At 43.1% G+C, this 215,744-nt stretch overlaps 3 protein-coding genes across 5 annotated transcripts; 1 reads left to right on the top strand and 2 right to left on the bottom strand.

Moving 5' to 3' along the window:
- The first annotated feature begins 9,876 nt into the window (after nt 1–9,876).
- On the top strand, nt 9,877–21,950 carry MTX3 (metaxin 3). 2 transcript variants are annotated; one of them, XM_060235867.1, is made up of 9 exons: nt 9,877–9,991; nt 10,856–10,925; nt 11,482–11,558; nt 12,082–12,174; nt 13,468–13,650; nt 15,490–15,566; nt 18,185–18,342; nt 18,585–18,673; nt 19,724–21,950. In XM_060235867.1, the coding sequence occupies exons 1-9, from the start codon at nt 9,911–9,913 to the stop codon at nt 19,832–19,834; spliced, it is 939 nt and encodes a 312-aa protein (XP_060091850.1). In that variant the 5' UTR covers nt 9,877–9,910; the 3' UTR covers nt 19,835–21,950. The 2 variants fall into 2 exon arrangements, with proteins under 2 accessions (XP_060091850.1, XP_060091852.1); XM_060235869.1 differs by lacking the exons at nt 10,856–10,925; nt 11,482–11,558 and having other exon boundaries at nt 9,881–9,991; nt 19,724–20,033.
- Nucleotides 21,951–83,852: 61,902 nt separating this feature from the next.
- Nucleotides 83,853–157,183, bottom strand: CMYA5 (cardiomyopathy associated 5). The gene is made up of 13 exons (XM_060235866.1): nt 156,982–157,183; nt 139,798–146,731; nt 131,845–131,940; nt 129,990–130,223; nt 127,937–127,959; nt 119,135–119,253; nt 111,402–111,551; nt 107,987–108,133; nt 104,261–104,408; nt 90,417–90,550; nt 88,550–88,649; nt 87,843–88,016; nt 83,853–84,225 (listed from the first exon to the last, which is right to left on the bottom strand). Exons 1-13 carry the CDS (start codon nt 157,086–157,088, stop codon nt 83,973–83,975), a joined length of 8,619 nt encoding a protein of 2,872 aa, XP_060091849.1. The 5' UTR covers nt 157,089–157,183; the 3' UTR covers nt 83,853–83,972.
- Nucleotides 157,184–173,525: 16,342 nt separating this feature from the next.
- Nucleotides 173,526–214,950, bottom strand: TENT2 (terminal nucleotidyltransferase 2). 2 transcript variants are annotated; one of them, XM_060235864.1, is made up of 15 exons: nt 214,694–214,950; nt 209,282–209,467; nt 208,843–208,959; nt 206,533–206,782; nt 205,567–205,681; nt 205,381–205,472; nt 204,008–204,074; nt 202,712–202,781; nt 197,457–197,533; nt 196,331–196,459; nt 193,784–193,827; nt 186,360–186,496; nt 182,365–182,456; nt 176,550–176,629; nt 173,526–175,144 (listed from the first exon to the last, which is right to left on the bottom strand). In XM_060235864.1, exons 2-15 carry the CDS (start codon nt 209,428–209,430, stop codon nt 175,070–175,072), a joined length of 1,494 nt encoding a protein of 497 aa, XP_060091847.1. In that variant the 5' UTR covers nt 209,431–209,467; nt 214,694–214,950; the 3' UTR covers nt 173,526–175,069. The 2 variants fall into 2 exon arrangements, with proteins under 2 accessions (XP_060091847.1, XP_060091848.1); XM_060235865.1 differs by lacking the exon at nt 214,694–214,950 and adding an exon at nt 207,239–207,308 and having other exon boundaries at nt 209,282–209,397.
- Between the last annotated feature and the right edge of the window lie 794 nt (nt 214,951–215,744).

Genomic DNA, 215,744 nt, shown 5'->3' with positions numbered 1-215,744 from the left:
CCCATTGGCCAGGAGGTGTTTTGCCACCCGCCGGGAGGCCAGGCTGGGACAGGCAGGCGGAGGGGGATCCAGGCGCGCCGGCGGACAGGAGCTTGAGGCGGCAGAAGCGGCACCGGGAGCGAAAGGCGACTTTCGCCGAGCCTTCAGCAAGGCGCGCAACAACTACCGTTCAGATTTCGGTGATCGCATACCCGGAGTAGGTGTCGAGCACAGTTAATCTTATTCTAGAATGGCATTCCTCGGTTCCCGTCCTCATCTAAGAGGTCAGGTTTCACTGCGGTACAGAGACTTGGAGACAAAAAATAATTTCCCGCACCCTCGTCTTCGACTGTTACTCTTTTTTAATACTTTGTTTTCTAAGTGATAAAAGATGTGATTGAAAGAGCGCCCCGGCTGGAACAACCTGCGTTCTTCTGAGTACTGGTGCAGCTCCCGGTGATGGGAACTGGGATTTTGGTCACTTTTACCTCTTGCTAAAATTTAATGTGTGATTTATTTATCAGTGTTATCTTTTTAAAAAAGTCACTAGCCCTGTACTTTTGGAGTTGAGAGGAATAATTCTGAGTGATTGAATTAAAAAAAAAAACAGAGACTGGATAAATGCTTTGTTCGCCTCTCAGATGCAGGACCAGAGCTACACATTTTTTGAGAGGGGCAAAATTTTAAAAATGACGCCCCCTTTTGGGTCATTCTATCTTATGGTCCCGTTGAATACAATGGACTCCATACTCAATTTGGACACCATACTCAATTTGGGCCCCTCCTCTGTAGGGGCCCAGGGCAAGCACCCCCCTCTCCCCCCCCCCCCAGATCCGGCCCTGCTCAGATGCCTGTACTGGAAATGTGTGAATGTCTTCAATTCTTGGACATTAGTATTCAGCATGGACTGAGATTTACACAGAATTTTAGAAGTCTAATGAATTTTTTGGACAGCCCCGTGGCATAGAGTAGTAAAGCTGCTGTACTGCAGTCAGAGCCCTCTGTTCACGACCTGAGTTCGATCCCAGCGGAATCTAGTTTCAGGTAGCCGGCTCAGGTTGACTCAGCCTTCCATCCTTCCAAGGTCGGTAAAATGAGTGCCCAGCTTGCTGGGGGGAAGTGTAGATGACTGGGGAAGGCAATGGCAAATCACCCCATAAAAAGTCTGCCGTGAAAACATTGTGAAAGCACCAGAGTCGGAAACGACTGGTGCTTGCACAGGGGACTACCTTTACCTTTAATGAATTTTTAGAAGTCTGATGTAATATATTTCAACCCATGAACTATTTTCTTGACACTTCTAATTTTGCAAAACTACTTTATGATCTCTTCATGAGCCAAGTCTCTCTGGAATCACTCCTCAAATAACAAAGTAAATGTGATTCTATTGTTTAAAACACTAAGTCTACTGATTTCAACCAGCTTAGACTGGAGTAACTCTGTAGAGAACATAAGAGAAGCCATGTTGGATCAGGCCAATGGCCCATCCAGTCCAACACAGTGGCCAAAAAACCCAAGAGCCATCAGGAGGTCCATCAGTGGATTGCAATTACTACTGTTCTGCTTCTATGGCATTCTGATGGGGTTTCTACCATCTCCAGTTTAGTGCAACAATAAACAGATGCAACAGCAGCAGTGCAGATCAGTTGGAACTGTTAAGTCAAATATACTTCCTTCACTTCATCCCTCTAGGCTGGCTGGTATTGATCTTTCTCCACCAGCCTTACAGTGTGAAGAAGCTGAAAAGCAGATTAATTCACAGGCCCCTTTTCCTAAGTGCAAGAGGCTTGGGGGAGGGCGTGGAAGAGGCCTTGATTTCAGGGGAGAAGACAAGGGCACCAGTATAGTCCTCTTTCATGACTGTCTTTTCCACACACTACAAAGTGCCCTGGTGACAAATGAGATTGGAGCAGCTATGCCACCAAAGACTCTTAAGTCAGCTCCTTTTTGACTGACAGGCTTGGTTTAGTGTGTGTTTCTGATCCTGTGAAGTATATGGATATTGTTTTAACATTTTCTAATTCACTTTCGCTATAATGTTTTTCTGGCACCTGTGGTCATAACTGCCAATTGAGCTTCTGTCTGGCTTTCTGCTCAACTGTTAAAATATTTACCTTTTGTCATTTTTATCCAACCAGCCCAATCATGCATGTATGGCAAATAGAAAAAAAATGTCACTTGTTATTGATTTTACTTAAGAAAATGTTAGGGTCTTGTTAATTTTCCAAGCCATTAAAAAGGACTCATTGATTAAGACAAGTTTTACAGTTTACTTATAACACAGCTCAAAAACCATAGTGGCTTTCAGGAAAAGGTTATGAGTCACTATTTTTAGGAGGAAAAAAATAAAGCTGTAATTCTCAAGTAGCTTCCTGTGGAATCCAGTAGGGCTGCTGTGAATTTACAGAAGTGAGGAAGCCAGAGGAAGCAATTACTGAACATTTATACCTGCCGTATTCAAAGCAAGTTCTATTCTATTGGCTTAGGCCTTAGACTGCTGGCTCATATAGGCCATAGCAACTGCCTAAGATTTCAAACAGGGTATTTCCCAGCTATGCTGCTACCTGAGATCCTGTAAAGTAAGGATGCTAAGGTCTGAACCAGGGACTTTCCCCATGCAAGAGAACTGTACTATGTCAGTAAGGACCAACCTAAATATTGCAAAGGAGGCTTGCAATCACATCACTTGAAGTTTTTAATGTTTAGTGCAGCTGTGGAGATACTTAAATCAGACTAAGGAACTGGCAGGGTACCAGGTTTGTCGTCTTTCCTTCATTGTAGTTAACAGCAGTTAGGACAGGGGCAATTTTTATGGGGGAAATACTTTGAGGTGGGCTTAAGCCTTAAAAAACCATCATGGATTTCTTAGTCCTGAGAGCCAATTCACATTTATACTTCCCTGCCTGCAAAAGCATAGGGAGTGACAACTAGAGATAAGACTTTTTCAGTGGTGGCACCTCATCTTTCAAATGCCATCTCCCCTGAGGCTCAGTTATTGCCTGCTTTAATGTCAATTAGGCACCAAGCAGCAATACTTTTCTGTTTTTTAACTGAGTTCCATCTTTTTTAGTTGGTTATATATTTATTTAGAAAAATTATACCCCGCCTCTCCAGAAACCAAGTTGAAGCAAATAAATGAAATTCTCCTTCTAATTTTATGGATATTTTAAGCTGCTGAAGTTGTTTTATTGATACATTTATTGTTTTTTATGACTTGAATGTATTCTTTTTACTTTGTGAGCTGACTCAAATAGGTCTTTGAAGAAGCAGCACATACATTTTCTAAATAAATCAATAATTAATGCTACCTGATGATGTGGTAGCTGTGGGGAAAGCCTGCATTTTGTCTCTGAACCTGTGGCTGATATTATAAATCCATCATATGAAGTATTTCGCTATTGATAATGCAACCCAAACTATTTTAAAAATATTTCCTATAGTGTGCTAAAGTTCAAAGGTTATAACAAATAGGTACAGGATTTACCTGAGGGTTTTCTGCACTTACCATGTATCAAATGCCATCTCCCCAGAGAAGTATTGCTGCCTGTTGCCTTTACCATGTAAAGAGACCCAACTTCTTGATTCTATTCTATCTTAGTATTGTTGTCAGGGCACGGAAACTAGGCCTTTTGCTCCTTCTGTTTCCTAGCTGGTTCTTTGCTAGAAAGGGGATAGTATGTTCTGAGAAATCAACTTGATCTTACACAGTTCACTTGCTAGTTTGGTGGTTTGGCTTTGATCTTTTCTACATTAAGGATGTTGTCTTAGAAGAAATGGCATATGACCATTACTCACTTTATTAACGTGATCATGGTTTTTAATAAGTAAACAGATAGCTCAAATCCCAAGGCTTTGCTTATTAATTCATGTACAGGTCTTAGGCAATTGGCTATTTCTCAGCTTCTGAACAAATAATGATGGCTGTTATTGGTCAATTACTGAATCAGTAGACAACTGCACTGAATGTGAGGTCATTAATTACAAGGAATTGGAAGTGACATGTTAGGCTTCAGTCTAAAACAGAAGGTGTGGGGAGTCCAAAATTAATTGATTGTGATACCTGGGTGGTTGAAAATATTTCAGAAGTCCAATGCATCTTTACAAACAATGGGAAATCAGTGTTTATTGACAAGTCAATTTATAGTTTTTCTGTTACTACTGCCACCCCTATTGTAAAACAATGTATTTACCACCAGCTATATGTATTGGTTGAAACTGTAGGAAAGTGGCTTCCCCAACAGCCTCTCACTTTTCATTCCCTGACATGAATATTAGTACGTGTAGTGTGTATATGAGTGGTTGCTTGTGATATGCCATCAAGTCACTTCTGATTTATGGCAACCCTGTGAATTATTGACCTCCGAACACCCAGACATTAACAGCCTTGCTCAGGTCTTGCAAACTGAAGGCTGTTGCTTCTTTTATTGTCAGTCCATCTCACATAAGGTCTTCCTGTTTTCCTCTGCCTTCAACTTTTCCTGGCATTATTGTCTTTCCCAGTGAGTCTTGTCTTCTTACAATGTCACCAAAGAACAATAGCCACAGCTTAGTCATTTTAGCTTCTAAGAAGATTTCAGGTTTGGTTTGATCTAACACCTGCTTTTCTTTTTGGCTGTCCATAGTATCCTTAAAACTCTCCTCCAAGACAGCATTTAAAATGAATTAATTTTCTTCCTGTAAGCTTTCTTTATTGTCCAACTTTCACATTCATACATAGTAATGGGGAATCCTATAGTATGAGTTATTTTGGTCTCAAGTGACACCTAACCAAATAGCACAGAAGATGATATGCCAAGTAAAAATATTAAAGGTTTTGTAAAGAAGAGAAGTTTGAAGCAGAAAAGGACAATTGCTTTATGGATACTCAACAGAAAGCAATTATTCTCAGTATCTTTAATTGACCCTGATCTGGGTGGCCCAGGCTAACCTGATTTCATCAGATCTCAGAAGTTAAGCAAGGTCAGCCCTGTTTAGTACTTGGATGAGAGACCTTATGTGGAGACAAGCAATGGCAAACCCTTTCTGTTCATATATTACTTTGAAAACCTTACAGGATCCCCATAAGTCAGTGGTGACTGTGGTTCCAACACCATCTTTAGTAGGCACGAAGGCAGGGATGTAATACAAGATACAAAGACAGAAATGTAAGGAGACATTAGAGGAGAAACAGCCCTTCAGTGTGCATTCAGGAATTGTATACATAAAGTACCAAACAGATAATGCAGAGAGCCTTAAGCAGGTCACCATTGACAGGGCCCTGGTGGCTCCACTGTAGAGATAACTCACTCCATTCACTTTTTGTTCATTACAGTGCAAAGTTAAAACTGTTTTATTGGAAAGAGATTTGAAAAGATAGTTTGTATTTCTTATATATTTATGTGGATCTATTTACTTGAAGGTGTTTGCTTTTAAAAATCTGGATTGTATTTTACATATTTGTTATCAAGGCTGCACTGTGGAAAAACAGGAAATACATTTAAAGTGAATGTCACTCTTAACAATTACCTTCTTGCCAAAGTTCCTTCCTCATACCCAATATTTATGTACCTGTTCACCTTACTTCTATCCTCTTTAATCTTTGTATCACTTAACCAAGGGCCAAACAACAGATCTACAGTCAAAACTCCTGAAAGATTTTAAAAAACTTCAAAGGAGCCCTGGATTGAATCAGGGGAGTTGCGCAGGGGCGGCCAGAGTCTCAGCCCTATTATATGCCTTTCTTCATGGTTGCTTTCATTTTTAAAAAATGTTAAGTCAACTTATTTATTTTAGATGTTTATAACACACTTTTCTCCCCTATGGAGAACCAAAATGGCTTTCATCAGTCTCTTCTCTATTTTACCCTCACAGCCTTCTGAGGCAGATTAGATGGGGGGAAAGTGACTAGCCCAAAGTGACCCTTGCATACTAGTGGGGATTTGAACCTGAGTTGCTCATATCCTGGTCTGACACTCTGGCTGCTGCATCATGCTAATTCTCAGGATGTGCCTCTTATTATTTCCCCCCCCCCCAACATGTATCTTAAGATGTTTGGGAAATTATGCACAAAGAAGCAAGTGAAGTTTAACTTGTAGTTGGTCAGATCTGTGTTTATTTAATTCATCAAAATATGAAGAACAGATGGATATTTTGTGTGTTCTCATCTCATTTCTGAAACTGTAGTTTCTATATCCATGGTGGGCAAGAGCTTAGGTAAAAAAATAAATCTTACAAAATCTCTGACTCCAGGAAAAGGGGTTTTATGGAAACCACAAAATATTTCAAGTCTCTCCATAAGTCTATAAACTCTCCATAAAATCTGAACTGTTGGTAACTGACTAAATTCAATATCGTTCACTGAATATTTGTCATAAGAACATAAGAGAAGCCATGTTGGATCAGGTCAATAGCCCATCCAGTCCAACACTCTGTATCACACAGTGGCCAAATTTTTTAAATATATATATATATATTTAAATATATAGCAGTGGCAATATAGCAGTGGCTTCATCAGTGGCTATTAGCCACAGTGTGTATATATATGTATGTGTGTATATACATATATATACACACTGTGGCTAATAGCCACTGATGAAGCCACTGCTCCATATTTTTATCTAACCCCCTCTTGAAGCTTGCTATGCTTGTAGCCGCCGCCACCTCCTGTGGCAGTGAATTCCACAAGTTAATCACTCTTTGGGTGAAGAAATGCCTCCTTTTATCCGTTCTAACCCGACTGCTCAGCAATTTCAGTGAATGCCCACAAGTTCTTGTATTGTGAGAAAGGGAGAAAAGTACTTCTTTCTCTACCTTCTCCATCCCATGCATAATCTATCATGTCACCCCGCAGTCGACGTTTCTCCAAGCTAAAGAGCCTCAAGCGTTTTAACTTTTCTTCATAGGGAAAGTGTTCCAAACCTTTAATCATTCTAGTTGCCCTTTTCTGAACTTTTTCCAATGCTATAATATCCTTGTTGAGGTGCGGTGACCAGAATTGCACACAGTATTCCAAATGAGACCACACCATCGATTTATACAGGGGCATTATGATACTGGCTGATTTGTTTTCAATTCCCTTCCTAATAATTCCCAGCATGGCGTTGGCCTTTTTTATTGCAATCGCACACTGTCTTGACATTTTCAGTGAGTTATCTACCACGACCCCAAGATCTCTTTCTTGATCAGTCTCTGCCAGTTCACACCCCTTCTTGTATTTGTAGCTGGGATTCTTGGCCCCAATGTGCATTACTTTGCACTTGGCCACATTGAAAATCATCTGCCACGTTGACGCCCACTCACCCAGCCTCAACAGATCCCTTTGGAGTTCCTCACAATCCTCTCTGGTTCTTACCACTCTGAACAATTTAGTGTCATCTGCAAACTTGGCCACTTCACTGTCTACTCTCAACTCCAAATCATTTATGAACAAGTTAAAGAGCATGGGACCCAGTACTGAGCCCTGCGGCACTCCACTGCTTACCGTCCTTCTCTGCGAAGACTGCCCATTTATACTCACTCTCTGCTTCCTATTAATTAGCCAGTTTTTGATCCACAAGAGAACCTGTCCTTTTACTCCATGACTCTCGAGCTTATTAAGAAGCCTTTGATGAGGAACTTTATCAAAAGCTTTCTGGAAGTCAAAGTAAACAGTATCTATCGGGTTTCCTTTATCCACATGTTTGTTCACCCCCTCAAAGAAATGTAACAGGTTAGTGAGGCAAGATCTTCCCTTACAGAACCCATGCTGAGACTTCCTCAATAACTCGTGTTCATCAATGTGCCTACTCATTCTGTCCTTGATAATGGTTTCTACCAACTTTCCCGCTATTGAAGTCAGACTGACTGGCCTGTAGTTACCTGGATCTCCTCTGGAACCCTTTTTAAAGATGGGGGTGACATTTGCTACTTTCCAGTCCTCAGGAACAGAGGCAGATGTCAATGAAAGATTACATATTTTTGTCAAAAGATCCATAAGTTCAACTTTGAGTTCATTCAGAACTCTTGGATGTATGGCATCCAGACCTGGTGACTTATTAGTTTTTAATTTGTCGATTAGTTGTAGGACCTCCTCTCTTGTCACCTCAATCTGACTCAGGTCTTTCAACACCCCTTCCAATATAAGTGGTTCTGGAGCAGGCAAACACTTCTCATCTTCCACAGTGAAAACGGAGGCAAAAAATGCATTCGGCTTCTCAGCCATTTCCCTATCCTCCTTCAGTAATCTTTGACCCTTTGGTCATCCAAGGGCCCCACTGCCTCTCTGGCTGGTTTCCTGCTTCTAATATATTTGAAGAAATTTTTATTGTTGATCTTTATGTTTTTTGCAATATGCTCCTCATAGTCCCCTTTTGTCCCCTTGAGATATTTCTTTGTTTCTGCCTCCAGATGAAATAAACAGTACAGTTTGTCTAAATGCTCTTTTAAAATTGTAGATTCCATATTTTTCCCTGAGTGAACTAGTATTATCAAAACAAAGAGAACTTGAAAATTAGCAGTGTACCAATAAACTTTGCATCTGCTTATAACATATGCCTCCATATATTGTATCTAACTCTGAACTTTTAAAAATTTCACAATAATAGAATCCTTAAAGGTCAAAATAATGGGCTTTGGAATAAAATCACAAGACACTCAACTTTATTGAACTGTAAGTAAACTAATCATAGGGCTAAAAGCACAGGAGAATCATACAGTTTACCCAATATCTGACCAATATTAAAGATTGGTTGTTTGTTCAGAGAATTGCTAACCCACCTTTCTATAAAAAAATAGCACTCCAGGTGGCTTAACAAGATTTTAAAATACAACATAATGCAAACTTTAAAAAAAACAAAAAACCATGTGGACAAAACAGGGTACCACCACACAAATGGTGGTGATCAAAATGTATATCAAATATTAGGCAGGACCCTCTGAAAGGCAACGGGAATATTTAAGAGTCTGTGTCCAGATGGTTTTGCCCTGGAAGCTGGAATGTGACTCAAGTAATATCACAACATGTGAAATTTTGGGAAATTTGGGGGTAGTGCCTGAGAGGGTGGACTAGCGAGAGGAGAGAGCTCAGCAGCCATGCAATGCCTTACATTTCCCGCTCCAGAGCTGCCATTTCCGCCAGAGAAACTGATCTCTCTTGTCTGGAGACCAACTGTAATTCCAGAACTCCCAGAGCTTGGCAGCCCCGAAAGTAATAAGTATCATGCTTGTTAAATAAAACAGAAGCCCAGGTGCAACTTTTAGAGCAGAGTTACACTTTTCTAAATCCATTAACGCTAACGGTTTCGGAAGAGTGTCAATCTGTGTAGGGTTGCACTGTTAAAACTAACCCGACTCAGAACTCCCTTCATGAGATGTACGCTTAAATAAACTGTGTTAGTCTTTAAGGTGCCGTTGGACTCCTGTTTGATTTCGCTGCCGCAGCCAACCGGTCCAGAAGAACTCTTCTGGTTACCCCTTTGATGAAGATCGATTGAGGTGGGTGGCCGTGTTGGTCTGAAGCAACAGAACGAAGTGTGAGTCCAGTTGCACCTCTAAGACCAAGAAAAGTTTAATTCTTTCTGTGCATAAGCTAAACTTTGTTGGTCTTCACGGTGCTACTGGAGTCAAGCTTTGCTCTTCTTGTTACTCCAGTCAGCCTTCCTCTATGACCTTGCCTTGGGCACCTTCTTTCTCTCAGCCTGCCTATCACACAGGGCTGCGACAATAAAATGGAAAAGCGGAACCTCGCGTACGCGAGCTCCGTAGAGGAAGCGCATACAACAATAACAACGCACATATGGATTCGTCCCTCCAGCTCCAGCGCATCCACCACAGCCCCGTCCTTGCGCTCTGCTAAAGACAAGTCGGCGCGCGCCTCGGCTCTGGAGACTAGTCGCCCCGCCCTTCTTTTGCAAGGCCAACCTGTAAGGCGGGACTAGGGGCGCGGCTTCGCGGGGGCAGAGGTTGCCGCATCAATATGGCGTCTCCCATGGAACTGAGCTGCTGGGGTGGTGATTGGGGGTTGCCATCCGTGCACGCGGAGTGCCTCGTTGTCACGGTAACGGCGGTCCTGAAGGGCAAGATAGGCTGGGGGAGAGGCTAGGTTCTAGCAGTCTCAGGGTTGGGGAGCGCGATGCTAAAGGCGAGGCTTGGTTTTGGGAGGAGAAGCGTGGGGTGAACCTCGGATTGTGCCTGCGGTGGGGGATCTTGTTTTCCCGCCAAAGAAGGGTTTTGTTCAACTGTCAAGCACCTCTCATCTAGTCCTGCCCTCTGCTCAGAAGTGAGCGCCATGATTTCGATAAAGCAAAATAATAAATAACGCAGAGACTAATCAAATGTTAGCAAAATTCCCTTTACCGTATCATGATACTGCTGGTTGTCCTACATTCACGATAGCGGAGAATGCTTAAATGAGAGAAATGGGACCTTTCCCTTATTGGACTCTGTATTGCTTCACAAGAGTCCCAGTTCTTCTCTAGATGTCTGCACCTAGCAGTCCACAACAACTAGTTGCCCCAGACAGCAGTGGATGTTCCCATCCACATCAACATACCCATCTGTCTCCTGTGTTTTCTAGATGAGCAGTGCAACTGTGGATGCAGTTGTGTATCTTGATGACCATCAGCTGCACACGTGGCAATGATGTCCCTGGTGGACTAGGGGAAACGCAGTGCAAAGTTCGTAACTCAGTGGACATCCCATTTAATCAACTGTAAATCCTCCATTAATTTTCATGGATCTGTACAGCACCCCCTGATGCTTCTTGTAGTAGCAGCAGCGGCAGCATAATGTGATTGTGCATCCCAGGTCTGGGATGGGAGGGGACATATTATAAATACAAGCTTACCATCTGTTTTCACATTTAAATAGCCTAAATTCTGCAGAATAAATGACTGAGTTTATTTTGTAACCTTTATTGCAGGCATATGGGAGGTTTTCTGGTGCACCGTTGAAAGTGAATGTTATAGATAATTCGTGGAGGGCACCAAGAGGTATTCCATTAGCATTTTTAAGTACATCATCATATTAGGCTCCATTTTAAGAAACAGTTACATACATACTTGCATCTCCACTAACAGACTGCTAAAGTTAGCATAGGTTGGGTGCTTGTTATTCAAAGCAAAACACGTATAAGACCAAATACAATGCAATTTTTTTTTTTGCCAGCACCTTGTTACAAACCATCTGTTGCTCTAAATCATCTAGCATGCTGCACTGACTTAGCTTCTCAGGACAGTGCAGCTGTACTGTGAAGAGTCTTGTGTGAAAATCAGATATTGGTGCAGATGGGGAATAATGGCAGATTGGTGAAATTTTGCCGAATTCCTGGATATTAATAAAGTTCTTCACCTGTTGCACTGGTACGATGCATCTACATGATGATATTTAGCTTGCTCAAGCAAACATCTGATACAGCACCAATCTTCTTGGGATACCCAAAGTATTGAACTGATAGGATGTCTCACATGAGCAAATGAGCATTGGTTAAGTTAGCATTAGTAGGGTCTTTCTGGTTATATGATCTTGACATTAATTCTTAACTTTTAGGGAGTGTACCATTATTGGTATCGGATGACATTGTTATTTCTCAGCCAGCAAAAATACTAAACTTCTTAAGAAAACAGGTGGGTTTCCGAATTTGGCATCTCATGTTTGGGCGTGTTTAACATTTAAAGATTATTTTTCTTTGTTACACTTGCATTTATTTGTGAACTGCAGCCCTATACAAAACACAGAAAGTCTTGTGTATGAGGTAAAGACTGCAGTTTGATTGGTGCTGAGGATTCAGCTTGCCTTATACTTGGAGCCACTCTGCAGCATGATGTCTGAGCCCACACAAATGCTAGAACAGCGGGATTGAATCCCACCAGCCTCCATCGCTTTCTCGGCATGACATAAACAGGAACACAAGTATACTTTGAATAAACCATTTACATTCCCTTTTGCTTAAAGCTTTTCCTAATTCTAAATTATGGGAAGGCATATCTTTGTTCTGTTACATAAATAGTCAATTTTGTTAAAATTTCTTCATTGTGTTTTAATGTATGTATTTGACCTGGACCTTTTCTGAATTGTATAATTTATTTATTTTCTGAATTGTATGATTTGTTTGTTCTCCATCTGTTTGTTGCATTTTTTCACTGGCAGAAATATAATGCTGATTATGAACTCTCTGCAAAAGATGGAGCTGACACACTGGCCTACATTGCACTACTTGAAGAAAAACTACATCCCGCTTTGGTGAGTACAGAGTTACTGTTAGTGGGCACAGGTAATGATTTCAGGTGTCATTCAGCTAAAGTCAAATGCATGACTTACTCATTGTCACACAGTGGCCAAAAAAACTACTTGGTTTTTTTGGCCACTGTGTGACACATAGTGTTGGATTGGATGGGCCATTGGCCTGATCCAACATAGCTTCTATTATGTTCTTATATTCTTATTGTCACTGTGAGATGCTTTAGGGAACCAACTGGGACTTAGGGGTCAGCAATTACTGTTAAAATCAAGTTTCTTAAGAGAATTTTAAGATTGTTTGTTTGTAAGAGCTTTCTGGCACCTTATTTCCTGCAGTGCACCAACTCCCACCATGTCATACAGGAGTTAGGGTGTCAGGGCCCAAGGCCCTGCCCTTTTGCCAATTCATGCTGCACACTGCGGTTTCCCCAGGAAATGAGGGAGGATGGGCTGCTGCTAGACTTCACCTTGGCACTTCTGCCATCTCTGAACTCTCTCCTCTAGCTGTGGGAGGGAGATGACTAACAGAACATATGAACATCTCCCTCCCACAGATAGAGGAGAGAGTTGTTCATATGTTCTATTAGTCTTCTCTTCCCTGTTTTCAAAGGCAATCTTACAGGCTGCACATGCTCCATAGGAGCCTCACCCCTTGCAGGATGGACAGAACCCCCTTTCCAGGTGCCTTTCCCCTTCTTTCCTCCCTGGTAGGGGAAAGGAGCTGACCTTGAAAGCTGACCCTTGTCCTCCTTCTCCTCTCCTTCCCACCAAACAGCTGTAAGGTGAGTGGGAGTTAAAGGGGCTGTGATGCTAGCTTCCTGCTGTCCCCACACAAGCTGCCACAAGCCTGGGTGAGCCACCTGGTACACCCCCAAATTGTCCTCCATCCCACCTTCAAGTTTAAGATGGGTGAGAAGTTAAATGACCAAAGTGTAGGGATACTTCTCAGTGTCCTGACTTGTTCACACTGCTGTTTGAGTGACATGGCAAGCTCAAGCAGTGTTGGGGCTCCAGACCAATCCTGGTCCCTCTTGCCCCTCCTTCCATTGTCCTTTCTCTTCTATCTGGCTCCAGAGTGAGTTGGGACTGAGGCCCTTCTGGAGTAGCTGCCAGTCATAGGGATTGATACAATATGAATGGCTTGCATGCTGTCCCTCCTTCCTTACCTTGCATGCTGGATCCCATATTACAGAAGCCTACTTTTTAGACAGACAAAAAACTTTGATTCTTGCTAAATGAGAGCTTGATTGTTATTTTTGAATTGCATTGAATTTGTTCTTTATCATTGTGATATAGCTGCATACTTTCTGGGTGGAAACTGATAATTACTACACTGTGACAAAACCATGGTTTGGTTCAAGGATTCCGTTTCCTTTGAGTTGGTATCTGCCAGGGAAGATGTCTCGGGAAGCATTGAACAGGATCCTGGTGACAAAAGGAGGGCCTCCATTCTGTAGTGTTGCTGAAATAGAAGCACAGGTATGTCATGCCTTGTTAGTCATTTAAGTCAATAATAGATGCAGATTTATTAAAATCACATGCTAAATGTTTGCTTTCCTAGTCTTTGACTGAATAATGCAATGTTTATATTTGGTGTGACTTTGATCTTTGATTTGCATCACTGTTGTCTTGCTTTCCATGCAATTTTGTCTTGTTCCTGGATTTATTGTGGTTTTTTTCTATTTCACTAACACTGATTTATAGTGGGATTAGCAAAGTAGTCTTAGAGGGAGCAGTGAATTCTACTAGTCAGTCAGCCTTCTAAACAAATCCCCTGTTAGCACATTTTCTTAATGCATTATATGATTTTGTACCTTGCTTTTGAGCAAATATTTGAATTATTAATATTTTTAATTAAAAACAGAGTCACAAATAAACATAAACAGCAATTTAATGTCTTTTTTTGTGTTGGAAGAAACAGCCAGAGCTCAGTGATCCTGGTCAGTGTCTCATGTACTGTTTCATAGTAGAGATGATCTTCATTAAAGCACACAGGCCTGATTTACACAGGCTGTAAAATGATTTCCCTTATACTGAGTCTGCAAAGATCAATATTGTCAATACTGTCTATTCTGACTGGCAGCAGATCAGCAAGATCTCAAGCAGAGATCTCATCTGCTACCTGTTCCTTTAAACTAGAAGACCTTATGTATATGAAACAGAGATGGCCCCTCCTCAAGCTTCAGTCCACTTCTTTCCCTTGCTGTGCTGCTTCTTTAAAAAAAATGTAGAGACTTTTTACATAGGGGAAATGTCCAAAATGTGAAACTCCATGATCCTCCATCTGCAGTCTTGTACAGTCTGTTCTACCACTTCAGCGTTCTGTTCCCTTAATCTCTCCATTCTTCTCCACTCATAAACAAAATTTGAGATGGAACCTAAAAGGGTTCCATTGGCAAAGTATTTGGGTGCTTTTCCAGAACATGCTGAGTTCTGTATCATCACTGGTCTCACCTCTTTGTTGAGGAAAAGTATTCTTTTAGGTTGGGTGTAGTCTCTTTCTTTCCTTTTCTGTCTCTCTCCTTTCCTATAACCCTTCCAAAGTCTACTAACTGTTTGAAATTTATGTAGTAGGAGTGCATATTTTGGGTTCCTTAATAACAAGGCATAATTTAAATGTATTATGTGATGCTAAATAGGCACTCTTGCATATGCTTTGCTGGATATGAACAAGGTCTGCTTAATCCAGCATACTTTGCAAGAATCCAAGCAAGTAGCAGACACCGTAGAAGGTGGTCTGCAGTCTGTAAGCTCAAGTATAGTATGACTTGAACCCATTATATCTTGGAAACATGCCAGGAAGCAAGTTTGGCAACTGGTGTAGACTATCAAGAATTTGTGCTATATATTCTGTCCACCCAGCATTGGTCAAAAAAGGGTGTGTTGTTGCATCCTGACCCATTTGAAGCGTCTGATAAATCTTCAAAGACATCCCAGCATATAGCACATTACAGAGAAATGGTCAAGGCACAGATGATGAACATGAGACCTTTGATTTCCAGGAGGATATGATAATAGTGTGGTCATGCAATGAACATTCAAGAGGAAGAAGAGTCTAGCATTCAAAAGGATAACCACGGGCAGGAACCACATTAAGTTCAGTTCCATTGTCTTAGGGTTAATGCATGCTTCCTGTAATCGTTACCACTATAAATGGAAGGAATGTAATCTTTAGTGGATTTTAGTGATACATATTGTGCCACATGGTTGTTCTTCTTGCAATATTCCCATGCAAATGAAATCATGATAAGTATTTGGAAGTAGTGCAGATAAGCTTAGGAGTTGTTGTTTTTTTTTGGGGGGGGGGATATTTTTTAGATCTACAGAGATGCCAAGGAGTGTCTGAATCTTCTTTCAAGCAGACTGGGGACGTTGCCATTTTTTTTTGGAAATGCGTAAGTACTGTGTTTTCAACATACACAATGTGGTGTTTAATATCAAAATCTATATTCTCTTTTAAAAGAAAAGGGTTGTTTTGGTTTTTTGCTTATTTTGTTTTATTGTTCTTATATATTAGGATTTTTAAAAATTAAATAGTGGCTGGTATGCAAAATTGATATGTGGAGGCTGCGTCAAATGAAACGATGACTAATTTTGTACGCTGAAGAGGAGACAGGCTTAAAAATAGAGCTCCCAGAGCATCCTTCATCCCTGGGATAAGTTTGCCTTTTTCCTGGTTTTGCAACTGAAATGACAAAATTGTGTGCCAGCAAATCAAACACTGACTCAGCCTCAGTCTAGCTTCTTCTCCCCAATGCTTCGGGCAGGTAGCATGTCATCTTTGTCAACCAAATGAAAGCACTGTATATTCATTTTCCTATTTGTTCATTCATTTGACATTTTATTAATAAAACAATAGAAAATGCTATTTTAAAGTGCAGAGATGGAGGAAGACATTTTAGCAATGTCATAAATTCCAGGCACTAATGCTGGGTGGCTGGTCTCCTCCCCCCCCCCGCCCACCTCCCTGGCAATATCTCGGTCCTACTGAAGAATAAGTGACAGCGTGGCATGATTCAGATGTGAAAGAAACAAATAGTAGTTTGCAAGTGGCTAGCCTTTTGTACTGATTTCAAGCCACAACTTGACCATCCTGTTGTCTGGCCTGTTATTCAAATTAAAAAAGCTGCATTTTGGGGCTGTCGCTCCACCCTGGGTCAGGAGTAGCGAAAGAGAAGGTAGTCTGATAGCAGCAAATGAAGCCAGCCTGGTAGCTTCCACTGGCAGTTTTCCAAAGCACTTTATCCTCCAACCTTCTGCCTGGCCACAGCCTTGTCTGCATCATCCCCATCCTGCTACTTTTAAGAAAATTACTGTCCAGAGTTCAAATTGGTGGTCTGCTGCAGCATGTATGTGTTAGCCACCATATCTCAATAAATTTCTTCTAGAAAGATTTCTTATAAGATACATATATATGGAGTACACAGCTGCTTTAGAAGGGAGAGGGGACTGCTGCAAAATGTAACTTCAGATGAAGGCTGAGTATGTCTGGCTATTGGCCCAGCCAAGAGCAGCCCCAGATTGCTGAACCACTTTGGCTTCCACAGCCCTTTTTTGCTGCTGACCACGAGTAACAGGTCTGCATGTGGAGTGATGCTTTGCCAGCAGGCAGGCCAAGCTAAGCAATTTAGAGAACAAGTTTAAATAGGTCTACCCAGATCTGCTCAGTGGAGCTTACTCTCAGGAAAATGTTCTTAGGATGCCTAGGATAGCATTGTAATGGGAGGCAGGTGAGGCAGCAAGAAGAGTAAAAGATTGTTTGGAGCTCAGTTTGGCATGTCTGCATTAAGTCAGTGACAGCACACCCAGCCTAGCCCTCTATGTGTTCTAAATGGTTTCTCATCAGAGCTCCCCTGTGCTGCTGGAAAACTAGGATAATTAACACTAGATCAAAATCTTCCTAATCTTTGCATTTTTATTTTCTTGTCACATCTGCAAAGTCTTTTTTGAAGACTAATCTTTATTGGAAATGCTGTACAGGATATTCAGTTCCTATATACCAGTCTTGAGCTTGAATTGGCCTTGGAACCATCTCAACTACCACCAGCAGGGAGAGGGTTAATTCTGGGCTAGCAATCCATTCATTCTAAGGACTCATATTACACATTGGTGTCGCTCAGCAGCAGAGTGGGTGGGACTTGTCTGTGGCTGAACCAGCAGTGATGGCTTAAAAGAGTATTTTTATTTTGCGGGGTTTTCTTGCCATGTGATTCTTACATTTGCTTATCTAGTGCAACAAAGCAGCTCAAAATAACAGTTTTCAGAGCACATTAAAAGATAATGTTAAAAAAACAATCCCTGAATTAAAAGCCTGGACCACCTGACAAGCCTCAAGGGAAAGGCCATTCCATAAATAAGATGCCACTGTTGAAAAAGCCCCATATCTGGTTGCCACCTGCTTCAACTCTGAAGGTGGAGGCACAGAGAACAGGGCTTGTTCTAACTGGCAGACTGGACTAGATGTTACAATAGGATTGTGGAACATAGTTTATACTGAACACAGTCCCCTGCCACTGCAGAAATATGTGAATGAGACCTAAGTTTGATCCTTTGGAAAGTCTGACAGCATTTGATCACCATCTGTGTATTAACACTCTGTTCTTGTGTATCTATTCTTGTTTATTAAGCAATCAGATGAAATTAGGCCAGTGTTTGCTGTTTGTATCTATCAGTGTTGCCAAAGGAACTGGTGCTGTTTTATGATGATAGCTGCAGGCATTTGCAGTTACAACCTGCTTGGTACACGGTGGGATGCTGTGGATAAGTGGTACTCTTAGCCCAGTGCTGGAAGGGTTTTAGAGTTGTGAATGTGATAACTGAACCAGCCCTACCTCAGTTTTCAAGGACGTGAGAAATGTGCCGTATGAGAACTTCTGACAACAGTATTGTATTGGCACATGTGCTAACACGAAGCCTGTAAAAATCCTCAGACTGCTGCATTATATATTATATTTCTTTTCTGTTTCTAAACTTTCTTATGGAAGCTTAAGTATCATATGTTTATGATTTATAGGCCTACCACTCTGGATGCCTTTGTGTTTGGTTTCCTTGCTCCTCTTTATAAAGTGCAATTCCCAAAAGTCCAGTTACAAGATCATTTGAAGAAGCTTCCCAATTTATGTCGTTTCTGTGATGACATCCTGAGTTGCTACTTTAGACTAAACATGACAGGTAACCTGTACTTTTCTCTTTCCATGCTCACCATACTTTCAAAAGAATAATATGCTAAAATTAAATATTTTCACTGATAAACACTGAGAAGCTGCTATCTTTGAGTTTGTTGGGAGCAGGTTTAAGTGGAAACAGTGTAGGACTTTTAAAGTGTGTGTGAAGATGCAATTTATCAGTCTCTTTGTGAAAGGAATATTCAGTTCCTAATTTTCTTTTTTTTCCTGTGCATTTTGCACATCTAGGCATCTCTCCAGCTGGTCAAGATCCCATTGATGCAAACCTGCAGAAACTCATACAGCTTGTAAACAAGGAATCCAACTTAATTGAAAAGGTTTTCTTTCAGCCTTTCTGTGACTTTGGGTAGATGACTAAGGGCCAAACTGTGCATGATGACAGCAGTTCAGTGTTTAAACATAGGTCTATCCTCAGTCATATAAAAAGAAGGGATAGGATAGAGGGGAGGGGTGTCAAAAATCAAAAGGGCAAACTGGTGATGGGTTCACACCTGCAGCCTCTCTTCTTAAGCATGTTTATCCTCAGCAGAGGTCCAGCCCCAGAAGTTACTTCATCTAGCAGAAACTGGGATGGAGGAACTAAAGAGTGGATCCTGCATTCCTTCCTCATAGCTCTCTTTTACTTTTAAGACAGGATTCCAGCTGCCATATTTCATGCCATGTGACTAGGGCACTTCCATGTGGAAGTACACAGAACCATTCCATCTAGCTTGATTCAGCATTATTGCCTGTTAAAGTTGGTTGAAGTATGCATTAAGAATGGCTGTTTACTTGGCTTTAAAAATTCGGCATCATGGGTTGGATCCAGCCAGCTTTTCTGATTCAGTGGGCAGTTTGGAGTGTGACATTAAGTAACTATTAGGCAAAAATATTTATTATGGTTGTGCTGTAGGATGATTTCCTCAAGTTTTGTCACTTCCTAGAAAAAATAAAATTTATTTTGGTAGGGTCCTTTCTAAATTCCAAGTGCAACTTCCCTGCCCACCCTCATATTAGCCTGAAATGCCCCCCAAATGCTGCTCCTGAGGGAAAGCAGGGGGGCGGGGTTCCTGTAAAAGCTTTTCCTATCTGGCTAAGGTAAAGGACCCCTTACCATTCTCTTTATCTTCCTAATGTACACATGATAGCTGAATTAGTACCCAGCATAAACATGCTTGCCAGTTGTACTCTGATAATTGAGGTACTGAGGAAGGACAATAGTGATTCATAGAGCTCTCACTCTACCCTGGTTCCCTTGATCTCAATGAATCTTGACAATAGTTAATATTCCAATCTTGACAATAGTTAATATTCCATTACATGGAAACAAGGTTATAGATGCCTTCTTCACCAGGTATCTGAATTGGAGTATAATTTGTTTCCTGCAGATGGATGATAATCTTCGGAAGAGCCCTCAGCACCCTCCACGGAAACTGACAACTCTCAAACTTTCTACAACTGGGGAAGGAAATAGCTCAGTGAACCGCTTATCACCCTGAGAGTTCTCATGTTTGTGTATGTGTGTTCTGATGTCAGTGTCTCATTGATCTTCACACTAATTCTTTGTGTATATGAAGTTATGGAAAATGCTGAATTGGTCAACATTTGCAAGTGCATTGGTGTGATCAATGCACTCAATGTTTATATAGGAAATGGTGATAATCTATACTGATCACAGGCAGTATAGCAATGTACATTAGTGTATGAAGCCACCTTACATGCTGCATAATGTTTGCCTTCCAGAGTTAACATATTTCTTGGCCAAGAACTAAAATTCCACGTGTCACAATAATACAACAGCCTCACCTGCTGACCAGGCTTTGTTTTTTTACCACAATCATTGTTATGGCTTAACTAGGTTGTTTTCAATGTTTCCTCTAAGCTGCGGAGTCTTGTGAGCAAAGTTTCTACTTTCTGAGCTACTGGCATTAAAGTTGTGAGCTACTGCATAAATTAGTGTGCTCTGGGGTAATTTTTCCTGAGCTAAGACAAAATTATGTGAACTGGAAGCTAAAAATCTGTGAGCTAGCTCATGCTAAATCAGCTTAGAGGGAACACTGGTTGTCATATGTATGAAGTAGCTGGTTGATCACGACTTTCCCCATTTTTCATAAATGGTTCGAACACTAATTGTTGCTCTTTGTGGTAAGAAGTAGTAAGACATGGTTGCTATTTTTAATATGCTGTTGCAAGCAATAATTAGGAAAGAGTTGTTTTAAAGTGAATTTAGATTTTAAAAATAAACTGCATTGCATTAGCACTTGATATTAAAACCTTTATTTAGATCTGGTCTCAGTGAGGAATGGTACGACAACCCTCCTTAAGAGAATATCCCTTCAATCTCTAGCACACAGAATTATAGTATTTGTTCAATGCAGGTGGGAAGTTAGACTTGAAATCCTGTTGCCAGCTAAGATTGAACATAAATTCCTCATGCTTCTAGAGCTTCATTAGTTTCCTGTCTTTATAAGTCAGGGGTGGCCAAAGTTGCTTAACATAAGAACCACATAGAATAAACATCAGATGTTTGAGAGTCACAAGACATAAATGTCATGTCTGAAAGAAGGAAGGAAGGCAAATAGATGGGCAGAGAGAGGGAGAGGTGGAAATAAAGTGACTTTAACTTTAAATACATTCTCCAAGCTGCTGGCTGGCTTGGCTTGGAAAAGTGATTTAAAGAGAGAAATGCCTTCTCCAAGCTGGCCGATGGGGTGGTGGGGGCTTCGAGAGCCATACATTATGTATGGAATTGCAACATGTGGCTCCTGAGCTGCAGTTTGGCCACGCCTGTTACAAGTCTGTGCAGTAACCCAGCTTTTTTCTTCTTCGCTGGATCAGTGATCTCCAGAATTAATTTTAAGTTGTAATTTGGTTGATTAAAGGGCTGTTGACCTGATATAAAGCACTGTGGCCAATTATGCTGCATACCCAGAGCTCCTAACGAGCATGGGCTTTCCTTTTCCTTGAAACAGCAGTGGCAATCCACATATACACGCACAATCTCTAACTGCCATCAGAGTAAAGAAATGCATTCTTGTGCATGCAAGACACTCTGTTTCCTGCATGCACAGAGAATGCTAAGTCAGATGATTGTGTAACATTTCTTTATAATAATAATGTGGCAATGAATGAGGTGCATTTCATTTTAGCATTAGCTATGTCCAGGTGGTCCAGATAATTATTCTAAATAAAAGGTGGCCTGTTTGTTTGCTTTTTCAGATGGAGTGGATGCCTCAAACCTGATCCTGTTCATAATAATATTGTTCTAATTTACCAGTATTTTCTATTTTCAGAAAGGTGCTCAGCTCAAATGGCAACTGCTCTTAATTGATCATTTGGTAGCTAAGCCTAAAGAAATAGCTTTCATACCAGCGTCAAATGCAGCTCTCCTCAGGTGACTTTATTTTGCAAAGTCAAAAAAAGCTGACCCCCCCCCCCCCTTCCACACAATTGCTTGCAATGTTCTGTATTTGAAGAGAAGTAGCTGTACAAATGAGTCTGTAAATCATGTACATAAGCTTTACTTTATAAAATAAGGATTGTAAAGATCTTTCATGGATGTTGTTATTTATAACAATTTTGGATGTCTAACAATAAATTTTAAGTTTCATGTTACTTCAAAGTATGTTTGTTTTGATTATGTGAAATGTATGGATGCTATATATATGCAGTAATAGTAATCCTAGGGAATATACTTTAAAAATAAAAACGTTAATGTCTTCTTTTGACAAAGAGATATAAAATGAGCTTGTGTCACTTGGCTTCTCCCAAACATAACATAAAATACTTGTGAAGAATGCTGTAGTTGGTTTCAATTACATCTGCAACTAGCCCCAGAAACGGATTAGTGAACATAAGACATATTTGGGAATAAAAGAACAATCCTAAGCAGGTCTATTCAGAATCCTACTGAGGTCTATTCAGTGGGGCTTACTCCTAGAAAAGTGTAATTAGGATTGCACTGTAATTCCCATTGAACTCTTTGACTTCTTTCCAAATAAATACAAATAGATTTCAAATGTAGAACTTTTGTTTATTGCAAATAGATCAGGATACTTGCACCACCGTCAATATTCAGAATGGAAAGTGTTATCTGTGGAGCAATGTTTCCTATACAAGAATGTAAACACTATTGTAGGTCAACCCAGGCAGGCAGCTGTGTTGGTCTGAAGCAGCAGAACTAAAATAAGAGTCCAGTGGCACATGGTGACTGTATAAACTTAACTTATTAACTTTACATATGTCAAAACATCTTCATTAAGTTATATGCTAATTTGCTGTTCACCTATGTATAAACATCTATGAATGGTTAACTTCCATTTCAATGTATCTGTGGAAGTGTGCATGCACACAAAATCTCATACCTTAAAACTATTTTGGTCTTAAAGGTACCACTGGACTGTAATTGTCCTACTATTGTAGGTAATTAAAAGCAAATTGCTAACCGTTACCAAATAACTAAAGTCCAAATGGTCTGAGTAATGTGTTGTACATATCAGTTTAGTCATTTTAGCTTCTAGGGAGAGTTCATTTTAGCTTCTAGTGCTTTCTCTGATGTCATTATATTTATTTTAGAGTATTGTTCTTCTCTGACATCAAAGAAAATGTACCGTAAGTGTAGGATTTTCTCTCTGTTCTTAGGCATCATGGTTAATAAAACAGGCTCTATGGGTGAGTACTTCAGAACAGAATCCCACATTTTTTAACACTGTCAGTAAGGGCCAGAAGTAGTACAATGTTTGAGGATAGTCAATAATAACATATATTTCTATAAGAGATAAATTATGTGTGTGTTAACTGCTGTCAAGTCACTTCTGACTTCTGGCCCTTACTGGCCCTTAATTACCTCCAAAACGTCCTATCGTTAACAACCTTGTTCAGGTCATGCAAACGGAGATAAGCGGTTTCCTTTATTGAGTCAATCTATTTCAGGTCTTCCTCTTCCTGCTGCTTTCAACTTTCCCTAGCATCATTGTCTTTTACAGTGTCTTGTGTCTTCTTGTAATATGACCAAAATATGATAGGCTCAGTTTAGTCACTTTAGTATTCCATATTGTATACAACGAAAATGACAGAATAAATTGGACTCAGGCAGTTTTTAAAATTTAATATGACCAAATTTTCCTCCTTATTAGAGCCTCTGTTCCCACATGGTTTTTATCTGTGATCCCCAGCATAGTCTTTTTGGTGGTCAAAGAGGACATCCTCCTCTCTGGCTGGATCCAACCCTATACTTGTACATACTTGCATACTAAAATGTTTAGGTCAAGATGGATAGCTGTGCTAGCCTGTCTGTAGCAGTAGAAAAGAGCAGTAGAAAACTTCTCATTGAAGAAGTGAGCAGTGACTCATGGAAAGCTCATACTCTGCCACAAATTTTGTTAGCCTTTAAGGTGTTGCTGGACTCGTGTTCTTTTCACATGTTTAGGGTAAGAGCTTTCCTAGCAGATAGCTTCAGCATTGCTGCCAGGTAAAGAGTTTGGGCGTTTTACTGGAGCCTTCATTATCAATGGAGGCCCAGATAGCAGCCACTGCCAAGTCAGCATTCTTCCACCTGAAGCGGGCAAGGCAGTTGGCCCCCTTCCTGGAACGTCGCGACCTCGCAACAGTGATCCATGCAACGGTCACCTCAAGATTGGACTACTGTAATGCCCTCTACTTGGGGCTACCTCTGCGCCGGACCCGGAAGCTGCAGCTGGTGCAGAACGCGTCGGCCAGGCTACTATTGGGGCTCTTGAAATGGGAGCACATACGGCCGGGGCTGCGCGGACTGCACTGGCTGCCAATCACCTACCGAGTTTAGTACAAAGTGTTGGTTATTACCTTTAAAGCCCTATATGGCCGAGGACCAGCCTACCTAAGGGACCATCTCTCCCCATATGAACCCCAGAGGGCACTGAGGTCAGTGGGTAAAAATAAAATGACCATCCCTGGGCTGAGAGAGGTCAAACTCCAAAACACCAGAGCACGGGCCTTTTCAGCCGCGGCTCCTGCACTGTGGAACCAGCTTCCGGAGGAAGTGCGGGCCCTGCGGAACCTCGACCAGTTCCGCAGGGCCTGCAAGACCGTCCTTTTCAGACAAGCCTATGCTGATATCGACTGCTGAGTTGCTAGGAATAAAAGAACCGCCATCTATAATATTACCATGGAACTATCTAAACTGGCAGAACCAGCGCCAGAACAGTTTTATTGCTGCCAGATACATTTAATGTAACTTAAATTATGTATTTTAACTCAATTAACTGGTTTTTATATGTTTAAATTTTTTAATTGTTAAATTTAAAGTTTTACCTATTTATGTTAATGTATGGAATGTTGTTAGCCGCCCTGAGCTGCCTAGGCGGGGAGGGCGGGATATAAATAAAATCTATTATTATTATAATGATGACTGAGACTGCAATCCGGTGCATGTGTATTAGAAAGTAATTTCCACTGAAGGAAATGGTTTACTTATTGGTACACATGTGTGGGAATGGGTACAAGCTACCATCCATGTAGATGTCTATGGCTTCTCTGCATACCTTAGCCACTATGGAACTAGCCCTGGTGCTGTCCCACATTCTCTCTTGTACAAAGTATGTATTAAATGTTTACCGGCTGAAAACAGTTCAAACAGCAGAGCTAATGATAAACCAGCTTCAGCTCTAGTCCTGCATTTGCTGCACTGAAATGACAAGATAATGGCTGGAACAGTAGAGGACAGAAGGCTGCAAAGAGTGACACAACACAGCCCCTGTAAATGGAGTCAATCTGCCATAACTCTGGAATTCCACCCACCCCCCTCCCCATATTATTAAACTACCTTTAGGAAAATAATGTCAGGCTGTGAAGTACCTCTAGGCAATTCTGTGTTTGCTTAATTTATGCAAGATAGATATTCATTAGGAACAATGGCAAATGAGAGCTATAGCTACTCTGAACATTTTAAATTCTGCCCCCAAACCCCTGTTAATTGTGATGCTAGCAGCGTACAGTCCTCCTATAGTTCATTAATCTTTTGCTAATTTGGCTAATAAAATAACTGGCTACTGTGAGCAACAGCTCCTCAGGCCTACCTATGCTAACACTCTTAACAATTTAACCTGTGAACCCTAGAGACCACAACAGGAATCATGAATGTGGCTTGGACGCAGGAGGGAAAGTATTTTACCTTGGATATATGAAAAGTGAATTCCTGAGAATCTTTCGATGACATCCCTCAAGGGTCTGAATCTTTAAAGTTGCTTTCTAAAGAAAATTGAAAATGAATAGGTAAACTAAATTCTTACAAAGTTACAGCATACTCACTAAAATATAATTGCTTTAAAAATATTAGAATTGCCTGTGGTTAAAGTAGTTTTCCAGATACATTGAAGTATGTACCTCTAGTTACTCAATTTTATTGCCTTTGGCACTGCAATGAGAATGACTTACATGCTGTTTCTCTAACCTTTTGCTGAAAGCATAGTCCTTTTTCAATACAACTCTTAAGGCATTTTTTCCATAGTGTTTTCAGCTTTTCTTTTTTGTGGTCCTGTGCACCAGACAGTTTAACATACTGAACTCTTGCTGTCTCTATTGTATACTTTTACCGCTTAATATCCAGAGTTATAACTACTGATCCCAATTCAGCTGAGTCCATACATACAAAACTTCATTTGTTTGGCTGTTTCTTCTGGAGCCACACCACACCATTTATTTATTTATTTATTTATTTAAGATTTATATCCCGCCCTTCCCACAAGTGATCACCATCTAATAAGGTTCCATATAATCATCAATATATCTAATTCTCAACATGCCCATCTATGGATACTTAATCCAGAGGGTGGCCTTAAAGAGACAAGACAGATATTTCTACAAAAATGAAAGAAGTCTCGGGTTTGCAGAAAAATCTGCAATCATTAAAAGAGGGTGGTGGGCTAAAGCCCCCCCCCCCAAAATAATAGAGGCAGTGCCTGTAGCTTTAAGAAACTAATGCCCTCTCAGTGGCCATTATGGCGGTTACAAGACAACAACAACTGTTATCAAAGATTTCAGGTTTTCACGGCTGGTAACATCATTAGGGTTTGTAGAATCTTTCGGGCTCAAGTGCCGTGTTCTACTGGAGAAAGTTTTCCTTCCAGACTTTTCGTTCTCAGCTGCGGAGAACATCCTCAGTGGCGTTGCAGCCGGAGCAGGCGCTCTGACCTTCTTGGCATGTGCACAGCAGCCAAGAAGGTCAGAGCGCCTGCTCTGGCTGCAACACCACTGAGGATGTTCTCCGCAGCTGAGAACGAAAAGTCTGGAAGGAAAACTTTCTCCAGTAGAACACGGCACTTGAGCCCGAAAGATTCTACAAACCCTAACAACAACAGTGTTGCCAGCTTTCAAGTTTTGGTTTCTGTCAGTAGAAGGCAGCGGGAGGATGTTGCTTTTCTGGGCTGTTTTGACCTTTGAGGGAGATCTCATCAGAGACATGCCTGGAAGCAATCAACTTACTACCACACCTGGCTGTACAATAGTTAAATAGCAGACACCTCACAAAAGCCAGCGTGGTGTAGTAGTAAAAATTTCAGACCAGGATCTGGGAGACCAAGGTTTGAATCCCCATCCTGTTGTAGAAGGTGGGGGAGGGTCGGTGGCTCAGTGGCAGAGCATCTGCTTGGTAAGCAGAAGGTCCCAGGTTCAATCCCCGGCATCTCCAGCTAAAAAGGGTCCAGGCAATTAGGTGTGAAAAACCTCAGCTTGAGACCCTGGAGAGCCACTGCCAGTCTGAGTAGACAATACTGACTTGATGGACCAAGGGTCTGATTCAGTATAAGGCAGTTTCATATGTTCATATTTCATATGTTCAAGGTCAGTGGGTTACCTTGGGCTACTCTCAGCCTAACCTAACTCACTAGTTTGTTGTGAGAATAAAATGGAGGAGAGGAGAATAATGTAAGCGGCTTTGGGTTCCCATTGTGAAGAAGGGGGGGAAACATGTGATGTAAATAAATAATAAAATATATCTGAAGATAGGCGAAGATAAAAGGTTGATTGGTAAGTAAGAAGGAAGGAGAGAAGGACAAAGGGAAAGATGAGGACATGGAGGGGAATGACAGGAGCAATTGTGGTGCCCTCCTCAAGTCCTTGCATTCCCACCATGCACTTGTGCCCAGTCCAGCAATGAACACCTCACAACTGGACCAGAATTTTCCAGAGCAGAGCCTGCCAACGGGACAAAAGGAGGTAAAGCTAAAGTGAGAGGCAGATAAAGGTAGACCAGGTGGCAGGTGGGAAGGAGAAGGAAGCAGGTAAAGGGGAGATGCTATGGGTGCTACCAGGGAAGGAACAGAAGTCATAGTGAGGGAAGGAGAAATGAGATGCCCTCTACAAGTCCTTACACTTGTTTCATGTAATGGCTTTGTGTCACTGATATACTTTTCCAAATTACCACGATTGAGTTCCATTTAGACCATAGATACAATGGTGTGTACAGTAAATTCAAGTCTTATCTGTATGAAACATACCTAAATATGTTAATTTGTTTCATAGTATTATTTGTCTAATAATAATAATAATAATAAAAATAAATTTTATTTATATCCCGCCCTCCCCGCCGAAGCAGGCTCAGGGTGGCTAACAGGACATGGTATATACAATAATCATACAAATGAATGATAACATACAAAGAACAATAATCATACAAATGAATTCTAGCATTTATTAATGGAGCTGATCCTCATTTATAATTTGTGCTTTAGAAATTATTTAATGTTTCAGGTGCAGTGTAAATGCCAAGCTTGCATTTGGTTTCCATCTTCTAAAAGGCAAATTCATAGAAGAAATCTTTCTGATCTCTTCTTCGTGCTTCACTCCTTGATTTGTCACTTCTGACTGGGGTGGGGACTCAGGAATTTTGCACAATGTGATGTGTAGGGCTGAGATTCTCCCCACCACCACCCTCCATACAAATACTTGTATTAAGGGAGTAATACTTCACTAAATAGTGGTGACAATTTCCACCAGTTTCCCCCTTCAACATTTAACCCCTTATGCACCACAAGCTTACTGAGAGGGAGTCTTTGGGAGTTTTATGAAATATGGTGTGGGTGCAGCAGTAGAGAGGAGACATCTCCGCATGACACTCTTGCAAAAAGGTAAGCTCTGTTCCATTCATCCAAGACCAGAGGCAATTTTTCATCTGTTCAGCTACTTCTGGCTCCCAGCATACATCTGACTCAGTTGTCAAGAATTATCAAAACCTCAGGAATGACTTTATGGTGCTCATTGAGAAACTCCCTTTTTGTAATATTTTGGTTTCATGTTTGCTGGCCTGTACTACTTGCACAAACTGCTCTGTGACCTGAGCAAAAGGAAGAGGGTGTTTTATGTCACCACCATCCAACCACGTCATGCATGGAAGAAGAAGATATTGGATTTATATCCCACCAATTAATTAGAAATTGAGGGTGGGGGGAGGGGGTGAACTAAAATAACATTTTAAAAAATTATTTATATATATATTTTTCTTTTTCTCTTTAATTGGCTGAGATGATTAGTAGTGGTTAGAAAATTTTTAGGTAGAGTGGGCAAAAGAACAGAATACGTTTGTGTAGCTGTTGATTCAAGATAGTGACCCAGACTTCAGAAGATCTTTGGTAAATGATGTCGGGCCAGGTGATTCCAGTGCTCCTGGGGAGGGGAAAGTACAGCGGTGGGAGCAGGCAGAGTGTGAATGGAAGGAGTTCGAGACACAAGAGGGCTCGCTCCCCTTCCAGCCTGTGTCCTATCCAGCCTGTGTCCAAGGATGGCAAGTGGGAGGGCCAAGTGGAGACACTCGCCTCCGTCCCTGGTAATGTGCAACGCCAGGTCCATAAATAATAAAACCTCAGTCCTGCAAGAATTTTTCATCAGGCAGGACATGGACCTGGCTTGCGTGATGGAAACCTGGGTGCGGGAGGGGGAGACAGTTGCTCTCCCCCAAGTGGCCCCGCCTGGGTTCTCCGTCCTTCACCAGGCCTGGGTTCTCCGTCCTTCACCAGGCCCGGACTAGCGGGCGGGGGGGAGGGGTGGCCTTTTTCATACGGGAGGATTGCTCCTTCAGGATACTTCCGCTGCCAGAGATCAAGGGCGTGGAGTGTGTGGGCCTGGTGTGGGACGTTGGGGAAAGTTTAGCAATCTGGCTGGTGTACCGTCCGCCTAATGCACCGGCCAGTGCCCTACCGTCCCTGATGGAGGCTGTAGCAGTCTGGGCATTGGAGCACCCTCGACTTATAGTCCTGGGTGACTTCAATGTCCATGCTGAGGACGCAGCTTCCACTCGTGCGACGGACCTGGTGCTTTCCATGGCAGCACTAGGACTTTCCCAATATGTGACAGCGCCCACGCATCAGGCTGGGCACACACTAGACCTGATCTTTGCGGCGGGAGTAGTAGTGGGTCAGATATCTGCCGAGGCAGTGCCATGGTCTGACCACCAGGCCCTGAAGGCCCGTGTGGACATGCCACCCCTGTCCCGTTTAGGCGGTGAGCAGATTTTAGCTCGCCCGCGTAGTCAGATGGACCCGTTGCGGCTTCAAATGGCTATACGGGATCCCTGGCCCTCTGGCGACTCATTGGATGAGCTAGTGGAAACCTGGAATGACTGGCTCTCCGAGGCCATCAACGAAATCGCTCCCCGACGTCCTCTTCATCCTCGATCACGATCCGCTCCGTGGTATACCCCGGAGTTGTGATCAATGAAGCGACGATTAAGACGACTAGAGAGACAATGGCGCCACGCTCGTGACGAAGCTACGAGAACATCATATAGGTCATTTATGCGGACCTATGAGATGGCTGTTCGGACTGCAAAGAAGGATCACTTTGCATCCAGAATCGCATCTGCGACCTCGCGCCCAGCACAATTGTTTCGTATAATTCGGTCATTAACAGAACTGCCGCAGGGCAAACAAAACATTAGAGAATTGGAAACAGGCTGTGAGGCTTTTGCGAGCTTTTTCGCAGATAAGGTCTCGTCGCTCCGACACGACTTACCCGCCATAATTAATACAGTAGAGGAACTTGGGGCACCGAGCACGTCTTCTGGTCCAATTCTGGACTCTTTCAGTCCACTCAGTCTGGAGGAAGTCGACAGGATCCTTGCAGCTGTGCACCCTACGACCTGTAGGTTGGACCCGTGCCCGTCTTGGCTTATAAAGGCTAGCCAAACGTGGCTGCGTGAACCACTACAGGGCATTATCAACAGGTCCCTGATTGAAGGATCTTTCCCACACCTCTTAAAGAGGCAGTGGTCCGCCCCCTCTTAAAAAAACCATCAGCAAACCCAGCCATATTGGCGAACTATTGGCCGGTGTCAAACCTTCCCTTTTTGGGTAAGGTCATAGAGCGAGCGGTGGCAACTCAGCTGCAGGGATTCCTGGAGGACACTTCTGCACTGGATCCATTCCAGTCCGGCTTCTGGCCAGGTCATGGGATGGAGACCGTTCTGGTCGCTCTCATAGATGACCTCATGCGACATCTGGATCAGGGCGGCTCTGCGGTGCTGTTGTTATTAGATCTGTCAGCCGCTTTTGACACGGTTGACCATCAGCTACTGACTAGCCGCCTTGCCGATGTGGGGATTCAGGGATCTGCCTTACAGTGGCTGACCTCCTTTCTCCAAGATCGGGGACAAAGGGTGGTAATAGGGGAGGCAGCATCCCAGAGGCACTCTCTTAGTTGTGGGGTGCCGCAGGGAGCGGTCCTATCCCCGATGCTATTTAATATCTATATGCGCCTCCTTGCCCAGATTGTCAGGAGGTACGGACTGGGTTGCCATCAATATGCGGATGACACCCAGCTCTATCTATTGATGGGTGGCCAGTCTGACTGTACCCTGGAAAATCTAGACCTGGCGCTTCAAGCCATGGCTTCTTGGGTGAGACTGAGTCGGCTGAAATTGAATCCGACGAAGACGGAGGTTCTCTACCTGGGTCGAGGCGGTCCGGGGGGAGAGATCCAGCTGCTGGCCCTTGACGGGGTACCACTAATACCGGCCCCTAAGGTCAAGAGCTTAGGCGTGCTTCTTGAGTCCTCCCTTACAATGGAGGCCCAGGTAGCAGCCACTGTTAGATCTGCCTTTTTTCATCTTTGGCAGGGGAGGCAGCTGGCCCCTTACCTGGAGCGCAACGACTTAGCAATGGTAATCCATGCTACAGTCACCTCAAGAATAGATCACTGTAATGCTCTCTACATGGGGCTAACCTCGATGCTAACCCGGAGACTACAACTAGTGCAGAATGCTGCGGCACGGCTGTTAATGAGGCTGCCGCGATGGGAGCACATTTAGCCAGTGCTGAGGGAGCTGCACTGGTTGCCTGTTGTGTTCCGAGTTCACTTTACGGTGTTGGTATTAACCTTCAAAGCCCTTTATGGTCAGGGACCTGCCTATCTACGGGACCGCCTTTCCCCATATATCCCCCAGAGAGCACTGCGATCAGGGACAAAAAATCTGTTGTCTGCCCCTGGCCCAAAAGAAGCCAGGCTGTGTGTGACGAGATCCAGGGCTTTTTCGGTGGCAGCACCAGAACTTTGGAACACCCTTCCAGAAGCCATAAGGGCCCTGCGGGATTTGTCTGCGTTCCACAGGGCCTGTAAGACCGAACTGTTTAAATAGGCCTTTGCTGTTTGACTGAAAAAGGGCTGCCACCGGACATCTTATAGAATGCTGGCGATCACAGTCGAGAATTCAATACCGCCTATACTGTACTGAAACAGCGCTATAGAATGGTTTTAAAATTGATATAAGTAAATTATGGTTTTATATGTTTTATTGGATTGATTGTATTTTATGATGCTGTAAGCCACCCTGAGTCCTCTTGCGGAGAGGGCGGGATATAAATTGAAAGTAATAAATAAATAAATACCCTCCACTCCAAATTTCAGAGTCTCAGAGCAGCTCACAATCTTCTTTATCTTCCTCCCCCACAACGGACACCCTGTGAGGTGGGTGGGGCTGAGAGGGCTCTCACAGCAGCTGCCCTTTCAAGGACAACCTCTGCCAGAGCTATGGCTGACCCAAGGCCATTCCAGCAGCTGCAAGTGGAGGAATGGGGAATCAAACCCGGTTCTCCCAGGTAAGAGTCTGCGCACTTAACCACTATACAAACTGGCTGATCCTGAGGGTTCTCCAACTGTCAGGAGTGTCTTTCAGGGGACATAGTGGGTGGCAGTGGGAAGGCAGCAAAAGGACCTTTCATGAACTTGCTCCATATGATCCAGTCCCAAACCAACTTCATTTCATAATACGTTAGAAAACTCTTTTGATAAGGTTCCACATATTATCCTTGTTGACAAGTTGATAAAATGTGGTTTGGATCCTGTTACCATCAGGTGGATCCGTAACTGGTTGACAGATCGCACCCAAAGAGAGCTTGTGAATGGTTCCTCATCCTCTTGGAGTGGAGTGCCTCAAGGATCTCTCCTGGGACCTGTTTTGTTCAACATCTTTATAAATGATTTGGATGAAGGAATAGAGGGAATGCTTATTAAATTTGCCGATGATACTAAATTGGATTTATTTGGCAAGCTTTCTTTTCCCCCAGATTGGTCTATTCTACCACTCTGTTATTATTTATTGTGTGATACTGAGGGGGTGGTTAGTGAGGCTGTGGCAAAATTTCTGGCTGACATCCTTAAACTTAATTCTGACCATGTTTGAATGCATCTGTAAGCTTGGTTTCATTTTGATTTTATCTCCAATGTTTAAATTTTTATATTCTGTGTATTTTTATCTGAATCTATTATGCCATTAAAGGTTTGGTATGGTATGGGAGGGCTTGCAAATACAGTAGAGGTCAGAAACAGGATACAAGATGACCTTGACAGGCTGGAAAACTGGTCTAAAACCAATAAAATGAAATTTAACAGGGATAAATGTAAAGTTCTGCATTTAGGTAGGAAAAATCCAATGCATGGTTATAGGATGGGAGAAACTTGTCTTAGCAGTAGTATGTGCAAAAAGGATCTAGGGGTCTTAGTGGATCATACACTGAACATGAGTCAACAGTGTGATGTGGTGGCTAAAAAGGCAAATGCAATTTTGGGCTGTATCAACAGAATTATAGTCTCCAGATCCCGTGAAGTGATGGTGTCGCTTTACTCTGCTCTGGCAAGACCTCGCCTGGAGTATTGTGTTCAGTTTTGGGCACCACATTTTAAGAAGGATATAGACAAGCTGGAATGGATCCAGAGGAGGGTGATGAAGATAGTGAGGAGTCTGGAGACCAAGTCCTATGAATAAAGGTTGAAGGAGCTGGGCATGTTTAGCCTGGAGAAGAGGTGACTGAGAGGTGATATGATCACCATCTTCAAGTATTTGAAAGGCTGTCATATAGAGGATGGTGTGGAATTGTTTTCTGTGGCCCCAGAAGGTATGACCAGAACCAATGGGTTGGAATTAAATCAAAAGAGTTTCCAGCTCAACATTAGGGAGAACTTCCTGACCATTACAGTGGTTCCTCACTGGAACAGGCTTCCTTGGAGGTTTAAACAGAGGCTAGATGGCCATCTGACAGCAATGAAGATCCTGTGAATTTAGGGGGAGGTATTTATGAGTTTCTTGCATTATGCAGGGGGTTGGACTAGATGACCCTGGAGGTCCCTTCCAACTCTATGATTCTTTTCATTTATGCTTGCTTGATTAGTCTCATTGCCTCTGAAACCCTTAATATTTCACCATTTTTTTTTTAGCGGGGGGCTGGTTAAAAAAAACTGAAAGGAACCAAAAGAAAACTGATCCCTAAAAATAGTGTCTTAGGGTCAGAGAGCAGGTTTTGCCAAGGCCAATTATGTCACTGAAGTAATTTCCTTAGAATTCCAAAATGTAGTCAGGCTTCTGGCTCCAAAGTGCTGAATGTTTCCGGGGGCAAAAATGCTGCTTTTTGACTTCACTGTTTCCAAAGTTGAGGAAAAACAGATGTGGCATCTGAAAAGGGCTTATTTTTGTACAAATGGTCATCATTTTCTCATTCAAGCTCCCATGATTTCTACTAAAAAAAGAAACATTATGCTGTCATAGCCTTAGGCAGCCATTTTAGGAGTCAGGATTCTTATAAATATTCTAAATGACATATACAATGAGCAACAACAGAGCTATTATATTGTCACAATATCACTTAATTTTTCGAGACTTCCTATATTTGCATACTATATGCCAGGCATATTTTAGTCATCATGCTGTGGCCATATTCTTATTAATGTTATGCTCTTTTGCTTCCGCTCTTTTGGATTATCTTTTTGCTATATTGTAGTATCTGAGGAAAAGAAGTTGCATAAGTGTTGCTGCTTAATTGAATTGGAAAGTGCATCTGAGTGTCGGGGGTACACAAGTTAGTCAATTCAGCCTGAAAGCTGAATTTGTGCCTGATGGCAGGTGTGCCTGATCCCTTTGTCACAGTCTGTGTGCCACAACTCCAGCATTTTAGTACTAAGAAATTGCATATCAATCATACCAAATTCTGAATGATGGCTTCAGAGTATGGATCAAAAAAATTGCACAGTGAGGCCATACTTTTCTACAAGATTGAAGGAAAAGTCATGTTTGCAGAAAAATATGAAAGTGTTTTAAAAGGTGGCTAAGAAACAAAATAAAATAAGAAGCAGTATCTGTTTCTTTAAGAATGCCACCGCCATCTCATGAGTCTAGATAGTGAGATCTTGGCAACCATTTTTGTGGTTGCTAGGCAACTCCTAACTAGGGTTGCCAGGTCCAATTCAAGAAATATCTGGGGACTTTGAAGGTGGAGCTAGGAGACTTTGGGGGTGGAGCCAGGAGACATTGGGGGTGGAGCCAGGAGCAAGGTTGTGACAAGTATAAGGGAATTCCAAAGGGAGTTCTGTCCGTCACATTTAAAGGGACCGCACATCTTTTAAACGCCTTCCCTCCACTGGAAATAATGAAGGATAGGGGCACCTTCTTTGGGGGCTCATAGAATTGAACCCCCTGGTCCAATCTTTTTGAAACTTGGGGGGTGTCTTGAGAGGCATCAGATGCTATGCTTAAAAACTGGTGCCTCTACCTAATAAAACAGCCCCCCAGAGCCGCAGATATCCACGGATTAATTCTCCATTATACCCTATGGGAATCAGCCTCCATAGGAAATAATAGAGTGCCCAGCAGACATTTTCCTTCCCCCCCCCTCCATTTTCTGATTACCCTGAAGTGCGGGGAAGGCCTCCAAACTGGGGGATCCTCTGCCCCCACCTGGGACTGGAAAAAATAGCAAACTGTGTAACACTGTAATAGCTATTATATTGTAACAACAACAAAGCCCTTGAAGGGAAACATCCATATCCAATTGGAAATACATATAATCTTGCGGCATAAAGAATCCCATAACAAAGATCGTCTTCTTCTGTCACGATGTAAATAAGCCTAATAGAAGAATCAAGTCAATTCAAGGGACCGGTTTCGGTTTCAAAAACCTTCATCAGCGAAGGCTTTAGCTTTGCAGTTTAGTACATCATGGCTTCAAGCCACATAAAGAAAAGATAACTTGCTATTTGAAGCACCAGTCCTTCCTGTTTAGCACAAAAGTTCTGCTATTATCAGCCAGAAAATAATGGAACTTTTCTCCTAAACAGGAAGGACTGGTGCTTCAAGAGAAGCTAAGGACAAATAGAAGTGTGGAGCCGTGCTTGATCCTTGGAGATAAGAAGAGCAGTGCCAGAATTGAAATTGTATCCCTTGGTGAGCTGCCTGAAAAAGGATTCTCTGAAAGTGGACAGAAGTAGCAGTACAGTTGCAACCACACCAGTTTGGGAACTGCAACCACACCTGCACTGGACTTCAGGAAGTCCTACAAAGGAAGAAAAATACTGTATATTGTAAAATGGACTGTAAAATAATTCCAAATTAATATGTGAAAAATACTGTGGTTTAAAATTTTGTTTTCAATATATGTATTAGTTATAGCTCTCACGGAGTGTTCTAAGTTATATACCTTACCCGTGAGTTATATACCCACGAGCTCTCTTTCCCATGGCAAGCAGAAACTGGTCTTCAGAGGATCTTGCTTGCCGTGGAAAAGAGGCAGAGTGAATTTCAGCTCCACGGCAGCTTGTGCAAAATTGGACGAAAGTCCTGCGGAGAAGAGGAGCATGAGACCAGGACAAGGCTAGTGGGGAATCGATCCAGATTTGCTGGTTTATGACTGAAGTATCTTCCTCCATGGAAACAGTATCCAGGCCCAAATGAAAAGGACCTTCAGTTTCAAGATAATGTATGGGAAGCATCTCAAACTTCACTTTCTTTTTTATAGCAGATTTGCAAAGCTTCCACTGAAGTGTGCAGGCAGCAGGGTTTTATTTTTTTGTAAAGGATCAAGAAATCCTTTGGGATTTGATTAAAACTTATGTAAAGAACAGTGCTTTCCAGATTGGTGGATCAAATTTACGTATTTAGTTCAAAAAATAATAATGGAATATTCAATGTCTGGCAAATGCATGATAGTCAGAGTTTAAATTAACATTCATTCCAGCTGTGGAGGCCACCCATAATACAAAATAACAGCCTTCACAATAGCTATGTTCATAATTTAAAAAACATGTGCATAAATCATGTGTGCTCTGACCACTACCACCATCCCCACCACTCATACACCTAAATGTGCTTTCTAAAAGCTTGGATTTTTTTTCCCCCTGAAGCTTCTATGTTTCTAAAAGAAACTGGGGAAATGGGAGTCATTGCAGTAAGAACCAGATAGAGATTCAGTAGGGTTGCCAAGTCCAATTAAAGAAAAATCTGGGGACTTTGGGGATGGAGCCAGGAGACTTTGGGGGTGGAGCCAAGAACAAGGATGTGACAAGCATAATTGAACTCCAAGGGAGTTCTTGCCATCACATTTAAAGAGACAGCACACCTTTTAAAATGCCTTTCTTCCATAGGAAATAATTAAGGATAGGGGCACCATATTTTGGGGCTCATAGAATTGGACCTTCTGGTCCAATCGTTTTGAAACTTGGGGGGTATTTTGGGGAGAGGCACTAGATGCTATACTAAAAATTTGGTGCCTCTACCTCAAAAAATAGCCCCCCCCAGAGCCCCCAATACCCACGGATCAATTTCCTATTATTCCCTATGGGAATCGTTCTCCATAGGGAATAATAGAGTGCCTAGTAGACATTTCCCTCCCCCCCCACGCTTTCTAAAGGGGGGAGGGCCTCCAAACTAGGGAATCCCCTGCCCCCTTCCTCTCACACACACACACTTACCAGATCTTCCTCTGGACAACTCTACTTCCTGTGAAAACCAAAGCAAAAGAAAGGGAGGGGCCGTTCTCAGAAGCCCTTTCTGCTTCCTGCTTCCTGCCCAGACTTAAAGGGGCAGACATTTTGCAAACGGCTCAGGAGCTCTACAACATGAAGCCTAAAGGTATGTTCTCCCCCCCCACCCCCGCTTCCAGAGTTTTGAAGAGCGGGAGATGAGGCTGCGAACCCAGAAGTCTCCCGCCAGAGCGGGAGGTTTGGGAAGCCTAAGATACAGCCTTGTCATGACAGTGGTGGCAGAAGGTGGCATGCTAAAGACCACAGCTGAAACACAGACCCAGAGACATATTGGGAGACACTGTTGTTTAGATATGTGGGCGCCAGGCTGCGAAGGACTTTAAAGGTCATAACCAGTGACTTGAATTGAACTCACTAAAATCACTGAGGCCAACTGATGACATGTCTATCATTTTACAACTAATAATGGAGGAAGAATGTAATATGTGTTTGTTTTGAGGATTCTTTTAATTACGTTAATGACATCCTTTTGATGAAAACTTTTTTGGAGGAATATGTCACCTGGTTAAGATGTCTATTATCTGCTTCACTTCATAGTAAGAGTACTGGAATTTTTTTTCTCCCGCTTCAACATTTCCCCTTCATTCGGCCAGACTCTAAAATGAAAACCTACCCCTTCCTGCTAATATCTGCTGCTATTTCAAACTGCCCAGTAGCCAAGGCGGGGGAATGGTGTGTTTTCTTTAGCATTAGTACAGCTGTGAGCTGGATTAATTGATGTAGAGACTTCTGATCATCACCAGATGTCTGTGAAGTACCCAAATGGCAAATGGCTGGTTGCACTGAAATCTGGTTTGCATTTCTGAAAGGGGAGGGGGGGCTCAGTACACTGCAAAACTCTGAGGATACACCCACTGTAGTAAATTGTTATCTGATGAATGAAATTGCCATATTTCTAATTTTTGTATTCTTAGCCTTTGGTTCTGTGACACTTGAGGGGAGGAAAAACAATTTGGGAGGTGGCCACATTTATTTAAAACCCCTATGCTATCTCACAAAACCGTATAGAGCTACTCCTTCATGGCATGGTTTTTGTAGAAAAATCCCAGCAGGAACTCATTTGCATATTAGGCCACACCCCCTGACATCACCATTTTCCACACAGGGCTTTTTTGTAGAAAAATCCCAGCAGGAATCTATTTGCATATCAGGTCACACCCCCTGACACAAAGCCAGCCACAACTGTGTCCCTGTGCATTCCAGCTCAAAAAAACAACAACAACACCCCCCCCCCCCCCAATTTTAGGAACCACCTATATTATTTACAGCCAGGTGTCACATTAACCAATCTCCTTCCTGGTTGCCAAATGCCTTCAGAAGGGATCACTTTTGTGACAGAGAAGCTGCTCAGGAAACAGCACTTAACCTTTTGCTTGCTGTGCATTCTCCTCTGAAGTTCCATGCTCCCAACTAGTTACCCTTGGCAGTGTTCTGAATCCATGTTGAACTCCCGGATTTGGGGTTGGAAGTGGGCAAGGCACTTGGGGGAGAGAGGAACAGATTGTGAATATCAGGAACGAATTAAGCAAGTATACATGCATGTACCCCTTCTCTCCCATAAACTAAGGCAGAGAATGCAAATATGTGTGGATTTCTAAAGTGTGGTCTCACTCTCATTAAAGGATAAGACTTGCTTCTGGATCTTGTTTTGTTTCTGGATCCTCAAGCAGTAAGTGTGGCCTGGACAGAGTTTGGCAACTTGGGTTGATATGACAGCTGCATTGTTTCCTAGATAATAATGACTTTGCATGCCCTGGTAACTTCACAGACTACTGCAGTGTAGGGCTTGCCATGTCAATCAATCCAAAATGTAGTGCTACAGCCACTGACTGGATTGAGCCAAGAGCATGTTGCACTGATGTGAACTCTCCCGCAGCATCCAGGTTTTTCGTGGTCAAAGTTAAGAGGTTTGTCTTGATCTCTAGAATCCCACAAGGCTTTAACCAAGGCCTCTCCACATTTATTTAGGGTTGCCAAGTCCAATTCAAGAAATATCTGGGGACTTTGGGAGTGGAGCCAGAAGACATAGGGGGTGGAGCCAGGAGACACTGGGGCAGAGCCAGGAGCAAGGGTGTGACAAGCATAATTGAACTCCAAGGGAGTTCTGGCCATCATATGTAAAGGGACAGCACACCTTTTAAATGCCTTCCTTCCATAGGAAATAATGAAGGATAGGGGCACCTTCTTTTGGGGCTCATAGAATTGGACCCCCTGGTCCAATCATTTTGAAAATTGGGGGGTATTTTGGGCCAAGCCACTAGATGCTATACTGAAAATATGGTGCCTCTACCTCAAAAAACAGCCCCCCCAGAGCCTCCGATACCTCCAGATCAATTCCCCATTATACCCTATGAGAATTGATCTCCACATAGGGAATAATGAAGTGCCCAGCAGATATTTCCCTCTCCCCCACCCCTGTTTCTGGCGACTCTGAAGTGAGGGATTGGCATCTCTACTTACGAGTTGCTGCCAATTTCTTCAAAGTAACACAGACACACCATCCCAAGAGAAAGCCTTTCCAATTGGAGACTGAAGCCTCTGGAGGTGGAAAGTCACATAGTGGCTGTGGGGGCGGGGCTTCCCCCCCACCGGCCAGCTGACTGGGAGCGTGAAGGAGCCTGGGAAAGCGGAAGAACCCTTGCTGGGACATGGGGATTGGCAAGTCTACATTTATCTGAGGAAACACCATTTCTTATGAACTCTTTCCAAGGTCATGCAATGATTCCCTTCTGCTACCTAGAGATGTTCAGTTATTATGTAGACTCTTCTTGATCGTGGCTCCTACTTAGCAGAAATTGTCAAGTCGGCAGATTCAATAACGAGTCGTTGTTGATACAAAGAAACTCCTTTATTGATACTGATACTTGAGGCTAAGCCAGCATTGAAAGACTAAAGAATAACCTGTAGATACATTGCATATATGGGACACTTCAAAGGGATTCCTAAGGGGGGAGGATTATGCAGGGCACATTCACACATTGATGTTACCAATTCGTTCTCAGGCTTGATGGCCTTTATCGTAGCGGGCTCCTGACTCCCTTCTGAAAGCCAGGCCTGAGAAGGCACAGATAAGACTTTCACATCTTTCCATTGCAAAGCAAGGACACTCACTACAAGAAGGGAGGGGTAGGGAAGGTACGAGCTAGCAGCAATTGAATATACTTTGGTTCTACCCAGAATGCTCTCTGGCTGAGCCAGAGTTACAGACAGACTTGAAAGAAATCCTTCCTGATGGGAAGTGTCACTTGGTCCATGTTTTTGATTCTGTTAGAATTTCCTTCATTTGTGAAGATATTTTTTATCTTCCAGCTTTATATTGTTTCCTGTTGTTCTGCTGCATTTTATTTATCCTTGTTGCATTGTATTTGAAGAGTATTGCAGTTATTGTTTATATTGGTAGCTACTTTGGGGACTTAAAAGGTCAAAAAGCTGCATAGTAGTGAAAATAATAAAATTAATTAGAATCTTATCTAGGGAAATCCTAGACCAGAAATTCTTTGAAACAAATGTTTGGATGTTAATAACAGAAGCCGTTTGCCCATTGTCTGTTATGCATTGCACAGAAATGAGAATCTGCTAGTTGACATATGGAAATAAATTAATAGTCTTTAAAAAAAACCAGGCAGAAGCAGCTTGTCTCCATCATTGACTGAAAACCACTGAGCTATTTGGAACAGATATGGACTTTGTAAAATATATTCATCATATAAATATGCAGATTTTTGAAATATATGCTTCTGTGCCATCTTCAAAGCAAAACAGTAGATACTTTCTCTTCCTCTTAAAAAACACTGCTAACACAGTTGAAAGCATTAAAAACAGGAAATTAAAGAAATTACTTCTTGAAGTTTACAGATGATTCTCATTTTGGCTTTTTACAGTTACTAAAGATAATTGTTTTCTTTAATTTCTTTTTCCAAACCAGGTCATTATTGTACCATCAAAGTGTTTTTTAGATCTATAACTTTTATTTATATTCTCCATCTTGTGAGCTTTTCCAACAAATATTACTTGAAATAAAGCAAAACAGATGACTACTACCTGACAGAAGCTGTTTCCATGTGGAAATTTGGCTCCACTCTGGCTTCCATACAGCAGTGTTGTTTTCAGGAGCACATTATGATGTTGCCCTCTATACTCTAACCATCGTCCAGTTACATATATACAAATGCCAGTGTAGAATAGGGGTTAAAGCATTGGAATAGGGAGATCAGGGTTCAAATCTCTACTCAAACTATGATGCTCATTGGGTGATCTTGTGCTAAACACCATCTTTGAGTATAACATATCTCACAATGTTGCTCTGAAGATAAATAGAGAGTCATGTATTTGACTGTGGGCTGTTATGGCTAATGACAACAGATCTTACATGGATGCGAGCGTGTTCAATGGGGGAGCTGAGCTGAAACAGGTTCTAGAGGAAAATAAATATATCTGCCAATAACAAGACCACAGCATTTTCTCCTTCTAATATACCTCTGGCACATCTTATGTTTATCTTCATCACTACTAGATTATAGAGGGGTTTTCAGGTAAAAGTGGCCCTGTGACGCAGAGTGGTAAAGCAGCAGTACTGCAGTACTGTGATCTGAACTCTCTGCTCACGACCTGAGTTCGATTCCAGCGGAAGCTGGATTCAGGTAGCCAGCCCAAGGTTGACTCAGCCTTCCATCCTTCCGAGGTCAGTAAAATGAGTACCCAGCTTGCTGGGGGGAAAGTGTAAAAGACTGGGGAAGGCAATGGCAAACCACCTTGTAAAAAGTCTGCCGTGAAAATGTTGCGAAAGCAATGTCACCCAAGAGGCGGAAACGACTGGTGCTTGTACAGGGGACCTTTCCTTTCAGGTAAATATGTGGCACTGAAAGAGATTGTGTGTGATTTTGCTGACCAAAGGCTAGTGCAAATGTTTATTTCCCATCATTTTCTTCTTCAACACTTCATAATGAAATGTGCAACTTGGACCCCTCGCAAAGTATTTTATTTTAAATTACACAAAAGTTATAACAATTCCGTTGAATCTGGAATGGCTTATTCACAAATTAAAGATAGCCTGTGTGATGCAGTCCCCAGTCATGGAAAGAGGCATTCCCAGAATATTTTGATTATAAATCTTGGTGGGGGAGTGTTTCCTTTTTCAGATTATTAGTTGGGTATAGTGAATGCAGTTGTGTTGGTTATTAGTGTGCACCCCAGTAGCCAGGATTTGAAGAATTGGGGGGCCCTGATTTTTTTCAGGGGGCACATAGTGGCCCCAACCTCCATGGTCTTCTCTCCTACCACCGCTGAAGAGGAAAGCTGCCAGCTCACTGCCATACAGCCTCCCCATTCCCCACAGCTGCCCCACGGTGATCCCTTTCCACCCCTCTTCCAGCAGCTCTGGTGGGGAGCCACTCAGAGGTTTAGATATGTGCCGCATGATCTCCTGCTTTTACCTGTAGCATGATCCAGCTAGGCAAGCCCGGCCGGACAAGGGAGGGGGGTAGAAGGCACCACCAAGTCACAACTGACTTCTGGGGCTACAAGACCTCCAATTCGGATTTCTTCCTGTTGGAGGGCGAGCCGAGGCTGCCCAAGCTGAGGCTGCCCAAGCGCTTTCACCCTCGCTCGAGTGGCCAGCAAGACCAGGCCAGAAAACCCCTGCAGGCGAACATCACCTCTCCACTGATCCCCAGCCCCGGACTGCAGCCAGGACCTTCACTTGTGTGTACCAGTCTACCCTACCCTGCCCTGTCTGCAATGGAGCCATCTGCCCCCTACCCCCGCTCCCCCACTTGAGGGCCAGAACAGCCTCTTCTTGCAGGCGCCCTCTAGTCCAACGTCAGCCCAACGTGGAGCTTAACTTTCAGTCCTGGGCGTTGGAAGTGCCCTGTTGTTTCTGCTTGCTGAGGGGTCAGAGATTTCTTCCAGCCCCTAAGCAAGCAGAAGCAACACGGAACTTAACTTTCAGTCCTGGGCTCCTAAAGTGCCCCGTTGTTTCTGTTTGCTGAGGGGTCAGAGAAGTCTTCCAGCACCTAAACAAGCAGATGCAACTGTGTATGATCACGTCCCCTAAGCAAGCTGAAGCAACGGTGTATGATGACAGCAGAATGCAGAAGGATGCAGCCGAGGCACTGGAGGCTGGTTAGGGGCCCCAAGTCAGGGGGCCCTGCCTAGCAGTCAGGGGGCTATGCCCCCACAGGCCCCCTTGTAGCTACGAGCCTGTTAGTGTGTAACTCTTCTGGACCAGTGCTTACTCAGGTCTAAGTATTTGAAGAAATTAAACAGGTTTCAAAAAGAAAGTTGATGTGAATGTAGGGTTGCCTGTTAGTTGCTTGGCAATAGGTTGAGGGTTTGCAGACTAGGGGGTGACAAAAAAAATAATAATTCGGAATTAATCGGATTCGGAAACATATGGGGCCAAAATATTCGGAATACCGTATATTTCCGAATACTGGTATTCAGAATAGCCATATATACAGGAGATATACAGCTATTTCCGAATATACGGCCCAATTATACCCTATGGGCCACTGAAATCAATGACAAAATAGGGTATATTGGAAGCTACCTGCAGGGGAGGGGGGTTTGAGGGAGAGCCCCCAAATTTGCAGGGGACCTGCAGGGGACTCTCCCCTATGAACCCCCAAGTTCCAAAAAGATTGGGCCAGGGGTTCCCATTCCAGGGGAACTCAAATAGGGTGCCCCTATCTCACCATTATACCCTATGGGCCATTGAACTCAATGGCAACATAGGGCATAATCAGGCTACTGGGGGACAGGGGGTTTGAGGGAGAGCCCACAAAACTGCATGGAACCCTCAGACTCCAAAAATAGCTCTATAAAAACATGAAAGTGACCCACCCCACACAGCCCACACACCAACCCCCTCATACCAACCAGAGGTAATTAAAAAAAACCAAAACGTGACAGAAAGAAAGTTAACTTTTAACACACACACACACCCAAAAAAACCCCAGAACCAGGAAAACGGACAACAGGACAGGATGCAAAACCAACAGCAACAGATCCAAACAAATCTGAGAAAAGGTCAACAAACTCAACGGTTAAAAAATTGAACTTTTTAACAATAAAAAACCTCAGATCAAATCAGTCAACACCCCCCCTCTCAAAAAAACAAACAAACCCAGAACCAGGAAAAAGGACAACAGGATAGGATGCAAAACCAACAACAACAGATCCAAACAAATCCAACTGTGAAAAGGCCAACAAACTCAAGTGTTAAAAACTGAACTTTTTAACAATAAAAATTAGGCCAAACAGCACCCCCCCACAAGAACCAGAACCAGAAGAGAAAAGGAACAACAGCAGCACAACACAGCAGCAACAAATCAAAGACAGAATCCTTTTAAAACAGTAACTTTTAACAATACAGGGACTTTACCAACCCCTCCCCCCAAAAAAACCTTCATCCTAATCCCAAGAAATCCAAGCCACCCAAATCAGGAAAAGTAAAAGGACAATGCACTTTTAAAAGTCCTCTCACTAAAGTTAGATATAGGCAAATTGGCAACCCCCCCACCCCAGTCCCCCACCCCCAGCAGAACCCCCTAACCCTGACCCCAAATAAGCTACCCTACCCACCCAGCCAAATCTGGACAAGTAAAGGGACTCTGAGTCTTAAAAAGTCCATTTACTGTTATCCTAATTAAAATAAAAACAAGAACCCCAAGACTGTCTTACCTAAGATGTCTTCTCCAGGCAGGTCAGGCAAGGCTGAGAGAGAGCAGCAGCAGCTGAGGCCAAGGACCAGTGCAGCACAATCTCTCTCTCACACCAACACCAACACAGCAGCAATGGAATGGAGTCCAGCCAGGCAGACTCCTTAAAAAGGTTCTCTGGCCCTACACAGAGCAGTTAAAAAAAATACCATTACTCTGTGATTGGCCAGAGAACACTGTTTACTTGGATACCCAAGTAAACAAAATAACAACAATGTTGCTGATGGCTGGTGGAGAAGCCCAGCCATCAGCTACACAACAGCCCTGCAAAGCATGCATTTGCATTGCATTTTGTAAATGCATGCTTTGGACTGGCTGCTGGGGCTCCTCTCCCCCTCCCCCCCCCGATCCCAGGGAGACTATGGGAGAGGCAGGAAAAGGCTTCCAAAGGTGGGAAAGGAGGCAAGCAGCTTCCCTGAGGCTGCAGAAGCTCCTTTCCCGCCTTTTACACTGAGTTCCGTATACTTCCGAATATTGATTCGGAAATTTATGGGGAGCCGTATATTGCTCCCGTGTAATGCCTTCTAATTGGATTCGGAAGTATATGACGCTGTATACTTCCGAATCAGGGGTATTCAGCAGGCTATTCGGTTCGGCCAAACTGAATGCACACCCCTAGTGCAGACATGGAGAGTGCCATCAGAGCAACAACACAATGCCATTTCCAGGGAACCCCCAGAAGAGATATCACACTACTCTATGATTTAGTGGGAACTCTATGGTTTTATCATAGAGTTTTCCACATCCCTAGAGCTGAACAACAGCACTGGTAGGCTCACCTTGGAAATGACATCCTGCCTTCAACACTATGGCATTTTTTTCTTCAAACCACACCCCCCCACCAATCAAGCAGTGGCAGGTCTCTTGCTATAAGGCTCAGCAACCCTACATGATGAATAAGACATTTGCTTGTACCCAATTCCTTCCTACATTAAAAAATATGTTCGATAATTTTTAATATAAAACAATTCAGAATAACCATGTTTGGGGTTGGGCTGTATCTTTTCATTATGGCTCCAACAACTCCTGAAACGATTATTTCTGTGCCCCTCAGATTTCCAGGGCTTGTTCAGTGTTGCCTGCCTCCCTGATCATTTCTCCAAGCCACAGATCCTTTTGGCCCAATTCCAAGCTCCAGATGCTCTTCTCCAGTTTCTCTAGCTATGCACAAATTTGTTTCCTTTATTTCTATTCTAGGCATCTGCTCAAAATGGCATAGTTTTGCTTTTATTTTTAAACAGCGAGTTTATTATGCTTTGTTGCTTAATATCCTAGTGCAGCTTTAAATGATGTAACAAAAATGTCTAATGCACTAAATATTAAAGTATGTGTGTATTGAGACAGCAGGGTAGTCCATAGGGCCCATTTGTTTAACTCAGCACTGGAGACAAGCAACTCTGTCCCTATCAAAACAAAGGTAGAAGAGATTTTGTTATCTTTTTTAAAAGGCCAAACCATACCATTCCACAGAGTGAAGTGTGGAGTCCACACCAGCAGATCAAGAACAGGAATCTGCTTTCTTTGAACTGCAGCACACTAAGCCTCAGCTAGGAATCCATGGCTGCTTTGGAGGGTGGACTCTAGAACAGGGTTGTCAAACATGAAGCCCAGGGGCTGAATCAGGACCTGAGAGGGCTCCTGAGCAACTGGCTGTCATCTGCTTCTTTCTCCCTAGCTCTTGCTTCCTTCTGCATCACAGCTTGCTTTGCCAGGCTTGCTCAATCGCACAGGAGCTGTAGAGCAAAGCCTCTATTTTCTCCATTGGCTAAGGCTCCTCCCTTGGGGAGGAAGGGGGGGAGTCAGATCTTGCTTTCCCAGGCTCTCTCAATTGCACAGCAGAGCATCTGAGCCAAGCCTCTCTTCCTTCTGTAGGCTGAGGCTCCTCCCCCTCCTGGTCCCCTGCAGAAGGAAGAAAATAGCCAGAGTGTCCTTTGCCCAGTTCCCTGGATCGCACACGAGAGATACAAAGAAAGCACCTTAAAGATCAACAAGTGCTAATGTTATAAGCATGTTTTATTTTAAGCTTTAAAAAAATCTTTGTGCTTGTCTGTGTCCTTTATAAAGTTTATATCTCTGCTACCTGGCATTACATTTTATGACACACATGACCGGGCCCAACAAGCTCTCATTTATATCAGATCAGGTCCTCATAACAAACAAGTCTGACACCGCTGCTCTAGAACATTATACACTCCTCAGCCCTGCCCTACTCAGCCTCCGTGTCCCTCCCCCAATCTCCAGGAATTTCCACACCTAGAGTTGACAAGTCTACTTACTATTGAAAATAGTATGTTGAGTAGCAAATTTTAGGAAAGGCAAGATTTTTCTTCTCCATTGGGTATTCCTGCTATTCTTGAAAACCAGTAGCAAAAGGAGACACTGCATCAGGTTGGCCCTTGCCTAATGGTTAGTGTTCCTCTGTACAATTGCAGAATTTTTTTCTAGAATGTATTTTACAGGTAGGTGTCTTCTGCAGGTTTGCAAAGGAGGAGGTTGGGGAAAAAAGAGAATTAGTTGGCTCCACCTACCCTTGACTCTAGCTCTGTCTACCACCAACTGCCCTGCCTTCCATCTAGGGTTGCCAATCCCCAGGTGGGGGCAGGGGATCTCCCGGTTTGGTGGCCCTTCCCCCACTTCAGGGTCATCAGAAAGTGGGGGAGGGGGAAAACTGTCTGGTGGTCACTCCACTATTCCCTATGGAGACCGATTCCCATAGGGTATAATGGAGAATTGATCCACAGGTATCTGGGGCTCTGGGGAGGGGGCTGTTTTTTGAGACAGAGGCACCAAATTTGAAGCATAGCATCCAATGCCTCTCCTCAAAACACCCTCTAAGTTTCAAAAGTATTGGACTAGGGGGACCAATTCTATGAGCCCCAAAAGAAGATGCTCCTATCCTTCATTATTTCCAATGGAGGGAAGGCATTTAAAAGGTGTGTGGTCCCTTTAAATGTTATGGCCAGAACTCCCTTTAGAGTTCAATTATGCTTGTCACAACCTTGCTTCTGGCTCCACCCCAAAGTCTCCAGATGTTTCTTGAATTGGACTTGGCAACCTTACCTCCACCTTAGTGAGTAGCAGCTGCCACTGTAGGTTGGTGAATAATCACTGGTAGCCAGTGTGGTGTAGAGTTTAGAGTAAAGAACTAGGATAGAGGAGATGTGTTCAAATAATCAGTCTAGGGTTGCCAGGTCCAATTCAAGAAATATCTAGGGACTTTGGGGGTGGAGCCAGGAGACGTCTCCTCACTCTGGAGAAATGTCAAGGGCTCTAACTAACAGTTGAGAAACTAAAATAAAAAGCCCTAGAACAATACAATGTAAGACTTGTTCCAGTTTTCTCCTTGGAATAAGGTATTATTCAAAGATTTACAGCTTTCATAATGGGTTCATTAATACCAGCAAGTTTCTTTATATTCTAATTTTTAATAACAGAAACACCTTAAAGTATATTTCAATTTGAAAAACTATTGCTAAATAAACCTTAATTTAAATACAGCATTACTTCTAAAAATAATGTGGGGGAAATTCAGAAATTTGTATAACAGGGTGCTCTGAGCATTCTGAGTTTTGACCAGAACAGGATCTTTTTACAATTGTACTGAACTGAATCCATAAAAAATAAAATTTGTGATTCAACAGTAGCCTTTTTGCAATGATGTGTTCTAAGTAACAAGGCAATAAGTTACAACCCAACGCAATTAATTTTACCAGTGTTTGAAAGCTGTGGTCTCTGTGGTCAAAGCCATCTTTCCTGGTGGCTCTGAAAATACCAAGTACTCTGTCATCTACACTGCAATGTTTTATGGTTAAGTGAAACAAGCACCACAGAGTTAACTGCAGCCCCAGCTGACAATCAAAGCACATTTCAGGAATGAAACATCTGCTCTTTTTACCAAGAAATAGGATAAATTTAAGCTAAAACTCCTCATGGATCCAGACCCCAGTCTTGGTCACTTCTGAATTTTTTCCATTGAGTGTTATGTCGATAAAATCAAGGGAGCTAAAAGGAAATCCAGACTTTAAAACTGCTGCTTGCTTTGAACCTGAACACAGTATATATTTTTCTAACGTCATGGAGTATCTGGAATTCTCATTGGCACAACTTGGCCCTCAGCTTTCCTCAGGTCATGCTTTATATTCTGTCATTGTGCCACCATGGAATTGGAGTGAGGCTCACAATAAAATCTCACCTTTTTTCCATACATCTATTACCAATAGGAAAGGCAGAGTTTAAAACATTAGGGAATTACAACATGATCCTCCATAAAAAGGCTTTAAATCATACTGGCTCTTATTTCCAGGTCTAGTATATTTTTAAACTGGTTTCTAGAACATATGGAATGTAAAAACAATTCCATGATTTTCCACAGAACCACCGCCACCCACAGACAAAGTATACAAAACAGTGCCTTTCTGATTTATTTTTTTCTATCTATCTTGTCTGTTGCTAACTCTGAAAATGACAGCTGTCTCCCTTCACTTCAGGGTTACAAACCTCCCAATAGGGAGCACCCCCCACCCACAAGGGTTGCAAAATTCCCAGTGGGGAGTACTCCCCCGCTCCCTTTTCCCATTGCTGCTGCCATTTACAGCAGTGGTAAAAGAAAAATAGTTTAAAATGACTGCTGGGATACTGGTATGATGGCACATCCGGATTTTCCCTGGGAGTGATGTCATGTTTCTGCAGGAGTCCCTGGAAACTGTGGTTTTACCATAGAGTTTCTGGTGATACCTAGAGAGGTATGACATCATTTCTGGTTTTCCCCTGGAAATTATGCCATGCTTGTCACTGACAGTCTAAAGGTCACTTGGAAAGGAAGGTGAATATTAACAAGATGGACTCAAGTGGGCCTTCTCCTGGCAATTCACAGACTGCTATTATATGTTGAAATTTTTGCTTACTGATTATTGATTTTACAAGATTTATATCCCATTTTTCTGCCCTTATAAAGATCACCAATGTGACTAACAATTTAAAACATACATGGTTAGTAATCCTGGAACTTTTTCCTGGGAGAAGGTGCCACTAAGTAGACTTCAGTAAGATTATGAGTAGACCTCCTTTGGATGGTGGTAAAAATCATAATTTAAAACTATTAAAACGTACATCATTAAAACAATTAAAAACAGAGTTAAAATAAGAATAAAGACATTAAAACAACAGTTAAAACTTTGGTCAGGAAGGAAGGCTCATTGAGGGAATACCAAATGAAATAAAAAAAGTCTTCACCCACTGGCAGAAGATGGCAATGGAAGAGAATAGAGCAATCTCTGTGGGGAGAGAGTGTCAGAGCTTTGGTATTATGACTAAGAAGGCCCTCTCCTGGGTTGCCACCCCCCAGTCTCAGAAGGTGGGAGCACATGAAGCAGGGTATCTGAAGATGGCTGGGTGGGCCATAAGGGAGCAGGCAGTCCTTCAGGTATGTTGGTTCCAAACCATATAGGGCTTTGAAGGTCAAGACTGTGCCTGGAAAAAAACTGGGAACTGATGTAGATGGGCCAGTACAGGAATGATATAGTCCCTATGACCCACTCCAGTCAACATCCTGGCTGCAACATTCTGTACCTATTGAAGTTTTTGAACACTTTTCAAGCAAGGGTAGCCCCACACAGAGCACATTGCAGTAATAAAATCTAGATGTAACCAGGGCATGCACCACAGGAGCCAGCATGGTGTAGTGGTTTCTAATCTGGAGAACTAGATTTGATTCCCCACTCCTCCATGTGAAGCCTGCTAGGTGACCTTGAGCCAGTCACAGTTCTCTCAGAACTCTCTCAGCCCCATGGTGCCTATTGTGGGGATCAGAAGGGAAGATGACTGTGAGCCATTTGAGACTCCTTGGAATAGAGAAAAGCAGGTAGGGTTGCCAAGTCCCCTGCATTCTCCAGCGGGGGACTTTCACAGCATGCACGCGACACAATGACGTCACCCAGAAGTGACGTCATTGCACCGGCAATGTCATGTGCAGCCGCTCTAGGTGTATCTGGGAAAACTCCATTGTTTTCCTGGACGTTCTAGTCATTTGGGAGGGAAAAACTCTATGATACAATAGGTGCACCCTCTACATGGGGCTGCCCTTGTCTCAAATCCAGAGACTATAGTTGAAGAAGATATTGGATTTATATCCCGCCCTCCACTCCGAAGAGTCTCAGAGCAGCTCACAATCTCCTTTACCTTTCTCCCCCACAACAGACACCCTTCTCTATAGCAGCTCCCTATTGGTGGAACCAACTTCCGGAAGAAGTAAGAGACCTGCAGGACCTTGTCCAGTTCCGCAAGGCTTGCAAGACAGCTTTGTCTCAACTCACCTTTAATTGATAGTAATATATGAGGATACTCAAAGAAGGCTGAAGATATTGGAATTTAACATTAGCACCAAATTGTTTTAATATGTTTTAATTGTTTATATTGTTCAGTGTTTTAATGGTTAATGTTCAGTATTGTAAATGTTTTTATTGATGCAAGCCGCCCTGAACCTGCTTTGGCGGGAAAGGCGGGATATAAATCCAATAAAATAAATAAATAAATTACCATAGAATTTTCCCCTCCCAAATGGCTAGAGCATCTGGGAAAACCATTGAGTTTTTCTGGAAATGCCAAGAGCAGCCACTTCTGGGTGATGTCATTGCACTGGCAATGTCAGGGGAGGTTCTCCCCACCAGCACAATGTGGGCCGGCAGGCTGGGAACCTCCCAGGCAGGGGAATCCCCGCCTGGACCGGGGGCTTGGCAGCCCTAAAAGCAGGATAGAAAAACCAACTCATCTTCTTCATACTGGCCAGATCTTTTATTAATGCTTAATAGTAAGTTTAGCTACTACTTTTACAAGCTGTTTCCATTCTCAGTTCATAGGATCCAGCGTTCTCCAGCCGCTTACACTTGACAATGGTAAAAAGCCACTTATATGTCCTTGTAATTAATGTTTTAAGCATAAACTATAAAGAGGGCAAGAGCTTTTTACCTTTGTTCTGCTCTCCTGATAATGATTCTCCTCTTCTAGCAGATTTCATATCTTTTATACATTTTAGGGAAATTTTTTGTTTGTTTGACAGATTCTTTCAAGAACACTTCACGTTTTGCAGATTTGTAGCAACTAATTCATAATTTCAAGGCTTTGTGGTCCTTATGGTTTACATACGTATTCTATAATCTGATAATAGGAATTAAATGATGAGGAACAACCTTTTTTACATTTTTCTTAGAATCACCATAAATCAGGTCCAAGGTATGAAACAGTACCACTGTAAATCACACTATGGTATACTATATACATGACCAGATCTTGCCTTGGTGCACTTTTTGATTTGGGTAACTTATGGAACTGGGCAGCCATGTAACCCTAGCACAAAACCCAGCCAATCATGGTAATTTTTGTGGGCCAACCATGTGTTAGGGGAGACTGCACTATACACAATCCTCTCTGTAGTTGTAGTCACCATTTTGTGTGACTAGGGCAATTCATGCATCTTCAGCACACATGCAATAAACCATGGTACATGTTTGTGTGTACTGAAGCAGGAAAGTATTCAAACAAAATGGCAACCATGTGTATTGACAGGATCATGCATAATTCTCACTACATAGATCTACCAGTTAGAAAGTGAGTTAGGAGTAAATAAGAGATTGTATTTATACCTTGCCCTTCACTATCAAAGGAGTCTCAAAGCAGCTTCCAATCTCCTTTTTCTTCCCCTCCCCACACCCTGTCAAGTAGGTGGACTGAGAGCTTTGATAGAAACTGCTCTTTCCAGAACAACTCTTGACAGAGTTATAACTGACCCAAGGTCACTCCTGCAGTTGCATATGCAGAAGTGGGGAATCAAATTTGGTTCTCCCTGATAAGAGTCTATGCACTTAATCACTACACCAAACTTACACTTGTTAGAGTGCCTATCTTGTCTTTCCTATCAATGTTGGATTTCTTTCACAAACATCATGGAGACTTTATTCCAGAGGCAGCTTCCTCTCAATGCATACAAAGCTAACTGTAGTGTGATCTCTTCTAATGTGTCGTTGGCTCAAAAAATTATAATGGCTGAAAAGAACTATAGCCTGCCCTATATAAACATATAAAGCTACCTTATACCATCTGACTATTGATCCTTTCAGTCTAGTGTACCTTTCCAAGTCTCAGCTGGAGAAAAGTCTTTCACAACCACTTCTTCCAGAAAGTCATGATGAAGAGATATCAGGGATTGACCTTGGCTAGAAGTAGGGTTGCCAGATCCAACTCAGGAAAATTTCTGGGGACTTTAGGAGTGGAGCCAGGAGCAAGGCTGTGACAAGGATGATTGAGCTCTGAAGGGAGTTCTGGCCATCACATTTAAAGAGAACATGCTCCTTTCAAATGCCTTCCCTCCACTGGAAATAATAGAGAATGGGAGCATCTTTTAGGGGGCTTACAGACTCCTTGTCCATTCTTTTTGAAACTTGGGGAGTTTTTTGAGGAGAGGCACCAGATGCAGAGCCCCAGATACCCACATATTGATTCCTCATTATATTTTATAGGAACCAGTCACCTTAGCTGGAAGCATCTGAATAGCATCTGATGAATATCCTCAAAATGCTATCCAAGTTTCAAAAAGATTGGACCAGGGGGTCCAATTTTATGAGCCCCAAAAGAAAGTGCCCCTATCCTTCATCATTTCTAATGTAGAGAAGGCATTAAAAAGGTATGTGGTTCCCTTAAATGTGATGGCCAGAATTTCCTTTGGAGTTCAATTGTGCTTGTCACAACTTTGCTCATGGCTCCACCCCAAAGTCTCCTGGCTCCACCCCCAAAACCTCCAGATATTTCTTGAATTGGACTTGGCAACCCTACCACCTATGGAAAGCGTTATCTGGAGGGAGAACCTCCACCTACATCACCGGTGCGATTATGTCACCCAGAAGTGATATCATTGTGATGGTGTGCAGCAGCCGCTCTAGACGTTTCTGGGGAAACTCTATGGCTTTCCCAGACTCTCTAGCCATTTGGGAGGGAAAACTCTATGGTACAAAGTCCCCCCCACTCCGGGACGAAGAGGACTTGGCAACCCTAATTTAAAGTGACCACATGCCTTTTAAATGTTTTCCCTCCATTTGGAAATAATGAAGGATAAACACACCTTCTTTTGGGGATAATAGAATTGGACCCCATTCCAGTCTTTTTGAAACTTGGGGGATGTTTGAGAATAGGCACTGGATACTAAACTGAAAATTTGGTATCTCCACCTCAAAAAGAACAGCTTCTCCAGAGCTCCAGATATCCACAGATCAATTCTCCATAGGGTATAATAGAGTGCCCAGCAGACATCCCCCCCACCACTTTCTGATAACCTTGAAGCAGGGGGAGGGCCTCCAAACTGGGGGGGAGGGGTCCTCTGCCCACACCCAGGGATTAGCAGCCCTAGCTGTGGACATTCACTAGGTAATTTTGGTTCATTCAAACACTTTCATCTCAATCTACATCAAATGGTTGTTGTGAGGATTAAATGAAGGAAAGGAAAATGATGAAAGCTACTTTGAGTTCCTTTTGTGAAGAGAGGCATGGTACAAATGAAGTAAATAAGTAATTAAAATAGCTGAATAGAGGAACAAAAAGTTAGGTGGGTGGGAAGGGAGAAGAAAACAGGGAAAGGCCATTGCCAGATCCAACATGGCTTCTTTAATGTTCTTAGTATGGGGAGGGAATACAGAGGGAAGTGGGGTGCTCCCTGCAAGTCCATGCAGATTCCCCATCATACAACTGAGCCTGACCTAGCTGGCACTGGGCAACTGGGCCAAGCCTTGCTGTTGAGCTGCCAGGGGTAGGAAAGGAGGGCAAACTGAAGGCAGGGGGGCAGATACAGGTAGGGTAGGTGGTGGGAGTTGCCAGGAAGAAAAAGAGGAAATAGTGGGAGAAGGGAAAATGAGATACCTCATACAAGTCCTTGGGGAGGGGCATAGCTTATTATATCGATTATTGTATTATACATATGTGAAAACATCTAGTTGTACATTTTCATTCAGCTTCAAGTTATTCCAATGTTCCAAAAATGAATGCCAATTTTGACTAAATACGTTCTCTGAAAAATCCCTTTTTAATCACATTTGTTTATAACAACTCAATTTATTTATCAACATAACAAACCAACATTTCCACAGCCAATTATCAGCTGTGGGCACAGTGTTCCAATTAGTTGCTACACATAAAGTCACCAATTTTATTAAATTACGTATTTTTCGCACCATAAGGCGCTCCGGACGATAGGACACACCTTCCTCCTGGGGGGCGATCCGCTGCCTCCGCCTCCAATCCCGGTGTTTCCCGCGCGCCTGCCTGCCTGGCTCCAGCTTCTTCCAGCAAGCGCTGGGATCGTTCCACGTGGCCCCACCGCAAACCCAGCGCTTCGCGAGCACCGGCTGTGGAGAGGGCAGCATGCTTCCTCCTTGCCTGCCTGCTGGCTCCAGCTCTGACGTTTACAGCAAGCGCCAGGATCACTCCCTCCGATCCCAGCGCTTGCTTTAAGCATCAGAGCTGGAGCCAGGCAGGCAGGCAGGCAAGGAGGAAGCACCCGCCCCCTCCGCAAACCCAGCGCTTCGCGAGCGCCGGCTGTGGAGAGGGCAGCGTGCTTCCTCCTTGCCTGCCTGCTGGCTCCAGTTCTGATGCTTACAGCAAGCGCCAGGATCACCCCCTCCGCCCTCCGATACCAGCGCTTGCTTTAAGCATCAGAGCTGGAGCCAGGCAGGCAGGCAAGGAGGAAGCACCCGCCCCCTCCGCAAACCCAGCGCTTCGCGAGCACCGGCTGTGGAGAGGGCAGCATGCTTCCTCCTTGCCTGTCTGCCTGGCTCCAGCTCTGATGCTTAAAGCAAGCGCTGGGATCGGAGGGTGGAGGGAGCGATCCTGGCGCTTGCTGTAAGCGTCAGAACTGGAGCCAGCAGGCAGGCAAGGAGGAAGCACGCTGCCCTCTCCACAGCCAGCGCTCACAAAGCGCTGGGTTTGCAGTGGGGCCATGTGGAGCAATCCCAGCGCTTGCTGGAAGAAGCTGGAGCCAGGCAGGCAGGCTTGGGGGAAGCGCCGGGATCAGAGGCAGCGGATCGCCGCCCCCTGGAGGAAGGTACATACCTTTGCTCTATAAGACGCACGCACTTCCCCCCACACACTTTTTTTTGGGGGGGGGAGTGCGTCTTATGGTCCAAAAAATACGGGTAAGTACCAACTCTTCTTTTCCCCTCCTCTACTCGTCTCACTCAGTAAGGCCATGTCTGGAGCACATACATTTTGTACCCCAGATTTTATCCAATAATTTCAAATACCTGCTCCCAAAAGTCATTGGGCAATCTTGCCATAAAAGTCCCTGCTTATTTCAAGCAGTTCCATCAGGGATGTTATCCTGACTGATGTAATGCCATCTGTACAGTATCTTGAAACAATTTCTTTGATGCAGTGTTTACAGAAAACATTAAAATGCTTTTATACAGACTGAATCTACCTTTGTCTAAGGTATTTCTTGAAAGATCCTTTTCCCACATTGCCTTGTTTTAGGTTAAATTTGATTTCTCTAAATAATTTGGTATAGCACATGTTTTAGACCAGGGGTCCCCACTCCCTGTGCTGCAGACCGGTACCAGTCCGTGGCCTGTTAGCAACCGGGCCATGGAGCAAGACAGAGGTGATGCACCACCCCTTTCGCCCACCCAGGATCTGGGCAGACGAAAGGGGCAGTGTGGACTCACTCCAAAGCACCACCTCTTTCATCTTCCCGGTTCCCAGGCAGGCAGAAGGGGCAGCGCAGCAGTGACCTTCACCTACCCCTCATTTAAAGACCCCTATGGAATGGGGGACAGGGCGTGGGTGGGCAGCCTGGAGCAGCAAAAAACCCAGCAACCCCACCCACAGGTCCGTGGAAAAATTGTCTTTATGAAACTAGTCCCTGATGCCAAAAAGGTTGGGAGCCACTGTTTTAGACAATAAACCTTTCAGGGGTCCAAGTTGACAAACTGTTCAAATTTCTCCAAGATCTATACATGACTATCAGTTTTTCCTTGGCTTGTATAAATTCTTAATCTGTGAGTATTGCTACAAAGATGTTCCTTGGGCCAACCTACTTTCTGTCATCTCTTCCCGTGAATAAATCAATTGATCCTATATGAAATCTGTAAGTCTGACCAGTCAAAAAGGGTTGCCAGGCAAAAAATGGTGGTCACATGATGCTGAGTCATATAATGCTCTGGGGATGTTTCCAATCTCTATGGTTTTTATCATTGAGATTGGAGAAGATCCTAGAGCATTGCATGGCTCCGTGACATCTTCTTAGCTGAAAGTGATGTTGCAGCACTGCTCAGTGCCATTTGGCCAGTCTCAGCCCCCCTAAACTCCACCCCTCCTGTCGCTGTTGGGGCCTGGGCTGGCAACCCTAAAGTCCAGTCTTCAGCCAAGTTCTGAAATCCACCATTCTCCTAAGTTCTACAAAATGTTTAATAAATATGAAAGGTCCAACAGGGGAAAGGTCCAGTAATAATCATGGTCTTACTGTTTTCTACATTTCTGTTAAAGCCTGTCTCATGATACTCTATCTCCCTATAATACGGCCAAGCAGATGGTGGGATGATTATATACCCATTTTTCTGCTTTCCATCAAAAATGATTTGTGTCATTTTTAAACAAGTCAATAATTGCAACTAATCTTGAGACATGATGATATCTTTCCATCTAGGATGCAGCCAGTCTTTGCTTATTCCAAGGAAGCTCTGTTACTCCACTCAGCTATTCTATCCTGTTACCTTGTTTTTTTGTAATCCCGTATTAAACAGTGTTTAGATCTTAAGCAGAACAGAACAGGGAACATTAGCTGGGATTTCAGAAAACAACAAAAACTGGGGGAGAATCTTCATTTTTAACACAGCTTTTCAGCCACACCAGGAGATACTGAACTTGAATAACATCTCAACATCCGTCTTTGCTTTCTTTATGATAAGCTTACAAATATCTGATATTCCTCAAGCTTTGCAGATAGCAGATCAGCCTGGCAATAATTGTCCTATTTTCCTCTTCCGTATTTTCCCTTATTAAAGTTGATTCTGACAGACTTACTTTATAGCCAGAAATTTCCCCAAAGTTGTTTAATAATTCTGCCAGAATGGCAAAGGATTCTCTAATTTTTGTATGGTTAAAAACTACATAAGCTGCATATAACATAAGTTCTGTATCCACTTACTGACATCTTTCTCCTCTTATCTGGTTTTGCTGTCTGTAGGATCTCTATACATAAGTTAAAGAACAGGGTGCCAATGGACACTCCAATATGCAACACATCTAAACAGACACAAAATGAAAGCTATTAGTTATTATCGATGCTCTTACGACTTGATAAAAGAACTGTTATCAAATTATAAAATCTCTTCTCAAATCCATACACTTCCAGAAATTTTAATGAAGTTTTATAATTTGATTGTGTTTCACTTTGTAAGTCACCCTGAGCAAGTTCTTTGGATAGACATCATATAGATTGTCTACTTATATAAATGTTTCTATATAGAAAATACTATATCTTAGAAATCAATCTTTTCTTCTCCCTTCCCAATTTCTAATGTTATGTTTATATAAAGACATATTAAAAATGGCAAAAAATAAAACAGGAAAAAAACCTTACAATTTTTACATCGTACTATGGTTAAAATATATACCTCATATCATAGTTCTGTGCATGCAAAAATATCATTTTTATCCCACATGGTTTTTATTCTTGTCTTGTTTACAAACAATCTTTAGCACCCCCTGGTTTTTCCACTCCTTTTTTTCCTGCAGCTTTGTTTTTCTATTTTTAAATCCCTTCCACTTTTAATATTTCCTGTGTTTGTCTGCTTTCTTTTGGCCTTGCTTTTCTGAATCATTCCACTATTGTGGCCTATGCAGAATCATTATCCTCTTTGAATATTCTTTCCTTATGATGATGGTGTCTTTGGTAGTTGACTCAACTAGAGATGTGTGGGATGAGATTAAGTGAATCAGTAGCATGGTACTCAGGAAAGAAGAAAACTCAACATTTTTTTGTTTCCTCAAGCAATGTTTTTTGTATATTTACATCCCTTTCCAGCGATGACCAGTCTCAGATGCTTTTGTGTAGATGTGTGGCTTTCTCTGTGCATCCATCTGTACAAAAACTACCTGTAGCTGGAGAATGGTCTATCATGAGTTTTTATTTAGAGAATGTCTGCTGCTTCTTTGGAGAAACTGGTTGAGGTGGCTTACAGAGTAGAGGATCGAGGAAAAAATAAAACAGCATAAAATTGTTAAAAATTTTAAAACCCACTATTAAAAGCTCAGACCATCATCATTATATATACTTCTCCTATGATGGTGGCCAAATGGAGCTTTCCCATTGGCTAACAGGTGCACTGCATGCACTCAATAAATTATTGGCCCATCCTGTCTTACTCAGCATCTCTGGCCTCCCATTGACTGATTCCCCTGACCCTGCCTACTGCAGGCTCGGAAATGTTGAACAAACCACCAAAATAGTCTTACTTCAGAGACAGACACATCTCATCTCCAACTCTTCTCTGTGTCCTCTTTGTTAGCCGGTCTCATGAAAAGTGTCATGGGTGCTGGGGACCCTGCAGAGGAAGACGAGTCTGCCGAGGAAACTGTACCCCTGCCACCTGCACCAGTACCCCTGCCTCCTGCTGAAGAAGATCCCAGCCCCCCTGCCTCACCCTTTCGGGTGGCTCGTGTGCGTGACCACCTCCGTCAGGACCTCAGGGATCGGAGGAGGGCGGCACGCTCACAAGCAAGACGCTCCCTTAGTCCTGAGTTTTGAGAGGATTCTGGCCCTCCTAAGAGCAAGGATGCTTGAGTTGTAACAGGATCCTGGCTGCCTCCCAGAGCCAGCAATTAGCCCAAATGGGCAACAGCCAGCAGAGGGCTATATAGCTGTGGGCTTTGGGAGGAGGCTTTGTGGAAGCAACTAGTCATCTCCCTGACGTTCTAGCATCCACGCCGGCTTGACTTTGGTTCCTGACTCCCTGACTTTGGCTTTTGACTTCTGGACTCCCTGACCTCGGCTTCTGGACCTCGGACCTGCGATACTTGCACAGCGATTTGGATTTGGCACCTTGGGCACTCCTGCTTGCTGGCTACAGACCTCGGACTGCCTCTGGACTTTGCCTGACCCGGCCCCAGCTGTGACAAAAAGTATCACCAGCAACAGACCTCTGTTGTCCCATCAATGGCCCACCCAGCACACACAGGTCCCAAAGGCCTCAGAAATAGCCAGGGAACCACAGCTGCTGTAATGTCACTAGGCAGCGAGGTCTGACCCCCTGGGAGCATTTCCACACAGGCCATGGCTCTTTCCTGGTACTCCTTCTCTCCCTCCTCCCCTCAGCCTTGTCCCTAGCCAAAGGCTGTTGCTAGGCAACCAACTTCTGTCAGTAAAGGGAGAGGCCTCAGGTGAATAGAATGGCACCCTCCAAAGCAGTTATTTTCTCCAGGATGGGGAGGGAGATCTTTTGTCTGGAGTTCAATTGTGATCCCAGTAGATATTCAGGCTTCTCCTGGAGGTTGGCTACCTTAGGCCTGACAGCACCTTCTAGGTGATGTGATGCCACCTGACTGGCATGACTTAACTAGGTCTGGCTATTTGCTCCTGTTCAGCAGCAGCCCCCTATGACAGCCAATGTGACTCAGCAATTGCCAACTCCAGGTTGGCAAATTCCTGGAGATTTGAGGGTGGAATCTGGAGATGGTAGGGTTTGAGGAGGAATGGGATCTCAGACAGGTACAATGCCATAGACTCCACTCTACAAACCAACCATCTCCTCTTGGGGAGCCACTGTTGCCAATCTCCAGGTGAGGGCTGGAGATCACTAAGAATTAAAACTACTTTCCAGATGGCAGAGATCAGCTCTCCTTGGGATGGGGGGCAGTGAATGCCTTCACTTGGGTGGGTGGGAAGACAGCAAGGGTACGGCGGTACTCACCCAGAGCCTCTTTCTAGACCTATCGTATTTTTCTTCACAATGGGCCATATTCCTAGTAAAAACATAAAACCTTTTAGCAGCTTCAGTAAATCTCATAAAACAGTTCTCAGTGTCAAAGCAGACTGGGAAAGCAATTTTAAAAGATCCACCCCTTAATTAAAAGCCTGGGTAAAAAGAAATGTTTTGGCCTAACACAGACTTGGATGGATGCCTGGTGAATCTCAAGGGGAAAGGCATTCCACAGGCAAAATGCCAGTAGTGGAAATCCCTCCTGCTGCTAGCCAGCCGCCACACCACTGCAAGCAGTGGCACCAAGAGCAGGGCTTGGGAGGAGGATCTTAACAGATGGGTTACCATCTAGGAAGGATAAGAGGGAGGGACGGTGGCTCAGTGGTGGAGCATCTGCTTGGTAAGTAGAAGGTCCCAGGTTCAATCCCCGGCATCTCCAACTAAAAAGGGTCCAGGCAAGTAGGCGTGAAAAACCTCAGCTTGAGACCCTGGAGATCCACTGCCAGTCTGAATAGACAATACTGTGATGGACCAAGGGTCTGATTCAGTATAAGGCAGCTTCATATGTTTATATATATGTGTCTGTGTGTGTATGAATGTATGTATTGTAATTACCAGTCACAAAGCAGGAGCATTTACCAACAGTACCCCACAGAGAGCCAGCCATATTTAATGCACACGTGGGACTTAAAAATCCTCTCATTTTCTAGTAAATATGCATCTTCATATGCTAGAAATGTTCAGTAAATAAAATGGGTAAAATAAAAGTTCAGGTACTTAGGGAGAGGTACTTGTGAATTTCCTGCATTGTGCAGGGGGTTGGACTAGATGACCCTGGAGATCCCTTCCAGCTCTATGATCCTATGGTTCTGTGATTCTAGGTAGCAAACCCTTTTGTGGGGGAGGGAACCCCAAGTTGTTAATCTGAAATAATTGCTCCTGTACACCTACCTACTTGATAACAATACAGAAAAGTGAGGTATTTTATTTTCCGGAAGTTGCTCTTGGTTGCTAAGCAGGCTGCCTGAGTAACTATGTGGGCATGAGACCAGCAAAATTCTTGAGTTTGGCTTAACCAAAATATTACAAATAAAGTTATAATTCAGTGAAGGGTATATGTTTGTGTGTGCTGCAATGGCTGGGAGGGCTTTAAAAGGAAACAAAAGGCTGCATCAATGGAGCTACCTCCATAGGGGTTGCATATTGAAACTTTTACGTTGTTCCCCAGCAAGGAGGGATCAGTGCCAATCACCCTCCATCCACCCCAGCAAAAGAACTGAAAGAACATCATGGACCTTCTCCATCCCACTAACCCAGAGTTCCTGTGACTGTACAGAGATGAGTGGGATTTTCTGTGTGACTCATAAAGCATCATATCCATTTCTCTGACGTCCTAACCTAGAAATGCCATACAGTGAGTGCCTTGTGGGTGGAAATTAGTACAGCCACCATACTGATTGAAGGAGATGCTAAACAAACAAAATGACCGGAACATACCCGAGAAATAAAGAAAGGGGGGGAATGGTATCAACTGATATAATGTGACCTTGTGTTTTGTCTTCCAAGTATGCATCAAGCATGCTTTACTGTGTGCCATAGTACATCAGCCAGTTTGGTATGTCATTGTTTATTTGTTCAGAAACTCTTATGTTGCCTCTTCAGAGACCTGCTCGAGTCTCATAACAAAAATACTACATTAAAGACACGCAGTCATTAAAACACCATGAAGAACAAGCCCAAACATTTAAAACACCAGAAAAATATGGTAAAGCATAAAACACACCATTAAAACCAGAAGACAGTCCTTGGGCTACTGCAGACCATAAAAACAATCCCTTAGTCAAATGCCTGGATAAAAAGAATTGCTTTGGTAGGGTAAATGCCTGGTGAGGCCAAGTGCCACTTTTGAAGAAGCTCTGCCTCTGGTCACTATTTGCCTCACCTCTTCAGGCAGGGCCATAGGGAGCAGAGTTTGTGAGGAAGATGTGAACTGGTAAGAAGCACAGGAAGAGGTGTTCCTTCAAGTACTTTGGCTCCAAGCCTTACAGGTAAGAACTTTGTATTTTACCCAGAAACAGATGGGCAGCCACTGTAGAAATTCCCACTGAGGCTGAGTTGGTGAGTCTGTTGAAGTTCTGAAGAGGAACCTGGAAAAGGTTATGGGGTAGGTGAAGCCAATAAGCTGAAGAAGAAGACCATAGATTTATACCCCGCCCTTCTCTCTGAATCAGTCTCAGAGCAGCTTACAATCTCCTTTATCTTCTTCCCCCACAACACCCTATGAGGTAGGTGAGGCTGAAGGAGCTCTCACAGAAGCTGCCTTTTCAAGGACAACTCCTGCAAGAGCTATGGCTGACTAGGGTTGCCAATCCCCAGGTGGAGGCAGGGGATCCCCCGGTTTGGAGGCCCTCCCCCCGTTTCAGGGTCATCAGAAAGCGGGGGGAGGGGTGGGAAATGTCTGCTGGGAATTCTGTTATTCCCTGTGGAGATTTATTCCCATAGAAAATAATGGAGAATTGATCCACGGGTATCTGGGGCTCTGGGGGGGGGGCTATTTTTTGAGGTAGAGGCACCAAATTTTCAGTACAGCATCTAGTGCCTCTTCCCAAAATATTACCCAACTTTCAAAACGATTGGACCAGGGGGTACAATTCTATGAGCCCCAAAAGAAGGTGCCCCTATCCTTCATTACTTCCTATGGAAGGAAGGCATTGAAAAGGTGTGCTGTCCCTTTAAATGTGATGGCCAGAACTCCCTTTGGAGTTCAATTATGTTTGTCACAGCCTTGATCTTGGCTCCACCCCAATGTCTCCTGGCTCCACCCCAATGTCTCCTGGCTCCACCCCCAAAGTCCCCAGATATTTCTTAAATTGGACTTGGCACCCTATGGCTGACCCAAGGCCATTCCAGTAGCTGCAAGTGGAGGAGTGGGGAATCAAACCCTGTTCTCCCAGATACGAGTACACACACTTAACCACTGCACCAAACTGGCTCAGTCCAGACAAGTTTGTGTGCCAAAGCTTTGGGAAGAACAGCCAAGGAGAGGCCTTATGGTACCAATAGCCCAGTGGAGGTCAGGCAGTGTCCCCCAACTCCTCTAAAAGCTTCCTGTCAAACTTCCAGACCTGAACAACTAGACATATTTGGCGATTTCCCACTAGGGCTTTAACTCGGGTTCATCCCTGTTCCTGGAATGAAATTTGACATTGAACTTGTGTTCACCCCTGAAATTATTTCAGGTTATTTTTTGCTTCTACACATAATCATAGTAGACCAGTGTTCGATCCACAGTTGTCCTGGGTCATCACTCATCACAACACTGTACCTGAGTTTTCTCACCCCTGTATTCCAGGTTATATTAGTGTAGAAGCATGGCTCATGTTTTAATATTTAGCCTCATTATCCCTCAGCCTGCACTTCAACTGCTTTTACCTGGTTTGCCACTTACTCTATGTGTTTTTTTTATTTATTGTTAATCTTATATGAAAGTGTGTCATATCAAGTGGTTTCTTATTTATTGTGACCAGGGCTTTTTCTAGGCTTCCCAATCCTCAGGTCCCAGCGGGAGATCCCCTGTTTTTACTTTGAGGGTGGAGCCAGGAGACATTGGGGTGGAGCCAAGAACAAGGGTGTGACAAACATAATTGAACTCCAAGGGAGTTCTGGCCATCACATTTAAAGGGACAGCACACCTTTTTAAATGCCTTTCTTCCATAGGAAATAATGAAGGATAAGGGCACCATCTTTTGGGGCTCATAGAATTGGACCCCCTGGTCCAATCGTTTTGAAACTTGGGGGGTATTTTGGGCAGAGGCACTAGATGCTATACTAAAAATTTGGTGCCTCTACCTAAAAAAATAGCCCCCCCCCCAGAGCCCCCAATACCCGCGGATCAATTCCCCATTATTCCCTATGGGAATCGTTCTCCATAGGGAATAATAGAGTGCTTTCTAAAGCGGGGGGAGGGCCTCCACCAGGGAATCCCCTGCCCCCTCCCTCTCCCTCTCACACAAATACTTACTGGGTCTTGTTCCTGCAGAACTTTACTTGCTCTGAAAACTGAAAGCAAAAGAAAGGGAGGGGCCGTTCTCCTACGAAACTGTTAATGACCCTTTCCCATGAAGCCCTTCCTGTTTCCTGCTCAGCCTTAAAGGCACACAGACCTGTTTGCAGGTTTCTAAAACTTCATGGTGACTGTGGGGGCGGGGCTTCCCCCCACCAGCTGGCTGGGGGCAGGGGGGGAAGCCTGTAAAAAAAATGTCAATAGACATTTCCCTCCCCCCCCACACTTTCTAAAGTTGCTTGATTAGAGGGATAGTCCAAAAGTCAGTCTCGTGGTTGGCTGTTTTCAAATAATATGCCCATGTTTACCCAGGCAGATCTCCGCCCCCAAAGTCCCCAGATATTTCTTGAATTGGACTTGGCAGCCCTAGCTTTTTCTGAGCAGGAACGCACAGGAATGCAGTTCCTGCTGGCTTGATGTCAGAGGGTGTGGCCTAATATGCAAAAGAGTTCCTGCTGGACTTTTTCTACCCAAAAAGCCCTGATTGTGACCAATGATATGCCTCAAATATACATACAATGTATATAGACAATTATATAGAAGACTAACAATAAATAAAAGTAAAGCAGATCAGATGTCAGAATTTCTCCATGTTCCCAGCAATATACTATATTCCTCACTAATTGTCAGCAGGTGGGGCTATGGCTTTACCTAAGTCTCTTTGAGGCAGTGGTGGTGGGACTTGAGTTATATATATTTTATTTTTACTTTACTAGAATCTACATGATCCACTGCAGTATTGTTAATTTACAAATCAAGGATATATACCAAGGATCCCAACTAAAAAAAAAAAAGGTTAGAAATGCCTTAATGAGTCAGATGAGACACATAGTCTGACATTCTTTGCAAGAAACCCAGAAGCCAAGTACAGATGACCCCATCCCACACATAAAATCAGGCACTCATGTGAAGGCAGGAGGCTGGGCCAATGTGCTTGTGCCAACACTCCTTTTCTATGTGAGGCATCAGTTATGTGCAGTGGGATCATCTGTACTCAACTACTATCCACAGGTGCTGGGTGGTCTATCAGAAACTAATTCATGTCCTATGAAATACTGCAGTCTACTACCTTTATAAGTTACACCAGAGTTGAAAGAATTGGCCTTCATTCTGGAAGACCCCTTTGGTGAGTTCTCACTTGTCCTATAAATATGGACTGAGACCACCGTGCATTTAAGGGTTCATGCTGGGCGCATAAGAACGAATGAATGTAGGCAGCTCTGTGTAATAATCTGTGCTGGCATCTTCCACAAGCCTCCACCTGAAAATGCAGAGACTATATATTGATTTGCAGATATTCCTGATACTGTTCTGACTTTCTTGGGGGCATTTTTAAAAGAAAACTGCTGCATATGAATATCCAGATTTGCCTAACACTGAGTCAGACCATTGGCACTGCTCAGCCTCACTCGTGCATCAGCATCTATTACATGAGATTCTTTCACAGTGGGGATACCAGAATTAAGTCTGGCACCTTCTGTATGAAAAAAAATGAGATCTCAAACACTGACCTTGGCTGCCCCAGTATACAGCTTGAAAATGCCTGGATCTTTGTTTCTTGGCATGAAGTGGTGGTGACAGTGTACTTAGAAGAATCTGCAAGTTTTACATTAAAATCATCCTTAAAACTTATGGTAGTTCTCTGTGGCAGCTCTATTATTATAAACCAGGGCTCTCCAGCTCTTAACTCTGAGGCTTCATTTCAGCACCAGTGCACAAATATATAACAACCTGTGAATAAGAACTTGGTTGGGACAATATGAAGCAAGATTAAGAAAATTAAACCTTCCCCTGATGGATCTCTCCTCTCCCCCTCACTCACACATCACTCCCTGGGAACCGTTTTGGGTTGGATTTGGTGGGCATGCCAAGCCTTGAAGATCTGCCTGGGTAAAAATGGGCATATTATTTGAAAACAGCCAGCCACGAGACTGACTTTTGGACTATCCCTCTTATCAAGCAACTTCGTCCACTGGGCACACTAGAGAGGACCTTTTGGTGGCAGCTCCTAAGGTTATGGAATGTCCTCTCCACGAAGTTGTGTCTTGCCTCCTCGCTTCCAACTTTTAAGAGGCAGCTGGAAAAGGTTTTCTTGAGGACTGCATTTGACTAATTTGGCTTCTTATTCATTGGCCACCCTAATTGCAAGCACACTTTTCCTCCTCCTCCTTCTGAGGGGTGGGTTTCTTTTTGCAAAACGGGGCGGAGGGGGGGGTTGTTGCTAAAGTGATCGAGTTTGATTCTGCTTTTTGAGGGAGTCTTCCATAATATTGTAATCAACCTTGAGCTCTGCAAGAGAGAAAGGTGACTAATAAATCTTTTAAATAAACTACCAGCAAACATCTTTATTTACCCCTTTCCTTTCATTAACTTATTTCTTCTTGTTAGCATCCTATTTTATAACCTCTCTTTGCCCAGGTTGTTATTCCTGGCCAGTCATTAACGTGCCTGTCTGCAGTAACTTCTGTTTCACCTATTGGGCTACAGCCATTAATCCTCTCCATTAGCCCTGCATTGCAGGCAGACACTGTATGTATACAGATTACAGACTAGGCAATGTTGTCCACATACAGAAGACACTACACTTCAGAAGTAGTCAGCCAGTTTATCATCCAAATGCTCTACTGCTTACCAGATATAAACAGGTTATGCCAACATCAACCAAAGAAAAAATGTGTTTTTTATTGTATTCCAAAATACGAGTAATAGAGTCAAGTTACACTCCCTTCTCTTCCCCCCCCCTCCCCTTTTAAGCAGTGCAATCAATTCTGGTCTCGGTTGCTAAGAGATGGGTTTACTTCTATGTTAAATTGCAGAAGATCATATCAAGCTGCTTAGCACAAAATCAATATATTATTCATTAACTGAAATGTATGCTAATATGTAGGATGTCCCCAATTAATTGTAGACAATCAGCTGTCTTGAAGCAACAACTGTCTACCTTTCTCTTATTTGGTTGCGGATATTTCTATTAAAGCAGAGGGAGTGCTGGAAAGGGGAACAAAGTGTAGAGTTGCCACTTTTTTTCTTTACTTTTAAAAGCAGCCTGGATGTGGGAGTCCAGGTTGTTGGCATTGAGCTGCAATAAAAGCTTAGCTGCCATGTTTAAATAACACAGCTCTTCCATCAGGAAAAGTAGTAGCAATTCTATGGAAGGGTAAAATTGACCTTCCTTCCCCCTCTGCATTTGAAATCAGTAGCCCTAATGCAGCTATAGTTAGTCACCACAGCTAACTCATTTGAGGAGGAGGAGGAAGAAAAAGAAGAGGAGGAGGAGTTTGGATTTATACCTTGCCCTACATTTGGAGTCTCGGAGCAGTTTACAATCTCCTTCCCTTCCTCTTCCCACAACAGACACCCTATGAGGTAGTTGGGGCTAAGAGAGCTCGTTGAGAACTTCTGTTGAGAGAACAGCTCTGAGAGAAATGTGGCTTGCCCAAGGTCACCCAGCATGTGGAGGAGTGGAAAATTAAACCCAGTTCTCCCAAATTAGAGTCTGTGTTCTTAACCACTAGACCAAACTGTCTCTGAGACCTAAATACCCATCAGTGTAACTAGATTGGGGCCTTTAAAATCCCTCACTGTTTGAAGAAGATGTCTGAGCCCAGAATGGAATGTGGTCAAACAAGGCAGTTATCATTAGGTTTCTTGCTGAAGAAGAGAGCAAGCTCATCTAGAGATGGTAGTAGGAAAGGCATAGTGTCCAGGCTGCTTGTTGACACACAGTCTGGAAAAGAAGACAGAAGACAACTAACATATCATCCTTATCTCTAACATACAGGGCTTTTTTTGTAGCAGGAACTCCTTTGCATATTGGGTCACACACACCTGATGTAGCCAATCCTCCAAGAGCTTACCGGGCTCTTCTTACAGGGCCTACCGTAAGCTCCAGGAGGATTGGCTACATCAGGAGTGTATGGCCTAATATGAAAAGGAGTTCCTGCTACAGATATACCATTTTCACTATGCCCTATTGAATCTCTACTGTGTTTCTAAGTAACAATACAAGTAGGGTGTTCTAAGAACCAAAACCAGATTTAACTAGTCAAGGCAGACACAAACATATTGAATTTTTTCACTACACCACAGAGAGGCTGTCGAGAGACATCTGGCTGCACTGGAAGAGGACAATACCAAAGGCCAGATTGCAAACACCTGAGAGTTCTCAAAGAACTTTCTGGAAAGCTTGCAGAACCTTTGCTCATTGTCTTCAGGACCTCTTGGAGGAATGGAAATGTGTCCAAAAAATAGAGGCAGGCAAATGTCATCCCTGTCTTCAAAAAAGGGAGGAAGGATAACCCAGGAAACTACAGGCCAATCAGTCTGACCTCTGTTTCAGGGAAGATGCTGGAGCAGATTTAAAAGGGGTCAATCTGTGAGCATCTGAAGGAAGGACAACTTAGTGATCTGGGGAAGTCAGCACAGGCTTGTTCACACAGGTCCTACCAGACCAACTTCATTTCCTTTTTTGATTAAGTGACAGGCTTACTGGATCATGGGAATTATATTGTTCCACAAATATGTGGTCCAAGTGCCTCATTCAATGGAAACACTCAGCAAAGTCTGGTTGAGGAGGAAGAAAATAAAGTAAATTGCAAATAAAGTTTATTTGCTAAGCCAAAGCCTCCATATTAAGCTGCTCCACACCCCTTTGAGGGTGGTCAGTACTTCATATAGCCTTGATGACATGTTGACAGGCACATGCTGGCATATACATATATTCATTGGCTGCAACATCCAGCATAATTTCATTGTGAGTGTCAGCTACACATTATTAATACATTTTGCCAGGTTGGCATAAGTTCATTTGCTACAAACTGTGGTGTAGAGAAAAACATTCAATATGTGTGCATCTGTCTTGACTAGTTAAATCTGGTTTTGGTTCTAAGAACCCCCTACTTCTATTGTTACTTAGAAACACAGTAGAGATTCAGTAGGGCATAGTGAAAGTTATATATCTGTTAGAGATAAGACTGATATGTTAGTTGTCTTGTGTCTAGAGTAAGTTTGGTGTAGTGGTTAAGTGCACGGACTCTTATCTGGTTGAACTAGGTTTGATTCCTTACTCCTTCACTTGCAGCAGCTGGAATGGCCTTTGGTCAGCCGTAGCTCTCGTAGAAGTTGTCCTTGAAAGGGTAGCTGCTGTAAGAGCTCTCTCAGCCCTACCTACCTCACAGAGTGTCTGCTGTGTGTGTGTGTGTGGGGGGGAGAACATAAAGGAGATTGTGACTGCTCTGAGACTCTGAGATTCAGAGTATAGGGCGGGATATAAATCCAATATAATATCATCCTCATCGTTGTTGTTATTGTTCTCGCTTAAAGATGTTACTTAAGCATGCTTGTGGTCTTCCCAATTAAAACTGTGTTCTATGATGTTGTTTACCTCTATTTCAGTAAAGCAGTGTTTTCCATTTGCAGGGTCATGACCCAGTACTGGGCCACACAAGCTTCACTACCAGGTCACAAGAAAAGCCAAAGATAGCCCCGCTCCCAGCAAAGCTAGCCCCGCCCCATATCTGTGTTGTGCAGAGAGGAGCTGGGCTGCCTCTCCTTCCTTCCTCCCCGCTCCCAGTGTTTGAGAGAAAAGCTAGCATCCACTGGCACTTTAGTCCCATGAAGTGTTCTTCAAGGTATGAGCTTTCATGTGCCTTGAAGTATGTTCTTTTGGGGAGATTTCCCGGGAGGCCTGGGCGGCAAAGAAGGGTGTGTGTGTGTTTTTCAGCCGGGAGGGGCGGGGAGTGGGCATTCCAGTCGCTATTTTTTTTGATGGTGAGGAAGGCTTTCTTTCTTTCTTTCTTTCTTTCTTTCTTTCTTTCTTTCTTTCTTTCTTTCTTTCTTTCTTTCTTTCTTTCTTTCTTTCTTTCCCTGCCAGTGATGCTCTGTCTGTATTCTTGGTGCTGGGAGGGGGGGAAGCAACAGTGGGATGGCTTCTAGTGCCCTGGCCCCACTGGCAGACATTCTGGTCTTTTGGGGCATTGTATGAGGGGATTAGGACTGGATAGTCCACTGGCCTGATCCAACATGGTTCCTCTTATGTTTATGTTCTTCCTTTCCATGTCTTTCTTTTCCTTTGTTCCGTTTCATTCTTTCCCTTTCTTTCTTTTCCTTTCTCTTTCTTTCTTTCCTTCCATTTTTACTGGATGAAACTTTTCTGTTCATCATACTGTTGTTGCAGGCATAGGAGCTCTGCCAATGAAAAGTTGGCACCCCCAGTTGTAGCCAGGTGGCCTGCTATGAGATTTCTGTGTGAGTGAGTGAGAGTAAGAGGCGTGGGGCAGAAAGAGATTACTGGAGATTACTGTGGTATATCTCAACAGCACTGGAAGAGATGGTACTATGAACTTGGCACCATTTTACTGGTCCTGCTTTTAACAGCTGTCTAACACCAAAATTGGGGGGGGATGGGGGTGGGTGGGCTCCCTCTGGGTGTCCTGCCCCCCCCCAGGGAAAGTGTATGCGCAATACATCGCCTCTCCTTTCCCGGTGTAGTGAACGCTGCGTGGTCACAGTCTGGCTACGCCTGGCAGATGGTCACTGCAATGGCCTCTCCTACATTACTGCATCCGTGGCAACACCTTCTCGCTGGTCCCCCCTTTTTTCACAGAGTTTGCCACGTCATGGTGCGACCGAATGTCCGGCGGTATAACCGGATGGGCAGGCTGGGCTCACCAACCTCACCAGCCAAGAGAAGGAAAACTCTAACATCAAGCCCGGGCAGACAGAGCTCGTTAATGTAACATCTACCACCTGGAGGACTCGCTGCTGGTTTCCCGGCTTACTGGGCCATGGCAGATGACGCCAAGGTGAAAGGGTGGAGCCAGTACTGCGCACACTGCGCTTCACCTAAAAATTCCTCTGTGCAGGCCTGAAGGGTATCCACATCCACAACCCACAACATATCAAGTCCTGCAGCGATGGGCAAGGGGCGAAACGGCAGGTGGAAGATGCCACTGGAAGCCACAGTCCCGATCCTGCATGTAGGCGGTTCAGGGTATTGGTCGCCTGATGCTGACCCGGAGACGAAAGCATTTTTCGGCAGCACCCTGAATGACCAAGCAGCCTTATTTAGGGATAGCACTGCTTGCTCCATATGGAGAGGGGCCTAGAAAAGGTGGCCTAAACAAAGCTCATCTCCTCCCCCCCCCCAGTTGGCTAGCCGCGGTCAACGGGCATCCTTACTTGCGGTCGAAAAATAACAACAACAAAAAAGGCATGCACCTGCCTCACAAAGTGTGCAAAGACTAAAGCTTGCATATTGGAACGTCAGAACCATGCTTGACACAGTAGATAGTGGTCACCCTGAACGACGCTCTGCTCTAGTTGCCCACGAACTTCTCAGGTTGAATATCGACATAGCAGCTCTGAGGTCCATTTCCCTGAGGAAGGTAGTCTTCGAGAACATGGTGCTGGCTATACCCTCTACTGGCCGGGTAAGTCAAAGGCTGAGAGCCGCCTTTCTGGCGTTGGCTTCATGGTCAGGAACTCCATTGCCTCTAAACTTGAAAACCTGCCAACAGGTCACTCAGATCGCATCATGTCCATGCGCCTCCCACTTCAAAACAAGCAGCATGCAACACTCTTCAGTGTGTATGCCCCAACCCTTCAAGCAGATCCTGCAGAAAAGAACAAGTTCTATGCTGATATACGCAACCTCGTATGGAAGACCCCTACAGAGGACAAGGTGATCATCCTTGGCAACTTCAATGCCAGAGTAGGTAAAGACTTGGAAGCCTGGAAAGGAGTACTTGGCAAACACGGCATTGGCAACTGCAATGATAATGGGCGCCTCCTGCTAGAATTCTGCACGGAGCACCAGCTCACCATCACCAATACTATCTTTCAGCACAAGAACAGTCTGAAGACAACCTGGATGCACCCACGGTCCAAGCATTGGCACCTTATTGACTACATTCTGGTGTGCCAGAGAGACCTTCGAGATGTCTTACACACCCGAGTAATGCCCAGTGCAGAATGTCATACGGATCATCGTCTTGTACGCTGTAATCTCCATCTTCACTTTAAATCTACACCCAGGAGAGGCGGTATCCCCCAGAGGAAGTTTCAGGTTGGCAGCCTTCAGTCAGCCGAAGTTAAAGCTGCCTTCCAGGCAAAACTCCAGACAAGAACTGAGGACCCCAGTTGCCCCACAGACCCTTCTCCAGAAGCACTCTGGGAACACCTAAAAACTACCATCCCGTTGACCTCTGAAGAAGTCCTCGGGTTCTCCACAAGGAAGAACAAGGACTGGTTTGACGAGAACAATCAAGAGATCCATGAACTACTGGCGAAAAAGAGATCTGCCTACCAAGCACATCTTGCTCAGCCCTCCTGTCCCGAGAAAAAAGCAATCTTTCGCGCTGCATGTAGCAACCTCCAGCGCATGCTTCGAGACATTCAGAACAAGTGGTGGACCAAGCTTGCAGAGAGAACCCAGCTGTGTGCAGACACTGGTGATTTAAGAGGGTTCTACGAAGCCCTGAAGGCAGTATATGTCCCTTGCATAGTGCAGACGGCCAAGTGCTCCTCACAGACAAGGTATCCATACTGAACCGGTGGTCGGAGTATTTTCAGGTTCTCTTCAGTGCCAATCGCGTAGTTCAAGATTCAGCAATCCACCTCACCCCACTTCAACCAGTGAAAACAGAATTGGATGAGATCCCCACCCTAGAAGAGACTGTTAAAGCCATCAAGCAACTGAAAAGTGGCAAGGCAGCGAGAGTTGATGGAATCCCACCAGAGATCTGGAAGCATGGGGGCATAGTACTACATAGCACACTTCACGAAGTACTTGTCACCTGCTGGGAACAAGGCAAACTACCACAGGACTTTCGTAATGCAATCATCATTACTCTATACAAGAACAAAGGGGGAAAGTCAGACTACTCCAACTACCGGGAGATAACCCTGCTCTCCATCGCAGGCAAAATCCTTGCTAGAATGCTCCTGAACAGACTGGTGCCCACCATTGCAGAAGAACTCCTCCCAGAGAGCCAGTGTGGCTTCAGAGCTAACAGGAGCACCACCAACATGGTATTTGTTCTCAGGCAGCTCCAAGAGAAATGCAGGGAACAGAACAAGGGTCTATATGTGACTTTTGTCAACCTTACCAAAGCTTTCGATACCGTTAGCAGGAAAGGCCTGTGGCAAATCTTGGAACGTTTAGGATGTCCCCCAAGGTTCCTCAGCATGATCATCCAGCTACATGAAGACCAGCGAGGCCAAGTCAGACACTGCAACGACCTCTCGGAGCCCTTCCCAATAGGCACAGGTGTAAAGCAAGGCTGTGTTCTCGCGCCAACTCTCTTTATGATCTTCTTTAGCATGATGCTTCAAAGAGCCGCAGTAGATTTAGATGATGACGATGGTGTCTACATCCGCTATCGCACCGATGGCAGCCTGTTCAACCTGAGGTGACTAAAGGCCCACTCCAAGACAATGGAAAAACTTATCCGAGAGCTACTGTTTGCTGATGATGCTGCACTCGTCTCCCACTCGGTATCAGCTCTGCAGCATATGACGTCCTGCTTTGCAGAGGCCGCCAAGCTATTCGGCCTAGAAGTAAGTCTGAAGAAGACAGAAGTTCTCCACCAGCCAGCACCCCAGGAAGACTATCACCCTCCTTTCATCACTGTGGGCGAATCAGTTTTGAAGACAGTCCTGCAGTTCAGCTACCTGGGGTGCATCATCTCCTCAGACGCCAAGATCGACAAGGAGATTGACAATAGGCTGGCAAAGGCAAACCAACTGAATAAAAGAGTGTGGAGCAATAAGCATCTGAAAAAAGGCACAAAGATCAATGTTTATAAAGCGGTTGTGATGACAACCCTCATCTATGGCTCCGAATCGTGGGTTTTATACCGTCATCACCTGTGACTCCTTGAGCGCTTTCATCAGCACTGCCTTCGCACCATCCTCAACATCCACTGGAGTGACTTTGTGACCAACACTAAAGTCCTCAAGCGGGCGGAGGTTACAAGCATTGAAGCACTGCTGTTGAAGACACAGCTGCACTGGGCAGGGCATATTTCCAGGATGGAAAATCATCGCCTTCCCAAGATTGCCCTGTATGGCGAACTTTCCACCGGCCATCGAAATAGAGGGGCACCAAAGAAGAGGTACAAGGACTGCTTGAAGAAATCCCTTGGTACCTGTTGCATCAACCATCACCAGCGGTCTGACCTAGCCTCAGATCGCAAAGCATGGAGGCACACCATCCACCAGGGTGTCTCTTCCTTTGAGAACGCATGCATAGCTGGTCTTGAGGACAAAAGGAGATTGAGGAAGAATCGCACTGCTACAGCACCAACCCCAAATCAGACTTTTTCCTGCAGCCACTGTGGCCGGACCTGTCTGTCCCGCATTGGTCTTGTCAGCCACCAGCGAGCCTGCAGCAGACGTGGACTACAGCACCTTTCTTAAATCTTCGTTTGCAAAGTCAAGCCAAGAAGAAGAACACCAAAATTAAACTCCTCCTGTAGTTATTAAAAAGGATGAAAGTAGTTCACTGGCTAAGTATCTGCACAACAGGTTGCTTTTAAAGGCATGGGAAACACAGCCAGTAAAAAGCTGCAAGTCCCTCATAAATATCCTTTTTGGGATAACTGCAGAAAAGCTTGTATGAACTTCATATAACTTGCAATTAATTCATTAATTGCAGTACAATTCTCTGCTACCTTTCACAGCAATTTCCCCATGTTTCAACCAAAGAAAAGTATGAAAAATAGTTGCCAAAAGATTTTTATGAAACCAAGCAAGCTTGGTTATAGCTTGAGGCAGGGTTCCAGTAGTAGCAGCTGAAGGAAGGGCCTACTAAATGTGTCAGCATATTTTGAGGTAGAGCAGCTGCCAGGGCCCAGTGTGGGTGGTACACAGTGCTGGCATTCCTGATGGCAATGGCAACAGCACTCCCAACTGCATACACTGGCCAGTGCTGTTGAGGAAGGAATGTGTATGTGGTGCAGGCAATTGAACATGGGCATTAGGGGTGCTTGCAAGCTGGAGAAGAATACACAAACAGATAGGTGCATGCAGATGTGGGGGTGAAAAGAGAGGAACATCCACTTTCCACCCCCATTTTGGCCAGCATGAGTTTCAGAGAGATTTTTCTGAAAATGAATTTACTTCCGAAGAAGAGGCAGGTTTGAGGGAGTGCCCTGGAAGTGACATCATAGGAAAAGGTCGAGTTTTGGTTTAGTGTGCCCCGGAAGTGACATCACTTTGTCCTTGACACCACAGGAAATGACATAATTCCTGTCTCCTGGCTCCACCCCCAAAGTCTCCTGGCTCCACCCCCAAATTTTAGTGGGCCACGAAGGAGAAGTGTAAAAAAAACCAGGCCATGGGAAAGAAAAGTTTGGGAAACCCTGCAGTAAAGCTTTTGACATAGTTCCCAATGATGTTTTGTTGGATAAATTAGAGGACTGTTGACTGGACTCTAGGATAGTTAGGTGGATAGGGAACTGGTTGGAGAACTGCACCCAGAGAATAGTTCTCAGTGGCATTTCATCTGATTGGAAGGAAGTGTCCGGGGGGGGGGGGGGGGTGCCACAGGTCTTAGTTCTCAGCCCAGTACTTTTCAATATTTTTTATAAATGATCTGGATGAGGGGGCGGAGGGACTATCCTTTAAATTTGCAGATTACACCAAATTGGGAGGAGGAGCACACGCACCAGAAGATAGAGATATAATTCAGTGAGATCTGAGAAAAGTGAATAAAATGCAATTAAACAAGGATAAGTGCAGAATTCTACATCTGAGTAACAAAAATGAAATGGGGGATGAAGATGGATACTAGATGGGGGACATACTTCTAGGAAGCAGTGTGTGTGAATGATCTTGGGGGTATGGGTGGACTGTAAGCTAAATATAAGCAGGAAGTGTGAGGAAGTGGCAAAAAAGGCTGACACATTATTGGGGTGTATCAACAGAGGCATAACACTCAAATCACAAAATGTCATAGTCCTGCTGTACACCACATTGGCCACATCTGGAGTATAGTGTGCAGTTCTAGAGGTCTCACTTCAGAAAGGATGTGGACAGAATAGAGTGGGTGCAGAAGAGAGAGATGAGGATGATCAAGGATCTGGAGACCATACCCTATTATGACAGGCTGAAGGGCTTGGAATTGTTCAGTCTGGAGAAGAGAAGGTTGAGGAGGGACATGATTGCTCTCTTTAAGTATTTAAGAGGCTGTCACTTAGAGAAGGGCAGGTAGCTGCCTTTGCATAGGTGTGTGCACACACACATGTTGCCAACAGTCACAGCTTGTAATGCCAGAGTTAGTGGGTTCTGCCTTTCATTCTGTACACTCAAAAAGTTTCCCCATATTATTAGATTGTGTGACTCTTTCCTATTTTTCACAGTAGCTGATAGCACAGCAGAGAATCCCCCAGTGCTTGGCAATATAAAAAACAGGGCTTTGCAGCTGCTTGGCAATTAAAAAAAAAATCTTGTTGATTTCAACATCAGGTTTCCCCCCTTTGCCTGTATTCCTTTCTGTTCCTTTTCATTCAATGAACTAATGCTAAAATATATGTGCAAAACCTGAACCACAAGGATTCAAATGGAAGGCACTTGCTGGACGCTACAGCACAGCTGCGATAGGGCAATTGTGTAATTAAAAAAAACCCTCTGGACATCACTCCCTACATGTCACAAGTGGTTCCACCCTGATTTAGAAAAGTGATTTTTTAAAATTGTAGCTGCAGAATAAATAGACTGGAGGAAAAAGAATGGTGCGTAACTTGGGCACAGAATCCAAAGTCAAGAGTGAAGGCTTTCTGCTCTGAAAATCTTCAGTAAGGTATGTGTGCATAATGGTGTCAGTGACACCTGCAGGTCCACAATACACAATGCAGTTAACACATGAAGTCCTTGGATGATGTAATGTATTCCTCCCTGGGTTCAAAAGTATTGGGCTTTACTCAGAAAGTGCAATATGCCAGGGCTCTATAGTATATAGACCAATGGGGTGTGGTGGATAGAATGATGGCTTTGGAGATCTGGGTCCCACAACCTTTGGCCAAATCTACTTCATATGATAGTTGTGAGAATTAATCTTATTATAATCTTTTAATGGGAAGTTTTATGTATCTCCTACATTTGTTGACTGATTAAAGTGCACCATCAGAAAAATCACACATGAATTACAATTATGTCATTTAGACTGAGAAACAAATGTGATAAACAAAATCAGATTTTAATAAACTTGGGCAAAATGGGGTGATGCATGAAGATTATGGTATTTTTAAAAGATCCCATGGAAAGGCACACTTTTCTCTTTTAGAGTCTGTTAAAAATGATTAAAATGTGTGTTTGGAGAAATGAGGCAGAAATAAAGCTTTTGTTTTAAATGTATCATCCCTCTATCTGTAGCGGAATTGGGGGGGGGGTGTTACCAATGCATCAGCATATACCATTCAGTACACTCGCAACACTCAGCTCTGTTTGATATACATTGCACGAAACTGACACTGAACTAAAGCATGAAGCTTTAAGTCTGGTTTGCAGATCGATAGCATCTGTACTGCTAAGATTCCGGTTCAGCACTCTCTTGACAGCAGAAACTAATGCTTCTCCCTTAGATTCAGCTGTATATTTCCAACTCAGAACCTAAGGATTACTGAGGCCAATCCAAGCCTATTGAAGTCTGGCTTTTCACTGACTTCAATAGAGCTTATGGTGCCTGCAGCTGCAACCAGAAGCAATTACCTTACAATAGAGAAACTGGCAGTACAAGAAAATAAGGGTTTTCTAGGAGTCCATAGCACTGTCTGCAGTTGAGTATGTGAATAGTTAGACAGAGTCTGAGAGTACTGTAACTGTTTGCAATTCAAATATATTTATCCTGTCCTGCAGTTGGATTTGGATGAACTAATTGTGCAGGTTTTCAGCATGATTCTTGTTGAACTGGAGAAAACCCCTCTGAAATTAAATGAAGCCTGCTAGGAAAGATCTGTATATGGCTGCTGTGGGAGCGTATTGGCTAGAGTCTGTCAGAAGTCCCCAGCCTTTTGGAGCCTGCAGGCACCTTTGGAATTCTGACACAGTGTGGAGACAGCAGCAACAAAATGGCTGCCACAATTTATTTTCACTCACACAGTGAAGATCCTTGAGCTGTAGTGGCAGCTGCTGCCAAACCAATATTTTTTTAAAAAATCTGTACAGGCAATTAAACCTTCAGTGACCAATCAAAAGACTCACTGGGCAAAAGCCCCATTTGACCACACTCACTTTCTTAAAACACTTGGCAGACACTAGGAAACCTGTCACTGGTACCATGGCACTCACCAACACCATGCTGGGAACTTTGGAGACCCTTGGCCTATACCATCAATGATGTCTAATGGCCATAGTATGGGGAAATCTTTGCAAACATTGCAGCAGTCTGGTCTGAAGCCTTTTGTGAATACATCTAATCTTCAGGCAGGTATAGTTTTATGCAAGTTATAGATCAGATAGTTTCTTGAAGTTTGTGTCTGTTCCCTGGCTTTGAACTCCCTGCATTGTCTTTTGCAAGTCAGTACCATAGAGAGAGTTGAGCAACTGAACTGAACAAATCAGTCTGGAACACAGGAAGGGGGGAAGAAATGGCTCTGGAGGATGCACACTGTATGGTGTAAATCCTTTGAACTAGATTCCTCTACCTAAGGATTGCTTTGGTGATGAGGGACTGCTTAATAGATCATGTGGTGGCTTTGGAGAACAGATACCCAAGTCCCCCCCCTAAACAATGCCTGGAATGTCAAGAGAAAGTGCTGTTGAACCATTTCACAGCTTACAGTCGGGAAGTGGGAGAGATTGTCCTTGAAAAACATCCTGACCACTGATCTTCCCCAACCTTTCCCGATGAAGTCTTCAGGGCCATTTTTTCATAATATTTCATATTTAATACCTGTTGGGAGTTGGGACCCTGATACATGTTATTCAAAATCATGACTATGTTATGCCCAATTAACACATATTGATCATAACATCACTGCCCCATTGGATTATGGCATCACATGCCTTTGCAGCATTATTGCCACTCTCAACTCCTCTTACGTGAATAATGTTTGAGGTCACAATAGGACCAAGGGGTACTTCCCAAGCTACTGATGCTAGCTTGATCTGAACAAGTTGTGCATTGTAGAATCACGTGTTTCTGGTGTTTTGGGGGAGCTGGTGCTGCATGGAATCTGCAGCTATCAGCACAGGTGGGTGTTTTGACTCTTAATTGAACCCTACTTCTCACTAAAGTGGCAAACCTGTATGTGGGTTGTACCGCCTCATACTGGGGTGGGGTTCTCAAATAACTGAACATTCCTCCATTGGTAAAATCCCCTCCACACAGAAAACTAGATGTCAGGGAGAAGAGCTGTAGCCTGGTCTTTCCCCATACATGCTAATTTTCTTTGAGGAATTATTTATTCCTGCAGAAGACTATGCCATCATGTGAGCCCTGTGATGCAGAATAAAGCAGTATATCTCAGACTCATTGAGAATAAGGCTTAAATGAGGCCTAAATTCTAAAATTCTAATTCTAGTCTATGGTTTATCAAAAATAAAATAAAAGAAAGGATGCTAGGAGAATCTTGTACTATTAAGGGTGTAGAGAACAACCCCCCCCCCCACCCCAGCTTTAAAAGCGTGGGGGGTTTCCTCCCTGGAAATGTCAGGGTGTTAGTTCAATTGTCTGCTAGATTACAGCTACATGCATACTTATGGCCCCATTAGGAAAACTAGTGAATTTGGTGCTAGGAAGTCGCCACAGGATTCCTTGAGATTTCCCAGAATACCTTCCAGGAGGGCTCCCAGGATGCACTTGTGACCTGGGAAGATCAGGTCAAGAGGGTGGAGGGAGTGATGTAAAGGGGGTGCAGACACAGGTTTGATAACAGCCCTTCCTCTGAGGAGGATGGTCTATTGGTGCTGTTTCTTTGAAGGGAACAGACTTCTGAGCAATGATCAGTTGTGGTGGCCATCTTTTGCTGACCATGCAGTCTCTCAAGTAATGAGGTGTAGATAGGAACCTTGTAATTTTTTAAGACTGCTAGTAGGAACCTTGTAACTTCGTAAGATCACTAGATTGCATTTATGACCAGCTTTCTTTTGAAATTTGTTTGCTGATCTAGTGCTATGCTTGAGGATGCTTGTAAATATTTCCTTCTCAATAATTTTTTTTTTTACTTTGGAGGTAGGTTCTCATTCTCTGTACCACCAAGATTCCCCCTCCATCTCACTAGTGCAAGAGGAGGGCCCAGGTTGGGAGGAAAGCAGTCAGTGTCTTCACCAGGGGAGTCCCAAGGTTGTATTTGTCTCTGGTAACCAATTGTTGGATAGTGGGTGACACTGAGACCAGGCCTCAGAATGAGGAAGGAGAACTGGAATCCCTGTCCTCCCAGTGGGAAATCCCTAAAACAAGCAGACGGTGGTGGTAAACCTGCCAAGGAGGGATGGGCAGACCAGGGTCTGAAAATCAAAGCAGGACTGTTCCACCACAAAGGGAAATAAATCTTATGCAACAGGTATGTTTGTGTTATATACCAGTAAGTCACTTCTAACTTACGGTGACCCTATTAATGAATAATCTCCAAAACATCCTAGTTAACAGTGATGCTTAGGTCTTGTCTTCCTAAGATTGAGTCAACCCATCTCATGTTGGGTCTTCCTTTTTTCCTGCTGTCTTCAACTTTTCCTACCATCATTGCCTTTTCCAGTGAGTGTTGTCTTCTCATAATGTGACCAAAATACAATAGCCTCAGTTCAGTCATTTTAGCATCTTGTTTGATTCAGGCTTGATTTGATCTAGAACCCACTTATTTGTCTTTTTTTTGGCAGTCCATGGTATCTGTAAAACCTTCCTCCAGTAGGCCCTATACTCTCTGTAAGCTCTTGGAGAATTGGCTATATCAGGGGTGTGGCCTAATATGCAAAGGAGTTCCTGCTACAAAATAGGCCCCGATTGTATGTATTTCTGTGACCATTGACTGACAACAATATCCTTGGCTCTGAGAAAAGGGGATGTTCTATTTATACTGATTGACATAGAACTTTCCCCTGCAGTTCCACCTTTTTGTTTGCTGTGTAATTCATTCTTAGCTATCTATCTCAGATAAGTCAGGTGAAAGGTCTGACAACAATATCACATAAACATCAGGGATTATTCTTGGCCACTTCCTGCCCTTTGATGATGGGATCTCATTTAATACTGAATCAAAGTATCCTGATCAAGGCAAGAAGTCTTCCAAACAATTTCAAAAGGAAGCCGCCAACTGCCTGATTACTACAGGGGAACAGCAATCAAGCTCTTTTGTGTAAACCTCCAAAGCATCTCATATCTTTGGGACAAAAACATCAACCCATGTCTGTTGGCCAATAACCAAAGCTTTCAAAAGCTCTTTCACAGGTGACCCTGAGCAACTGATTTATAAACCCAGGATGGGCCATTAACAGTCTCCTGAATTTTAGCGGCAGAAATTTCTCACCATTGTAATTCAATCACAATCAGAAACATTTCAGGTATCCCTTGCAGCCCATTTCTTGGGCACTTTCAGGTGTGTCCTATAATAGAAGGAATGAACTATCTTATCACAGCCTGCATTCTGGGTTCACATCAATGGGGTCCCAGATCCTAAAATTGCATCACAGTCCAAAGTCTACCAATAGGCACCTCAATCCTACACTCTTCTGCTCAAAATTCGGCCAACAGCAATCTTCTTCTATTGGCACCCAGGTGAACTCAGGTGCATAAGAAGGGCATCGCAAGCCTCCCATTTTTGCATTTGGTTTCCCTCCAGAACCAGTTTCCATCATGAATGTGAAACTACTGAATCTTCCTTGTCAAAAGTGGTACAGGATGATTTTCCTCCCTCTATTTCCTCCCTTCCTGGAATTCACCCTTCCTATTTTCCTATCCACTCCCCCTTGTCTTACATTTCTCCCATATCCATTTGTGGCCTGTTTTCTCTGGACTAGCCATGTGAGAGAAATATAATTTGGGTTAAAAACGACTTTAATTGGGTATTTAATTTCACGTAACACAACTACACACTAGGTTTGTGCAAAGTGACTGAGTTTTATTGGTGTCTGTGATGGAATTGCTTGCGCTTTAGTTTTTCTGTACTGATTCCTCATTTTCTAGTCTGTCTCTTGGTTTAGGGCAACACAATTACTTTCTGGTTAAATACTTGTCTCCCATTTTTCTCTCATTCAGACCTTTGTTGAGTCAAACTGGGAACAGTGTGTAAAAAAGTTCAGGGTCCCCCCCATTTACCTTGCACTCATATTTTAGTTCTTCATAGTCACTGATTTGGGTAACATACTTGGTAGGCCTTTGTGCAAAGCAGACTGTCATACTAGCTGAACCACTGGTTGGGACCAGCAGGGCTCTTCTTGTGTTCTCATTGTCAAGAAGAGCTTCCTTGATGTGCACTGCAAACTGCTTCTGAACTATCCCCCCACCCCCTTAAAACATTTGGGGGAAATGCCATAGCAAGGAAGCTGCTGTGGGGAGGGGAAAGGATGGCATTAAGCTTCCTGTGTAGTTCTTTGTATTTATAGCATATATTATAGAGGTGAAAATGACCATTCTAAGCCTTTAAAAAAATAACAATCTGATTGTTTGTCCTGCAGGTATATGGGAAGAAAACTTTCAGCTATGCTTCACAAATTCTGGTAGTTCCATGCCTGTATGGAGGTGAAGGATTCCTGGCTGCTCCAACCCAAAGGCCGGGTGAGCTGCAGCAGTAAATTTCTGCCTGATGGCAAAGAGGACTTGTCCTCGTTCTGCGTTGAAAAACAAGAGCCTTCCAGTGTCATAGTCCAGCAGAATGCCAATCCGGGCTGGCTGTTCCGTCACAAGAACATCACTCATCTCACCATTGTGGAGGACTTGGTAGATGAGACTGCAGAGAATGAAAAATTCAAAGTAAGTAAGAATCCGTTGTGTAGTCCATGGCAATATTTTCTACTGTATCTTACTTGCCAACATTTACCAATGGGAAGGGTACCTGAGAGCAGTGTTTCCCAACCAAAAGTGGGCTGCAGTGGCTGTGAAAGTGGGCCACAAAGTTTTACTCAATTTTTAAGTCAGTGTCCCCCACTTTACTAACTGTGGGTAAATTTCCCAGTGCCTGCCAAAGTGGGGCCACATAGACCACTGCTCCCTTTTGCCTCAGCAGCCTCCAGAGACTGAGGCCTTGTCACCTTTGCCCTCAAGGCAGCACACAGATCTCCACTCTTCCCTGCTGTGATGGGGCCCAAAATAGTTGTTCCCTTGTCTGGTGCAGGTACAGCTGGGTTGAACACCCCAGTGCCAGAAAGCCAGGTGTTCCTTTTGGTAGCCTGCCACCTACTCCATGTTGAAGAGAGCACAGGACAAATTTCTGGGGTGTAGGAAGTGGAGGCGGAAGCAGCAGCCTAAACTTTCATTGCTGTTGAGGTGGGGAGAGGGGCTGTGCCTAGCTCAGGTTCACCTCTGGGAAAAGCTCATAGGGCAGCTGCTTCCTGCCCTGGGCTTCACTTGACTACCTTTCTCTGCCCCCAAGATCTGGAACGCAGTGTGGTGTAGTGGTTAAGAGTAGTGGGACTCTTAATCTGGAGAACTGGATTTGATTCCCCACTCCTCCTCCTCAGGAATTCTGACCTTGGGCCAGTCACAGTTCTCTCAGAACTCTCTCAGTCCCACCTACCTAACAAGGTGCCTCTTGTGGGCAGAGGAAGGGAAAGGCAATTGTAAGCCACTGAAACTCCGGAGGGTAGAAAAAAGCAGGGTATAAAACCCAACTTTCCTTTTTCTTCTCAGGGAGGCTTGGGTGGGGAATGGAGGCAAAGCAAGGAAGTAGGTACCTTAGACTTCTATCCCACTTAAGGCACTGAGAACCCACCTGGGGCAGGCAGAGTTCTAGTCTGCAAAAAAGTGCATGGATTTTCTCCCCTCTGCACTACAGAGGCAAGCAAAACAGAACAAATTATGTTTTGGTTGTTTTGTGAACTCTTAAGGGAAAAGAGTTAATTGTGCAAAACCAAGGATTCCTGCTTTCCTGATAGAGTAAAGGTAAAGGTAGTTCCCTGTGCAAGCACCAGTCGTTTCCGACTCGGGGGTAACATCACATCACGATGTTTTCACGGCAGTCTTTTTACAGGGTGGTTTGCCATTGCCTCCCCCAGTCATCTACACTTTCCCCCCAGCAAGCTGGGTACTCATTTTACTGACCTCAGAAGAATGGAAGGCTGAGTCAACCTTGAGCCAGCTACCTGAATCCAGCTTCTGCCAGGATTGAACTCAGGTCGTGAGCAGAGAGTTTGGACTGCAGTACTGAAGCTTTACCACTCTGTGCCACAGGGCTGCTCTTTTCCTGATTTACCTCCCCCCTTTTTTAATGTCTGTTTTCCCCAAATACCTCTCTCTTCGCCTCCCCCACCCCCCCAGAACTGTTTTGTAGCCTGTACTGTTTTCTCTCTCTAAAAGTCTAGAGTTTTCCAGCAGAATCCTATTGCTCATTTATTTCTGTGCTCTTGATTAAAAGTCATATGATCCATCAACTAAGACATCATCCCTAAGAGAACACAGGGGCTTGGACCAACCAGAATTTGTTATTCCAGTTCCTAGTCCCACAGCAGACAGAAAGGACACCATTTTCTGAACTTCAGTTGACAAAACCTGGAGTTTATAGCCTTGTGCAGTCATTCATTTCCATGCAGAAATCAACACACAGAGACTGCAACTCTGACTGGCACTTGTTTGTCTCCATTCAGGGTCTCAAAAGGGGTCCAGAGCTTCTGAATCCCTAAATCCAAATCCTCCATTTCCACAGGATATCACTCATGCATATAAAGCCTAAGCATGTTCAGGTGCACACATGTAACCTATTAGAGTTGCCAACTCAAGTTTAGGAAATTCCTGGAGATTTAGGGGCAGTGCCTGCAAAGGGTGGAATCTGGGGCAGGGAGGGATCTCAGCAGGGATGTGATGTCCTAAAGTCCATCCCCTGTACTTGGAACCATTTCCTCCAGCTAATATTCCAAGAGAACTCCAGGCCCCACCTGGAGGTTGCCAATCTTAGCTTCCGTGCATGTGGCTAATGACTCCATCCTGGGTCCATGATTTTGCATGTTAATGTGGAAATGAACCACTCCACAAAGCCGCCCATGCCAGCCTACCCTGCAGAGTTGTTGGAAGGATTACTGATGAAATGTAAGCGATGTGCTTTGACCGCTTGAAATGCACAATGTAAATGCTAAATATTCCCGTGGCTGTATTTTAGAAAGAAGGCAGACACACTGAAGTGCAGCATGACCAGCATTAGCTGCCACCTGCTGTGTTGATGATTACAACTGTTCTGTGGCTGCTATGCTAAAAACTCCTGATCGGATTATGGACCGCGGAAGGCTCCCAAGCTCCACAGTGTAACCTTAGCTGCCAGCGTAAAGGACAGAGGGTCTATCATCTGAGCACTCTTCCCAGCCACCAATCATCCTGAGTCTCGGAGTTCTGGATTCACTCCAAGAAACCATCCCTCCTCCTCCTCCTCCTCCTCCTCCAGGCTGTCTGGCTAAATCATCAGCTTGGCCTCGAGTGAAGCTGCTATGGTAGAAATGTATCATATATACTGTAAAATCAGCCCTGGGGAAGGACAGGTGGATTCTGTGGTTGGAGTATTCATTACGGCAGCAAAAAACCCGAACAAAACAAAACAAAACCCAGAGACTCAGGTTTCTGTTCTCCTTTCACTTAATAAAAGCTGGGCCATCCATTAAAAATAGGAAAGAGAACTGACAAGTCATCTCTCATGATTGATAGAGAGATGGCTGCATTCAAATGCCACTTTTGCCGTGGATTCTTTTTAGGGCCTGAAGCAAGCCGAAATTGTTCTGCCTTGATACCCCATCAGTAAAACAGAAATAAGGACATTCTGAAGGCAAGCTCAAAAAAAGCATGTAAAACCACTGCATATCAAAAGTTGTATAGGTAAGAATCAAAGTCACAGTCAGTAGGGTCACGTAGCTGCATTGTGGATCATGTGTCTTCATGTTCCATTTTATTGGTGTAAAATTTGCAGCAAATATTGCATATGTTCACCAGAAGAGCAATTACTATATTTGGAACCTACTCAGCTCTCCCAAGAGTTGACACACAGGTTCCCCGTTCAGATGTCATTGCTGCATATGACCCCCTCAGCTTTCTGGTAAGTCCAAATCTGCATGTTAATCTTGGATACTACTGCCCAGTGCTGAGTCGGATGGTGTGTAACCATTAGAAAGCCAACAACAACCTGCCTATGGTTTGTATGACATCAAAAGAATAAGGAATGGGGCAGGGAGAATATTAGAATAAACAAGAAAGAGTTTTCCTTTAGAATGCTGTTTAATACAGGGTGGCTCTTGTTGGTTGCTAGATGTCAAGGCTGCATTAGTTGTCCTATTGCAGCTGCGCTCAGCTGCTCTTGGGGAATGTATGCAGTTCACCCAAGAGGCCTATCATTTCACAGTCATTCTTTATGGAATGAATTGTCTTGGATACCTCGTTTTGCTAGGACAATACAAGCACCAAGAAGACCTGTTCTGCCCCAGGATACTGTCGGGTGGTGCACTGGAGTAGCAGATCCCAATCTTGTAAGTCTCACAGCCGGTCACAGTGACTTCCCAGTAATGTCGTCCTCGAGAAGACAAAAGCTCTCCCCAAACTGGTGAGATTCTACATGCACAGAGAAAGGCAAATTTGGCATTTCCACATACTGGCTAAAGTCAATAATAATTTACGGTGCAAGCATCAGAAGGGCCAAGTGCCCTTGACTCCACAAGAAACAGTGAAGGTTCCCATTCCCAACAGAAAAATACAAGCCTGTGCTCAACAGCATATTTTACTGCATTTAAATGCATGCAAATAAAAGGTTGCCTAATATTCAGTGTGTTATTTTTAAAGCCATGTAGCCTGGCCACAAAGAATAAGGTCTTTTTGAAATTGGCAGTTTGCTGGTCTTGTTTTGTAAATATACAACTTTAAGTGCAATTAAGCAGGGAAGAAAAAAGCCCAGAAAGAAAAAAGGAAAACTGTCTTCAGCTAACATTAGAGGGGGAAAATACCACACAATGCATTTTCCTTCACCTCTGTTTTGTCTGAATTAAGAAACACTATTAATTTGTTTTCAGCTAACTGTACAGCTTCTAACACCTCAGTGGCATGAAAAGTCTAAATCCCAGGTGGGTGTACTTAAGGGTTATACTTACCCAGAAATTTGGGTTTCCTTGGGAAGGCATATCATGGTTCCATTGGGAGACACTTGCAATGCAGGGTAAGCTGTTTCTCTCATTATGTGGAATCTAGTTCCTATTGTGATTGAGAGGTGAGAAGTAAACATCACATCATTGCGGTATTTGTTTGTAGTGAATCACAAAATAACAAAACACAATAGCAACTGTTGCACCACAGAATTTACCAGAAAGTATTTGTGTTCACCTATAAGGATAGAGGATACGATGTTTTACCGTGCCAAACATGTAATGCTCATCTGGATTCAGAAGCTGTCCCAAGTTTGGCGGAGGAGTCATTGCTCAGTGGTATAACACATGTGTTTCATGCACAAGGTCCCAAGTTCACTCCATGGCATCTCCGGTCGAAAGGATCAGTTAGTAGGTGATGTGAAAACTTTCTACTGGAGATGCTACAGAGCGGCTGCCAGTCAGAATAGAAAATAGGGACTTTGACAAATGAATGGTCTGGTTCTATATAAGGCAGATTCATGTGTATATATGTGTGTTCAGCTTCATACATAGCAAAGGATCATTTATTTATTTATTGTATGGCAGAGTTGCACAAAGGGAAAGAGTTTTAGCCCATCACAGTGAAACTCAGTCCAAGAGTCTGTGTGTGAGTTTCAGTTTTCCTCCTGCACTATATTCTGTTTCAGCTGAGCCACTCTGATCTGCTCTGACGTGGATGGTCTGCTCTGACCTATCCTAATCTTGGAAGCTAAGCAGGGTCAGCCCCACTTACTACTTGAATGAGAGGCCACCAAGGAAGACATGGGTTGCTAGGCAATGGCAAACCGCCTATTAATGAGATCCAAATGTGCCCTTCCATATGTGAAGGTGCTTGCTGCTAGTGGAAGAGTTGCTTTATACTTCACACAACGGTAGTGACTTGGGAGTCATGTGTGGCTCTTTGACATGCCACCTGTGGCTCTTCTGTTCCCTACTGTGGCATCCAACCCAAGTACAACCACTGTCACCACCACAGCAGACACTCAGGGAAAAAGCAAGGGGGGCTCAGTGTGGGATGGGTGGATTAACTCCCCTTTCTTCCCAACCAACTTGCTCTCCTTTTAGGGTATAACCATTAATGACTTAGAGGAGTTGTGTGGGTCAACTTCCCTTCAAAACTGCTGCTTACCTACATTATCTATCCATTTACCAATTCATCTCTCAGGACTAAAAAAGCTCAGTGGAACTAAAGCCCATCCAGATGGAGAAGTTACTGTACACAGTTTTGAGGCTGCTTTGTGTATATTTTTCTCCTCCTTAAGTGTTCTTAGAAGCCCTTCCTGCACAATTGCTTTATTGTGCCAAGAATGCAATTTGTTTTGCATTGTTGCACGCAGTCTACACACAGCTTGCCTCAAGGCAGTGAGTTTCTATTAGGAGTATATTACATTATCAAGAATCTGTTCTTCAGTACAAAAAATGAAGTGTATCATGTGGGTTGTTATGTTGCTCCTCTATGTTTCCACACAATCCTGGGCAAGTCTCAAGTTTGCTGGCAAGGCATCTCACGTATTCCCAAGAGGCTATCAGCAATACCACCCAGTTATAAATCATTTGAAAGATTTACCTACCTAGCAAAACATAGATAAATAGATATGTTTTATTGTGCTTGATCCTATACCAGTTGTCTAATGGCACATTTCCAATGACATCTGTTAAATTACGTCTGACCTTTACGCATGTCAGTCAGCACAATTGGGCCTTCATTACAGACTGGCCTTTGGGGGAGATTGAAAGGAGTAATCCTCTCTATGGAATTCATATAACATGTGTGCCTGTTTTCCTTCTTTCCCAACCTCCCTCCTGGTTAGCATCAGAAAGCATTTATATCTACCTTTTGTCGAGATGAGAGCAGCTTCACTCTGTTCACTCATTCCAAAGACGTTAACAGCTCTCACATAGAAGAAATAATTTATATTTGGTTCTACGTTAACTTTCAGTTCTTGTCTTTTAATTCCAGCCAGAGACCTGAAAAGACAATAATTTATATAAAAGTAAAGAATGGCTAAATCCTGCATGAGAAATTTTTCACTTCCCCCCTGCAGCAATGCCCTCACTAGAAAAACAAACACAGAGCTGTCACCCAAGAAGCTGATAGGCTATAAAGGAGCCACAACCAGACCAAGGAAACTGAGGATAGGGTGGCAAGGAAGAGAAAGGAACCAGATTCCATTTATCTGTCCTGTTTCCTCCATAGACCTCAAGCTACCTTCCTCCATTTTATAAATCTGGAGGGGAAGTTGTGTTAGTCTGTGGCAGCAAAATTGAACAGAAGTCCAGTGGAACCTTAAAGACTAACAGAAATACTGATGAATAATAAATCTTATACAATTTGGCTGGTCTTTTAGGTGCCATTGGAGTTCTGTCTAATTTTCTTCCATCATTTTATCATCACAAAACCCCTCTGAGGTAAATTTGGTTGAAAGATTATGACTGACCAAAAGCACAGTGAGCTTTGCAGCTGAATAGGGGTCAGCACCTGACACTTCCCATTTCTAGATCAACACATCCAATGCATTACCACTCTGGGTCTTAGTGATAGCTGTAATCCATCACTGCAAAGCTGGCAGAGTTTTTGTACTGGTATTTTTCAAACCACGATTGCCTCCTCTTCCTCATGTGAACCACTTTTGAGACTTGTGGATTTCAGAAATCATTTGTGATACTACGCTGGGCCAGTCAACAGGGAAAGTACAAAGTCCCTCTGAATACATTTTCAGGCCCTTGAGTATGCATATAGTAGTTTCATGGCCATATTGTACACTTTTCTTCTTCAGAGATGAAAAGGCTTACCCTACTTCCAAATCACCACCCCTATAAAATAGAAACAAGCAATAGGAGGGAGGGAAAGAGAGGGAGAGAGAGTGCTGAGGCCAAAACAGGAGTGTCACTGGAAGAGTCATGAATGCATCTTCCTATCATTTTTTAACATTACAGCATCTGCAAGTTTTTTATCCCTGGAAAGGTACAAAACAGGCTAATAACAAAGAAGACTGGTGGTAGTTTGGACTGGCTCAACCAACCCATTGCAAAGTGGTTCTGAACTGAAGCACAATCCAATCACAGATTTCTTAGCATTTCATTAGTCTCAAACCTTAAAGGTATTCTGCTTGTGATGTTTTTTGCTTTCACTTTGAGAAAACAGATTTTGCATGTTTCTGCACTGCTTCAAAACTCTGAAAACCCTGACTTGATCTAAGATAACAGCAAGAAACAAGAAAGTAGTGTATACACCACAAGTAACAGTGCCTAACTTCAGCTTTTTAAAAGTATTGCCTGAGTCCATCCTTCAAAGCTGTTGTTTCACTAGTCTTCCACCAGAGAGCACTAGAAACTGAAGAATGATCAGTACTTCTAGTTGCTGGTGTTTTAAAAGATTTTTGGCATATGATTTTTTTCATAAATATAGTCAAAATTCTCTTATGTCTTTAACAAATTCCTTATGCTGAAGAATGTCAACACTGTTCTGCATCAGAGAGGTTTAAAGGAGTAACCTCTTGCTTATTCGCACGTCTTTTGAGATACCCACTTACCATTTAAAAAAAAATCAAAGAGAACTGATTCCCCCCCAACCATAGTAGATTTCAAATGTTTTAAATGCTCTGAACTGAGCTGAACTCATTTTATAGACCTGATCACTCTCACAATGGAATCAATGCAACAAATACATAATCATGTCATTCAACTGCATTTAAACTATAATAGAATGTCAGTGGCCATATTCCCTAATGCCACAAGGCGCATGCCTAATATAAATGGCGAACGTTCCTATTTCTGGTTGGCATCATTATAGGAGATCATCTGGCCATTCCCTGGAAGAACTGATGGAATACAAATAGAGAGGGTATCTTTCAAAGGCTGGAAAATGTTTAGGAAAAAAGCATGATTAATGATCATTTAACAGTTCATTAAATTAGTTAAAATGACAATGGCTTTGTGTCTAACTGCAATCTGCTCACAGCTGGCTTTTCTGCTCCCACTGGTACCCTCAGAATAGCTGTTCCTGCGGCACCAGGTTGCAGTGGGATTGGGGGGCAACATGAGTGAAAATCGGGAGCCCCCTTTACAAACAAAGTACCTTCTGCTGTTGTTCTGCATGGGTGTATCTGAATCCCAGCCAGTATTTAGAAGACAACTGCCCCACTCAGTTACAGTTCAAGCATCAAATGGACTTTGGAGATCCATCATAATGCTGGAATACTAAACTGATAATAGACTACTTCAACTACAAAACAGAATGAAAGATATCTTCTTTTAAATGTCTATACTTTTGATATGTTTATTTTAGGTGTGTTATTTGTTGTCGTCTTTGACAGTGCCTTGGTTCCTCTTTTTAATGGAAGTGCTAAGGAAGAAAATTTTAGAAGTGAATTAGCAGGATAAATGCACTGAAACATTGTCACAGGAAGACAGACTCTAATTTACAACCCCCATAATCCCAGACTTCTGCAAAGCTACAGGCACATTAATTAAATCCAGGAGTGATGTGCAACTGCTGATTTCAACTTCACTTGTGAGTGATGAAAAGCAGCTCCTGGTTTGGGTGATTTTTCAACATTCTTTGTAAATATATTAATGTTGTTTCAAAACTGTTCACCATTTTCATTTTTTGTCTCTGTCTTCTCTGGCCTTGGTCTTCTTTGCCTTTGTTGCTATTTAAACCTTCATCTCAGTCTTCTTTCCCCCATCCCTCTGAATCCCCAGGAGTATCTGTAGGATGTGAGGGAAAGACTCTATTTGTCTGGGACATTCAGTGAATACTAGAAGCCCACTTTCCAAAAAGGATGTGCCTTCCAGTTGTGCAAGAGCATATTTGGATCCAAGCCAGTACTTAGAAGACACTCCCCCTCTCATTAGGTTTCAAGCATCAAGCTACTTATGACAACTGACTGTCAGACATTTTCACTTTCCCCCCTTTAACCTCACTGCTGTTTAAACCAACTAGCTACAGCAACCCACATGTACCCTTCACATCATGCCTACTGTAATGATATTATAGAACTCCGTACACAAAGCTGCCACAGTCAATCAGGTTAAAGAGCAGTGAAAGCACTTGAGGCCAAGGACAGTAAAGGCAAAGAGGGGGGCAAAAAAACATGAAGATGAGAAAAACAGCAGTCCACAGAATAACAGACAGCAAACAACACTGAAACAATGTGAATGTCTGGAAATGCATTTGTTTGGCTGGGTCAAATGTGGTCATGTTGAGGAACAGATGGTCAATATTAGAAAATCTTTGCCCTACCCCTAAATGGCCCCAGCTAGCCTGATCTCATCAATCTCAGAAAATAGCAGGGTCAGATTAGGTTAGTATTTGGATGGGAGACCACCAAGGAAGTCCAGAGTTCCTATGCAGAGGCATGCAATGGCAAACCACCTCTGAGCATCTCTTGCCTTTAAAAGCCAATGGGGTCACCATGTCACCTGCAATTTGACAGCACTTTCTACGACCAGAGAATCTTCAGCAATGCTCCAAGATGAGAGTAGTTTTTTATGTAATGTTAAATTGCAAGCTCCTTAGGGCTGGCATCTATCTGTCTTGTCCTCTTGTAAACCACCATGTACATTTATAGCATCATAATAAATGATAAACCTTGGCAAGCTGGGTATCTGTGCCTTCCTACACAGCATCAGCACACACATACACACACACACACAATATTTTCACATAACAAATGCTGGCAAATGTGGGCTGTTCCAGGAAGTGTTAGCATATGCAGCAGCATGCAGAGGAAAACAAACTTAGCAGGCTCTACAAACTGACTGCAGCAGTCTTAAAGCAGCCCTCCCTCTTGCTGGGGAACCAGTCATAACACACCTACACAGACTCAGGTTTACATGGCGAGCCATTAGAGGCAGGGTGGTTCAACATTCAAACCACAGTATTGCCAACCCTCAGGAGGAAAAGCAGCTGAGAGAAACCAATCCCACACTTTGTCCAGAATTAAAAGTTAATTTTGAGTGTGTATAACTGAAGTTTTGAAGAGCCCCGTGGCACAGAGTGGTAAAGCTGCAGTACTGCAGTCCAAATTCTCTGCTCACAACCTGAGTTCGATCCTGGCAGAAGCTGGGTTCAGGTAGCTGGCTCAAGGTTGACTCAGCCTTCCATCTTTCTGAGGTTGGTAAAATGAGTACCCAGCTTGCTGGGGGGGAAGTGTAGATGACTGGGGAAGGCAATGGTAAACTACCCCGTAAAGAGTCTGCCGTTGTGAAAGCAACGTCACCCCAGAGTCAGAAATGACTGGTGCTTTACCTTTTTTATAACTGAAGTTTATGACAGCTTTGTTAAGAGTATTCTATATTTTAGATTTTTTGGTTTGTATCAGATTTATTTTTATTTTTTAACTTTAAAAACCCTAATTGCATAAGATCTGATTTCTAATATGATGGTGCTTAAAGCTGTCACATTTGTGGGAGTCCTACTCCATACTGTGCTTATATCTCTGCAATGAAAAGGGCTATAGACTATGGCCTAGATTCTATGACAGCCTTCCCCTTATGCCTCTATATGCTGCTGAGGAGGCTTTTATCCACAGTGGCACTTGCTTCCTCTGCCACTAGCACTTGTGCATGCTCAAGACCCATGTTTTTTGAGGAGCCCATACTAAAGCAGAAATGCCAGCAGCAAAGTGAAGAAGAGCCATTCTGGAGGGAATCTTCCTCAGGGGTCGTGGAGAAGTTTAAAGGAACAATTAGAGAAGTGTAAAGGACCATTCTTTTTTTACTTTTTAAAAATGAAAAGTGGAAATTTAGAGGAAATAGTAGACTGTGGCAGTACGTCTTTGTGTAATTGTGTTTAGTGCCATAGCTGTTACTGATTTTTAAAAGGCCCTCAAAAAGCATTCTAGTGGCATGGAAAGGGAAAAGAAGCAGGAGAAATGGATGCTGATGGACAAAAGTGTGCACATAACTTGTATGGATGGTCCATTGTCAAGATGAATGCCTGCGCCTGCAGCAGTAGTGATGGAGTAATGGCAGATCCTCACTGTGCAGATGAGGGAATAGTGCTCTACCCCTGACATACTGAAAATACGCTCCTTGGCTACAGTCAGGAGTGTCCTAGCAATTCCTGATCTACTGTTTTATTAAGAAACAAGAGCATCTTCTCTCCTATAGCACAGCTGAACAACACTGATGTGGCTACATGATCAGTTTTCTCTTCACCTAGCTCTGAACCTGAGAAGTCTCACTCCGGAGAGCAACTGCTCTACAGTACAGACTGCTGAGCAGGAAGCTGTTTTTTAAGATTCAAACCTGAATAGTAACAGCAAAGAAGGTGAGTTTCTCTATCACCACCCATGGGAATGCATTATGCGGGGCAGGATTCCTTCTCTCCTTTTCAGGCTATGTTTGGCTGCAGAAACACAGTGCAGATCCAGGTTTGGGAAAGCAGGCTTCTGTCAGGCCCAGGGGTGTCTGTGGCATCGAACTGAAGCCTGAATTGGGTGGGGTGTAGTGGGGGAGGAGTAAGGGCTCCCTGCTCACAAGACTCAGCAGGCCTTTTGCTAGCATAACTATAACAATACTATGAAAGAGAAGAGATAATTTACCAGATATTGATCATGGCAAAGAGAAAGGGGTTAATTCGTTTCTCAGACTCTGGGATCAGCACGAGTCTTTAATATATCTCCACCTATCATGAACTGTTGCACCATATAATTTCTATCATGAAGGAAAGGGGTGGGGATCGATCCTGGAAAATATTCTGAGTGTTACGGATGATCTGCAAAGCAGACTCTATAAAACACAGTGACATGGTGCTGGAACGATAATCGCTCCATTGTTCGAGGACAGCATGATGGATCCTGGTGCTTTTTCAAGATGTTTCCTTTTGTTCATGCAGTTGCTACAGGACTTAGATAGGAAGCTGAGGGCCTGTCTGTCAATGAAAGGGGCAAAAGATATTTGATTTAAAAAAAATCATTCTGCTCTAAAATAGCAACTGCTCAAGAATGTGCTACCCTTGCCTTTTTCTATGTGTGAAAAACCAATTCCTATTGCTTTTAATCATGGCCTATCAATAATAGGGCTTCTTAATGTATTTAAAATATTTCTATCTCAGCCCCAAGTTAATGACACTTAAGGCATCCAGTGAGGTTTAATTCACCTCTGTCCTCATCCAGCCTACTGTTTTTTCTTGCACTCCACCTGAACAGAGGAGAGGTTGTGGCTCAGTGGTAGAGCACCTGCTTTGCATGCAGCAGGTTGAAGAGATTAGGCAGTAGACAATATGAAAACCTTAGCCTAAAACCCTGGAGAGCTGCTGCCAGTTGGAGTAAGCCAGTGATACACACTCATGGTGCATTCACACTACACTAGATAATGTGTTTTACATCCAGATTTTTGCTATACAGTAAAAATCCGGATGTAAAACACATTATTTAGTGTAGTGTGAACGCACCATCAGTGTTTCAAGAGCCACATGTGGCTCTTTGACATGATGTTGTGGTTCTTCTGCGCACACTGTACCCCAATGTATGACCAACCCATGTTACAAGAAAGTATGGCTATTGCCTAGAGAGGCTTGTGGTTGGCAGATAGTCACCACCTTGAAACAGCTGCCACAACCAGGACTGGAGGATGGATAAGCAGCAAGCCTCCCAATGCTGGCCCAGGACACATTGATGAGCAGGCTTAGTAGCCCTGTAAACGTTACAGTGAAGGCATACATGTCCTGTAAGAAGGAGCCAATGCCTGTTCACTTTGCAGCTGAAACCAGGGACTAGTACTTGGATAAATGTGCAGTTTCAATCTTACATTCATGCACTGAATATAAAGTGACAATTACTCCCTGCGCATTTAAAGAAAAATATACATATTGTACATGCATTCCCTGAAACTTGTGAATAGAGCTACTATAAAGTAACTTCATGTGTTCAATAAGACCTTCAGTGCTTAATAAATTTATTTTTACTGTTCGCAGTATAACTACTTGAATTAGTAGGGATGAGAAGGAAATGAGTTCAGTTGTAATTTCTTCTATGCATTTGGAGGATGAGGCTGGATTTCAGACCTGACTTCTCAGGCTAGAAGTTAGTTCTGTGGAGACTGATAATCAAGACAACTCTTCTGTCTTGGCTCAGACTGACTTTGTCCAGCTTCTTCCAAGCTGCTCACAGCTCTGGGTTCAATTAACTTCGTCCATCTATGATAATTCAACAGTCTATGATGCTTTTTATCCTGCAATTAGCAGGTGAATCAGCCTCATTTACTAAAAAAAAAATAAATGAAGAGAGACAGTCTCCAATAAGGTCACACAGTGAAAGTTGTTTCAAAATGCTCGGTGTAATGTCCTTCCTCTGTGTAAATAGCTGCTTTCCTTCCAATAGATCAAATCAATGAGAAAAATATGGGCAAAAAACTGAACTTTCTCAAAAGCTGTCAGAAAACAGTTTCTCAAAATCTTCTTTAGAATCTCAATGTATCCAGGCTAATTAGAGCATCCAAGCAAGAATTATACAAGTAAAATGGGAAAATGTAATTTTTAGGTTAAGAATACAAAAGATATTTCCTATTCAAAGGCTGTATCAATCCCATTATGTACAAAAACAATTTGCAATTTACTTTGATTATCTTGTGGACTGTATGGATCTTGCTGATTCAGCTTAATTTGTTCTTTTTTATTTAAGAGGAAGATATAATAAGCTAATAGAACTCCTCTGCCCTTGCCTGGATGGCCCAAGCTAGCCTGATCTCATCAGATCTTGGAAACTAAGCAGGGTCCAGCCCTGGTTAGTACATGGATGGGAGGCCACCAAGGAAGTCCAAGGCTGCTACAACACAGAGGCAGGCGGCAAACTATATCTGAACATCTCGTTTTGAAAAACCCTATGGGGTAGCCATAAGCTGGCTGCAGCTTGACTGCATTTTCCTTTACCACTGCCCTTTTTTTCCTACAAAAACATCTGAAGAAATGTGCATATACATGAAAGCTTACTCTTTGTTTTTCTTAAAGATACCACTTGACTCAGATCTTGTTCTGCCAGGGCTTTTTTTGTAGCAGGAACTCCTTTGCATATTAGACCACACAGCCCTGATGTAGCCAATCCTCCAAGAGCTTATAGGGCTCTTATTACAGGGCCTACTGTAAGCTCCAGGAGGACTGGCTACATCAGGGGTGTGTGGCCTAACATGCAAAGGAGTTCCTGCTACAAAAAAAGCCCTGGTTGCTACAAACCAACATGGCTGCATCCATCTCTATGGACCTCTAGCTGTGGTTGAACTAAATGACTGATAGTCTTCCATTTCTTTCCTGTTGTATGCAACAAGGTATATTAGCCAAGGTATATTATTTGTTATTATGTGCAAAAAGGTATCTAAGTTCAGGAAGTGGAAGGTATCTTAACTGCAGCTTGGGAAGATACACAAATGGGAATGCTGCCATGTGGGAATGCAAAGCACAGTAAAATCTACCGACAGAACACCTTCTGTCCATGAATGAATATTTTGGCTTTCAAATATCACAGAATTCTTCATCATAAAACATCACTGCATTTCTGTCCAGAATGCAACCCAGGTTTCACTCTCTTCACAGTCTCACATATAAAATAACCCTTTGATAATCATTTTGTAATCTAAGGTTGTAAACTGCTTTCATCCAGATAGGTCTCCATCAGAATTATAATAAACTCTAAGGGAAGCTCCAGAGGAAACAAGGAAAAGTAGCCCTTTCTCAAACACTTGTGAAAAACCTCACCAAGTATTTTTTACGATGGGTAAAAAGTATATGCTTCACCATCTTCCTCTACATATTCCAGTAATTCAGGAATATACAATAATATTCTTCTACGACTAACTCCCACCTACCCATCATAACCAATGTAACCATTTTTGCTCAGTAAGACATACATCAGGACTGTTGTTAAAGAAAAACTCTTGACCTACACATCACTGGGTATGATGCTATCGTTGCACAACCATCATTTGCAACTGGGTTGGTCGGTCTGCACTAGATAATCCAGTTGCAAATGATGGTTGTGCAACAACCGCAACTGGATTATCTAGTGTGAACCAACCAACTCAGTTGCAGAAGGTTGCTAAAGCGCAACAATAGTGCTATATTCAACAATGGATGGAGGGATGTAGACAGAAAGCTTCACTTGCTTGCAGCACAACAATTGTCCTATTTTAAACAGGAATATTTAAATCTATTCCTACACATTCTTCAGCATCAGAAATGTCAGAAACAAGACCAAGGGAAGCCATTCTAACACATTTTCACGTGTGAGGCTGAAGTCTGCTAGGTTGTATCTATTTCCATTTTTAAAGGCATTCCTGTACTTTCTGGCCTAGTTTGACTGAATTCACGTTGCATAACAATAAAAGGATCTTGAGTGCAGTCCTTAACTGCGTTATACCCTTCCAGGCCCATTGAACTCAGTGGGTTTAGAAAGGTGTAACTCTTTTTAGGATTGCACAGTAAAAATGCTTTTTGTGCAAATGAAGGAATTATGCACATCAGACATATAGTCTACACTATCAAAATAAGCAGATGATGTTAAGGCAATATGCATAATGCAGATTATTAATATGACCTGAAATCTCATTATGTGGAACAGTTTTGCAGCTAATATAATGGAAGCTAATATACAGACAAAAGTCTAGACAGTTTGCCAGCTTCTCTTGGGGAAAACAAGAAATAAATGTGCATAAAGATCCTCCCCCCAATTCTTCTTTAGTATGGTTATTTAGTTTAATTGTAAATGCATATAGATACAATGAAGGATTTGCATTTTTAGAAATTTAGACAATTAATGTGATAAAAAATGTTTCGTGTATCACCTGTGAAACTCCCACCATCTCTAAACTGCACAAAGAGAGGCCATGTGGCTCAAAGTGCAGGCTTGGGAAGCAGAAGATCCCAGGTTCATTCCCTGTCATCGCCAGTTAAAAGGAATTTAGGAAGCTAAACCCAGACAGATCTCTGCTGAAGATCTTGGAGAGCAGCAGCCAAAGAAGGCAATACTCAAGAAGAAGAACCAATAATCTGATCATACAAGACAATTTAATGGAGCAGTTGGTGGGAAGTGGCAATGAAATTTCTACCAGTGCAGTGCATATACCTCCCTTCACCTGATTATCCAGTCTCTTTCACACAAATGCCATTAACCAACATACATTCAATAGATTGCAAAAAGATTCCATATGCATACAAAATGTAGGTAGGTAGGTAGACTCTGCACACGTAATAGGAGCCCTAGATGCTTTCAAGCAGAACAGGGAATACTGTGAAAAGCGGTTTGTGCATACATAAGAGCTGCTTACACAGATTGGGCATATGGCAAAGCCTGCCAATCTGCCTCCACTCTCTCAGCATGTGTTGCCTGAATTTTCAGTTTATTTCTATTTACTCCCCATAAATTTTAAAATGAATTCAAGCAAAACACCATGAGCACAAATGGGCAGCACACTTGCAGAGAAGTAATGCTGGCATCTGAAATAGTAGCAACTACTTCATGTAACCAGTAAATGAGTAGACACCGGGGCGGGGGGTTTTTTAGTAGGAATGCACAGGAACACAGTTCTGGCTGGCTTGGAGTCAGCGGTGTGGCCTAATATGCAAATGTGTTCCTGCTGGACTTTTTCTACTCAAAAAGCCCTGGTAGACACTATCAGAGAAACATTAGCTTTGTACAGACACTTCTTCAAATGGATAGGAAGGAGAACCAGAACATGTTTGGTCAGGGCCACCATAGGCAGCCACCTAGGGCATGCTGGAACCACAAAGGTGAGCAGTGGGTGCGCCGTTCCTCCTCCCCATGCGCAACCCACCACCCCCGGTGCCCATTTCCTGCCCCACCACACTCGCCCTTGCTGGTGGGAGGCTGCTTTGGTTGATGGGGGAGAAGGAGGAAACTGGCAGGCAGATAGCTGAGGGGCCAAGAGGAGGAGGCTGCTGGGCCAACAGCTTGGGAAGAGCCATGTGCTCTGGCTTCCAGGGTTGGCCAGTCAGCCAACTAACTGATGTAGCAGCTGCTCACCTTGGTCACCATCACGTGGGGAGCCTCATCAAGGCCAGCCAGGGTGAGTGTGGGTAGCCAGCAGAGGCCCTGTGTTTGATATCCCACATTCCAGCCTGCATTCAGTTGAATGATTGCCAATACATTACTTCCAGAGTTCCTGATTATCCAAAAAGAACTTCTTTGTGTATATGCCTATACACACATAGATCCTATATGACATTAAATGAGATATGTAAAACGTGGGAGATGGCACAGCAACATGAGACCCCCTCCCCTCCACACACACACTTAAAGGGCCAATTGCAGAATAGAATTTTTAACAAGTCAGGTCCCGGTTGCTCAGACTGGATTTGCTTTTCCCACAACTACACAGCAGGAAACATCATTTTAAAAGTCTGCAGTCCCAATTTGGCTCTGGAGTTTGGCACAGCTGAAAGAGGGGAATGGTCTTCCCCTGCACCATTTTCTCAAGTCAAAATGGCTGGGGGGGTGAGATTATTGCCCCACTTCAGAGCTGCACATGCACAAGGAACATGAACCCTACTTGTTAAGAACTGTATCGTGTAGTTTGGTCCAGCTCATGCAAGGATTATCTTTTCCCTAATATGGTGGAATTTTCTCCTTCATTTTGGAGAGAAGATACCAAGTTGCTTTTTAAAATTAATGATGAAAAAGGCAGTCATAAAAGGAGCTGCAAAGCTTTTTGAACCATAGCATTGCTTTGTCTCTGTCTATAAACTGTTCCATACTTTGCTGTCTTTATCATGTCTCCCTAATCAAAGAATGCCACATGGTGGGAGAGAGGGAAGGGCAGCAAAACTTACTGTGCTATGCCCAATAAACAGCCTATAATTGCCCACACACACAAAAAAAGGGGGGGCAGAAAGAGGCTGTTGTTCTTATGGCTGGATAAATTGTTTTGCTCAATGAACTCGAGTAAGTTTCTCATTTGGGGAGAACATATGAACATATGAAGCTGCCTTATACTGAATCAGACCCTTGGTCCATCAAAGTCAGTATTGTCTACTCAGACTGGCAGCGGCTCTCCAGGGTCTCAAGCGGAGGTTTTACACACCTATTTGCCTGGACCCTTTTTAGTTGGAGATGCCGGGGATTGAACCTGGGACCTTCTGCTTACCAAGCAGATGCTCTACCACTGAGCCACCGTTCCTCTCATCAAGGACTCAGCTTTTCCATCTGCTGCACCTGGTTTCCTAACTGCTTATCCATACAAGGAGATATTTGATTTGGAGCCTTTATGTCTGTTAGCCGCCCTGGATGTTTTTGGGTTTTTTAAACAGAAAGGAAGGATGTAAATGCAGAAGTCCAAACAAACTAGTAGCTCCCAGACAAAACATGTTTTTCTTGTTTTGTTTCTGGTAGTGTCATTATTTTATTTATTTATTTTATTATTAAGGGCACCAAGATATCTAACAAATTAAAATATCATCTTGAAAGCCATTCAAATCAACATACAAATACATTATTAAAACAAGTTAAAACCACACCTTAAAATAAATTCAAAAGATTTAAACAACAGTTAAAATATTGGTTAGGAAGGAGGGATCTCTTAGGGAATTCCAACTGAAATATAAATGTCTTCACCCACTGGCAGAAAAGAATAACAGAAGGAGATAGGCGACTTTCCCTGAGCAGAGAGTTTCAGATTTCTGGTGTCACTACTGAGAAGGCCTTCTTGCTGGTTGCCACCCACCTAATCTCAGAGGTCGAGGGCACCTGAAACAGACCCTCTGAAGATGACCACAGCAGCCAGGTAGTTTCATAAAGGAGTAGGGTGTCCTCCAGGCACATTGGCCCCAAACCATACAGGACTTTAAATGTCAACACCAGTATGTTGAATTGGGCCCAGAAACAAACTGGGACTCTGGGAGCAAGTGTAGAAAAAGAAGATATTCGATTTATATCCCGCCCTCCACTCTGAAGAGTCTCAGAGCAGCTCACAATCTCCTTTACCTTCCTCCCCAACAACAGACACTCTGTGAGGTGGGTGGGGCTGGAGAGGGCTCTCACAGCAGCTGCACCTAGACAGAACAAGGGTGGAGTGATATGGTCCCTATGACCCTTCTGAACATTTACTACCAAGAAGAGCATCACAAAAAATCAGCATAGAGATATAGTACATTAATAAATATTAAATATCCACCCCTGTCTCCAGTTAATCTATTATAATGCTTTCTGGGAAACAGGAACAGTGACTATCCAGCTATTATACAACTACATTCCTCAAACCCACCTGGTGAGCACCATGCCTGCACAGGGACCTCAGCCCAGGCTTCCCTTGTCCCAGTGCTACACTCTGCACCAGAGAGTGGACAGCCATGAGGACCATGGCTACATGTGAATGCAAGTAAGAGAGAAAACACAGTGGAGAGGCCACTGATGCAGACAGCTCAGACTAAGAGCTCTGGGTCTGTAAATACAGCTCAAGATAGCTTGGATGAGACCCAAATAAGGCTTCAGTGTTTAGTCTCAGCTTTTACTAGCACAAATTAAAGATATTTCTGAGCATAATCTCAGAGATTAGCATCTGGCACAAATGTTAATCAGAAGTCAAAAGCTGATTTCTCCCTTTGGAAGATCCAAGCCAACACAATAATCTTTCTCCTAGATAATCTTAGTTTGGGAAAACTCCATTTCTCACCACATCCACCCCCCTCATTCAACTTCATCTGCATTTCGAAGCATAATGACTGACCTGAGGCCTTCTCCTTCTGGAGAATACTGCCTGCAGTACTCAAGCGTGAAAGAGTCTGTTGCTTCCGAGTTGCCAGTGCTCCAGCGAATGGTGGCAGTATCCCAACATACTGTGCAGTCTTCAGCCTTTATTACAGGGGTTGGGGGAGCTGCGGATACAACGTGATGTTAGCAACGCTACAAATAATGTCATGAAAGCTACAGTGGGTGCACTATAGAATAACTAAAAAAATCAGTTCCAGACTCCAGCAGGGTAGCCACAGCAGTCTTTTGCAACATCAATAGACCTTTGGAAGCATAAGCAGAGCCCACTGTGGCTGTTTTCACATACATTGGATAATGCACTCTCAGTGCACTATAGCAATAGTTTGGCAACTGGATTTTTCAGTTCCAAACAACTGCTATAGTGCATTGAGAGAGTGTGTTATCCAACAATGTGTGAGGAACACTAAGTGAATCCTTAGTCAGCAGAAATACATATGAGTCATGGGGTCATGAAATGCAAAACTTATAAGATGTGACATTTCTGTGCCACACTACAGAACATACAAAATAAGCAGTGATCATCCAGAACAGCTGTAATTGGAGACAATACAGGCTCCCAAGTTATATTAGATAATTCAAGCCTAATGGATGTGAAGAGAGTCACTTCTGTTTTAAGTCCTAGTTTTAATGCAATAATTGCATTTAAATTACATTTAAACTTACTGATCAGTTCTAATTCAGCAGTTCCACACTGGATACATGCTGTTGCTTTACAGACCACAGGTCTACCAAGGGCAGTATTGTCATTCTAACTGGCAGCAGCTCTTCAGGGCCTTAGGCTGAGGTCTCGCACATCACCCACCACCTTATTCCTTTGAGATGATCAGTATTGAACCTGGGACCTTCTGCATGCAAAGCAGATACTCTACCACTGAGCCATGGCCACACCTAAAATAGGGTTAAGCTGCCCATCTTATATTCCTCTGGAACTTTGCATAGACATTTAACAAATTATGCACATCCTGAATTTCAGGCAACAATAGTTCACAATTTCCCCCCTGTGTGTGGATGTAAAGCTGTCAGCTGAGAATTCATTTCATGCATCTGCTGAAGGGCCCTCAGACTACGAAAGCTTACTCTACAGTAAACATACTGGTTGTTTAAATGCCGCAAAACTTCTTGTTTCTGAAAATGGCAATTTTACTTCTATCATGACCACAACAGACTAAGGTAAAATAATATATTTTTTAAAATGGTGGGTGGGAGTCTTCATGGAGAAGGTATTCCTTCAAAATAATGTGCTTGTACAACTTCTCTTCACTATTTTATGACTGTCTTTAGATGTCATAGTCAACCATGGCTTGTGCAAACTGGGGTTTGTGCAATGAACTCCAGTTAGCTTCTCAGATACAAAAAACAAACCTTAGTTTGTGTGTATTCTTCTATTTATCTGCTTCCTGCATTTCCTCCATATTCTCTACCCATTCTCTGTGGCCAGGCAACCACAAGGGCAGTGCTACTCAGCAAAATGTGCCTTGTGAATCTCTCACAAAAACGCTAGCTGATTAACAAACCAGCTAGACATTTCAGTTTGAAATCCTGGGCTGCTGCTCTCCAGCTAACCCTACTTTGTAGGAATATGAGCAGTCAAGATTCAAACCTAATCAGGGTTTTGATCAAAGCACAAATTTTAAGACGAAGTTTATTGTGGCACCTGAAGGCAATCTGAGTGTGCAGAAAATGCTAGTCTCACAATCTACTACAGCAAACAGGTTTCTAGGTGGTTTGCAGCATAAAGCACAATGCTTGTAAAATCCTGTTTGAATGCTGTCTTGGAGCAGTTCAAAATGCTTCTGCAGAAATAAAAGGTCAATTGCAGTCTGCTCTTGTAGTTGAGCAGAAAGTGCTGTTCTTTCATGGCAAATGGCTGCACTTTCAAACTCTCCCTCCTGACAAGAGAATATTGTCATATATATCCATTCCATTACATCTAGAATTACTTAGTAATCCAAATGTGATTATTTGTTTTATCTCCTCCCCATGCTTCATTCCTTTCTCCCCACTACATTTGTACTAATTTCTGTTCTGCTTTAAGGAACAGAGCAATGGAATGGCACTGGGATATATTATGTAGCAAATTTATCGGATTTCTGTCCTCTGCAACCCCTACATGAACAACAGGGGAAAGAAGCACATCTTAAACAGTACATAAGGCTGGGCTCCTGAACTATTCCCAGTTTATCCTCACAGTGGAGTTGCTTCAAATTTGATTCTGCTTCTTTGTGGCTTATTACACCTAAGCTCAAGGGACCATATGAAATGGGCAGAGAAAAAAATACACATGCAGAAGGACACCAGATACGAACAACGTGAAATGAGGATGTTGAATAGCCCAGAATCCCAGGCGGAAGGTAATTTGGTTTCCATCCTCTGCTTCCTTCTATGACCTTATCCATCTTGGAATAGAATAATGGCAACTTGTGCGCTGGTTCAGATCTATTAAACATTTCCAGAAAGGCTTGCAATAGCAGCCTCATAACATGAATATCAATGTAGTAATTTAAAGTGTTGATAGAAGAAAGTGTCTGGCACAAGCCAGGCAATATTAAGTCCTTTCAAGTCTCATTTCTTTCAGTAACAGAGTTAAGCACATGTGTATATTTCTCCCAGTGTAACCAGTGCCCTTTAATAGCTTAATTCTGGCTGGACTAGGAATTACACAATTCCAAGTTTAGGGCTCAGGTCATGGAGAAAGGGAAGTCTCCATTCTGGCCCATTGTTTCTTGCCCTAGAATAAGAACATAAGAACATAAGAGAAGCCATGTTAGATCAGGCCAATGGCCCATCCAGTCCAATACTCTGTGTCACACAGTGGCAAATTTTTATATATATATATATATATATATATATATATATATATATATACACACACACACACACACACACACACACACACACACACACTGTGGCTAATAGCCACTGATGGACCTCTGCTCCATATTTTTATCTAAACCCCTCTTGAAAGTGGCTATGCTTGTGGCCGCCACCACCAGAACTTCCGTTTCCACTACACATAAAGCCTGTTTCAGTCTTCTCTGCCACTACCTCTTAACTAGAACTTCTACCCACACAACCTTTGCTTTGCTCCCTCTGACAGTTACTGACACCAGGGCTTTTTTTGAGCAGGAGCACACGAAAATGCAGTTCCAGCTGGCTTGGCATCAGGGGGTGTGGTGTAATATGCAAATGAGTTCCTGCTGAGCTTTTTCTAGCAAAAAAGCCTTGATTAACACAATTAAAAATCAACTGTAATTGGCAAAGCCATAGCTACTCAGGCCACTGTCTGCATTCCGCCACTGTGTGTCCAGAAAGATTTCAGCCTGCAACAGAGATTAGCAACGTATTCCTGCGTATATAACATAGTGTAGGAAAATCAATCCAATTGTGCAATGGATGAATCAGACAAGAGCTTCAACTATAACTACTTGTAAGGTAATCCTGAAAGCTAAACTAGTTAATTCGGCATCCATTCACACATTGTCAGCCTAAGCGATTGATATATACACACGTGTGAACCAGCCCACTGTGCACAGCATAGATTTTCAGTTATATGAACCATCCTTAAAAGTATACCTCACCTAGCTGAGGCCACTGCTTCTATCATTCTGTGTTATCTCTTCTGTTTAAACAGAAATACTGCCAATGTTGAGAAAAATTGCCTCCCTAAATGCAAACTACTTACCAGTTCTAAATATGGATTTCTCACTAGGAAAGCTACATCCTGTGTAGTTCACAGCCATAATCCACACACTATAGCAGTGGCCAGGTTCCAGGTCTTCCAAAATGCAGTTGCTCTCTTTCACCGTAACACGATATTCTTCTACCAACCCTGCAGCAAGGAAAAAAAGGCATGCATAGGTTCACATGCACAGAACATCATGATAAATGTGCTTCTCTAATGGAAACCATTTGTATATTTTACATCTGTATATTATTAGTCACATGTGGCCTCAACCTATGGATTTCTAAATCTGCGGATCAGGGCCATATGGATGTTAAAGAGAGTTTTCTGCAAACTTGGGAGATCCCCTATGTTTGCAGAAAATCTTAAATCTTAAAAAAAAAAACTATATGAGGGGTTATTCCCCCCCACAATTAAAGTTACACTTACTTCCAGTGTTCGCCAGCATAACAGGGAAGTCATGTTGTTCCTTTTCTCTTCTGGTTCTGGTTCTTGGGGGGGGGGGGTGCTGTTTGGCCTAATTTTTATTGTTTAAAAGGCCACTTTTTTAACAGTTGAGTTTCTTGGCCTTCTCCTGTTGTCCCTTTTCCTGGTTCTGGTTTTGGGGGGAGGAAGCTGGCACCTGGGTGAGAGACCCAGAACCAGCAGGCTTGTTGTGCTTGGCCAGCTCTCCCCATGTTGTTTGGGGCAGGGCTGGAGAGATGGCATCTGTAGATTGTGCGTTCTGTGGCAGGGAAGCTGGCACCTGGGTGAGAGCAGGCTTGTTGTGCTTGGCCAGCTCTCCTCGTGTTGTTTGGGGCAGGGCTGGAGAGCTGGCATCTAGGTTTGCTGCAGCCAGGTCTGCAGAGCAGACCTTGAGCAGATTGTGTTTTGTGTGGCAGTGACATTGGCAACTGGGTTTATATTGGTTCCAGGTCTGCAGGGTTAATAGAGTAGATAGAGGGATGTAGTGCATTTGGGTCCTATAGCGATTATCTGGTGTGAAGTTAGGTTTGGCTTTAGGTGCCCCAGGAATTGGACCCCCTGGTCCAATTTTTGTGGGGCCTTGTGGGTTTTGTGTGGGACAGTGCCCTGAAGCTGCACAGCAGTTTGGGGGGCTCTCCTCAAAACCTCCTGCTCCCCAGAGCCACTTTTCCCACGACAATTACAGTGAGGAAGTGGCTCTAATTGTTTTTTTCTCACCATTGGGAGCAGTGTTCCTTTTGGGGTGCCCACAGATGGGTGCAGTCTTTTTGAGCCAGGGGGGTTTCATGCTGGGGAGTCCCCTGAAGCTGCCCTGCAGTTTTGGGGCTTCTCCCTCAAACCCCCCTCTGGCCAGAGCCACTTTTCCCACAGCAATTATAGTGGAGGAAGTGGCTAATTGGGCTTTCCCCATCATTGTTGGCAATGGGCCTTTTGGGGAGCCCAAAGTCAGGGACCTCCTGGCCCAATCTTTTTGGGACTTGGGGGTTTTGTAGGGGAGAGTCCCCTACGGGTTCCCTGCAGTTTTAGGGGCTCTCCCTCAAACCTCCTGCCCCCAGTAGCCTCTAATTATGCCCTATGTTGCCATTGATTTCAATGGCCCATAGGGTATAATGGTGGAATAGGGGCACACTCTTTGGGTGCCCCTGGAATGGGACCCCCTGGCCCAATCATTTTGGGACTTGGGGGGTTTGTAGGTGAGAGTCCCCTGCAGATCCCCTGCAAATTTGGGGGCTCTCCCTCAAACCCCCTCCCCTCCAGGCGGCTTCAAATATACCCTATTTGCCATTGATTTCAATGGCCCATAGGGTATAATGGGGCCATATATTCGGAAATAGTCGCGCATCTACCGTATATGCGGCTACTCCGACTACGGAATTCAGAAATATACGGGATTCCGTATTTCTTTCCCCCATATACTTCCAAATCCGTGTACTTCTGAATTTTTTTTTTTTTGGCACATCCCTAGGCAGGACATTGGAGCTGCGGGAGAAGAAGATATTGGATTTATATTCCACCCTATACTCTGAATTTCAGAGTCTCAGAGTGGTCACAATCTCCTTTACCTTCCCCCCCACAACAAGACACCCTGTGAGGTAGATGGGGCTGAGAGAATTCTTACAGCAGCTGCCCTTTCAAGGACAACTCCTACAAAAGCTATGGCTGAGCCAAGTCCATTCCAGCAGCTGCAAGTGAAGGAGTTGGAGAATCAAATACAGTTCTCTCAGATAAAAGTCTGCACACTTAACTACTACACCAAACTGGCAAATCCCAGCCCTGGGCAAGTAAACAGAGTTCTATTCAGCACACATTTACTGTGCTACTGCCACCTTGCTGAAACTAACTTGCACACTAGCACATGAAAAGGAGGACCAAATTATGACTCTGCATATGACATCTTTCCCGCATGCAACTGTTATTTCCCTACATTTGCATTCAGACCACCATTTTTGCCAAATTTCATTTAATCTTACTTTGCTACTCACTGTTTCAGTAGTAATCTTTATTTTCCCCTGTTATTCTCTTTCTGGTACTTTGGACCTGGTTTTGTACCCATAATAAATGCTGAATCTAACAGGACACCCATTAGACACAATGAATGGGCACAAAGCTTGTCAAAATGCAGGAGGCCGCTGTCATAGAACTTACTCTGTTAGCTGAAATTCAAAATTTAGTCAGCTAATTAGATCAGATTTACCAAAGCCTTTTAGACCAAATTCACATGCCCTTTAAAACAATTTTTTCAGTCCCTATCTTGCTGTTGGTGTGCATGCATAAGACAAGCAGTTTTAAACACATGCATACTAGGTTTCTGAAACCACTGATGGTTCACAAAGGAAAGCTGATTAACAATTACCTTTCATCCTTTTGGCCTTATACAATGCACCAGTTATTTTAGTCAGATTGCCTGCTTGGTGATATGTGAACATGAAATTTCCTTTGTCCATCACTCAGAGCAGAATTTCCTTCCTGATAAAACACCCCACAGGAAGTGTGAAATGGCCTCCAGCAAGTGACATTTACTCTTGAATTTCAAAACCTCCCGCTGGAATTGACAGTAACCCTTTCTCTCATTGACTATGGACAAGTTTCTCCGACAGTTCTGACAGGCCAGTGTTCAAGCCTCTGGAAAGGCTTAAATAAGACTGATTCTTTTGTTGCAGATTTGGAGGGAGAGATGTTGTTATGTCTTTAAAGTAGTCTGATTTTTGTGCAAATTATTTCAGAAAATGGAAATTACACAGGTCAAAAGAATATGGTGCAGTTTTATGGCACAAATCACATTTTTCTAAAACAAACAAACAAACAAACTACCCTGCTGGGCTTCTGTTAACAAATTTACGCTTTTGTAATCGAAGAATTCAAGATTTTTTTATTTCATATTTTCAACTTGGTTTTCTTTTTAGAAACTCATCCCCACTCATCCCTGCTCCAGTCTTCCCCATTCACATACCACTTTGTTCTTGCCTTCCTGGGCGTTCCTCCATACAATAGACTTGGAAGAAATCAATAACATCATCTTCACTCACAGTCCAGTAAACTGCAATTGATGTGCTCGTAGCTGAATTTGGCTCCTGAGGCTGTAATCTAGGGGTCTGTGGAACTGGAAGAAAACATGCAAGCAGTTATTGTCAAATAAAGCTTGTGGCCTGCAGCTCTCGTGGCCTAAATCTGAAATGAGGCTATCACAAAGAAGAGGCACCATGTCTCATGGTGGTTTATTATTCAACCAAAAAGAGAGGGGGGGAGAATCTAAACCAACCAACCAAAAACCTCCAAAGAAAGTATAGAGTACTAATAAGGGGTCAAAAGTTAAACACAGCAATAGTTAAAGACATGTTTATTACAAAAACATATAAAAACCTTGTAGAGGCCCAAATGAAGCCTCAGAATATGATCAAAGTGACAAATACACAAAAAGGAACTATATGGGTGATAACAGATGGGCATTTAGGGGCGGATGGGAGGTGTTCCAAGTCGGCTCAAAATGAACCATCCCAAACCCTCCACACGCTTCCCCGCAAGCCATCCTCATCCCATCCACGAGGCGACACGGGCACGATCAGATGGCTGATGTATACCATTCCATTCCCTTCACTTGGTTTGTTTTTTTTCTCATACATTTTATTGGTTTCACTCCGCCAAAGTGCCTTACTTGCGCCCTTCTGCTTCCAGATGCTGAGGAGGTGACTGGCATGCAGCTCAAAAATTTGCTACCACTTCAAAAGTGGTAGCTTTTTGAGCCGCTCTCAGGATGCCAGAGGACAGGGTGAGTAGGGGATGGGTGGCAGATATTTGTTATTTGGAAGGATTTTTCTAGTCGATTTCTGAGGCGTCTTTGAGTCGGCCCAAAATGCCAGCCTGTAATCACCCTATATGACCTGACACATTTCAGCCTGCAGAGGTCTTCAGAGGTCAAATAATACAAATTACAACATACAACGAAGTCCCTGTTACTCTTGTAAAGCAATATACACTTAATATAGGACCCAAATCGGAATGTTTCGATCTGGAAATGAATGATCCAAAATAGGGTTGCCAGTCTCCAGGTGGGGTCTGTAGATCTCCCGCTTTTACAACTGATCTCCAGCTGGCAGAGATCATCTCCCCTGGAGAAAATGGCAGCTTTGAAGGGTGGACTCTATGGCATTACACCCTGCTGTGAGGCCCCTCCTGGTAGAGAGACTGTAAAGGCATTCAAAAGCAATATGTACAGGCAGCAGACCTCTCACTGAACTAGAAGGAATGTTTGATATTTTTCTTGTCCAGCAAAAGGACATAATTCCTAATGCACCCTCTCTCCCCGCTATTTGAGAGTCTGAGCTCTTGAGAAAGCTCATATGTGGAGATCATTTGTGGGGCTGTAACATCACTGAAATCTATACCCATTCCAGCAATGCATGCATACACTGGAGCTATTGCTTCAAACTAATCTAACAAACAATGCCAGCCTAAACAAAGTTATACCCTCCTAAACCCACTGAAGTAAATGACCTTAGAAGCATACAAGTTTGTTTAGGATTGTACTGTAAAAGTGAGATGTCTTCAAAAGGAGGCTCAAAAACAAATCCCATATGCTAATAATTTGATTGAACAAACAAAAAAACCCTTCTCTTCTGTCTGCAACTTTCCTTGCAGATTCTCCATTCTATGTGAGTATTAACATCCACTCAGAAAATGGTTCTCCCCTGCCTTTGTTTTCCCCCCAGTTATTTTCAGAGGCAATCATGAATTGCTGTGACACACACACAAACACGGGGAAAAATGAAAATGCTGATGCTAGCAGTTTTCATGTGATTAAGAAAAAGAACTGCCTGTCATTGGAAACATTCATCCTTCCCATCACTGAACACAAACTAGATTATTTAGTTATTTACTCAGGCTGGAGACAGACTTTAATTATTTCAGAGCACTGAAGAGAGAATGAAAGAGGCATCATAGATTGTACACTGCTTGCTGGTCCCACCGTCCTTTCTGTTAAACAGATTTTTGTGAAGCTGCAAAACCTGTTCAAAGAGAGGCAACAAGCAGACCAAAAGAAACAAAGGTGTACATGCCACAGGTAACAATGCCTCGGCCCTATGACCATCTACCTCTAGCTTTATTTGTTTAAATACTTGTATCCAGCAAAGGAAATCAATGAGGATTGCCAGCTCTGGCTTGGGAAATACCTGGAGATTTTGGACGTGGAGCGTGAGGAGAGTTGGGTTTGGAGAGGGGAGGGGCTTCAATGCGGTACAATGCCATAAAGACCACATTCAAAAGTGGCCATTTTCTCCAGATCTATGCTGCCTGGAGATCAGTTGTAATTGCAGGATGTCTCCAACCACCACATGGATGTTGGCAAGCAACCCTAGGCACAATACCTAAAGCACCCTCACTGCTTGAGAGGCTGAGCAGTGGCAAGTAATATGATGAGACTGCCTTTATAAAACACTGTTCACATACAAGCGGTTTGTGGTTTCTGTGGTTACATCATCGGACTAGGATCTGGGAGACCCAGCCCAAATTCCCACTCTGCCATGGAAGCTCAGTGGATAACTTTGTCCACTCTCTCTCAGGCTAGCCTGCCTCAGAAGGTTGTTCAGAGCTGCTTTGAGTCCCCATTGGAAAAAAAGTGGAGTATAAATAAGCAACTATAACTGGAAGAAACAGAGGATGATGCAATTTTTCAATATTCATCAACATACATCAGGGCTAAAACGATGAGCTGTTTTATGTTATGAACACGTTCCCCAGAGAGTACTGAGGTCTGGGACTCAAAATCTTCTCAACATCCCTGGGCCCAAGGAAGTGCATCTCAAGACAACTAGAGACAGGGCCTTTTCTTCAATGGCCCCTATGTGGTGGAACCAGCTACCGGAAGATGTGAGGGCCCTGCGGGATCTTACTCAGTTCCGCAGGGCCTGTAAGACGACCCTCTTCCGGTTAGCCTATGCCTGACTGGATAAATGTAGCTTTCTAGATCTCTGTGATTACTGTATAGTTTTAATGCTAAAAATTTTAAGGTTTTTAGGTTTTTAAATGCTTGATTTTAAATGTAATTACTTTGTTCCGATTTTATTGTTTTATTGTTTGTTGTAAGCTGCCCTGAGCCACTCGTGGGAAGGGCGGGATATAAATCCCGGAATAAATAAATAAATAAGCTGCCTTATACTGAATCAGACCTTTGGTCCATCAAAGTCAGTATTGTCTTCTCAGACTGGCAGCGGCTCTCCAGGGTCTCGTATGTTGAATACAATTCCATGAAAGAGTTTCCATTATTCATGGGTCAAGCACTGGACTTGTTGGATTTTTGTAGTAGTTAATTGTACTAAAAACTGAAGGGTTTTCAGAGAAGTGTCTGTCCAGCAGAGAACTTTTCCAATAAGCTTCCCCACGCACCCAGTTGTGTAATGCAATGCTAAACTGGAAGTACAAGTAGTACCAACTGGCTACAAAAGATGTAGTGCACAATTTTGAATAAGAATCCTGCATTTTGACTGAATGTGCCATTGGACTTCCATAGCTGTAACTCCTGATATAGCTTTTGGCTCTAAAATGCAGCCATGGGATTAGAGTGGCAGCAATCAGAAAGAGGGTTTAACTTTTCCCCAAAAATATACACACCACTTTCCAAACTGAAAATAGCCCCCTTTGATTACTTTTCACCTCAGTAAGGAAAAGACAAGTACCCTTCTGGAGTTAAAAGCAGAGTGAGTGAAAGTAGGACATTTTCTAATGGGAAAATGATGCAGACAGAAAGAGCTAACTCTCCCTCTCCCCCACCACTATAGTCTCAATTCATGTTTACAGTCAAGCACGAAACTCCAACATCTTGCAAAGCTTGAATATTAAGCAATCAGTACTGATCACTATCAGTCTGCAGTACAATTGGAAGTAGAGTTGGTAAGGCCATTGACTTCAATGGATTTAGAAGGGTGTTAGGACTGCACAGCTATTGAGAATCAACAAATTCCCTATGGAAATTGCTACTTTTGTGTACACTAAAATCACTACACTTGATTAGGGTTGTCAGGTCCAACTGAGGAAATATCTAGGGATTTTGGGAGTAGAACTAGGAGATTTTCCCATTCCAAATAAATAAATAAATACAGCAGTGCAGTTACCCTGAAAAAAGTCTTAATTTCCTCGTTCTATTTTTTGCCTTTTTCTTCTCCAGCAGCTGCTAAATGAAAGTGAACATACACCACACACATTAAATGAAAGTGAACACACAAACACATACACACAATGCAGCCAAAATAAATAGTTTGCATGCTCACACTTTTGTGATCTCCCTGGGGTAATGGCGTAGATAGCTTTACTTACCAGAGTTGCTGAAAGTAACAATCAACTGCATTTCAACCAACAGAGAGGTCTAGGGGTGGAGTTTTCCTCTATCCCTCTATCCCTAGTTAACTCTTTACTATCTCTTCCCCCCCAACTCTTTACTACCCCAAACAGCTTCTGAAAGGAATGCAAAATGAACAGAGGGACTGGGCTCTCTCGGTTCCTCCCTCACACACATGGCTCTGCCTCCTCACCTCGTTCCCCTGCAGCTTCAGTCTCACTGGGAATTAAAGGCACAGCAGAAACGCACAGGAATGGAGTTCCGGCTTGCTTGGTGTCAGCAGTGTGTGGCCTAATATGCAAATGAGTTCCTGCTTGGCTTTTTCTACAAAAAGCCGTTCAAAACAATGGTGACAGCATGGGGTGTGGCCTAATATGCAAATAAGTCTCTTGGGCTTTTTCTCAAAAAAAAAAAAAAGACCTGCACACAAACCATGCAAAACAGAAGCAGTTTGCAAGCTTCTAACCTTGCCTGAGATCTAAAGGCACATTGTGGCTTTTGGGGTGGGACTTCCCACCCATTCCCCCCCCCCCCACTGGCTGGCTGGCGGCAGGAAGGAGCATGCAAAACCAGGGAATCCTCACCTGCACTAGCAAGCCTATATTTGATACACCCTTCCAAAGAGATCAAAACTATTGTTTTTGTGGGCATATGAATTTCCTACATCCCTTCTTCCATAGCAACCTAAAATATCCCCTGAAATTCTGTTCTTGGGATTGCTCTCTCTTTAGGCAACAGGATTGGGGGGCGGCATTTTAGCTGCTGGAAGAGGCAGGAAATTTTTAAACAGTAATCTGGCTGCAATCCAAGGCAATTCCAGGATTAAGAAGCACTGGATGGAAAATAGCTCCTTTTAAACAAATCCACCTATATCAGAGGAAGCCCAGATCAGAGTGGGAGCATGTTTGGGAGAAAAACATTCCATTTTTAAAAAATGGAAAGGACTTTAATATTCTTTAATGAAGTTGTGATCTGAATTAATGGTTGGACCTACAGAACAAGATATGCTACAGATATAGACATAATCTGCCTGATGCACCTGTGGGCAACATGCAATACTGTAATTTTTATTTTTATTTTCCAGTTAACATCACAAATGCAATGCAAAATAGTAACATTTAGAAACTGCTACTTATACAGTTCTGCCTTTGGCACCAAAATCCACTTTTCTCAAGAGTCTTTTTCCCCTATAAAGGTAACATCCATAGTTGGCAGGCTGCTCAAAGAAAGGTGAAGGAGTGGGAGGCTAAAAAGGAGCAGTTAGCTCTCAGAATTTATCCTTCTTGTTAAAACGCTTTAAAAAGAAATCTGGTAAAGGAAAAAAGGGGAAACATCTACTGTTGCCTTTTGTGACAAAGATGGGGATATACTTCCAAAGGTTGAGGAGAATATATGTTAGCAAGGAAGGCTGTAGCTTCTCCCTACAAAGAAGATAAGTGTAGAGCCATCTCCATAAAAAGAGGCCATTTCCCTCCCTTTACTCTCCTTAATGTACTGGCCCACATCAGGTGGACCAATTTCGCACTAGAGCTTTAATCCTGGTTTAACTCTATCCCCAAACTGTCTTTCTACACTAGAATCAGAGAATCAGAGAAACCAACTTTATGACTCTATGATTCTATGGTTTTAGTGTAGAAAGTCAGTTTGGGGACAGAGTTAAACCAGGATTAAAGCTCTAGTGCGAAATTGGTCGTGGAGTTTCAATCCATAGCATTGCCTCTTCAAAGCTCACAGGTGGTTACCAAGTGCAGGAGGTGCTGGAAAAATCAACTTCCACCACTCTCTTATATTTACACCACAAATGAATCAGACCCTGCTTGGAATCTACAAAATCATGCCACTTTTATGGGTCTAGGGTTGTCAGCCTCCAGGTGGGGCCTGGAGATCTCCCGCTTTTACAACTGATCTCCAGTTGGCAGAGATCAGCTCCTCTGGAGGAAATGACTGCTTTGAAAGGTGGACTCAGGGCCAGCACTAGGATGCATGGTGCCCCAGGCAGAGTTGCCGCACCCCCTCCCCTCCCTTCTTGTGTGCCATGCTCCAGCCCCCACCCTGCCGGCGCACTCAGAGGAGCAACACCAGCCTCCCTCTTACCTGGTCACCTCAAAGCTGGCATCTCAGTAAAGTGTTCTCTTAAGAGAGCGCACAACACAACGAGTCTTCGCTCCCCCCTCTGGTTTTACTGCAATGCCGCTTTGAAGCGGCCGGGTAAGGGGGAGGCTGGCATCGCTCTTCTGAGCACACCAGCAGGGTGGGGGTAGCAGGTAGGCCACCTTCCACCAGTCCCCCCACCCGGTGCACTCAGAGGAGTGACACCAGCCTCCCCTTATCCGCTTTGAAGCCAGCATTTCAGTAAAGCGTTCTCTTAAGAGAGCATACGATGCGAATAAGCTTCGCTCCCCCTCCCTTCCAAAGGAGGGGGGAGCAAAACCTCGTTGTATTGTGTGCTCTCTTAAGAGAATGCTTTACTGAAATGTCCACGTCGAAGCAGGTAAGGGGAAGCTAGCATCACTGCTCTGAGCTTGCGGGGGTGGCGGCAAATTAGGCATTTGTCTGGGGTACTGGGACCGGGGGGGGGAGCCCAATTTGGCACCCCCCTTCCAGCACCCTAGGCAAATGCCTAATTTGCCTAATGGGTGAGCCAGCCCTGGGTGGACTCTATAGCATTGTACCATGCTAAGGCCTCTCCCCTCCCCAAACCCTGTCCTTTCCCGATTCCACCCCCAAAGTCTCCAGGCATTTTCCAGCACAGACCTGGCAACCCTACGTGAAGCCCATCTCATTTTGGCAAGCTTATGGGCCTGTCTAAATCTGATAGTGACATTTTAGGTTGGCTGTGTACTTTTACTGACAAGACTGATCTCATTTTTGTATGTTTGGACTTCTGTTTGAATGATCTGTTTTATTGTTCCATAGACATCTTGAGGATCCAAGTGATCAAAAAGACAGAACATAAACCCCTGATATGAGAATACCTGGTGTACCACACCATGGGAGAAATACATAATTTCTTTCCTTTGTGCATTATTCTGGAAGCACAAGACTGTGCTTCCTTTTTTGGCACTTCCTCATTACTCCTAAAGACTCTCTCTGTAGTTTACTTAACATAGTGATTAATCCAGACCTGCAGGTGACTTGCCTTTTCAGTACGAACAAGACATGTTAGTTGCTTCTTCTTATTTTCTCCACCATAATCCAAACACTTAGGCACAATCAGACTTCACTTCAAACTCAGTTGATTACTAATTATATGCACCATCTCCCAACACCAAAATTCCTTTCTCAAGCATATTCCTTTTTTAGGTTTTGATACATTTTTAAGCCTCGTGTCCAATGTTTGTACAGACTCTTACCAGGCATGTGTTCTAATGTCCAGTTACCACTTGCTGAATTGCTTGCAAAAAGTTCAAAATGCGAAAATGCAGCAGGCATTTTTTCTAAAGCCTGAATATGTTCCACAGCAGAAAGTAACCTGTACAATGAAAAATATATTCTCATGTAAAGACACTGTAATAATATTCAGTTGCCAAGACCAGTGTTGAAAAACCAGAGACCAGCAGTTCCAAGTCCTGCACAATTTGTGTTCTACCAAACCAACAGCAGTCCACTAGCCATGCAGGGCAACCTTCCCCCCTCCAGTGTTCCAAGCTGCAACAGAGCTTTTCATTTTACAGCCTGCCTCAAATTGAAGAAAGAGGAAGGTACTTAATTTTAATATTATTTTATTTTAACCATGTTTATGATGCATTTCCACCCAACTTCAGCCCCCCATGGTAGAAAACAATCAAAAACATTAAAGTCAGGTTTTAAATACCTGTACATAAAACAATTAAACAAAACCCCATTAACAAGACGAAAGGTCAAAGAGGCAACGCCAAACAAAACAGAAAGGTGGCCACCTGCCGGATGATGACAGTGATAGAGGGAGACAGAGGAATTTCTGTGAGGAGGGTATTACATAGTCCCCTTCTCCAGTTTGGTGCAGTGGTTAAGTGTGCATACTCTTATCAGGGAGAACCGGGTTTGATTCCCCGCTCCTCCACTTGCAGCTGCTGGAATGGCCTTGGGTCAGCCATAACTATTGCAGGAGTTGTCCTTGAAAGGGCAGCTGCTGTGAGAGCCCTCTCAGCCCCACCCACCACACAGGGTGTCTGTTGTGGGGGAAGAAGACATAGGAGATTGTAAGCCGCTCTGAGTCTCTGATCCCCCTTACTTTCCACCGCTGCTCCCAGCAGCAGTAAGGGGTGGGGGTGGGGACATGAAATGGCCATAGGGCCAACTGTGTGGTGTCTCTTCTAGTAAAAGCAAATAAATGGAAAAAATACCTCTCAAGGAATTCTCGGAAACTTTATGGTAAAGTCCAGATGTGACATCAGTCCTATTGTTTTACCATAGAATTCCCAGTGATTCCTAGGGAGGGATTATGTCAGTTTCATTTTTTTTTTTTTTTTTGCTGGAAGAGATGTCATGCTGTCTCTGATGGTTGCCACTCTCATGTCCTTAATCCCTGATCTTCCACAGCTAGACTCAGATGGCAGCGGCATCTGAAAAGGACCATAGTGGTTGGGTAAGTTTATGTGGGAGTAGGTGTAGGTCCTCAAGCATGTGATAGGCCATAATATATAACTGCTGGTCTTAATTTAGTGAGCTACAAGTTATGTCAGGCCACTTCTCTGGATTTCATATAACCACAAGGTAGCTTTGCCAGCTCTAAACTGCGAAACTTCTGAAGATTTGGGCATGGGGAGGGCAGAGTTTGGGGATGAAAGGAAACACAGCATGGATGTGATTCCATAGAGTCCACCATCTGAAACTGTCATTTTTGCCAGGAGAACAGCTGTAATTCCAAGATCCGTCTGGAGGCTGGCATCCTTACCCTAAGGAGGTGGCAATACCCAACTATGCATGTTTTAAAAAGACTACAGGTCAAAGCAGATGTGTCCTGGGTGATATATGAGTAAGATTTTTGGGTGAATTCTTGCAGACCACTTAAATGCTTTGCAGCCCTTCTTTATAGTTGGTGAGCACATGCAAAAAAAACAGAAAGGTGATTTTAATTAAATGCACTTGTACTAGGTTTCTGAATTGATTGATGGCCATGCAGGAAGGTTTATTCACAAGTGCATGTCAAACTTCACCATATGGCACTTGGTGATTTACAGCTTCAAAGAAGAGGGTAGCCACTGTTACTAGACACTGCAATTTTCCCCCAATCTTCAAAGTAGCCGCACTGGGCTGTTAGTTAATTTTTCTTTTCAAAGCAGAAGAAGATCCTAATCAGGATCTCTCCTGTCATGTCTAGCCCGTCCCATATTAAAAAGGAGACCATTAAAATGAAGTAAGACACACTTTGAAAAACTGGCTGCCTGCCAGATCTTAGCCTGGTACTCCTGCTTCTACTTTTATACGTTCTGCTGCAAAAGGGGAGGGGGGCAACAGTGTGAGGACTTCTAGTGTCCTGGCCCCACTGATGGACCTCTTGATGGCACCTGGTATTTTTTCTCTACTGTGTGACACAGAGTGTTGGACTGTGTGACAGAACAGGCACCTGCCCTCAGTCCTTGCAACTGTGCAGCCATCTGAGGCTTGCAAGTCTCGCTGCCGCCCTACCCCACCCCCTGGTGGATATAACCTTTTCTTAGTTCGCTGCCACCACTCACTGAATTTGTCACTGCCGTCTTAGAGAGACAGTGAGACCCCTCTGGCTGAATCTTCTGGTTTGGAGGTAAAATCTCCCATCTTTGGGGTTGCCCTGGAAAGTTGGCAACCCAAAAACAGGCATCTCCTTTTCTTTCTTGGTAACGTGCAGAGTGGCAAGTAGTAAGAATGGCAAGTAGTCAGAGTCAGAGCATGACTCCAGTAGTTAACTTCAAAAATATATAAGAATTTATTCAAACTCTTTACATTATAAACAGGGAACACTAGGGTTGCCAAGTCCAATTCAAGAAATATCTGGGGACTTTGGGGGTGGAGCCAGGAGACTTTGGGGGTGGAGCCAGGAGACATTAGGGGTGGAGCCAAGATCAAGGCTGTGACAAGCATAATTGAACTCCAAAGGGAGTTCTGGCCATCACATTTAAAGGGCCTACACACCTATTCAATTCCTTCCTTCCATAGGAAATAATGAAGGATAGGGACACCTTCTTTTGGGGCTCATAGAATTGGACCCCCTGGTCCAAACTTTATGAAACTTAGGGGGTATTTTGGGGAGAGGCACTAGATGCTATACTGGAAATGTGGTGCCTCTACCTCAAAAAACAGCCTCCCACCCCCCCCACCCCCCACATCCCCAGGAATTCCCCTCGCCCAGCTGGCAACCCCCTCCCCCCAAGAGGGAATATTCTCCTCCGAGCCCTTCCCCCCCCCAACTGTAGAAATCTTTGTCGTGTCCCACAGGCCAGCCAGGGAGCAACAAGCAAAGAAAGGAGCGCCATCCAACCCCATGAAGAGTTCTGGAGAACTAGAACACATGTGTGTAACAAAACGTACTATCTAATACAAAGTACTACCTGGCAATAGTAATATCTGCTTGGAGTGTCTTAAGAAAAGAAATATTCAAGGGGGCTGAGATCCACCTCCAAGAGTATGAAGGAGAATACAGCACTCCATTTTCCCCCTTCCCCAAAAGCCTGCATGACCCCGCTCTTCAGTCAGGGCTCGTCTGAAGTCCCCACCTCGCAGCATAAGCCCCTAGGGCCTAGACAGAAACCGGCGCGCCCTCCTCCCCGATGTCGGGCAAGGTGAAGAAGAGCAGCTGCTTCCCCGCCGGCGTGGCCCAAGCCCCCGGCTCTCAAGCGTGGGGAGCTGGTGGCTGGGGCGCCGGAGGGCTTGGCCCTGGGGCCCATCCAAGTGGCACCGGGGATAGACAAGCCCCCTGTGGGCGCCAAGGCAGCGCTGCGGCCGGGCAAAGGAGGCCACGGAGAGGGAGGCAGGAGCAGCAGCGACTTGGGCGGCAGGGCGCTGGCGGCGGGCGAGAAAGGGGGCAAGGAGGACGAAGCAGGGGGCTTGAAGAGTTTGGCGAACATGATGCCAAGGTCCAGCACGGTCGCTTTCATGGTGTCGCCGGCCCCCGGGAGACTGCTGCTGCCACCGCCACAGGGTCTTTTTCTGGCCGCCTTCTGGCAAAGCGCCTTCTTTCCGCTGTGGCGCAAGAGGCGACCGACGGACAGCCACAGAGAGAGTGTGGCAGCCTGGGTGGGAAGGGCCGCCTTTCCCCCCGCTTTCCGGATTTTTGGCGAGCGGGGGGAGAAGGCTCCAAATCAGGGGTCCCCCGCCCAGGCGGGGTATTTGGGAAGCCTAGGGAACACATGTATTGATTGGGTAAGGCACACTATAAGGAAAAGCTTATACTGGGGACCAACAAGACACAAATAAAACAGAAGAAAAATGCAGTCCTCTACCCCTACACACTTCCCTAACTACCTCTCTTCCTGGGAGGTTGCACTGCAGGACAGATCTCTTCTCCACCAGGCCTCCAGCTCTCCTTCACCTCTCTCTCTCTCGCTCTCTCTCTCTCTCTCTCTCTCTAGAAAGGGCAGGGAAACCTCCACTCTACCCCAGACTGGTTGCAGCTGAATGCCTTGGGGTTCCAGCTCTGACTTGCAGGGTTCTCCACCTCTGTGGCCTGGCCACTCTGCACAGCCCTTCCACAGGAGTCTCTCCTACTCTTCACTAGCTCAAAGGCTGCCTGCTTCCTAGTTGAATAGGAGTCTATATAGAGGTCGCCCCACCCCTTGGGGAAGTTCTTTTTCCCAAGGGCTGCTGGGCCTTGTAGGTCAGAGGAGGAGGACATTTTACATCTAAGACTGCAAACAGCAGCCATTTTAAAACCAGCCAACTGCCAGCACTTTAACCATTTCATTACAGACTGGATGGGCCATTGGCCTGATCCAACATGGCTTCTCTTATGGTCTTAGAAGAAGGCTAGATGGGAAGCAACTAGGACACTATGGGGGCAGAGATATGGGGATGAACATCAGCAATGGTATGATATCCCAGAAGTGACAACGACTCTCTAGGGACTGGTGGGAACTCTATGGTAAAACCACAGACTTTACATTGATTCTTAGAGAAGACTGATGTAACTTCTGGGTTTTCCCCAGAAGTGATGTAATGCCAGCCCTGTAGTCAGGATTTGAAGAACTGGGGGGGGGGGCTGATTTTTTTTCAGGGGGCACATAGTGGCCCCAACCTCCATGGCCTTCTCTCCTACCACCGCTGAAGAGGAAAGCTGCCAGCTCACTGCCATACAGCCTCCCCACTCCCCACAGCTGCCCCAAGGCGATCCCTTTCCACCCCGCTTCCAGCAGCTCTGGTGGGGAGCCACTCAGAGGTTTATATATGTGCCGCACGGTCTCCTGCCCTTAGCATGATCCAGCTAGGCAAGCCCGGAGGGACAAGGGAGGGGGTGGAAGGTGCCACCAAGTCGCAACTGACTTCTGGAGCTACAAGACCTCCAATTCGGATTTCTTCCTGTCAAAGGGCAAGCCGAGGCTGCCCAAGCACAGCTCCCACCCTCGCTCGGGTGGCCAGCGAGACCAGGCCAGAAAACCCCTGCAGGCGAACATCACCTCTCCACTGATCCCCAGCCCTGGACTGCATCCGGGACCTCCACTTGTGTGCGCCAGCCTACCCTACCCTACCCTGTCTGCAATGGAGCCATCCGCCCCAATCCCCGCCGCCCCACTTGAGGGCCAGAACGGCCTCTTCTTGCAGGCACCCTCTAGTCCAACATCAGCCCAACTTTCAATCCTGCGCGCTGAAAGTGCCCCGTTGTTTCTGCTTGCTGAGGGATCAGAGATTTCTTCCAGCCCTTAAGCAAACAGAAGCAACTCGGAGCTTAACTTTCAGTCCTGGCAGTGCCCCATTGTTTCTGCTTGCTGAGGGTTCAGAGATTTCTTCCAGCCCCTAAGCAAGCAGAAGCAACACGGAGCTTAACTTTCAGCCCTGGGCACTGAAAGTGCTCCGTTCTTTTTGCTTGCTGAGGGGTCAGAGATTTCTTCCAGCCCCTAAGCAAGCAGAAGCAACAGGGAGCTTAAGTTTCAGTCCTGGGCTCCGAAAGTGCCCTGTTGTTTCTGCTTGCTGAGGGATCAGAGAATTCTTCCAGTCCCTAAGCAAGCAGAAGCAACAGTGTATGATGATGGCAGAATGGAGAAGGATGCAGCCTCGGCACTGGAGGCTGGTTAGGGGCCCCAAGTCAGGGGACCCTGCCTAGCAGTCAGGGGGGCTGTGCCCCCACAGGCCCCCTCATAGCTACAGGCCTGTATAATGCTGACACACACACACACCACATCTCCCTCCCCAGATTCCTGCTGTCTGCCAGTCTGTACCAGAAAACACTATAGAACACTAAGGGTTGCCAACCTCCAGGTGGTGACTGGAGACCTCTTGGGATTACAACTGATTTCCAGGCAAAAGAGATCAGTTCACCTGGAGAAAATGGCTGCTTTGGAAGGTAGATTCTATGCCATTATATCCCAATGGTCCCTCTCCTCTCCAAACCCTGTCCTCCTCTGGCTCCATCCCCAAAATCTCCAGGTGTTTCCCAGTTCAGTTGCCCCTAGTGCACAGTAAATATACAAAAGTTGAAATTCTCAAAAATATTCTTTGAAGTATTTTTAAACATAACAGACAATCCAGTTTAAATAAAATCGATGGGTTTCAAAGACATAGAGCAGCTGGTGTTAAAAAGTTAACAACAGTATGCATGCATACACACATATAAAAAAAGGAGAAAATGAAAGCAAAATAGATTAGAAGTAATTAGCTCTTATTGCAGAGCTCATCACAGAGGGAGAATGAAATATATTTTTAACCTAGAGATAGAAAATATATCAAAGGGTATGAAAAGATTTTCATGCAAAAGAATGCTGTATCGTCTTTTATAATCTACATATCAGCACACTGGTTATTATTTAGAGAGCAGGCAAACAATTAGTTCACAAAATGCTTGTTATGTAAAATCCTTTCCAGATCTCCCTTCAAACTTTGGGGTCATGTATTTGGTGGGGGGGAGCTGTCTCAAATGGTTTTCCACATATAGATTTGAGGGGCAAGCATTATGCATTTACCCATACCATTCATTCTCTATTTATCCATGTGCTATATGTGCAGCTGCTTCAATATTCAGTGTACAGAATTACTGCTTTTGTGAGATTATGAGCAACTCTCTGTTCACATGAATTCTTTAGTGTGGCGTGGCTCTAAGGTTGCCAGCTCTGGGTTATGAAATTCCTGGAAATCTGGTAGTAGAGCCTTGGGAGGTGAGGGACCTCAATGGGATGTAATCATGGCTTTTTTTGAGCAGGAAAGCACAAGAACGCAGTTCCAGCTGACTTGACATCAGGAGGTGTGGCCTAATATGCCAGTGAGTTCCTGCTGGGCTTTTTCCAACTCCCCATTTATGCAAATCCTGGTACTCCCCTGTGCCTTAGAAGTCTGCATTTTTTTGGGGGGGGGAGCTACAGTGGGAGATGTGCTTAGCTGATCAAAATACCTTCTGTCAGTAAAATTTTCTGGTTGATCCAAGTTATACTACATGTTTTGTGTGTTTGGATTTGATTATTACTATTTTTGGATTTTTAAATTTATATTAAATAATAATAATAATAATAATAATAATAATAATAATAATAATAATAATAATAATAATAATAATAATAATAATAATAAGTTTTTATTTATATCCCGCCCTCCCCGCCAAGGCAGGCTTAGGGCGGCTTACAGAACATGATATGGTATCATGATATAACAATTATATCATGAGGGAGTGGAATGGTATGGAATAGTCAGAACTCATCAAATCTCAGAAGCAGAATTATACTTAAATGGGAGGAGACCACCAAGGAAGACTCTGCAGAGCAAGGCAATAGCAAACCATCTCTGCTTCTCACTTGCCTTGAAAACCCATAAGTCAGTTACAATCTGATGCACATATATCATGATTTTAGATATCTTTTAGTAATTTTTGTTGTAGGTCACCTTGCAGTCCCTTTGGGAGAGTCTTAAAATGTTTGAATGACTAAATTTAATAGGATCCCCCTATCCACCAGGAAGGGTGGTTCTATATCAACAATAACAATGATCCTACAGGACAGAGAAAAAGATTGGAGATGGATAACAGGTACTTCAGAGATCAGAACCCATGCTGTGTGTACAATCCTTTTTAACATGATAAGATAAATGAGTGTGCAAATCATGTAAAGAATGCTTCTCTCATACCACATTCAACTATAGACTATCTCCAAGCCAAAGGTCCTTTTCAAAGTAGCGTTGCCAGTTCCACCCCCCCAGCTGCCAGCAGGGGATGTGTGTGTGGGGGGGGTAGCGTTGCCAGAGTCAGGTTGGAAAACCCTTGGATATTTGGGCATGGACTCTGGGGAGGACAGGGAACTCAGTGGAGTACAATACATAGAGCCCACCCTACAAAGCACCCATTTTCTCCACAGGAACTGACATCTGTAGTTTGGAAATGAGCTGTAATTCAGGGAGGAGGGTCCCTAGGTCCCACCTGGAGGCTTTAATTCCTATTTGAAAGCAACACCCCCCCCCCATACACACACACACATAACAATCCTGGATCAATGTTCATTCTTATTTTGGGAGGAGTCCTTCCAAAAGCAACTGTAAATATTTTGTGCAAGAAAGAAACAAGACAAATTCAAACCCCACGGGGGTGTGTGTGTGTGTGTTCATTAGCATTCACTTACTATGGCCTAAATTTAGCCCAGCCCAACAAGCTGCCACTGAAAACCACTTTCATTAACATTTCATCGAATAGGGAAATTAATTCAGCAAACCATGAACACTCTCAAATATTGGCATTTAACAGAATGTGCTTGGAATCTTAAAATGGTTTTGTACAACCATGACAAACACCTGCATAAAAAGAGCTATACAGATGCCATGGCAAGAGAGCTGGATTTCAATAATGCCGTAGGTATTAATGTTTTAGTTATGAATGCATGCAAAACATTTCAGACATTTGCAGCTGCAGTTCCAAGCACAAAATTGATCACTTAGTACCTACCTAGGCATTTCTAAAAAGAGACATTTATTTTGGCAGCATGCTTCATACAGAGTTTCAGAGTATTAAAACATTCAGACATGCTGATCTTACTATTCACAACAATGCAACAAAACTACATTTCATATACCTTTCGTTTATTTCTTCTGATGACTGAGGGAGGGAAAGGGAGGGAAGGAATGGATTAACACCTGTTATGAAAGATATTTGACATGAAAGTTACAAGATGCCATTAATGGACACTGCATGGCCCAATATTATATCAACACAAATAGGCTAAGTTGCCAGAACATTGCAGGAAGACCATGTCCATGTATCTGCAAATGGTGCAAGTTCATAAAAGCAGATCTTTCCTGCCTTTCTCCAAGAGCCACCTGCAGCTTTCCAAAGGTTCCTGCTGATGGTTGGGGTCCCTCCAGAGCAGGGGGGACGGGATGCAGAAAGAATTGGCCAAAATTGGTCTCTTTCCCTCTGGTACACGCTCTAGTTTTGTGAGGTGAAGGCAATTTTGGCTGCTTTCTATGAATTTCTGAACCCCACCTCCTTAACACCACATGGCACATTGTTCGCATAACTATGCAAAGATCCTAGGGGTGTGTGATTTAACCTGTTGGGGAAACCCATGTATATATTTGTGGGTTTTCCCAACTGGTCAAATAGGATACCACACCCCACTGCCTGATCATTTTAGGTTAGGAAAAGGGGGGGGGCAAGGCTGAAACACATGCACAGCAGTTGCAATCCAAATGGGACATCAAACACACAGGAACTGAGGAAAACCTGCAAGCCACCAGTGACTGTTATAAGGATATCAGGTAGGGGTCCCAGACCCAACCTAATTATTCCACAAGCACTCTCTTGGAGCTGTGAGTCAAGAGGAAGCGTTGCCTTTCTATGAATGGCACCTTTTGCAACTGCATGTAGGATCTGATTTCTTTCTTCACGTATTTAATTTAAAAAAAAAAACTAGATAGTAATAGTAGATATTTTTAATGTATGGATTAGGGCTGCAAGGTTTAATCGGTAGATTAATCAGCTAAAGCTTTTGGCCCCAATCCCAGAAAATGTTAATTAAGTTTAAATCCCACTGAAATCAAGAAGGTTTAAAATTGTCATGACTATCTTGGACCAATTTCAATAGGAATAAAGCATTAAAAAAATTGTGGACAGAGGCGTTAGTGGTTAACTGGCAAGGCCCAGTTTTGATCAGTGGGGCTGCAAATTAAAGTTACACAATTCATTTGTGTGACTCTTTTACAGTATTAGAGAATGAAGACCATTCATATAATGATTTCACTGCTCAAAGTACTGCAGATGCATTATCATGCTGTAGTGTTGCCAACTGGCCTGGGGAAAGATGTCCTGCCTCTTTAATAGAGGCTAATGAGATGTTATTTATGAGGTGGTGCTACTTACCTCAATGTTATGAAAAGCTTCAGCTGCCCATTTCCACACATTAAGCCTCTATTAAAAGTACAGGATATTTTTCTGCAGGCTAGTTGGCAACTTTATCAAGCTGTATCCTTAAAATAGCTGTATAAGGAAAGCCAATATTATTATTAAAGATGGGAAATGACTTGACTAAGGCCACCTAGTGAGTTGGTGGCTGAGGCAAGATTTAATCATACTTCATTCTCTCGGCGACTATGCATGGCTATGTATGCACCAAATATACTGCTGCATACTAAACATACTGGATAGGTATATATATATACTTGACAATATGTACACATTTAAATATAATTAATTGATGAATTGATTGGTTAAATACAGAAAATAATCAATTAAAATTAACCACAATTTTATATACTGCATGATGTCTCAATTCAGAAAAATGTCTATAGACTTTAAGACTATTCTGCTGCACTTGGTGTATCCATATTATTGATCTAATTGTCCCAATCTCCTGAGTTCATAATAGTTTTTGTAGTCAGATTAAAGTAGCACACTCTCTCTCTATGTATGTTTAAACTATGAGTCATGGACCACTGACAATCCCTAGTCTATTTTCTAGTCATTTGAAAGTTCAAATAACTGGCAGAAATGTTGGGCCATATGAGTTTTTCTGTCATTTTATCACAGATTATTGGATACAGAGGCAATCACTAATGTGTACACTTTTCCCTTTCAACTATGAAATATTATGAATCATTTTACTAGCTTTAATGTTGTTTTGTACTTGCCTTTAGGTAAACAAAATCATCCATTTCTTCAGTTTCCTTCATGACAGACTCCAAGGTTTCTTTTGCTGTGTCAATATATTTTTGAAAATCAACCATGTGTTCATAGAGCTCCTCCATCTTTGTGCTCTTCATTTCTTCAAATTTCTGTGCCTTCTGGTCATGGTGCCCTAGCACTGTCTTGACAATGTTTTCATTTTGCTCTTCCAAAAGCTGCTCCTTTCCCTTACAGTTTTCCTAGATGTAAAAACATTATTTTCCCACATTTTAGAAACATAGAATTCATTAGTAAAACTTCTGCCTGATGTTACTATCAGTCCTGCTTTCCCTGTTTCCCAAGACAATCTGATGACTTCCTGAGATCCAGCTGAAGGTTTACAATGACCTTATCTATTGGGGTTGCCAGGTCTGTCCTGGACACTAGTGGGTTTTGGGGTGGGTGGGTAGGGTTGCCAGATCCAGGTTGTGAAACTCCTGCAGATTTGGGTGTGGAGCCTGATGGGGACCTCAGTGGGCTACAGTGCCTTTAGCCACCCTCCAAAGCATTCATTTTTTCCAGGGGAACTGATCTCTGTTGTCTAGAGGTGAGCTGTAATTCCAGGGGATCCCACCTGAAGACTGACATCTCTATTAAATATCTATTCATCAAGGAAATCCTATGCAATGAATCTCATAAGACATTTGGAAGGTTCTGTGTCCTCTTCTAGGACTGTACAACTTGTCACCTATTCAGGTAAATGCAGACTACAAGCCATATTTCTGGTCTGCCATGTAATTGACAACTCCTTATAAGTCCTTAGCAGGTTAAAAAACAAAAGGAGATATACTGAACTGTACAGTGGTAAGCAGCTAAAACAACTAGCATGCTGTGTTTGGTTTGGTAGATCACAAGGTGTGCAGGCCAGCAAGCTCAATTATTCAGTTAATAAACTGAAATCGTTTTCATGAATTGTTAAATCTCCCCTTTGAAGATGGACTACAGATAAGAAGGGCCCAAGCCATGACAATAGAGTGTCTCAAATATTCTTGTTTTGTTCTAGATCAATTGTCCCAGAATATCCCTTTCCCATAGTTTAATATTCACATTTCTATAGTTCAACATCCACAGCATAAAGCAATGTATGAACATTTCACATCTATTTATATACAATTTAGAAATGTTCTCGAAAGAGAGAACATATTAGACTCTTAAAAAGCTTGGACAACTGCCCTAACACTGTTTCCACATGGCTGTCTCTTTGAAATCACTGGGACTCGTGCACTGTTTTTTCCAGTCGAGTACTGCAAACACCTGTCATTCTACAACTTTTTCATATACCGTCATTCTACTTCTATCATGATTTAAGTAGGTTATAAACTGCAGCTACATCATGGCTTAAGCTCCACAAATGAGAACTAAAAGACATTGTGTTGCATTCAAAGATTCTGTTCCACTGAGAGTCTTCTCCTTTCCCTTAGCAGAACGAATCTAACCCTTTTGCAGTAATTAATAAAACTTCCTTAATAATCATAATATTCATTCAGACTGAAACTACCACTTCTAAAAGAGAGTGCAGTGCTGACATCAGTATTGTGAAATATAAGCCTCTGATTTAAATTGTGCATATAAGTTGATTTTTCCCTTCATAATTCACTAATGCTATCCAGTTTCTCAGACTCCTCAAAAAGTCATTCACACTGAATTATTTTAATACTGCGTAAATGGAGACTACTTTGCTAAAAACTCTCATCTTGTGTAGAAAGAAAACTTAAGCTCCTTTCTGTTGAAGAACAATCATTTTTAAAAGTCATGAACATTCAAGCATAAACTGTGGGGGGAAAGTATTACATGAGAAGAGAATACAGATATTATACCCACCTCAAGAGTATTGAAAAGGGCCTCTATCTCACTGACAAATCCTTCAATCTTCAAAGACCTTTCTTGTAAAACATCTAGGAATCCATCCAATTGGCCCTACAATTTAGAATTGTTAAATATTTTCAAAAGGTCAGAGAAAAATTGTTTCTAATTATTGTATATACCAGCCATGAAGAAACTGTACAATCAATAATAATTTCTTTAAAAACGTCTCACAAAGCAATCCTGTGTCTCTCAGCACTTCCACAGCACAAGGTTAGGCCTGCTTGGATCCTTAGGCTAGATAAGGATCCTGAAGCCCCTGCATTGGGGATCAATGCATTACATAGGGTTGCCAAGTCGAACCCCAAAAATATCTGGGGATTTTGGGGGTGGAGCCAGGAGACACTGGGGTGGAGCTAGGGGGGGGAAACGGCGCCGGGGAGCGTGGCGAGCCGCCCCGCAGCTGCCGCCTCTTCTCCGCTCGCCGTGCTGCTCCTCTGAGATGGGCTCAGGCTGAGCCCATCTCGGAGGAGCAGCCACGGCAAGCGGAGAAGAGGTGGCAGCGGCGCGGCGGCCTCGCCTGCTCCGCCTCTGGGGTGGAAGCGGAGGGGGGGTGGAGGCGGGCTGGGGGCGTGGCAAGCCGCAAGTCCAGGTCCTAGAAGGGCCCGGATTCGCGGCTCGCCATGCTCCTGGGCTGCCTCGCCCTCCCCTGCGCTGCTGCCGTCTCTTGGCTGCTCCTCCGAGATGGGCTCAGCCTGGGCCAATCTCGGAGGAACAACTGCGGTGGGCGGGGAGGGGGTGGCAGCGGCTTCCGGGCAACTCGCCATGCTCCCCGGCGCCGTTCCCCCCCTCTCCCCCCGCTTCCATTTTTTGGGGGAGCGGGGGAAGAGGGTGGAAATCCTGGGGTCCCCCGCCAGGGCGGGAGGGTTGGGAAGCCTAGCATTACATTATAACAATGTTGACATTCAGCTGAGAAAACTTTACTGGAACATAAACCGCATGGCAGGATCAGGGGGAAACTACAGATATTAGGGACCTAAAAGAGGTAGAAAGTAAAGTGGAAAGCAATGTGGGATTTTTCTACAATATTCTACAATTTATATTTTATTTAGCAACAAAAACTTTAATTGACTTAATCTGATTAATTCACTAATCATATATTTGGGTAATAGGTGGAAGTAAATTATAAATTGGAGGGGTGAGAAAGAAAGATGCCCTTTTTAAAAAGCCCTCTCCAGAGGGTCCACTGACCTTCACCAGTGAATATTCAGAGGGATGTGTAAGGTGCAAAGGGCTTGTAGATATGCCAGCTTCTTGCTCATTTGGGTCAGCTACTTAGGGTTGCCAGCCTCCAGGTGAGGCCTGGGGATCTCCCCCTTTTACAACTGATCTCCACCTTGCAGAGATCATCTCCCCTGGAGAAAATGGCTGCTTTGAAGGGTAGACTCTATGGCATTGTACCATGCTGAGGCCCCTTCCCTCCCCAAACCCCACCCTCTCCTGGATCCACCCCCAAAGTCTCCAGGTATTTTCCTGCACAGACCTGGCAATCCTGGTGCCATCCCTTGACTGCCACAGTGATATAGTGGTTAGCGTGTCAGATTAGAATCTGGGAGACCCAGGTTCAAATCCCCACTCTGCCATGAAAGCCTCTAGGAATAAGAACCTTCTGGTGGTCTCCAGCCCAAGAGAGATCTGGCTGTTCTCAACCAGGGCTAGGGCTTTCTCAGCCCTGGCCCCTGCCTGGTGGAACTCTCTGCCTGAGAACATTTGTGCCCAACAGGGTTTGCTTTATTTCCATAGGGTTTGCAAGGCAGAGATGTTTCGCCAGACATTTTCTTGAGGACAGCAACAGTCTGGCAGTCTCATATCCACCCCCACCATCCTCCTCATTCTTCCATATCCCTACCGCCCAGGGGGCTGGTGGGTACAAAATTGTTCTGTCATCTGGATATGGAACTGATCTACTGTTCATGTTGATATTTTAATGCTGTTTTAATTTTATCACCCATTGTATATGTACCTGACATCAGCTGCCCTGAGTCCTATTCTTAGGGCAGGGCAGCCAACAAATCAAATCTAATAAATTCAATTATCTAACCTGTTTCACAGGGCTGTTGTGAAGAGAAAATGGAGAAGGGGATAATGTTGTAAGCCACTTTGTGGTCCACTGGGGAGAAGAGCATGGCAATAAAATGAATTAATTAATTAATAACCTTTTCTGAAGGTAAAGGGACTGAAATGTCACTCTGAAACGTCTGAAATGTGTTTTAATCATCTCTGAAATGTCACTCAATGCGTTTTAATCATTTCATTAATCTTTCACACCAAATGTTTTAAACGTTTTAACATTTTTATATTTAATATTGTTTATATTTCCTGTTAATGGTTGGGCATGCTATTGCTGACCCTCATATTATTAGCCGCCCAGAGCCTGCCTTGGCAGGGAGGGCGGGATATAAATTAAATAAATTAATTAAAAATAAATAAATAAATAAATAAATAAATAAATAATCAATCTGTGGATAGGCTTGTCTTTTCCTGATTTTCCTGACCCCTTTGAAGTGCTCTTCAAAGGTTAGAGAAGGCTGGACTCTTCAAATAATGGAGACAACAGTCATGAGTTTTGCAGTAGCCCTCCTTGACCTTCTTCTGGAGCACTTGGCCATCTGTTTATAAGCTGTTTGTGTTTCATAAACACCCCTGCTGTTAATCAGATTTCTATACACCTAAAATGAAGGTTAAAAAACAAGGCTGGAAATTAACATTGATGTCATCTATGGATTATAAAGGCATGCTAAACTACAACATTAAATTGAGAGTGCACATATACAGGAAGGAGGAAGAATCATTCTGCATTTCCAACATGAACTTGTGTTATACACAGAAATTTTAACCACACACACACACACACACGGCAGTTGTTAAGCATACTGTACAATGCTGAAGTGACTAGGATTCTGTTATCTGAGTGTCTACTAAAAGAATACAACATAAGAACAGTAGAAAACAGTACAGAGGCAGGAAAGTCTGCTGAAAGACACATGGAGTACTTCATAGCTAAATTTCATTTTTGGCTCTCTTTGCAAGTCACAGAGCCAAAGATGATGTCATGGGACATGCTCATCCTTGGAGCAAGTCCTTGGACTTTGGAGAATCCACTCTCGGGATGAAACTGAAGCACATGATTTATATTCTTAGTAACTGATTATCATTCACAGTGGTAGCATTAAAGCTCTAGTCACTGAGAAAGTATCAAACTCTATTAAAAATCAATGGGAAGTTTATATTCAACATCAATGGGAATCCAATTCATATTTTAAAAGTCGCTTATGGAAATACACAGTTGTGTAAAGTTGCTTATAGAAATACACAGTTGTGTAAAGTTGCTTATAGAAATACACAGCTATGAGGTCCCTAGGTCAAAGTCTGCAACTTGTTTAGATACTATGCAATATTTCCTCAGCCACCACTTCCTTTATCAATGCTATGCCATGTCATGCCATGCCATGCCATGCTCTGCTATATTATACTATAATTTGCCCTGCCCTTCCTTGCTGGATTGTAAGGATTTGTCAGTTAATGGAAAGAAGAAGAAGAAGAAGAAGAAGAAGAAGAAGAAGAAGAAGAAGAAGAAGAAGAAGAAGAAGAAGAAGAAGAAGAAGAAGAAGAAGAAGATGATGATGATGATGATGATGATGATATTGGATTTATATCCCGCCCGCCACTCCGAAGAGTCTCAGAGCGGCTCACAATTTCCTTTACCTTCCTCCCCCACAACAGACACCCTGTGAGGTGGGTGGGGCTGGAGAGGGCTCTCACAGCAGCTGCCCTTTCAAGGACAACCTCTGCCAGAGCTATGGCTGACCCAAGGCTTGACGTCTATACTTGTTAAAGTTTTAGAACAAATCATCAAACCATCAAACCATCAGTCCTAGAACATTTAGAAAGAATGGATGTGATTACTAAGAGCCAGCATGGGTTTCTCAAGAACAAGTCATGTCAGACTAACCTGATCTCTTTTTTTGAGAAAGTGATTACCTTGCTGGATCAGGTGAATGCTGGAGACATTGTTTATCTTGATTTCAGTAAGGCTTTTGATAAGATTCCACATACTATCCTTGTTGACAAGTTGGTAAAATGTGGTTTGGATCCTGTTATCGTTAGGTGGATCTGTAACTGGTTGACAGATCGCACCCAAAGAGTGCTTGTGAATGGTTCCTCATCCTCTTGGAGAGAAGTGACAAGTGGAGTGCCTCAAGGATCTATCCTGGGACCTGTTTTGTGCAACATCTTTATCAATGATTTGGATGAAGGAATAGAGGGAATGCTTATTAAATTTGCAGATGATACTAAATTGGGAGGGGTTGCAAACACAGAAGAAGACAGAAACAGGATACAGAATGACCTTGACAGGCTGGAAAACTGGGCTAAAATCAATAAAATGAATTTTAATGGGGATAAATATAAAGTTCTTCATTTAGGTAGGAAAAATCTAATGCATGGTTATAGGGTGGGGAAGACTTGTCTTAGCAGTGGTATGTGTGAAAAGGATCTAGGGGTCTTAGTGGATCATATGCTGAAACATGAGTCAACAGTGTGATGCAGTGGCTAAAAAGGCAAATGCAATTTTGGGCTGTATCAACAGAAGTATAGTGTCCAGATCACATGATGTTATGGTATCGCTTTACTCTGCTCTGATAAGACCTCACCTGGAGTATTGTGTTCAGTTTTGGGCACCACATTTTAAGAAGGATATAGACCAGCTGGAATGGGTCCAGAGGAGGGCGATGAAGATGGTGAGGGGTCTGGAGACCAAGTCCTATGAGGAAAGGTTGAAGGAGCTGGGCATGTTTAGCCTGGAGAGGAGGCAGCTGAGAGGTGATATGATCACCATCTTCAAGTACTTGAAGGGCTGTCATATAGAGGATGGTGTAGAATTGTTTTCTGTGGCCCCAGAAGGTATGACCAGAACCAATGGGTTGAAATTAAATCGAAAGAGTTTCCGGCTCAACATTAGGAAGAACTTCCTGATCGTTAGAGCAATTCCTCAGTGGAACAGGCTTCCTCGGGAGGTTGTGGGCTCTCCTTCCTTGGAGGTTTTTAAACAGAGGCTAGATGGCCATCTGACAGCAATGAGGATCCTGTGAATTTAGGGGGAGGTGTTTGTGAGTTTCCTGCATTGTGCAGGGGGTTGGACTAGATGACCCTGGAGGTCCCTTCCAACTTTATGATTCTATGACTCTAAGTTTCTTTGGTACATAAAACTTGTAGTATGGTTTGTTTGCAGTCTAGTTAACAGCATTAAAAAGAGACCCAGGACCTACTTTTCATAAGGAGCTATTACTTTGGAGCATAATTAAGTTATTAAACTCATTACTACTACGACTTAATGAGAGTCACTATCTTAGAAGTCTTTAAAAGCTCTGGTCCCTTCAACAATTCCTTTTGGTACAGTTCCCATTATTATTGGTGTATTTCACTGCTACTCATGGGAGAACTTTCTCCATCATCAGTACAACCTTTTGGAATTTTTTGTTAGCTTGCTGTACAAATTTGGTTTTATTTTTATTGTAACCATTCCTAGATTGGAAAAATGAAATAGAATTTTTAAAAAATAAATTGACAAAAGGGGTCTAGAGAACAGTTCTATCATGGCTATTATCCATGATGGCTAAATGAAGGCAGAGTCATGATACAGGATGATCTTGACAGGCTTGAAAACGGGGCTAAAACTAATAAAATTAATTTTAACAAGGATAAATGTAAAGCTGCACTTAGGTAGGAAAACCAAATGCATAATTATAGGATGGAGGAGACTTGTCTTGGCAGTAGTATGTGCAAAAAGGATGTAGGGGTCTTAGTGAACCTTACACTGAGCAAGAGTCAGCAATGTGTTGCAGTAGCTAAAAAGTCAAATGCAATTTGGAGCTGAATCAACAGACGTATAGTGTCCAGATCACATGAAGTGATGGTATCTCTTTACTCTGCTCTGGTTAGACCTCACCTAGAGTATTGTGTTGAGTTTTGGGCACCACAATTTAAGAAGGATTTAGACAAGCTGGAAGGTGTCCTGAGGAGGGCAACCAAGATGATGGATGAGGGGTCTGAAGACCAAGTCCTTTGAGGAAGGAGCCGATTATGAGGTAATATGATCACCATTTTCAAGTACTTGAAGGGCAGTTATATAGAGGATGGTGTGGAATTGTTTTCTGATGCCCTAGAAGGTTGGGTTGAAATTAAATCAAAAGAGTTTTCAGCTAAATATTAGGAGGAACTTTTTGATAGAGAGGTTCCTCAGGAGGTGGTAGGCTCTTCTTCTTTGGATGTTTTTTAAAAAAGGCTAGATGGCCATCTAACAGCAATATTGATTCTGTGAACTTAGGCAAATCATGAGGGGGGAGCAGGAAGGGTTGCATCAGTAGGGTCAGGCAGCAGTTTTTCTCCAGGCCACTTTGGCCAGGGATCCTGTGGATTTTTTGCTATTTTCCGGTCATGGAACAGGGGTCACTGGGTGTGTGGGTGTGTAGGAGGTATTTATGAATTTCCTGCACTGTGCAGGGGGTTTTACTAGATTATCTTTGAGATCCCTTCAACACTGTGATTACATGAAGCTTCCATGGTTCAGAGACACTGCACCTCTGAGCATCATTTGCAGAAGGAAGAGACCATGACATTTATCTCTTGCTTTGTAAGGTTCCTGGAAGTATCTGGTTGGGTCACTGTGAGAAGTAGGTTGTTGGACTAGCCAGACCTTTGGTGTGATCCAGCAAACTTTTTCTTATGAAGAATGCATATTCAGTATGGATAACCAAAAATGCACAGTTCTGCTTCAAAGTTCATATCTAGGGATAATAATGTACAGTATAGTCCTAAGCAGTGTTAGATACTTCTAATACAAAAATCACTAAACTGAAGTTTTAGTATGCTTTATTTTATAAGCTGCCTTGGGCAGGTTCCCTGGAGAGGCAGCCTAATTGCTTAAAAATAATTATATAAAGCACATGCAAGCTTTTAAAGCAGAATTAATAGTGTGCTAACAAGAGAAATTTAAGCATGCTTTATTAAATGAAATGGGACTTACAGCCACAATGATTTTCTGTAGGGCTACATCCTAGTAAATATGATCAGGATTTCTCTCTCATCACAGGTGTTAACTATGGGGCTCCACACCCATTACAGGTATTAACTCACTTAGCTTTTGTACTTTTTTGGATCAGATTTTAATTTTACATTTCAGCCTGTACTTCCTGCATTTTTTGGCCCCTTGACCCCACTATTTATTTATTTTTTCATACCAAAAAGTGCATAATGAGGAGAATCCACAGAGAGCACCTGAACAAGTGAGCTCTGTTTTGCAAAATTTTATCATGGAGTCACTGTTTCAAAGTCACAAGACTTCTGTTTATTTTTGCTGCAATTGACCAGGTATGCTTATTAAAATGGTGCTCACAGTCCTACCAAAAGAGCTACTGTGAACATTTTAGCATCATATTCAACAGGTCACTGTCTTTAAGCCTAACGGTAGGATTGTAGTTGCCAGGATAAAATGGCAACCAATGCTGCAAGCAGGGCTTTTTTGTAGAAAAAGACCAGCATGAACTCATTTGCATATTAGGCCACACACCCCTGATGTCACCCTTCACAAAGGGCTTTTTTGTAGAAAAAGCCCAGCAGGAACTCATTTGCATATTTGGCCACACACCCATGATGCCAAGCCAGCCACAACTGTGTTCCTGTGCATTCCTGCTCAAAATAAACCCTAGTTGTAAACTACTTTATTCCTCAACTGGACCTAAATTTCATGGCAAGTGAAACTTGTATTAAGTCCCTAATCCTTATTTGCTCTTTCCCTAACCTTGCATATATTCCACGGAAACATCCTCAACTGAGTATCAATGCCAAATGAGAACAGGGATAGTAATTCCAGTGAGAATACTGGAGAGAAATTCAACAGTGTTAGCCACTTACCTTCAACTCAGTCACACCCGTGTCCAGGTTTGTCACGCTGTGGTCTTTATGCTCTCCCCAAAGCTTGTCATCTGCAGATATGGGACACTTGCACTTGCAGCAATAGGCATCTAACTGTGCCAGTTCTGTTTCTCCCTGTAGAACCTCACTTTCTGGAGCATTCTTTGGTAGCTTTTCAAGACCCATCAACTCCTCTTCTTCAGCATATGCACTAGCTTCTTTTTCATTTATAAATTCATAGCTATCACTAATGCGGTCTAAAGATTTTCTGTCATCAAACAGCAGTTCTTCACGAGCTAACTCTGAGGCTGTTTCTTCTTGAAAAGCATCATCTCGTGTCACCGTTTCATATCCCAGGAGCTCAGCCAGATCTTCATCATCACTGTATTCTTCCTCTTTTATTGAGTATAATGGATAAGATTCAAAATCATGTGACAAAAGAGAGAAGTCAAGTTCTCCAAACGCTCTGTCAGATTTTGCTTCAGATGCTGAAAGTTGTTTTGTATCTTCTCTATTGTGCATAGCTAGATCACTGGGAATATTTTCTCCAACTCTTTTATCATATGTTTGCCCCTCAAAGTCCCAAGATGGAAGATGTTCACGATCTGAAGCATATGTACCTTGTGCCACAGGTTCAGGGACTGAAACTATGTGTTCTACTTGCTTCTCACTTTGCCAGTCAGCACTAACATGGTGCAATGTTTCAGGAAACTGAGCACCTTCTGCCACAGGTTTTCTTATCACATCACTATCTACTTCATCAACTTCTGTTATTTCAGATTGTTGCATTTGGTCAGTTGCAAGACCAGTAACAGCCTTTGATTCATTTTGCACAGATGATTCCTCTTGATAAACCGTTGCTGCATAATCCAGTATAGGACTACACTCCTCATCACTTGTTTCCTCTGGCAACATCTGGCTTGCTTCTGAAGAAGAGTCTTCTTCTACTCTGTTCTGACTGTTCTCATCACTTGCGGCACCTAAACGATAAAGCCCACTTCCAAAGGGTATGGCATGTGTTGGCTGACAACGCATAACTTTTACATCACTTGCAACTTCTGCTGGCCCCTCTATCAAGGCATCATTAACAATTTCTCTTGGTGGCAAGGCCCCTGCTTGGGCCATCACTTCAGATGGGATAGAAACAGACTCACATTCTTTTTTATTTGATTCATATGCACCTTGCAAGACACTTAGTCCTTCATTAACATTTCCTGTGTTAAATAAAGGTGCATCTACTAAGTTTAGCTCCTCCTCTGTCTTTTTGTCACTTTTCCTAACAGAATCAACTAGTTCGTCTTCATTTGAAATATCTTTGTGAGCAGCTGTTGCATTTTCATTCCCATTCAAAGTTTCATCCATTTTGCTTTCTAGTAAGGAAAACTCTGAAACATTTTCCAGGCTTGCAGCTGGAGATGTGGTTTTCTCGGCATTTTCTTGTATAACGTTCACTCCCTGAGCAAATTCCTCTTTTCCTGTATGTGTGAAGGAGCTGTCATCAGTCAAGGTGTGCTTTCCTGAATAATCCAAACGAGTGACATTTAAAATACTATCATTTTTGTTTTCTGGAACAGTTACAATTTCCTTTTCATTATCTATACTACCCTGAACATCTGTTTCTCTACCAAGTTCTGTTAATTCATTTTCTTTATTTTCAAAGTTGGCTTTTTTAAAGTTGTCTGAAGTTTTTGTATCTGGTTTACACATTAAAGTTTTCAGGTCAATAGCTAAATCTTCAACAAGATTAAATGGCTGGGTTTTTTGGGAGGAAACCAGTCCCATATATTTTAATTTCTCTGGCATGTGCGCATCTTCTTCATCCGTTAAAGAAACATGTGTGGGGACATGAACATTCACCATCTCGTGATCTTCAAAATTACTGGATGAGTCTTTTCCTTGATCAAGTTCAGGAGCAGCTATAGTTTTTTCTCTTGGCTTTTCATTATCTTTTAATTTCTTCTCTTTTTGTAAGTAGTTTTCAGGTTGTTTCCAAGTTACGTCTGCTGGAAGAAAATTCTTTATGTCTTGTATTTCTGAAACTTTTTCATTGCTAATTACAATAGCCTTATTGGTAGTTTTATCAGAGTCTGCTAACCATAATTGACTATCATTCATAGGTTCTGATAGTATAGTGTCAGAAGATTCATTCAAAAGTAAATTAGGTACTGTGGGAATATTACAGATATCTTCTCTATCAGCAGCCTCTGCTTGAAGTTCATGAGAAAGCTGTTCTGTTTCAAAATGTGTCAGAGAAGATTGGTTTTCCCTCTTAGTTGCCACATCAGCCTCAGGAGGCAAGGCTGAACCACTTCTGGATCCTTCTAGCAACAAACTGGGTTCTTTGAAAGAATGTTGAGTGTCTATATTCTCTTTTTCTACAATCTTACGGAATGAAGTTTGCATTTCTTTTGCCTCAGAAAGGAGGAATGCAGCAATGGAAAATGGTTCTTCTGATACTGCTGTCTCAGGAAGACAAGGCTGGACTTTTGGTTTTTCAGTAAAATCCACCAAAGCAGAGTTTGATTGTCCCAACACTGCTGATACTGAGGCTTCTGGTGAATCGGAACAACCCACCTGCTTCTCCACTACCTGAGTGAGAAGAGCTGAAACAGACTGTTTATATTCTAACTTTTCATCTTCAGAACGTGGTGACTGCATTTCTTTTTGCTCTGCTTCATCCATAGAACCTGATGATGTGGACACTCCAAAATCAACTTCTGCAGTTTCAGGCAAGTAGCCCCTAAGCTCCACCGTTTCCTTCTCTCCAGCAGGCTGGTATAAATCTTGAACAGCTATAACTGAATAAAGCTGAATTGCTTCCATCTCCAGTTCTTTTATTGGCTGCAGTAAATCTATATGTTCTGGCTCCTGTTGCAAGACTGGTGACTGTAGAGACTTTGAATGTTCAGTCTCCAAAGGTGTTCTCTCTTGGTTATCTCTTTCCTCGGTGGAATACAATAATCCTTGATGTGTGGGTGCTGATTGAGCAGAGGAAAGTAAATACTGAGGCATCTCCTGCTTGCTGATCCCTTCCACAGTATTCATTAATGTCCTATCTTCTGGTTCAGGCTGTGCCTTTTCAGGACAATATAGCTCAATATCCTTCTTCCTTCTCTCAGACAGTGCAGTTGCAAGCAAGTAAGACTGAACATCTTGGACATCTCTTTTTTCAGCAGTTAGTTGTTTTGACTCTTCAGTCAAAAGTGAATGAGACCATGGCTGTTCCTCTCCTGCATCAACAACAAATGGCAAAAAAGTTTCTTTAGAAAGGTTCTCTTCAGAAACAGGTAAGAAAGAAGGAACTGTTTCTTTTACTGTTTCAGAAGCTACATCTTCTGTAATAGACTTAGATGCTTCAGGCACAATTTTTACAGCACTGGATGAATGAAGGGTCTCTTCCCTAATTTCACCCATGAGGAAGGCTGTAATGGACAGTGGCTCCTCCGGCACAGGTTCTTGTCTCTTGGGGGAAAGGCATTGATTTTCTTCTTTCTGTGGTTTGTCATTATAACCTGAGAAAAGAAAATTTGATTGCTCTGGACCTGGCACAGAACTTTCTAGAGACTCTGTGTCACCTGTATAAATCAATGAAATCACTGGAGACTGTTTGGATGCCTCATTAGATGAAAAACTTTTAATTCCTTGTGGTTCTGGAGCAGACCAAGATGTTGGAGTTGTGGGCAAATAATGTTCAGTTTCTTTTCCCTTTGTTTCAGATAAAATAAGATGGGCATGGTCTGACCATGGAGTCATAAATTTGTCTCTTTCCTCAGCACTCAGCAGTGGGAAAGATGCATCAAAATGCTTTATTGATTCAGATGTAGATGGCAATACCTGTACATTTGCTGGCTCCAATTCTTCAACTGCAGACTGAATATGTTGATTTGCCACATATTCTGATTCAGGTGCTGAAATGTCATGTGTCATTACTTCAGCTACAGAATGTTGTACATTTAACAATCCAGTATTTGGCGCCGCTAATCTTGTTGAATTGTCAGCATTATCTTGTGGTTCTTTTGTAGATGTAGGCAAATGAAGCTGGATTTCATTTATAACCATTTCTTCCACTGAATGTGATACACTTGACTCTTCCTTTTGTTGACTTGTAGATGATAGTACTTGAGGAGTTTTTTCTGTCTCCATCTGTACTCTTTCTTGCTTTTCTGGCACACACACAGGACCCAGTGAATCTGGATGTGAAAGTTCAATGATGGATTGGTTCATAATTTTGTTATTTGTTTCATCTGCAGAACTCAATGCAACTGTTGCTTCCATCTCCAACTGGGATCGTACAGAGTCATTTTTATTCAGCTCTTTTGTTTCAGGTGCAACCGAATGTTTCATCTCTAGCTGTGTTGCTGCAAATAAATGGTGGTCTCCTTCCTGGCTGTCACCTCCAGTGTGATATGATGCATCCTTAACTTCAGAATACAAATTTGCTTTTATAGATGGAGGGGCATGATTTTCTAACTCTTGTAGCCGAACAGATGCTTCAGGAGGAGGTTCAGCAGACAGAGACAAATCAGGCCAGATTGTCTTCTCTTCAGCAACAGCAGACACTCTTGAAATAGACACTAATTCTTCAGAGGGAGCTTTTGTGGTTGAGTCTGGCTGAATTTCTAATTTTGTCACCCCAGCATTTTGGACAGCCACTGTGGGAAACAGCATTTCTGAGATCAAAATTGCTTTCTCAGGAGAACACAGAAGATTGTCCTGTTTCTCCATCTGTTCAGCAATGTATGGTAAAATAGAGTTTGGCATTTCTGACTGAGGTATTGCTAATGGGGATGGCTGAGTTCTGTGCTTTTCTACATTGTCAGTTGGAAGAGATGAAATAGAGGGTAGTTGTTCTGAAGTCTCGTTGAGTATTTCAGTAGGCGAGTCTGAACTTACTTCTGTGTCTCTGAGATGTGATGGTTTTGTATGCCCTAATTCCTGCAGAGACTTTATCGGTTCAGAAATAACTGGCTCTTCACTTTCCGACTGTACTATTGCTACAGAGTATTGGTGAACTTCTTTTTGTGCTGAGGGGATGGGAAGTGATGAATCTAGATGTTGAAATTCTAGCAGTTTTGTCTGATTCTCTGCTTTATCTCTCGAATAAGAGACTTCTTGAAATTCTGGCTCTTGTAAGATGGTAACAGGTGCTTGTATCTGAACACCTTGCTTTTCTAAATTCAGTCCCAAGTAATCTTTTTCTTCTTTCTCAGCTTTACCCATACGCTGAGAGAAATGTGGAAGTCCAAAATGCTCTTCTACACTGGGGCATTCCTGTATTTCTGTTCTGTTGTTAGTGGAAGATAAATCAGGTACAGTTTCAGCCTCTCTAGTCTCTGATTCTTCTACTGAAGGCAGCACTAGCAGGTGATCTGGCTCTGTTTGTGACATTATAGTTGCTTGTTTCAGTACATCTTTCTTTAAATATTCCACCTCCAACTGCTTCATGTCTTGCTTTTCTGTTTCCATAACAGAATGTGGTGATTCTGCCTCTTCAGGCAAAGACTCTGCAGGTGAGTGAGAAGGAATTTTTTGCTTCCCAGTTTTTTCAGCAGAATGAAACATAGCCAAATCTTTGCTCTCCAGTTTTGAAGGACACCGTTCAGTATCTTGGCTTGCAGTTTCAGCTATAAGAGACTGTTCATGTTCATTCTGGATGGCTTCAGACTTTATAATATTTGGGTACTGTACATCCTGAGCTGCAGATTCTGATAGCACAACTGCAGTTGATTTGGTCTGGTTCTCCTCTTCATTAGCAGAGTAAGAAAGTGATCCAGCAGAAACAGGTGAGCACAGCTGAGCTGGCTTTCTCTCTGGTGAGGATCTTGGTGCTACTGAGATACGAGGAACTTCTGTGGCCTCTGGTAAATGTTGCTCCATTATCCGCTTCCCTGTTTCATCAGTGAGGTTAGATAACATTTTTGATGTGACATTGGTTGCCTCGGAGAGAAAATACTGCTTTGCTTTTTTCTCCATTTTGTCCTGATCATCTGGTGGAACAAACTTTGTGTGTTCTGACACTGATGTTTGGGTGACAGGTGAATAGAATTCATTGTCCGGCTTATTTGCTTTGCCAGCAAGGGACGACAGAACAGGAGATGGTTTCTCTGAAGCCTTATTTAGAGTTTCTGGCAGAACAGATTTTCTCATTTTCTTCTCATCTTTTTTATAGGGAGTAGCAGACACACCAGACTTTGAAATGTTTGTCTGCACAGGCTTGAGATTATAGCGTATAATTTCCTTCTTGTTATTCTTATCCTTGGTATCTCTTTCAATATGCCTTAATGATACAGAAATGCCTTGCCTGGAGAATATTTTTGGTTGTTCGCTTGGCTTCCTCGTTGCACCTGAAGGCAAATCTTTTCCATTCACCCTCCTGAAAATCTTTTTATTTCTCTCTTCCAACACTGCAGTGATCTGCTCAATCCGTGCTCTTACTGTCCCTTTGAGTGGGAGCTCACCCTTTTTTTTCAAAGCATTATCTTTTTCTGCTGGCACTGGACTCTCCACTTCCTGCGTGATTTGTATCAAATAGTCTTTAATCTTTGATGGTTGAACTTGAAAGGGCCATGAATGTGGATCAGCAGGATCCATTTCTCTTGTTTCAACTGTTACTTTCGTGTGCATTACAGAAAATGCTTCTCTTTCACTCTCCATGACTGTATTCTGGTTTGAAAATGATGGCATTTGATCTAATGAGCTACTTGTTTTCTGTGCTGTCTTTCCTTCATCCATAGCTCTCCCTGGAGGAGAATCTATGTATGAGTTGTCCATACTATAAACACCAGATGTAGCACTAGTTTCAGAGGCTTGGGATGTGGAACATCGGCTTGAACTGGTCTCCCATGTTAACCCACTGTCTTCACTTTGAACAATATCCACTGTATCCAGTGACATAGTTTTTCTCCTTCCATGGTTCTGGTTAAGGTTTTTCAAACTGCTAAGGAAACAAATGGTAAAACAAAATGTGACCTTCAACAAAAAAAAAGCAAAAGCATGAAGATTTAAGATATATCAAAGCATTCACTTCATGTATTAAGTATGATTTTATTTGTTAAAAAGGGTTTTAAAAGGTTCAGTCAAAGCGTTATAAGGTTGTACTACAAATTCTACAGAAAAAAAGTCTTCTTATACTTGTGTTACATGAATATCAGATTTAAAATCTGGGAAAATACACCATTGTCACCTCAGTGCCAGTTCAAGAATGAGGTGAGACAGAGAGAGGAAGGAACCCAGTTACTGGATATACATGAACTGCTCTTTTCACTGATGGTTTTAAAGGTATAGCCAGGCATGCATCCCTTAAGTCTGGAGCCACAGTAATATATTTTTAGGCACATACAAACGTCCAAAGTGAATGGAGCTCAGGAGGAGCAACTGGTTCTTCCCATTTCTGAGAGAGGCTGACTCTAATTGGCTAGCCCCTGTGAAAATTAAAAAGGTGCTCTTCCCTTCCTGGTTCAATATCTTGCTATTAATTGGCTTAGTCTGGAAGCTGTCATAAAGCCACTCCCACTTCACCCAAAGTCTCTATGAGAAAGCACAGGATGGGCAGTAAAAACCCACCCTGATCTTGGAGCTAGGTATGCATAGTGGAAGAAGCAGAGTGAGAAAGGAGAAAAATAGAGGTTGTCATGGGTGCTGGGGACTCTGCAGAGGGAGCGGAGCCTGCAGAGGAAACTGTGCCCCTGCCACCTGCACCAGTGCCCCTGTCTCCTGCTGGAGAAGATCCCAGCCCCCCTGCCTCGCCCTCTCGGGTGGCTCGTGTGCGTGACCGCCTTCGTCAGGACCTCAGGGATCGGAGGAGGGCGGCACGCTCACAAGCAAGACGCTCCCTGAGCCCTGAGTTTTGAAAGGATTCTGGCCCTTCTAAGGGCAAGGATGCTTGAGTTGTAGCAGGATCCTGGCTGCCTCTCTGAGCCAGCAATTAGCCCAAATGGGCAACAGCCAGCAGAGGGCTATATAGCTGTGGGCTTTGGGAGGAGGCTTTGTGGAAGCAACTAGTCATCTACCTGACGTTCTAGCATCCACTCCGGCTTTGACTTCTGGACTCCCTGACTTCGGCTTCTGAACCTCTGACCTGTGTTACCTGGATGGTGATTCAGATTTGGCGCCTCGGACCCTCTTGCCTACCGGCTACAGACCTCGGCCTGCCCCTGGACTTTGCCTGACCCAGCCCCAGCCGTGACAGAGGTCAGCCCACATCAGGAAAATACTTTTTTTGGGGGGGGGGTGTTAAAACAATTTTATTTGGTAACATATGGTAACAAATTATATTTCTTGCATCATTAATAACTTCTTTTATCTATCCCATATATTACTTTCTACCCACCCCTCCCCCTGTTACTTGATCTCCGCCGGTGTTATTTACTTAAAGTACTAATGTTTAAAGGTACCCTTAACTAATAAAAACAAAAATTAATATTCTTCTTTTTTCTAAGACTTAATCATTGTCAAAAATTGTCCAATGTCCTTTTATTTTCCACTCTTTTTCTACATAACTTCTGAACTTTTTCCACTCCACCTTAAAAACTTCTAAATCATAGTCTCTTAAAATTCTTGTTAATTTGTCCATTTCACTCTATGTCATAACTTTTACAATCCAATCCCATTTCTCTGGTGTTTTTTCTTGCTTCCACAACTGCGCATATAATGTCCTAGCAGCTGAAAGCAAGTACCAAATTATAGTTCTGTTGGGATTACAAATGGAAAAATTTCCAAAAGAAGATAGACCTATAATCAGGAAAATACTCTTGACACTTGGAAGAAAGGATGTCTGCCTGTATAAATCTTTAATTGATATGGTTGTCAGTCTCCAGGTGGTGCCTGGAGAGGTCTCCCAGAATTACCAATCTCTAGGTTGTAGAGATTTCCCTGGAGAAAATGCCCATTTTGGAAGGTGGACTCTATGGCATTATACCCCACACTGAGGTCCCTCCCCTCTCTAAACCCCACCTTCCCCAGGCTCCATCCCCCCAAAAATATCCAGGAGTTCCCCAACCTCACAGCTAGCAGCCCTATAAAACTGAGTAGTTGCTGTGCCTCTCTGCCCCACAATGGTGTGTTTTATGCCACTGTCACATTTGGGTGTGAAGATGCAAAAACTGTAAGATTCAGAGAGAGAAATGTTTAAAATGAACTCTCATTCTTGCATATCAGATGTAAAGCTATTTGTATAAGAGCCCTGTGGCACAGAGTGGTAAGCTGCAGTACTGCAGTCCAAGCTCTGCTCATGACCTGAGTTCAATCCCAGCACAAAGTGGGTTCAGGTAGCCAGCTCAAGGTTGACTCAGCCTTCCTTCTGAGATCAGTAAAATGAGTGCTCAGCTTGCTGGGGGTAAAGTGTAGATGACTGGGGAAGTTAATGGCAAACCATCCTGTAAAAAGTCTGCCATGAAAATGCTGTGAAAGCAATGTCACCCCAGAGTTGGAAACAATGAGTGCTTGCACAGGGGATTACCTTTTTAAAGCTATTTGTAGTTTACATTTACATTCAAGTGGAAACACATTTCTAGGAGTAACCATTCACCCAATCTGACAGAAACTCTCAGGGATTTTACCCCACACCCAAGGGATGCTCCCTCCAAAATTTCAGGCCTGGGTTATTAAAAAAAATAGGGTTTCATTTTGTTTTGTTTTCTCTCAGAAACTAAGTGCAAGTGATAAGGCAACCATCGCTTCACTGCAGTGGCTGGTTGGCCATTCTAGCTCCCAGGGCTTCTCCTGGTGAGTCAATGGCCTGGGGAGCTCCCTTTCCTCAGACCTCACTATTGGCCTCGACCATATGCAGCCCTGTAGCCAGGATTTGAAGAATTGGGGGGCCCTGATTTTTTTCAGGGGGCACATAGTGGCCCCAACCTCCATGGCCTTTTCTCCTACCACCACTGAAGAGGAAAGCTGCCAGCTCACTCCCATACAGCCTCCCCCCTCCCCACAGGTGCCCCAAGGTGATCCCTTTCCACCGCTCTTCCAGCAGCTCTGGTGAGGAGCCACTCAGAGGTTTAGATATGTGCCGGATGGTCTCCTGCCCTTACCTGTAGCATGATCCAGCTAGGCAAGCCAGGCGGGTAGGGTGGCCAGACCGTCCCGGTCACGCAGGAAAGTCCCGGTTCTGGCCCCCAATTCCCGCCTCCCGGGCTGGCTATACCGGGACCATTAGAAGTCCTGGTTTAGCCAGCGGGGAGCCGGCGGGCCGCGCGCGCGGGGGGGGAAGGCGGCGAGTAAGGGAGCCAGCGTCCCTGCGCGTGCGCACGGCGGTGTGGCGGGCTCTGCACATGCGCGGGGCCCGCCACAACGCCGTGCGCACGCGCAGGGACGCTGGCTCCCTCACTCGCCGCCTTCCCCGCCCACGCGCGCGGCCCGCCGGCTACTCTCGCTGGTGTAGGGCCTCGACCGCGGCAGAGGGAGAGGCGGCGGCGACGGAGGAGGCGGCGGAGGCGGGCCAGCAGCGCCGGTGGCGGCGGCGTGGCGGGAGGCCCTGGGTCAGCCGCCACCAGCACCAGCCGCTGCTGCGCCTCCTGGCCAGCCCGCCTGCCTGGAGGGGAGTCCACCCACGTCCTGGAGAAGGTAAGCCCCCCCCAGGCAGGGAGGGAGGGGGCCGAAAGCGGGGGGCGGCTGCTGGGAGGGGGCGGCCGGCCTTCCCTCCTTCCCTCCTCCCCTCCTTCCCTCCTCCCCTCCCTCCTCCCCTCCCTCCTTCCTCCCCTCCTTCCTCCCCTCCCTCCCTCCCTCCCTCCCTCCCTCCCTCCTTCCCCCTCCCTTCCCCCTCCCTTCCCCCTCCCTTCCCCCTCCCTTCCCCCTCCCTTCCCCCTCCCTTCCCCCTCCCTTCCCCCTCCCTTCCCCCTCCCTTCCCCCTCCCCCCCTCCCTCCCCCCCTCTCTCCCTCCCTCCCAGTGGGGTGGGCTCCCGACTCCCTCCACCGGCTGTTTCTGATAGCCCTGCACCCCCTCTTTCATTTGATATTTGTCCCGTGCGGGTGCCACCCTCCTGCCGGGAGATGCCGCAAAATGAGCCCCCTTGAGGCTTATGGCGGCAGGGCTCAGGGGAAGCGAGCTAGACTGCTGTTCTTTTGAGGGGTTATAGAGTGTTTCGAGCCCGTCCCTGTGGCATCGGTCCCATCATTGTGGGACCCAGGGGGCCGGTGCAGCGGCTCGCTGAAGCAGCCTGTCGGTCACTTCTGGGTTCCTGTCCTGCATCTCGACCTGTGTTATTAGTGACAGGCTGCTGTTAACAGTTCCAGCCTCAGCTGAAGTAGGGTAGCTTGATATTCTCCTCAGTACTGGAAAAAAATTCTTCTTGATATTCTCTCATAAATACTACTACTGCTTTTGCACTTAGATAAACAGGAATCATAGTGCTCTATCAAAACCCCCCCACAAAGTACCAAGTCTACAGAAACAATTAACAAAAAACAAGTAGTTACTGATGATATGACACCCCTAATAGATCGGTTTGTGTTGCAGATTGAACTCATGCACCACAGAAATCACAACAGAAACAGCTACTTGGGTCTTTGTTGTCACTGTTCCTGACAGAATATGTTCTCGTGATTCCTGTGCTTCACTGACCATGCTACTCAAAAGATTGCGTGGAGCTATACTGTGTAAGGGCCTGACACACTACAGGGCTTTGCTCTCTTCTGGCCCTTGGCAACGAATGAGGTGTTGCCATTACCTCCTGGACCCATGTGGGGCCGGATTAATGATTAGGCCAAGTAAGCACTGGCCTATGGCACCCCCTGCCTTTAGGGGCCCTGGCCAGCTTCCCCCCACCCTGGTTTCCCCCCTGCTTGCAGCCTTCCCAGTCTGCATGTGCAGCCAGCAACTGGAGCCATTCTTTGCCCAACTTGTCTGATGTGGCTGAAGCTGGCATCATTGCCAAGTTTGCCTCTCTTTGCCTCTCCCCCACAGCTTTGTCAAAGGAGCTTTTGTGAAGGTGCCTGCAGGTTGCAGCAGGGGCCGCAGGTGGCAGATAATTTGAGAGGGCCCCCCCCCAAGATTTTTACTGCCTAGGGACCTCCACAGGGTTTAGTCCAGCCCTGGATCCATGCCAATATCAGCTGGATACAAACAGACAGTAGCATAGGAGGAGGCTATAGGTAAGCATACTTTGCTTGGAGCAAAAAGTACCTTGAACCAACCTTGATATGGGCAATAACCTTTTTTAATATATATATACAGAGATCCCATGTAGGGTTGCCAAGTCCAATTCAAGAAATATCTGGGAACTTTGGGGGTGGAGCCAGGAGACATTAGGGGTGGAGCCAAGATCAAGGCTGTGACAAGCATAATTGAACTCCAAAGGGAGTTCTGGCCCTCACATTTAAAGGGACGGCACACCTTTTCAATGCCTTCCTTCCATAGGAAATAATGAAGGATAAGGGCACCTTCTTTTGGGGCTCATAGAATTGGACCCCCTGGTCCAATCTTTTTGAAACTTGGTGGGTATTTTGGGGAGAGGCACTAGATGCTATACTGAAAAATTGGTGCCTCTACCCCAAAAAACAGCCCCCCCCGAGCCCCAGATAGATACCTGCGGATCAATTCTCTATGATTTTCTATGGGAATAAATCTCCATAGGGAATAACAGAGTTCCCAGCAGACATTCCCCCCCCTCCCCGCTTTCTGACGACCCTGAAGCGAGGGGAGGGCCTCCAAACCAGGGGATCCCCTGCCCCCACCTGGGGATTGGCAGCCCTAATCCCATGTCTGTTTTGGGACTACAGATTTTTGCTTATAAAAGTGAACTGTTGTTAGAAAGGAATCCCACAAGCTATGTTTTCTAATCATTACAGACCGATGGTAGCCAAATTCACAGCTACCAAAAATCTCTTTGCTGCAGAGCTGTTTCAGGATACGAGCAGCCAGAGAGGAAGCTGCCATTCCAAGAATCTGCAAATGCTTACATATATGGCCTGCCATAAATTCATGTGCAGCAGAGAATATTTATGGGGTGACTTGAAAGAAGCAAGGTTATTAAGGCTGCACCATTTGCTAAAAATCATAAACTGCAGAAATGCCTTAAGCCTTGTAGTATCCACCTGCGTTAATCCAAGGACACAATGCTTCAGTTAAACAGGGTGGCTGCAGCAAGGTATTAACTCGCACATAAACCAGGATGTGGATTGAATTAGAACAAGACATTGGGGGGGGGGGGTCTACTTCAGAGTCCTGAATAAAAAGGCTATATTTAGAAATAAACATTTTGGCAGGAATCGTTATGTGTGCAGCAATATAAGCAGAAGTGTTCTGCTTCAATGCTGCCTCCCCCTCTTCCCTCACAATACACAAGTACAAGAGCTCTGACTTAACTAGAAGAAATATTGACCAGGGTCAGTAATAGCAACAAATCTTCACACTTTTTAAATGCGGTGTTCACTGCCGAACAGATTGCTTGGCCCTGCTGTAATCTATCAGTGTCTCGTGCCTCAGTGGAGTGTCTTCTCCATTTTCTTTGAATGAGCCAAACCTCACAGAGCTGGATGATGTGAGTCTGGCCAGTTATGGCTATGGTGGACCTGGCGGACAATCAAGAGGGAAGCAAGGTCCTGAGATAGACATAATGGGATAGGCAGCATCTTGTTCACTGGAAGAGGCCATAATAAGCCATGGAAGCCAGAGAGCTGGATGTGTAGGGCAGGGGTGGGGGGGGGGGGAGAGAAAGAAAAACAGGAAGGAGATAATATAATACTGCAGGGATAATGCATTCCTCTCAGCAGTGACCTCCAGTCTCTCTATCAGCACAGCACAGCAGCAAGTAAACAGGGTCATAAATACACTTTTGTAAAATGAATCACAAAACAAGCTGACACTCCTGCTCTTACTTCCCTAACCCACACTGATATCGTCTTGAAGATGAATTTCCAACCAGATTTCAAAGCTATAACTACTCTCACTGTGAAAAGAAGCACAGGAATAACTTGGGTGGCTTCCCAAAGAAGTTCAAAATATTTATCAGGCCATGCTAGTTATTTCCATTAATCACACCCCATTGGCTTGCATAAACTACACAAACAGGAAATCCATTTTGCTAATTAAAGCGCATATAAGTAATTAATTAAAATCAAGATGCCCTTAATATATTCATACAAATATTGTTTTATCAGCAAGGACTAAATGTGAAAATGTTTGAACAACATTTCACCAGAGAGCTTGCACTGCAAATGCTGCCTAACTCAGCATGGTTTGGGAGGCTGCATTTGCCATCCAGTGTATACCTGGGAGGTTAATTCAACATCAGGATGAACCACCAACTATCCTAGAAAAAGAGACCAATCTAACCCTGTAGTGGTATCATGCAGGAAAGGACAAGTCCCCCTTTACAACTGTACAACAAATACTCTTGAATCTGTTATATTTGCAGAATTATTCCATTAATGGGATACCACTGTAGCCTTAGCTGAGAGGGATCCTTTCCCAAATCCTCCACAGGAGCAACATATCAACTATAGTATGTGCTTTCACTCGCCTGCGTAAAGAAGATTATCCTAGGCATGAGCGAAGAAGCTTTAAAGAGCTATTCAAGGAAGGTCAAATACACACTGAATAATTTACTTGCAATTTTAAAATTCTTGATTTGCCACTTGTGCAACCATGAGCATAAAGAACCTGAGGCAGGAGGGTGAGGAGAGAAGAGGTACCAAAGTTAGGCATTGCATTGTTGTGAACTTTTCAAGAAGCTGGCAGACAGCAATAAAGCATAGCATAAATATCAGAAGATCTATAGAACAACCCACCAAATGCTGGTGTTAGAGCTTTAGTTTATTTCCATAAGGCAAGCACAAGAGAGTTGCAATGGCCCCATATATGTTAATAGAGCTCACACAAACACAATGCTTGGTAGATTGGTCCCAAAGCTTCAAGAGTGGCCTCCTTCCCTGTTTAAAACACCTCTGTATTTGTGTAAGAGTTTTGTACTCATGTCTTGTGAATCTCCTAATACGTTGCTTGGTTGCAAGCGGCCTTGAAAAGGCCTCATGCCCAAATAAGCAAAAGGACTCCAGAGGCAGATTTTCTCGAGGGTTTGTACTTGGCTTTGAGGTATCAGAAGAATCTGTTATGAAAATATAGCCCTTAATGGCAGATTAAAACTTACTTAAAATGTTTGCATCCCACTCCTTCAGCTGTTTGGCTCTCAATGCAGCACAAAGGATGCCCAGACTTCCTGTGCAACTGCCCTGAGGAGTTTATGATGTCAACAAAGTGGCTTTGGGGAGAATCTCCCATTTCCCAATGGATCTTTTGGAAGGGACACCCAGTGGTAGCAGAATGGACAGGGCCCCACCGTCCTGACACTCAGCAGTTGCTGAGCATCCCTGTCATTAATGACAGGGATGCTCAGCAACTGCTGAGTGTCAGGACGGTGGGGCCCTGTCCATCCACCACCTCCCCTTGTGCCCATGGGCCTCAGCAGGTACCCAACTTTCCTGCTTCTTAATGCTGAGTTTAGCAAGGGGTAGAATAAAACAATTACTACTTCAATTTACTCCAGAGGCAGTTTATTTAAAATACCACCAAATAAGCATAAAAATGGATAGGGGTGGTGGTGGGGTGTAATTTTGAATATCCCCCTTAGTAAAAAAAAAAAAAGTCTTGGACCAGCAGAACTGGACAGTTCAAGTGAATATTTTGGAGAAGACACTGTTCCTTTTCAGCAGGACCACTCCTGCTCTAATAAGAAGCTGTAGATTTTCAAATAAGATCAAAAAGGTTGTATTATTTAGGGGGGGGGGGGTTGCAGGGGAATAAGGACCGAGTGGGGTCAACTGTCAATCCAGTGCATTGTTGACTTCCCTGTACCATACTCCACCTCCCACTCAGACCACTGGGATTTCAAGATTATTTTTTGTTTGCAGTTTAAAAAGAGTAATATTTTATGAGCATCAAGCAGGACCAGGGGATGACAGGAAAAAAAAATTCCCTCCCTTCCACAGTTAACATTGCATAACTGGAACCCATCAGAACATAAAAAGAACCCTGCTGGATCAGACATCCATCTAGTTCAGTTTAGTGCCTTTGAAAGTGGAGGTTCCTCTCAGTCATCATGGCTAGTAGCTACTGACAGACCTATCCTCCATGAATCTAACTAATCCTCATTTAAAGCTATTTATTTCTATGGTCACTACATCCTCTGGCAGCAAATTCTACTCTTTCATCACTCTCTGTGTAAAGTAAGATTTCCTTATTCTTCATTCTGAACCTACTGCCCATCAGCTTCACTGGGTGCCCTTGAGTTCTACTATTTTGGGAGAGGGAGAAAAATTTATCTTTGTCAACTCTCACTACTCCATGCATAATTTTATAAACCTCTATCTTGTCTCCCTTTAGTTGTCTCTTTTCTAAATTGAAAAGTCCCAGAATCTTCAGCCTTTCCTCATAGGGAAGGTGCTCCAACCCCCTAATCATCTTAGTTGCCCTCCTCTGTACTTTCACTAACTCTGCATTTAGGCCTGAGACCACTCTAGCCAGGATTCTCTTCCCTTTCCTGGCGTTATGCTCCACTAGATGCAGAAGTTGTCATATATTTAGATCCACCCCCCCCCCCCTCCGGCAATTCATCCAGCAGGTACAGAACCAAAATAGGTAATTGGCTGAGTTTTGTGTGTGTGTGTGTGTTAGGGAAAATGTGCTATTGGACTGAACAAATCATCCAGAAAATATTTCTACAATCAAACGGTCTGCAGTCTCCACACCCACACAAAACCACCTCATTTCCTTTACAAAAGGCAATTGATCCTTGGAGTTTCAAGTTCTCCCTCACCTTTCACCGCACAGAGAGTGATAGCATTTTAAGGCAACTAGCGGAAAAGCCTGCTTGTCAGACTCAGCCATTTCACTCTCAGACTCACACGCATGCCACACACATACACATCCCCTGAGAGTAACTGAAGATCGATATGTAATGACGAGCCAGCCAACCAGCCAGCCAGCAAGGGAGGAGCAGGAGGAGATGCCAGTCCAAGGGGCACAACGCAGGATCTTTAAATAGAACATGCCTTTGGTACACAGACCGAGCTATATCCAAATCACAACTAGCTGCATACAGATTCATCAGAAAATGCCCCCTATTCTTGAAAACTTTCATGTCTTCTGATGCCACACTAAAACTGAACGCCTTATCTCCCTACCCCAGTTCTTTTAGGCCAGTTAGACAGCTAATATGCTGTGCTTGCACATTTTTAAAAATACAACACCTGTTAGAAAGCAGCTGTCTTTCTTGGGGCTCATCCTCATCCTCCTCTTCATCTTCCACGGAGACTTCAGGTGATTCATCATACTCTGAGTTGCAGTAAGTCTCCATTTTTGTTTCCAGGCCAGTCCCTTGTTGTGTTTTCTCCCCTCTACTCACTCCTCCCCAGGGCTGCCCGAAGCAAACTGTCATCCACAGTAGCTCAACCTTCCTGACTCAGGAGAGTCTTTAAATAGAATGACAGAAAGTTGAAACATCAAACTGCGGCTGCCACCTTGGTCTTACCACTGGGTCCTAACACCACCTGATTCTTAGGGCCAATATGGTCAACATCAACATGTGCCAAACCTACAAAGGTACTGACTTTAATCCTGGCAGAGCTGCAAAGAAATCCCTGAATGCAATTAGGTGTCCTCATTAGCATCAAAAGATAGATCCAGCCAACTGAATTGTTGAGAATGGGCAGGGCTTTTTTTGTAGAAAAAGCCCAGCAGGAACGTATTAGCATATTAGGCCATACCCATGACATCACCATTATTTCACATAGGGCTTTTTTGTAGGAAGAAAAGCCCAGCCTGAACACATTTGCATGTCAGGCCACACCTCCTGACACGAAGCTAGCCGGAACTGCGTTCCTGTGTGTTCCTGCTCAAAAAAAAAATCCCTAGGAATGGGAATGTTGGCAGGGTGATCTCACAGATTCTGGGGCCATGGGCAAAAATCCAGGATGGATCTCCAGAAGTATTGCCATCACAGCTGGTCCCCCGTCATGCTTACCACCTGACACCAGGGTCCAAGCAAGGGGCAGCTCTCTCCCCATGTGGAGCTGGTGGGAGCTGCTACTGCCACCTGCTGTGCTGCTCCTCCCAGACTGGCAACTTCCCCCATTGATGGGGTAGGGTCATGAGCAATCAGGCCCCTGTCACCGATTGGTTAAGATTTTCCCTGCTTGTAGATACATGTCTTGATCACCACTGTGTGTGGAAAGCTGCTCTTATGCAGATTTTTCCTGCCGAGTCAAGGCAAATACTCCCCCCACCCTAAACTGACATGTTTTTGTTGCATGCACTCCTCTTCTCTGAGCAGTGAGAAGTTCCAGGAACTGGCATCTTTTCAATTAATTTCCCTTCGAAGGGGAGAGAGTACTGGGTATTTATCCAAAAACAAAGTCCATGTAATACCTTTTATCAAGAGGCACCAAAATATCAGCTCTGACTCCAGCCTGGTGGAACATGCTCCCAATTGTGAGCAGGGCCCTCTGGGAGGCATATAAAGTTACATCCCTTAGGTCTGATCTATTACCACATCACCATCATGTAGAGTAGTTGAGGGTTTTAGATTCTTACTGAAACTATATGGTGCACTATACCCTGCCCAGAGCCTGCTTGCGGGGGAGGGATAAAAATCCCATAATAACTAAAAAAACAGCACAGCATATTGTGCAAGCTTCCCAGTTCTCCACAACTACAGTGAGTACCAACTCTTTTATGGGAAGGGGAGATCTGGAGATTTACAGCATTTTTGTAGGATTTGCTTTGTTTACAAATATAGAGGCACTTCCATCAGGCAGGAGATCTCCCATCCTGCCCCCAGATGGTGTGTTGGGGGCGGGGGATGATCCAGCACCCCCAAGTTGCTTCAACCAACACAGTTTGTCTGCTCTTGTGTCTCTTTCAGTATCCATCTACAGTTCCTTTTCAGATCGATGAACACCTGCTCTGTCTTCCCAGTTGGTGCAAAGCTCAACTTTTGCAGTCCCAGTGGACACTTGCACACACCATTACAGGGATACTTGCTGTTGTTAAGACATATTACTATCCCCTTTGTCATGTAAGACAGACTGAGCCACAGTGACTAGGGCTGGCATCACATGCCCTGAGGGAGGCAACTGCCAGGGCCCATGACTTCTGGTGGGGCCCACTGTGGCTGCCCCACTTACTCACTTCTCCTGCCACCTGTCTGTAACCATGCTCCCAACTGCCCAGTCACTGAGGAAGGGTATGTGGTTGGTACACAGTCATGGCAACAGCACTCCTAGCTGCATACACTGGCCAGGGCTGTTGGGAAAGGGGGTTCAGGTGAGAGGGCTTGCAAGCAGGATATGGGGGGCATGTGGGGGCATGCAGGTGTGGGGATGGAAAGGAGGGCAAGATTGGGGCCCTGGGTCCTGTCTGCCCAGGACCCCCAAAACATTAAAGTGACCATTACAATATTTCTGTTATAACTAATATGCTTGCACATGTGTCTACATTGAGTATGAAATTTCCTGTTTAACTTTACCAGTCACTGCATTCAAACTGAATGAGGCCAAGTTGGGTAGCTGGGTTAGCCTGTCTGTAGCAGTAGAAAAGCAAGAGTCCAGTAAAACCTTAGACTAACAAAATTTGTGGCAGGGTATGAGCTTTCCTGAATCACTGAGCAGTGACTCATGAAAGCTTATACCTGGAGCGTGGTTTGGACTCCGATGGAGTTGGGTGTGTGAAGGAGAGCCGCTGAATAATTAATTAATGCCCCAATAATAGTAATTGCTGTATTGAATAAGAGTATGCTTTGCCTTAACGATGTCTGCTGTAATTTTCCATTAAAGAGCTGGCCACAGCATAGCAGGTGTGTGTCTGAAGCTGGCTAACTAAGATAAGAGAAACAGCCTCCTACAGGCGACTTGCCGTGATAGATAAGTAAGGAACTTAGTCATGGAAATTTACCAGGAGAAACTCAGTGAAGGCGGAACCCTTTGAAATCAGTTAAGCTTGTGTGCCTGCCTGCTTGTTTTCTTTGTGAATAAAACTGTATGTAGTATGATTTAAACTCAGTAATTTTGGGGCCCATGCCCGACTGGGTCGCACCTTCTGGTACCAGAAAGTAAACTTCACTTCATACCTGTAAGTCTGTGCGGACCTTGTTATTTCTCTGCTTCATTTTGGTGCATTGCTCGGGAAAATAACGGGGTAGGACATTTCTTTCCCCTTGGGGTGGTTGCATAACTCGTGGCGGGAAGATCGGACTAGGCGCCATGGTCACATTTTTGATCGAGTCCAACTCTCTCTGCCCTGGTGGGGAAAGGTGTCTGGTTCGCCAACCAAGATCCCGCGCCTGGTTGAACCAACCTATCCAGGGAATCGGAAGATCTTCAGGATTGTGAGTATGAACTGTCTGGGAATTCTGATTATCTCTCCTTAGGAGAGATGAAGGGACTGATCACCCCTTAAACTCTGTCTATTAGGCTCTGCTTTGGAGCTGAAGCACAGAAGCTAGGATCTGGGAGGATTTCTGTGGTGTGTGTGCGTGTGTGAATGAGAGGAGGCAAAGCCTGTAAGCGAGAGGGACTTTCTCTTGTGCAGTTCCCAGTAGAGCGACCTCACTGGGTCACAAGAGAGAGGAAGTGAAAACCCCCAGGGCTCCCTGGCTGCCAGACCCCTTACTGGCAGCTGCTGTTTTCTGTTTTCCCCAGAAGTGACTTGTTTAAATGTCTGGTGCCATGGGTGGATATCAGTCAAAAAACCCGCTAGTCCAGTAAAACCTTAAAGACTAACAAGGAACATTTCTGTGATGATTATGGAGTCAAATTGACTCCTGGAACTCTGAAAGCGTTATATCAAAAAGACTGGGTTGCCTTACATGTAGAATGGCCACCTGATGGTAGCTTTGACCAAGGCTTGGCTCACAAAGTTTATAAGAGTAGCACAGTCCCCAAGACATGCAAGTCAGTTCCCCTACATTGGCAGTTGGGCAGCAACGGTGCAGAAGTCTTACTGGTGGCCAGAAAAGTTGCAGAGGATGAAGGGAAAATGGTCTCTCAGAGGGCTGCTGCCAAAGCTGCAAGTCAAGTTATGGCTTTGTGCCAGGACATGTTAACAAAACCAATGACCCCTCCAAAGAAGGAAAATCCCCCAGTGTTAGATGGCGAACCAGAAGACCCCTTGGCTAGTCCCTCGCCATATGTTCCAGTGTATCCACCTCTCCCAACGCTGCCAACTGAAGGAGATGCCGGGGCAGCTGAAGGAAAGAGACAAGTGCAGCTAGTTAAAAGAGCTCCAGAAACCTTTGATGAGGAGAACCAAGAAGTAGGGACGAATGAGGAAGCTGGGGCTGTGAAAGGGCGAGCAAGATCTCAATGAACTTTAAATCCAATCCAGCAGTTGTTTTCTGAACGCTCGTTCCATGCAACAGCTCCCTTTTATTCCATGCCTGTGTCTAACAATCAAGGACTAGCAGCTGGTCTTAGTTCAGTCCTAGAATTCTCCTCCAACACTGAACTCTCTCCCAGTACTGAGCAAACTTCTAGCCCTTTCATGGTCTCCCCCTCGACTTTTCTGGGTTTTATATCTAGCACAGAGGGCTCTTTGTTAACTCCCCTCCGGGAAGTCCATGTCCCACTACAGCCCGGCCCTGGCACTGAAACCCGATATATGTATGTGCCTTTCACTTCAAGTGATCTAGTAAATTGGAAAGCTCATACTATAGCATTTTCTGACAATCCTACTCCAATGACTAATCTGCTAACCAGCATTATGGCCACACATCAGCCCACCTATGCAGACTGTCAACAGCTTTTATTGGCCCTCTTTACTACAGAGGAGAGAAGCCGTATTCTGCATCATGCCCAAAAGCATGTAAAGGGAAACATTCCCCCAGAGATAGAGAGGAGTGGATAAAAGCCTGTTTTCCTGCAACAGACCCAAAATGGGATCCCAATGGCCATGAGACCAAAGAGCATCTACCAGAATACAGACAGGCAATCTTAGAAGGAATGAAAGAGGCAGGCAAGAAGCCTATTAATATGTCCAAAGTCAGTGAAGTTCTTCAGAAAGCAGAAGAGAGCCCTGGAGCTTTTGCTGAGCGCTTGATGCAAGCATTTTGAATGTATACTCCATTCGATCCAGAGGCTGCCGAAAACTTGTGCATGGTAAATACAGTTTTTGTTGCCCAAGCCTGTGCTGACTTCCGCAAGAAGCTTCAGAAGCAAGATGGCTTTGCAGGCATGAATTTATCCCAATTGCTAGAGATTGCCCAGAAAGTTTATGCCAATTGAGATGTAGATCAAAAACGGGAGGCAGAAAGAAAAATGAAAAAGAAGGCTGATCTGTTGGCAGCAGCTCTGACTGGGCAAAAATCTGTGAGAGGCAGAGGGGCTGTAAGAGGGCAAGGAATGAATGGCGGAAATCAAAGATCTGCAATGACTAATTTAGACCCAAACCAGTGTGTGTACTGTAAAGAATTTGGTCACAGTGTTTGGTCAAGGTGTATATGTTCTAGAGTTCCCCCAAGAAGAAGAGTGGCGGCTTTACCAACCAGCTCCTGCAATGGCCATGAGCCGCCTAGGCGGGGAGGGCGGGATATAAATGTAAATATAAATAAATAAATAAATAAATGTCCGAAGCCTGGTTTCAACAATTTCCAGATGTATGAGCAGAGGAAAACCCGTCTGGGTTAACAGTAAACCATGCACCTATCAGAGTAGAGTTAATCCCAGGAGCCGTTCCAATCTGGGAATGCCAGTACACGATTCTCAAGAATCCAGAAGCACCTTGACAGGCTCCTCCATTATGGGATTCTTATTGAATGCCAGTCCTCATGGAACAGTCCCCTTTTGCCAGTCCAGAAGCCGGGCACCAATGATTACGGACCAGTACAAGATTTACAGAATTTGGCTTCCCAATTTTGCTATAATAGCAAAGTCCTTGTATGAAGCCACTAAGGAGGGGGAGAAAAAGCACCTTTTGAATGGACAGAGCAATGTCAAAATGCCTTTGAAACCTTAAAACGTCAGCTCATGCAGGCTCTGACTCTGGGACTACCTGATACTGACAAGCTCTATACTCTGTATGTGCATGAGCGATAAGGAATAGCTGCAGGTGTCCTAACTCAATTGCTGGGACCCTGGCCCTGACCAGTAGCATATCTGGACAATGTGGCCAAAAATTGGCGTTCATGTATGCGTGCCATATCTGCAGTGGCAGAACTTGTGAAGGAAGCCAACAAATTCACCTTCAGCGGCCAGCTTGAAGTGAGAGTGCCTCATTATGTGCAGGCACTTCTTGAGCACAAAGGGAACTATTGGTTCACTAATGCCCACATGGTCAGATACCAAGCTCTTATGTGTGAAAATCCCCAAGTGAAAATAGTGACTGTGTCAACTCTGAACCCAGCTTCCCTGTTGCCAACTCCTGGGGAAGAATTAGAACATGACTGCCTGGAAGTTATGGAAGAGGTCTACTCTAGACAGCCTGATCTAAAAGATATCCCATTTTCAGATCCAGATATTGAATATTTCACTGATGGGAGTAGCTTTGTCCAGGATGGGAGGCGCAGAACAGGATATGCGGTCATTACTCTTGAGGCAGTGATAGAGGCAGAAGCACTGCAGATATCAACTTCAGCACAGAAGGCAGTTAATTGCCCTTATCAGAGCACTCCGGTTAGCAGAAGGACTGAAAGCCAGTATTTAGACAGACTCTAAATATGCTAGGTATGACATTGCATGCCCATGGAGCCTTGTATAAAGAAAGAGGCTTAATTACTGCAAGTGGCAAAGGAATTAAAAATGGTAGAGATTTTGGAATTGTTAGAAGCTGTCTGGGCACCTCGGCACATAGCTGTCATCCATTGCCAAGGCCATCAGAAGCCCCTAAGTCTGGTAGCAAGAGGAAATCGGAAGGCAGATTTAACAGCTAAAGGGGCAGCACTAAAGCCTTATCAGGGTAGCACAGAAATTCTGCCTGTTTTTCAAGTTTCCTTAACTGAATCGAGTCCTGGGTATTCACTAGCTGAGGAGCAGTGGGTTCAAACTCAAGGGCAGTAACCAAACCAAGAGATGGCTGGTATGTTCTTCTTGATGGAAGAATTTATATTCCAGAAGCTGTCACATAGCTATTAATTCAGAATCTGCATGAGGGAACACATTGTGGAAAGACTGCCCTTGAAAGCTCTGTGAGTCAATGGGCATACATCAACCGTGTGAGTTCACTGACAGCCCAAGCCTCTGCACAGTGCGTTACATGTGCAAAGAACAATCCTAGGTCAGGCCCCACCTAACTCCCTGGAAGCCAGCCAGTGGGAGCAACACCTTCTCCTCCTTAGTGGTAGATTTCTCTGAAATGCCCAAAGCTGGACATTACCGTTACATGCTTGTATTTGTTTACACGATGTCTGGGTGGATTAAAGCTTACCCAACCCGCACTGAGAAAGCCAATGAGGTTATAAAAGCTCTAGTAAAGACATCATACCGAGGTTTGGTTTACCTGTAACTATTGAAAGCGACAATGGAATGCCGTTAATTGAGAAAACTGTGCAAGGGGTATCTAAGTTGCTTGGCTTTACTTGGAAATTGCATGCTGCTTACCACCCACAGAGTTCAGCAAAAGTCAAGAGGGCTAATAGGTCTTTGAAGAACGCCCTGTCTAAACTCTGTCAAGAAACCCATTTGCCATGGACTACAATGTTGCCAATTGCATTATTCCAGTTACACTGCCTGCCCCACAAACATCTTAAGCTGTGTCTGTTCAAGATTGTTTATGGAAGACCGCCCCCTATAGTTCAGGGAGTTTGGGGTGACCTCTCTCAGTTAGGGAGCTTTATAACTTATAAGGAATTGCAAGCCTTGGGCAAAGCTTTAAAATATATGAATAAATATGTGTTTGAGACTCTGCCATATCAAATTTATTTTCCTGTACATGCTTACCAGCCAGGAGACAGTGTGTGGGTTAAAAGCTGGAGGGCTAAGACTTTACAGCCTAAATGGAAGGGCCCGCTTACTGTTCTTTTAAGTTCTCCTACAGCCATCAAGGTCCAAGGAATGGCAGCGTGGATTCACTGGTCTCATTTAAAGCCAGCTACAGACCAATGGAAGGCACAGCCAGTCTTGGGGAAGCTCTGAAACTTACTAAAGACTCTCTCTGGCCCTAAGCCATCTAGTAAAAACTGTTAAAAGTCAGTAACTTGAAGCTGGTGGGACTTGCTTGAATGCAGGTCCAGCGCCCCCAAGCTTCATCAGCAAGCCTTGCCCCAGCTACCCTGGAAGCTGGCTGGTCTACGCACGGCAGAAGCTTTGAGGAAATCATCTGGGGCAACAAAGAGTTAGATATTTCTTTGTATTAGTTATTCTGAATCTCTTGAGCCTCCAAATCTACCTTGCACTCAGTTAATTTGTTTCCTCCAACCACCTCTTTTATTAAACAGCATTATTGCTTTTGCTGGGTACAGAATAAATGGCGGTATTTAGGAATTAATGTCCCAACATGTCTTACGAACCTAATAAAATCTAATCATATGGAAATATCTAAGATCCTTACCAATCACTTTTCGCATTGGACTTCTAAATTCTTGACTCTTCTAGAAAGAGTTCATCTTGCCAAAATCATTTTGTTGCCAAAAATTTTATTCTATTTTCGTGCCCTTCCTATTGATTTACCCTTGCACACGTGGCAAACCAAAATTAATGCTTTCATTTGGCAGAATAAGAAGCCACATATCAGTTTTTCTAAAATTAAACAGCCATGCACTAGAGGAGGTTTAGCAGTCCCAGATATCAGATTGTATTATGACTCAATCATCCTCACTAATATGGCAAGACAGTACAGGTACTCTTTTAGGACAGAATGGAAATTAATAGAGGAGCAATGGCTTTCTCCTTATACCTTTCGTGAATCTATCTGGCAGGCTAGGAAGCGACGGTTTAGGATGTCTACTAATCCTGTCTTGAAGGCTGAGTTTCGAGTCTGGATTCGAAATCAAGCCTATCTTTCTCCTCCTCCATCCCCTCTTATGGAGTTCACACTCATGCCCTCTTTCATGCTGAATAACTCTCCTTGTGCTTTTCTACGTTGGAGAACTTCTAATTTGACGTGATTTGTAGATGTATTATGTCAGGGTCGTTTAAAACCTAGAGCTGATCTGCACTTAGCACATTCTACTTGTTTACCATGGTTTGAATACCTTCAACTTCAAGATTTTTTGACACAAAATAATTCCCCCCCCTTTAAGAGCCCAACTTACTACATATGAACGTTTTCTTTACTCAGATGACGTTCCTTTTAAAGAATGATTGCTAAGCTGTACACCTTGCTTTTACAGTCTAATTCTTCATCTTTGCCATCTTATTGTACAGCTTGGCAGAATAACTTGAACCTCTCATTGCCAGAGGATCAATGGCAGGATATCTGAGTGTTCACCAGCCTTGAAATCTAAATCATTAAATATCAATTTGCAGGAATATAAGTTTTTGGCCAGGTGGTACATAACGCCAGCTCATCTGGCTCTCATGTCGTCTATTATTTCTTCCACATGCTGGAAGGGTTGTGGCCAGGTTGGAACCTATCTGCATAACTGGTGGACTTGTCCAGCTGTAAAAACTTTTTGGCAAACAGTTCTACAGCACATTAAGCATTATGGGTATTCAGGTGCCTTACTTGCCACAAGTTCTTCTACTGAATCTATGGGAAAATCTACAGCTAACAAAGCCTCAAAAGGAGTTGCTCTCGATTATGTCTACAGCAGCTAAACATTGTATTGCTATTAAATGGAAGACAACTGATTCACCTTTGATTAAAACATGGCTATTTAAGTTATGGGAATATTTCTTGCTAGACAAAATAACTGACAATAGACTTGTTTCTGACACCCCTCAAGCCCATTCTTTTTTTCTCCACAAGTGGGAACCTTTCCTTTCATGGAATATGGACTCTCCAGTTCAATGTGGCTTGATATAATCTACGGACTATCTTTCTGTACTAGCAGTGCACTGATCTCCTCTGTCCTTTCATTCCTATTCCCCTCTCTCCTTAATCCCCTTTGCCCCTTTCTTTTTCTTTTTAAGGTGTTTGTTTCTTTTTTTTTGTTTTGTTTTGTGTGTGTGAGGTTTTTTTAATGAGGGCACCTAGCACTATTTATATGGTCACCAGAATTGATAATATTCATTTTGTTTGAGATTTTGGATATGTACTCTGTGCTTTACATTTGTCTTACATTTGTCAATGTTTGGTATATGAAGAAAGATATGTATATTTTGATGTTGATTCTTTTAATAAAGCTGTATTGTATTTTTTTAAAAAATGAAAGCTTATATCTTGTCACAAATGTTGTTCACCTTTAAGGTATTGGTCTCTTGCTCTTTTCTACTGAATGAGGCCAGTCAGAGTATGCATGAACTCATCATCCCTGTTGATCAGCCTTTCTTAGACAATCTTCATTCTTACCAGCGATTTGTGGTTGGGTGAAGAAGTGAAGCTGCTTTATACTGAGTCAGATCACTGGTCTATGTAGTCTAGTATTGTCTGCTCTGACAGGCAGTGGCAGTCCAGTGTCTCAACCATACATCTTTCATATCACCAGCTCCCTGATCCTTTTAAGTGGACATGCTGGAGATTGAACCTGGGGCCTTCTACATGCAAAACAGATGCTCCTTAACTGAGCTGTGGCCCCTCCCTATGGGTGAGGCACAGTATTTATTTAAAGCTGTAGATAATTATCACCACCAAGTCTTTGTGTCGTAGAGGAAACAGAGCAGACTGATTTGCACACCCTGAGAATCTTTTGATAGCTCAGGTCATTTCCACTGGGGGGTCCTGAACTTGTGTTGCATTTCAGCCTGCAAATGGCTAGGAATACCTTCTGTACCCGATAAAGTCTACAATTGTTTCCTTTCCCACCACACCCAAAGTGGGAAAATATTCAAAATGATTTTTTAAAGGCAGCAGCTGCAAAACATGAGCCTGCCACATGACATCAGTATCTATTACATTAGTACTCCAAGAACCATGTTTGCTTCTTGCTTTCTAAACACAGTCGAAGGTGTTGGACTTTGGAGGTCCTGCAAAATTAAGTTATATGTTATCTTTAGATTTTGCACTGTGTTCTCCTGTTATGTGTGATGTCTTCCAGACAAAGCCTTATAGTTATACTGTGTATAAACAATGTCATATACAGACCGCTTCAGGGTGAAGTTTTCTTAAAACCCCTCCAGTCATCTGCTTGTATGTTCCAAGCTTTTTTTTCTTTGGTAGGGGGGGTGTTCCTGGGCTAGGAAACTAACTCCTGCCATGCCCTATGGGTTTGCCTCTTTCTCTACCAGCACAATGATTTGTACTGGCATTGCTGTGCACCATTTCCCCTCTCCATCCGGCACCAGGCTAGGGTGCAGCACCACTGGGATGCTCCACTGGAGAATATGCTGGTGTACCTCCAAGACCTGCTGGTGTAGCTCCTCATTGACTCACTGTGCTCTGTTAGCCCTCCCTCTCCGTGGGATTGCACTGTTTCCAAGTTTGTGTTAGGTTGTTCCAAGTCCAGCTGAACATTTGATTCTGGGTTGACACCAATTAACTGTGCCCACAATCCCCATTATCCCCAAGGAACACCGGTGAGAGTATACAGCAAAATCCAGGACCAGTTGTGGCGGGAGGGGAACCCATGTAGAATGGCAGCATGAAACAAAAGTATTCCAAACTCACCCCTCACTCCAGTAGTCAGCCAGAATCCCCACTTTCATGGTACCTTCTTGCTGAAAAGTATGAGTTTGCTGCAGCTGACATTCCTCCAGTGTGAAGGTTTGCCATTTATCGAACCAAGAAATCCATACTCATATGAATATTGTTAGGATTTATTAACATCAGATACAAGAGTTAACCTGCTAGAAAGCCATTGCCAGGAATTACTCAACAGGTGAAATGGTTACCATTATAGGCATCAAAAAGTGTGGGCTAACATCTTCCGCACCCCCATGGTCCATTAATTTCCATAAAGGTTGGTACTCCCAAGGTGCAAGGCATCTTCTGAGGCTCCATACCTCCAAGGTCACAGCTACATTCCCAGGCCAGACAGGCACGTTGCTATAACTAGATAAAGTAAAGTAAAGTAAAATTTTATTTATATCCCGCCCTCCCCCGCCACGCAGGCTCAGGGCGGCTAACAACAGCAAAACAACAATACATTTAACAAAACATTAAATTAACCCCAAACCGATTAATACATTAGTTAAAACAGTTACTAAATCTAAAAACATTAAGTTAGATCTGACAGTACCGTTATTAATCGACACTATGCCTGTCAGTTTGTGAATGATGGCGGATCTCCAGACTGGACCATTTTGATGTTTCTCTGTGGACTTGGTCAGCCGTTCATGAATGCCTGTTTGAAAAGGGTGGTCTTGCAGGCCCTGCGGAACTGATCAAGGTTCCGCAGGGCCCGCACCTCCTCTGGGAGTTGATTCCACAAGGAAGGGGCCGCGGTAGAGAAGGCCCGTGCATAGGTAGTCCGAAGTTTAACTTCTTTTGGCCCAGCAAGCTTGCTACAAGGATACATATATATCAAGGTCTCTGTCCTCCATCCCCCTCCTGCCCCCACATAGAACATAAAATATATGGTTACATACAAGCGTTAGAGAAATGAAACTTAGCACAGTTCAGGAAATGAAAGAAAGCATGGCAAGGCCCAACCTGACATCCAGCTGGCTACATTTCTATCCTCAAGGAATGCCTAGGCTAGAGTAAATAAGCCAGATAGCTGTTCCTTGTAGCTAGCCTGTCTCTAATGATGTCCAGGATGCACCTAAGATAGCTGAAGACATATCTATTCCTGTTAGGGTTGCCAACAGTGGGTTGGAAAATTCCTGGAGATTTGGGGATAGAGTTTGGGGAAGGCAGGGGTCAGGGAAGGAACTCAACAGGGTATAATGCCATTCCCTGCTAGATGGTGTGATATCAATTCTATCAGAACAAAGCTCAAAGCTGTATAAGTTAAGAATAAGGATACATACATACACTCTGTTCTCAATAGTTTTTTTAAAAAATGTTGCGTTCTGCAACTTATGCAAGGAAAGGGAAGAAATTTAAATGCAAATTTCTGAATGAACAAAAAATAACTCTCCTCTGCACTTGTGTATGTCTCTTTGAAATAAAATATAAGGTATAATTCTCATGACTATGAAGAGTCCAGTACAGAGTCCTTAATCAGAACAAGCCACGGCCTGTATTGTGATCACAAGGAGAGCACATGCCCAGCCACCAGAGGCTGTCTGCTCTGACTGCAGATGTTCAGTACAATATTGTGCAAATGCATTAGCTCTTCTGATTGATCTGTAACTAATTCATGAACTCTGAGCCACCATTTCTGCAGGCTTGTTGCTGACAGGTTTAACAGAGGTATCAAATCTCAAGCCTGCAGTCTAATGGTAGTCTTGGGAGCTGTCCAGCTACAAATGGTGTTTGGCAAAGAATGTGCACATGCGTGCAAGTATTCAGCTATTGGTTGTGGTGGCTGTGGAGTGGGGGTGGGAAGTTTTGAGGCAACTGCCTTCTGAACTGAAGAATATCCAATCCCCCATTCGGGCCTCTATTATAGATTCTTTTTACCATAATCAAATAAAAAGAGGGACACAAGCTTTACGTTAAAGACTGGTAGTGTGTAAGCAATGTGCTCCCTAAAGGTCTCTTATTTGGAAACCTGCTAGACTAAGGCTGTACTTTTATATGAGGTAAACAGAGATCCCTGAGGGGAGGTTTGATTCTCCCTCTTTTTCTCCAGCCAGGGTACCTCAGCCAGCCCCAAGGCTGCCTTTTCTTCTCACACAGCACTTTCCCATAGAACTTACACACACCAGTTAATAATAATAATAATAATAATAATAATAATAATAATAATAATAATAATAATAATTATTATTATTATTATTATTATTATTATTATTATTATTTTATTTTTATATCCCGCCCTCCCCCGCCAAAGGCGGGCTCAGGGCGGCTCACAGACATGGAATTCCATGATTCAATAAAACAATGCAAACAGTCTCAAATACAATCAATTACATAATAAATTATTTAAAATAGATAAAATATATAAAATGGGTGCTAAAATACTGATGGGTCTTTAAGAATGATGGGTCTTTAACAGGATGCATATTTGTATGGCTAAAATAAGCCTTCTTCTCTAAACTGATCCCCAAATCCTAACTAAAAAGCCAAATAAGAGCCTGGCTTAGCTAAACTGACACTCCTTTCCACAGTCCATAGAAATCCCTACCCAAAAGCAAAAAAGCTCCCTTTTAAAACTGACGCTGGCTCACCCCCTCCCATCCTGTGAAGTTCTATGGGCTCTGATTGGCTGACAATAATGCTAATTTGCATGAGGCTAAATCACAATGATTGGTTCAGAGCCCTGGAGAAAAGGAGGGACTTTTAAGGATGACTGCCACACTTATCTATTCTGTTTCTGGACAGCCAACTCATAATTTTGTGTCTAAACTAGAAAACCCTTCAGATACAAATTCATGTGCTACTGAGGCAGCATGATTGCTGGTGAAAACAAATTTATTCACATCATGTTAATAAGTAATTGTATGAGTATCAAACCACTTGGATTGTATGACTACTTCCTTTCCCTGTTCCTCTGTTGGGACTGCTGAATCTCATGTGGGAAATGAATACTATAGTTGGCCACTCACCACACCGATGAGCCTTTACCAATGCAACATGGGCCCCGATTACCTGAAGACAGGTTGCAACAAGCTATTAGCAGTGCATATGCTGGGCCTTGGAATCCAGTATGACTGATTAACAGTGACATGGTTAAGATTGCTAACCTGTCCTGTTGACAGAGGCTTAATGGGAAATTATTTTCCAGTTATGTGGTTTAGTGCTAAGACAAGCTTCAACTGCCCATTTTCAAACGAAACAGTGCAATTCCACAGAAAGGGAGGGCTAACAGAGCACAGTGAGTCAATGAGGAGCTACACCAGCAGGTCTTGGAGGTACACCAGCATATTCTCCGAATTCTCCAGTGGAGCATCCCAGTGGTGCTGCACCCTAGCCTGGTGCCGGATGGAGAGGGGAAATGGTGCACAGCAATGCCAGTACAAATCATTGTGCTGGTAGAGAAAGAGGCAAACCCATAGGGCATGGCAGGAGTTAGTCAGTTTCCTAGCCCAGGAACAACCCCACTACCAAAGGAAAAAAAAAACCTGGTGGAAAATTACTCCAGCAAAAACCATGGTGTTGCCCATAAGTGCCATATAACAGAAAATACAAAATGCCCCTCCCCCAAGGGTTGCATCCCAGCTCCCAATCTCCAGTGTAACACAGGATACCAGCTACTTCTGCAGCCAATCACTCCCTACTCAGCAGCAGCCAACCCCCGCCCCTTTGCCCCCAATCCCACTCCAGCACAGGTATTTAACGTGCACTCTCAGACCACACAGCATTTCATTTTTGTGGTGGGTGAGGCACAAAGAAGGCAATTAGCATCATCTGGCAAGTCCTCCCCACATCACTTGGAGCAGCCCACAAAGAGACAGAAGCCATTCAAAACAGAGGGAGTTGGCAAACCAGTTCATCATACATCATAAGGATTTGCCATTAAGTCTGGGGTGATCTACAACAATGTCCTTGTCTGGTGTTAAGGGGAGAAGGCTTGCTCCACACCCCTGCCTGCCCCCTCCCTTCCATCTGTGACTTCCTCTTTGGGATTTCTGCACTGATCTGCCCTTCACCTGCCCCTTCTTTCTCCTGAGGAGGAGGAGAAGAGAAGGAGGAGATTGGATTTATATCTTGCCCTTCACTTGGGAGTCTCAGAGCTGCTTACAATCTCTTTCCCTTCCTCTCCCCAGAACAGACACCCTGTGAGGTAGGTGGGGCTGAGAGCTCTCCAAAAACTGCTCTTGAGAACTGTGACTGCCCAAGGTCACCCAGCAGTTGCATCTAAAGTGCGGAATCAAATCAGGTTCTTCCAGATTAGTCTACAGTCTTAATCACTACACCAACTGGCTGTGACAGGGCTGGAACAGGGCCCCAGGGCATGCTTTCCCAGTACTTTTCCACTGAGCTACATCCGTCTGTGTAATGTTCTCTGGTTGGCCCAGCAGTTAGAATATGCTGGTCTTTTTTTGGGGGGGGGGGGATGTGCACAGTAGGGATGGTCTCAAGCCTGGACTGTGTTATTCCCCTTTTTTTTTAGTTTTCCAAGGGAAGGCTTGGAACAAGGATAGTTCCATGTAGGCAGCATTTTTGCTGCCAATCAGACCCTTGCCATGGGCTTGGGGGGTGGGGGAACACTTTAGGATTGTACTCTCACTGGGTCTTTCCCTCCTTGTCTTCTGGCTCTCTGTGGAGTAGGGAATGGCAATGAAGAGCAGTTGCTGGATTGACAGGCAGTGATTGGCTGTACCTGTGTGTATACTACTCAGAGGGGCACTGTTGCCTGGCTGGCAGATGCTGCTAGGTTGTGATGGACTCTGGTGAGGTTGCTATGCCATCTCTGCCTTGGAGGGGTGCCATGTTATTGCCCCCTGCAGAGTGCCCATAAGGTACAGACCAGAAGTGTGTCTGTGGCATGGGCGGGTGGCCATCTGCACCACAGAAACCTCAGAAGTGGGCTGCCCAGCTCTGTTTAAAGCACAAGCCCTTTTTTCCAGGTCAGTTGGCAACTCTGAGACATGGGCTGGTATGGTCAGACAAAACAATTCACTGTTTGAAGAACTAAAATAATTAGATTTACAAAGTACCAAGCACCAACAGAGGGTGACATCTGGGTCTGAAAGAAAACCAATGACACAAAAAAATGTGGCTTTATTTACAGAAACTTTATTCACCTTTGACACAATAAAAATATTAAACCTAAAAGAGGAAAAGAAAGTTTAACATCACAGAAAAGTATCATCTGTTAACATATGAATTGGTCGGCAATAAATAGAGGCACAAATTGTGCTACAGCAGATCTAAAAGAAGTCCCTTACTTCTTGAAAAAAGGTTAAAATTGTCAAGGTTTTTTCCTTTAAACCTCAATTTATATAGCCACTGACCAATTTACAAACATTTACACAAAAATAGAAATAAAAATAAGAACTTGGCTTATTGTAGCAGCTATTCTGAGTAATTATCACTATTATTTTTCTATATAGGAAGAAGAAATTGTTGGAAAGGGACCAGACCCGAGGTGGCCTCGTATCGCACAACACCTCTGTTCTGCCTTAGGAGCTCGGGGAAGGGGGGGGGGGGAGACAAGTGACAGTACCACCTCTGCACATTTGTCTGTTATACTAGTAATATAGTAAGAGGAATGCAACTCTTGTTTGCTTCCCCGCTCCCACTTCAATGCGACACCACCTCTTGATCTGAAATTATTTAAGCTTTCACTACAGAGAGTGGCTTGCACAGCCTGAGATCTACACAGCCTGAGACTCACCAGTTCACTCACCAGCCAAACAGCCCATGGTGTTTTTGGTAGCCTTAGCCAGGAGGGTGCACAAATGGCTGATTAAGCCCCAGTAGGCTGGATTCAGTCTGGTAAATCACAAGCAGAGTAATCCTGCCACAGATCAAACTGCCCTGTAGTAGCTATGCTGCTTAAAAATTCCAGTTGTGATTACAATCCCTGTCACTGAGCTATTTGCACTGAGGCAATAAATAGTGTTTAGGCTATACCATTTCAGACTGCATTTCCCTTCATACAACTCACTCCACCTCTGCAACATCTATCCTTCTATGTCCAGGAGGCAGGTGTGGCTTATGTAGGAGCACTCAGTCATGTAAATCCCCATCTGCAGTAAGAAATGGTACTCGGATTTACTACCTCAGTGAAAACGAAGACAGAATCACAGCATTATTTAGGACTCGCTTATTATTTCTGCAATTTCTAATTACAAGAAGATCAAAAACTGGAAAGAGCCAAATAGAGGCAAAGTGCAGTTGCAAAGCAGGGGGCTGCTCTTCAAGAAATGTGCCCTGTGTGCGACTCTTTAAGGTTACAGCCTGGCTGTTGTACATGGCATAATTAATCATCTTCATGTCTTAATATTCACTGTGGCTGACTCACCACCACAACAAATGTTAACAATAAATCAATAAACTCCAACAGATTTGCAAATTTGTATTACAGCAGTCTCTTTATTAGCCACTGATTCAAGCCATTTCAAAAAGTGAGTCTTTCAGGTGGTGTGAATGAATGTTATAAAGGTTGCATTTTTTCTTCATTCTTGCAAAAGTCTCCTTGACAAAAAACTTGAAAGAAAAATCTCTTAGGGCATTAAAAAAAAATGTCCAGGGGCAGGGAGAGGAGAAAAAACTTCACTGGGGGGTTTATGTCTCAGTCATAGAGACAGAAGCCAGTTATCTTTTCTGAATAGTTGCTTTTAAAGGTAGTATACAGTTCAAGTCTTTCCTGTCTCTCAATCTCTGCCATGACTGTGGGATAGAACAAAAAAAGCAATGAATATAGTGCAACAACCATATCTAGGATCAGAATAATAATCCCCTAGTTCAGTATCCCATTTCCCACAGTGGTCAAACTAAATGTCTCAAAAGACATACAGAGGCCAAAGTAATCCCTGCTGTTTCACGCAATGGACACTGAGTAACTAACTTCCTGAATATGAAGTCCAATTGATCTTTCCTGCATGAATTTGTCTAACCCTATATTAAAGCCATTTAAAACACTTTTAAGGGTGTTGACAGCAATGTTTACCATTAAAATATGAATATGGCAAGGCCAAAGGACTAACTGAAGCATGCTCAAGTGCTTGGGTGTACCCACTGAAATTCTGCAAAAAGGGAGTTAATTTTCACATAACATGGTAAGTATAAAAGAGGCTCAAAACTACACTGTTTTGGACTTTTTTCAGCACTGGATAACCACTCTAAGCCATTTTTGCTTCAGTACTTTCAAAACACTGCACAAAAATGTATAACTATTCATGAAACTACTACTGTTGTTAGTTGAATTTTCCTTTCTATTACATCTTTCTTGTTTAGTCCAATAGCGTGCTAGCTAGTACACAGAAGTTATACCTTCCCTGCTCTCTCATTTTAAACAAATTTTTACAACAGATTTCAAAGAAGAGAGCCTATTGAGGGACAGATGGGCCATGATAATAAAGCCAGCTCAAATTAAAGTCTGCTCCTGAATTCTACAGAAGTATCTGTAGGCAAGACACAAAATACGACTGCTACAGATTCTACACTCTACTATGAGATCTCAGTATACTAGAAGAAAAATGTTCACCTAAGAAAGTCTACATGGGATTCCATCCCAAATTATCAAAAAACCCTTTCCCAATAAGCTCTTTTAAAAGACGTGTCAAGTTTACTGAAGACCATCCTTTTTGTCTGCTGAGCAGTGACACGGGAGATGATTGGTAACAAGGACCTTCAGGATGTAGCACTGGTTGCATGGTTTTTTGCATCTCAGCCATGGAAAAGAAGCCAAGTAGCATTGTTCAAAACATGGCTTTCACCTAGTGGGATGGGATCTACAAGTGGGTTAGGCCAGAAGCACTTCGACAACTATTTTCTTTGTGTATGTTTTGAAATAAGGATAACAACTGGAGCAAACAGATGAGAATGAAAAAAAGACTAGAATTAAAGAGAAGACCGACATCTGCAACATAGTTAGAAGTATGTGCTACATTATGAATGGGGTCCAAGATGGGTCTTGGGTCTGAAAAGTTTTAAGTTGGCCAGCTGGGGCAGAGGTTGAGACATAAGAGGCAAGACAAACACAATGTGTACCACCTTTTAATTTTTATAGAACATTTCTCCATTTTTTAAATTTATATACAATTGCTTCTGTTAAGTTTCCTGCATATATTACCTTTCGAAACTCATCTATGATGATGTCAAACTTCTGTTTCTCATGTACTGCTCTAGCAGTGTTTGTTCGGTCAAAAGGTTCTGGAAAAGTTAAGAGAATATTGTCAGCAGTGCAGCTTGTGCTAGCTTTTTTAATTTATCCAAAGCAGCAGCTATACCACTAATTACAAACAAGTAATTTTACTGGACTCAATTATACTACTTGCAGATCCACACCCCCTCTCTTTAATGGCAGCCTTACAGTGATGTATATTTCTGTGTATGAAAGAGAATCAGTCTCTTTCCACTATAGGTTATTAGCTGGTTTTATCTCCAAGTGCATGGGCCACAATTTGAGACCATTTTAAATTTGCTGCATTTATAGTATTTGGCAAACATACAGTTCTAGTGCAAAGTTCCACATGCTTATACTTATGAAGAACATGAGAAGGTTCAAATCATAGTAATCCCTAATGAAACTGAGAAGTACCGTATTTTTCGCACCATAAGGCGCTCCGGAGGATAGGACGCACCTTCCTCCTGGGGGGCGATCCGCTGCCTCTTACTCCGATCCGGCGCTTTCCCCGCGCCTGCTTGCCTGGCTCCATCTTCTCCAGGCAAGCACTGGGATCACTCCACGTGGCCCCGGCGCTTCGCAAGCGCCGGCTGCGGAGGGGGCAGCGTGCTTCCTACTTGCCTGTGTCCCTGCCTTCAGCTGTGATGTTTAAAGCAAGCGCTGGGATCGCCTCCGATCCCAGCGCTTGCTTTAAACATCACAGTTGAAGGCAGGAACACAGGCAAGTAGGAAGCACCCGCCCCCTCCGCAAACGCAGCGCTTTGCGAGCGCCGGCTGTGGCGAGGGCAGAGTGCTTCCTACTTCCCTGTGTGCCTGCCTTCAGCTGTGATGTTTAAAGCAAACGCTGGGATCGGAGTGTCATTTCTTCAGTGTTGTCACATGAAAAGATATTTGAATACATAAAACAACTGCTGCACATTTCTGAGAATGTGACTAATATCTATTTAACACAATATCCAGCCATACTTAAAAGTAACAATCCAAGGGCAGCAAGCAAGAAAAAGCCATAACAGGATGAAAAGTAATTCATGTGGGTAACCATGCTGGTCTGAAGCAGCAGAACAAAGTTTGAGTCCAGTGGCACCTTTAAGACCAACCAAGGTTTATTCAAGATAAAAGTTTTCATCTGCAAGCACACTTCTTCAGATACAATGAAATATATATATTGGTAGAGAGTGAATAGTAAGGTATACAGCACGATGAAGATGTGTAACAGATTCAAGGGCCAAACAGGAATAACAAGCCTAGTTTATATGGTTGCCATTTGTTTGGGTTTAATTCTGGGGGGAAACATTGTGAAGGAAATACTGGATATTGATGGGCAGATGTACCTTTAATTGTGGAATGCTGAGAGTAATTAACTCAGACCCTGACACTCTATACACATCTTGAATCAAGCATGGAGGCGACCTTACAGCCTCTTCTTCGAAATGGGGTGGCTGGCTGTGTAGAATTATCTTCCCTATCCCAAGACCAGGGAAATACTTTCCAATCTACTATTTATTACATTACAATCTACTATTCTTATCTATTATTCCAAATAAGAAATATAGAGGATGCATGGCGCTTCTGGGGGACTGGTGGGGATATATATATATATATATATATATACAGTATGTCACAGAAGTGAGTACACCCCCCTCACATTTTGTAAATATTTAAAGTATATATTTTCATATGACAACACTGAAGAAATGACACTTGGCTACAATGTAAAGTAGTGAGTCTACAGCTTGTATAACAGCGTAAATGTGCTGTCCCCTCAAAATTACGCAACACACAGCTGCTGGCAACAAAAGTGAGAACACCCCTAAGTGATAATATCCAAATGGGGCCCAAAGTGTCAATACTTTGTGTGGCCACCATTATTTTCCAGCAGTGCCTTAACCCTCTTGAGCCTAGAGTTCATCAGAGCTTCACAGATTGCCACTGGAGTCCTCTTCCACTCCTCCATGACGTCACGTAGCTGGTGGATGTTAGAGATCCTGCACACCTCCACCTTCCGTTTCAGGATGCCCCACAGTTGCTCAATAGGGTTTAGGTCTGGAGACATGCTTGGCCAGTCCATCACCTTTACCTTCAGCTTCTTTAGCAAGGCAGTGGTCATTTTGGAAGTGTGTTTGGGGTCATTGTCATGTTGGAATACTACCCTGCAGCCCAGTCTCCAAAGGCAGGGAATCATGCTCTGTACTCACTTTTGTTGCCAGCAGTTTAGACATTAATGGCTGTGTGTTGCATAATTTTGAGGGGACAGCACATTTACAATGTTATACAAGCTGTAGACTCACCCCTTTACATTGTAGCCAAGTGTCATTTCTTCAGTGTTGTCACATGAAAAGATATACTTAAATATTTACAAAATGTGAGGGGGTGTACTCACTTCTGTGAAATGCTGTGTGTGTATATATATTCCAAAAATTTCAATTTTATGGGAATACAGATATAAGGGCTGAATGTCAGCATATGTAGTGAGATAAGAATTCCATTGTTCTGAGTGTTGTAATAACTTGCAACTCAGCAATTTCCCTTTCTAGTCTAGTCCTGAAGTTCCTTTGCAATAAAACAGCTACTCTGAGGTCACCAACTTAATGTCTTGGAAGGCTGAAGTGACCTCCTAAAGAAACAGCCAATCAACCCACTTCAAAGAAGAGGCTGTAAAGTTGCCATGCTTGAGGACTGTAATGGCAGGGTCTCAGTTAATTACTTTCAGCATTCCACAATTAAGGATAAATCTGCCCATCAATCTCCAATTTTGACATATTTATTTCCTTCATGATGTTTTCCCCTGGAATTAAACCCAAACAAATGGTATCATATAAACTTAGTTTGTTATTCCTGTTTGGTTCTTGAAGTTATTAAACATTTTCATTATGCTGTATGCTAAATCACTGCTCACTCTTTACCTAAATGTATGGACTGTTAATTCACATTTCGTATCTGAAGACATGTGCGTGCACACAAAAGCTTATTTATACCTTGAATAAAGCTTTGTTGGTCCTAAAGGTGCCACTGGATTCAAACTCTTCAAAGAGAAAATTGTAGACATTTATTTTACCGTAGGATATCTCATGATTGCATAATCTATGACTATCTGCCCACAGGACAGAAGTCTTGGGTGCGTGTTCGATGCAAGGAGCTCCTGGCCCTCAGGGAACGAGTTTGTACCCTTGAGGCCGAGGTGACTGACCTGGAGAAGCAGAGACAGTCAGTTAGGCACTCGGAGAAGACTCTCAGGGATGTATTAGATGAGTCCCACTCTGAACGTGGCAGCCCCGTTGCTGCCAGGGAGCATGAGGGTTGAGAGGGAACAAGGCACCGGGCTGAGGATAAGGGGAATGTGCCCTCAGTAGGGACCTCTTCTTCAGTTGGTGAGCGGGTATCCTTTCGCGCCAAGGAAACATCCCTGGGCAGGGAGAGAGGGGAAGTCTTGGAAGTTGGTGATTCGACCTTAGGCAAGTAGACAGCTGGGTGGCAAAACCGCGTACTGACCGTATGGTGACTTGCCTGCCTGGTGCGAAGGTAGCAGACATTACGTGTGTAGTAGATAGGCTGATAGACAGTGCTGGGGAGGAACCAGTGGTCATGGTGCATGTTGGCACCAACAATGTGGTGCATGTTGGCACCAACAATGCAGTCGTGAGGTCCTGGAGAAAAAATTTAGGCTGCTAGGCAGGAGACTTAAGGCCAGGACCCCCAAGGTAGACTTCTCAGAAGTGCTACCTGTTCCACGTGCAGGGCTGGAGAGACAGGCACAAATTAGAAGTCTCAATGTGTGGATGAGACTATAACATTATTGATTTCACCATTAGTAAGCTCGAGAGTCATGGAGTAAAAGGACAGGTCCACTTGTGGATCAAAAACTGGCTAATTAATAGGAAGCAGAGAGTGAGTATAAATGGGCAGTCTTTGCAGTGGAAGACGGTAAGCAGTGGGATGCCGCAGGGCTCAGTACTGGGTCCCATTCTCTTTAACCTGTTCATTAATGATCTGGAGTTGAGAGTAAGCAGTGAAGTGGTAAAATTTGCAGATGACACTAAATTGTTCAGGGTGGTGAGAACCAGAGAGGATTGTGAGCACTCCAAAGGGATTTGTTGAGGCTGGGTGAATGGGTGTCAACGTGGCAGATGAGGTTCAATGTGGTCAACTGCAAAGTAATGCACATTGGGGCCAAGAATCCCAGCTACAAATACAAGTTGATGGGTTGTGAACTGGCAGAGACTGACCAAGAGAGAGATCTTGGGGTCGTGGTAGATAACTCACTGAAAATGTCAAGATAGTGTGCGATTGCAATAAAAAAGGCCAATGCCATTATTGGGAATTATTAGGAAGGGAATTGAAAACAAATCAGCCAGTATCATAATGCCCTTGTATAAATCAATGGTGCAGTCTCATTTGGAGTACTGTGTGCAATTTTGGTCACCGCACCACAAAAAGGATATTATAGCATTAGAAAAAGTGCAGAAAAGGGCAACTAGAATGATTAAAGGTTTGGAACACTCTCCCTATGAAGAAAGGTTAAAACACTTGGGGCTCTGTAGCTTGGAGATACGTCGACTGCAGGGTGACACGATAGCGGTTTACAAGATTATGCATGGGATGGAGAAAGTAAAGAAAGAAGTCCTTTTCTCCCTTTCCCACAATACAAGAACTCGTGAGCATTCAATGAAATTGCTGAGCAGTCAGGTTAGAATGGATAAAAGGAAGTACTTCTTCACCCAAAGGGTGATTAACATGTGGAATTCACTGCCACAGGAGGTGGTGGCAGATACAAGCATAGCCAGCTTCAAGAGGGGACTGGATAAAAATAAGTCCATCAGTGGCTATTAGCCACTGTGTGTGTGTGTATTTTGGCCATTTGGCCATTGTGTGGTTCAGAGTGTTGGACTGGATGGGCTGTTGGCCTGATTCAACATGGCTTCTCTTATGTTCATAATGAATTAAAGTGCTTTTAAGTATGTCAAGCAGGTGGCACAACTGTTTTATTCTGCTTGGCTTTAAGAAAGACTCCAGCTAAAGGGATATCAAAATTGTCTTGGATACAAAGGTGCTGTTCCACTTGCATTCTGCTAGTGGAAGAGTGGAGTAAAAGTTTCTCAGGCCTATCTCCCCACCATACTTCTCCCCCCATGACATTTGTGATGCTCTTCTGATCCCAGGAGGGGGCTCAGTAGTCTGCAGCAGAAGGGGAGAAAATCCCCTCCTATGAGTTATATAACAGTTCCAATCCATTGTTTAAAATGTGCCTTCTTTGTCTATTTCCCCATGCCATGTCAGGCAGAATTGTTCTTAGCTTATCTATTTTGTTTGATTCCGGAGGGGTTTAGCATCCTCCCCTCTCCTCAGTCCTAGTAAGATCTCAGATAAACTGGATAAAGACAGTGAAACACTGCAAGCTTACACCCTAAATCAAAGCACAAAGTGGTTCAATGTACATGCTGTTGAAGATTTTCCACTACAGAACTGACCAGAATTTGTAATGGCATCAAATCTGAACTGTAATTTTAGAATCCTTGTTCATAGGCAAGAAACAAACCACAATTTAATAAAGTGCCTCATTTGGACATCACAACAAATGGCAGTTAGTTCTAAATTAGAAGATTTTTCATCTCAGCACAGCACATGAGGGACACAGAGAGGGAACCCATGGTCTCAAGGACTTTTTGGCTCATTCTCCTCAAACCACTGTGGTTTTGAAATGCTGCTCATGATCCATTTGCTGCTACAAAAACCCTTGAGTTATAAACCAGGCTTCACAATTTACCTTCTACGCAAATGAACTTGTTTCTCCATTCAATACCATCAGGCCTTGGAATTGCTTTGGCTTCACGGACTGAAATCATCTGACCGCTCCAACTAGCAAAAGGAAAACTATTTTCAGAAACCTTTTAAAAAGTTTTATTTTTTTTAAAAATAAAAATTTTAAAATAAACTCTTATTTTAAAAAACCTGGATATGACTCTTACCAACTCTGTAAGCACAGCACTTTGATAGAGCCAGTAACAGTAGCATATAGCCCCTGGAAATGTATAAGTAAGCAGGGAGGAAGAAAGGAGATGATACCTGGCTACCATCAGGATCCTTTAGACATCCCATTCTGAGGTCTGTGTGTTCCATACAAATAAGAGAACTATGAAGGCAGCACTGACGAGGCCAAAATAATGAGGGCAATATCACACAGGACCAGACAGAAATTGGAGGGGAGGGGTGATGTAATCAAAGCTGGCCATCAGCTCTTGTACATCCCCTACCCAATTTTGGACTGGATGACTCTCATTAGCAAAATGTAGGTTAAAGGAAAGAAAAATGTTATAACATCATTTGGCTTGCATCCCAACTTGTCAATAAATTGCAGAAAAATAAGCTAAAGGGAAGAGTTATGTAACAGAATTAAGCAGATCACAGCAGGCAGTAATGCCTTTCTGCTGCGTTCTGAACAAAACAAACAATTTTTCTAGAATCCATCTGGCTTCTCGCATCACTTAAAAGAAGCAGTTGCATCTTCAGCACAAAAAAAAGAGCTTATTGTTACTTCAAAAAGTCAAAATATTAATAAGCTACTTTCAGTATGAAATGTTTGGGATCCATTTGCATTTCTACTTTAGCGAATCAAAGGGGTAATTCACTTTTGTAATTTTTTTTAATTTCCCATTTAATAAAGGAAGATTTTATGGAATCTGCATCCAGATTTTAAAAAAAACCTGCTTTGCTTATACTCAAAATAGTTATCCTCTGGTGTTTTATGTTATAAGGGAAACAATGATGTTCCTTCCATGTGATGAGAGATAAATGAGCTGTGGGATACTTGAGCTCACATTGTTCCCACCCTCCCTTCAGTTTCAGTTTATTTCAATTTATATCCCGCCCTTCCCACCGAAGCGGCTCAGGGCGGGTCACAACATATGTGGTATGTGTTACTTCAAAAAGTCAATGTGTTCAGGTATGTGGTTACTAAAGGTTTTCGCTTTCATGACAAACCAGTGTTTATCATTTTGACCATTTTACAAAGTATGGTCTACATTCTTAACCTGCATTAAACCACAACTTGGAGACCTATTTTGCAGAATTGATCACAGGCCATAAAAACTGGACATAACAAAATACCATTTGGCACGAAAGCAGAAGCCTTTATTTAAGCCATGTATGAGAGTAGGTTTGTTTATGCAATCACAAATCATAGTTTGTTATATCTGATGCACGTTAGAACTGTCATGCTATACAGTACAAATTGGGTTATCCAGGATGATGAAATCTTTGCCCAAATTCTCAAGTCTTGCTAGAACAGATCTTTAGCCATTTCTCGATAGCTTACAAAAAAGATCATTATGGAATTTCCAATGAACAGTAGCTTGATTCATATGAAATGCCAAACTACATTTAATGTTTCGGGAATAGACCCTATGTTTCCAAAAGGATATACAGTTGGCAAGTTGGTTGTTGTACATGGTATTTGCAACTGTTGGACTTGCTGGCTACAATTTGAGTGTGGGCACCTATTATTGCATGCCACAGATATTGTTGGCCAGGTGGTCTTTTGTTATATACATTGAATTTGGGTACTTGTAAAATCTCATACTGTGCAGAGAATTGCCTTATAAATAATTACACTGGTGTTAACAATTCAAGTGGCAATTGCTTTATTGTAATAAGAAAAACACTGTGCATTACACAACTGATTTTGTAGTCTTTCAACTATGTTCCCTGAAGGTTCTCCCTATCCAGCATCAGTCTACTCCAAAGAGCATGAGCTTATTTGAGTGAATTACCTTTTATGGGAAATGGGGAGCGTATCAGGCACACCATGAGGGTAGAAGTATTATATACCCTCACTATCAGTTAATGTCAGTATCTTAGGTGAGGGATAGTGGAAATCAAATTTACTCTCCATTACAATCTTCTTCCTGGCAGCCATTCACTTTAATGAGGCTGTGAATAGTACATTTTATAGCAGTTTTAGTTCATATCTGTCCTAAGATACAGTTATTATGGTACATTGCTATAATAGTTATCATGGTACACTATGCCAATTCTACCTTATGTGTGGTTGGATTCGATGAACCATAAATACAGAAGGCACATAAACTTTCTAAATAAATCAGTCTCTGGAACAGGAACTCCAAAAACTGATGCAAATTGGAAGGACTCCTGCGGACATAGCACAAAACAGTATGCATGTGTTGGGAGAGGGGTGGCACACCAAGAAGGGGGAAGGATCAGCAGAGGTTGATTCCTCTCCTCTTGTGTAAGCTATTTAAAGGACTCAAGCTTCCAATGAATTAGGGTTTGTAGAATCTTTCGGGATCAAGTGCCGTGTTCTACTGGAGAAAGTTTTCCTTCCAGAAGGAAAACTTTCTCCAGTAGAACACGGCACTTGATCCCGAAAGATTCTACAAACCCTAATGATGTTACCAGCCGTGAAAATCTGAAATCTTTGCTTCCAATGAATGTTTCTTGATAAAAGTTTTATTATTTAACAGACTTTCACATCTACCTACCAAATATTTAACAAATTCCCTAACAAGCCTCAATGGATGCAAATAGGACATCAATCCAATCCACACTTGCTTTGCTACCAATTACAAGATAAAAACCTGCTGCTTTCACTCAGAGATGAAACTGGACAGCCAGACTTTAAGAGAGGTTGTAAAAAATTGAAAAAGGATTCAGAAGGCTATTCTCTGCCCCTTCCCTAAATATTTCCAGGCTAAAGCAGAGAAAACTAACTTTTAAAAAAGTAAAACATAAACACACTTGGTATTTAAGGAAGGCACTACAATGCACAAATCAATACAAGAAGCATTTCTTTAAAAATAGTTATATTTCCAACAAAAAAGGCTAAACTGAATATTTGATAATTGTACTACTATAGTGCTGCTGTACAACTAATTTTAATTCCTCTACTACATTTTTCAGAGAAGAATGTTTACAGCGTTTCTATCCTGTTAGCAAAACAAAACAGAAGCCCAGGAGCACCCTAAAGACGAACAACATTTTCATTTCAACATCAGCTTTCTTAAATCTAAGCTCACTTCTTCAGATGCAATAGAAAAGAGAAACAGTGAGGTCAACCAATTCAGGTTCTCCTGGTGGCTAACAGTTAAGAAAATCTATGACATACAGTGATCAGAATAAAAGACATTTAAAATAAAATCTCAGTTCCTCAAAATAATAACACTATCAGGCATCAGTTGCTGGAGGCAATATCTTCCACTGGAAATTGCTTTGAGAGCTGATGCACATGATAATAGACTACCACAGCAGAACCACTGGCAGGAGCCATTGTGACAGGCATGTGAACCCTTGGCAGGGTTCCTTAATTAGAGTTCCACATTCTACTTCTCCCATCCCCATCTATTTTCCTCCCTCCTGCCCTCCCTGTCTTGTGGCTCTCGAACATCTATGTAGCTCTTGCATTAAGCAAGTTTAACCACCCATGCTCTAGAGACTCTTGACAACTGACTGTAGGGCAAATCCAGCCAATATTAAGCACATTCCTACTGATTCTTTATGGTAGAGAGTTATGCACACACTTTACTACTCCATGCTCATCATTTTAAACTGCTTTTCACATGTAAGCATTTAGACAGGCAGACTTAACATCCCGTTTCAGTATATTCTAACCACTTTCCTTAAACAAAATTAAAAAATAAGCATTTTCTCTTACAAGATTGTAGAATGAATTTGGAAACTGTAGCCAGTGCAGAAAGAACAGGTCAAGAAACAGTACATCAAACAAGAAATGAAAAGCTAACCACTTACTCAAATTCGGTAGCGTAATATTCCAGGAAGCCCAGCAAGAGGTCTCCAAGAGTTGATTCATTTTTGGAAAGGTAAGGAGGAATGGTGCATGGGGCTTGGTGCACAAGGTGCAGCTGCATAGTAGGATCAAAAGATTCCTATAAAACCAGTGAGACAAAACAGGTACAGCTTATTATCCACTGAGTGTCTACAGAGTGCTATAGTTATCAAGATGCTTTTAACACTAAGCCTTGAATCCTGTGCACTGCCACTGTAGGTGCTGGTGGAGCTTTCCCACCATCCCCTTCTCCCAGCAACCCTGCAAATGCTGAAGAGGCAATACCAGAGGCTGGTGGACCTGTGTGTGTGGCAGGAGGGGGGGGGGGGGAAGGCAAGCTACATGCAGTGAGGGGTGGGGAATTTCACCGAAATCACACTCTTCTATTCCTGCTCATGTTGTTAGATCCAGGTTGGCAGCCATGTTGGTCTGAAGCAATAGAAAGTTTGAATTCAATGGCACCTTTAAGATCAATGAAGTTTCCACTGAATTCAAACTTTGTTCTACTCATGTTGTGTATTCTATGGTTTCTCTTCAGATTGTATAAAATGAAAATTGTGTGACTTTTTGTCAACAGGACCCCTAACCCCCCTCACCTTTTCAGTTTCCATGACCCACCTCCATCAGTCCCTTACTCTGGAAGCGCATAGGATCCAACCCTATACATTTAGAAAAATCACCAAAATTACACTGAGGGTGAATCCAAAGAACAGCGAGCAGAAGGAAAACTAGCACTGCTCCTGAAATGGCTGTGCAGAAGCTTGCCCAAGAATTCAATCATTGCTACAATAAATATGGTGAACAGTAGTCATGCAATGGATTGCACAAGCTTTCATGCAAGCTCTTGCACAAAAGGAACATTTTTAGATGTATCTTCTGTTACAATGTTCAAGGCCAAGGTATGAGATGCCCAATCTGTGAGCAGAAGGCATCCGTGTGGAGGAAATCTCTGGATCTCAGAGCAAAATGCTGTTTTCAATTAATTTTCTCCTCTCTCAATCACATATGTATCTCCCTCACACAAAACAATACATTATTTGCTGCCTCAATCTATCTTTCACTAAACCAGCTTAACTCGTAAGCAGAGTTATATAAACTTTAGAATTCCAGTGAACTCTTCGTCACGGACTTGGTCTTCTATTAGTCATTTTGTGCCTATGGGTTGGATCCTGACCAAAAAATCCACAGAAGGAGATGGTGGAGCACATCTTTCCTTGCCTTCCTCAAATGGCCCACTATTTGTCCTGCAACAGTTCTGAGGATTGGAAGAACCTTGGAGAGAAAATGAGCTAGAGTTTGCAGTATTGCAGCAATGAAGAGGAACTGGATAGTTAGAAAGCTGAATGAACCTACAGAAGTTCTATAGGGATGTTGATCCACTGTTTCTGAAACTCTTTAGCCCTATTTAAATGTTGCAGCAAATGCATGAACAGCCTGCATGTATTGGTGTTCATCTTTTCATAAGAAAGAGCTAATGCACATTCACTTTGCAACTGAAACCAGAGACTAGTATCAGGATAAAACTGGCATTTGTATCATAGGTTGTTATACATGCACTGAATGTTACATACAAATTAGTTAACATCTGTATTTAAAAATCAAGGGTATACTGCACACAGATTCTACATGCATTCACTGTAACTTGTACACAGAGCTATTGTAGTCAATGATAGCAGCTGTATACAGAAATATATCATGAATATTAATTGCTTTAAGTATTAAGCACACCAAGTATAGAAATGGTTTTCAGTTTCAAGGTCACCATGCTACCATTATACGTTTACAGTACTTTTATATACAGTTTAAAACTTGTGTACACTTATCTAAGCCCAAAAGAACATTAACTCTGCTTTCTGCAAGGCTAATACATTAAGCTACAATGCTAAATTTATAACAAATGAACTGCACACACCAGCATACAGCTGCTGGAAGTGCTAGGAGAGAAGGAATTAGAAGTCATAGGGGTCAAGTAGTGCTGCCCACAGACCTGGAAAAAGATGCCCTTCACTTCATAGTGGGTTACTGCATGGAAATGGGCAACTGAAGCTTTCCATGGATGAAGGGAAAACATACTGCCTGGCAAATAACTTCCCACTAAACCTCCATTAAAGGGACAAAACATTTTTTCCCCCTCCAGGCCTACTGGCAACTTTAAAGTAGAGGAGGAAATGAAAACTGAAGGCTTAGTCTTGTAATGCCAAGCCATGATTAACTGGGCCTCTTGTAGTAAGGGTATCCAAGTAATGACAGAGCAGATATTAAATCCAAGCCTTCTGGCGACCACATGTTTAACCAGGTGTATATTTAATGAGGTGTACATTTTCATCTGGTGCATGCTCATCTATTTGCATTGAACAAATTTATCCTGATCAGCGTTTAGCCACATCTGCATGCACTAACTGGCTAGGTACAATGATCCACTGGTACAAAAGATGTCATGTGCCAGATGGCATCTCCCATATCATATAATGGAGGGTGCCTGATCTTGCTCACTCAGTATGGTTGCCATTCAAAAGCTGCTTTATTGAGTGGCATGGGAAAGATCCTGGGTGAGTTCTACTCCCCTTCATACATATACTTAAAAAGCATCAGTCGTTTCCAACTCTGGGGTGACGTTGCTTTCACAATGTTTTCACGGCAGACTTTTTACGGGGTAGTTTGCCATTGCCTTCCCCAGTTATCTACACTTTCCCCCCAGAAAGCTGGGTACTCATTTTATTGACCTCGGAAGGATGGAAGGCTGAGTCAACCTTAGCCAGCTACCTGAACCCAGCTTCCGCCGGGATCGAACTCAGGTCGTGAGCAGAGAGTTCAGACTGCAGTGCTGCAGCTTTACCACTCTGCGCCGCAGAGCAACCTATCGAACATTTTTCTTTTCATTTGTAAAAAAAAGCAATATGGGTTGGATAAAGACTACAATGAGAAGAGGTTATGGAAGGGATCTTTACCACCTTCCTCTTCTTTCTGAAACACATGCTGCCCCTCCCCACAACCCCACCCTGCTTCTTGAACTCTTACCTGGGAGAACCAGGTTTAATTCCCCACTCCTCTACTTGCAGCTGCCGGAATGGCCTTGGTCAGTCATAGCTCTCACAGCAGTTGTCCTTGAAAGGGCAGCTTCTGGGAGAGCTCTCTCAGCCCCACCCACCTCACAAGGTGTTTGTTTGGGGGAAAAGGTAAAGGAGATTGTGACCACTCTGACTCTGAGATTCAGAGTGAAGTGCGGGATATAAATCCAATTTCTTCTTCTTCTACACATTACAAAGTCCTTTTGTTTGTTGAGGGACAACATGAGAACTTTGTATGTGTGTGATGAGAGTTTTGTCCCTCTCCAATGCATGCAAGAACTTTTCTGTTTGTAATCATGGCATGTAGAGAGAAGTGGCTGTAGTCTCCCCCCTATGGAACTGCTATTGGATCTATTGCAAAGCAGCTACATGGGGCAGTCTGAGGACACAGAAACAGCGAGAGGGGAGGCTAACACAGCTTCTCCCTGCGTGTTGTGGTTGCCAACAGAAAACACATTGCACATGACAAACAGAGCCTTTGTGCTGTTCCCCAACACACATAATGACTTAGCAATGTGTAAATGGAGCCTCAATGTCAGGGGAACCCCCAGGGGATGATGAGAAATATTGTGTGAGAAATGGAAAAAAAGTCATTCTCATTAGGCATAGCTCTTGCAAGAGAGAGAGAGAGAGAGATGCCCTCCACCACTACCACCCTTCCTGTTGCCAGCCTGGGCAACACTTCAAACTTGCTACCTTGGAAGGTTTTTTGTGGGGCAAAGAGAGGTACCAGAAAGAAGGGGAAGGAAAATTTCCCTTCCAGAGCAGAGCTCCTTTCACAGTGATCTGGATCCAACCCTATGTCATTAGCTGCCACATATATAATCCCCATAATTTCAATGAGAATTGAAAAGGAGATAATTTTAGCAAATTATACTGATTAGCAGCATCAAATATCGCCAAATTCAATGACAAGTTACCATACAAAAGGCACAGTTGTGTGTCTGACTCCATCAACAATGTAAAATTCAATTAAGCATCAAAAACTTGATTTTTACCAGTCCAGGCTTAATTAGATTTACTAAAACAGTAAAACCAGATTTCAGAATTACTGTGACACTACAGTGGATATAAAGATGAGAAACAAGCTATAAAGTATAATGGCTAAGCAGTTACTAAATCATACTTTTCTTTAAAAATGAAATACTAAATTAACATTAACATAAGGCACAGGGGGTCACTGAAACACAGATAAAACTGCTTATTCTGAAATCTTAGCATATGTCGGAGAGTTTTCCATTGTGCGCATTGCTAATCTTCAAAAACTGTGCAGTTGCTGATGTTAGATGTCTTAAAACTGTGCATGATCAGCATTTTTAAAAGCAGGTTTTCAATGCAAGGTTATAACCACATGCAGATAACGTGGAGCTTTCTGATGAGATGGTTCAGCACAACTCTAACAGCTAACTAGCAGGATACCCATCATGAATTGGAAGATGCAAGAGTAAGTTCTTTTTACACACACACTAACTACATTTGGAAAGGTAATGACAACAGGATTTAAAAAAAATGGCTACTGCAAAATGGAAATATTACTTTCAATGTCCACATTTAAAACTAAATTCATGATTTCTTTGCAAATTACATTCCTCTTACACCAAGGGGATTTACTACACTATTTTATGTCAAATAACTTTTCAACCCATTTTAATCCATGTTTAATGCATCATGTATCTTCCATAACATTTTTTCAAATGTATCTAAGGAGCAATCCTTAAACAAACTGGCTCTGCCTTTCTCACGCCCCTTGCCAAGGAAGTCCCTAATCAAAAAAACCTGGTCAGCTAATTAAGTCATATTCTATTCCAATAAATCTTACTCATTCAACACAATTATGTCTTTCTTTGAGCTTTGATGTTCCTACAGCCATTGCTTACACTGCTTGACCAGTCAACCTCACTTTATATGATAGCATTTCCGCCCCACCTCCCCCTTTCTCCTCCTTTCTATACTCTGGGCAAATGTACCTACAGACTTACAACTAACAACTTCACGTGTTAGTAAAATAGGCTCTAGTCCCCAAAAGCATACTGAACCTAGCACCCTTTCTGAAAAGTCCATTGCTCTTGGAAGTGACTCAAGCTACCAAGACTCATCAATACCATTCACTAAGCTGCTCTAATGTGTAGTATATGGCTCTTTCCCACAACTGATTTATTTGGGACAATGTGGAAACTCCAACTCTCCATTTCAAGGGCCAGAAGCCCCATTTCCTAACTAGCAGCAAAAATGACATGTTCAGAAGTCTTTCCCATAATCACATTGGTATAGGTCCACAGGTCTCTTACTCAGAGAGTTTAGAAAGGGACAGACTTACCTAGCTTCTTCTAAAGCAGGGTGCTTTTGAGCTGCTAAGAGGAAGATTAGCAACCAATTTTAATAAAGACAAAAATGTGTCCCAGGTTTCAAAACCATGATACAGATTAGCTAAGTGCTAAATATGCACTGAGGCTGAGTTTCAGACAGCAAGTTTAGCTTGCATGCACCACTGTTAAACAAAAGTCAGCCCAGTGTTGAGGTTAAAGTGCCGGTTTATTCAGGTTCATGTTCTCACTTTGCCATGGAAGCTCACTGGGTAACCGTGGGTCAGTCACTCAGCCTAAGTTACTTCCCAGGGTTCTTCTGAGTATAAAATGGAGATGGGGAGACTGATTCACATGGCCCCAAGGTTCTTGAAAGAAGAGCAGGACAAAAATGTACTAAAGAAATACTTTAAAAATTCACCTCCCTCCATACAGAAAGCTACAAAGAGAAAGACTTTGTAACTATCCTTGACATGAGGGGTCATTTTTTTTGTATGAAAGAGCCTTTAATCACATGGGCTTGCACATGCTGTATGATATTCTAACAGGCCAAACACAGATACACCACCTCAGTGAGACAAAGGCAGTGAGTTTCCACGCTTCCCACGTAGAGATGTAAAATTTCCGGAAATTCTGAAGCTTGGAAAACAACCTGGCTTTTTTTTTTTTTGGGGGGGGGGGGGGGGGTAGGAAAAAACAGAATTTTTTGGAAAAATTGAAAAAAATGCTACATTAGCAGTTCTTTTTTCTTTTCCAGACTGAAAGTCATTGTGTTACTTTAGGAACATAAAATATGACTATGGACAATTTTACTTGGCATGAAATTATCACAACTAGCAAATTAAAAATCTAGTGTATCCAAATAATTATTACATTTACTTTTTAATAATATTTATTAGTAATTGTAACAAATGGAGCAACAATCTCCTGAATGGTTTACTAATTTATGTGGGACAGAAAAAAACCCTCCACAAAACAATTTCAAAAATCCAGAAATTACAATTATTCATATTTCTTCTCTACAGTATTAAATTTAAAAAAAACTCATTCTCATAAAAAGAATTGAAGACAGGGGAAGTGTATAGAAGGGAGTGTAGGACTAAGTTTCAATGAATGGGCATGACCTAGGGCTTGCTTGTCCTCAGTGCACAGAAATTAGAATAATCTGATACCATACATATTTTTTAGAAATGATTTGGAAAATATTTGAATATCTTGTCTTATTTTATCATGTTAAAATAAAACGTTCCATAATCATTTTTTTCCTTTCCTTTCCTTTTTTTTCAATTTTTCCAATTTTTCGGGAAAAAAACAAAAACTGCTTCAGGAAAAGAAACAGAAAAAAACTGTTTGTCCCCCCCACCCAAATTTTTCCGGGCCTTCACACCTCTATTCCCACCTAGTTAACAGCAGACATCGTTGTTTCTCCTCGCAGATATATTTGCAGTTATTATGGCTATGCTAAAAGTACTCAAGTGCACATATGCCACAAGAACATTTTAAAAGATGTAGGAGGGTGGCAGGGCAAGCAGTCCTCAGGCATTGATCCCTAAGGTGATACTAACTGACCCAACGAAGTCCTGAGGCATGTGAATACTCTGGAAGCAAGAAAATAGCATTTGCTCAGCATTAAGATCCAGAACAGTGCCAAGGAAGAAGAGAACCCACAGTGCAGTCATGCCAAAAAAATGCAGAAGAGACCACATGCACCAATATATCTGAAAACAGGCTGCCATCCTAGGTACACTTAACTGGAAGTAAATCCCACTGAATTAACATGGGTCTTGCTTCCTGGCTATTTGCTGAGTCAAAACCACGGGGAAGTTCATCCTGTACTCACACACATACACAAGCGCACACACACACAACACAGGTGGCTCACCGTGCAGTTCTAACAAATGTTGTTATAAGGCACATTTTGCCCTTACTCAGATTTAATCATTAAATAGCAACATTCATATTGTAGATATCAGTTTTTATAAACGTATTATGTAGTAATTTATAAGAAGCACTTACTGGGTAATTTTTTTGGAGGGATGGAAGGATAGGTTCAGGTAGGGCTATAAAAAAAAAGTTTAAAGTTGCTGTGATTCATGTACTTCACAGAAAACAACATACCAGTTACACCAGTGGTGTAAACTGAAGGTCTAAGGATATACAGTTACTCCAAAATGTCAATTACTAGGCCTCTTAAATTAAGCAAGGTTACCTGCATAAATTTGTATGAAACATTCTAGAATATGAAAGTTACTAATTTTAGCTAGTAATATATTACTATTTAATCTTTTATCTAAGTCCACAAGGTTATTTGAAGATCTTTTCTGTAACAGCATTCTGTACCACTTGGACTTCAGTAGAACAAATACTGCTCAGCTCCAAAGATGCTGAAACAATGAAAATACAATCACCACCTGCGAATGGCTTCCCCAACAATGCCCTTTTCTTTGGATACAGGAAACACAACTGGCACAAACACAACTAGCAGCCACTGTCAATATCAATACAGAGTGAAAAGCTGTCCCTCACCAATTCTTTAAAATATCTCCCAGATTCCAAAAGCCAAGTAAATATTGGGGATATAATTTCAAAATAGATACTGTTAGCTGGATCCAATGCAAAATTTCTGCTTGCCCTAGAGCTCTTATACAAATGGAAACATGAGAAAAAGACTGCAGGGGCCACTTGCAGTGAGCCCAAACTTATTGTATGCCCACTTCAGCTTCCGTTTACACAAGATATGGTGCAACCAATTTCTGGGTACTGCAACGTACAGGGAGGAAAATGCTAGATGTTGTGCAAGCACAACTGTGCTAAGTCTATGTTTCCACTTGTGTATTGTTGGATTCAAGCTTATGGCTACACAGATTCAAGTCCTCTTCCAGTTGAGTCATGCTTTCTAGATAATTCAGTGGGACTGGATCCAATATTTCTATGAATGAAGTGACTTTATGGAGACTTTTGCCTGTTCCCCTTTGCCCAGCAACTTCTGGTATTCTTCTAAAAATCCACTCCTAAAGGAAAGCAAATCCTCACAGCAAGAGTGTGGAATGCAGAATGGGTGGGCTACAACAAGATGGGAATGAGGGAGGAAATCAGGAGAAAACCCTTGCATGATGGAGAACATACAAGAACACATCCAAGAGGTGCTAGAGAAGTGATTTCTACCCTTCTTTCCTGAAGATCCACATGTCATGTGCTGTTTCCCAACCCTTAGGGGACAGGCAGGGAGAATGCAGGGGCTGCTGTAGGATCATGAAGGCAGCAAAAGCAGAAAGACTGGACTGCACTCTTTGACTGAATGTCCATGATATATGGGGCTGCAATCCTGCCTAAATCATGACTGATCTCCAGGTGACAAGAGATCTGCTCTGCTGGAGGAAACAGCTGCTTTGGAGGATGGACTCAATGGCATTTTATCCCAGTGGAGTTCTTCTCCTCCTCAAATCCCAATCCCCCCTCAAATTTCCAATAATTTTCCAGTTTGGAGCTAGACCCAATTGTTCTTCTATAGTTTGGAAACATCCACCAATACATCTATAGGGAGTTCCTATAAAACAGAGTATCAAAATAATTGAGGCTTGGGAGGTGTTAAAGAACAGGGCTATCAAAGTTTCAGAATACAACATTCAGCTATTTTTAAAAACGGCTAATGATGTAATCATTCTTTAATGCTGTTTTTCTCTCTTCAAAGATGTTTTCACCCAAATCCATAACATACCTCAAGAAGCACCTTGGGCAAACTATTATAGCCAGAAAGGTGACACTTATATGTTGCATTTGTTAAGAGGCCTGTACGGCTATTAGTGCTTGTCTGAAAGAATGTTCGTATAGCCTATGGGCTCACAGAATAAGCTGAAAACCGTAGGCATTTAATTTCTAACGACAGATTCTGCAACAAAAGGATGGACAATGTAAAAAAATTACTTTTCTAAAAGGATTTCATTTTCCACCCTATCAGCTCATTTTAAAATTCAGCAGCAAATGAATTTCTAACCAACCTCAAAGGATTCATGTGAGAATGAATAAATCTCAAAAAACACTTTGCACTAGTGTTAGAGGACCATGCAACAGTAACAGAAGCAGCATTAGCCTCTTAGATATATACACAAACCCCATTTTAAAACCAGTTTCAGTTACAAGAATGATATTGACAAAGATGTTTAGACTCAGCAGAGACTTGTCTTGTTATTTCTAAGTTGCTTCTTGCTGTTCAAGTTGTATCTAAGAGACTGCAAGAAAGCAAATGCTCATGCTCCAATTTTTTTAAAAAATCTGTAAAAACGAATGCAGCAATTGCCAAAGGAATGCTGTCAGATGTTAAGATAGAGGCAGATCTAACTCATAAAATCCTCCTTCATGACAGAAGGAAGTTAAGCTCAATTCAGCCCTAGGTAGATTTAAGAGCAAGATGAAGAATTACACAGAGTGCAGCATTCTGAAAAAGGAGTAGAAAGAAAAGATCTGCTTCCTTTATCGAGAGATGTTCTTACAGTTCCAGAACAGTTGCTAAAGATAAGTAGGGAGGGGGGGGGGAAGCATTTCAAAAGCTAAACACATACTTACTTTGTAAATAGTGCAAAACCATCAACACAAGACTATAGCTGCTTAAAGTGCCTCGACTAGCATCATTTATGCCCCGAAAGCTCGCCCACTTCTTCACAACCAGCACTAATGGACGAACTCGACTCTCAACTGTGAATAAGAGAAACACTTATCAGGTTGAGCAATTTGGGACTTTTCTAATGGCTCATTACAGAATTAAACAAACATCACCTCTCCAGATTTGCCCAGTGCCGCCTCCCCAACCCAAGCACATTTTAACCATTACTTTTAGTTGAAAGGTGGTACATAAAATAAACCTAAGACTACAATCCTAATTATACCAACTAAATCCCAATTGATTTCAGTAGCTTAATTCCATTCTACTTGGACTGAAATAACTACATGCAACTGCACTAGATCACGGTGATACATTGTTACCTCCCCTTTTTACCATCTTCCTGCACTGCTGACATTTAGACCAGAGGTGCCAAACATATGGCCCACAGGCTGGATCTAGCCCCTGCAGGGTTCCAATCAGGCCTACAAGTAATTGCCTCTCTGCTGTTTCTTACTTCCTGTTCCAATCATGCCAGCTATTGCCATTCAGCACCTGAAATCATCTTTATAAAGTTTATATTTCTGGTACCTTGTATTACATTTTATGGCACACATGGCCTAGCCCAACATAGTGACATTTATGTCAGACCCGCCCCTTGTAACAGATGAATTCGACACCTTTGAATTAGATTGTTGAAGCAAGGATTTTTTGCTTTGTTTTTTAGCCTCTGTTCTGCAAGTTACCATGTATGCTGAAGGTATTATATAAAATAATTACCTTATCAAGCTAATCTAAATCTATTACATGCATCAGTGACTGGTTTAACAGAGCATTGGGGTGAACAGGAAATATTTAGCTACTAAACATTTTCTTGCACAATAATTCCAATGCCCTTCTTTATAAAGCCCCATTAAGTAGACATGCAGCCCAATTCTATACAAATTCCTTCTGATGTGAATCCTTACATCTAAGGGAATTATTCCCAAATTCACATGCATAGGATTTACTTCTCTGATACTGAGACTCTCTTCATTTGTGAACAAAATAAATCTGCTAGTTAATATAAATTAAACTCTACAGATCACTTACTGTATGCATAGGTTCTGAGAAGGAATGTGTTTCTTATTCCTACAACATTGTTTACATTCAAGTCAAACTCCACACAGCTGGGAGGAAAAGAATAAAAATTTACACAACCATTTCACAAATAAGCCTATGTTATTCAGTTATAACTAAGACATTGGATAGTGGAATATCTTGGATTTTGTAGATAAAATTGTATTTCTTCTTAACCTAAAAACTGAGGCAAAGATGTAGAATAGAATCCATATTTCATTCCTGTTCAGATGAATTATGCTATGGCATGAAGCTAAACAAAATAGGACCAGAATAACTTATTTTTTCAATATTTATTGTTGCCATTACAATCTACCTATATATTTTTACTAGGAATAAGGCCCATTGTAGAGGAAAATACAACGGGCTCTAGAAAGAGGCTCTGGGCAAGTGCCCCTTAACCTTGCTGCCTTCTCACCCACTCACCTAAGTGAAAATATTCACTCCCCTCAACCTTCGTGTCTTCCTACCCACCCAAGGTGGCAGCTTTTTGTAGGGGAATTGATCAGCTTTTCACCTCCTCCCCTCTCCCTGCAGCCTCTACCTAGGAAAAGTACAGTCTTTCTCCAGAGTGTGGACCAAAGCAGTTTACATAATTCTCTCCCACTTTTGATCTGCACAACAATCCTGTGAGGCTGGTTAGGCTGAAAGTCTGTGACTGGTCTGAAATCACAGTGTGGACCAAAGCAGGAGGGCAGCAACCTCAGCAGGGTATAGATCTGCCTTTTTTCATCTTTGGCAAGCGCGGCAGCTGGCCCCTTACCTGGAGCGCAACGACTTAGCGACGGTAATCCATGCTACGGTCACCTCAAGAATAGATAACTGTAATGCTCTCTACATGGGGCTACCCTTGACGCTAACCCGGAGACTACAGCTAGTGCAGAACGCTGCGGCACGGCTGCTAATGGGGCTGCCGCGATGGGAGCACATTCAGCCAATGCTGAGAGAGCTGCACTGGTTGCCTGTTGTATTCCGAGTTCGCTTCAAGGTGTTGGTATTAACCTTTAAAGCCCTCTATGGTCAGGGACCTGCCTATCTACAGGACCGCCTTTCCCCATATATCCCCCAGAGAGCACTGCGATCAGGGACAAAAAATCTGTTGTCCGCCCCTGGCCCAAGAGAAGCCAGGCTATGTGTAACGAGATCCAGGGCTTTTTCGGTGGCAGCGCCAGAACTTTGGAACACCCTCCCAGAAGCTATAAGGGCCCTGCGGGATTTATCTGCGTTCCGCAGGGCCTGTAAGACCGAACTGTTTAAACAGGCTTTTGTGATCTAACTGAAAAAGGGCTGCCACCGGACACCGGTGGGTCTGATCATAGTTAAGAAGTCAATACCGCCTGTACTGGATTGAAATAGCGCTATAGAATGGTTTTAAAGTTGATGTAAATTATGGTTTTATATGTTTTATTGGATTAATTGTTTTATAATGTTGTAAGCCGCCCTGAGTCCGCTTGCGGAGAGGGCGGGATATAAATGAAAAGTAATAAATAAATAAATAATGACACAGAGGATGCCCTGCAAATCAGCCATTTTCTCCAGGGGAGCTGATCTCTGCCATCTGGAGAGCAGTTGCAATTCTGAGTAATCTCTGGCCCTCACCTGGAGATTGGGAACAATGCCTCCCCAGGAGGAAATGGCTGGTTTGGAGGGGAGTCTATGGCATTGTACCTGTCTGAGGTGCCACCCCTCTCCAAACCCCACCCTCTCCAGGCTCCACCCCTCAAATCCCCAGGAATTTCCCAACTTAGAGTTGGCAATCCTATCTCCTTCCCAGCTTCAATAGCAAGCATCCAAGCCTAGAGATGTAAAATTTCTGGAAATTTTGAAACTCGGAAAAAAATCAAATTTTTTTCCCGGAAAAAAATGGAAATTTTCACAAAAATTGAAAAAAAAGGGCTACATTAGCACTTCTTTTTTTTCCAGACTGAAAGTCATTCTTTTACATCAGGAGCATAAAATATGACAATGGACAATTTTATTTGGCATGAAATTATCACAACTAGCATATTAAAAAATATAATGTATCCGAACAATTATTACAAATAGAATTTACTTTTTAAATAATATTTATTTGCAATTGTAACAAATGGGGCAACAATCTCCTGAACTGTTTACTAGTTTGTGGAACAGTCAAAAAACCCTTCACAAAACAATTTTTAAAAATCCAGAAGTAACAATTATTTGTATTTCCTCTCCACAGTATTAAATAAAAATAAAAAACTCATTCTCATAAAAAGAACTGAAGAGGGGGGAAGTGTATAGAAGGGAGTTTCAATGAATGGGCTTGTGCTCAGTGCACAGAAATTAGAACAATCTGATACCATACATAATTTTTTAGAAATGATTTGGAAAATATCTGAACACCTTATCTTAAAATATTTTATTCATCACGTTAAAATAAAACGTTCCAGAATCAATTTTTTCCCTTTCCTTTCCTTTTTTTTTAATTTTTCCAATTTTTCAGGAAAAAACAAAAAAGGCTTCAGGAAAAGAAACACCTCTAGCCAGGCCTAGGGTATCTGAAGATCTCCTGGTATCACAACTGAACTCCAGACAACAGATCTCTCTCCCCCTGGAGAAAATAACTGCTTTGTCAGGTAGACTTTGTGGCAATACATTCAACTGAGGCCTCTCCCCTCCCCAAACTCTTGCTTCTGTAGACTCAACCACAAAATCTCCAGGAATTTCCCACCAACCTGGAACTGGCAGTCCTAGTCAGAACTGGGCCCAATGAGTTCTCCCTCAAGGGTCAAAAGAAGCCTGGAAAGGGCCTCCCCTCCTCACTTTTTAGTGAGAGAACCAATGTTGGTTGTCTTTTACTGACAGAATCAAGACTGGCTACCTAGGAACAGCTACTGCCTAGCAGCTTCCCCAGTGGTCCAATCCTGATCTGTCCTGGAGCTGGTAGTGGATGGGGGAGCGCAGCAGACCCAGTCAAGAGCACACAAGTTCTCTTGAGTGGTGGTTGACGGGCCAGTGGTTGATATGGCACACTTCAGAGGCGAATGGGAGAGCTGGAAAGTGCCAGTATTCTGGGGTTATACACACACACACACAGAGGATCCTGGCCTTCCTCTGCATGCTCCTACCATATGTATGTAGTTCTCGCTTTTTTATTTTACTTTCAGAATAAATCCGTGAGGTGGTCAGGATGAAAGGGTATGACTGGCCTAAGGTAACCCATCAAATTTCATGGCAGGGTGGGAATCTGGTCTCCAAGTCCATTCTCACCACACTGGCTCTCAAATAAAATGGCTTAAAGGCCTACACGACAGACTGCGAGCAGCAGCATGAAAAAATGTACCTAGGTAACAGAACCTAGTGTTTTTGCAATGAAAACCTAACACAGAAAAGAAATATGGTGAAAATCCCAGAAGTATCTATGGCTTGATTCAGATGAAATGCCAAGTGTTGATTTGGTGCAATGTGAAAGAATCTTGAAGATGTTTCAGAGTTGCACAATTTCTTCTGCACCTTTGTTCAATGAGCTAATTACTTTGAGTATCATGACATGTCACGGAGTTGGATCCCATGGAAAAGCTTGTAGAAGGAGTTGGGAAACTAGATCTACCCTACCTTTCCCTTCTGCCATCATCATACTCTCAATTCTAAAAATCCCAAGGATCAAACAACCATGTGAACAAATGCACCACAGTACAAGAGGCTGCAGTGGGGGTAGGTCTGTCAAGCCCCCAGATCCCTTTGCCTGCTGTCACTTGGAGCAGCTGTAAGACATTTTTAAAAATGCAGCCTTGTATACTTACTGGAAGTGGGAAAGGTAGCTCAAGCAATGAAATTGCGCTCCATTTATGTTTCTCGAGGAAATGTGGGAAGCTGAACTCCATAACTGTCTTACTAGAGCTGTAAATCTATGTATTTAATTTTAGTAAGTTTGAATCATTTTATTGTGTAATCATTTTCCTTGTGTGATTGTTGTGATATTTGTATATCTCTATACTGGCCGTGGGCTGTTAATAAATCTAAATCAAACCTGGCAGAGCAGAAAGGAAGGACAAGAGGCAGTCGTGGCAGGTCTTTGTGCTCTCACAGCAAAGCAGGAAGACCCAGGCTTCCAGTCCCACCTCTCTCTCCCCTCCTGCTCAGCTTTCAGCTACTACAATGTGGAGTTGCTTTGAATAGTACCTGTGACATTTATAGTTTATATGTCAATGGGTAGAAAGGCATGAGAAGGTGTAGTGGTGCAATTACAAGAGTGGTTCATCGTCCCAGCTCAAATCTTACCTCTGTCACCAATGTACTAAGCAGCCTTAGGCAAGCCACTCTCTCAGCCTCTGCCCTCTCTATCTGCAATATGCAGAAAACACTGTCCTACCTACCAGGATTGTTGTAAGGATGACAGAGAAGCAACAACAAAAAATAAAGTACATGAAGCACTTTGGACACTTGATGTATTACATTCCTGCTAATTATTATTATTAAGCAAGGATTTAGCCAGATTTCTTGTAAGGGAGAAGGATCCACTGGAACAAAACAGAAATATGTACTGTTCTATAAATAACTCAAATCAGGTAGAATCAGTAGCACGCTTACTGGAAACAAGTGTCCACTGGAGAACATCCTTGTCAAAGGGTTTTGCAAGAAATCTGTCCAATTATACCCCCCCCCCCCAATCTGCAAGTTAACCATTGTCCCCTGACTAAGGTAACCCACATATTAGGTGCAGGTCATGCCCTCATCTTAGACAATGGAGTGGGACTAGCCATGCTCTAGGCAGCCTTCCTCCAATATAAGGGGTTCTTCTTCCAACAGACAAGTCACTTGAATTAGAGAAAGATTCTTTAGACTGTAGGAAGAATTCAGGCTTGAGCCAAAATTAAAGGTGGGGAACAAATAGTTCAATGAATGAACAAACCTCATCCTTTTTACATTTTTTTTTTTACAAATGTGAATGGAAGCCATTCAGTTTCTTTTGGAGAAACTGAATTTGGCCCATCACTCTAGCTAGCATTTTACTGTAACAAGAAAAGAATAAAGGCATTCAGGGAGGTATCAAAGATGACAACAAGACAATAAAAGGCTGGGAAAGTTAATACATCTTTAGACCTCAATGGAATGTGAACATTTGGTCTGCTGATATCCACAGCAATGCTAAGCAATGGACAGGGTAAATACAACTATTATGGAATTGTTTATTTTCAAAGTATAGGCTACACTACCCTTTGGAACTAAGACCTAAATCAAGAACAGCAGTAATTACAAGTACTTGCCTGACTTTGTCCCTGAACTTCACTATTGGCACTTTTGCTCGAATCAGTTGAGGTCTCTCGATGTAGCTTGCTGGAGGGGGGAGGAAGGGGGAAAGGAAAGACAGATCATTATTCAATACAAAGTTTCACTATATTGAATACTCTGACTGGAAGAGGTCTTTCACATCACCTACGGTTTGAGGCTTTGAACTGGAAATGCCATGGATTACACTGCGGGAACTTCTACATACAAAGTGGATACAAATGAGAACAGGAGAAATGTTCAAGCCTTTCCTTTAGCTGCTGGATACTATTTATTTATTCATATGAAAATTTTGTTCAGTTAAATTTTTCTAAAGGCATGCCTCAGTGTTTTTACTTTGACAAAGACCTGTTTCATGCCTTGTGGCAGCTGAAAGAGCCAGCCAAGAAGCATTTCTGCATTTGTTTCCACACAAAGGGTTGGATTCAATGGAGTGTTTCTGCAAGGACACCTACTTGCAAAATGCACCTTTCATTGGTCATCCTCCACCCTAGTAAACCCAAAATGTCCAATTGGCAAGGTTGAGGCTGCAGTAAGAACAGGGAACTTAAGAAAGTCAAGTTCATGTGCTCATGAAAGCATTGCCCTAGATACAACCCAAAGTCCCTGAGCTATACAACCTGTTTGTGAAATAGGGTTGCCAATTCCCAGTTTGGAACCAACAAACTGGGATTACAGTTCATATTACAGTTCATACTATTGTTGTAATGTATAAAAAGATAATATGATTCTAAAAATGTTTTTCTAAAATGGTTTCACTAAACATTGTCAGCCAGTACATCACAGTGTGTGTTTCTCTTATTGCCTGTAATCCCCAGTTGAGGGTCATCAGAAAGCGGGGGTGGGTGAGGGAAATGTCTCCTGGGCACTCCATTATACACTATGGAATCCGATTCCCATAGGGTATAATGGAGAATTGATCTGGGGTTCTAGGGGGGCTGTTTTTGAGGTAGAAGCACAAAATTTTCAGCATAGCATCTTGTGCCTCTCCTCAAAGCACCCCCCAAGTTTCAAAAAAAGATTGAACCAGGGGTCGAATTCTATGAGCCCCAAAAGAAGGTGCCCCTATCCATTATTCCAAATGGAGGAAGGCATTTAAAAGATGTGTGGTTCCTTTAAATGTGATAACCAGAACTCTTTGGAGTTCAATTGTGCTTGTCACAACCTTGCTCCTGGCTCCACCCCCAAAGTTCCTAGGCATTTCTTGAGTCAGACCTGACAATCCTATTGTTAAAATCACCAGTCATCCCACCATATAATAGGTTAAAACTTACAAAGTTTCCTACAGAAGAGTTTTTGGAGTAAGCTGAGTATGTGTCTTGCTTCAGTCTTCTGATTCATCTGAAATAAATTACAGTTATAATCCACTGGACATAAAACAATAAATTAATATTTTGGTTTAATAAAATTATAGGAAGCAAATTTACCAGATCTTTTCTAGATCTCCCTTTCAACACCCTATGTATTTCCTATTACCCAGCTTCCCTAACATGAACAAATTACAGAGCTCAATCAAATGGTATCCATTTTCCCCCTTCGTTCGCCACAATATATTCTTCAAGCTCCTTTGCTTACATTCATAGATGAGGTAGCAAAATGAAATGAACAGAGAGAGTAACAGATTATGGTTCCTGGAACATAAATTGAAAGCACTACAAATAAGGTGTGTTAGCATAATTAGCACTGCTGGTTTATTCACTCATTAGGGACTTTCATAACTGATGTTAACAATGCACCTAAAAATGATTGAGCTAATATAGCATGCAATGCTGGAAAACACCACTTTTACTGTGAAAGACAGTGCCCCAAAATGCAATTTTATTAAATTATCTGGTGGAACTGTGCTTTCTATTTCTATCAATAGATGCAATTTTAAACGATGCACATCGCTAATCCCATTCTCAAACCTACCCCTCCCCCCCAAACGCAACCTGCAGGCTTCTTGTTGGTGGGGTAGGATACTTTTCCTGCTCTAGTAAACTTTTTAAAATTAAAACATTAATATTCTGTCTTTCCTTGTGGTTTAAAACACCTTACAATAACAGTTTAAAACATTTTATGTTAAAACCAATAATAAAATAGCAAACCCCAAATTGGAGTTAGGCCTGCTGCCAATCCTCTTCACATACAATAATGGGTGGGTACATCTGCTCCCACAACACACATAAGTAACAGTTACTCTGAATTTTGCAAACCGCTCATATTACACATTACTGTATGTGGTAAAGAGGGTCCTATGTACCTGTTAGCTTATCAGACAGAACGATTAACAGCTGGGCTATGAACTGATGCTAAGAACTCAAAAATGTTAACATTTGACCATGCACAATGCAGGGGCAATTTCACCAATCAGGTGCCTACAAAAATCCTTAAAGCCCTGACTTTAGTACCTCTTGCAAAAATAGCTATATATTTCACCAGCACCCCTTTAAAACGGACATCTAGTTTCTCCTTCACAATAAAAAGTGGCTATCAGTACAGGAACTGGAAATTCAGACTGCATTTAACTTTGTAAAAGATCTCTGACATCACTTCCAAGTGCTACAGTATGGTCTTCCTTTAGACCTCTTTTTGAAAGGATACTATAGTAGTCAAAAATTAGTGTGTTGGTAAGCCATATTGTGTGAACAGGTTTTTTTCTACTTACTGGCTCCTCCTTAACCACTAGGCACAAATCACCATCACTGCTACGAGTACCAAATCCATTCAGTGAGGATCCAACCAAATATAGTCTACTATCTGAAGGGCAAGAAAGTGTTAGATTAAATTCAACTGTTTAGGAACATTCTTAATTTAAAAATGAATGTCATATATACAGAGATTTGCAACATACTTGGAAAGATCTGCTGAATTTCCCTTTGGAGTTGTGTCCGGCAAAGCTCTTTTTTGTTCAAGTCATAAGCTTGTTGTTGACATGCCTGAAATAGCTCCAGTACTTGCTGACTTAGCTGTTTTGATATAGAAAACAATAATATAAAATCATATTTATTATGCACATAGCATGCCTATGTACACAACCCCCTTTTCAAAAGCTTTCAATTCCAAAGCAAGACATGCTTCTGAAGTGCCATTTGGCCACAAACAAGCTAATACTGATGCAAGAATAGATGGGTATAAACTATAGTGCTAAAGGTTAATCTCAAGCCACACATGGGAAAGCTTTCCTACAAAACCTGTTGTGCCATTCTCAGCAGAGATAAAGTTTTCTTAGTCAATAGACTTAAAATGTCTTAACTCTGCTTAAGATGGCATTGTTACGGTCCTTAGTAAGCAGCATGGAACTCAAACCTTCAGCACGAGAACTCTGATTTAACTGACTGATGGAGTGGGGGAATTTGTTAGCCATATCTTGTTTGCCACTGTCAGATGCACATACCTCAGATGTTATTAGAACAGGAAGCACAATTCACTCTACAGTAACAAGGAATTACATATATTTCTTTGATCAACATTCAGAACAGTGGGCACACATCCTTGTTCCAACTGCAGGCCAGGGATTCCTCACCCCCCTCCTCCCCATTCAGCAGCAGCATCTACTGGCCAGGAAATCCTGGTGCATGCTTCTTCTCACTCTTGGGAGGATGCCATTGCACATTTGCCGGAAGAGCAAGATCAGTGTTGTCCAGAGTCTCCCTGCTCACAAAACAGTCAATTTATCCAGCAAGTTGACTCACTCTCCAGGCACATGGCAGTTCCCCTTATAGAATACTAAATATTCTGACTGCATAGGCTGGAGCTCTTTCCCTTACGCAGAAAATGTAACTAGGACAGCAAGCAAAACTGGAACTACTGATCTTACCTTATCTTTGGCCACAGGGAGTGCAGTTTCTATAGGGTCAAGAAATGAAGCTTCTTGTAAGGGCGGCACGCATCCAGCCAAATCCGAGATATAATGTGCACGATGTAACGGCGAAGGAAATGATCCAGGGAATGAACGCCTGTGATCTTCTGGTAAAGGCACTGCTTGGCTAGCTGAAGTGGATTCACGATGAGGGGAATGAAATCGCTGGCGCTTCACTTCATAATGAACATTTTGCTCTTTCAGTCTCCTAAAAAATGTTTTTAAAAGTGTTGGCTATTCCAGTTCTGGTACATAAATATGCAACAATAAAGCAGGCTGATTGCAAACAATATAAATGCTACCAATTAATCACTGTGAAAGTTCCCACTAGACCGTATATTCTTTTAAAAGACAGGGATGCCCAGCCTTGATAAAGAGAGACGAAAATCTTACAGGGGATTCAAAAGAATGCACAAGACTATTGACACAGAATGCAACAACTGCTGACTGTGTGCCCCCTGGAAAGATGCATCTGAAATGCAATTTCAACTGTCAATCTGCTCAAGCCATTCTTGTGTACAACACATACAATTTTCTTTCTGAAATATACACTATTCACAGAAGTCATTCTGAACGCCAAGAAGTGCTGTAGTGAGAAGTTGTGTGCAGTGTGCACCCAGTGAAAAAAGGTGGGAGGAAAGAGTGTGAGTTAAGAAAAACTTACCACAACAGCCATTCAAAACGTAGAATGTGTCTGTGCAAGTTTAGATTGCACAGACAGTAAAGTGTTTGATCTGGGCAAAAAAGAACCTCTATTTCATTTGGCAAATATTTAAAGATCAACGCAGTTAATCTGCATTCATTTTATTACAGTCAACTCATTACAAAATGTCTTGCTTCCAAAAACCTTCACAAGTTTAGCATGAGTCTGTTACTTTCTAAATATACACTGAGTAACACAGTTATCTGTACAGCATCTAAGATGCTTTAAACACTGTCAGTGCTGGCACTACTGATTAAAGTTCCTGTCATTATAGTATAGTTCCAGTTGGGTTACAATCCTAATGCTGATCAGGCTTCTGACATCAGAAAAAACTACAGCTGTCAGACGGATGTTGAAAAGCCAGAAATTCAAATAATCAGTAGGTTTCTCATCCTCAGTGTAATTTCAGAGAGAATATTGGGGGGGGGGGGGGGTAAATTCAGTAGAACTTGGAAGGTAGATGCCCAGGAAACAGAGAAGAGAACCAGCATGTACTAGGAAAGAGGCTGGAAAATGCTCACCTGCAGCCCTTTAATAACAGCCAAACCATGCTTTGGCCATAGCACTCAAATGGGATCTTCTTTTTTTTTTTTAACAAAATTAACTCTATACATGCAAAAAATATTTCTAAATGTTTCCTGTTAAAAATAACCAACTATTGAGTATGCCATCAAACACAATTTGGAATCTGAAATAAAAAGATTCCCTTAGAGTTTGCTACACTGCAAATAAAGAAAGCCACATATATAAAGCATTCTGGCACTACAGCATAATTCACACATTGGATTTATACTGGTCAGAGACCAAGGCAAAGAATTACTCTGGACCTCTCTGTACCACCCCCCACTGTTTCCAGTAAAAGTACCCAAGAAACAGACAGGCATCCACAGCTATGACTGTGGACAGGAATCTCTCCTTGGTTTTCCACAATTAAAGAACGTGATGAGGAAAACATGCAATCATTTCAGATATGGAGATGCGCAGGTGGCCAATAAAGACTCTAAACTTTCCACTCTAACTCCTGGCCATCTAGGGAGATCTGTTGTGTAAACTCACAGGGTGACCTTGGGCCAGTCACTCACCGTCAGCCTAACCTACCTCTCAGAGTTGTTGCCAGGATAAAACAGAGCAGGGGAGATAACCATGTGTGCCACCCTTGATGCCTTAGAGGAAAGGCAGGATAAAAATGTACAGAAAAAAATAAAATAACCACTCTGAACTCCCTCTGGCCTTCAATATTCTGTTCTTCCATGGGCTTGAACAGGTTGATTTCCTCCTTCCCCCTTTAACTCTCAACTGTGATGTTACCACATTACTTGTGCAGAATTCTTAGTTCTTAAAAAGGTGACTTTTTAAGGTCTCTCTCTCTCTCCTGGTTAATTTAAGTAGATATATATTTATGCATACTAGGGAACCTACTAAGTACGTAGAGGCCTTCCTTATCCGTGATGGCTCTGCCGTGCAACTTTCATGGGGGCCAGCTTGTTACTACACTGTAGAAGATATTATATGGCTACAAAATAACATGTCTTATAGTCCAATAGTTATACACATAGTGTCCTTACTTTCTGCCTCGGAATGATGCAGGTGTGGCTGATGTATGCACCGGGCTGCCATTTCTATAGGTGAAGGGTGGTGGTGAAACAGAAGGGACAGTTGAAAGATTACCACTCACCAGAGCTCTAGGAAGATTAAAATGCATGATTATTTCATATTTGAAATATTATTATTTGAAAATATTATTATTCACATAGCTGCTAAAGGAATACTACAGACACTTGAATGATAGGACACAACCATTTACTGACAATCTTCAAATGCACTGTATACAATAAAACAAACTATTTCAGACGATTATTTAAATCTGAATTCCTATAAACAAAAAACAGCCTCAAAGTCCAACTGGATAACTGGAAATTATTTACTTCTCTGAAATGGTAATGTGTAGTCCTGCAAAGAGGCTGAGCATTTTGTTTTCATGCACCAGTTCCCAGATACACTTACGCTGAATTTTGGAATTGGGGATGATCAATAATTTGCTGGTGATAAAGCAGAACAGGAGGTATATTCACTGGAAGATTGCTGAAGAAGTTGTATTGTTGGTGCTTTGGAGGGAAGGGTGGACGACCCAAGTTGGAAGAATTTGGGAACATGCTCTTCTAGGCTAAAAGTAAACATGTATTCTTCCACCTATAATCAATATTTTTTTAAAAAAAATATGAAGTCAGGCAATAGGGAAAAAAACCACAGTGATTATGTTGTTGTTAGAAAGCTTTGATAAATTCAGCCTGGTTTTTGACAGCCAAGAAATTAAGAGTTTCAGAATAGCATTTTTCATTTTTTTATAATTAAGGCACAAATATATACAGAGCCATTTCAGACAAGCATCTCTTGAAAATAATGAAGATGTGCAGCAGCTGTACTGTTCTGCCAGCATCAACAAATTACCCATTCAGGGTTCTTACAAAAAGGCACTTTAATTTCTAAATTCTCAGAGAGACATTTCCCATAAAGCTCATCTAAAATATTCACAAATCTTAAAGTAATGCTACAAGGTCAGAAAGAGTAATAGAACATACATTTGGGGGTTTTTAGAACTTTCTCTGCTGTCTACTACACAAAAGTCAAAGTGCCCCCTTTTCAAACATTTAATTATCCGTAGAATCAAACAGAATCTTCTAAATGGGAAAACTAAGGTAAGTATTTGTCCTTCCTTCTCCCAGCAGAAAAATGCAAATACATCAACAGGTCTGCAAATACATCAACAGGGCTGGGTCCACACCGGCAGCTTGGGGTAGCATTGTGCTGACCTGGAAGCGGGCCAGCACAAACTGAAGCACCCTGGGACAGCCAGACAGCACACAGCATGCTGCTGAGACAGGGGTGGGCCATGCACACCTTGGAGGAGCATCCACAGTGTTCAGGCACTTCAAGCACCAGTGTTTCTGGTGCTCTCTGGCTGTTCAGATGGCCAGAAAGCACCTTGGAGGTGCTCCTCCAATTTTTTTTGCGGTGGGACTGGGACGACTTCTGATGGGGTGAGTGTGGGAGTGGGAAAGGAGACAGATGTGCGTGTTTGGTCATGCTTTTTTGGTCCACCTGTATCCCAGCCCTGAGCCAGCTTAAAATGCCAGTCTGGACCCAGTCCAGGAAGATGGTTTCCATGAAGGCAAAAAGACTTCTCCAATCATCTAGCCTCTAACAATTGATACTCAGAGTCATGTTACCTCAAACCTGCAAGTTCCATTTATCCAGACTCTCATACAGCCTTAGAAATGTTAAAATATGAGCAGACGTGCTGTGGTTAAGGTCCTTGTTTCAAACCCTTCCCAGTGTGCAGAGGTGAAATGGGTGGCCAGAGATAGTGCCTTTTCAGTGGCAGCACCTTGCCTCTGGAATGTGCTGCCCTTGAGGCTTGCCTGAAGCTTTTCCTTTAGATATTAGACCAAAACATTTCTTTTAACCCAACCTTTTAACTAAGGGGTTCCATCCCGGTTAGCTATTTGCGGTCTGTTTCTAGCCTGAGGTCTAAATATAATTTTAGGCAACTCAGTGTCCATTTTATATTGCTTTTTATATGCTGGTTTGTTTTGTTTTATTATTCTAGCTGTGAGCCGGCTTGAGCAGGTCTCTGGAAATGTGACATATCAATTTTCTATGTAAACAAAGTAAAATTTGAAGTCATGGCTAATAGCTGTTGCTAAGTCTATCCTCCATGGATCTGTCTAGTCCTCTTTTAAAACTGTGTAACCCAAAAGCCATCACCATATTTGGCTGCAGACAACTCCATAAGTCAACTAAGCACTAACTGAAAAGAGATATCCTTGAGTCCGCCCTGAATCTACTGGCAACCAATCACACTAAGTATCCCCAAGTCCTAGTATTATGTAGGAGGAAATATTTTTTTGCTTGCTTTCTCCACATGACATAAGTCTCTATTATGACCGCACTGAAGTCACTCAAATTAATTCCATTCAGCTAAGAAATCCCACACACTATAGCTTTTCCTCACAGGAAAGAGCTCCAAAACACTGGTAATTTGTCTCACCCTTTGTGTACCTTCTCCAGCTGTACATCCTTTGTGAGAGGCAGCAAACAGAGCTGTACACAGTATTCCATATGTGGCTTCACCACATATAAATATAAAGGCATTAAGATAACAATGCAGACCGGTGTATACATGCTTAGCATAATTTTTTTGCTTCAGTGTGCATCATAATAAACTTAAATAATTTGCTGTCATCTGTACATTTGGCTAATTGCTCACTCTAAGATAACTGAGGAACAATCTTTAAGTATCAGTGGTTGCAATCCATATCCTTAGGTGACTGGCTCCTCTCCAACTATGAAAAATGTTCTACCTTCTATTACTTAACTAGACAACAATAGGACCACTCTCTTTATTACTTTCCTTCAAAGGTGCCATATATGCTTTCCCTCCCCATTTCATGCTCATAAAAACCCTGTACGGTACCGTAGGTTTGAATGAAAGAGTGGCTGGCCCAAAGTCACAGTGAGCTTCACAGTATAAAAGCTTTTAAACTAGGTCTCCTAACTTCTGGTCCAATCATTTACATTCTGCATAACACTACCAATCTTACGTTATGATTACTAAGTATATTCTGTGGGTTTTTTAAAAAAACTTTTTGGAAACTCATGGAAAACGTCTACCAGTTCACACTTTCAAGTAATTCCAAAAGCTGGTGAAGCAAACCTTAACAGAAATGATATTGAGCTACTCTGAACAAAGGTTGTTCTATGCATTTAATTTTAACTTCCACCCATTCTCTTGAAAGAGGCATCGGTCTAATAGGCCTGAAATTTCCCAGTTCCTACCTGCATCAATTAAAAACAAAACTGTTGTTTAACTGATTAATACCAATCCCCTGCTAAGGAGGGTAACTCTACTGTGGAAGAGTACATCTTTGTTAGGTGATCAGCAATTTTACATTTGAATTCATTAACAATTCCTAGGTGTAGTACCTGGATCCAGTGATTTACTAATTTAGCAATTTGTTCTAAAACAAGAGCCCTGTGGTGCAGAGTGGTAAAGCTGCAGTACTACAGTTGGAGCCCTCTGCTCACGACCTGAGTTCGATCCCAGCGGAAGCTGGTTCAGGTAGCCGGCTCCAGGTTGACTCAGCCTTTCATCCTTCTGAGGTCGGTAAAATGAGTACCCAGTTTGCTGGAGGGAAAGTGTAGATGACTGGAGAAGGCAATGGCAAACCAACCCGTAAAAAGTCTGCCGTGAAAACACTGTGAAAGCAATGTCACCCCAGAGTCAAAAATGACTAGTGCTTCCACCCCCCACCCCCCTAAAACTTTACCTTACCACTCCTATTTCTATGAGGTTTTGTTTACTGGTTTTTGGAAGGGTCTGCTGCTTGTGGGCCTATAAGGAAGCAAGATTGCTATGCCTCCTGCCTCTCTTTGAGTGCATGCTGAGTAAAGCTGCAGGATGGTGAGGTTACTTGGTGATGGGAGTCTGTTACTCCATTATGCAGTGGACTGCTAGGTTGTTCTTAACAGTACACTTCCTGGAGCTGACCCTTCTGTTTTCTGCCCCAAATCTCTTGGTCTGCTGTCAACTATCACAGCTCTTACCTTGGCAAAAACTTTGACTAGCTCTCATCCTATTGCTCTGTTGTAACGTGACTATGAATTCAACTATAAGTAGCTCAGTAGGTTCGAGATCTGGAAGGGCTGAAGATCACTGCAATACACCTTTCCCTGCCCTTTCTACTCCTGTTCATAAATTCTCCAGCCTTCATAATCTAGTCTCTCAGTGAGAATGCCAGGTTATAAATAAAGTTGTATAATAATGATTTACATATTTCTCCTTTCTATTATTTTTAATTTTCTATGATTAAGCTATCCCATACATTCACCAGATTTCTCACAGGCCTGCTACAACTAAATAGCTGTGACTTGTACAGGGGCTGTAGAGTCCCAATTTCTAGCTCACAAAATGCCTTTTTTGCTGTCTTTGGAAGGAGTTGCTTGGTAATGCATAATTACAGAACAGATCTTGCAAAATAAAAAGCTAAACAGTTACACAGCACAGGACATCCAATGAATCAATGCAATCCAATGAACAATGAAAAAACATTGCTACAGCTGGCAGCACTGCACTGGTGGATTTCAAACAGTAAAGTTTAGAAGTGAGTTCCACTTCACAAAATTCAAGAACTAATACTTTATACCTTCATGACTGAGAAAGGGCAAACCAGATGCTCTTTGTCAGTTCCAACAATGAGATAATGTATAAGTACAGTTGTAGCTTTCAGACTTTTTATCTAAAGACAAACATTTTAATTGATTCGTCTAAAGAGATCCTTTATCTCTGCCTTGGGATTCTTGAGAACATCAGAGGATTTTAGAATGTATTTTAAAACACATATTCAGTTATACCGAGTGCTGCTGAATGTGGTAAGAAAAACAACAAATTACATTCAGTGCTTCCCTACAGATAAGCATAAAAGAATTCCACACTAGACCTTTAATCCTGGTTCAGCCCTATCTCCAAACTGAAATTCTGCACTTGAATCATGGAATCATAGAAACCAACTCTATGAGTTTATGATTCTATAATTCTAGTGTAGAAAATCTGTCTGGGGGCAGGGCTGAGCCTGGATTAAGACTCTAGTGCAGAACTGGCCATAGATTACCAAGAAAGGTCGACAGCGGTGGGCATCAAGTCTTTTTGAAGAAACTTGTCTACCTTTTACAGAACTTACTACAGTTCTCTAAACAAAGCACAAAACCCTTTTGATCAGAAATAGGGCTGCCAGCCTCCAGGTGGGGCCTGGAGATTTCCCCCTTTTGCAACTTCTCTCCAGCTGGCAGAGATCAGCTCCCCTGGAGAAAATGGCTGCTTTGAAGGATGGACTCTATGCCACTGTAACCATGCTGAGGCCCCTCACCTCCCACCCTTTCCCAGATCCACCCCCAAAGTCTCCAGGTATTTTCCAAAACAGACCTGGCAACTTAATCAGAAAACTAAATAATCAATCAAGAAAGCCCGGGGAGATGCATTTATAATTGTTGCTTGTCTTTAAAGGGAAAGTGCGACCCTGGGAAACACTGCAGCGCAAGCCTGCTAATAATAGTACATAACTGAAATGGGGAACAGGCAATACCTTCGCCCACAATCCGCTGTTTTTGTTACAGAAACCAGCCCGAACCACGAAGTCGCCAGCCTACCGCCACCACCACCACCATGCCCAGCAAGGATCCCTGAGCGCATTTCCAGCGGCCTACCCAGGTCCTCGCGAACAAGCTCCCTCCCTCAAACACCCGCCAAGCCTGGCGCGTCTTACTCGCTTCAATCGACGCTGGCCCAGGCCCAGGCCCAACCCGGAACAGCTCCTCTCCGCCGCTTGAGTTCCCACAACCTCCCGCCGCCCAAGCACTTACTCTGGAGCCAGACGGAGAGAGCAGGAGAGGCAGCAGACTGGGCCAGACCCAGCGCGGTCCGAACCCAACAGCCTCCTCTATTTTTTCTTCCCCTTCTCTCTGGAGAGAAAAGGGGAAGAGGGAAGCTGGAACCCTCGGAAGTAAACCGGAATTGCCCCCGCTGAGGCCATCGCTATGGCTGAGATCTCACGCTGCCCCGGATGGGAAAGCTGGCGGACCGGAAATGGGGGGTGGCAGGGAGGGTGCTGCAGGTTCCCCCCTCCCCCCCTCCGGCTTTTGCTTCTTACGGGTTCACTCTGCGATATGTGAACTGCGCGTGTGTGAAGTCCAGTCCAGTCGCTTCCGATTTATGGCGAATTAGTGTCCTGGCATTAACAGCCTTGCACAGGTTTTGAAAACTGAGGGCCGGCTTGACTGAGTTTTTCCATCTCTCGTTGAGTCTTCCCCTTTTCCTGGTGCGGTCAAATTTTCATAGCGTTATCGTCTTTTCCAGTGACTCTTGTCTTCTCATAATATGACCAAAGTATGATAGCCTCATTTCAGTCATTTGCGCTTCTAGGGAGGGTTCAGGCTTGATTTGGTCTAGAGCCCATTTATTTGTCTTTTTGGCAGTCCACAGTATCCATAAAACTCTCCTCCAACACCAGGTTTCAGAAGAATCTATTGTCAGCTTTCACACCATATATAGTAAAGGGAAATACCAGGGTGTGAATTAACTTGATCCTGTTCACTAGCAACACATCCCTACACTTAAGAATTTTTTTCTAGCTCCTTCATGGCCTCCCTCATTTCTTGGTTGCAGTCTCTCTCTTCGTTAGTGTTGGCGTCAAGGAACAGAAAATATTGAACAATTTTACTTTTGTCAGCCTCGAAGTTTTGTAATTCCCAGTAGTCATTACTTTTGTCGTCTTGATGTTCAGCTTTAATGCTGCTTTGGCACTTTATGCTTTTTAACCTTCAGCAGTAGTTGTCTCAAGTCTTTACTGTTTTCTGCCAGTAATGTGTTATTTGCATATTTCAAATTGTTAATGGTTTTGCCACTAGTTTTCAC

Source organism: Heteronotia binoei, chromosome 4 (assembly GCF_032191835.1).
Source record: "Heteronotia binoei isolate CCM8104 ecotype False Entrance Well chromosome 4, APGP_CSIRO_Hbin_v1, whole genome shotgun sequence".
Taxonomy (NCBI): Eukaryota; Metazoa; Chordata; class Lepidosauria; order Squamata; family Gekkonidae; genus Heteronotia; species Heteronotia binoei.
The sequence above is the reverse complement of the archived record's forward strand: the minus strand, read 5'-3'. Positions and strand labels throughout refer to the sequence as shown.

What these genes read in the sequence shown, in the direction of transcription:
- MTX3 (XM_060235867.1), top strand. Translation starts at nt 9,911, where the DNA reads ATGGCGTCTCCCATGGAACTGAGCTGCTGGGGTGGTGATTGGGGGTTG. An exon ending in CGGAGTGCCTCGTTGTCACG is followed by an intron (nt 9,992 to 10,855) that starts GTAACGGCGGTC and finishes CCTTTATTGCAG; the next exon opens with GCATATGGGAGGTTTTCTGG. An exon ending in TAAACTTCTTAAGAAAACAG is followed by an intron (nt 11,559 to 12,081) that starts GTGGGTTTCCGA and finishes TTTCACTGGCAG; the next exon opens with AAATATAATGCTGATTATGA.
- CMYA5 (XM_060235866.1), bottom strand. Translation starts at nt 157,088, where the DNA reads ATGGAGACTTACTGCAACTCAGAGTATGATGAATCACCTGAAGTCTCC. An exon ending in TCAGAAGAAATAAACGAAAG is followed by an intron (nt 119,254 to 127,936) that starts GTATATGAAATG and finishes TTCATTGTACAG; the next exon opens with GTTACTTTCTGCTGTGGAAC. An exon ending in CCAGAAGGAGAAGGCCTCAG is followed by an intron (nt 90,551 to 104,260) that starts GTCAGTCATTAT and finishes TTGTCTTTTCAG; the next exon opens with GTCTCTGGCTGGAATTAAAA.
- TENT2 (XM_060235864.1), bottom strand. Translation starts at nt 209,430, where the DNA reads ATGTTCCCAAATTCTTCCAACTTGGGTCGTCCACCCTTCCCTCCAAAG. An exon ending in TCTCAGAACCTATGCATACA is followed by an intron (nt 196,460 to 197,456) that starts GTAAGTGATCTG and finishes TCTTATTCACAG; the next exon opens with TTGAGAGTCGAGTTCGTCCA. An exon ending in TCATAGATGAGTTTCGAAAG is followed by an intron (nt 175,145 to 176,549) that starts GTAATATATGCA and finishes TCTATCCCACAG; the next exon opens with TCATGGCAGAGATTGAGAGA.